Genomic DNA, 288,358 nt, shown 5'->3' on the forward strand with positions numbered 1-288,358 from the left:
AGGGGGGATGATATCCCCTATAACTAGGGAATAATGAGGCCCTAAGCCTTGTAATTTACTATGGGCCTGATGCCCTGAGGGCTTCTTTATTTAGAGGGCCTTAATTATGGGAAGAGGTTTTGAAGGATCTATTTGAATCTTGACGGGAAGTGCGGTATGGATTTTGCCAACATCAGTTGAAAATTTTGCCCATAAAGAGGGTAGTTGATCCAACAGGAGCACATGATCAGTGCCCCTGGACTCAGCTATAATAGCATCAGAGACAGAATAAAAGATGTCAGCCATTTAATTCCCCAAGTTGGCTATTTTGATTACTGTCAAATTCTAGAATTACCCCCCCCCCCTTTGGGAGAAATTTTGGCAAATGCTTTTCTAAAAAATATCAGCCCAATAAATGAATGGGGCAGAGTGCCTAAGGAGAAAAAGGATGGGGATCCCTGGGTGGCGCAGCGGTTTGGCACATGCCTTTGGCCCAGGGCGCGATCCTGGAGACCCGGGATCGAATCCCACATCAGGCTCCCTGTGTATGGAGCCTGCTTCTCCCTCTACCTATGTCTCTGCCTCTCTCTCTCTGTGTGTGACTATCATAAATAAATAAAAATTTAAAAAATTTTTTTAAAAAGGAGAAAAAGGATGAGTAGCTCTCAAAAGGCCTAGACAAAAGGGAATAGGTTTAGAGACAGGACCTGTTGAAGTTTATTAGAGATCTCCACTATTGGAACTGTTTTAGGACTCCAAGGCAGGGGCTGCTTTTACAGCAGTGGAGTTAAGCACTGAGAATGTAGCTCTGGTGTCAGTAAGGACAAAGATTCATCCATTTTGGCTTCTTTCTATGGTTTTCTTTTTCTTTCTTTCTTTCTTTCAAGATTTTCATGAATAAATGAATTTTTTTTAAAAGTACAGTTCCAACCAGAACAGTCCCATCTCAAAATGGAGTTGGTCCAAAGTCCTACATGTTTCAAACAGGCACCCATTCCAACAGGAACAGTCTGGTTCCAAACATGACTCAGACCAAAGGTCAGCACAGTTCCACCAGGCCAAATGAGTACTGTCAGAGATTTAAAAAAAACAACGAACAAACAAGACCTTAAATAGACCCCGAGTAAATTCTGGAGAGCTCAGACACAAAGCATTCAGCTGGAAAACCAGGAGAAAACTTACTTTCAAAGCCTCAAGGTCTGTAAGAAAGCAATGAGCCCAATGGGTTATCTATTTGTTCACCAGCCTTGGAGTTGTTGGGATGTTTTCTGGATACCACTTAGGGCCAACAAGTAATATACTTTTTAAAATATTTCATTTATTCATTCATGAGAGACACACAGAGGGAGAGAGGCAGAGGGAGAAGCAGGCTCCATGCAGGGAGCCCGATGCAGGACTCGATCTGGGGACTCCAGGATCACACCCTAAGCTGAAGGCAGAGGCCCAACGGCTGAGCCACCTAGGTGTCCCAAGGCCACCAAGTATTTTTTTTTAAAGATTTTATTGATTTATTCATGAGACAGACAGAGAGAGAGAGAGAGAGAGAGAGACAGACAGACAGGAGAAGGAGGCTCCACGCAGGGAGCCCGACGTGGGACTCCATCCCGGGTCTCCAGGATCAGGCCCTGGGCCAAAGGCGGCGCTAAACCGCCAAGCTACCCGGGCTGCCCACCACCAAGTAATATTAAGCTTAAAAATAAGACTCTTACGGGGTACCTGGGTGGCTCAGTGGGTTGTGTCTGAGTCTTAGTTTCAGCTCTGGTAGGAATCTCAGGGTCATGGGTTTAAGCCCTGGGTTGGCTCTATGCTCTGTGGGGAGTCTGCTTACCCTCTACCTCCCGCTGCTTGTGCGTTCTTTCTTTAAAATAAAAATAAATAAAATCTTAAAAAAAAATTCTCAGTTATTTTACCAGAAAAATAAAAGGAATACCCGAGAATCGCAATCCAACACAAATAAGCTAAGACAAAGCCATAAGCAAGTCCAGAGAACAAAAGGGAGGAACTCTCTTTTATAGAAGAAAAGTCGGGGGTGGGGGGGTGGGGGGGGGTGGGAGGAGCTGTTATAAATTAAAAGTCTCTTGGAGTAAACTGGGAGAAGTATAGTGGCTTCTCATTGGCTAAAATGTCACCGTCTCTCATTGGCTGGGCTGTTGAGACAGTAGGAAGAAATCTTCCTTCCCCCTGCTTGGTTCGAAAAGTAGTATGAACTTGCAAGATGTGTTTCCGAATCCTTTTGGGTCTGTATTCATAACTAGTGCTGGAGTGAGAGCTCCCCCTGCCAGCCTCCGAATTCCATTCTAAATGGGGTTTCCTTTTATTGATTTTTACAGAATCAACAAGTGTTATTATCAGTACATAGTGTCACTTCCACTTATATCCACCTCCCCTTCACAGCTTTGAAAGAATTACCTCAAGGTTTACACATTCACCCCGCAGACAAGCTAGAAAGCCAGAAGTCATCTGCAGGCTTAGTGAAGCCATTATAGGACCGGTTTGGGGTTCTTGTTGGAGGAAGAAAAGCAGTGGAAGACTACCCCTATTCTGACTACATGGAGGTCAAGGAAGGCAAAGAGGACGGGAGCAAGGGAAGAAGTGGGGGAGGAAAGAAAGAGGATGAGGACAGCTTGAAGGAAAGGCAGAAGAGCAAGCAGGTAGGAATGAATAGAAATGAGGAGTCAGTTGGCATCAGAGGAGGAGTAGAGCCAGACGGCAGGGGGAGTAGTAACGATCATCCTCATTGCTGTGCCCTCTACCTTAGTCCATTTGCACCATGTGAGACTGCCCCAATGGTGGGGGTGTAGGGCACAGTGAGGAGACTCTGATTCGTCACCACAGGGAGCCCAAAGGTGGCTCAAGCCCTCAAAAGGCCCGAGGGAACCTAAAAGGCCTGGTGAAGGGGCTTGGGCTGGCCGCAAATCCTTTTTTTATTTCTGCAACTTCCAGATGGAGAAAGACGTCCGCTCTGGGACCAAGGATTGGACAGCGACGTACAGGCTGCACCCCCTCTAAGTCATCTTAGATTCACGATGCTTGTTACTTACTCTTTCTATTAGAGGGACTGCTAGCTAAACATAAGGATTCACACTTAGACTCCAATATGGGGCCGTCCTACAGACCTGAATTACTGTGAGAAGACAAGATCCAGGGAGAGGAAGGAGGGTGGCAGGGGACTCGCAGATGGGCCAGCCCAGCTCGGCGCCGCCACTCACAGAACCTAGCCTGCTGGAGTGGCGCGCGGCGTCCGCGCGCATGCGCTCTCCGCTCAGACCGGGCCTGCCTTCAAGGGTCGGGCGGTACTCGGTGGAAGTGCTGTCCGCGCATGCGTATCCCGCTCTCGTCAAGTTCCCAGTGGAGCTGGAGGAGTACCCTGTGGAGCTGGCTGTGAGACTGAGTGGAAGGGCCATAGCCCAGCCCATAGGGGGTGGCTGTTTGGGGATTTGGACGAAGCGGTGTGTGACAGCGACGAGTCAGAGGGTTGAAGAGGATAAGTGTGGCCCCCAAGGGTGGTTTACACCGGTCCAGAGTCCTCAGAGGTTGAAGGGCAATTGGGGTTGCTCTTTTCGCCTGGATTGCAATTTGCTGTCTCCTGAAGGAGACTGGAAACCAGAGGACTGAAGGGAGTGAGTGTTAAACCCGGGGGAAACACCTCTCCCTCCCGTCCTTACATTTCCATGCCCTAAAAGGGACTCAATCAAGTCTGGTCGCCCCCAGGTTATCCCCCTCGGAAGAAAATCTACATTTGGACAGTAATTGCGCAGCACTCCACCCCTAGTCTTCCAGGCAGTTCCAGGGCCCCACCCCACACTCTGGAGGACTCTAAGTCAAAAAGAGGAGGTTCTGTGAGGGCGGGGGTTGAAAGACCTGCTATGGAGCCTCCTGCCTCCGTGGCCTGGGAAGAACGGCTGCTTCCTCATCCAGCACTGGACCTGAGGAAGACGGCAGACGGGCCTGGCAAGCCCCCAGAAGAGTGACTTCAGACCACTGATCAGGAAGTGAAGCCTGAAAGTGGTGCGCAGGAGCCCAGCGTGAGACTAAATTAATGACTGACGCACAACCCCTGTACAGAAAGGGAAAGGAGCCATTGGCTTCTCCAGCCAGGTGCAAAGTCACAGAAGCTTCAAAGAGCTTAAAGCCTAAATACTTCTTATAAATGAGGATCCTGAAGCCCAATCATACCATCTAACTATATGATGGGTCAGGCTCTGTTGTGAGTGTATTTACTCTGTTAATCCTCACAGCAACCCTACGAGGTAGGCATTACAATCATCCCCATTTACAGATGAGAAAAGTAAGTCCTGGAAAGTTAAGCCACTTTGCAAACTCATGTAACTAGTAAGGAGCAAAGCAGGACTTAAACAATCTGGTTTCAGAGTCTGCATTCTTATGAGCACAAGCTTGTATTGCTCTGGCTATAGAGACCACATAAGAGAATCTCAGTAGAAGATGAAGATTGAAACTCATTTTCTGAGTACCTACTCTCACACTATTGTGTTTCTCACACATTATTTCAATCTTTCCAACAACTCTGTAAGGAAGGAAGTGGAGGAAACTGAGAGAGGTTCTGTATCCTGCCCAGGTCACGGAGAGTAGCTGGACCAAGTTGATGAAGCAACTTGGTAACAAATTAGTTAGCCAAGACAGCTGAGGAGACTAAAATCTAGTTCTATCTCTCAATCCTGGGGCCTTTTTTTTACTACATGCATTTTAACAAACATTTATTTGTTCAATCAGCAGATGTTTGTCGTGCTAGATGTTCTTGCAGGCACTGAGGATTCAGCAGTGACCCAAACGGACATGGTCCCTGTCCTGGAGTCTCGGAGGGAGGGTGAAAGTGGAGGGTGTCAAAGATCAACAAAACCCAACATTCGTTAAAGCAGTGAAGACAGATTTTATCCAGTAACTACTGCCAGTAGGGGAAAGAGTTGAGCTCCATTCCAATTTTTGCAGAAGTGACTGGGTATTTTATTTTATTTTTTTAAGATTTTCTTTATTTATTCATGATAGTCACAGAGAGAGAGAGAGAGAGAGGCAGAGACAGGCAGAGGGAGAAACAGGCTCCATGCACCGGGAGCCCGACGTGGGATTCGATCCCGGGTCTCCAGGATCGCGCCCCGGGCCAAAGGCAGGCGCCAAACCGCTGCGCCACCCAGGGATCCCGGTATTTTATTTTTTAAAGATTTATTTATTTCAGAGAGACAGTGAGTGAGCCAGGTGGGGGGGTGGGGGGAGGAGGGAGAGGGAGAGCAGACTCCCCGCTGAGCCAAGAGCCAGGTCGGGGCTCTATCTCTGTACCCTGAGATCACAACCTGAGCTGAAACCAAGAGTCAGATGCTTAACCAACTGAGCCACCCAGGTACCCCGTGACTGGGTATTTTAAAGACAGGATGAGGGAGAAGGCTGGGTGGCTCAGTTGTTTGGGTATCTGCCTTCTGCTCCGGTCCTATTATTGAGCCCTGCATGTCAGGCTCCCTGCTCAGCCGGGAGCCTGCTTCTCCCTCTCCCTCTGCCCCTCCTCCTGCTTGTGCGCATGTGCTCTCTCTCTCTCTCTCTCAAATGAATTTTAAAAATCTTTTTTTAAGATTTTATTTTATTTATGAGAGACACAGAGGGAGAGGCAGAGACATAAGAAGGCTCCCTGTGGGGAACCCGATGTGGGACTCCATCCCAGGACCCCAGGATCATGACCTGAGCCAAAGGCAGATGCTCAGCCACTGAGTGAGTCACCCAGGTACACCTAAAAAAAAATTTTTTTTAAGTTAACCTTTCCTATGGTCACCCAGCTGTACAGGGCTGCATCGGCCAGGAGAGAGGGGTGCCTTTTTCTAATAACTACAGGCCAGCCATACTGTGAGCAGGAGGGGCAGTCTGCCCAGAACGGCACCTTTGTCTATACAGAATGAAGGTGCTAAATAGGCAAGCTGTGGCTTGTGTGCCAGGTGCTGAGCTAGTAGTTGCCAGGGTAGCAGACCAGGTATGAGGTTACTGGAAAAGCTGAAGCACCCGAGTAGTTGTCTTAAAAACAAAAACAAAAAACCAGTGCCATGAACAATGAATGTACATTACCTTATCACAGGGCCCATAGTGGTAATCCGGTGGGCGTGTTCAACCTCTCCATGGAGAAACAGCAGTGAGGACTAAACAGAGGAAAGTGTGATACATCCAGTACTCACTGATACTTGAGTGTGACTTTATTCGGGTGGCTGAACCCCTTTTAGCCCCCTCCTCCTGCATCCCCTTCTCTCTCCCCCTTCAGGCTTTTTCTGGGTCTCTCCTTCCCATTCCTTTTATTTCAACAGAATTGAGCATTCATTACCTGGTACAGTGCATGCAAAAATGTCCTCACTGGTGTCCCCAAAATCAGGTAGAGGAAACAGACACGTTTTTCTAAATGTATTGAGTTACTGATTTTTTTTTCTTTTTTTTTTTTAGAAGAGATGTTCAAGATGTCTTGGGAGGGAACCAGGGGGAAGGAAGGCTTGAATAAGATTCTTTTTTGGCAACCACTGGGGAGACTTGAGTATATACAGTTACCTACAGGATTATTACTTTTGTTTTTAATTTATGATGGTCACACACACACACAGAGAGAGAGAGGCAGAGACGTAGGCGGAGGGAGAAGCAGGCTCCACGCACTGGGAGCCTGATGTGGGATTCGATCCTGGACCTCCAGGATCGCGCCCTGGGCCAAAGGCAAGCGCTAAACCGCTGCGCCACCCAGGGATCCCGACTTACTGATTTATACCTTTCTATTTTATGTAAAGGATTTGAAGCAGCTGTCAAAAGAGTTATCTTTTCCTGCCACTATACTAAGGTGGATGATAGAACGAATGTAGGGCAAGATGATGATAAGAATCTCTTCATTTGTCTTGCTTTATTTTATATTTTTAAAGCTTTTATTTTTAAGTAATCTCTATACGCAACATGGGGCTTGAACTCACAACCCTGATATCAAGAGTTGCACACTTCCGACCGAGCCAGCCAGGTGCCCCTATTTATTTTGCTTTAAAATGTTTAGATTGAGTACTTATGTTGCATATAGTTATTTTGTCATCTTCTTTTCAAGTGTGCAGAAAGGCAGATCATAATATAAAACGTCCCCAGTTTCATCAGATCTTCATGTTTTGGCATGTTTACTTCAAGATCTGATTTTTTTTTTTTCAAAGAGAGCATTAACAAAGTGGTTAATTATCTCTGCAATTCCCTCAGGTGCATCCCTTTTCCTTCTCCAGTTTCCATTATCCTGAATCTGGAGTTCATCATGCTCATGCAGGTTTTGTTCTCCAACTTTATTTCAAAGCATCCATAAATGTTTCATAGTATTTTGTAAACACGACGTAGTCTTGTTCTCTACCCGCAGTGTTAACACTGTGTGGCCCCTGTGTTGGTAGTGAAGCTGTAGAATTCTCTATATTTACATGGTGCTTCCAGCACCCAAAGGACGTTAGGGTCCATTATTTCCTGTGATCTTCACATAGACCTCCTAAGGAAGCAGAACAAGTGTTATGATCCTTATTCAGCTCAAGAAGAAACGACCATTCAGGGAGTGAAGGGACTTGCCCCAGGGCCGCAGAGGGGCAGAGGCCCAGGCTTACCAGTTCCTAGCTCTGTGCAGTTTCCACTACTTAACTGCCATCTGGGTGATAATGTGAGTTGTGTCAGCAAGACAAGTGTGAGCGACCCACCTGAGAGCGGCAAGTGGGAGGGAGAGGAGAGGAGAGGAGCGTGGAGATGAGGGTAGGAAGTAAGGGTAGATAAGGGAGGAAGAAATAAAAGGGCAGAACCAATGGAGGGAGCTGTATGGCTTTAAATCTACCAGTGATTCTCACTGTTGGCCACTCTTTGGGATCGCCTGGGAGCCTCAGAAAAATACTGTTGCCTGAAATCCACCCCCAGAGATCTAATGTAATTGGCCTGCAGGGTGGCCTGAGCAGCTGGATGTTGAAAAGCTCCCCAGCTGGTTTTGAATGTATAGCTGAGGCTGTGAACCATTGACTAAGCAAAGCAATTTATCAAGCAGTGAATTGGTTGAGGAGGCGGTACTCAAAGACTGGCTTATTAACATTAATAAGATCTTCGACCTCAAAGCCTGGCTTGATAATGCAATGTAAATAAGGTATTGAGATCTTAGCCCTAGATTGTATGGAAAGAAATGGGCTAAAACGAAAGAGGTGATAATCCAGTTTCCTTGGTGCTGTTCATACTAGGCTTATACTATTGTGTTCAGTTACCAGGCTTTAACTTGAAGGGAAGACCAGCAATTTTCACAATGAATACCAGTAACCCCCCACAGAGTAAAAAGCACTCAGCAAACGTTCTCTGAGTACTTCCTTTATGCAAGGTCTGTGCTGCTGCGAAGTAAGAGAGATGGGAAAAAAATCACAGCCCTTGCTCTCAGGAAACTCATACTAACAGGCAACCAGACAAATACAAGAGAACACAATGTGCTGAGTGCCAGTGATCAATCTAAAGTGCTAGGGAACAGAGGGCAGAGAGAGGAGTCTCAGGGAGACTGGCAGAGGGGCTCAGGATGAGCTTTATAGGCGTGCTGCCTGAGCTGAGTGTCAAAGGGCAAGTAGGAGTTGTTTCAGGACATAGCTGAGGCTGGGGGTTGGGAAGAGCACCTGCAAAGAGTTAGGTATAAGTGGAGCTGCAAATTAGTATGGTAGAAGCCCAAGGGATGACTGCAGTGGAACAGAAGCAGGTGACGAGGTCCGAAAGGTGGGCCTGTTCTTTTTTTTTTTTTTTTTTTACACCCTCTAGGCATCACGGAATCTTGATCAAAGAGAAGAGTGTGGGGGAGAACAACGAGGTCCTCATGGAAGAGAGGGCATCTAATTGGGGCTTGGAAATGATAGAATCTCAACAGGCAGGGATATGGGGTGGAGAAAAAGACTTCCCAAGCAGGGGTAGGGGGAAATGTGGAGGCAGGAATGAGCCTGATATATCTCAGTGCAGCAAGGGGACCAATAATCTGATACAAATGAGCAAAACCATCTGAAGCGCTTTTTAAAAATATCCATGCCTGGGGATGCCTAGCTGGCCCAGTGGTTGTCTGCCTTCGACTCAGGGTGTGATTCTGGGGTCCCACATTGAGATCCCCAAGGGGAGCCTGCTTCTGCCTCTGCCTGTGTCTCTGCCTCTCTATGTGTCTCGTGAATAAATAAATAAAATCTTAAAAAAAAAATCCATGCCTGGGCTCCAATGCCCCCTTTCCCCAGAGATTCTAATTTGCATGGTCTAGGGGTGGAACCCAGGCATCAGTATTTTTTCTTTTAGATTCATGTAGTTATTATTACGTAGAAATGGCTGACCAATACCCTAATTGTGTGAGCCAGTGGATCACTGCCCCTTTTTTTAATTAAGCTTTCAATTTTAATTCCAGTATAGTTAACATACAGTGTTATATTAGTTTGAGGTGTACAATATAGTGATTCCACAATTCCATACATCACCCAGTGCTCATCACAAGTGCACTCCTCAAACCCATCTATTTCACCCATCCCTCCTCACCCCTGCTCTGGTAACCATCAATTTAGTTTGTTCTCTATAGTTTGCTTTTGCTCATTGTTTTGTTTCTTAAGTTCTTTATTTATTTTTAAAGATTTTTATTTTTTTATCCATGAGAGGCAGAGAGAGAGGCAGAGACACAAGCAGAGGGAGAAGCAAGCTCCATGCAGGGAGCCTGACGTGGGACTCGATCCCGGGTCTCCAAGATCAAGCCCTGGGCTGAAGGTGGCGCTAAACAGCTGAGCCCCCCTGGGCTGCCCTCTTAAGTTCTACATGAGTGAAATCATATGATATTTGTCTTTCTCTGATTTATTTTGCTTAGTCTTATACTCTCTGGATCCATCCATGTTGTTGCAAATGGCAAGGTTTCTTTCTTTCTTTCTTTCTTTCTTTCTTTCTTTCTTTCTTTCTTTCTTTCTTTCTTTCTTTCTTTTTAGAGAGTGAGAGAGTATGTATGACTGGGGTTGGGGTAGGGGCATCCAAATTGGTAAGTGGAACTTTCACTATATGTAGATGTAGATGACATGATACTATATATAGAAAACCCTAAAGACTCCACCAAAAAACTGTTAGAACTGATAAGTGAATTCAGTAAAGTCACAGGATACAAGATTGATGCACAGAAATCTTTTGCATTTCTACACGCTAATAATGAAGCACCATAAAGAGAAAATAAGGGGCACCTAGCTGGCTCATTATAGAGCATGAGACTCTTGATCTCAGGGTTGTGACTTTGAGCTCCAAATTGGATGTAGAGATTGCTTAAAAGTAAAAAAAAAAAAAAAAAAAAAAAAAAAAAAAAAAAAAAAATCTTAAAAAAAGAGAAATTAAGAAAGCAATCTCATTTAAATTGCACCAAAAATAATAAAATACCTGGGAACAAGCTTAACCAAAGAGGTGAAAGACCTGTATTCTTAAAACTATAAAATTCTGATGAGAGAAATCGAAGACGACACAAAGAAATGGAAAGACATTCCATGCTCATGGCTTGGAAGAACAAATATTGTTAAAATGTCCATACTACCCAAAGAAATCTACACACTTAATGCAATCCCTATCAAAATACCAATAGCATTTTTTTACAGAACCAGAACAAACAATCCTAACATTTGTATGGAAACACAGAAGACTCCTGAATAGGGGTCTTGAAAAAGAAAATCTTGAAAAAGAAAAACAAAGCTGGAGGCATCACAATTCCAGACTTCAAGCTATATTACAAAGCTGTAGTCATCAAAACAGTATGGTACTGGGACGCCTGAGTGGCTCAGTGGTTGAGCATCTGCCTTCAGCTCAGGACATGATCCCTGCGGGGAGCCTGTTTCTCCCTCTGCCTATGTCTCTGCCTCTCTCTGTGTGTCTCTCATGAATAAATAAGTAAATAATCTTTAAAAAACAGTATGGTACTATCACAAAAATAGGCACATAGATCAACAGAACAGAAAACCCAGAAATAAACCTACAATTACATGGTTCATTAACTTTTGACAAAGGAGGCAAGAATATCCAATGGGAAAAAGACAGTCTCTTCAATAAATGGTGTTGGGAAAACTGGACAGCGACATGCAAAAGAATGAAACTGGACCACTGTCTTACACCATACACATAAATAAATTCAAGATGGATTAAAGACCTAAATGGGAGACCTGAAACCATAAAAATCCTAGAAGAGAGCATAGGCAGTAATTTCTCTGACATTGGCCATAGCACCATCTTTCTAGATGTGTCTCCTGAGGCAGGGAAACAAAAGCAAAAATAAACTATTGGGACTACATCAAAATAAAAAGCTCCTGCACCATGGTGAGATGAGCACTGGATGTCATACCGTATGATGGTAAATTGAATTTAAATAATTTTTTTAAAAAAGCTTCTGCACAATAAAGGAAACAATCAACAAAACTAAAAGACAACCTACTGAATGGAAGAAGATATTTGCAAATGACTATCCAAAAACTATAAAGACCAACTCAACACCCAAAAAACAATCCAACTAAAAAATGGTCAGAGGAAAAAAAAAAAATGGTCAGAGGACATAAACAGACATTTCCCCAAAGAAGATATCCAGACACATGAAAAGATGCTCAGCATCACTTATCATCAGGGAAATGCAAATCAAAACTACAATGAAGGGGGCCTGGGTGGTTCAGTCGGTGGGGCATCTGCCTTTGGCTCAGGTCATGATCTCAGGGTCCTGGGATCAATCCCTGCATCGGGCTCCCTGCTCAGTGATGAGTCTGCTTCTCCCTCTTCCTATCCCTCTGTGATCTCTCTCACTTTCACCGGCACTCTCTCTCTCTTTCTCAAACAAGTAAATAAAATCTTAAAAAAAACTACAATGAGTTTATCACCTTACACCTGTCAGAATGTCTAAAATTGGAAACACAAGAAACAACAGGTGTTGGTAAGGATATGGAGAACAAGAAACCCTTGTGCACTGTTGGTGGGAATGTAAGCTGCTGCAGCCACTGTGGAAGACAGTATGTAGGTTCCTCAGAAAGTTAAAAATAGAGCTACCATATAGTCCAGTAATTGCACTACTGAGTATTTACCCAAAGAATACAAAAACCAGGAATGCAAAGGGATACACATACCCCTATGTTTGTAGCAGCATTATTTACAATAGCCAAATTATGGAAGCAGCCCAAGTGTCCATCCATAGATAAATGGATAAAGAACACACACATATACAATGGAATATATTATTCAGCCATAAAAAAGAATGAAACCCTTAGATGCCTGCCTGGGTGGCTCAGTTGGTTAAGTGTCTGACTCTTGTTTTTGGCTCAGCTCATGATCTCAGGGTTGAGGATCAAGGCCCACATCAGGCTCTGCACAGAGCATAGGGCCTGCTTGGAATTCTCTATCTTCCTCTGCCCCTACCCCCACCCCAGTCATACACACTCTCTCACTCTCGCTCTCTCTCAAAAAAAAAGAACAAAACCTTGCCATTTACAACAACATGGATGGATCCATAGAGTATAACACTAAGCAAAATAAATCAAAGACAAATATCATATGATTTCACTCATATGTAGAACTTAAGAAACAAAACAATGAGCAAAGGCAAACTATAGAGAACAAACTAAACTGATGGTTACCAGAGCGGGGTTAAGGAGGGATGGGTGAAATAGGTGATGGGTTTGAGGAGTGCACTTGTGATGAGCACTGGGTGATGTATGGAATTGTGGAATCACTATATTGTACAGCTCAAACTAATATAACAGTATATGTTAACTATACTGGAATTAAAATGTAAAAGAACTGACGGGTTTTGGGAAGAAGGGAGGGAGAGTGTTCGAATATATCCTCTATACCCCAAGGATTTAGAAAGAACTCTTGCATTGAAAAAAGAATGATTGATTCTCATCACATGCAAACTCCTAAGGAAATAATGGATCCAAGCAATGGCTATCTAGGGCCAGAAAGTTTTGTGAGAGAGCCAGACATACATGCCTCCTGATGGAAGCACTCATACTACCACCTATGAAGTATACTTGCCTAAAGACTGGATCAACCTGGGGATTCAACTCCCATTTTATAGATATCTAGGCAACAGAGGAACATGTTGAACAAGACCATGAGAAATAATCAGCTTAATAATACAAACTTCCTTCAGGTTCGTACTTGAAGCTCACCTCCTCAGTGAGGTCTGCCCTGACCATCTCATATAAAATAGTATCCCCTCCCTTATCCCCAACCACCTGGCACTCATCCCTTTGCTTTGCACTCAGTATCATCATCTGAGTTTTTTTCAAAGATTTTATCTATTTATTCATGAAAGACACACACAGAGAGGCAGAGACATAGGCAGAGGAAGAAGCAGGCTCCCCACAGGGAGCCCAATGCAGGACTCGATCCCAAGACCCCAGGATCACGACCTGAGCCAAAGGCAGTTGCTGAACCACTGAGCCACCCAAGTGCCCCTATTTTCTGAGTTTTTAATTTTCATTATTTGTTTATTATTTGTCTGTGTCCTACAAAAAAAGTGACATCGATGAAGGCAGGGTCTTTGGCTGCTGTGTTGCTGTGTCCCCAGCAACTAGAACATGGCCTGGTACAGATTTAAGCAATACAATAACATCTGTGGAATAAATGCATACATGAGTGAATGGATCTGGCAGAGCATCAGAGCAGTAGTCCCAGCCCAGCTCAGCCCTCATGATAATTCTCCCACCTGTTTTCTGTCCACTGGAAGGAGGTGGGCACCTTATTTCCAAGCCCTTCCCCAGGACATTAAGGCAGAAGTGGGGCTCATGGCTCATCTTCAAAGGCTATTGCACATTTTGTTAGAAAATATACTCCCTCAGTCCTCAATACAAATAAATATGACTTCTGTTTCTCTTTTCCCAGAGTGGAAGAAAATGGGGGATAAAATTCTATCAACATTCTCTAGACAAATTCCCAGTACATAAAGTTACTTGAATCACAATAGGTCAGTTGGGGAATTTCCTTTTTCTTTATTCTGGAACAGTGTATATCTAGTTGATAAATTGAGACAAAGTGATAGAAACATATCTAGAGCTGTACCATCCAGTATGGTAGCCACTAGGTATATGTATCTATTTACATTTAAATTAATTAAAATTAGGGTGTCCGGGTGACTCAGTCGGTTAAGCATCTGCCTTCGGCTCAAGTCATGATCCCAGGGTCCTGGGATGGAGCCCTGCGTGGAGATCCCTGCTCAGTGGGGAGTCTGCATCTCCCTCTCCCTCTCCCCCTCCCTCCTGCTCATGTTCTCTCTCTCTCTCAAATAAAATCTTTTTGAAAATGAATTAATTAAAATAAAATATCTGACACATGCTGTGACATGGATGAATCTTGAAGAAATTATGCTAAGTGAAATTAAACAATTACAAAAGGATAAATTCTATATGATTCCACTTATATAAAGTACCTGGAATAGTCCAATTCATAGAGTCAGAAAGTAGAATGGTGGTTGCCAAGGACAAAGGAATGATTGTTTGATTACAGAGTTTTAGTTTTGCAAGAGGAAAAATGTTCTGGAGATGCATGGTGGTGATGATGGTTGCATACCAATGAAATGTATTTAATTCCACTCAACTGTATGCTTAAAAATGGTTAAGATGGTAAATTTCATGTTACTTTGTTACTATTTTGTGTATTTTACCACAATAAATAAAGTAAAAATTCAGTTCTTCAGTTACACTTGCCACATTTTAAGTGCTCTATAACCATATATGCCTAGTGGCTACTGTATTGAACAGTGCAAATATAGAACATTTCTGTCATTCAGAACATTTTATTGGACAATGCTGGTTTAGAGTTATGGCAGAAAGCACTGGAAGAACTAAAATCAAAACGAAGTTTAAGAGGTGGAAGTGGCTGTCGATGAGGCTGCAATATGGGGTGGGGAAGGGCAGACAGAAATCTTGCTTTTCACCAAAAGCCCCTTTGTACTGTGGGACTTATTCCCATCTTCATGAATTGCTGTGATAAAAATGTTTAAAGGTCAAAGGGTACAAACTTTCAGTTATAAGGTGAGTAAGTTCCTGGGATTTAATGTACAATGTGGTGACTATAGTTAACAATACTATATTGTATACTTGAAAGTTACTGTGAGAATAGTGCTTTAATATTCTCACCATAACACAACAACAACAAAGTGATAATTATGTGAGATAAAGGAGGCATTAACTAACCTTATTGTGATAAACACTTCACAATAAATGTGTATCAAGTCAACACATTGTACACCTTAAACTTACACACTGTTATATGTCAATTATATCTCAATAAAGCTGGAAAAGGGGGCGCCTGGGTGGCTCAGTCCATTAAGTGTCCAAGTATTGGCTTCAGCTCAGGTTTAATCTCAGGGTCTTGAGATCCAGCCCTGTGTTGGCTCCCTGCTCTGCATGGAGTATACTTGAGTTTCTCTCTCCCTCTGCTCCTCCCCCTGTGCTCTCTCTCTCTCTCAAATAAATAAATCTTAAAAAAAATAAAGCTGGAAAAAAAATGTCTGAAGGAAAACTCACTCTCCTAGGCCCCATCAGAGAGTTGGATCCAGGATCCACCCCATCCTTCCCTTTCTTCTTTTTCTCCTTCTCCTTATTCCTTTTTGCTTTCTTAGAAGTTTGTAATAAAATTATTATAAAGTGAGTAATTCAGCGGCAATTAGTATATTCACAATGTTGTATAGCTACTACCTCTTTGTAGCTCGAAAATGTTTCCATCACCCTCAAAAGAAAACCCTGTACCCATTAAACAATTGCTCTCTGTTCCACCCCCTTGCCTCTCCCAGCCTCTGACAATCACCAATCTGTGTTCTATCTCAATAGATTTACCTATTCTAGATTTTTATACAGTATATGCCCTTTTGTGTCTGGCTTCTTTCACATAACAATGTTTTCAAGATTCATCCACATTGTAGCATGTATCATGTCCTTCATACCTTTTTATGACTGAATAATATTCCACTGTCTGTGTATATCACATTTTGTTTACCCATCTGTTGATGGACATAAGGGCTGTTTCTACCTTTTGGTGATTGTCAGTAGTGATGCTGTGAACGTGTGTGTCCATGTATTTGTTGAGTACCAGTTTTCAGTTCCTTTTTAGGTGTCTACCCAAGAGCAAAATTGCCAGAATTGTGGCAATTCTGTTTAGCTTTTTGAGGAACTTCTAAACTGTTTCCACAGTGGTTGAACAATATTTCATTCCCACCAGCAGTGCACAAGCGTTCCAATTTCTCCACATCATTGCTTATACATATTTTGTTTGTATTATAGCCATCCTAGTGGGGATGGTGCCTCACTGTGGGTTTCATTTATATTTCCCTAATGATGAATGTTGTTAAGCATCTTTTTGTGTGCTTCCTAGGCAAATACCTTTGGAGAAATATTTATTCAAGCCCTTTTCCCATTTTAAAAATCAAATTGTTTTTATTGCTGAGTTGTAAGAGTTCTTTACATATTCTGAATATATATCAGACATATGGTTTACAAATACCTTCTCCTGTTCTATAGGTTGTCTTTTCATTGTCTCGATAATGTCCTTTGATACACAGAAGTTTTTCATTTTGATGAAATCCAATTTATCTATTTTGTATTTTGTTTTCTGTACTTTTGGTATCATACCTAAGACTCCATTGTCAAACCTGAGATCATAAAGATTACTAGAGCCTCTTCTTGGGGTGAGGCTCAGCTTATGGCTCTCAGTATCTAGAGAAGCTTGACTTTGAGATGGATCTTGCTCCCTCTCATCTTCACTTTCTGACTCCTGCCTCACCCCAGCTTTGAGCCCCACAGAAGGAAGCTACTCTGCTGCCTGGGATTCTCGCCTGTATCCCGAATTGACAAGTGAGCAAGACAACCCGTGCCTGGGGTTTTTCCCCAAGATTTTGCTTTTTGATTATCCATGCTGCTGCCTCTGGCTGCAGAACAGCTGCAGTGAATTGACTTAGTCTTGGTTGAAGGTGTTTGTCTTGTACTACCCAAGACTAGAGTAAAACTAAAAATTTCCCAAATTCTCAAGAATTCAGCATGTTGGTTTTTCAGCAAGTTAGCTTCATCAGTTGGGTTCTAGGAGACTTGATGGTTTGGTGAATTGGCAACATCATCTATTGGGTTTTAAAAAGAAAGTGTTGGGACACCTGAGTGGCTCAATCAGTTGAGCATCTGCCTTCAGCTCAGGTCATGATTCCAGAGTCCTGGAATGGAGCCTTGTTTTGGGCTCCCTACTCAGTGGGAGTCTGCTTCTCCCTCTCTCTCTGCCCCCTGTTCATGCTCTCTCTCTCAAATAAATAAATATCTTTTAAAAACAAATAAAAATATAGTGTTATCTTGATAATAAAGAAGAAATAAGAATATAGACGTGTCAGGGCACGTGGGTAGATCAGTTGGTTAAGTCACTGACTCTTGGTTTTGGTTCAGGTCATGATCTCAGAGTCATGAGATCAAGCCCCTTGTCTGGCTCCATGCTCAGTGTGGAGTCTGCTTGAAATTCTCTCCCTTTCCCTCTTCTTTGCCCCCCCCCTCTTTTTCCCAAATAAATAAATAAATAAATATTTTAAAAGAATATAGACATGTGTCTGCTTATCTTTGCAAAGAAAGAAACCCAGGAAGAATAAATCATACATGAAGGCAATTGTTCATCCCAGAGTCACGGTGGGCATCTGGACCCTTCATTTCTGCCACTTTCAGGGCCAGGAGGGAGGGAGGGGTGGCAGGGGGACCCTCCCTAGAGGGACTCTGGGCCTACCCTCTACTCCAGGCCACCAGAGGCTTCTCAGCTGGACAAAATCTCCATTGCTAATCTGAGCTAGCATGGTTAAGGCACCAGCTCCCCAGGTGTGAGGTCCCTAGAAACCAACTCTGGGTGTAGGGAGTGTGCCCAGCATGGGAATTGCCAGGTGCAGGCTGGCCTGGTGCCCCTTACCGAACTGGTTCTGTGATTTTACCTTCAGCCTGCTCTGTCCTGCCCTCTGTTAGGGCCATTAGCAGCGAGGCCCTAATGTGGTGGGCTGGGGAGATTAGGGCCCACATCTAACACCAGAAGATCTTTTAATTCATCCAATCAGTTCTTTATTGAGCACTTATACTATTCTAGGTGCTGGGGAAATGATGGTGAACAAAACAGCTCTAAACCCCTGCCCCAGGGAAGCTGCCATTCTGACAGGGACAGCAAACAGTGAGCAAACAAATCAGCACATTATGTCAGGTGGTGATGAATTCCCTTAAGGAAATGAAGCAGGGAGGGTACACTTCAGTGACATGTGAACTTAGACTGGAATGGTGACCTGAAAGAGCCAAATATGCCCTGATCTGGGGGAATGGGTGTTCCAGGCAGAGGACAGTGTAAAGGTCTTGAGTTGGAAATAAGCTTGGCTAGTGACTAGGATCCAATAAAGGCAGAAATACTAGGGGCTCAGGTTTTTGCCAGGTACACATTCCAGCGTATCTCAATCTAGTAGCACAGAGGGATGAGGGAGGGGAGAGGCTTTCCTGGAGCAGGGCAGGTACAGATGGTGGTGGGAAGGATCACGGGCACAGGAGATAGGTATGGGTGTATGGCATTTCAGTGACTCTGCTGGGGGTAGTGTCAGCATAGAACTAAGACTTGAAGGTAAGTCAGAGTTAGAATGTGGGGAGTGGGAAGAGGGAGGGAACGTAGACAGGGAGGTGTAGGATTCCTGGACCCTGCAGAGGGTACCAAGGGGCCACCTCATCTTCCTTCCCCTTTCTTTCCTTTGCTCCCTCCCTGAGGGAAAGCCCCTCCTGCATCTGGGCAGAGCCTTGGGGACAGATGGCAGGTGTTTCCCAACCAGTGTATCACCTGATTCCTGTAGTATATGCCTGAGGCTGCAAGATGGTTGCCTTGGTCTGAGAGTGAGTAGGGAGCAAATTTTATATCAGAGTCTTTTTGCTTGCTCTCGCTTGCTCTCTCCCTCTTTTCAGTCAGAGGCACAAACACATAGAAAAGGGCCAGCACAGGCACAGCCCCTGAATCACCCGGAGACACCCACATAGAGTGACCATGCATTACTCATACATACACAGACACACAGCACAAACATAGATACAGGCACACATACTCTGACATATGGCAACAGCAAACAGACACATGCAGACACAATCACTCAGAAACACTGAGTATAGTGACTGTCAGCCACTCACAAAGAGACATAAATCACATAGAGGCCCACATGCCAAGCATAGATAGACACAGCCTACAAACCCAGACATGGGCAGAGCCTACACAGGCTGACATATAGTGATACCAAACCAGATCTGTGCAGACACAGTCACAAAGGTACACACTCACAAACAAAGATACTGAAAAACAGAGGAGCATGCAGACTGGGGTCATATATACCCAGAGCCAGCCATAGAAATTTTCTTAAAACACACTGTCAGGGATGCCTGGGTGGCAGCGGTTGAGTGCCTGCCTTTGGCCGGGGGTGTGATCCTGGAGTCCTGGAATCGAATCGAGTCCCACATCGGGCTCCCTGAAGGGAGCCTGATTCTGTCTCTGCCTGTGTCTCTTCCTCTCTCTGTTTTTCATGAATAAATAAAATCTTAAAAAAAAACCCTCACTGTCAGACACAGGCAAACAGAAAGACAGCATCATCATGCATAACCGATGATATCCCGTGTGTCTCTTCTTGGGGTATAGCAACCATTAGTGATCACTGCTTAGATCCATGATTTTGTTAGCAGCTAGGCTACAGTGAATTAAATGATGTAATAGAGGGACATAATTATGGAGCATAAAATTTAAGCTGGGTAAGTTGAGAAGTGAGGATGGAGAGAGGTATGGAAGAGTGAAAAGGTAATAGAGTCAATAGATTCTAGGTGCTAATGGGGTTGAAGTGTGTGATGGTTAATTTTATGCGTCAATTTGGGCCACAGAGTGCTTCCTGTTCCCATGACCTTAAACTCTGAAGGCCTTATTTCCAAAAGGAGGAATACTTCTGCCAGAAGACACAACAACGATTCCATTGAACCGGAAGTTGAGACTGCTGCCTGGACACTTTGGGCTCCCTATGCCTCTGAATCAACCGGTAAAGAAGGGAGTTACTGTGCCCGCTGGGGTGATTGATCTTGACTATTCAAGGGAAATTGGATTGCTACTCCATGTTAGAGATAAGGAAAAGTGGGATGCCTGGGTGGCTCAGTGGTGGTTGAGCATCTGCCTTCGGCTCAGGGTGTTATCCCAGGATCCAGGATGGAGTCCCGCATCGGACTCCTTGCATGGAGCCTGCTTCTCCCTCTGCCTGTGTCTGTGCCTCTCTCTCTGTGTCTCTCATGAATAAATAAATAAAATCTTAAAAAAAGAGAGATATAAGAAAGTTTATGTCTGGAGTACAGGAGATCCCTTAGGGCATCTCTTACCATTACAATGCCCTGTGAATGAGGTTGATGGGGAAAATGTTAACAGCCCAATCCAGGTAGTTTTACTAATGGCCCAGATCCTTCAGGAATGAAGGCTTGGATCACCCCACCAGTTAAAGAACCACAACCAGCTGAGGTGCTTGAAGAGGGCAAAGGGAGGGAATATGGACTAGGTAGGTGAAGAAGGTGGTTATAAATACCAGCTACAAGCACATAGCCAGTTACATAATCGAGGGCTGTAATTTTGAGTATTTCCTCCTTATTTTGTGCTTATTTTTGTGTCCCCTCAAAATACACATGTTGAAGTCTGTGAGATAGTAGAAAACATATACTGGTCTGTGTCCCTGGCTCCTGACACAGGCCTCCTGAAACCCTCGTACTTTCCCTGGGTATTAGGAGGAGTGTCTCTTTTTAAAGATTTTATTTATTTATTTATTTATTTATTTATTTATTTATTTATGAGAGACACAGAGACAGAGAGGCAGAGACATAGGCAGAGGGAGAAGCAGGCTCCATGCAGGGAGCCCGATGCAGGACTCCATCCCAGGACCCCGGGATCACACCCTGAGCCAAAGGCAGATGCTCAACCACTGAGCCACCCAGGGATCCCAGGAGGAGTATCTTTAATTCTAATGAAGTGACTCTGGGTGGGCTTCTGGATGGCTCCTGGATGAGGGCTGGTCACCAGAAAAACCAAACCATGATTAGAAACTTGGAATTTTCAGGCTTATCCCTCCATTCACTTGAGAAAGGAAAAGGGCAGGGACGCTTAGGTGGCTCAGTGGTTGAGCATCTGCCTTCGGCTCAGGGCATGATCCCAGGATCCAGGATCGAGTCCCACATCGGGCTCCCTGTGGGGAGCCTGCTTCTCCCTCTGCCTATGTCTCCTCTGCTTCTCTCTATGTCTCTCATGAATAAATAAATAAATCTTTAAAAAGAAAAAGAAAGGAAAAGGGCTGAAAATGGAGTTAATGACTGACTGTGCCTACATGATGAAGCCTCCATAAAATCCCCAAAGTACAAGGCCTGTAGAGCTTCTGGGTTAATGAACAAGGTGCAAAGGTGTTGAGAAAGTGGCATGTTCAGAGAGGACATGGAAGCTCAGTGCCTCTTCCCCCCTAGCTTGCCCTTCACATCTCTTCCATCTGGTAAACATAAGTAAATCTTTCTCTGAGGTCTGTGAGCCCCTCTAGCAAATTAATCAAACCCGAGGAGGGGGATCATTAGACTCTCATATGTATAGCCTATTGGTCAGGAGCATAGGTGATAACCTGGACTTGTGACTGACATCTGAACTTGGGGCTGGGGCAGTCTTATAGAGCTGAGCCTTTAACCTGTGGGATCTGACATTATCTGCAGGCAGTTAGTGTTAGAATTCAGTTGTCATAGGACACCCAGCTGATGTCACAGAGAATTGCTAGGTGGCTGGAATGTGTATTTTGAATCCACCATAGATTTGGGTTATGAAATCACCAAGATTCTGGACAAGAGAGGTATTGGAGGCAGTCACAGTGAGCCAGGAAAAAATCCTCAAAACCCAAAGGGGAGTGATGAGGGGGCTTTTGGTAGATGACTGTAATAAAGATGCATAGGGGGCCATATAACCTGATGTTTGTGCCTCAAATGAACTGGGGGACTTCCTGAGGAAGGGAAGGAGCCTGGTCTGGGGTTGTGCATGAACTTCTGGGAGGATACCTATGCCTCCTGAATCACTGGCATGAGCTATGGGAGAGAATGCAGTGCTTGAGAGAGCTACAGTATTGTCCAGGAAGATTCAGGTTCCTATTGGAGCAAGAAGGTCAATTCAACCTTCAGCAAAGAAGTTGAGGATATAAGGATTCTGGTGAGGACTGAGTGTGAGTTGCAGGAGGCCAATGTCTCAGAAGGGTCAGAAAAGAGAGTTTGGGGACCTCTGTTTACAGCTATGATAAAGTAACAGGGATTAGATTTACTCTCCTTCCTTAAACAACTGAAAAAACGGATGATATATGGAACAGTGGTTTCTAGACATTAAACAACAGGTCACATGGGACCATGATCCCTGAAAGAAGGTAAACAAATGAGTGAACCATAGGACTGCCTGGAGAGAATTTCCAGGTGCTCTGTGGGATGTGGGAGGGATTCTAAAGGAGCCTGGTCATCTCCTTGAGTTTAGAAGACATAGTAAGAGTTTTGGAGGTCACAATAGCCAGAATTCTCAGAACAAGGCAGAGTACTATGGAGAAGAAAGCTTCACAGAGACAGAAAATTCTGGAGGTCTACAGAGTGGTCCCTTCAAGTCAGAGGCAGGAGTTCATCTCCACACTAGTCTGAGTGGAAAAGCCTATGAGGCACTGAATAGAGAACTCAGAAGCTCTAGACTATCAAATTAGCTCTGAACTAAAAACCATTCAGGTCCAGCTTTAAGAACTTAAAAGCAAGCCTCAAAAGGATCACATTGATTAACTGTGCCCTAGAATACCCCTTCACACACAGTGTTTTAAGTAACTCTCCCTCAAAATTCAGCAATCAACAAGGTAAAATTTACAATGTTTGGCATCCAATAAAAGATGATCAGGCATGCAAAGAAGCAGGAAAATACAACTCTTAATGAGGAGAAAAATAATCCATTAGAAATGACCCAGACGATAGAACCAATAGAAAAGTAACATTAAAACAGCTATTATAAAAAAATAAAAAACAAACCCAGCTATTATAGGGATGCCTGAGTGGCTCAGCAGTTGAGCATCTGCTTTTAGCTCAAGCGTGATCCAGGTCCTGGGATCGAGTCCCACATTGGGCTCCTTCTGAGGAGACTGCTTCTCCCTCTGCCTGTGTCTCTATCTCTGTGTGTCTCTCATGGATAAATAAAATCTTTTTAAAAAAAGCTATTATAAATATAATCCATACGTTCAAGAAGGTAGGGGAAAGCATGAGCATGGCTAAAATACCACACCCAAGGAAGATACTATCCCAAATTCAGAGCTGACATGGTGGAACTTGCTCAAAATCTGTTTTGGAACTTGCCAGAAATCCACCCTCTACGATGCCAAAGAAAGCTGTTCATGGGGAGCTGTGCGTGCTTCAGAAGCCAAAAGCAAACTGCTACTAGCCCATGTGATGGTGGATTTCAGGGAGAACCTGCTGGCCCCTTGGTGCTGGTGGTCACCTAGCCCTGCAGGAACCAGGCCCTAGAGAATCTAGGAGGACCCTGGTGCTGGAGAAACCTGTGTCTGCTGCGTAGGCACAACAGTCAGGAAGCAGAACTATTTTCCTTCTTGCAATGTCTCTCCAGTGCCCTCTACTGGCAAAGCTTCAGTGCCAACTGGCAAAGGGAAAACATTTAAATGGGCCAGATCCATTTTCACAGAGCAGGCATAAAGAGTGGATTTGAAGCCAAGAGGAAAAATCAGTAAGCGGCACAGTCCCCCCTTTTGACTACTCAGCTTGCATGTGCACCCCTCTACAAATATTTGAATCTTTATACAACCAAGCCATTTTATTTCAACATATGTGTAGCTTTCCTTCCCTTAAAGAGGAAGTTATCATTCTTTCCTCCAAATGAGACACATAATCCCAAGGGTTTTTTTTTTTTTTAATTTTTATTTATTTATGATAGGCATACAGGGAGAGAGAGAGGCAGAGACACAGGCAGAGGGAGAGGGAGAAGCAGGCTCCATGCACCGGGAGCCCGATGTGGGATTCGATCCCGGGTCTCCAGGATCGCGCCCTGGGCCAAAGGCAGGCACTAAACCGCCGCGCCACCCAGGGATCCCCCAAGGGTTGTTGTATCCATTGTTGCCTATATTAATTATTCCTCAAATTTAGTCACAGTCCCACTGATATTCTAGTATTGGAAGACTAAATTGTAAGATGGACGTTCAATGACTCTTTGTATATAAAATAAAAATGGGAAAGAGGGAGAAAAAGAAAATAGCTAGCACATACAGGTAAACACAAAAATATAACCGGCAAAAATAAAGAAAGCAAAGCTACAATAGTACTCATTTCTGTAATTGATCATGAAACTGTATTCCCATCTGTGGCTTTCCTCCTCCTCTATCAATTCCGTATTTCCCCTGCCTTCCTCCAGCACCTTGGGTGGTCTTTTTATCTGATGGAGTGACCCAAACTTTCATTTCTAAAGGGTCTGAGTCCTCCATCATCCTGTCTGTTGTGAGTTGTTTTAGATCTTCATGAAGTTTTACTCGGGCATGGTAGTACTAAGAGGCACTCCAGATAAACCTCTGAGTTGCGAGCATAGTCTTCCTCGCCTCTATTGTGTAAGCAATCTGATTTCCCTTTGGTAATGAAAATTAATCGCTCCAGCCAGTGCATTAACTCTACCTCCCCCCATGTTTATTTGCCCCTAGCTTTACTGGCATAGGAGCCGAAATGTCCAAAATGTCTCAACTTCCAATTCAGTAGAACTATGGTTGTGACCCCTGGTAGAGGCTTCTTCCACTGGCAAAGAATCATCAAAATTTAGGGGGCAGTATCTCCAGCTTCATTAGGGTCTTCCCACATATACCCAAGCCAACTTACAGGACCCTAATCCTTTCCCATAAATGCCTTCACTTTAACAGTAGATATACTGGAAGGCTGCAAGTTCAATTTCCATTGTAATTAAGCCAAATGCAGGATGGGGCTCCTCAGTTGATTTTCAGTAATTTCAGCTCTCTGGCTACAGGAGATTAGGGTCTCCTTTAGGACACACCTAGGTCTTAGGTAATTTGTGTGGTGCTTGAGCTGGGAATTCAAATCTCTGAGCTCATCCTTTACTTTCTCCACTTTGTCCAGCAACATTAGGAGCAACTGGACAATCCTATTATATTTGTTTGTTTCCTAAAAATGTTTGAAACTGTCATATACACTGTCACTCAGCTCTTTCTGATAAGTAGTTGATTAGGAGTATCCAATGGAGGCATTTTCTGTATCTCTATTGCTAGATCAGGCCATGTTCTATCAGTGCTCTCTTTATATTGGAAATTGAGGCATCAGCATCTTTAAATTTTTTTGTATGTATTTTTTTATTGGAGCTTGATTTGCCAACATATAGTATAACACCGAGTGCTCATCCCATCAGGTGCCCCCCTCAGTGCCCATCACCCAGTCACCCCAACCCCCTCCCCACCTCCCTTTCTACCACCCCTTGTTCATTTTCCAGAGTTAGGTGTCTCTCATGTTCTGTCACCCTCACTGATATTTCCCACTCATTTTCTCTACTTTCCCCTTTATTCCCTTTCACTATTTTTGTATTCCCCAAATGAAAGAGACCATATAATGTTTGTCCTTCTCCGATTGACTTACTTCACTCAGCATAACACCCTCCAGTTCCATCCACGTCAAAGCAACTGGTGGATATTCATCGTTTCTAATGGCTGAGTAATATTCCATTGTATACATAAACCACATCTTCTTTATCCATTCATCTTTCGATGGACACCGAGGCTCCTTCCACAGTTTGGCTATTGTGGACATTGCTGCTAGAAACATCGGGGTGCAGGTGTCCCGGCATTTCACTGCATCTGTATCTTTGGGGTAAATCCCCAGCAGTGCAATTGCTGGGTCATAGGGCAGATCTATTTTTAACTCTTTGAGGAACCTCCACACAGTTTTCCAGAGTGGCTGCACCAGTTCACATTCCCACCAAGAGTGCAAGAGGGTTCCCCTTTCTCCGCATCCTCGCCAACATTTGTGGTTTCCTGCTCTGTTAATTATCCCCATTCTCGCTGGTGTGAGGTGGTATCTCATTGTGGTTTTGATTTGTATTTCCCTGATGGCAAGTGATGCGGAGCATTTTCTCATGTGCTTGTTGGCCATGTCTATGTCTTCTTCTGTGAGACCTCTGTTCATGTCTTTTACCCATTTCAAGATTGCGTTGTTTCTTTGCTGTTGAGTTTAATAAGTTCTTTATAGATCTTGGATACTAGCCCTTTATCTGATATGTCATTGCAAATATCTTCTCCCATTCTGTAGGTTGTCTTTGAGTTATGTTGACTGTTTCTTTTGCTGTGCAGAAGCTTTTTTATCTTGATGTGAAGTCCCAATAGTTCATTTTTGCTTTTGTTCCTCTTGCCTTCATAGATGTATCTTGCAAGAAGTTGCTGTGGCCAAGTTCAGAAAGGGTGTTGCCTGTGTTCTCCTCTAGGATTTTGATGGATTCTTATCTCACATTTAGATCTTTCATCCATTTTGAGTTTATCTTTGTGTATGGTGTAAGAGAATGGTCTAGTCTCATTCTTCTCCACGTGGTTGTCCAATTTTCCCAACACCATTTATTGAAGAGACTGTCCTTTTTCCAGTGGATAGTCTTTCCTGCTTTATAGATTATTAGTTGACCATAGAGTTGAGGATTTCTGGATTCTCTATTCTGTTCCATTGATCTATGTGTCTGTTTTTGTGCCAGTACCACACTGTCTTGATGACCACAGCTTTGTAGTACAACCTGAAATCCGGCATTGTGAAGCCCCCAGCTCTGGTTTTCTTTTTCAATATTCCCCTGGCTATTTGGGGGTCTTTTCTGATTGCACACAAATCTTAAGATGATTTGTCCAACTCTCTGAAAAGTTCATGGTATTTTGATAGGGATTACATTGAATGTGTAAATTGCCCTGGGTACCATTGACATTTTCACAATATTAATTCTTCCAATCCATGAGCATGGAATATTTTTCCATCTCTTTGTGTCTTCCTCAATTTCTTTCAAAATTGTTCTGTAGTTTTTAGAGTATAGATCCTTTACCTCTTTGGTTAGGTTTATTCCTAGGTATCTTATGCTTTTGGGAGCAACTGTAAATGGGATTGACGCCTTAATTTCTCTTTCTTCAGTCTCATTGTTAGTGTATAGAAATGTCATTGATTTCTGGGCATTGATTTTGTATCCTGCCACACTGCCAAATTGCTGTATGAGTTCTAGCAATCTTGGGGTGGAGTCTTTTGGGTTTTCTAGGTACAGTATCATGTCATCGGCGAAGAGGGAGTTTGACTTCTTTGCCAATTTGAATGCCTTTTATTTCTTTTTGTTGTCTCATTGCTGAAGCTAGGACTTCTAGTCCTATGTTCAATAGCAGTGGTGAGAGTGGACATCCCTGTCATGTTCCTGATCTTAAGGAAAGGCTCCCAGTGTTTCCCCATTGAGAATGATATTTGCTGGGGCTTTTCATAGGTGGCTTTTAAGATGCTGAGGAATGGTCCCTCTATCCCTACACTCTGAAGAGTTTTGATTAGGAATGGATGCTGTATTTTATCAAATGCTTTCTCTGCATCTATTGAGAGGATCATATGGTTCTTGTTTTTTCTCTTGATATGATCTGTCACGTTGATTGTTTTACAAGTGTTGAACCAGCCTTGCATCCGGGGATAAATCCCACTTGGTCATGGTGAATAATCTTAATGTACTGTTGGATCCATTGGGTAGTATCTTGTTGAGAATGTTTGCATCTTTGTTCATCAGGGATATTGGTCTATAATTCTCCTTTTTGGTGGGGTCTTTGTGTGGTTTTGGAATTAAGGTGATACTGTCCTCATAAAACAAGTTTGAAAGTATTCCATCCCTTTCTATCTTTAGGAAAAGCTTTAGTAGAATAGGTATGGTTTCTTCTTTAAACTTTTAGTAGAATTGCCCTATGAACCCATCTGGCCCAGGACTTTTGTGTCTTGGGAGGTTTTTGATGACTGCTTCAATTTCCTCCCTGGTTATCCACCTGTTCAAGTTTTCTCTTTCTTCCTGTTCCAATTTTGGTAGTTTGTGGTTTTCCAGAAATGCGTCCATTTCTTCTAGATTGCCTAATTTATTGGCATATAGCTGCTCCTAATATGTTTTTAAAATCGTTTGTATTTCCTTGGTATTGGTTGTGATATCTCCTTTTTCATTCGTGATTTTATTAATTTGAGTCTTTTCTATTTTGTTTTTAATAAGCCTGGCTAATGGTTTATCTTATTAATTCTTTCAAAGAACCGACTCCGGGATACCTGGGCGGCTCAGCGGTTTAGCACCTGCCTTTGGCCCAGGGCGCAATCCTGGAGTCCTGGGATCGAGTCCCACCTTGGGCTCCCGGCATGGAGCCTGCTTCTCCCTCCTCCTGTGTCTCTGCCTCTCTCTCTCTCTATGTCTATCATAAATAAATAAATAAATAAATAAATAAATAAATAAATAAATCTATCTTAAAAAAAAAAAAAAACAGAACCAACTCCTGGTTTTGTTGATCTGTTCTACAGTTCTTCTGGTCTCTATTTCATTGAGTTCTGCTCAAATCTTTATGAACTCTCTTCTTCTGCTTGTGTAGGTTTTATTTGCTGTTCTTTCTCCAGTTCTTTTAGGTGCAAGGTTAGCTTGTATATTTGAGTTTTTTCCAATTTTTTGAGGGATGCTTGTATTGCAATGTATTTCCCTCTCCAGACTGCTTTTGCTGTATACCAAAGACCTTGAAGGGTTGTATCTTCATTTTCATTAGTTTCCATTAATCTTTTTAATTATTCCCTAATTTCCTGGTTGACCCTTTCATCCTTTAGCAGGATGGTCTTTAATCTCATGTGTTTGAATTTCTTCCAAATTTCTTCTTGTGATTGAGTTCAAGTTTCAAAGCATTATGGTCTGAAAATATGCTGGGGAGAATCCCAATCTTTTGATATTGGTTAAGACCTGATTTGTGACCCAGTATGTGGTCTATTCTGGAGAAAGTTTCATGTGCACTTGAGATGAATGTGTATTCAGTTGAGTTTGGATGTAAAGTTTTGTAAATATCTGTGAAATCCATCTGGTTCAGTGTATCATTTAAAGCTCTTGTTTTTTTGGAGATGTTGTGCTTAGAATATATGTCATTTGCAGAGAGCGCCATGTTGAAGTCTCCCAGTATTAGTGTATTATTATCTAAGTATTTCTTTACTTTGGTTATTAATTGATTGAGATACTTGGCAGCTCTCACATTAGGGGCATAAAGATTCATGATTGTTAGGTCCTCTTGTTGGATAGATCCTTTAAGTATGATATAGTGTCCCTCTTCATCTCTTACTACAGTCTTTCGGATAAACTTTAATTTATCTGATATGATGATTGCTACCCCAGCTTTCTTTGGGGGACCATTTGAATGATAAATGGTTCTCCAACTTTCATTTTCAGGCTGGAGGTGTCCTTAGGTCTAAAATGAGTCTCTTGTAAACAGCAAATAGATGGGTCTTGCTTTTTTATCCAGTCTGAAACCCTGCATCTTTTGATGGGATATTTAAGCCCATTCACGTTCAGAGTTACTATTGAAAGATATGAATTTAGTGTCATCATATACCTAGTCAGTCCCTGTTTTTTTGTGGATTATTTCTTTCGGCATCCTCTTTCTTTTACAGAGTCCCCCTTAACATTTCTTGCAGAGCTGGTTTGGTGGTCACATATTCTTTCAGTTTCTTCCTATCTTGGAACCCCTTTATCTCTTCTATTCTGAATGAGAGCCTTGCTGGATAAAGTATTCTTGGCTGTAGGTTCTTCTCATTTAGGAGCCTGAGTATATCCTGCCAGTCCTTTCTGGCCTGCCAGGTGTCTGTGGAGAGGTCTGCTGTTAATCTTTCTCCCCATATAAGTTAGGGATCTCTTGTCCCTTGCTGCTTTAAGGATTTTCTCTTTATCTTTGGAATTTGCAAGTTTTAGTATTAAATGTCAAGGTGTTGAACAGTTTTTATTGATTTTAGGGGGGGATCTTTCTATCTCCTGGATCTGAATGCCTGTTTCTCTCCCCAAATTAGGGGAGTTCTCAGCTATGATTTGTTCAAATATGCTTTCTGGTCCTCTGTCCCTTTTGGCGCCCTCTGGAACCCCAATTAAACGTAGATTTTTCCTTCTGAGGTTGTCATTTATTTTCCTTAACCTTTCCTCACGGTCTTTTAATTGTTTTTCTCTTTTTTCCTCAGCTTCCTTCCTTGCCATCAACTTGTCTTCTATGTCACTCACTCTTCTACCTCATTAACCCTTGTCGTTAGGACCTCCAGTTTGGATTGCATCTTATTTAATTGATTTTTAATTTCGTCCTAATTAGATCTAAATTCTGCAGTCATGAAGTCTCTTGAATCCCTTATGCTTTTTTTCCAGAGCCACTGGTAGCTTTATAATTGTGCTTCTGAATTGGCTTTCTGACATCGAATTGTAATCCAAATTCTGTAACTCTGTGGCAGAGAGTACTGTTTCTGATTCTTTCTTTTGTGGTGAGTGCTTCTTTCTAGTCATTTTGCTCAGTGCAGAGTGGCTAAAAATAAGTTGTACTTGTTAGAAGTGCAAACTCTTCTCTCTGTAGCATTCCAGCTGTTCTCTCTTTAAATCTCAAGTCAAATTTGTAGGTTTTCAGGATTATTTGAAAGTCATCTAGGTAAATTAGTGGGGACAGGTGACTTGGGGACCCTACTCCTCTGCCATCTTGCCCTGCCCCTCAGCATCTTTAAATTTAATCAGATTAGAGAGCCAACTCCAGAACTTTCAGAACCAATTTAGAAAACTCATCCTTAACATTCTGTTCATCTAACTTCAAACCTGGCACCAAAATCTGTATTAGTCAGTGTTCTTCAGAGAAACAGAACCAAAAGGATATGCTTATATATAAAGAGATTTATTACAAGGAATTGACTTATGAGATTATGGAGGGTGAGAAGTCCCAAGATCTGCAGCCATCAGAGAAGGTGTAGTATATATACAGTACTACTGTATACTGGTGTAGTATATAGTGGGACAATACACATTATATAGTATATAGATCTAATGGTATAGTTCTAGTCCTAGTCCAAAAACCTGAGAACCAGGAGAGACAATGGAGAGACTCCAGTCTGAGTCTGAAGGCAGAAGAAGACTGATATCCTAGTTTAAAGACAGCCAGTCAGGCAGAGAAAGAGTGAATTCTCTGTTAGCCTTTTGTTCTATTCAGGCCTTCAATGGACTGTGCAAAGCCCACTCGCATTGGGGAGGCAATCTACTTCACTCAGTCTACCAATTCAAATCTTAATCTCATTCAGAAATACTCTCACAGGCACACGCAGAATAATATTTAGTCAAATATTTGGGCACACCATGTCTCAGTCAAGTTGACACACAAAATTAACCATCACAGGGATTTAGATTTCTAAACTAGCAGAACTCAAAATTGCCATGATGGGAAGCAAAAATTCTGAGCGGATTATTAGGTGTAATAGTGAGAGGTACCATTCCTACTTCTCCCCCTTGGTTTCAGGTCCCATATACACTGACTATGGGGGATGATAGCACCATATAATAGTCTCTGATTCAAAGTATATACTCTGTTCTATAAAACAGCATCTCATCTTTTCAGGGTGTTGTTTCTTAACTAGCATCATAATTGAGTCTTCAAAGCCATTCCACCTTTCAATTAGGCCAGCTGCCTCCAGATGATGTGGTATGTGGTAAGACGAGTTAATTCCATAGGCATAAACCCATTGCCATACTTCCTTTGCTGTGAAATGAGTTTCTGTATTAGATGCGATGCTGTGCAAAAGGGTCCACCGATGGTGGTGTTGGCACAAGCATTATGGGTGGGAGAGGGAAAATCCTATCTAGAAAATGTGTCTATTCCTATGAAGATGAATCTCTGTCCCCCTTCATGATGGAAGAGGTCCAATATAATCAACCTGCCATCAGGTTGGTTCCCACAAGGAATAGTGCCATATCAGGGACTCGATTTACATCTCTGCTTGATGGCAGTTAGGCACTCAGCAACAGCATTAACCATGCCATCCTCAGTGAAGGGAAGGTCATATTATTGAGCCCAGACATAGTTTCCACCTCCACCATTTTGTTCCTGGGCTGCTATGGACTGAATTGTGTCCACCAAGATTTATATGTTGAAACCCTAACCTGCAGTGTGATGGTATTTGGAGATGGGGCCTTTGGAAAGTAAGTAGGTCATGGGGGTGGAGCCCTCATGGTAGGATTAGTGTCCTTGTAAAAAGAGACATGAAAGAGCCTTCTCTCTGTTATGTGAGGACACAACAAGGAGATGGCTGTCTGCAAGGCATGGAGAGAGTTCTCAGCAGGAGCTAAATCTGCCTGCACTCAGATTTTAGAACTTCTCAGCTTCCAGAACTGTTAGAAATAAATTACTGTTGTTTAAGCTACCCAGTCTGTTCTATGGTGTTTGGTTATTACAGCCTAAGAAGACTAGCACATGGGCCCATTGTTTTTTTTTTTTTTTTTAATCAAACATTGGGGTGGCTGGTGAAAGAAGCTGACTGATGTGCACAGAGCAAGAGTCTCCTCTGCAGTAAGTGCCTTTTGGTGGGCATTCACATGGGATGCAAGTATCTTCACTGTGTCCATTCAGAGGATCCATGCACCTCTCTCTTCCTTAGACTTCTCTGTCACTAATATGCCAGTACTATTCTTTCCAAGTCCCTGACCACATGCATCAGTGTAGGTCCATTCTTTTGGCTCTCACTCCAGATACAGTAGACAATGAAATATACTGCTCTGTGACTGCTCACTGGAGAGGATTTTCCTTCACCACTGTCATTCAGAGTTACCCCTGAGAAGAGCTGTAATGCACATCTTTCCACTTCCAAATGATATCAAATCATGCAGGCATCCATATATAAACCAGGCTTGAGTCTTGTCTTTTTCAGCCAACTCATCATGAGGAATGCCCCTTGATACCATAGACATGGACTTTAGGAGAGGAGGCAATATTACAGGATTTGGTATCAAAAGAGTCTGAGCCACTTGCTCATACAACTTACTTGGTCTTTCTGGACCTGTCTAAATTGGTCAAATTTCATTTGATAATAAATTGCTGCTATGCATGTTTAACCTTATGTCTATTTGGGTCAGACAAGAACCCCACATGGAAATCTCAGGATGTATGGTTACCATATCTCATGGTTAGGTGTTTGGTCTCTGCCAAGGCTGAGTAGTAAGCCAGAAGCTGTTTCTCAAAAGGAGAATAGTTCTCTGCAAAAGAGGGTACAGACTTGCTTTAAAATCCTAGTGGATTATATGCTAATTCTCTCATTGGTGCTTGCCAGAACCTTCACATAGCATTCTTATTTGTCATAGACACTTTAAGTGCCAGTGGATCTGCTGGATCATAAGGCCGCAATTGAAGAGTAGCTTGTACCAAAGTCTGAATGGCAGAGCTTTAGCTCATTTTCATCCCATTTGAAACCGGAAGCCTGGTGGGCAACTCTATAGATGTGTTCAAAGTCGCATCCTCAAATGTTGCTTCCAAAATCCAAGGAAGCTTACCAAGGCATCTGAGTCTGTTTGGGCTACTGTAAGAAAACATCACAGGCTGGGTGACTTATAAACGACATTTATTTCTCACATTTCTGAAGGCTGGAAGACCAGGATCATGGCATTGGCAGATCTGATGTGTGGTGAGGGCCTGCTCCCTCACTGACAGCTCTCTTCTCATTGTAACCTCACATGGTAGAAGGCAGGATGGAGCTCTTTTGGAGTCTCTTTCTTTTTTTTTTTTTTTAAATTATTTATTTATTTATTTATTTATGATAGTCACACACAAAGAGAGAGAGAGAGAGAGAGAGAGAGAGAGAGAGGCAGAGACACAGGGAGAGGGAGAAGCAGGCTCCACGCACTGGGAGCCCGACGTGGGATCCAATCCCGGGTCTCCAGGATCGCGCCCTGGGCAGGCGACAAACCGCTGCGCCACCCAGGGATCCCTGGAGTCTCTTTCATAAGAGCACTGGACCCGTTTATGAGGGCTCCACTTTCATGACCTAAGCACATTTCAAAGCACCTCCTAATACCTTCACATTGGGCACTAGGATTTCAAAATATGAATTTGGGAGGACACAAACATTCAGACCATAGCACAAAGGTTATACCTTTGTGTGGTAGGAGGTATGAAGTGTAGCAACTTGTCTTTCACCTCAGAGGGAACTTTTCAATATACTTTCAACCATTTAACTCCTAGAAACTTCAGTGAGGTAGCAGGTCCCTGAATTTTTGTGGGGTTTATTCCCAACTATAATTGTCAGTATTCTTCGGAGAAAGAGAATAAATATGCTGTGTATATATTATAGAGAGATTTATTTTAAAGAATTGACTCACATGATTATGGAAGCTAGCAAGCCTACAATCTGCAGGATGTGTTTGCAGGCTGGAGACTCAGGAAAGAGCCAGTGTTGAAGTTCAAGTTTGAAGGCTAGCTGCTGGCAGAATTCCTTCTTGCTCAGGGGAAGTCAGTCTTTGTTCTAGTCAGTCCTTCAATTGATTGGATGAGGCCCACCCATATTATAAAGGATGATCTGCTTTACTCAAAGTTTGCCAAACTAAATGTTAATCTTATCCGAAAAACACATTCACAGACCACCTTAGAATAATATTTGACCAAATATGTGGGCACCAGCTCAGTCAAGTCAATGCTATAAAATTAACCATCACACCGACCTTTTCATTCTTTTTTTAAAAAAGATTTTATTTATTTATTTATTCATTCATGAGAGACAGAGAGAGAGAGAGAGAGAGAGAGACAGAGACACAGGCAGAGAGAGAAGCAGACTCCATGCAGGGAGCCCGACATGGGACTCGATCCCAGGTCTCCAGGATCACACCCTGGGCTGAAGGTAGTGCTAAACTGCTGAGCCACGGGGGCTGCCCCAACCTTTTCATTCTTAAAAGGCATCAAGATACTTGATATTTCCTTTTCACCAGATCTAATCAGTCTTTCATCAATGTAGCCCAGTGTGATGTTTTGCTGAGTGTCAAGATGACCAAGATCTTTGCAGACTATGTTATGGCAGAGACCAGGAGATTTGGTGTATCCCTGAGGCAATACTTTCAAGTTATACTCTTGATGGGTTTTTTGTTTGTTTGTTTTAGTACGCTCTACTCCCAATGTGGGATTTGAACTCACAACCCTGAGATCAAGAGTCACATGCTCTACCAACTGAGTCAGCCAGATGCCCCCAAGTTATACTGTTGTTTCTGGCAATTAAAGCAAATGGTTTCTGGTAGTCCTTGAAATTTAGTGTGGAGAAAAAGTCGTTAGCCAGGCCAATAGCTGCATACCAAATTCCGGGAGTTGTATTGTTTCATTAAATATACTGTATCTGGAACAATGGATACAACTGGTGTCACCACCTGATTGAATTTATGATAGTCTGCAGTCATTATCCAAGATTCAGCTGATTTCTGCATAGGACAAACTGGAGAGTTAATGGGAGACATGATAAGTATCACATTTCCTTTTTAAAGTATTTTATAGTGACACTAATCTCTGCATTCTTCTGGGGATATGTTATCATTTGTTTAGTAACTTCGAAGGGAGAGGAAATTCACTTTCACTTAGCCCCTTCTTACCATAATGGCCCTCATTATTATCAGCAAACCCATGTGGGAATTATGCCTGTTTCTAAGTATATTTATTCCAAAAATAAATTTAGGAACTGGGGAAATAACCACAAGGTGGGTTACTAGATCAACTGGGCTCAGTGGGAAAATGTTATCACCTGACCACCATTTTATAAAGTAAAAGTAAAGCCCCCACTTTGACTGTTGGGCCGCAGTAGCATTTTGGGTCCTTAGCAATTAGTGTCACTTCAGAATCAGTACCTAGGAATCCTCATAAAGTCTGGGTATTTCCTTTTCCCCAATGAACACTCACTCTATTTTAAATGGCCATAGGTCCCTTTGGGGAAGGCTTGGAGGAAGATTTACAGTATGTTCTTGCAGCAATGATTCATGCTCCTTCCTCAAGGGAACCTGGCCTCTCCTTCAATCAAAGGTCTCTGGGTCTGTGAGATGACTTCAGACTGGAAACAGCAAGATGCCAACTCTCCACTCTGGTGACTTGAGTCAGATTTCTGGGTACTGGATCTAGAACTTTTCTTATCATATATATTAGCAATATTCTAGTAGGTTATTCATCTATTTCATTCCTAGGGCCATCATGATCAATTTGCCTATACATTAATGCTGCCCTTTATGGTAGATGTTCTCACCTTGTCTTTTGCAGTTAAGTGTTGCCACTTGGTCTCAGCTTTCTGGGAATCCATCATCCCCATTGAATACAGAGAGCCTGTCTTAGTGTGTTCAGGCAGCTCTAACAGAATATAATAGACTGAGTGGTTTATAAACAACAAATATTTACTTCTCATATTTCTGGAGGCTGGGAAGTCCAAGATCAAGGAACTTGCAGATTTGGTGTCTGTTGAGATCTGCTTCCTCATTCACAGATGGCTATCTTCTTACTGTGTCCTCACATGGTGGAAGGTGCAGAAATCTCTCTGGAGCTTTTCTCATAGGCGTACCAATTTCACTCTCAAGGGCTCTACCCTCATGACCCAATCACCTCCCAAGGACCCCACCTCCAAATACCATCACACTGGGGGTTAGGTTTCAACATATGAACTGTGGGGACACATTAAGGGTATAGCATTCTACCCCTGGCCCCCAAATTTATGTCCTCCTCACATGCAAAATATACTCATTTCAACCCAACAATCCCCAAAGTCTTGATTTGTTACAGCATCAACTCTTAAATCTAAAAGTCTCATCTAAATATTATCTAAACCAGGGATGCCTGGGTGGCTCAGCGGTTGAGCATCTGCCTTTGGCTCAGGTCATGATCCTAGGGTCCTGGGATCAAGTCCCACATCGGGCTCCCTTGCGAGGAGCCTGCTTCTCCCTCTGTCTATGTCTCTGCCTCTCTCTCTGTATCTCTCATGAATAAATAAATAAAACCTTTTAAAAATAAAAATAAATATTATCTAAATCAGATATGAATGAGACTCGAGGTATGATTCATCCTGAGGCCAATTGCTTTCCAGGTGTGAACCCAACAAGTCATGTGCTTTCAAAATACACTGTTGGCACAGGCAAAGGGTAGACATTCCCATTCCAAAAGGGAGAAATAGGAGAGAAGGAAAGAGTGACAGGGTCCAGGCAAGTCCAAAATCCAAGGGGCAAATTCCATTAGACTTAAAGTCTCAAGAATATTCCTCTTTGGCTGGATGCTCTTCCCTCCAGGCCCACTGAGATGGATGTCCCGCCTTCCAGACACACTGGGGAGAGGCCACATGGTGGCAGGCTTCTCCACAGCTTTGCTGGGCATGGGTTGGGCTCCTAGGGCTTTGCCCCTCTGGTCCCCAGGTAGTTCTCTGCTGTGGCCCCCTGGCTTTCCTGGCTGGGGTCATGAGTCTGCAGCTTTGCCTGGAGGCCTGGTCCATTGAAATCTGGATGGAGGCACCATGTCCCCATGGCATGGGCTGCCAGACCTGCACCTGGGGTAACTGGGGAGCTTGGTGCTGAGTGCAGGAGCAGAACCCATCACCATGTGAGGTGATGTTGGGTACTGTGCCAGCAGCTCCTCCTTTGAAACCACTCTGTCCCTAACATCCTTGTACTCTGGGCCTATGATCAGAGGGGCAGTCCTAATGACCCCTGTATTGCCATCAGGGTCATTTTCCCCCATACCTGGCCTGCAAAGGAAAACAACTGCAAAGCTCCCAAGGATGCAGGTGTTCCTCTTACTGATGGATTTCTTAATGTCTAATGTGAAGGAGGTGTCTTCTGAGCCTTTTCATGGAACATAGTTGGGGGTTGTGTACTGGTCATACATGATAAATCTTGTCTAACATTTCTATCACCCTAAGTTTTTGGATTCCCTCTTCCATATCATGTCAGGGCACCTCTGGCATCTCAATCTCACTAATGTGAGCCATGAATGAGTGCCAGTTTCAGCCAATCAACAAAGTAAGCTCTTAGAGCCACCTTTAGCTGCATGCGCTGACACATCAAATCCAGAATTTCTAGTAAGTGTACCCATATCAATGAATTCTGTCCTCCTTCATCTGACACCCTTAGAATCTGCTTTTGCAAAGATTTCCCAGGTTTCTGCTAAGATTTGACTTTAATTATGGTTCTATCAGCAATAGGAGGTGGTTGTGTTTGGTCTTGAGAAGAATGGTCATTTGCTTTCAAGGCCTCTGGACCAGGTGAGTTTATTACAGTGTTTTCAAGGAGAGAAAGGCTAGACTCAGACACTGAAAGGCAAGCTACTTCCATTAGTAAGAGAGACTCACAGTGACTTGGTAGTTCAAGATTGTCAGTTTCATCTGGAACCAAACTGATATTATCATTCTAAGTTTCAGGATTCCATTCTTTACCAGTCAATGCCCTAACATTCAAATGAGAAACCTGTCAAGACTGAATTCAACTGTCATTGCAATTTAACAACCCATACAATTAAATATTGTACTTGATTTTCAGCAACATTATCCCTGTAGCTGCAAAAAATAAGAGCATTTTTTAGCCATCATAAAAGTTCTCTGGTTCTTGGACTATGGCTTGAGCTGAGAAATTAATGGACCTAAGCTTGTCATTTTCTCTTTGTAAGTGCTCTGTGCACTCAAAATAATCCATCCCACATCATAGTCTTTATAGCCATGATTACTGCCATAATGGTCAAAGTGCAGCAGCCATTTTGTCTTCCAAGGACATGCTTCAGTTGGCATTTCAACACAATCAGCCATAGGTTGATTAATTGTGATGCCACCGTATGCTGTGGATTACAAGGATTGTGCTCAAGCCCAGAGGTGTGAACAAATCAAACCCAAAGTTTCATCTCTGCAGGTCTATTTCCTGGAACCACTCTTGGTGACAATTCTATATAAGCCTGAGTCCTTTCTGGAGAGAGGAATGATACAGTAATTTGAACAGGGAAAGTTAATATAAGGAATTATCTACAATGGGGGATTGGAATAATGAGAAGTTGGTTAGGAAGATGTAAAGAGAACTCAAAAGAATATAGGAATAGCATAAATAAGAACTAGTCACTATCTCTAGGCTGAGATACAATGCTCTGGGGCTGAGATCCTGATTTTATTGGAGAGGCATGACTGTAGCTCACTGAATAGCAGAGAAGTCACTATGGTGCTGCACTAGTGGAACCTGCTGGAAATCTATTCTCTGGAACTTGCCAGAAATCTGCATGTTGCAGGATTTACTGAGTGCTGCTGGCCTCTGTGCACTGAAGGAACCAGGCTCTGGGGAGGCTATAGGATCCAGAAGCACTTAGCTTGCTACCAAAGTGCCTGAGGGTGAGTGCTAGGGGGAAGGAAAAGCTACTGATCACTGGGTGCTACTGGCCACCATGCAGTGCAAGAACCAGGCCCTGGAAAAGTTGTGAGCACTGCAGGAGTCTGATGCTAGAAAAAGCCATGAAGAAGGAGCCTGCCAAGCAAGCACACAGGAATCAGGAAGGAAGCCTCTTTTCTTCTTGTGATATCTCTCCAGCACCCTCTACTGAGAAGGCTTCAGTGCCAGTTGGCAAAGGAAAAATTAATTAGGAAAAGGTATGTGTATACCAGGGAGCTGGGAATCTTGGGGGCTATATTAGAATTCTACCTACCACAAGGAGGGAACACTTCCCAACATATTCTATGAACTCAGCATTACTCTGATCCTGATATCTAAACCAGACAAAGAAATCTCAGCAAGTTATTTCATGGATATCAACAAACTGATTGCAAAATATATAACGGAAAGGCAAAAGACCCAAAGTAGCCAACACTACTACCCAACCTCAAGACTTACTATAAAACCATAGCATTTAAGATAGTGTGATATTGCCAAAAGAATAGACATAGATCAATGGAACAGAAGAGAGAGCTCAGAAATATATCCACATAAGTGTAGTCATCTGATGTTTTTTTGAGAGAGAGGGGACTGGAGGAGCAGAGGGAGAGAGAGAGAGAGAGAGAATCATAAGCAGGCTCTACACTCAGCATGGAGCTCTACACAGAGCTTGATCCCACAACCCTGAGAGCATTACCTGAGCCAAAATCAAGAGCTGGACACTTAATTGACTGAGCCATCCAGGTGCCCCAAGTCAACTGATATTTGACAAAGGAGCAAATGTAATACAATGGGCTAAAGAAAAATCTTTCAACAGGTGCTGACAACTGTCAGGATAGCTATTACCAAAAAAAAAAAAAAAAAAAAAGAAAAAAAGAAAGAAAGAAAGAAAGAAAGAAAGAAGAAAAGGGAGTACCTGGCTGGCTCAGTCAATGGAGCATGTAACTCTTGGTCTTAGGGTCATGAGTTCAAGCACCACATTGGGTGTAGAGATTACTTAAAAACCAAATGAACAAAAGAAAAGTTTTGGTAAAGATATGGAGAAATTAGAACATTTGCACACTGATGGTGGGAATGCAAAATGGTGCAGCCACTTTAGAAAACAGTACTGGGGCTCCTCAAAAAATTAAACATAGAATTATCATATCATAATTATCAAAAATTAAAAATAGAATTATCATCTATTATCATAAGATAATATGATCATATGATCATATGATCCAGCAATTCCACTTCTGGTTATATAAAAAAAATTTGAAATCAGGATCTCAAAAAGATGTAAGCCCTCCTGTGTTCACTACAGCAGAACTCACAATAGCCAAGATATGGAAACAACCTAAGCATTCATTAATTAATGAGTAGATAAAGAAAATGTGGTCTATAATACAATGGAATACTATTCAACCTTTAAAAAGACCATGACAACATGGATGAAACTTGATGACAATATACTAAGTTAAATAAGCCAGTCACAGAAAGACAAATACTACGTGATTCCAATCATATGAAGTAATCAAAATAGTAAAATTCATAGAATCAAAGAATGGAATGGTGGTTGTCAGGGACTGGAATAAGAGGGAAATGGGGAGTTACTAATCAATGGGCATAAAATTTCAGTCAAATTAGATGAATAAACTCTCCAGAGCTGCTGTACAATACTGTACTTATGTAGTCAACAATTATGCATTGTACATTAAAAAATTTGTTAACAGGGTAGATCTCATGTTAAGTGTTCTTATCACACATACCCACAAAAAAATTGTGGTGAACAACTGGACACCCACATGCCAAAAAATGAATCTAGACACCAACCTTACACTCTTCACAAAAATTAATTCCAAACAGATCACACTCCCAAACATAAAATGAAAAACTAAAAACTCTTAGAAGATACCTAGGAGAAAGTCAAGATGATCTTGGGACTGGCAATGACTTTTTAGATACAACACCGAAGTCATGATCTGTGAAAGAAAGAATTGACAAGCGGGACTTTGTTAAAATTAAAAAATTTCTGCTCTGTGAAAGACATTATCAGGAGAACGAAAAGACAGCTTGCATGGAGTCTGCTTCTCCTGTCTCTGCCTCTCTCTCTTTCTCTGCCTCTCTCTGTGTCTAAATAAAATCTTAAAAAAAAGACCAGCTCCAAACTGAGAGAAAATATTTGAAAATGACCTATCTGATAGAGGACTATTATCCACATATATAAAGAATTCTTAAAACTCAATAGTAAGAAAATTAACAACTCAATATAAAAATGGGCCAAAAATCTCAACAGGCACCTCACCAAAGAAAATATACAGGTGGCAAATAAGCATATAGAAAGATGCTCCATGTCCTATGTCATTAGAGAAATGTAAATGTAAACAACAAGGAGATACTATGACATACCTATCAGAATGACCAAAATTCAGAATGCTGACACCACTAAATGCTGATTCGGATATGTAGCAAAAGGAACTCTCATGCATTGCTGGTGGGAATATAAAGTGATACAGCCACTTTTGAAGACAGTTTGGCAGTTTCTTACAAAACTAAACACACTCTTAAATCATACTATCCAGCAACCATGCTCCTTGGTATTTACCCAAAAGAATTTGAAAACTATGTCCACACAAAAATCCGCACATGGATATTTGTAGCAGCTTTAACTTGAAAGCACCAAGATGTCCTTTAGTAGGTGAATAGATAAATAGACCATGATATATATAGACAATGGAATATAATTCATTGCTAAGTAGAAAGGAGCTATTGGGTCATGAAAAGACATGGAAGAAACTTAAATGCATATAACTAAGTAATAGAAGCTGATTTGAAAAGGCTGTATATTATATGGTTCCAACTATATGACATTCTGGAAAAGGCAAAACTATGGAGATAGTAAAAAGATTAGTGGTTGCCAGGAGTTAGGGGGAAGGAGGGAGGGATGAAGAGGCAGAGCACAGAGGATTTTTAGGGTAGTATAGTGAAACTACTCTTTATGTAATGGATATATGTCCATACACATTTGTTCAAACCTATAGAATATACAACATCACAGGTAAACCCTAATGTAAATTATGGACTTTGGGTGATTCTGATATATTAATGTAGGTTCATCAGCTGTAACAAATGTACCACTCTGGTCCAAGATTTTGCTAATGGGAGAGTCTATGCATGTGTAGGGGTAGGGGTTATATGGGAAATATCTGTATCTTCTGCTCAATTTTACTATAAATCTAAAAGTGCTATAAAAATAAAGGCTTTGTAAAAAAGAAAGATATGAGAAAACTACAGATCAAATATCCCTCATAAACAGAGATACATAAGTTCTAAACAAAATTCCAGCAAATCAAATCCAACACAATATATAAAAAGGATAATGCATCATGACCAAGTAGGGCTTAATCCTAAGAATACAAGGTTGGTTTAACACTTGAAAACCAATCAATGTAATTCATCATATTAATGGACTAATAAAGAAAAACCATATGATCATCTCAATTGACACTAGTATAACATTTGACAAAATCCAACATCCATTTGTGATTTAAAAAAAGAAGAAACAAAAAACAGGCCACTGGGGCTGAGCCCAGTGGCTCAGCGGTTTAGCACCACCTTCAGCCAGGGGCATGATCCTGGAGACCCGGGATCGAGTCCCGCGTCAGGCTCCCTGCATGGAGCCTGCTTCTCCCTCTGCCTGTGTGTCTGCCTCTCTCTCTCTCTCTGTGTCTCTCATGAATAAATAAATAAAATATTTAAAAAAATAAATAAATAAAATAAAAACTATATCTAAATTCATTCTTTTTTTTTTTTTTTCCATCTAATTTCATTCTTAAAAGTAAAAGACAGAGGTGCCTGGGTGGCTCAGTTGATTAAGCATCCAACTCTTAATTTTGGCTCAGGTCATAATCTCAGAGTTGTGAGATTGAGCCCTGTATAGGGGCTCAATGGGTGTGGAGCCTGTTTAAACTTCTCTCTCTCCTTGGGCCCCGCCCCCACCCTTTCTGCCTCTAAAAGAAAGAAAAAGAAAAGATGGTGTGTTTTAAACCTAAGATCAGGAAAAAGGCAAGGATGCCTTACTCCCACCATTTCTTTTTCATGTTGTACTGGAAAGTCTAACCAGGGCAATAAGGCAAGAAAAAGAAATACAAGTCAGTCTGCCTGGAAAAGAAGAAGTAAAACTTTTTACTGGGGTCCCTGAGTGGCTCTTTCAGTTAGGCGTCCAACTCTTCATTTTGGCTTGGGTCATGATCTCAGAGTCATGGGATTGAACCCTGAGTCAGGCTCTGCACTCAGCGAGGAGTCTGTTTGATATTTTCTGTGCCCCTCCTTGCTCCTTTCTCTCTCAAATAAATAAATAAATCTTTTTAAAAACTGTTTTTACTTGCACACAACATGATTATCTATGTAGAAAATCCTATGGAATCTATAATAAAACACTACTAGAACTAATGAGTTTAGCTAGATTGTAAGACGTGTTTAATAGAAAAAATTAGTTGTATTTCTATATACTATCAATGAATGGTTAGAAATTGAAGTAAAAAACATAATACCATAAAAAGGTGAAATACTGGGTGGAGGGATTTAGCAAAAGACTTGCAAGTGTTTTACACTGAAAAGCACTAAATATCATTGAGAGAAATTAAAGACCAACATAAATGGAGAGATATATCATGTTCATGGATTGAAATACTCAATATTGCTGTGATTCCAGTTCTCCTCAAATTAATCTATAGATGCAATGAAATCCTAATCAAAATACCAGGAGGTGTTTTTTTGGGGGGGGGGAGGGTAAACATTGACAAGCTTATTATAAAATTCACATGGAATGCAAAGTATTTAAAATAGCCAAAACGATGTTAGAAGAACAAAGTTTGAGGGCCTAACACTACCTGATTTCAAGGCTTATTATAAAGTTACAGTAATCAAAACAGCATGGTATTGGAATGAAGATAGAAAAATAGATCAATGGAACAAAATAGAGAGTCAAGGAATAGAAGAGGCATAAGGAACATAATGAGGATGGACTACAGCATGTGTAACCCAAATTAGTCACCCACTAATTTAAATATTACCCAACAGGGACACCTGGGTGGCTCAGTGGTTGAGCATCTACCTTTGACTTGAGTCATGATCCCGGAGTCCTGGGATCAAGTCCCGCATCAGCCTCCCTGCTTAGTGTGGAGCCTGCTTCTCCCTCTGCCTATGTCCCTGCCTCCCTCTGTGTGTCTCTCATGAATATATAAATAAAATCTTAAAAATAAATAAATACATACATACAACCGAGCAGTTGCACTACTGGGTATTTACCCCCAAAGATACTGATGTAGTGAATCGCCGGGACACCTGCACCCCAGTGTTCATAGTAGCAATGTCCACAATAGCCAAATTGTGGAAGGAGTCACGGTGTCCACAGACAGATGAATGGATAAAGAAGATGTGGTCTATGTATACAGTGGAATATTACTCAGCTATCAGAAAGGATGAATATTTACCATTTACATCGACGTGGATGGAACTGGAGGTTATTGTGCTGAGTTGAAATAAGTCAATTGGAGAAAGACAATTATCATATGGTTTCATTCATATGTGGAATATAAGAAACAGCGCAGAGGATCATAAGAGAAAGGAAGGAAAACTGAATGGGAAGAAATCAGAGAGGGAGACAAACTGTGAGAGACTCTTAACTGCAAAACAAATTAAGGGTTGCTGAAGGGGAGGTAGGTTGGGGATGGGGTAACTGGGTGACAAGCATTAAGGAGGGCATGTGTATGATGTGATGAGCACTGGGTGTTATATGCAAGTGATAAATTATTGAACACTACAACTGAAACTAATAATGTACTATATATTGGCTAACTGAATTTAAGGAAAAAAATAAATGATCTTTGATCCTTTCCTGTAATACATTTGTGCCCATGCAAACCTGTACATCATTAAGTATATCTGTAGTGTTAAAAGTAGTCAGTGTGGTCAGATCCTGAAGGTGGCAGTTGATTGAAGGCAGAGGCTTATGGCCAGTTTGTTTTTTTCATAACTGCATATGCAGTGTCTAGTGCAGGGCCTGGTATCTAGGAGGTGCCAAATTAATATTTCTTGAACTGATGAAACCCATGAGAGTTATGCCTAGGTGGTCACCACAGGTGACCACTCCTGCTGATACAGCCATATGTTAATATGAGCTGATGTTTACCCAGTGCTTTCTATGGGCCAGGCACTGTGCTGAGCACCAGATAAGTATTGCTTCATTTTATGCTCCACCAAATAGAGATGATTAGGATTTCTGTTTTGCAGATGAGGAAACTGAGGAACAGGGAGGTTTAGTAATTTGTTCAAGGTTATCTGGCCACTAAGTGTCAGAATTTGCACCCAGGCCAGTTTGTCTAATTCGAGACCCTATAAGCCTGACTAATATGCAAGAGTCATACACAAGCCCAGAGAGACCCAGGGATACATAGAGACAATTTTTGGCCATAAGAAAGCTAGTTTCAAAGTCAGAGGCAATCCCATGTAGACATGTGCTCACAGAGTTTTCACATGCACACACAGAAGCACAAACTCACTGATGGCTACTCTTCGATCATCAAATATGGATATTCACTCTGTTAAAAACAAAACCACTGGCCCCAAATGGAGTCATTTATGCTAGGCCAAGTCACCAAACTGGGGCTTAATACCTAACCTTGTTGTAGTTTCAACGTCCCCCACATGTGTAGTCTTAACCAGCCAGTCAGAAATTTTCTGGCCAGAAAAGATGATCTGTCACATATTGGCCCTCTCTATCTCCAAAGGAAAAGGAGGTCATCCACCTAATAAGACTCCTTTTCCCACAAAGGAATTCACCTCACTCCCAATAATCCCTTTTTGTATTTATGACTCCCCTGTCCTGCCTTTAAAAACCTTTCCATCTCTGTAGCCCTTTGGACTCCCCTCTATTTGCTAGATGGGATGCTGCCCGGATTCATGAATGGATTAATAAGGCCAATTCGTTCTATTAAAATTTACTCGGTTGAATTTTTGTTATTTAACAACACAATCATCCTAACTCAAGGCACCGGATCCGGATCCGGGCCCCAGCGGTCACACAGTCACACACCCTTCAGAAGGAGCCTTCAGAAGGCTAGCTCCCACAAGCCCATTCGGTTATGCACAAGCAGCAATGCACACAGTCATAGATCACTTGCAGTTAAACCACACACAATCTCCCCAACACAGTAACAATGCCTCCTCTTCTAAACTGTCCAGTGACACAAACCCAGAGTCACACCCACCGATTTTCCAGGCAAGGGGCGGGGGGAGGGGGGGGGGGCTGTTCCAAGATGGGGTCTCAGACTGAGCGGCTTCTGGCAGGCCCCGGGGTTACCCGGAAGAGCAAGCCAGGGCTCCACGTACCGCTCCGCCATTGGCTGGAGGCCCAGCTCTGGGGCGGGGTTTGCCGCCCCCGCCTTCTCGGTGAGAGGCGGAGGAACAGCTAGTCTGGCTAGGGCGGGGGCGGTAACCAATTTGGGGACTGGACCAACTGTCCTGGTTTGCCGGGGAGGTGCTATTTTCAGTACTGAAACCCGGGAAGCCCCAGGCAAGTCGAGAGGAGTTGGGGCGAGGCTTCCCTGAAGTGGGCATGCAGGTACAGGTGGGACGCCTCTCCTTCCTTCCTAAGGATTGCGTCTGGGAGGGGAGGGAAGCAGGGCGTGCCCCCTAGAACTAGGCTCTTTATTTTCGGTTGTAGAAATACTTGACCACGGTGAAAAACCGATGAAGAATTCTTCATCATCATCATCATCATCATCATCATCATCATCCAGAAGGGGCTCTAGTTCACCTTAGGTCCTCAGTCCCCCTTTCCCTCTAACAATGCTTTGTTTCATCCAAGCCTACAATAAGCCTATTAAGGACTCTTTACAGAGTCCTCATCCCGGGTAACTTGTGTCCTGCTTGAAAGAGGGCCTCAGCAGCCTCCTCAGGCTTCCTCAGCCTCCACGCTGACCCCTCCCACCTACTCCTCACTTGGAGTAGAGAGGTCTGCATCACATCTCTTCTGTGCAATCCCCTTTGATGGTTCCTGCCTTACTCAGAGTGAAAGTCTGGGATCTCACTCCTGTCTGTCTGATCACAACACCTCGGACACTTCCATCACTGGTTGTCCTTCTGGATGCCATGAGAATTCCCACTTTGGAGCTTTTATACTAGCTGTTCCCTCTGCCTGGAAAACTGTTCCTTAAGCTCCTCCAATGGCTTCTTCCATGCAGGTCTTCTAAGCTTAAATACCATCTCTTCAGAGAGGCCGTTCTCTGACCACTGCAGTTAAAATAGCCTCCCCCCCCTCAACTGTCTCTCTTTTTATGTGTATTTCTCTTTGGAAAAGAAGATACGTTACTCACTCCCTGACATATTTATTGTCTGCCTTCCCCCATTAGAATGTCAGCTTCATGGTGGCAGGAATTTATGTCTGATGTTTTCACTGCTGCATCCTTAGCCTGATACACAGTACATGCTCAGTAAATGTTTGTTCAGTGAACAAAGCAGGAGGATATAAGTGTAATAAGGAGTGGTGGAGACTGTGGTTACCTGGAAAAGATATGTCCACCCACCCCAAACCATTCACATCAACACAGCCCCCACACACCCTCACACATATATACCAGGTTGTTGTCTGCAAGCCAGAGAGTTTGGGCTGCCAGTTTCCATCTGAACTTATAAATTTTAAAAAGCAAGAACAAGAGTATAGGATACAGGATAGTATGTATCCTATACTGTGGCACCTTATTGTGTATATTTTGAGGTTCTTTATGCTCTCAGTGCCCCTGCAGCTAAAGGTCAGGAGCATAAACCTGCCCTGAGTCAAGACAGGTGACAGTGAAGGGGAACACATAGCATGGGGGACTGTGGGGTATTGCAGTAAGAGAAAATATGTATCATAGGATTTGGGCTTGTTAGATGATTTGGGGACAATTCAAAGAAGCGAAGTTTTGCTCTAGATTGAATACTATCCAGAAGGGGGGGGTAATTTTATGATTGGGTATCTAATACATCTTCTCCATAGAGGGGACAGATTAGAAAGAGGCTAAAGCTATTTATTTTATTTTTTTTAAAATTTTATTTTATTTATTTATGATAGGCACACAGTGAGAGAGAGAGAGAGGCAGAGACACAGGCAGAGGGAGAAGCAGGCTCCATGCACCGGGAGCCCAACGTGGGATTCCATCCCGGGTCTCCAGGATCGCGCCCTGGGCCAAAGGCAGGCGCCAAACCGCTGCGCCACCCAGGGATCCCAAGCTATTTAAAAAAAAAAGAAAAAAAAGAAAAAAAGCAGCCACTTATCAATCAGGATAGGGGAATGTTCAGTTAATTTTTGTGGGTGGTTTAGACAATGTCTCTAATGTTTTTGTCTGTGTTCAGACATGATTTCAAAGTGGTCTCAATTTTGTCTTAATCTATCACGGTTATAGAATGGCCTTCCCTGATGTTACTATTCTGTGAAGTTGTTTATGTTCAACAGAAGAACACCAAAGCCTGTGAATTCCAATTCCAGGCCAGCTCCCAGAAGTCAGGGGCTGCTTTTCTCTTTCTCAGTAGACATCAGAAAGGTGGTACTAATTTCTCAGCACTATATAACAGTGCCTGTTTCTTCACATTGTATCCCACCTGTGTTCACACACATACACTTTAAGTTTTTAATTCCAGAGAATTAAGCCGTGTTATATTAGTTAACCGTGTTATATTAGTTTCAGGTGTACGATACAGTGATTAAAAAATTCCACACATCACCTGGTGCTCATCATAACAAGTGCACTCCTAAATCCCCATCATCTGTTTAACGCCCCCCCCCCGCCCCGCCCCCACCCACCTTCCCTTTGGTAACCATCATATATTTCAATTTGGTAAGTGGTTTCCGCTGGGCTTTTAATGGATCTTTGATTACTACAGAGGTAATAATTATCACAGAGGTAAGCATTTTTATATGCTTATTGCTCATTTATATTTCTTCTTTTGTGAATCGCCTTTTCTTTTTTTTTTTTTTTAAATTTATTTATGATAGTCACAGAGAGAGAGAGAGAGAGGCAGAGACACAGGCAGAGGGAGAAGCAGGCTCCATGCACCGGGAGCCTGATGTGGGATTCGATCCCGGGTCTCCAGGATCGCGCCCCGGGCCAAAGGCAGGCGCCAAACCGCTGCGCCACCCAGGGATCCCATGAATCGCCTTTTCATATCCTTGCATGGTTTTCTTTCTTTTTTTCTCTTGCATGGTTTTCTGTTGGGGAATTTGTTTCTTAGTGATTTGTAAGCTTATATATATACACACACACAAAGAATGGGTTAATACTTTATATATTTTAACTTACAAATCTGTAAGAATGGGTTAAATCCTTTATATATTGAGGGGAATTCTGTTTAGCAGTAACCCATTGCCTGTTAGAGATACTTTTTACCCTAGATTGTCATTGTTTTTTAATTCTGTTCCTGGTGTTGCCAAATTTTAGTAGCCAAATATATCATTACATTTTCTGTTATGATGTCTTTGTAGATTTTAGCCTTAGATTTTCCATATCCCAGATCAGCCACTGTTTGCCCATTTTTTCATTTTGTGCTCTGAAGTCACTTCATAGTTTTCACTCTTGAATCTTCCATTTGGAATTTATTTAGTGTGAAGTGCAGGGCAAAATTTGTATTTTTTACCCTCCCAATACTTAGGCAATTTTCCTAACCTTAACATTGAAAAAGCCATTCCTTCCACAACTGGCTGTTGGCGCTTCATTTTTTTACAGACCACAGCACGCTGAATATTCATGGCTGAGGCCATTCTGTCAGGTCTGCCTTTTAAATCCCATTAAGAAAAGATTTTATTTATTTATTCATGAGAGAGAGAGAGAGAGAGAGAGAGGCAGAGACACAGGCAGAGGGAGAAGCAGGCTCCATGCAGGGAGGCTGACATGGGACTCAATCCCAAGACTGCGGGATCACACCCTGGGCTGAAGGCGGCGCTAAACTGCTGAGCCACCCGGGCTGCCCTTAACTCCCATTTTGTTTAGCACGTTTGTCCCCTAGTCTCAAAGCTAGCTATACTTGCATTTTTATGCAAATGGCAGTCTCTTCATTTATTTTTTATGCTTCTCATGAGTTTTGGCATTTTCTTTCAGGAGTCCTAAACACTCCTTAAGGTTATTCTTAGGTATTTTGTTATTGTTGTGAAGATAATCTATTGCCTGTTATGTTCTGTAACTGGTTATTGCTTGTAGTTGAGAACATGTTCAATCTTGCTACCCTGCCTGTTCAGTCTGTGTACCCACTGACCCCCATACTTTCCTAACACCTGCCTCCTTCTCTTCATACAGAGCCTTTCTCAGTAGTCAGTATATGGTAAGTGCTCAATGGAATTTTATTATGGGTAATAATTGTTTCCCCAGCCAAGACAGATACACATCCAAAATATAGAACCATACATTCCAGTTTATCTGGTTTGCACCTGTGGCCCAGAATAATTATCAATAACACTCTTTTTAAGTTTTTCCAACTTTGGATGATAAATTACATGGCCACCTTAATTAAAAGAGGACTATTTTAATAAGGAGATAACCCACAGTAATCATAACGCAGACACATCAGTGGGGGGAATTATGTGGGGGCAAAGAGACATGTTTAATCATGTCATGCAAGCAGCCTTCATGTAGAATTAGGCCTGTTACTGACTCCCCTGCTACCTACCTCAAATTCATTGTGAAATTTGATAAATTGCCTATCTCAAAAGTTTATTCTGAAAAATTTCAAGTGTTCTAATCATAGTATATACCATTAGAAGGAACACCCATGTTTCTAGCACCACCCAAAGAAATAAAACATCACCAAAATAATTGAAGCTGTGTGATTTCCTCTTCCAAACTGCATCTCCTGGTCTCCCACAGCTATCCTGAACATTGTGCAGTACTTTGTTATACTCCTGCATGGATTTTCACTCTTCATACATATGTAATTTTTCATGCTCTTGGTACATATGCTATGTAGTATTGTTTTGTGACTAAATTTTTTTTTATTTTTTAAAATATTTTATTTATTCTTGAGAGACATAGAGAGCGGCAGAGACATAGGCAGAGAGAGAAGCAAGCTCCATGCAAGCCCAATGTGGGACTCTGGGATCACGCCCTGAGCCAAAGGCAGGCACTCCACCACTGAGCCACCCAGGTGTCCCATTGTGATTATATTTTAAATAGGTCTCATACTTTTATCATTGAGATTATGTAGGTTGATATGTACAATGGTTACATTTTTACTGCTACACAGGATTCCATTGTATGAATTATTTACATTTGTTGGACAATGTCTACTACATGAGTGAATATTTTGTTAATCATAGCCAGTCCTCTTGCTGCACTGTTTGAAGTTTCAGTAACTTGGTTCTCTTTGGTTAAGCAATTTCTCAACAGTTATACCTTATTTTCTGCTTTATTGAAATGGTTAGAACTGGCATTTACAGTATTAAATTGGCCACCTTATGCTTCTGGTGTGATGTGGGTTATTGGCCTGGGGCAACCTTATCAAGTAATAATTATGGTTAGCAAATGCCTTGCATCAATTGACAGGACTTTTGACATTGAGGTGATGAATAGTACACCATACACACATGCCAAAGGCAAGTCATCCTTGGGCATGTTAGACTTTTGTATGCCACTGAATTAGGGTTTTATTTTCTTCAGCATTATTCCGTCTGTACTCCCTGCTTCCACAACTCCCAAACCCTATACCAAATTCAAAAGTTAGTTTTTAGTTTTTCAAGAAATCAGTTCTTAAGCTTATTTATCAATTCTAACGTATTTCTGCTTATCTTCAATCTGCTGGATTCCCAGCATCTCAGGCCACTATTCTTTGGCCAAGCTGTGCCATCAGTGGGAGACTCCTACTGTCTTGACCTAGATTACTAATCTTCCCTCCTTAATCTTAACTTCCAGCCAGGATTCAACTCATGAGTGCTTGACAATGGAAAGCCTTCCCTGATCTTCCAGGCTAGGTCAAATACTTCTGCTCCAGGAACCTAGGGACCTCTCCCTACATCTGTCACAGAACTACTCAGTCTCCTTCCCTTTTGACTAGAAGCTCAAAAGCAGGGACAGGGTCAGTTCATCTGTCTTTTCAGTTGTCCGCAAGATGAGGTACAGGCCAAGAGTGAATATTTTTTAAAAAAGGGAGAAAAGATCTAGCAGCCATTTGCATCAGGACCGGGGTGTGTGTGTGTGTGTGTGTGTCAGGTTAAGCAGAAAATCTGAGAGCCTCAGAGAATGAGGAAAAACCACACAAAGCAAGCTTCACTTGGGGTTATTTTTCTAACTAAACCTTTATTGTTTTTTCTTTGAAAGCTGGAACCATCAAAGTCCTTGGATCAGCTTTAACTGCTGGATGGAGTAAAAACCATGAGACTACTGGATGATCTGTGAACAGATTGGCAGACAATGAAACAAAAAACCAAAACGGATGGGAAGACTGTTCTGGAGAGCTAGTCAAATTACTTGCTGCTTACTGAAATTCGTTTCAAGAAGGAAGATACACCAGTGGTGATGGCAGAGATGTTTTCTGGAGAGTCCATTTGCATCTTTTCTCCAGATGTCTAGCATGTGTTCAAGAGCTGTTTAAAGTTTGAAAAAAACTCCATTGTGAAAAGTGAGTTATGAAGAGTGCTCTTTATTTGAAACCTCCACAACACAGACGCCAATCTTGTCTCGCATTGAATCATTAGCTGTGCACATCAACACATTCCAAGCACAAATTAAGAAATGCAAACAGAACAAAAAAATATATATATATATAATTTTTCCCCTATCCAAAGGTTTCAAGTCTCAATGCAGCAAATCCTTCTGAACACAGAATCTGAGGAGCACACTGTTCAAATAGTTGGGACAAACAGGTCCCTGCAAAGGCTAATGCCTTTTTAACACATGGGCTGGGGATCATGGACGGCATGGAACAGGGAGGAGGAGGAGGAGGTGAGGAAAAAGGAGAGGAAGAGAGAATGAGCGGGTGGGGGACTTGGGTATGCACTGGGGGAAGATGGGGAAGCTGGGACACACACATGGTGAGTTGGTGGATTTCATTTATTGGTTTTTGACATTTTCTTTCTGGTTCTTTTTTTATTTCCCCCCATTCCCAGGTCCAACAATGGTAGAAAAACCCCACAGTGGTGGGTGGGGCCTTATTAGGCAAGCCCAAAGCCTTCAGAGCACTCCTGGATGGCCAATAGTAACATGTGGCGGAGCTTTTCAAAGCTCTCATAGGCAGGTAGGTCCAGCTGATTAAAACTAGAGAAAGAAGAAAGACCAATTTGTGACAAACTCACCAAATCCCTGTGTTCCCATAGTGCCCACTGACCTCTCCTCCCTGAGGAAACCCACTCCTCTCTTGCAGACTTGAAATCTTGTCCTAGCCTGGTCTGCCTTGCCCTAATTTGGCCCGAATACTGGCTATCAGGTTCCTAAAATATAAATCTGACCTTGTCACTCCTTAAACACCACAGTCTCACCTATGGGCTAATATGTAAGTTCCAAGGAGGCATTTGGGGTCACTGGTGATCCAACCTCTGCTGATCCAACCTTTTCAAGGCTTCTGTTTCCTGCAACTCCTTGCTCTGAGAGCCCCGGACGGAATACACTGCACTCTCACGGAACATGGCAGTGTTCACCTGCAATATCTCCCCAGCCCCACTGTGAATCTGAGCCAGCTTCTCATCTCAAACATCCCCTTTTCCACAAAACCACCAACTTGTGAGCTACTCTAGGTCTAGCATAGCTGGGGCCAGATTTGGGTTCCTGCCCTTGGTTAGGCACCCAGGAGCAGCAAATATGCAAGCTAAGTCTGAATGCTAAAAAGAAGAACAAACCCTTCCTCTTACCATGTGTGAGCTGAAGGCAGGCGATCTGTGGACCTGTCATCCCGATGGATCTGAAACTTCTGAATGCCATTCATGCCTTCAAGGGCAGCAAAGCCTTGTAAGGGCACCTTGGAAGTACCCGTGACAAATTGGAGGAACTTGGCACGGTCAGCTTGGTCGAAAGAACGCAATGCTCTCCAGAACCACTGAATCTGCGGGAAAGGACACAAGAAGCCAGGGTGAGGTAGAGAGCTCTTGGAAGGAGGGGGGATGGAATCTGGAATCTTAGGCTGTCCATTCTGTGAAATGGGCTTTAGTTCTTCCATTTCATAAGATCAGCAAGAACATTCCTTGATGAAGAGGTAGGTATAAATAAGTTGTCACCGACATCCCCTTGTCTCCTAAGAGTACAGGTTTATGTGGTGTCATACCAAGTGGCACTGCTTAGGGATATGGGGAAGGATGCCAGCAGCAGCTCACCTGAATAGAGTTGGACTGGTACTTGTGGTATTCAGTGTTGGATTTCAAATCATCAATGTCGATTGTGGGCAGTCCTGATATGAGCAGCTCTAACTCCTGCTCAGTGAAGATAGAAATGAGGCGCTTTGGAATGATCTCATAGAAGCCTTCTAAGAAAGCTGCCAGCTGTTTACGGATGGCTCCTGGGGAGAAAAATCAACAAGACATGTGGTGTCTAAACTTCTAAACTCACACAACTGTTAGAGGTCAGAAATTCTCAATCTGGCTCCTGCTGCAACTAGGATGCTGAATGGTCTGCCTGACTCACCTAACACCCTTGAATTAGGGTGGATAAAGGGAAATAATTTTTTGGTCAGGTATTTGGAGGAAAAAAACCAGTATCTGTGAAATGAGTGAGGCCTGATTGCTTCCCATATGAACATATGTCTAAGGGACATTTCCCCTACCTGTCATCCTCATCTGGCACACCAGGTGTACATATTCCTTCTTATTCTCTTCAGTTACCAAGATGTTGGCCCCATTGGGTTTGAGGTCACGAACTTCACAGACTCCAAACTCCTGGACCTAGAACACCCAAAACACCAATTACTTGTCAGGGTTGGTCTAGGATGGGATTTATATGGATACCTGGGAATACTTAAACTCTTTGCCATGTCCTGGGCAGAAAGATGAAACCAGTTAATAAAAATGTGTTTTGCATGAGCACGCAACTTCATAACAGGGAAAAGCCAAGGGTTTGGCCCCAAAACACGAAGGCTACAAGTAAGGAAATTGTCAATGGTAAAAGGGAAAAAGGCATGGTTCACATGTTAACATGACATAGCACAATCTATATGGAAAACAATTTGGAGGAGGGATAAGCTTAAGAAGTTTTTTCATTTATATTTACCTGTACAATATCTCTATACTGGAGTAATTTTTTTTTAAATGAAGAGAGAACTAGGAAAGAGCCCAGACTGTTTTACAAATCCTGTTTTTTCTGTTTGTGATGTCTTGTACAAATACCCACTGCTCACTGCTGGATGGGGGAATGGGGCATGAGACTTTAAGAAGTTGAGATGCTTCCTTAGAAGCATGAGATTATCCAGTGCCAGTTCAAGGGTGGTCCCATAATGGGTTTTCTGGACTAGCTAGGATGTGCTGCAGTCAAAATTTCCTGACCTACCTCAGTGCTGAAGGTGAGGTCATAACCTAGTGTGGAGACATCATTTTCCAGCAGATAAACCAGGCCCTGGTAGAAGTGGTAATCTTCACTCTCCATATCTGTATATCTAGAAAAACACAATTAGGGTCATGGGTTAGGGTGGAGGAGAGGAAGTATGGGGGTAGGACATAAGAAAAGGACCTGTCAAGTGAGAATGTGGATTCTGTGCCACATCCTCACCTGACAGACTTGCCCAAGATGTGTTTGTAGAAGGACCGAGTAAAATAGCACTCCAGGAGACGGTTGTCATATACAGCTTTGGCCACAATGCGTCCAACAAACTTGAAGTAGCTGAGGTGATTGGGGTTGCAGTGGGAAGATGGGTTGATGGTGTAGGTGACCCGATCACCGGGTGAGGTACGGAACAAGGCATACATAGGGTTAAACATCTCCCGAGAGATGATCATATACCACTCCCGCAGGAGCCCTCCAGCATCCTGCCCTTCTTCTCCTTCAAACACTATATACCTGCGTAAGAGACCAGAAACAGATGTGCAGAAAGCCCAGGACAAATCCATTCATTTATGTAGTATGACCCAAGTGAGTGAGTGATTGAGTGAAGCAGTGGCTGGGGAATGCAGGATCAGAGAACAGAGGTGAATGCAGAGTGCCAGGAAAGCCCAGAGGAAGGGTGAGGATCTGGGACAAAAAAAGCATCAATAGAAAAGATGTCTTGAATTATCAGTAAAGGTCACCAATATTCCAGTAAATACCAATAGGAAAGGTATAGAGGCTTAAATGAAGCCTCTTCGGGAAAGCAGGGAGAGGAGTCATTAAGTGGTGTCAGAGGGGACTGAACTCAGGCTGATGTCTGTAAGGATCTGGTGGTGGAGGAGCAGGGCCCAGTCTGTCTCAGAAGCCTGACTTCCTGTGATAACATGGATGGTGAGCCCATGTCATGAGGGAGAGGAGGAATCAAGTTCCTGATTTCAGGAGCATCAAACTACTCCAACAGGTCTATCATTTCACTGGCTATGACACTTAGTATTACAAACTGCTGGTCTCTTCTAGGTGACTTCAGAATTACCAGCGAGTGATTACCAATTTGGTGAGGGGCTATTCATGCAAGTGTGGTCTCCGCCAAGCCAGGATACCATTTGCTCAGCAGGCTTCCCATTCCTAGTGTAGTAAGAGAAAGCTCTCTACAATGCCATCGGGTCTATCTTGGTAAATGCCCAAGACTCTCCTGTCTCTCTGGGAATTGTTGGGTAGCTCGGCTCAAGGGCCAGCTAGCCAGCATAAGAGACCACTCTCATGAGACCAGGCAGAGAAGACAGGTGGCAGCTCAGTGAGATTATCTACACCAAGTTCCTATTTGGAATTCCTTTGGAGTTCCCCTGCCATCTGGCACCAGAGTAAGCCTTCACTACCATGTAGGAAGGTCCTCCACTCTCTCCCATCCTGTCATTTCTCTGTTCTGGGTTCTTACAATCGATTCTTCATTTCTTCAGGGGATTTCCGGTGCAGTTCACGATAGGAGTCTTCAAACACATGATCACGGCGGACATGCACAGCCATGTCTTCTTTCCGGAGCCCCTCATCCAGACGTTCCAGCTCTTGGCGGAAATATCTTGGGAAGTAGAGAAGAAAAGAAAATAGGATTGGGGGTGGCAGAGCAAACTTCTCTTTGGTTGATTAGGATGAAGACCTACAATGATGCTCCTCCCCTCCTCCAAATATCTGTTTCAAGGGGAACTGGAAGTGCCCAGTACTTGTGAAGAGACAGGTCATTCATTACCAACTCTAAATTTTCTTATCTCCACTGAATAAAAGGCCCATTGAGGCTGTAGCACAGAATCTCTGCAACCAGTAGGTAAGTATGTGTAGGTGGACAGGAAAGAAGAGAAGGGTAAGGATGACAGGAGTGCTGTGGAGCCCTTGTCAACCCCAAGCCCTGCCATGAGTGTACCATAGCTACCTGCACTTCCTGTATTACCCCAAAGAATAGAATGGTATTTCAGAAGTCATGTGACTAAACAAAGGCTTGCATTTCTCTGATGAGGAACAGAGATGAGAATGGAGTAGGCCAAGGAATATTTAGGTATAATGACTGTTGATGGCACATAAGATTTTCCACCTTCCCACCCAGCACCATTCCAAGGGCTGCCACCAAGGGAAAATTCTTTTCCCTGAAAACACTCCCTCAGGAGGAATTTTGGCTCCTTTCTGGGAGAGGAGATACCATTTGAAAAGTTCCCATCCCACAGCCTCCAGGACACATACTTGCGCTTGACATCAAAGTCGAGGACACGAATGTAGTCTACCAGGACAGCAAAAGGCCCATCAGCGAGGTGGGTGGTGGACTGCCGTAGGATCTGATTTAACACAGTGCGGTGAGTCTCTGAGGGGAGAAAGGACAGCAGGAATCAGCACATCCTGGCTCTCAGAAGACTACATGACAGCCAACCAGACAGCAACTCTTTCTTGTTTCATGGAAAAAAGACAGTGTGGCCCAAAAGGGCTTTCAGACCCAGTCCCTACACCTCACTAGCTTCATTCTTTGCCCCTCTCTTTCTTCCCCCTCCGTCCCGATCCTGACACACACTCACTCACTCACTCACTCACCACTCTCCCCCATGAAACAGTTAAGAATATAGTGTATGAAATGACCCTGTAAAAAATGAAGCCTATATTGGGGGCCTAAGAGTTGCCTGTACCTGCAAAGCGAAGGAACTTCTGTGTATCAGGGGGCAGGCTTGAGGAGATGTGCATAGAGGAGGGCTCCCTGGAGAAGAATGGGTCAAGGGAGGAAGGAGTAGCAGGGGTTAAGGGGGCAGGGGAGAGTGGAGGAGGCTCGTCCTTGATGTGTGCCAGCTGGCTCTCACGGGTGTCTCTGACAGGAGGTTTGCTCTCCCGCTCTGTGGCATGGACCAAAAAGAAGGCCTCGACGGCAGGCTGTAGCACTGGGGGTAGGAATGACAGGGAAATGATGTTTTACTTTAGAAACTTCAACATGCAAACCTCTTTTCCTTCATAATCAAGTTACAGAAGCACAATATGGAAGAAGAAATAATGAAAACTTAGAGGAAAAAATACAATTGTAGCAAAGAAAAATGAAGCCACAGAGGAAGTCTGAGCTTCCTTGAAACTGAAGAAAATGGAATAGGCAACTGGTTATAAAGATTTCCCTGGTCTAAAAGGTAAAAAGATATCAGCTACTAAAAGAGAAGGCAAATCTATTTTTCCAATAGTGAAGTGAGAGAAAAAACACCTCTCCTTTGAATTCTCCATTACAAAGACACTGAGAGACAGGGGTGACCTGGAAGGAAGAAAAATATGCTGGCAGAAAGAGCTCCAGAGCAGATTAGTGGGTTTGGACTTTGGCCCAAAGGCCACAACTCACCTAGCACTGCATGCTGGTCATGGGATTCCTCCAGTTCCTTTAGACACTCTCCCAGCATGTCCCACAGCTCGTCCAAGCTCAGCTGCTCACTGAGCAGGGGTAACTCAGGTGGCCTCTCCTCCTTCTCCTTTTCCCCTTGTGGGGTTCCATCTGAGCCTACAGGCCACACAGAGGAGACAGAAAGCCTTTGAGGTTTTTCTTTCATTTAGCTTTTTCCCAGACCAAATGTGCAGGCCATTAAACAGATCAAGAAAACTAGCCCACTGGCTACTAAGTAATACTGAGCCACACCTAAAAACAAACTCTAGCCCTACACTGGATGACATTTAAATTTATATCAAATGCAATTAATACAATAAAAATTTTGGTTCCTCAACTGAAATAGCCACATTTCAAGTGCTCAATAGCCACCTGTGGCTAGTGACTACTGAAGTTCTAGCAGATAGTACTGGTTTATTCATTGCCTCATTAGCTCTCAGAGAATCTGTGGATTATGAAATGATTTAATGTATTTCAAAAATGTCTCAGGCCAACACTATTCCACAGAAACGTGTTAAGAGAAGGCATCATGAAGTATTCTATGTACAGTTAACTTTGAAAAATGCTGCTACTAATAGCGTATATTGTGTGCTGGGTACTACTTTAAGTATTTGTGTATGTGTGTGTTAACTTGTTCAATCCTACTATGAACATCCCTATTTTAAATAAAGAAACAGAAGCTAAGAGAAGTTTGTTTCAGGTTCCAGAGCCAGTATATGGGGGAGCCACAACTCAAACACATGCTGTCTCCATATCTAACATCATCACATCATAGTTTCTTTAATAGTGGTATGTTATAAATTTCCAATAAGGGTGAGGTGGTGGTAGTGATCTTGGTTGGTATATGCCATTAACATTTACAAAACCAGTGTCCGCTGGAACAAACTGGAAAACACTCAGCTTGTGTATACAGAGAACAGGGGATCCAGCAGACATTCCATGAAGACTGGCTCTCTCTCTTGCTGCACTAGAAATAGGAAGTAGTATTTACCAATGGACTGAGTATCCTGAGCACTGGGAGATGGCTGGTCCACATCCATGGGTGACTCCTCTCTCCGGACAGAGGCCTCTGACTGGCTTGATTCCGACTGGATAAAAGGGAGACAAAGTCACATAAAGGGTGCAACTCTGCTTTCCTCACGGAGAGGCTAGAGGCTGGCTCTATCCATTCTCACACAACATAAGCTTGGAAAGATAAAGCTTCCTTTAACTGTTCAAAAATAATGGCCTCTTCCCACCTCCTTTGCTGTCCTCCATCCTGAGCTAGCAAACTCTTCCACAAAGCTCCTTGGGTGCCTGTACTGCCTCCACTCTATTTCAGACCTATGTGTAGTCAGACACTAGCTTGTTTCTGTTTGCTCAGAAAAGGGGAAATAAGGGACCTTTGATAGGTGGGATTATTCATAAAGCCAACATCTGTCCTTTTGGGTTTGGGAAAGACAGGGCAGAAAATACTCCAAAAGAATAGTTGTTTTCCCTTTCTACCATATTGGGAGTCACAGCCCTCAAATTCTATGATGTTCTCAGCATGCTCAATGAAATCATACTGTGTAATAGTAATCCTATGCAAAGAAAAACCAGGCCTCAGGATACCTTTATTTCCTGGATCTTGGGAAGGTGACTCGCATGTTGCAAGAACAGGAAAACAACAAGAGAGTGCCACAGCATACATACACAATGCCAGGCTTTCCCCATAGCCACTCTGTGCTGGGATCCCAACAATGAGTTGGCTATCTAGGAATCTGAAAGTTTTTTTTTTTTTCCTAAAAGTGCCTGAGTGCCTTGGTGCCAAGGTACCAAGAGAGTACGGAGAACAGAAGCAGAGGCCAGGGTAGATGGACCAGCCATAGCCTAGAAGAGGCTGCGTGGGATGTATACCAAGCTTGGGGGAATTTCAAGGATAGGATTCCTGATGTACTTGCATTGTTCCATGAGACAGAAAAATCTTCATCCCACATCCCCTTAGAACCCAGACACTAAGCATTATGCAGTTTGCAAAAGCGCCACTGTTGACTGGATAGCTGGGAGTGGGATATGATGGCCAAGCTTTAAGTCATTATCAATCCAAAACAACGAACAGACAGTAGAGAAAACACCAACAGAAAGTAACTCTGTTGCCCAGAAGCATTCATACAGCATACTTAATGCAAAAGCATACAAGGTTAAGGGCAGTGAAACCCCACTGATGATGTGGTGGGGAAGGGGAGAGACAAATGAATGAGGGGCTACAGGCATCATGCTAACCGTTGCTGCTTGTTGCTGTCTCCGCGCCCTTTGACCCTCACGTACCATTTGTATAATGGCATCAGCCTCAGCCTCCAGCTGCCGAACAGCTGCCTGGATGCTGCTAGCTGAGCCTAAACCGGAAGAACCTGGGAGAAAGAAAAAAGAAGGCAAGGTATAAAATGCAGGAAGAGGGAATGCCCAATATTCTCTCTCCCATCTCCTGGGCTGCCACAGGGCATCTTGTTGAAATCTTTGAGCTTTGGCTAGGGCAGCTTCAGAGTGCTCATCACCAGGCACTAAGAGCTACCATTACCAGTAAGGGCAAGGGACATGGTGTTAGGCAGATGGATAGTGGCAGGTGGAGAGGGTTTTGTGGGACAAGAGGAAAGAGGTAGGATTTGGCAGGCCACAGAAGAGGCAAAATGGCTGCAATGTTTTAGTTAGGAGTGATCAAAGAGGCAGAAAGGAGACACGCTCAGTGCCTTAAATCTTGTTCAACAAAAGATCTGTCCCCAATTTCTTTGCCAGATTTTCCCTCCCCCTTACTTCTCACTTGCCCTAATGAATTTCCTATGCAGACAGCTTGAGTGAGATACAGAACGCAGCCATCAACAGTCTAGGAAAGGATCATCACTTCCTTTTTGGGAAAGGTCAAGCAGGATGGAGACATGACATTAAGTCCTGCCCTCCAAGGACTCGGAGTTTGCCACCACCAACCCTGCCCCTCAACTGGACACTCCAGTTCCATACCTAGCCTGCCTGTCTGCTTGGCTTTCTTGTTAGCTCGGCGTGTGTCGTCCCGAAGCTGGATGATGACCTGCAGTACCCTCAAGAAGAACTTCTGGGTAGACGTCTTGGATGTCAACATGGACATAGAAGGCAGCTGGAGCTCCCGGCCACCCAGAGGTCGCTTCTGAGATGCCACAATTACCACATTCTCAGCCATGTCAAACCTGGATAGTGTAGAGGTGGCTTGCGTATACTGACAGCATCAAAGCATAAACATCCAGAGCGAGCAGGGCTTTTTGGTGTCAACCAGAGGGTTAAAGAATCTCAGAAGGAAATCCCACAAGTGGGAAAAAATAAGATCAAGTATGCATAGGACATATAAGAAAATCTGACCAGAAAGGGAAAAATTAAAACAACCCAAACAACAAAACAACCACCAGGAAACCAGCAAGAGCCACTTTTGAGAATACCCCAGATTCCAGCCCCACAGCCAAATGGGTGGTAACCACCCACCTGCTCTGCATTTTGCCTTTTAGCTTGGTGGTCTGTGGCTGCTCCTCAGGCAGGCCATCAGGAGAGAGGGTCTCACATTGGGCTCGTCGTTGCTGTTCTAGGTTGTATTCCCGTAACTCAGCCAGAAGGGTACCTGGTCAGGCAGAGGAGCCAGCAAGTGTTCAGAGATTTCCCTAATGAAGCAGCTGGAAGCCAAACCTTTCTAAGAAACCTGACCAGGCTATCTTTGCTCAGTTGCAGAGAATCTGGAGTGAGCAGGAATTCTGTTCCATCTTACTGTGTGTGCTCATGGATCAACTATCCAGAGACCACCAATGTACCTTGCCCTCAAGAATCTGTTGAATCTACATGAAATGCAGCTCAGTGCAGGGAGGGAAAACTATTAGTTTTTGTGGTAATCTCCAACAAATTAAATTGCTTAACCCCCTCTCCCAGTTCCCTTCTCCATCTTTTTTTTTTCTTTTTTTCCTTCTCCATCTTAATAATTATTGAGACTAATACTGCCTAATGTCAGAAGGCTGTTTTGAGAATTAGGAGATAACTACAGTAGAGTAGGTGGGACACCGCCTGGCCCATGGGTGTTGAATGCTGGGAGTCAAGAAAAGACAGAGACTGTAATCAAATTCCTTCCTCTGGAAGAACCTTATAGTTCTCATGTAACAAGAATATCCTGGGGTCATACACCGATCAATATCCGTATCACCTCAGCTCCAGGTACATTTGTGAGAAGGAGATAACTAAAGAGATCTCGGTAGCTGACATCTACAGAGATCCGTGACTGGGATGCGGGTGGGAGAGAGCAAACAGACTCTATGCTAAAATCTGGCTCTACTCCTCAATTCAATTGCTTTATCACCCAGGGTTTTAATTTTCTTTTTGGTAACACAACCGGAAGGAAGACAGAAACTAGACAATTTCCAAGTGTCCTTATAACTTCTGTACCTTCACAACTGCACAAAGGCAGAGGGTATCATTTGGACTCCCAATTCTTGAGCCTAAGTGAAGTGCAGGTGCATCTCTGAGGTGGTGAAGCTGCCTTAGCAGGCTCATTGCAGGGCTCTTGTAAGTGTCCAGAATGGAGAAGCAAAAGAGCACTGCAGATCCTACACGTGCTCATTTTCCTTTACTTAACCCTGATTACAAGGTATGTGCCAGGCACTGGCAATGTAGAGAAGCCCAGCCTTGCTCTCCATGAACAAATGAGCAGAGGAAAACAGATGGTAACTCAGTATTATCAGTGTTGCAACAGAGGAGAGCACAGGGGTGGTGTTACAGAAGCATAGAGGAGTTTGATTCAACCTGGGGATTCAGGGAAGGGTTCCATAAAGAGGTGATACCTCAGTGGAAGGTTTCAGAAAGACAAGATGCTTTACTCCTGTTATTACCTATCTGTTTACAAAGAGTATAACCCAGATGGCGCGCTCCATTCAGTAGCAGCTTGAGAACAGTGTCCCGGGTTGCAGGGTCCCCCCGAGAGAGCTGCAGTAACACATTGGCTGCATCCTCTAGACCTTCTTCAGAACAAGAGTGGGATGTCAATACCTGGGAAAAAGAAGAGAGAAGAGGTAGGTCTCAACTTAAGAACTAAAACTTTACTCCCATCCACCTTTCCTCCCCCAATCTTGGGAATTCAGAAGAGCTCGGACTCACCTCCACAGAGAGCTGCAGCTGGTTTTCAGTGAGGCCAGAGGATACCATCTTAAAGTCAGCACTGCTGCTGCCCCCATCACCCACCTTTGCTGGAGATTTGCTGGCCTTAGTAGTTGTAGAAGCTTTGAGCAAACAGATGGAACATAGTAAGCCTCTAAAACTCACATGCCAGAACCAAACAATCACTAAACTGTCCAGGGCTTCAAAATGGGAAAGTAGTACAAATGAAAAGCCACCCACCAAAGCCAAATACAAATGACTTGGGATGTCAAGGACTCTCATAACCATAGTTTCTAAAGTGACAAAGAATCCCAAACATTTCTCAACTGTTTCCCTATCATCTGAGTTCCCTCTTCAAAACCATTTTCAAGTACTTTTTATTAGTCTGCTGTAGGGCTCGCTCCCTTTACTTCCTAGGATACCCTGGCTATTCCACCTTGATTCAAATGGTATCCTGTCTGCTCTTAATCTTTTTCCTGGAACTGGCTCCCTCACCCAGGCTGGAAAGGCTGGGAGTTCTTTGAAGACAGACTTTCTCCTCCCTTTGGTGCTTAGCCTAGGGAAGCCACATTCAGTGAATGCCTGCTGGTCTTCACGAGTGTCTGTGTGGGTAGATGTATGTGGGGAGGAGGAGGATGGAGAGAGAGAACTGGGACTGAGGAGGGCAAGAATGAACACATTTGGCTCTTGCAAACATAAACCAAGCCGACTGCTATCATTTAGGGAGGAATACCTGGATAAGGGAGTGGAGAGTGAGGTGGGTGTACATACCCCAAAGCTCCCAGCCTACATCCACACTTACTTGAAACAGTAGTGGTAGCAGTCGTGGGGGTAGTCACCGTGGTCGAAGCAGCTACGGCAATGGTGGATATAGCCGTGGCAGCAACCAGAGCTGGAGCAGAAGTGACAGGGGTGGTTGCAGCAGGGGGAGTGGGCGTGCTGGAGGCAGCAGTGGTAGTGGTGGTAGATGTGGTTGAGGTGGCAACAGTGGTGGAGGAAGCACTGCTGCCAGAATTAGCCTGTGCTTCCGACACTTTGTTTTCTGGGAGAGCAATTGAGATGAGAGAAAGCAGTCTGAGGAGTTTCTCAGTTAAGAGAGAGCTCCGGCGGATGACTGGGTGTGATAACATGTTCATGAGCTGCCCCAGTGGAGAGGCCTCAAGGCTGTATGGGGAGGTTTCCCCCTCACCACCAGCGCTCACTGGCACTGACTTCACGGAGTTCTTGCCTTTCCGGCTGACATTCATGTTGTCCAGTTTAACCAGTAAGTCCCAGAAGTCTGTGCAAATCCCACTGCTGGTGGACTGTGAAGAGCATGGGCTGCAGGCCTGCTTACTGCCCCTCTCCCGATCGCTCTCACAGTTTGTTTCTTTGGTCCGCTGCTGTGTAAAATGGCTGGGAAATACCTGCCGGCAAAAGGAGGACAGGCTTGGTCTAGGGGGTCTACACAGGAAATCGGTCTTCCTGACAAGTGAAGACAATTGGTTCCTAGATTCTCCACTCCTCTGAATAGCTTTAGTGACATGGGAGAGATGTCATACTGGAGCATAAGGTCGACATTATCTGATGGTGGAGTGACCCAGAGAAACAAACAAGGGCTTTGTAGGGAGATGATTAGCTAACTTCTGAGTATCAGTCTCTGTATGAAATGGGGAGCATACCTATGCTTTATCAAAAAATTGTTGAGATTAAATGAGGTAACGTATTTTTGCATAGTGCCTGGCAACAAGGCAGGCCCTCAAGAGATGGTAGCAATGATTATTAAAAAGAAGACTGAACTGAGTTCTAGATCCAGCTGCATCACTTACTAGCCACATGACAAAGTCAATAAAACCTTCTGCACCTCATGGGACACCTGGGTGGCTCAGTGGTTGAGTGTCTGCCTTTGGCTCAGGGCATGATCCCAGAGTCCCTGGATCTCACATTGGGCTCCCTGCATAGAGTCTGCTTCTCCCTCTGCCTATGTCTCTGCCTCTCTCTCTGTCTCTCATGAATTAATAAATAAAATCTTTAAAAAAAAAAACTTTCTGCACCCCAGCTTCGTCACCTATAGAACAGAAATGATATAGACCACTGAGAGTTGTTTTGATAACTAAATGAAGTAACGCACAAAAATTGTAAAAAGTGAGAATAAAAGAACCCATAATTTATTGGCCAACACCCAGAAACCATACAGGCCTTAGCACTAAACAGTGAACAAAGACCTTCTAGCTTTCTTAGAATTCAGATTTCATCTAGGCTGTGGCCTGCCACCCCTCTTCCATCCCCAAGGGCTGAGTTCAAGCTCCTTACCTTGGCCAATTGAATGAGTGTGTCTAGAACGTGTCTGCAGACAACAGGAGCAGCCTGGGGGTGGATGTGGACAGTGGAGCCACTGCTTGCATGCTTCTCGGTATGTTTGCGACCTCCTGAACGTTGAATCTGGAATATATTAGTCCTGCAGCCTAGGGCTGCATCCATGGATACTGAGAGCCAGGAAAGCTGGTTGGAGCTCTTAGACTCCATCTTGTGTAGGAGGTCCAGAGGCCGGTTCTCATGGCTGCTTGACCCACAGCTTTTGCTGGACTTTTTGCCCTTGTCTTCACTTGAGGAGAGCTTGGGTGTTTCAATGCATAGCTCACTTTCACTGCTGCGCTGCAAAATGGAGAGCAGACTGCGGATGACCCAGTGGCGGGTCTGGGCATGGTAGCAGAGATTTCTCAGTACTCGGTGTAGACGACTAGTATTAAGCTTTGGCTCATCCACAAAAAGTAGGACCAGGAGACAGGATAGGGCTTCATGGTCCAGGAGGAGCCGTCCTCGGAGGCGGAGAAGAGTATCCACATTACTGCCAGAAGGCCTGGAACAGAGCACAGTTTCAGCACGGTAGTACTTCACCTAGAGCTTTGGGATTAGGTATAGTCCTAGGGAAGGGGAAGGAGCTGCATATCTCCAAGGAGGCACAAGAAGGTGTCTAGTACAGGGGCTCTTAGTAAGAGCTGTCCTCTTGTGTATCTACTGGGTATCAAGTACTCCACACCAGCTGGTATGGGGCTGCTGAAAAGACTAAAGAACTGCCCATTTTTGTGATGATGGATAAAAGGCTCAAAATATGTTAAGATTTTCTCTAGATCACACGATGTCAGTATTATGAATTGGTAAAAGCAGATTGCACTCAAAGTCTTAAAAACCGTTTACTTCTGCCTTCTCTAAACTACCAGGGATTTGCCTGCCTCTTGGGACTGATCACTCCCTTTACATTTCAGCATGTTGGGTGCAGTTTGCTTCTCCCACAGCCTAAATGTTATAAGCTTTAGGCAAGTGACTTTCCTTATTACAACCACAGTTAGCATCTGCCGCCAGTTTGCCTTACTTTGTGATTATGGTCTACAGTAGCTACACTAACCCAAAAGTGTGGCTTTTTGAAGGGGGAGGTCCAAAGATCTGGCTCCCCTCCTCAATCAAGGCAATATCCTAAAGAGGTCATCTAGTCTCTCCACCTATATATTAAGGGAATTGGACTTAGCAACAGATGTGAGAGGTGGTATGGTAAGGTCAAAAAAAGACAAAGGTACCTGTTATGGCTGCTGCTACCCCCCATCTGGAAGGTGCCGCCTCTCTGCACAGCAAGACGAGTGTATTGGACTCCTCGGTTGCCACTGAGGCGACTAGTGAAAGCTGGAAAGAAAGAAAATGGAAATTGAAACTGGGGAGGTGGGTGGTGAGCTGGGTCCAGTAACACAAAGGGGAACAGCAAAGCCTCATGTGGCCAAAGTTGAACATTTCAGAACCCTCCCATTTGCCTCCCTCTGTACCCGGGCTTCGGAGGATGGCAGAGAGCGCAGAGGTGCTGCTGTGGCCAAAGAGCCGCTCATGCATGAGCTGTCGCTGCCGGGCTTCCTGCTCTCGCCTCAGGGCTTGAGCCTCAGCTGCAATGTCAGGTGGCATCACAGCCAAAACACTGTCCTCCATGTCCTCCAGGACACTACGGCGCAAGTCTGATGGCAGGGTCTGGATGAAGGTCACAGGGTCCATGGGAGTGTCTGAGCTCGCATTCTGTGCCAGTTCCCGTCGTTGTTGCTCAGCTCTCTGCTGTGCCAGCACCTACGGAGCAGAGGTTGTCAATGGGGGCATACCCACAGCTATATGGCCTAGAGCCGCCCTACCTCCCCCCACCTCCCTGGCTCACATACTTCCTCCTGAATGGCTGGAGGCAGGGCCGCCAGGAACTCAGGGCTCACTTCGGTCACACCAGGATTCCCCACCACTGCAGGAGCTGAGCTATTTGCCGAAGGGGCAGTCCGAGTTGGTGGACGGATGCCCAGTTGGTTCTGTAGGACTTCCCGGCGGATGTCATCAGGCAGGGCAGCCAGGAAAGAGGGGTCCACACCTTCTGGTAGACTGATACCTGAGGGGAGGCACAAGATGTGAAGGGACTCTCGTCTCTACCAATGCTTAAGATGTACTTGGAATAAAGAAACCCACGCCTTGTTTGAGGGAAACGAACCTTGTGTGTCCTCACTGCATATGAAGGACAGAAGACCCACAGAAAGCTCACCTTTCCCCAGGCTCAGAACAGCTCTTGTTATGTGCTAGAGTCTGTGTGTACACTGTCACTTGATCTTTATCAAGGCCCTACCATGCAGCTATTATCACCTCACTCAGTACTGATGAGGATCAGAGAAATAATGGTTCCAAGTTCTGAAGGTAGGTGGCTGCAGAGGGGGTAACCTGAGCTAAGATCTGTTTGACTCCAAAGCCTGGGCTCATTCCGCCATGCAACATCAGCACCCCCTTACTGCTGGTCCTGCTTCCATTATATATGCTGCCTTCCATCTGGGTGGAATCATTTGGTGGGCATTTTCATGCCAAAGGTTACTAAAAGCCTAAATAAATAACCCCAGATTGGCCCAAGCACACACGAAGCTCACCTGCAAGGGGATCTTCTTCCTCACTGCTTGTTGAAGGCAGTGGCTCTTCTAGGATTCCCCGGGAATCTGCTCCAGAAATGGCCACAGCAGAATCTCTGGTGGAAGAACTCTCAGAGGATGCAGGGGGAGAGCTGAAGAAAATAATTTTCAGGTTGTTCTTCATATTAACGTTTTTCCATTTATAAAATACTCCTATGATACCCTTTTCTCATAGAAGCTAGGTTGGTTTCTCCAGTGCACCAAGCATGTGCAATAGTTAACAAGTATGCATGTGGCTCAAAATCCCACTATCACATCTTGTCCTCCTTTTGCTCACACAATGCTTACCTGTCTTCAGGGGGCTGGGTAGGTTCACCTGACCCATCACCCCTGCCTTGCACTTCTGTCACAACAGTTGGGGCATCCCCAGGAGTGGAGCTGCCTGCTGTGGGCTGCTCAGAACTGCCAGCTGCTGAGGTGTCACCCACAGCCTCCTCTAGGGTACAGGAAGCCAGGCTACTGGTGTCCATGGGAGAGCCTTCCAGTTGACTGCTGACAGCTGTCAGCGCATCAGAATCTTCAGCCCTCTCTGGGGAAAGAGAGGCTAGGAGGAAGTCACATGGAGAGGTTAGATCTCTGCCTAGAAGAGGGGGCCGAATTAAGATGCAGCCAGATTAGATTTCTCACTTCTATACCTTCTTTGCTGGCCTGACTCATATTCCCCCTATCTCCTATGCTTTATAAAGCTCAGCTCAAATCCTCATGTTGCTCCAGGTATGCCTATGAAATACCTTTCCCTAGGTGCCCCAGGTAAGGGAGTCTGTCACTTTCAGATTCCCTGCAGGCATCATTTATATGTGTATGTTGGTTCTGTTTATCTAAATAAGGTTCCTTGGAAGAAAAAACTACTACACCTCAAGGTTTTTCCAAAGTATATCACAGGCAGCATAGTACAGAGCAGGAAGAGAAAAAGAGGTTTCAACTTACCCTGTTGGAATGCTGCTGAGAATTTTGAAGCCCTACTTCAAAACAGTGGGAAACAGTGACATGAAGTAAATGGCGTATGCCAGGATGGGAGAGCTGTGTGTGTGTGTTCATATGTTTGCCATCTCTGAAGGACGTTGAAGGAGAGCAAGCTTTAAAGTCACACAGGTCTGGGGATGCCTGGGTGGCTTAGTGGTTGAGCATCTGCCTTTGGCTCAGGGCGTGATCCTGGGGTCCTGGGATCAAGTCCCATATCGGGTTCCTTGCAGGGAGCCTGCTTCTCACTCTGCTCTCTCTCATGAATAAATAAATTAAAAAAAAATAAAGCCACACAGGTCTGGATTTTTATTTCAGCTCAATCACTTACTGAGTGGTCCTGGGCTTAAAGATCTCATGTGGGTTTCAGTTTATTCATGAACCTACCTACTTTGGAGGGTTATTTTTGTTTTTAAAGTTTAGTTTTATTTAAAAATAATTTCTACCCCCAATGTGGGCTCAAATTCAAAACACCAAGATAAAGAGTTACATGCTCTTCTGGCCCCAGAGGGTTGTATTTAAAGAAGTAACAAGCCTGCCATGATAGCCCAGGAAAAGTGATTACCTCAATAAACTGTTGGCATCATCATCTGTATCATTAAGCATTCAGGTATATTATCACTTGAGGACAGAGAGAAGAGGCCTCTACTTTAGCAAGAAAGCAAATGTGCAAGCTGAGACCCCACTCTGAGGACCTGAGCTTCTATTATTTCTCTAAGGAGAGTTAAAAGAGCTAGTTAAGGAGAAAGATATCCATTTCTTCCTCCTATCATACCACTCGCCCACCCCAATTTTGAAATTCTACTACTCACTTATAGTAGGAGCTGGGGACAACTCCATCTGAGTTGTTTCTGCTTCTCCACTTGGCCTTGTGGGACCCAATTCCTCTGGCTCTACAGGCATCAACAGCTGTGTAGAGCTCCCCCCTTCTCCAGCCGGGGACTGTAGCTCTTGAGGAATCTCTCCCAAGGCTGGTGGGGGTGGGAGTGTTTGTTGCTGTTGTGAGGGCTGCAGAGTGGCAAGGGTATCCTTGGACTCAGATGTGGCTGCATCAGTTGAAGATGGGGTTGTTGGGTAGCTGTCAGGCATAGGAGTCCCATCTTTCTCGGAAAGAATGACAATGGGGGTGTTAAGGGACAATCAGCCAAGAACCCAGGGAGCCACTCAATCAGCACATGTGGCCTGACAAGTATCCCACCCAGCCAGTAATGTAGGACTGTCATCCCTGCCCCTGACCACAACTGTTCCTAGGAATAGTTTGTGGCTGATCTGGTATACTCAGGATGAGGGCTAAGGTATAGTGCTATCTTAGTCTCAAGAACTGGAGATCTGAACCTTTGTAGGTCATAAGAATTAAATCCTTTCTGTGCCCTGGGTGGAAGGGGAAAGAGTTCAAGTCACTTTATAATTATATTTGCCTCCCCCTAAATATCACCTATCCCCTTCCACTTCCCTTTTCTTCTGGTCCTGATTATCCAAGGAACATCTACAACTCTGATGGAGGTAACAGTGCCAAGACTAAGTATGAATATGCCAACACCAGGGAAAGTAGTAAGTTGTATAGTTATCTTCTAATTGGGGCCTAAAATCCCTACCCCACAACAATACAACTTACTACCTCACCCCGGCATGAGCAGAATCCTCTAGCAAGGACAGTAGACGAAAGGCCATTTTACCTGATAATAGACCCTTTCAAAGACCTTTTGCTAGATTAAGGGGCACCAGAACACCTACCACTCATTTTCACTGCTTTAAAAAAAATACTGTGTAGGCTTTAGTATCATCATTTTGCAATTCAAATACCAAAAGAGACAGAAGGCATAGGGAAGAAGGAAGTTCTGAGGAAATAGAAGTGGGGGAGAATATCACATGGACGAGTTATTAGAACCATGAAATAGCTACTGACGTTAAGGTTAGAAGGAAGAATACAAAACATACAGTAGTGATACCATGTAGCCCACAGATGCCAAAAGCAGATTGCTCAGGATAACATTCCCAGACTTTTAGATTCCACAGACTCTCAAAGTTCATATAAAAAGGAAAAAAATAGAAAGAGACTAACATAGGGTTACCAAAACCTAGATTAGTTTAGCCAAATAAAAAAGAAGCCTGTCGATATCCCTTAATAAAAATATTTTGATACCAAAGAACTAAGGACATAATCTTTACAAAAAGTCCTTTAAACTGAATAAATTCAGCTTTCTGAAAAACTCATTAAACCCTCTTTATTTTGTTCATTTCCACTGAGGGCTGGCATTTGGGAGTCCCCACCATCAGGCACTCTTATGAAGCACCACCAAAGGGGATGGGGCACATGGCCTTGCTACACATGCAGCACAGCATGATCAGAGTGAGGACAGAGAACGTCGGAGGGGAAGTGTACCACCGTGGGAAAGACAGTAGACTGTATAGTTATCTCCAAGATGGGGTATGACCCTAAAACTATACAATCTACTACCTCATCCCACAGAGCACCAGTGTTCATCTTCAGCCCAACTGGGCCAGCTACTTGAAAGGGTCAGGAAAAAGAACCAACCAATTAGCAAGAAGGTGAAAAGGAGGGGTAGAGTTACCTGAGAGGTTCTGTTCAGCGGAGTCATTTGTTTTAGATGCAGTACACTGGAAAAAGAAGGATAGACCAATGTGGGACTTTTGCAAGCACATATAACAGGGTCAACTATAATAGCTACCCCCGCTCACATAAGCCACCTAGGAGTTCGATGACCTAGATGAAAGATGAGCACTTTAGTGTGCAAACGTTTCTCTAATACATACTTGTATTCAAGGATGGTCTGGGGACAAGGGGAAACTGCCAGAAGGCTGACTGAATAATGAACTGGGCTGGGCACAGGACATGACCTAAATATAATCATGATACCAGCAAGAATTTAAGTTTTATCTTTATGTATTTTCCTTCCTTGGGCTCATTTTGTCCACTCCAGGTTTTTTGTTTTATTTTTACTTTTTAATTCAATTTGCCAACATACAGTGTAACACCAATGCTCATCTCATCATGTGCTGTTGTTTGTTTTTAAAGATTTTATTCATTTATCTACCTGAGAGCAAGTGAGTAGGGAGGTATGGGTGAGGAAGGGGTAAGAGTGGGGAGAGAGAGGGACAAGCAGACTCAATGGCTGAGCATTGGGTTCCATCCTGTGACCCCGAGACCACGACCTGAGTCAAAACCAAGGGTTGGATGCTCAACTGACTGAGCTACCCAGGTACCCCAATTGTCAAATCCAGCTTTTAAAATCACATATGCCAGGCTTGCTTATTTTCTATCCCTTTTCATCTGTTTGAAATAGTTACTGTGTTTATCTGGTAAAACTTTCATACAAAAATAACATTTTGATGTAACATACATCAAATTTGCTATCCTAACTGAACATTTTCAAAATCCTTAATCTGATATCCAATCTGCTAAGTGGGATATAATAAAGTCTTTCACTTAAGTCTTTTAATTCCTTCATATTTCTATTAGCTTTTACTTCATTTATTTTTAAGCTAATATTATTCAACATTCCAGAAGTTTCAAAATAGGTAGCTTCTTTCCAAACCAAAGTCATGCTAGATATTTTACGAATTGAAAATCAAGCCTTAGAAAAAGACATGTGGTGATATTAGGGCAGGAGTATTTCCTGATTGAAGTCTAAGCCTAACTTATTCAAATGATGGAATGGAGTCATCTTGGTAAAATTCCCCCACATTTGCTAAGTCAGTCCACTGAGTAAAGTAGAACTGAACCACCAAGAGCATGGGAATAATCAGTTATTCTTCCTGTCTAGTTGCAGTCACCAAAGGTAGAGACTACACAGTGTGACTGGTAAGTCAGAGCCACTCCGGTTCTTGCTCCAGATTTCCCCTGCAAGAGACACTGGAGACGGAATTTTCCCTCTGGGGTTGAATTCTTTTCCCTAAACAACATGTGAATATGTGGCGAGTTTGGAATGAATCATTTCTCAGGTTCAATGTGAACATCCCAGGATTCTTTAATGACTGATGGGAGCTATGTGTATGCCAAAAACCATACGAAAGTAGAGGAAGACACAGCCAAAGATGAATCCTCCCAGCCCTTGCAAATCACCTGTGCACTCTGATCCCTGTTCTCCTTATCTTCTTTGCCTTTGTCAGTTATCTTTGTTTCTTCCTCAGCCAATTGTTTCCTGCGTTTCTCCCGCCTTTCTTCCAGCTCCTCATCCCTCAGGAATTCCAAGTGATTGACAATGGGGACTTTCACAACTGGATCAAAGAAGCAAAGAGCAGAGGTTGCTCAAGGGAGGTAGGGGAGGAAGCCAAGAGGTAGAGCTTGTGGCTAGTGAATGAGGGCAACAATTCCTATGCACTCATGCCAGCTGTGTTAGACTCACTACTGCTCAGATAACCAAGCTGCCACACACCTGAAACACAGTCATGCATGCTCTCAGCATCAAGAACTTTGCATTCCTCTGTCCAGCGGGTCAGGGCTGTGGGGATGCTGGATAGGGTCCCTGTAGAGGAATAAAAGAGAGTGAGATTCTTGGCTTGTTCATGTGTTATCTGATCCAAAAATATCCATATTTGTCTAACAGGACCCAATGTCCATCACAAGAGTTGGCACATCACAGATATCCAGTGATAGTAAAAGTATTGTTAATCTTGGCTCAATTATCAAGCGGTTCTGGCTCCAATGAAATGTCGCTTCTCTAGGCAGGGCAGATACTGTTCTGCTTTCCCTCAGAAGGGAAAAAATAGAATGTAAAAAACTGTACCCTCCCTTTCACCACACAAACTTGCCTGCTTGGCTGGTAGCTGTGCTCTGGTCATGGAAAAAGTCATCCAGCAGTTCATCATCAGACCTGGCAATGATGTGGACATCATCATTGCCTACCAGGAGGCGGGCTCGTCCACGGCTTTGTAGGGGAAGGCTGCTGCTCAGCTGAAGGATGTCAGCAGCAGCAGAAGGACCAAGCAACCTGTAGGGTGATGGTGGGGTGCCAGGGTCACTGTAATTCATAGGGGTCCTGTAATCTGTTACTGCGAGATCCTTTCTGTAACCCTCTAGGAAATGTTTAACACTGGATCGTATTAAGCATAAATCTTTTTTTAAGCTTTTATTTAAGTAATCTCTACATCCAACATGGGGCTCCAACTCACGATCCCAAGAACAAGAACTGCATGCTCCTCCGATTGAGTCAGCCAGGTGCCCTACTGAGCATAAATCTTAATTACCTAACTACTCCATCAGTTTGTGAACTTTATTTGGTCTGAGGTTGCATATTATTCCATAGTTCCTGGTAGAGTGAGTGTCGGTGATAATGCCAGGCACTTTGTGAGGGTATAATCTCTCTCTCATGTATCTCCTATTGCCTGTACATTGACCATTAGGACACCTGTGTCCTTTTCTCTCACTTTAAAATTGTTAATTCCACTAAACTCTAAGCCCGAGGGCAGAAATCCTGTCCTGCCTATATTTAAAGTGTCATGTGCTTGGCATATGAGATGCTTGATTGATGCATGTATGTATAGAACATTTAAGCAAAAAGATTGTGTTACACAATTTAGTATTCCCCAAAAGGTCGCACATATAATCCACAAAGAAATGGGACAAATGTAACTCACCTCTGGAGTATAAGAGGAGGGTTGGGCTGGCGGTTCCCAGGGTAATGAACATGAATGGTGTGGCCTGTATTGGCTGTCAGCTGCCTTAGGGTCCTCTGACTGCGCCCGATGCCCTGGGTGAGACGTGTTGTGGAGGAGCCACTGCCCAGTGTCAGAGAACTGTGGTCTGCATGGCGTACCATCAGTGGGTGAGTGGTAGGGATATTTCCTGGGGATGGGGGGATGTCTGCTGCAAGGACAATTTGTAAAGGGGTCAGTGCCAAAAAAAATTCTTCCATGGTTGTTCAAACAGAACCATGTCTCCTGGGCCTTACTTCCTCACACGGAAACCTGAGCTTTGTCCTTTCTCCCTCATTCCCACAACTCATCTATAATCACTGACACTACCATAGCTTATGCCACCATCTCTTACCTAGATATTGCAACAGCCTCCTAAATAGTACCTTCTCCCAAACCATTCTCCACACTATAACCACAGTGATGCTTCTAAGCCCCTCAGAAACATGCTGCTCCCTCCACCTTGAAGACTCCTCTTCCCGTTCTTCACTTGTTCTTTTGTTCTTGGCCCAGATGTCACTTCCTCTGATTCTACAGATTGGCTTAATAATCCTTTAGTCTGGGCTTTCTTACCATACTACAATGTAACGCCTGCTTACTTATACTTCCTAACAGATCATATGCTCCTTTCACGGAAAAGGACTGTTTTTTTACTGCTGTATCCTGAGTACCTAGGAAATAGTAGGCACTCCTCAAATATTGTTTAATTTGCTAAACGAAGGGAGGCTCAACATAAGGAAGACTGACGGAAATCACAAAAATGCAAAGAAAATCACAGAAGGCACCTTGAAAATTATGTAGTACAACCCATTTAAAAAAAAAAAAAAACAAACTTTTCATTTACAGGTGACAAACTGAGGCTCAAAGAGGTAAGAGACTACTTGGCCAAGACAACAGACCAGAACAGTCAGTATTTTCTGCTATATCATGCTTGTGATTTGGAGTCAAGACCTGCCTTCTCAAGACAGCTTGATATTAAGAACTAGATGCTAAAAGTGAACTTTGACGTTGATGGCGGGGGGGGGGGGGGGGGGGGGGGAGAAGGGAAGAGATTCACTCTCTCCTCCGAAAAGATGCGTCCTTGATGAACAGAGTGAATTTGCTCAAATTTACTCCCCAATGCCAAGCTCAAAGGTGTTCATCCAAACTCCCAAGATCCAGTGTTATAGACATAAGAATTATTGATTGCCCTGTCACTGTAGCATGCACATGGGTGTCTGATGCGGTCAGCCTTGGTTTCAGTTAAAAAAAAAAAAAAGTTTGAGGCAAATCAGCAAGTTGTCCAGGCTCTAAAATGGCTGCCTGTTTACTGAGGTGGAGAGAACAAAAGCAGCCTCTCACAATTCCTTCTTCTAAGTATATATTTATTGAGAGAGATAGATGGTTTCAGATATCCCTTGCCCCAGGAAGTCAGCATAGGAAAAGAAGTGCTGTAATCAGATTGATAGCTGCTCTGGTTCACTGCTTGGCTTACCCTAGAGAAGGGTATAAGAATCAAGAGGTAAAACCCAGCTGAGCCCCTGTATCTTACTAGCGCTGGAGAACATGTTGTCAAACTCAATGATGAGATCATCCTCCCGGTCAAAGCGCTCAAATCGGACCAAGGGAGAAGCGTTCATATCAGGGTAATCCTCATCCAATTCCATTTCAGAGCCATCGTCGTCATCGTCTTCATCTCCCTCTTCACCTTCATCATCCTCCTTAAGGGGAAAATAGGAGATGGAGAATTGCTGGAGGTAAGGGTTTTCTGAAGTCTGGTGTCATGGCCACATTTGCACATGAGGGAGGGAGGCGCTGAGGCTAGCAACCCAGACTGTTGGTTTTCTCCAGCTCTGTGTTCCCATGGAAGAGGTTGTCTGAACCAACCCAAACACAGTCCCCCCTCACCTGATCATCTTCCTCATCTTCCTCCTCCTCCTCCTCTTCATCCTGACTATCATCCTCATCCTCGTTACTGCCACTGCTGTCCTCTTCCTGAGTGTGCTCCTCCTCATCCTCAGGGTCCAGGATATTCATGGAATCTAAAACAAAGGGAGCACATTGGAGGACTATACTGAGTAGCTAGCAAACAGACTACTGTGCAGGCCAGCAGATTGAGTGGAAAGGCGATGGGATATCTGACTCTAGGAGAGGAAGAACCAGATCTGGGGTGATGTACAGACTTAGTGAGCCAGCCCTGATTTCCTGAGAGTGCCAATCAATGCATCAACACGCTGAGCATGGTGGCTGAATGTGGAGGCTGGCTATAGGGTGGTGCTTCAGGAGCCATGATCTAGGACTTGGCCAACTCTGCTGGTGCCCCCTTGCCTTTCCAGCCCTACTTTGCTATTGACTGCATCCTGTTGGTAAGAGGGAATCTGGAGCGATGATAGCAGGTGGGTGAGAAGAAAGCGAACCAAGTAAGAAGTGACAAACTTTTGGGCAAGCAGTAGTAACATGTTATTTGAAAAACTGGCTGAGGATAAAGTGGATGGTGTATGTCAGCGCATGCAGACAGATGCTTCCTTATTCTGCACATGTGGGCAGCTGCCTCCAGGAAAACCCTAGTGTAGTGTCTGTCAGACGTGCAGGGCAAGAAGGGAGGCCTTTCTGGCCTCGGCACTCTCACCTTCTCGGTTGGCCTGCAAGGTGGAAGCTTGGCTGAGGTTGGAAGGAGCTTCATCCATCAGCACGTCCTCTTGTGATTCATCCTCTCCACTTCTGCTCACTGAAGGTTACAGAGCAGAGCCTTCACTGAACAACAGAGGACTTCCCTTTCCAGATTGGGTGCGCCTAAAGTAGCTATGTACACCCAGCAGATATCCACTTTTTTTTTTTTTTTTTTTGGATGAGGGAGAAGACCTAGGTTCTCTGCTGTCGACTAGCTAGGTGAGCTTGGCCAGTCACTTTACCTGTCTGAGTCTCAGTTTCCTCATCTGTAAAATGGGATGATCACATCTGCCCTGCCAATCCCACTAATTGTGAAGCCACAGAGGATAATGGGTGTGAAAAAGCCTTGTCAAATTTAAGGATACATGTCTACTTCCGTTTATCCTTTGATTTCCTTCATCAATAAAATAAAAACAAGTAACACATAGACCCTTGGAGCCAAGTGACAGTAGGGTACCTTTGCCATTTTCCCTTTGAGTTGAAGGGTCACCCGTAGGGACTGATCACTCTTTTTACACTACTGAGACTCAGAGGCAGAAAGCCCCTGGATTTTGCTGAAGAACTGAAAGGAAAGCGCTTTCTCACCCTACAGCCTCTAAAGCCTCCTCTAGGCTTCCATGAATAAACACTCTTGATGTGCCTGATGTATCATCTATACTGATGGCCACCCCCTTCACCTCCCCCACACAGGCAACGCTTCAAACCTGCCACAGGTCTGTAGATGGTTTGTGAATTTCTCATCTGTAAGACCGTCAACATCAAGACAAGCAGCAATCTAGGCTGGCTATGAGCCCTTAGGCAGAGCTGAGCAAGCAGATGATGAGAAAAAGGGTCCTCCCAAGAGAGACTGAGGCAAAGGAAGAGGCTATACTCAGTTCTGGGGCTCTCACCTATAATTGTACTGTTCCCAGATCCGCCATCCCTCTCAAGCAACTCATCTATCAGGTCCTCCAGCTCATTCTCAACCTGGAGAGAAATAGAACATATATATGGATGCACACAAGTCTATCATTGTGCTAGCACGGAAACCTTAAAAAAAGCCAGCAAGGGAGTATATATTTCTAGGATTATATGTGACAGAGAACGTTGTGTAAACACCACACATTTGGTGCTAAGAGCACAGAAACTACCATGTGCTGCCAATCCACAATCAGACTGTCCTTCAAATGGGTTCATCCCAGTTATCTCAGACCAGGTTAATCATTATACTATCCAGGAATACATGCAGATCTCCTTAGAGCTAGCAGCTTAGGACTATAGGCCCCATTTCTTACCACTGCTACTAGCTCCAGAAATTACAATGCTTTCTTTAGGGTCTTTAGAAAATAGCTGTTTGCATGCTCCAATGAGACCAGGTGCTATAGGTACAACAGTGATGTTAAGGAGTTTCCATTAATGACCAGAGCCAAATAAATCAAAGACCTTGGACCCAAAGGGCTCAGGCCAGTTTTCTACATCCACATTTCACCTATGTCTAAGTTGGGATCTATTCCATTTCATAGCACATGGATGGCATCCTGGCTCTGCCCCCGCCCCTCATTTAATACAATTCAAACACATTTACTGAGCATCTACTACTAAGCATATCATCTGTGCTCCTCTGCAAAACAGACAGCATTGAGGCAAAGATCTAAAGTACTCACCCACCCACACAGCTTGGGGGTTTGGTTCAGCGCCGCAATAGGGGTATGCTGGGTGATCTGCCTCCCTACCTGCATCTCTTGTGAACTGAGCACCTCAGGCTGCCCAGCAATCACCACTGAGTCGGTTTCAGCCTCCCCATCCATGATATCCCCATCTGCCACCTCTGTCTGAGTGACATCATGATCCTCCTCCTGCACTTCTGCTTCCCCAGGCTCGCCTGAAACAATCAACCAACCAGCAAAATAATCAAAGGGTGCCTATGTGCAGGGCACCATGAGGCAAGCATGAAGACAATAACGTTCCTTCCCTGGGCAAGTTTACAAGTTCTCAGAGAATAAATGAATGGGTGACAAAGGAAAAGACAAGGCTACGTGTGAGGATAGCCAAATAAGGCTGCAATTTTAAGGAATTCTTTGTGGGGCAGATTCCCACACCACTATAACAGATCTCTGGAAGGCCAGCAAGTTCCCAGGGAAACAATACCAAGCCAGAACAGTTGTGATGCCATGCCCATAAAAAAGCTATGTCCACCCAGCCAGCTCTCCAGTCCATTGGCTGATTCCCTACCTGGGTCTTGCTGGTTGCTATTGGAGTCCTGAGCAGCTCCTTGGGCATCCTGCTCAGACTTGCTCTTGCTAGAAGCACTCTTGCTGCCAAAAAGGCTACTGGGCTGGTTCACAATCCGGGAAAGTGTTTCCAAAGGCTTCAAAGCAGCATTGACTGTGTTGGCCATGTTTGGACTGAGATAAAGGAAGATACAGAGATGGACTGAGTGCAGAAATCTACACTAAAAGGAACCAAGGCTCATTAGAGTAATGACTGATTGCAGGGATGGATGGGGCATGGAGGGTACAAGGTGAGCCTGGGACATCTTGTGCCAGAGGCTTTGAAAAATTAATGGGGTCATTACCACAGGCCAAATTTGAGATAATTGGAGTATCAAAAATAATGATGGTAATGGATTATACTGTTAAATATAAAAAGAATCTGCAGCTACAAGGATACAAACAGGCAGAAGGAAATCTTCACTATAAAAGAATGTCTGCTGGGGCACCTGGGTGGCTTGGCTCAGCAAGGAGCCTGCTTCTTCCTCTGCCACTCCCCATGCTCCTTTTCTCTCAAATAAATAAAATCTTAAAAAAAAGGAATGCCTGTTAATAAACAGGAATGAGACAAACCAGAAATCATTACTTCTCAAATAGCAATGTTAAATGATCCAGGACAGATCACCAATAAATGTTAAAACTATGGAGTTAAAAATCTTCGGGGCATAGAATATTCATATAATCTTCATGTGAACTCAAAAGCATCACCCCATTAAAAACTTATTAAGTACAAAGGGGAAAGCTAACCTTCAACTATGTGATCAAACAATAACAGGGCAAATTAGCATTATGTGTCTCCTGATGTGCTGCACCAAGAAGGGCAAACATCACCTATGTAGTATTAATGCCAAAAAGTTTAACCTGAATCATAAGGAAGCAATTAGACAAGTCCAGATTATGGAATATTCTATAAGACATTTGGCCCTCTAGATTCTTCAGAAACAGCCTTATGTCATAAAAAAATAAGAGACATGTGACAATCAAGTGCAATTAGTGATGCTCATTAGATCCTGGATCAAAACATTCTCCCTCAAGGTATAATACTTGGAATAATTGGAGATATTTGAGTATGAAATACATAGAGTAATGTTACAACAGGAAAATTTCTTAGGCGTGATGATATTCTAGCCACTGTAAAGGAATGTTTATTTTTAGGAGACACATGTTAAAGTATTCAGAGGTTAAGCATCATGTTGTTTGTAAGGAACTTCAAATGATTCAGCTCCTAAAAGGAAGGGAGAAGTAAAGCAAATAGAACAGGAATGATAACCACTGGTTAATGTAGATGAGACATACGGTGCTCATTACACTCCTGAGTTAGAAATTTTTAAACTTTAAAAAAAATTTGATGAGCTTCTATCAAAAGGACGAATAAGTTAACTTGAAGAGGCCCCATGGGCCAAAGGTGTAATGAAAAAGAATGACTGCAGTGATCCAAATAATTCAATCACCAATTAAAATAGAAAATGCCAGATAAAAGTTGCATTTGAGGTGGTAATTAACTATTTACCCTAAAAATTGGTGACTTAAGAAAAAAAACCCAAAGTTTTCATCCTGCCTTTTCAGGGTAACCAGACTCTCTCCTCTTGAACTGGGGCTTTGTCACACAAAAACGCCAGCTAATAATATGTAGAAGGAATGACAGAAATTAGAAATTGTCATTGATAATCTCCAAAGAAATTGGCACAGGAAAGGGTTATCAGCTAGTATTAAGATCATTAATTAGGTATATGGCTGATAGGAAACCAAACATTTATACAGTACCAAAACATTTATTTTCTAGTAAGAAGGGGGAAAATGTAACAGTACAATGATGATTATCACTCTAGTAGCCAATTTTATCATGAATTTTGACAGTTCAAAGAGATGTATCTCTCCATGATAGAATATGATATAAATCACTTATGATATATCCTAACCAATAATTTTAAATTGCTCCACTAAGCCTTTAGCTCTAATTAGAAGTTAATAGAAAACGGAGTAAAGGAACAAGTTAAACAACACTGCAATGGACCAAATCTAGAAGGCAAAACATTTTGTAGGAATAGCAGGCCTGATCACCTCAATAAGTGTTACTAAAAGAAATAAAGATTAAAAAATTAATTAAGCTTCTGAGTTAGAATAAGAGATTCAGAGGACATAACCAGATGTAATAATACAAGGTCTATAATTTGATTCTGGTTTAGACAAAAATTTTTGAGTATGGATTTAGGTATCATACAGGATGAACATTTGCTTACACAGGGAGATAGGGACTAGTAAAAAAGAAAAAACCCTAACCCAACCCAGGTTATACAACAGCACATTTTAGTAAAAAATATATTTTATATGTGTGTGAAGAAAACCATTGAGAGATACGGTGGTAACAGTGATAATCTGGTGGCAGAAATATTGTCTCTACTAGATTTTTATTCATCTGTATTTCTCATGATACACATCTTATAATAATAGGAGCTTATTTTTTAATTAAGGTGGGGGAAGCTTGGGGTAAAAATTACGCATACAGTCCAACTCTTCAGTTTGCAGCAAATGAGAAAACTATGACCTAAAGAAAGGCAAGTGCCTTGCTTAAAAACCACAATACTAAGGACTCAGGTTCCCATCTATATCCAAACTTTTCCTATCACATCAGGGCTTACTCCTCATCTGGCAAGGATACATAAAATACAAGCAAACAAAGAAATAAAAGCAGCATGACTAAAGAGAGGCCAAAGGCCTGCAGCTGGAAATCAGGAATAATTTTACCTGGACAGGTCCAGGCTGTGAGGCACTCTTGCCAGATCATTAACCAGTCCCTTCTTTAGAAAGAGTCGAATGATGTTGTTCATGCCATTGTGCTGGGTCTTGGCTGTGGCACTGCTGTAGAAGCTGGAGGTGGAGGGGCAGGACTCCATGATAGTACTGATGATACACATCACTGCCTGAAGCCTGGGAGAGAAGTTGGACACCTCTATCATATGAATAATGCCTATTCTTTGGCATCTTCACTAACTTGTCTCAGATAACCCTACTGTGCCCTCAGTGTTTCCTTTTGGAAATAACATCTAATGAGAGCTCACTCCCTGAGTAGTAGCATTCTTAATTTTCTTTACATGTAATATAAAAAATAAGATTGAATAAATAGCCTGCTCAACTTCAAGACCTCAGAAATATAATGAAAATATCCCTTTGTTTTCTCTAAGCTGTACACTCCTCCAAATGTACTCTAGGTATTTTGAAGCACTAGAGTGATTTGAGAGGACCAGAGAATATACACAGTGCCAGTCGAACCAGAACTCTTGTTCAAATGCAAGGAATCCCATGGGCAAGGAATAGAGTAAGGGAATGCTACTTGTTATTAGCACTAGGTCAGGCATGGATTTTACCTGGCATGTTTCTCTGTACTCTCAGCCATAGCCAGTGCCCGTCCCAGGGCTGCTTTTACTTCATTCACAAGGGCCACTTGGGCATCTGTGCCACTCCCTGCAGCAGCCAGGCTTGCGAGGAATAGGCGGGCCAGGGCAGGTGTGTCCTTGTCTTCTGCATTCTGGGTATGTGGGAGGAGGTGGTCCAGAACAAAAGCTAGCACACTGCAGTCCTGAAAAGTCATTAAGCAAGGCATAATTATGCCATATTGTTTGCACATCAACAAGGTACGTATACATAAAGTTGATCATTGAAGTCATCCAGTCAGTGATTATCAGGTCCACTTCATAGATGAGAAGACTAAGGGTTAAAGGTACAAGCTAAGCTGAGTAACAAATCTAGATTTTATGCTTTTAAATCCCATTCATTTCTCACTACACAGTTTTGCATCTTCATTTACACGTCACTTGGCATTTCTTAAAACATTTTTAAGTGTGCTATTTGATAGAACTGTTCACAGAAAACCAACAGAACAGTTAAGACAAGTTCAAGATTTTCACCATCCAAAAAAATGGGTAATCTGAGGCTCAAAGAAACATGGCCTGCACAAGAAACTTAGCCATTGGCAAGGATTCAAATCTTGATTCATAATTGAGTGCTATAATTCCTTTAGTATCCAATTAAATTGTTTTTTAAAAGATTTTATTTATTCATGAGAGACACACACAGAGAGAGAGAGAGAGAGAGAAAGAGAGAGAGAGAGAGAGAGAGAGAGGCAGAGACATAGGCAGAGGGAGAAGCAGGATCCATGTAGGAAGCCTGATGTGGGACTCGATTCCGGGACTCAGGGATCACGTCCCACATCAGGATCCCTGCGAGGAGCCTGCTTCTCCTTTTGTCTGCCTGTGTCTCTCATAAATAAATAAATAAATCTTAAAAAAAAATTGTAACATTTACTGATACCTACGATATGCAAAGGACCCTAGATAAAAATTGGCAGGAGTTGAAAAAGAACCAATATAGTCACAGATATGAATATGCAAAACTATTTAATGTAGAGTTACATAAAATAGCAAAAAAGGCCCAACAGGGGAAGGAAATTAAGTGAGACTTGTTCCTTCTAACAATGATTTCTGCCCTGGTAATTCCTTATATTAGAAAGGAACTTAGTTCAGGTGTCATTCAAGCAGATTTTGTATCAAAACACATCAACGATTTTGGAATTAACTAGAAAGAGATGATGGTTGCACAACACTGAATGTACCAAATGCCACTCAACTATATACTTTAAAAAGCTTAATTTTATGGAAATTTTGTCTCAATAATAATAATAAAAAAGCACTGAAGAATTCTAGAGTCTGGAAAATTAGGTAAGGCGGGCTGGTTAAGATGTAACTATTAGAAATAAAAATTCCCCAGTACTGAACAAAATATAAAATTGTATAAATATGTTATATGAAATTATTAGGAAAAACCTGGAAAAAAAGCCTTGCAATTTGGGAAAGCAGTGTGATTCAGTAAAAAGACTTACATTTGTAATCAGAGATCTGGGTTCCAGTTCTAATCCTATTACTCTGTAGCTGATCTTGAGCAAGCTACTAACCTTTCTGAGCCTTTCTACTTCTTCCTTAACGGGAGCAATACCAACAGCCTTCCAGTGCTGAGGTAAAGATCATCAATAGCATTTGTAAAGCCTAGGAGTACCCAGTACCGCAAGGTCATGGAATTAATAATTGGAATTAAATGTCTTATTCCACAAGTAACTACAATTGGCATAATGATTAAAAGCTTTGAAATAAATGCCTAATGTATATTTAATATATGTAACATATATATTATATATATAACAAAAGAGTTATATCCAGAATATGTAAAGAATTCAACAGAAAAAAAAATACAAAACTTGGGACAAATTTCACATAATATCCAATCATGAAATGGGCAAAAGACATGAACAGAATTCTCAGAGAGGAACACATAGACATGGCCAACAAGCACATAAGAAAATGCTCTGCATCACTTGCCATCAGGGAAATACAAATCAAAACCACAATGAGATACCACCTCACACCAGTGAGAATGGGGAAAATTAACAAGGCAGGAAACAACAAATGTTGGAGAGGATGTGGAGAAAGGGGAACCCTCTTGCACTGTTGGTGGGAATGTGAACTGGTGCAGCCACTCTGGACAAGTGTGTGGAGGTTCTTCAAAGAGTTAAAAATAGATCTGCCCTATGACCCAGCAATTGCACTGTTGGGGATTTAGCCCAAACATACAGAGGCAGTGAAACGCCGGGACACCTGCACCCGGATGTTTATAGCAGCAATGTCCACAATAGCCAAACTGTGGAAGGAGCCTCGGTGTGCACTGAAAGATGAATGGATAAAGAAGATGTGGTCTATGTATATGATGGAATATTACTCAGCCATTAGAAATGACAAATACCCACCATTTACTTCGATGTGGATGGATCTGGAGGGTATTATGCTGAGTGAAATAAGTCAGTCGGAGAAGGACAAACATTATATGGTCTCCTTCATTTGGGGAATACAAAAATAATGAAAGGGAATAAAGGGGAAAGGAGAAAAAATAAGTGGGAAATATCAGAAAGGGAGACAGAACATGATAGACTCCTAACTCTGGGAAACGAACAAAGGTGGTGGAAAGGGAGGTGGGCGGGGGGTGGGGGGTGAATGGGTGAAGGGCACTGAGGGGAGCACTTGATAGGATGAGCGCTGGGTGTTATTCTGTATGTTGGCAAATTGAACTCCAAAAAAAAAAAAAAAAGTGGGGAGGGGCAGCCCCCGTGGCTCAGCGATTTAGCACCACCTTCAGCCCAGGGCATGATCCTGGAGACCCAGGATTGAGTCCCACGTCAAGCTCCCTGCATGGAGCCTGCTTCTCCCTCTGCCTCTCTCTGTGTGTCTCTCATGAATAAATAAATAAAATCTTTAAAAAAATAAAAGAGCATCCAAATGGCCAATAAAGATACAATGCAATACCACTACAAATCTACTAGATTAGCTAAAGTGAAAAATGAGAAAAATACCAAGTGTTGGCAAGAAGGTGAAACGATCTGAACTCCCATATTCTGTGCTTGGTGATAATATAAATCGACACAAACACTCTGGAAAACTTTTGGTGCCATTTGCTAAAGCTGAAGAGACTAACAATTCTACTCCTAGGCACATACCAGCTAACAGAAATACTTATATATTATATAGTTGATCTATCAACAACCTGGGTTTGAACTGGGTGGGTCTATTTTCCTTATGATTTTTATTTTTATTTTTATTTTTTTTTTAAATTTTTATTTATTTATGATAGTCACACAGAGAGAGAGAGAGGCAGAGACACAGGCAGAGGGAGAAGCAGGCTCCATGCACCAGGAGCCCGACGTGGGATTCGATCCCGGGTCTCCAGGATCGCGCCCTGGGCCAAAGGCAGGCGCCAAACCGCTGCGCCACCCAGGGATCCCCCTTATGATTTTTAAAATAACATTTTGTTTTCTTGGGATGTCTGAGTGGCTCAGTGGTTGAGCGTCTGCCTTTGGCACAGGGCGTGATCCTGGAGTCCCAGGATCAAGTCCCACATCGGGATTCCTGCATGGAGCCTGCTTCTCTCTGTGTCTCTCATGAATAAATAAAATCTTAAAATTTTTTTTTTCTTTTCTCTAATACATATAACCACACAAAATATGTGTTAACTGCCTAAGGCTTCTGGTCAACAGTAGGCTCTAGCAAAGCTTTTGGGGGGGTCAAAAGTTATATGCAGATTTTTCAATTGCATACATGGGGGGAATGGGGTGTCGGCACCCAACACCCCCAAATTGTTCAAGGGTCAACTGTGTATATTCACTAAGACATGTATAAGAATGGACTGTATGTAGCAACACTACTTTTAATGCCCATAAATGGAAAACTACCCGACTGTCTATCAGTACTAGAATGGATAAGACTGTGTTATATTCATACAATGAAACTCCATACAATAAATAAAGTTACAACCACACACAAAAATGAATCTTGCAAACATCTTAAACAGAAGAATTCAGGCACAAAAGAGTACATACTATAAGATTCCATTTATATGATGTGCAAAACCAATCTATGGCAATAGAACTCAAGATAATGGTGACTTTATGGAAGCTTAAAGGGGAGGGGGAGATGTACAAAGGCATGAAGGGGTAAGCTTTTATGGAATTTGTAATGTTTTAATTTGGGTAATGGTCACCCAAGAAAACTGATGAATCATTCAGGAATTGTGTATTTTTGTATGTATTTTAAAAACTCAGATTAAAGTCAAAATAGCTTTAAAAATGGCAGCTGCTTTCATTTTCTTTGCCTGCAACATTATTGCCTCCATTCCACTTTCAAACCCTTTACTGCTTACTAACCATAAAATTACAATGTGACACCCCCCCCAAACAAGGTCACTTTATGAAAAAAACCTCCCTGGGCACTCCTTTGACGTATATGGGAACATGATCTAGTCTCTTAAACATGAGAATTCCATATCTATATCAGGACATATAAAATATGACTTCATTCTTTCTCATAGCTCTGATAGACATTTAGGGTTTCCTTATATCTTATATCACCAATCTAATACCACATCAGATGTCTCTGCACAGGTGTGAATACATCTGGAAGATAAATACCCATATTCTTGCGTATTTGTCTTATTCTACTGTCTCCTAGATACCTTATGTAAATGAACCACAGATACCTTTCAAATTCTACCTTTTTCTCTTCAAACCATTTCTTCTTCTAACATAAAAGGAATAGAAAAACATAAAACAGGGGATCCTTGGGTGGCTCGGAGGTTTGGCGCCTGCCTTTGGCCCAGAGCGTGATCCTGGAGTCCTGGGATCGAGTCCCAAGTCGGGCTACCAGCATGGAGCCTGCTTCTCCCTCTGCCTGTGTCTCTGCCCCCTCCCCCGCGTCATGAATAAATAAATAAATCTTAAAAAAAAAAAGAAAAACATAAAACAAACATCTCCGAGTCCCTGATTTTGTCTTCATCTTCCAAGTCAAACTCTTGTCCATTTCTACCTTTAAAACATCTCTTCAACTCACCCATTTTTTCGCAACTTCACCAAGATCCTGTATACCCTAGATTGCTATCTATATCAGATTCCTAATTGGTCTGACCCCTAATCTTGCCTTCTGCAGTTATCTACCACACTGCCAACCAAGTGATTTTCTATAAAACAAATTAACAAATGGCACCAACGCACTCCTTGTAATGAGCCTGACAGCACCACATCAAGGGAAAAAGCCTAGGTTCTTCAATCTATCTTAAGAGGCCTCTGCCTGGCAACACTGGGCTAGTAAGCACAGGTTCCTAGCAAAGTGTCTGACACATTTGTATCCAAATGTCAACAGTACAAAATCTTATGCAGATTGGAAATATTACCTCTTTAATCAGCTCAGACTGGCCCACAGTGTAGCTGTAGTTGGCAATCAGGGTAGCAATACCAACATAGGACCTCACCAACTCTGCCAGAAGACGAAGAATAGTGGAAGTGGGCATTAAAGGTTTGCTGCCCTTGCCTTTCTGTTTGCCTTCCTCGGAGGCCCGGTCCCCTTCTTTATCTTTCTTCCCATCCCGGGACTCCTCTGGAGTTGATGCTGTTGAGAAAGAGCCAAACTCTGGTTCAATTTCACTGAAATATTGGCACACATCAAGCCTTATGTGCAAAGAGACTACTACTTCTGCTCCACTTTAGGACACTGGTAACAAACTGAACGTCCTCCTCTTCATAATGCAGTGGACGGACAGATAGAATGACCGGTCTCAAACATAATATGTGGATACAGTACAGCAGGGAGACTATGTTTACATATCATCTGTCATTCCCTTCCTTTTACACATACTTTTATGCTCCAGAAATACTGTACTAATAGTTCTCCAAAGATATCATACGTACTCTTTTACCTCTTCCTTCCCATGTCTCCCTGGCACACATTTACTTATCTAGCTTAGCTCAAAAGCTTATCTCCTCTATAAATGCTTTCCTGTTTCATCCAGGAATACTGAGATGCTATTATATCATGTGCCCACTATACCTTATCCCAGCATGCCTCCATTTCAGCAGTTATATTAAGTACAATGTCTGCTTGCTTAGATCTCAAATATCTTCCCTATCCAAGAAGCAGTAGCTCTTGGAAGGTAACCTTAGAATTGCTTCCACGTGACATTTCTCTAATTGTTGGCTAGGCAGCCAATGGACTCTGGGGACACTGCTAGAAGGCAAGAATCCACCACACAAATCTTATAGCTAGAATTGTGTCACTGGCACCAAAGTTCTATAAGCCAGCATGAAAGCTAACAAAAGAAATATATAGGGTGGTTTAAAGAGTAGATCTAAAGGGTCTTACCATAGCAACCATTACTTGGTTGGTTAAGTCACAGTTCTATTAATTTTAGCATATAGAAACCCTTTACTTACAGAACACTGAGCTCACCCTTGAGAAAAGTTCACTCAGACAAGTAAATGCAACGACAATTATGCCTATATTCCCATAGCCCCTGCCCAGGATAAAAGAGGGCGAAAGTAAACCATTACCTTCTCCTTGGGATGTCCCAGATGTGGAAGTCTCAGTGGAGGCACCATCTGCAGCAAAGACTTGACTCTATGGAAGAAGAGTACTCTTGAGCTATTACTAATTTCAAAGACAGTTATCCCTAAATGACAGGATCCCTTCCCAGCATATTCTGAATGCTACAGGTTCTCTTTTTGGCTGATCTTTTAACCACCTTTACCTGCTATGTACTATAATCTGTGGGAAGCCATTATATATATATATATTTTTTAAATTTATGATAGTCACAGAGAGAGAGAGAGAGGCAGAGACACAGGTAGAGGGAGAAGCAGGCTCCATGCACCAGGAGCCCGATGTGGGACTCGATCCCGGGTCTCCAGGATCGCGCCCTGGGCCAAAGGCAGGCGCCAAACCGCTGCGCCACCCAGGGATCCCCTGTGGGAAGCCATTATAAACAGTGATTGGGATATTGGGGAACTGGGACAGGGGAAAATGAGAATGAAAAATGAATTTTAAGGAAACATTTCCAATCCAAAGAGAGAAAGATCCCAAAGACACCCTAAATTTATCTTCATTCATAGGTAACAGATAATTTACAGGTATATAGAAATTAATACTTTGATATTTCCCTGGCATAACCCTAAATATGGAGAACACACAGTTATCAAAAGGATGTAGGAGTTTGGAATTTACTTACATTAATGGAAAAGCCTGACTGGGTATCAAAGTCACTGCTCTGGCGAGTAAGTGACCGGTACTGTTGGTATACATCATCACCCATGTCTTGTAGGAGTTGGCCAACCTCCTGGGTCATACCTCCAGGTTTAGGGTCAGATTTCTCTGCTAGAAAAACAAAACTTGTTTGTAACTGTGCAATGTTAAACCGTATTTGGCAGCATGATCAACTTCACTCGAACTTACTATGACTAGTTATATAGTGATATTGCTAGGCTTTCACTTAAGAGGAGAAATGTAGTATAACCAAGACAGCTTGGTTGAGAGGCTTATTCTTTCACTGCCTAGGTTTTGTGACTGCAGGCAATTTACTTGGTCACTTCAACTTTCCTAAGCTATCAATACTAAGCTTAAATGAACATACCCAGTATTATGCCTAATGCAACAGAGGTCAATAAATAGTTGCTCTAACTATACAGCTAAATTATTTTTTGGGGTGGGGGAGGATATATAAGGTGAAGTGAGGGTTATATGGTTATGGATCAGAGTGCCGAATGGATGAAAAGTACCAAAGACTCAGATTTTTTTTGACTTATTAGACTATATTCATCAATTTTTGGTAATGTTATGGGACCTATCAAATAAATATGTCCTAAAAAAATCCAGAAGGATATGACTGGAATGAAATCTTAAGTTCTAAGTAATTCATTCATGATTTTCCCAGTACTTACAAGCAACACTTAGTTAAGAATAAAGGTGGATTGGGATGGCGCTCTCAAAGGTCAGAAAGCCTAACCACTCCAATACTGATTCCATTTTTTTTTTTTTGAAATAAAGATGCTTTTGTTTCTGAGAATGAAAACAGAGACTCCTTGGTATTTATTTTTCTGCTCACAAGATGCCATTATGTCCTTTTAAACCATTGTTTATTCTTCCCTGTATGGGATGGTCTCTCATATGTCAGCATTCTCATCTTTATCATTCAAGACTTATTTCAGAAATCACTTGTTCTAAGAAACTTTCCTACATGTCTCACCTCTACCAGGTCAGGTACCTTGCTCTAGGGCTCACCACTACCTTTGCCATCTGTCAGAATGGATGACCATTATTTTTTTCAGAAAAGTGCATCATCATAGGTCTTATTCATCTTGATTCCCATCACATGGATACATGCTAAGACTTAAGTTGGTTGAAAGATCCAGGAAAGTGCCCAGCCTCCTGAGGTACAGTAGCTACATACCTTCCTCTGGAGCATGGTATGCAGCCAGGGCATTCAGCATATCATAGATCACTTCCTTGATAGTATCAGGAATGACAGGCAGAGGCGAGGGCTTCAAAGGGGTTGTCTTCACCAGCTGTACAGCATTAGGACCTTTAATTCTAAGATTCTCAAATTCATCATCTGAAGCTAAGCCAAAGTGAGACAGAGAAAAATCAGTCAATAGTGAACCAGTACCTATACCTGGTTATTGATAAAGACTCAGAAGGAGGCTTGTGTAACACACAAGCTTAGGACAGAAAGCCATTTACAAACAATGCTCAAGTTGCCTACTAGAAAATCTAGCCTTTACTTTCCCTAAATCCAATAGGATTTATTATAGTAGTACCAAATAGTAAGAAGAGTACAGGCAAAAAACCCCCAAAACCCAAAAAACAAAAACAAAGAAGTACATGGGGCTCCTGGGTGGCTCAGTTGGTTAAGTGTCTGATTCTTGATTTTAGCTCAGGTCATGATCTCAGGGTTGTGAGATTGAGCCCCGTATCGGGATCGAGGCTCAGTGGGGAATCTGCTTCTCTCCCTCTCTCCCCCATACACATTCTCTCAGATAAATAAATAAATCTTAAAAAAAAAAGTGCAAGCTTTGTAGTTGGGGAAATTTGTATTTGAACTCTAGTTCTCTTATAGGATCATGGCCAAATTACCTTAACAAACTTTAATTTTCTCATTCCTAGAATTATTTTTTTCAGTCCTAAAATTTGAAAATTAAATGAGGTCATACATGAGAAATGCCCAGCACAGAGGGCCAGGCACATATCTGGGGCTCCCAAGAGAATGAGTCCCCTTCTCAATCTACCTTTTATTTTAAAAAGAAAACCCACAAAAAAAAAAATAAAAAAATAAAAAAAAAAAATAAAAAGAAAACCCACAACCCTACAGCAAAGTTTTAAGGTTTGTATAACAAACACCCATATACTTTTCATCTAGAATCATCATCTGTCTACCCATAAGTATGTTTATTTACCTGTACTTCTTAAGATTAAGGATTATTTTTCTACATAACCACAATACCATTGTAATACCCAAGATACTTAACACAGATATAATTATCTAATGCGTAGTTAGTATTCACATTTCTCCAAATGTCTTTATCTGGATCCAAAGTCCCATCAAGGTTGGTAGTTTTTCTAGTTTCCTTTTATCACCTAAGAGAACCTTGCATTTTCCCCCCTTTATGACATTAATATTTTGAAGAGTCTAGGTCAACTATCTTATAGAATGTCTCACAAACTTCGCATTTAATTGTTTCCTCATAATTAAATACAGGCTGGACATTTTGAGCAAGAACATACAGATGATACTGTGTACTGCTTACTGCATCATGTGAGTCACATGTCTACTCGTTCCTCAATTACCACTCTGTGTGTAAAACATTCATGTTGTATGTAAGCTCTGTAGTCACACCATGACAAATTCTTTGAAGGCAAGGACTAGACCGAATGAGGCCTTGGTATCTCTGGTAGGAATTACCACAGGGCAAGTAAGAAGCTACTGAAGTACCTCTGAATTGGCCCACATAACCAATCCAGTCAATGTCAACACTTGCCTAAGGAGGCTTTCTAAGTTATAGATCTCTTCACAGAAAATCTCTGGGGTTATACTAGGCTATAAACTTCAATGTCTCAAAGGCCAGGAAAAGTGGAAACTCACCAGTTCCTGAGCCTCGAGGGGCTGGAAGGGCAATGCGGATACAGCAGTTGGCTACTTCTGTGAAAATGTCTGGATTGCGGCATGCAGCTGGCCCAAGGACACGAAGGATGTAGTTGATCTCCCGAGAACCAAGGCTGCCAGATACAACGCCAGAGGTAGTGCTACCAGCTCCACTTGTAGCTGCTGAGCGAACCACCTAGTAAAGAGAGGAAGAAACTCTGCTGATTAAAGACCACTTTCTAAAAATACAATTGCTTTTAAGGAAGAGTTACCAAGGATCAAAATACTATCCAAACTGCCTCAAGACAGTGGATGACAGCTTTAGATTTTAGAGAAAAGACGTACTTGGTCTTTTAAGTCCCATTCCTTTCTGATTCAAAATATGTGGCTTATAAAAAAGTTACAGCATTCAGCATATCCCCAAACTATCAATTATTATACCAGATGGCATGTGATCTTCATAGAAACTGAGAAATGTATCTAGACCACTGATCATCCATCTAAAAATTCTAGCTCTCACATATTAAGCGTCAGCTCCTAGAGTTCCCAAATGCTGTTCCAATTTTAAACCAAAATGGTTCAAAATCTAAAAATATGCAATACTGATACCCACTTAGTGTTTAACAAAATTAAATGTTTTCTTTATGCCTCAAAGTCTATCATCAGCCTCAGATAGACACATGAAATATTCAACTGTTTACAGATTGTTTGCTCTGACACTACAGGGCTTATACATCATTACGCTTTCAGCCTTCTTATAAAAGGACTCATCAGTCAATGGAAAATACAGGAAAGAACAAAAAAAACTCCACTGTATTTTCCATTATTTATTCCTTTGTGAATTATGTTCACAAAGACGTACATCTTTTGGAATTTTAATGCTTTTCTTATCAAATCAGTCATGCTCTTTAAGTTTAGCATAGCCCCTTTATCTTGCCTGTAAGGCTACAATTATAAGCTCTCATTTTTTAAATACAGAGAAGTGTAATTTCACTATAAAGAATGTGCAATAACTTACTTATCTAGTCCTCTACTGGACATTAGATCTCATTCTTGTTATTACAACCAATTCTACAGTGAACATTCTTTTTCATGTACCTCGGCATACTTGACTTTAATTATCAAATAAATTCTTAGCCATAGAGTTTCTAGGTCAAAGGATATCTTAAACTGACAGTACCAAATTGCCCTCCAATGTGGCTGCACCAATTTCCACTCCTACCATAAGTAAGAGTATGCCTGGTTGTCCACACCCGTACCTGCAATGGATATTATCAAGCATTTACATTTTGCCAACTTGATACGTTAAAACTGCCACTGAGTTTCCTTTGCTCCCCACACCCCCAAATATAATTAAGCTTAGAAAGTTCTCTCATCCAACAAGAACCTGTACTTTTTTCCTAGCAATTTTTAAGTTGTACAATCTTACACATTTTAAGTATTTTTAAGTCAGAATTCTATCTTATATAGTGTTTCCTCCCTGTTGGGCAGTCTCTTGCCCTTGGATTAGTGTATATGCAGCTTTTGATAGCACTCCTTGATTTTGCTAACGTCAGATGAAATCAAATGGGCTGGGTAAAGAACTGTCTGAAGAATGTGAGATGTATACTCACACACATGTAGAAGTATAAAGTGGTACCACCTTTCTGACAAGCAAGTTAAAAAAAATTTATACATTTTGATCCAATTTCTAGGAATCCCTAAGAAAAAAAATTTTTAATGCAATAAAGCTATGCACAAAAATGCATACTGCAGCACTACTTATAAATGTGGGACACAGTATCCTAAGAGAGAAAAATGAACTCCAATAATATTCACTTGATGACTTGACAAAGAATTAGGAAGAAATAAGACATTTGTCTTCCCTACTTCTCCTCTAATGTCTTAATGTTGATGTTAAAAACATTTTCATTTTGGGACGTCTAGGTGGCTCAGTGGTTGAGCACCTGCCTTTGGCTTATGGCATGATCCCCGGGTCCTGGGATCGAGTCCCACATTGGGGTCCCTGCAGGTAGCCTGCTTCTCTTTGCGCCTAGGTCTCTGCCTCTCCCTGTAGGTCTCTTGTGAATGAAGAAATAAAATCTTAAAAAAATTTTTCATTTTTTCTAATTGCATTGTCATTTCGTCCACTGCTTTATATTTCCTAAAAATAAATACATGTCTCACAGTTTTCTGATCTGAATAATGGTTATCTGTAAAGAGCTTATTAAAAGTGTCTAGCATGTCATAAATATTTCCAAAACTTTACTACTTTTACAACATTCCAAAATACAATGTTTGGAAAATAGGCTCATGGGTAAACATAGGAGAAATGCTCCTATAAGGTAATTAGCTTTAAGACATGAACTTAGCAGAAGGTAAGTTCCTCATTAACAGTTTTTAACTCAAGAAATTTATATTGCCAGAGAAGACTTTATAGGTATGATTCATTACTATAGCAGATTTAAGGATAGAAAAATATGTTCTATTTAAAAAAAAGTCACTCAATACGACAATCTACCATACCTGAGTACATAGCTGGGAAAGTTTGCGACAAAGTACGGTCTATGTATCTAGCTACATATATACACCCTATGAAGAAACAGAAATGTATCTGTGTGTGTGTGTGATATAAAGCTAAACTAGCTTCTGACACCAAAAAGACTCACCTTTTCCATTGTATGACGGAGGGTGCAGGGATCCTCAATGATGTGTCTTAAGAGAAGGGTGACGAGGGGAGTAAACCCATTGAAGCCTGAGCTCTGGGTCAAATTCAAGATCATGCGGGTACTCTTTAGCTCTGCAAACATCATGGCGTATTTGTGGTCTCGGGTGAGCCTCAGGCAGAGACGAAGGGTGGCATGCAAAGTGTCTGGGTCCACAGGGACTCCTAGCATGCTCACGCAGGCTCGGATTAAAACAGTCACCATATCCTCTGTCAGGCCCTGGATCAGGATCTCCCCAATTTTTGTTTCTTCCAGGCTTGTCTCCTTTTCAGTATTTGTATTCTCTAGGGCCAAAGGAGTATCTACAAATAAGGAAATAAGAGTTCAGACAGTTTAACTTGACGTTTCTTCCCACATCTTTCCCTCATAGTCAGGTCAAGCACCTGGGTCCAATTAAGAGAAACATATAAAACACCAATTCTAAGACCAGATTAAAGGGCGTATAAAAAGGACTGTGTATCTTTAAGTCACCAAGCAATCTGATGGATTAAAAGAATCACTCATGAAGAAGTTGGCCCAAATTAAAGTCATAAAGGCATATTAAAGTTTATGTAACATTCTTGAGAGATTCAAAATGAAAAGTCCATACCATTAGCTTTATTTTCTTTACGTTTGATATCCATTTCTTTACTTTCTTCCAGTGTCTTCTCTAGTTCCTGTCCATTGCTATTTTTCGAGTTTTTATTCAGCCGTGGTACCCTCAGGAGAGTCAACATTACAGGGCGCCGGTTCCCGGTTTCTTCATTAACCTAAAAATTGAAGATGGCAAAAAACACTCTACAAAAAAAGGAAACTATAGAGGGTTGGAAATGCTATAATAGGAAGGAACCCTGGCAATTTATCCCATCCCTATCATTTATAGAGAGAAAGCCTGAAGGTCCTCAGAAGGAAAGTAGGATACACAAAGGTCCTATAACAAACTGGAAACTTTCCAGTAGAGCAGATACCATCTATAACACTTCAAGTCATTTCTGGGTGTGACAATATCAAACTGCCAGACTGACTCATGGTCTCACTATGACTTTAGGAAGACTGAGTTCTCTGGAAATTATACCCTAAATTTAGTAGCGGTTAATAGTGCTTCTTAGAACAATGTTAGGCTTATTGGTTCAGGAAGAAGCAAATTAAAAGGTACACTCCATACCTTGCCCTCTTTTCAATAAAGCTTATGGCACGGAGGGAGCATGTACCTGCACCATTGTAGTGAACTGGACAGTGTATCTTCTTCGGCCTGCAGTGAAACGTACACTTGTCTCTCCAGATTTCCAGGCAGAATCAATAGTGCTGTTGTTGCTTGCACTGTAACTACACCAACGCCCAGACCGGTCATCAAACCAGCGCCAGTTGTTGTTGTTGGACTGTAGATACTAAATATAAGAACACAAAATTTCTTTGTATTTCATACAAGGTTGGTTGTTAGAAAAAATAGTAACTTCATCTGTTCACTGCTAAAGCTAACCCAGGAAAAAGAAATAACACCAAACATTTAATGAAATTTTGAGAGCCTAGAAAAGTTTTTGTATGCATTAACCCTCAAGTTCCTGAGCCTCTCCATAGGCACAAAACCCTCTACACCCTTGTTCTGTAATCCTCAGCTTTCATTTTGTTTCCAACTGTTTTCTACAAATTGGAAACACTTAGATGTGCAGGAACAAAATTTCTGTTTCTGAGAAAGCACTCAGATAATGTATCATATATAAATTTCATATAAAGAGCCACTTGGCTTAGGGCACCTGGGTGGCTCAGTTGGCTAAGTGTCTGACTCTTGGTCTGCTTAAGATTCTATCTCCCTCTGCCTCTCATCACCTGCTCCAAAATAAAATAAAATAAACAAACAAACAAACAAATAAAGTAAATAAGTAAGTAAGTAAGTAAATAGATAGATAAATACAATCTTAAAAAAAAAAGGAGCACTTGGCTTTTGGAGGAACTGCTGCACACTCAAGTCCTTCACATAAAAGCCACTCTCTCCTCTGGAGATAGCTCACTCCTTTAACATTTACTTCCAGGTAAGTTCTTGGGCCCTTTAGCAAGTAGCTCCACAAAACAATAATTCTAACTCACTAATAAAAAGAGAAATCTAGAGCTACTGAGATCCCTCAAGAGTTTATGTCTTGGGCAGCCTGGGTGGCTCAGCGGTTTAGCACTGCCTTCAGCCCAGAGTGTTATCCTGGAGACCCAGGATCGAGTCCCACATCGGGCTCCCCACATGGAGTCTGCTTCTCCCTCTGCCTGTGTCTCTGCCTCTCTCTCTCTCTCATGAATAAATAAATAAAATCTTTAAGAAAAGGAGAGATTTATGTCTTGATCAGGGAGCTTTCTTCTGATTCTCTACCACTCTTCCATATTCTCTTCTGGTTTATTCTTGCCTCGAGAAACTAAGTAGCTTTTATCAACTATATATTACGTACCTTAGTCATTTGGGCTCTCCTTTTAGAGGAGATGGCTGTCTTTTCATAGAAATCTATCAGGAGCAACACTGGGGTGATCCACCTAAAACAGAAGAAACGATTTACTGAGAAAGCCAGAAATGTGCACAATATGGGAAAACTTATCTTGATTTCATTAGGCACCTCAACTATTTTCAAAATACAAAAGATACCTAAGATTTGCCCCATACATACTCCAGAAAAGTGCCTGATTCAGGCCCTTATGCTTTAGGGCCCAAGTCTGAGGGGAAGAGAAGTGAAACCAGGTAAGATACAGTCACTCACTTTGGGGTCTGGACCTCCTTTTGCTCCTTGGCGGCCTGTAGGCAGGGCTGAACCACTTCCAAGAGTTTGATTAGGACATTAAGGATGCCACTAGATTCAACCACCCAGGCACAAGGTAGCTTCAATTCCTAATTGATCAAAGAAAAAAAATACCAACTTCTAATCAGTATTAAGGATTAGCACAGTATAGGAAAACAGAGGTGAACTCTAAGAGAACTGGCTGAATTCAAATTCCACCTCCACCACCTACCAACTGTATGATCTGAGTTTTTTAGACCCTCAGGGGTCACAGGAAATAGTAAGTTATAGCTCCAATGTTAATTGTGGTGATTCCATGAAGTGTGTGTGTACTTTTGCTCACACTCTCAACACAGTACCTGGCATGTTAATATGGAAACTATTAGTATCATTAATATCATTAAGAACTGTCGTCTAGGGTATACAGTCTTAATTATGTTGAAGTTGAAAAGCTTCTTATTTACAGAGAATGTCTGTCTTCTTTCTAGAAGGATGGAATAATTAAACAGTAATAATTAGTAGTTCCCCTATAGGGCCTACACTAATTAAAGTAGTTCCTTTATAGGGGCTGTACTGGAAGTAATTTAAATGTCCAACAACAGGCAATTACTTAAATAAACTAGCAGACACCCAAAAGATAGAATGTATACGACTTGTAAAATATTCGTAATACTGAGAATATAGGATATAAAAACTTCTAAAGGGTCTGATCCTAATTGTTTAAATGCATAGGAAAAGGACTAAAATATAAGACTGTTACTAGTGATTTTTAAAAAGGGGGTTCATGAGTGATTTCTCTTCATATTATACTGTTATTGAGGACCTCTAGCATGCAGTACTTTGCAATCTTTCCCACAAGTACCTATTCACAAGTGCTGTAACAAGAATCACCACTTCCATCAAAAAAGGAAAGCCAAGACACACAATTTGACAAACATATATTGGACTTAATCTCCTCAGTTGTTGTAAAGGATTTTCTCCATTAAATTCAGCTTTTACCATTAAACATGAACTACAAATGAAGAGTCACTTGTTCAAGGTCAGTTGCCTAATTCCCATGTTGGCTGGAACAAGAACATGTCCTGGCCAAACCACTCTTTTGCTTAAAATAATCTGAATGACCAGGTATGAAGGATGAATCAGATTCTATCCGATGCCTGTTATCATTTCCACACCTGACCCTGGTTTCCAGTTAGTTTTCTTCAGAGAGGCCCAAAATATTCTACAACTATACTATACTAGTCATTCTAGAAACCTTTAAACATCCCATCCTCTAAGACATAATTCAATTAACACTTGTTCTGAGAAGCCCTTTTCTCACCCAGAAGTGATGCATTTGCCCTTCTCTTAAACTCAGAAAAAATTTTCTGTATTATTTATGTGGCACAAAACATTGCATTTTGTACTTAATTACATGTCTTACAGCTTATCACAAACTGTGGACTCATGAAATGCAGGTATCATGCCTTACATTTCTACCTTCTTCAAGGTCTCAAATGGTAGGTGTTTGATAATTCTTTAAGGATGAATCACAGAAACCAAAAAAACCTATTCTTACCTCAAAAAGCAGTGTTAAAAGCAAGATTCTAGTAGCCAAATTGGAGGCTTGGGGCAGGGTGGCCATCTGACTGATCCACTCTGACACAGTTTTTGTGTCACTTGTTGTCAGGGGAAGAGCAGCTTTGATCAATACATCAGCAGCTTCCCATACCTACAAAGGCAGAGAAGCCCAAGTCAGGTAACTGTAGATAAGAGTATGATGAGATTTGTCAAAACATTCTCAACCTTATAAAATACTCCCTCCACCCTCAACACATTGGCTGAAGGAGGGTGAGTAAATAGTAAAATACTATAGGGATTTAGTGTATCAAAAGATGTATGCTATAAAAGTACCTCTAAAAGAGGGTTTTCTTAGGCTAGATTATAAGCAGCTAGTAAGTTAAAGGAAATGAGTATTTTAAAAATTTCTAGAGAAAAAAATTCTAGTACAGAGTCAAGCCTACAAAGGTTCTACCAACTTACACTTCTGTCAACAATCTTTTACTACATCTGTCCCAGAACTATCATTAAAAACAAAAATAAACCAGAATGTTAGAAATGTTAGTCTTGCTTTAGTTTGCATGTTAAATTTCTTATTAACTTGACATAATTGGTCTTTTCTAAGTTTTAGTTTTCTTAAAATCAATTCTGTAAGCTCAAGCTCTTTAACATAAAGATAACTAAACCTGGGTCTTATCTTGTGAAAAAAAAAGAAAAAAAGTTTATACAGTTTGCCTTTCACTTTTGTGGTATTTCCATACACTGAAGTTATGCTTTTATAATACATCACTTTTTACCTTCTTTCTCTGCTTTTTGACTTTAAAAAACACGTAAGACAAGATTCCAATGATTTAAAAACATGAATAGTAAGGGCGCCAGGGTGGCTCAGTCAGTTAAGTGTCTGACTCTAGATTTTGGCTCAGGTCATGATCTCAGGGTCATGACACGCTCAGCGTGGAGTCTGCTTGAAATTCTCTCTCCTTTTCTCCCTCTGCTTGTGCTCGCTCTCTTTAAACAAAAATCTTAAGAAATAAATAGAAAAAAAAGTAGTAAATATGACTAAAATATTAACTCTCTTTGTGTGGGGATTTAAAATAATTTATTGCTTGTCTATTCCTACAATTAGTATACATTAATTTTTTAATAAGGAAAAACACTGTTTAAAAAAAGACAAATACTAGGTCACAGCTATTCATTATGAGGAGGGCTTTTTTTGTCGAAGTGGCTATTACACAGGAGAGGGAAAATAAAACATTTATTCACTGTTAGTCCATGGGACCTAACTTGGTTCAAGAGTGAGACACATTTGGGACATTTGGGATGAATTCACAGTAGGAGATGCCTAGTAAAAGAGAGCTTTGTTTTTTGCTTTCAAAAACATTTTTTGTGAGGTAGTTTATTCACACTTTTTGCAGGGAAGATTTAAGAAAGTAAGATTATCACATCTAAAGAATTCAAAGAGGGGATCCCTGGGTGGCGCAGCGGTTTGGCGCCTGCCTTTGGCCCAGGGCACGATCCTGGAGACCCGGGATCGAAACCCACATCAGGCTCCCGGTGCATGGAGCCTGCTTCTCCCTCTGCCTATGTCTCTGCCAGTCTCCCTCTCTGTATGACTATCATAAATAAATAATAAAAAAAATTAAAAAAAAAAAAAAAAGAATTCAAAGAGAATATATCCATATCGGGGGAAAAAAAAAAAAAAAAAAAAAGAAACCAAACCAACAAAGGATATTTTATTTTTTTTAAAAATCAGAGTTTAATGATGGCAGAAATCCACTTTATACACTCTCCTCTTCTGGCTCCTGAAGAACTTACCTGATTGACTACTTGTTTTAGAATCATGTCTCGATAGTCAGCTCCATTACGTTTGATTGCGGTCATGATTAAATCACACACCCGGTACACTGTGTCTGGCAGCTCATCAAGAAGGTGAAAGCAGCCTGGTAACATGGTATCTGTGAAAGTGTGGAGCTCATCTTGTTCCAGTGGATCAGCATCCTGGAACTTCTCTAGACATTTAGCTTCTTCCTCTTCCTGCTTTTCCCGAGCTTTCCGCTCCTCCTCTTCTTTCCGACAAGCAACTTCCTAGAGGCAAGGAAGGAAGAATGACAGCATATGGGAGAGCTGAAGAAAAACAGGGAACACTCTAAGAATGTATTGGCCCTATATTACTCAATGCCCACTACCTTCTCAAGCAGGTGATATGTTCCTTAGGATGTGGCAGTTATTCATGAGGGCAGCCTCAAAGACTAAGGCAAGACAGGAAAAGCAGAGGAGGAAGACACTTCCAACCCCCAAAGTACTGCCAACTTATTTACAGAATGCTATATCACACCCTCCCACAAAATCATGTGGAGATACTGTCCTGCATTCGCTGCCAATATAATAAACTGAAGCTACTGTTACCTAACAACAAACAGCCAAAATTCGCCTAATGAACACTACTACATTTCTGAGTCTCTTAATTGAGAATAAGATTAACATTTCATTTGCCTCACTTAAAGCTTCAGGTCAATACATTGTATCAGTGATCACAAGGTTGGAATGAAAGAATAATCACTCCCATGCCTTTCTTTTCTTTTTTTACAAGATTTATTTATTTATGAGAGAGAGAGAGAGAGAGAGAGAGAGAGAGAGAGAGAGGCAGAGACACAGGCAGAGGGAGAAGCAGACTCTATGCGGGGAGCCCGACGCGGAACTTGATCCCCGGACTCCAGGATCATGCCCTGGGCCAAAGGCAGGTGCTGAACCACTGAGCCACCCAGGGATTCCCCCATTCCTTTCTTTAGATATTAATTCCTCCAACTATTTTGTAGTAGTACCAGAATGTTCATAAAAATACTAAGATTAACGTGTCAGACCATTTTGGACGTCCTGTTTCCTAGTTACCTCAGGTGACTCCGCTCTTTGATCCATTGGGATATCCTGTCCCAGAGACATGGCAATTGCTCTCATCATCTGGTCCTCTTCGGACATACTCAGATCCTACAGAGAAACAACAGAAAATCCAGCAACAAAGGACATACCAACTCACAAGGAATCAGATATCCTGTGCTTAAGCTTTAGAGGAGAAGGTGCTCTGAATGCTGCTCTCTAGAGTCAAACCCAACTAGACTTACTTGGTCACTACAACAAGAGAGAGGGAAAAATCACAATGAAATTAAGCATAGGAAGCAGGCTTCAATGTGACCACCTATCCTGTATCTCAGAAAAGTGAGTTTCTTCTATTGCTTTCTGACTGTGGATAACTTAAGAGTTCTTCTGAAAAAAAAAAAAAAAAAAAAAAAGTCCAGTAATTTGCATGGCTGGGAGATGGGAAGCTTCTGCTCATATTCTAGAACTGAGAGTTCTCACAAAATGAAAAGATTGGCATGCAAAAGTCTGAAAATGAAAAGTAGTTTATATAAGGGAAGACCAATGATGGAAGTACAACAGAAAACAAAGAAGCAGTCAAACTAATGTCCTACAAAATTAGAGCCCCGAGCCAACTTACCCGAACAACTCCTCCCATAATTGGGGGAGGGTGAGTTAGAAGGTACTCTGTGGCCTGCTCCATGGTGCTGGTGTTCAACAGGGCCTCCATGGCATGTTCCCTTGTGAAGCCCATGTCCATAAGCTATAAAAAGAATGCAAGATTTCAGAACCACAGTAAAAGAGAAATCCAAATGCATTTTTAAAAGGTAGAAACCTTTTCAAGATAGAAAGAAGTTATTCTAACTTCATATGAACTGAGAACGTTAATAGCTCAGGCCGTTAGATAAATGAACAATCCTTTCCACTTGGTACTTCCATAGTATTCAAACATTAGAGCTACACATTGTGGCAGGAAGCCAAGGTGATTCTCAATTCTGTGCTCTAAGAAAATGGGGCTAGATGGCTATTATCATTAATAGGATCACTCTAATCCAAAAACAGATTGACACATAGAAGTAAAAATCAGACCCCACTTTTCTGGAAAATAAACTGGCAACAGAACAAGAGCCTAAGAAACTGACCTTAGAAATTTTATTACTGGGAAATAATCATGAGATGTATAGAAAGATTTGTACAAAAACAAACTATAAACCACAGCTTTACAACATCAAATAATAAGAAAATTAACATCTAGTAATAAAAGAATGACAAGAAGTTAAAAAGGTCAGGATCATAAGTGCTTCCCCCTCTGCTTCTAACCTCTGATTTTCAAAATGTGGTTTATGCATTTACTTAAAACAAGTTTTGTAGGTAAGGTTTCAGAGAGCTCTTGTTGGAGAATAAATTTAAGTCACAATATCCTTAACTCTTCCCTCTATAGGTAAGTCACAAAGTAGCTGAGGATGGTTTGCCTCCAAAGAACATGACAGCCACAGCCTACTAAGAATATATAATAGAGTTTTAATACTAAACATACTGGGGAAGACACAAATCTTTTACCTGTTAGATGTGTTGAAACTACACCTCAGCTTTCTCAGGAGGAAAAAAAGAAATGCTTAGAGGGAACAAATTTAAACCTATCTCCTGGCTAAGAGGACCAGACAACACTGTGGCATGTAAACTTATAAAACTCACAACTTATTTAGTAGCATATAAATTTAGAAAACCCATAAACACACTCTACCGGGTGCAAAGTCTGGGCCTTAGAGTGGGAAGCCAGGACCCTACCTGTTGTAGTTGCTGCTGGTTGACTTGAGGTTCCCGGCGAGAGCCACCTTCCTCTTGCCCTGTGTCCTCTTCTCCTCGAGATCCCTCTTTCTCTTTGCTCAGTCTCTCTCGAATCACAGGTTCTCCTCGGAGAATGTGGCATAAGATAGCCAGCATGGACTCAGCCATTCGCCCGCCATATACTTTCAGGGGTTTCCGGTTCCACAGGTTCTTGATGCAAGTAAAGGCTGCCTAGAAGTCATTTTAAAAGCTGTGTGAAGATCATTTTGTCTCAATTCAAAACCACTGGAGGAATAAGTCAAAGACTTCTGGGATAGTCTTTCCATGAAAGGTCAGTGCAAACAACAAAATCCTAGATCAGTACGGAGGGGGGCTAAAGAAGCACAGAGAAGGTGCACTTAACCCAACCTGAAGTATCAATCTCAAGTTTATAGTTCAAATATTTACACTATAGGAAATTTTCCAGTGGTCTCTATCTCCCTCTGTAAGGCAGAGCTATCTGGGAGTAGGATCCAAAGATTCTCCAACAATCAAGATATTTCATTAAGGACGACAAAAAAGTGGGAGAGCTACCTAGTCAGCAAGAGAAATTCCTCTTGGTTTCAGAATGCTCAATACTCACTTTCTGAGTTACCACAAGGAAGCGAAGGGCACTGAATTGTGGAAAGTTCTGGACACCTCCAGGCAATTTCGCAGGCAGTGAATGTGGAGATTCAAGCACCGTGGTGGGATTCACCATCTTCTCTACTAGCATTAGCCAGGCATCTAGGAATTCTCCTGTGCCATCAGGTAAATCTGAATGTTCTAATCCTTCAGCAACAGGAACTTTGCCTCCCATGGACAGAGCCCAATTGAAAGTTCTAAATTCAAATAAGAGAAAATACAGAGACAGAATATTAGTATTTTAGATTGGAGGGGGACATTCAGAAGGTTCCCAGTATCTACATTGGCACTACATGTTCCTCCTCTTGGAGCTACAGCTGTTAATCTATCCAACATCTATTAGCTTTATCTTTATCTGAGGGGAGGGTTTATTCCAGATTTATTGGGACATTATTGACATATAACATATGTTAAGTTTTGGGTATATAATGTGAGGATTTGATACACATATAGAATGCAAAATGATTACCACTTTTAGCTTTACTTTTTAAAGCCAAAATAAATAAACCACCAAAGTGGCTGCCAGAGGGGAGAGTTGGGGAGTAGGGGGATGGGTGAAATAGGTAAAGGGGATTAAGAGGTATAAACTTAGTTATAAAATAAACAAGTCAGAGAAAAGAAAAGCACAGCATAGGGAATAAAGTTAATAATACTGTAGTAACTTTGTATGGTGACAGATGATAACTACACTTATTGTCATGAGATTTGCATAATGTACAAAAATTGTCAAATCACAATGTTATACACCTGAAACAAGTATAACACTTTATGTCAACCATACTTCAATAAAAAACATCAAACTTCGCTTAGAATCTTCAGATCAAGGGCAGCGGAAACAGAGAAACAATCAGAGAAACAATTGTATCAGAGAAACAATCAGAGAAACAATTGTATCAGAGAAACAATAGAAAAGGATAAATCTATTAGAAAAATATGTACACCAGGTACTAAAAACCAGATGAGGAAAAGCAGAGATCCATACAAACACCTCTAGGACAGGCTGAATCCCACCCTCCAAGGAAGATGGAGACAAATATGGCTAGTTCTCAGAATGTGAAAGGATATAATTAATGGCTATGTCTATGGATCCCACTGTCACAGGACTGACGAAGTTGTGTGCTGCTAAGGCACACAGAAAGACCAAACTCCAAGAAATGCTTCTTTGTGAAGCAACTTGATTCTTACTCAAAAAGAGCATTGTGGCCTCCAGAGCAGAGAAATTTCTGCAGCATGAGGTGGTAAGGATACTTCCTCTCATCAAACAGCATTGGGGATGTAAAACCAACTGAACAGATGAAGAATGTCAGCCTGAAAGAGGGGAAAAAAGCAAAATTTTAGCCTTTTCTGAGGCAGTCACAGAAGTAGTGGGAAATCCACGTAGATGCCTAGAGTAAAATGTAACACTGCACTGAAGGGGCTGAGAGACTGCAATTCAGGTAGGTGGCTAGTGTGGTTGTTAAAACTTCTAAGGCAAAAAAGGTGATAGTTCTCACCTACTAAAAAATACAAGGTTATTGGAATACAGTTTGATCATAAATGTTTAAAAAAATCTTTATATTCTAGACTAAGAAGAACCAAGACAAGTACATTAAGCTGCGTATAATATAGGCTACACATCTAGAGTTAACAAAGTCCTCTAGTTCAGTGGCTCACTCTCCACGTAAGTAGAAAAGGAACCAATTAGATTCTGTATCTCAAGCAGAATCACCTGAAGCGGGGAGTTGGTGTATATGGTGGAGGTTGCCAAGATAAGCCCTTTGTGAGGAGCTTAGTGAGGGCTGAGGCTGTGGATCGAGCAGCAGGTGTTGGTGCTGTAGTAGTGCTGGCAGCATGATGGCTCCTTCTTTGGCGGACAGGAGACCCCACACATAATTTAACAAGGAGTCCAAATAGTTCAGCAAGTGCTCGACCTAATCTGGAGGAAGCTGCAAACCAAAAGTGAGATTAAGGCATGAGAGTATGCTCAGAATGGTTTCCTTATAACTAACATTACTGTCAATACAATTTTATGACTGACCACTTCCTCCCAGTAACACCTAGAAAACACCTGGACTTATTTCTACATTTGACAATCCAAAAATGAAGTTCCACAGAGAATAAATTCCTCTTTTGAAGGCAGGAGACAGAGAAGTATGTTGGCACTCAATATATAACAAATGTGAAAGACAAATAAGATAAACATACTGTTAAAGGAGGCATAGATTGAAACTACCTTTGTAGAAAAAGCAACAGAGCAATATGAACCAGTTAAGTAAATGAATACGTCTATTAGGTTATAGAATCACTTAAAACACCTACAGAAATTTAAAAATAGCAAAACTGTTAACCACTTAGACAAGGAAAGAATATCATATATATTGTCTGATCACAACATTAAATATATGATCCTCAAAGGAAAAAACGATTGCCAGGAAAAGCATAAAATTTATGTGGTTTTCTTCACATTCATTCATTCATTGAGAGAAAGCATGCATGCAGGCGCAGGGGAGGGGCAAAGGGAGGAAACAGGATAAAAATTTTATAAAGTGGCTTTCATAACATTAATTAATTTATAGAGAGACTGCACATGTGGGCTTCCTACCACCTGAGCTGAACAAAATCAAGACTCAGACCCTCAACCAACTGAGCCATCCAGGCACCACCCCATACCAAAGGCCATTTTCTGCTTGCTTTGGGGCAGAGCTCCAGATTCCTAGGAGTTATGACTTCACTTTCCTCTACATAAGGTGTTGGAAAGTGGCAAATATTAAGGAACATACAAAACAGGTTCCCCAAACATTGATATAACACTAAGGGGCAAAGGACGACAAAGAGTGATCAGTGCAAATCTTTAACGCAGTCTTATATCATGTTAATGTAGGCTCCACAGAGCTGCCAAAATGACACTATTAAAACATGAATCAGGATCCCTGGGAGGCTCAGCGGTTTAGCGCCTGCCTTTGGCCCAGGGCGCGATCCTGGAGTCCCGGGATCGAGTCCCACGTCGGGCTCCCGGCATGGAGCCTGCTTCTCCCTCCTCCTGTGTCTCTGCCTCTCTCTCTATCATAAATAAATAGATAGATAGATAAATAGATAAATAAATAAACCTTAAAAAAAAAAACCATGAATCAACCATGTAATTTGCCAGCTATATTTAAGGGACAGAGAAAGTAAAAGGAGACAGGGTGGAGTAGCCAAAAGGTAACAGGAAAGCGGGAAAATATAATACCACAGAAGCCAGGAAAAGAGTATTTTGAGATGGTGGGCTCAGACTTGGCCTTCTATCGTACTGCAGATGAGTGAGAAGGGGACTGAAGAGTATCCAATGACTTAGCAACAGGTCACTGGTGAGTCCTTTCAGTGGAATGGTAAGAGCAGGAGCCATTTGCAGTAGTTGAAGAATGAGTAGGAAGGAAGGAATTAAAAGACATGGCTTTCAGGAAATAAGTCTCTTAACACTGTATCCCTAGCACGTAGTATAGAGCCGGTCATATAGTAGATACCATATTAAGTACACCCTGAAAATAAGCCACCATGGTTTAAAAGTTCCTTAAAGCAAACAACAGAGCCATACCAACTGAATTTGTCTGAAAGCCAGAAAAGGGAGTAAAATGAAAAAAATCACTCACCTGACAATAAAGGCTTGATTTGCTTGATTCTGGCAGCCATAGCAGGTGTGATTTTAGATTTGCCTTTCGAGTCTGAAGCAGTAGGTTCATCTGTTTCCATGGGAGCCAATGTGTCACCATCAAGCCCAATGCCTTCTAATAAGCCCTGGGTAGAAGCATCCATACTTGCAGCTGTTCCATCCTGTTCTCCATCTGTAGACATAAGAGGGGAGCAATAAGTCCATGTTGAGTCACCACTTACCTGGTTCCTGGTCATGAAGAGTCACAAGAAAAGAGCTACCTATGGTGCTTGTTTCTCTTTAAATGTCCATAACTTTCTATATCTGAAAAGGAAAAACAAAACAACTGTACTGATATGTGCCACTCCTTGGAGCCCTTCTAGATAGCCAATACTGACATTTTCCAGCAAAAGCTTATGAACTGTCTTAACCCAGGGCTACCTTGCAAGACTGTAAGCACTGCATGACATAGGGAGTACCATTTACATAGACTACCATGTGCGTGCTGTACCCTGCCCTCAGCCCATGCTGTCAAGGTGAGTACCATTACAATTTTATGGTTAATAAACTCAAATTAAACATCACAGATTGACTGCCACTGGAGAAATGTTATTTTCTGGCATTTAAGATTTTTGTATATAAATGTGAGATGTATTTTTTTATTGGGTGGAGATATGCATGCTTATATCTAATAAACAGCTTTAGACAAACTTTTTTTAAAAAAAGATTTTATTTATTTATTCATGAGACACACAGAGAAAAAGAGAGGCAGAGACACAGGCAGAGGGTGAAGCAGGCTCCATGCAGGGAGCCTGACGTGGGACTCGATCCTGAGTCTCCAGGATCATGCCCTGGGCTGAAGGCAATGCTAAACCGCTGAGCCACCCAGGCTGCCCTAGACAAACTTTTAATAAAACACACCACCAAGTTTTCTTTGTAATGTTCTAAAAACTTTGTGGAAATGGAGTCATCTTTGTTAAATGTGTGAAATTGTTGGAAAAAATATATCAAGATATATCAAGGTGAAGCACTTCTTTGACACTGAATCTAATTTTGTTCGTACTTCTTAGTAAATTATTCTTTCCTTGACTTAAATTTGGTGTATTTTGACTAAATCTGAGGTTCTAATTTTTGGTTTGGTCCATTTTCTACAAATTTAAATGGGCCAAAGGTTTGTGTTTATTTTATTCTCTCTTCCTCCCATAATAACTGTCATATAAATCCTTTATCTGTTCTTTAAGCATTTCCCCTATCTTTAGTAACAAGTATAATTTTTAAGCATATCCAATCAGTTTTTATACATAGAACTGTCTTGTTTTCTTAATAGTTAATTAAATTTATGTCTTTTCTGATGCAGGACATAGGGGAAAAACTTTCTAGAAAAGTTTTCATTAATTTTAGGTTTGTTGCATTGGGAGTCTCAAAATTGTGTAGTTTCTGCTTACTGCAATTTGCAACTTTATTGTGATAGAACATAAAAGCTGTTTTCTAAAACACCACTATACAGGGGCATCTTGTTGGCTCAGCTGGAAGAGCATGCGACTCTTGATCTTGGGGTCATGGAAAAAACAAACCCATTGTACAAAAAGGAGCTTGGGAAGATGGCAGAATAGAAGGACCCTGAGCTCATCTAGTCCTACATTTACAAAGAGGTATCATCCACATCCAAGTCAATAAACTGAAGAGCAATCCGAAGACTGGCAGAACACCAACTCCACAACTAAATATAGAGAAGCAACTGCATCTGAAAGGTCAGAAAGATCAGAAAGGCAGAGTGAAGCTGCCCACTAAAGGGAGGGAGCTGGGCGCACAGCGAGGGCAGAGAAACAGCACACGCACCAGGAAGCTCACAAAGAGCACCAGGAAGCTCACAAAGGGAGAGTATTCCTGGCTTTAAAAACCAGATGACTCAGCACTGGGCCAACTATCACTGGGTCACCACCCTTAAAGAGAGAGCAGCCTGTATGAAGATGCAACATAAAAAAAAAAAAAAAAGGCAGTTTACACAATGCTGAGGGGGCAACCAGCAGACATATCTGTTCATACTGATTTCCAAGCATGTTGGGAGAGTTCTCTGAAAAGGAGAGAGCTGGTAAGAGAGCTGGTGGGAGCCATTCCTCCCCACCCCCACCCAGCACTAACACAGAGCAACTTGCAGGAGGGAAGGCTGCACAGACCCTTGCTATCCAACCCGCTAGCAGTGTGCCACAGCCATGAGGTCTCCAGAGGACTCGCCCACTCAGGGAAAAATCTGTTAAATCTGCACACACACCACCCAGCTCCCTGGTGAACAGGTATTCAGAGTGCCCCTAGCCCCTTCAGTGCTTTGAGGAACTTGGCATAAGACTAGTGGTCCAGTGCACATCTTCCTAACACAGCCACCCAGTTCTCAAGTTCACCAGTGGACATGCCCCCTCAGAGATGGCCTACCTGGGTCCCATTAACATTACAGAAAGCAAGTACAGCCCACAAAAGGTAAAGAGAATCAGTGCAAATGGCTGCATTGACAGGAAAAGTAACTCAGACAAAACAATAAGACCTAAGTACCACATACTCTCCTGAAGTACCAGGTTCTGGTGAACAGGGGACACTGCACTGCAGGGCATTCTAGGACACCTTCTTCATAAAGTCACTACTTCCAAGAGCAGCAGACATAACTTTCTTTTTTTAAAAGATTATTTATTTATTTATTCATGAGAGACGAGAGAGAGAGAGAGAGAGAGAGAGAGAGAGAGAGAGAGGGAGGGAGGGAGACAGAGACACAGGCAGAGGGAGAAGCAGGCTCCATGCAGGGAGTCTGACACAGGACTCGATCCCGGGTCTTCAGGATCACACCCTGGGCCGAAGGTGGCGCTAAACCGCTGAGCCACCTGGGCTGCCCCATAACTGACTTTCTTAACACAGAAACAGACACAGAAAGGAAGACAAGATAAGAGACAGAAAAATTTATCCCAAATGAAGAACAGCATAAGGCTATGGCCAGAAATCTAAGTAAAACGGATATACTTATCAGGTATACTTATATACCTGATAGAGAATTTAAGGCAATGATCATATGGATACTCACTGGACTTGAGAAAAGAATGAAAGGCATGAGTGAAACCCTAATGAACAACATAGGAGAGGTAAAGGGTTCAATAAATGAAATGAGAAACACACTTGATGGAACGAACAGGATGGAAGCAGAGGAACAAACTAGTGACCTAGAAGACAAGAGCAATGGAAAGTAATCAAGTGGAACAAGAGAAAAGAAATATGCAAAATGAGAATAGATTTATGGAACTGAGTCCATCAAACATAATGTCTGTACTACAGGAGGCCCAGAAGAAGAAGAGAGAAAAGGGGGCAGAAAATTTATTTGAAGAAATAATAGCTGGAAACTTCCCTAATTTGGGGAAGGAAACAGATATCCAGATCCAGGAGGCACAGAGAACCCCCAACAAAATCAACAAAAGCAGATCGGCACCAAGACACACTGAAATTAAATTTGCAAAATATAGTGATAAAGAAAAAAATTTAAAAGCAGCAAGACAAAAGAAGTCATTAACTTACAAGGGAAAAACCAGAAGGCAAGCAGGAGATTTTTCAGTAGAAACTTGGCAAGCCAGAAGAGAGTGGCATGATATATTCAAAGTGCTGAATGGAAAAAATCTGCAGCCAGGAATACTCTTATCCAGCAAGGCTATCATTCGGTTTGAAGGAGAGAGAAAGAGTTTCCCAGAAAACAAAAACTAAAGGAGTTCATGATCACTAAAACAGCCCTGTAAAAAATATTAAAGAGGAGTCTATGAGTGAGGAGGAGAGACCAAAAGTGACAGTATTGAGGAACTCACAAAAAAAGGATATAAAATGTAATAACATATACCTAAAATGTGGGGAGGAGAGAAGAATGGGTTCAAACTTAAATAACCATAAACTTAATATAAACTACTATACATAAAAGATGTTATATGTAAATATAATGGTAATCATATAAAAAAACACTAATAAATATGTAAATAATAAAGAGAAAGAAATCCAAATATATCAGTAAAGAGAATCGGCAAACCATTAAAGAAAAAAGATAAGAAAGGAGAAAATTTCTGGAAACACAAAACAAGTAAATAAAAAGGCGATACCTACCTATCAATAATTATTTCAATGTAAATGGACTAAACACTTCAACCAAAAGACTGGGTGACAGAATGGATAAAAAAGCAAGACTCATCTATGTACTGCCTACAAGAGACTCATTTTGGACCTAAAGATACCTGTAAATGGAGGAACATGAGGGAATGGAGAAATATTTACCATGCAAATGGTTGTCAAAAGAAAGCCAGAGTAGCAATACTCATATTGGACAAAACAGACTTTAAAACAAAGACTGTAACAAGAGACAAAGACACTATAAAGTAATAAAGGGGACAATCCAACAAAAAGATTTAACAATTACAAATATTTATGTACCCACGTATGAGCACCCAAATACACAGATAATAACAAACATAAAGGAAACTTATCAATAGTAATACAATAATTGTAGGGGACTTTAACACCCCAATCACATCAATGGACATAAAATCAAACAAGGAAACAATGGTTTTGAATGACACACTGAACCATATGGATTTAACAGATACATTCCAAACATTTCATCCTAAAACAAAACAGCAGAATACACATTCTTTTCAATTATGTGGAACAGAACAATCTACAGATCACTTATTAGTCCAGAAAACTAGCCTAATAAATCTAAGAAGACTGAAGTCATAACCATTCATCTTTTCAGACCACAATGCTATGACACTAGAAGTTAACCACAAGATAAAATCTGGAAAGATCACAAATACATGGAGGTTAAAGAACATGCTACTCAACAATGAATGAGTCAACCAGGAAATCAAAGAAGAAATTAAAAAGTACATGGAAACCAAGTGAAAACAAAATGGCCCAAAAACTTTGAGATGCAGCAAAAGCAGTACTCAGAAGGAAGAACATGGCAATATAGGCCTACCTCAACAAGCAAGAAAAGTCTCAAACAACCTAACCTTACACCAATAGGAGCTAGAAAAAGAACAAACAGGACATAAAATTAGCAGAAGAAAGGAAATAATAAAGACTGGAATGGAAATAAATGATACAGAATTAAAGAAACAACAGAACACATCAATGATACCAAGAGCTGGTTCTTTAATCCTGTCAGACTTATTAAAAAAAGACAAATAAAATCACAAATAGGAGAAATAACAACCAAAACCACAGAAATACAAAAAATCATAAGAATGTTATGAAAAACTATATGCCAAAAAACTGGACAACCTAGAAGAAATGGATAATTTCCTAGAAACATTTAAACTACCAAAACTGAAAAGGAAGACATAGAAAATTGTAACAGACTGATAGCCAGCAAAGAAACTGAGTTAGTAATAAAAAAAACTCCCAACAAATAGAAGTTCAGGACCAGATGGCTTCACAGGTAAATTCTACCGAAAATTTTAAAGAAGAGTTAATACTTATTCTTCTTAAACTATTCCAAAATATAGAAAAATGGGAAAACTTCCAAATGCATTCTATGAGGTCAGCATTACCCTGATTCCAAAACCAAAGACTCCACTAAAAAAAAGAACTACAGGCCAATATCCCTGATGAATATAGATGCAAAAGTCCTTAGTAAAATACTAGCAATCTGATTCGACAATGCATTAAAAAAAATCATTCACCAGGATCAAATGGGATAATATTCCTGGGTTGCAAGGGTAGTTCATCATTCACAAATTCAGTCAATGTGATACATCACACATCAATAAGAGAAAAAGAAGCATATGATCATTTCAACAGACAAAGAAAAAGTACCCAACAAAGTACAATATCTATTCATGATAAAAAAAAACCTTCAAGGGGCACCTGGGTGGCTCAGTTAAATATCTGACTCTTGATTTTGCTTCAGGTCCTAGGATCAAGCCCTATATCAGGCTCTGGGCTCAAGGGAGGGTCTGCCTGAGGATTCTCTCCCTCTGCCCCCTTCACAGCTCAGGCTCTTTTTCTCAAAAATAAATAAATAATCAAAAAATTAAAAAAATAATAATTAAGAAAAACCATCAACAAAGTAGGTTTAGAGGGAACATACCTAAATATAATAAAGGCCAAATATGAAAAACACAGAGCTAACATCATCCTTAATGGGGAAAAACTGAAGATGTCCACTCTCACCACTTTTATTCATCACAGTACTGTTAAGTCCTAGCCACAAGCGATCAGACAACAAAAAGAAATAAAAGGCATCCAAATCACAGTACTGTTAAGTCCTAGCCACAAGCGATCAGACAACAAAAAGAAATAAAAGGCATCCAAATCAGTAAGGAAGAAGTGAGACTTTTACTATCTGCAGATGACATAATATATATAGAAAACCCTATAGACTCCGCTAAAAAAAATGCTGGAACTAATGTATATATCAATAAAGTCACAGGATATAAAATCAATGCACAGAATTCTGTTGCATTTCTATACACCAATAATGAAGCAGGAGAAAGAGAAATTAAGAAAACAATCCCATTTACAATTACATGAGAAATAACACACCTAGGAATAAGCTGAACCAAGGAGGGGAGGGACCTGTATTCTGAAACCTATAAAACACTGATGAAAGAATTCAAAATGATACAAAGAAATGGAAAGACCTACCATGCTCACATACTGAAGGACAAATATCATTGAAATGTCTATACTACCCAAAGCAGTCTACACATTTAATGCAATCTCTATCAAAATACAAACAGCATTTTTTACAGAATCAGAACAAACAATCCTAACATTTGTACAGAAACACAAAAGACTCTTTCTCAAGAGCCAAAGCAATCTTTAAAAAGTTGGAGGTATCACAATTCCAGATTTCAGGTTGTATTACAAAACTGCAGTAGTCAAAGTTTGGCGGTGACACAAAAATAGACACATATATCGGTGAAACAGATAAGAAAACCCAGAGTTAAACACACAACTACACGGTCAATTAATCTTCGACAAAGCAGGAAAGAATATCCAATGGGGGGAAAAAAGCTCTCTTCAACAAATGTCGTTGGGAAAACTGAACAGCAACATGCAGAAGAATGAAACTGGACCATTTTATTATACCATACACAAAAATAAATTCAAAATGGATGAAAGACCTAAATCTATAAAAATCCTAGAACAGAATACAGGCAGTAACCTCTATGACATTAGCTGTATCAACTTTTTTCTAGGTATGTCTCCTGAGGCAAGTGAAACAAAATAAAAAATAAACCATTAGAACAAAATCAAAATAAAAAGCTTCTGCACAGCGAAGGAAACAATCAACAAAATCGAAAGGCAACCTACATAATGAGAGAAGCTATGTGCAAATGACATTTGATAAAGGGTTAATATCCAAAATATATAAAGAACTTATACTCCAAAATAAGATATAAAGATGGCCGAAAGATACAAGCAAAGATGTTCATCATCACATACCATCAGGGAAATGCAAATCAAAACTACAATGAGATATCACCTCACACCTGTCAGAATGGCTAAAATCAGTAACAATAAACAAAAAGTATTGGTGAGGATGTGGTGAAAGGGCAACCCTCTTACTCTGTTGGTGGGAACACAAATTGGTGCAGTCACTCTGGATAACAATATGGAGGTTCCTCAAAAATTTAAAATGGAACTAATCTACAACTCAGCAATTGCACTACTAGGTTTTTCCCCAAAGGATACACAAACACTAATTTTAAGGGTTACATGCAACCCTATGTTTATAGCAGCATTATTTAAAATAGCCAAGATATGGACTGATGAATGGATAAGAAAGTGGTGGCATATACATACAATGAAATATTATTCAACCATAAAAAATGAAATGTTGCCATCTGCAAGGGCATGGATAGATCTAAAGAGTATAATCCTAAGCGAAGTCAGAAAAAGACAAATACCATATGATTTCACTATGAAGAATTTAAGAAACAGAACAAACAAGCAAAGAGGGAAAAAAGAGAGTGATAAACCAAGAAACAAACTCTTAATTATACAGAAGAAACTGATCATTATCAGAGGGAAAGGGATGGAGGATGTGTTATACAGATGATTGAGAATAAGGAGTGTACTTGTCCTTATGAGTACCGGGTGATGTATGGAACTGTTGAATCACTTTATTATATATCTGAAATTAAGATAACACTGTATGTTAACTAAATGGAATTAAAAAAACCCTTAAAATATGTAAAAATAAAAGAAAAAATTAAAAATATATTAAACATTTAATCAGAAAAATAGCACTGTCCAACAGAAATATGTGAGCCACATATGTAATTTTAAATTTTCTAGTAGCCACATTAAAAAATAAAAACACCCCCACTGCTAGATTTGACTGGCTCTGAAAAAAAGAAAAAATAAATAAATAAAAAATAAAAACACAATTTTTAATAATATACTGCTCAACCCAATATAATCAAACTTTTATTTCAAGATATAAGCATATATAAAAATTACTGAGTTTTTATATTTTTATACTCAGGATTTTTAAAAAACAGGTAGCTGTATGAAATATACTTAGAGCACATCTCATTTCAGACATTAAACTTTCATAAAAATAACTGACCTACATTTATTTCATACAATTTACTTGGAAAAAAATACATTCACATACCAAAGTTGTTCTAAACACTTAAAAGCCTTCTAATAATTGAACAGAATAATAGTTATATTTAAATTAATAAAAATTAAGAATTGAGTTTTTTTCATCCCATCTATAACCTCATCTTAACTACATCTCTAACAACCTTAGTTCCAAAAAAAAAGTCTAATTTTGAGGTGCTAGGAGGGGGGGTTAGTGCTTCAACACGGTACTTTTTTGTGTGGTAGGGAAACAGACACACAAATCAACCCATAATACCCTCCCCCTTACAAGAGGAAATACAGAAAAAAAGCAAGCGGGAAGACAGAAAGGGAAGGGAGAAAGAGGGAGAGTAAAAGAGGAAGGAAAAAAAATCCAATTTTTTAGTTGTACCGGCCACATTTAAGTGTTCAACAGTTCACACATGGCTAGTGGCTACCATATTGAACAGTGTGGTTCCCTTTTTTTTTTTAAGATTTTATTTATTCATGAGAGACACAGAGAGAGAGAGGCAGAGACAGAAGCAGGCTCCACACAGGAAGCCGGATGTGGGACTCGATCCCGGGACCACAGGATCACGCCCTGAGTCGAAGGCGGACGCTCAACCACTGAGCCACCCAGGCATCCCTGAACAGTGTGGTTCTAAAGTCTTCCACGGGAGCATCTGGGTGGCTCAGTGGTGACTATATATCCCAGTTAGCCTATATGGCTGCTACAACCATATTTATTTATTCATGAGAGAGACAGAGACAGAGAGAGAGAGAGAGGGGCAGAGACATAGGCAGAGGGAGAAGCAGGCTCCATGCAGGAAGCCTGATGTGGGACTTGATCCCAAGACTCCGGGATCACGCCCTTAGCCAAAGGCAAACGCTCAACCACTGAGCCACCCAGGCATCCCCATTTGTCATTTTTAACAGTGAAATTAAACTTGTGAAAAATAAGCATATAAAAATTAAGAGTCCTGCCATATCCTTCAATATAGCAATTGCTCAGAATTAATCTTTCATTTGCATAAAACTACATAAAAATACTCATATTTCAAAATAGTACATTAGAAAACTTAATAGGGAATGGTTAATTATTAGGCCCCTTACATGGCACTTAACGTTAAGTAAACAGAGATCTATAAAATATTATCTCTAAGATAATCACAACTATGCTAATAAAATGTATTCCTGGGGGAAAAGTTTAGACAAATAGTTCCAAAATACAGTTTATTTGTGGTACAAATATAAGTGATTCTTTTTACTACAACTTGTAATTTTTACCATTGTGTATATACATTTTATAGAGAAACTGAAAATAATTTATTTAAAAATAAAAATGAAAGGAAAAAAGTTGAGGACTAAAGACAATAGAGCTAATTAAATTTTCACAACAGACCTAATAAAGACATAGAGACAAAGTTTAAGAGAATGACTAAGATTTTAGTTTCTTGGAGTTACCTGATCTTTTTCCGCCCTGGGTCGTACCTGCCTTCTCATCCTTTGGAACAAGTTTCTGCATGTCCACCTGGCCAAATTCACACCCAGATGGCAGACTGCAACAAGACAAACCATGAGCAAAACGAACCCTGATAGCTCATTTCTTAAGTTGTGTTTGGTTTCTAATCAGTTTGGCTGACACTATCCCTCCTATAACAGGTAAGTTAACCTAATAAAATGTGCGATAATCAAATTCCTGAGGTAGCAGGCAACAAGGTTTCCAACTCAACTTTAGATATGGCTAACAAATTTTAAACACCTATCATGCGAACACAGCATAAATGGGATATAAGATCAAAGATGCAGAAGATTAACACGTTTGTAAACATTTGTAAGCATGTCCCTAGGCTGGTTAACAGGAAGGACAATACTGTGGAGTGAATGTTTGTGTCCCCTCAAAATTCATGGAGTTGAAATCCTAATGCCTAATATGATGGTGTAAGTAGGTAAGGCCTTTGGTTAGTGCTTAAACCTTGAGGACAGAATCTTCATGAATGGGACTACTGTCTGTCTCATAAAAGAGGCTCCAGAAACATTCCTAGTAACTTCTACCATGTGACAGGATAACAAGGAAAAGTCTGCAACCCAGAAAAGGACCCTCACCCAGCCATGCTAGCACCATAGTCTCATACTTCCAGCTTCCAAAACTATGAGCAGTACGTTTCTGCTATTTATAAGGATCCAGTCTGTGGTATTTTGTTATAGCAGCCTCAGTGGATTAAGAAAAACAAGGAACCCTCTGAAATCTTTACTAATAGCCTTTGTCCTTGACCGAAGCAATCCTTCAGGATCACTGAATTTAGTTTCTCTATTAGGACACACAACAGAGATAATAGACAGATGACCATTCCCTTACCTGTTTGGGGTACACAGGGAGAGAAGGACAGTGCTTTCCCACACCAGGGAACAGTATAACTGGCTCAGCTTGCTCAAAACACTCAGACCCAACTGAGAGCCCCACTGGTTTACAGAGATGGAACGAATTTCACTCTGCAATCACAGTAAACAGAAGCTGATCTTTGGGATGCCCTCTGCAACATTTATAGTCTGTATCTAACATTCCTTCTTATTGCTTTTTGTAAAGTGAAAGGGAACAGTCATAGGCAACTCTTTTTAAAGAAACAGTTTTATAGATTCACTGACAGCCTTTTATTTTTTTTAGGTGGTGAGGGGCTTGCTATTTCCCTCTAATTTCTTAACTCCAATAAATATTTGGATTTATTTAATTCCTTGAACATTTAACCTTTTTAAATAAAAAGTCATAAAAATAAACCCAAAGCATTGTTATGTAATTGAATTATTTTCTAAATAGTTTATATATGTGCTTTTCATTTGATTTGATGCAAAGAATACACTCCTGCTCAATAGCATAAAACAAGGGTACTCAAACATTACATCATTAATCTTTAGAATTGATTACTGGAGGACTAAAAGTTGTAAAAACTATGAGCACACAAAAAATCCTCCATCTTTCTGGAACCACAAGAGGAACCTCACATGGATTGCCAGCATGGGGCTTGGTACTTAGGTAATCTTCAGTAATCTCTGTTAATTACCATTGACTTAAATGTACTGTGGACAAATTTCCTTCTTACCATCCCATTATCAAGCCTACATGCATCTGTACAAAAATTAGGAAGTAATAACGCTAGATGAGCATCCAATTGAGGCTTGCCCACTAAATAAGGTGACTATATATCCCAGTTAGCCTATATGGCTACTACAGATCTATTAATGCCTATTATTTATAATAACCTAATAAAACATGTGCAATATCAAATTTCTGAGATAGCACTCAACAAGGTTTCTAACTCAAATTTCACTCTCAAGAAAGTCCAATCGCAAAGCAAATTATATGATCACTCAAATTCTAATGAAAAAAAAAAAACATAGTAAGGGAAAATGAAACTAGACAGCATCTTGAAGCATAAACCTAAATCCCCCACCAAAAAAAATTCTGTTCTTTTAGCAGCTGGAACTGCTTCTAAGTATAGTGAGATGCCTAGTATATGCCTTAGGTATTCCACCGGCCTTAAACTAACCTGTACACCCCCAATTCTTACCTGTCCAACTCTGCAAGTATGAACAAACATCATGATGTAGGCATGGGCAGCAGTGAGTGCATGCAGTAGAGGTGTGGCCTGAGCTGAGAGGGTAGCATCAGCAACATTGCCAGCACAAGCCAGTTCTCGCAACAATACTGAGCCTCCAGGGGATTCAATTGGGCGGTGTAAGGGCTCCAAGGATGAAAGGATGGAGTCCAACTGAAGAAGACCCTCTTGAAGAACTTTGGGTTCGTGTGACAGTGTCTGAAACAAGAGTAATAGTTAAAGCATTAGTGTACAATGAACTTCATATACATCATGTCTTTAACAGTCACAATGGAAGTAGAAGACAAGTGTCACAAATTTCAAACCTGGCCACAGTCTCCCACCTGGTAAATGGTAAGAGTCAAAATATGAATGCAGGTATGACATACCTCAATGCCTCCTTTTAGAGCAACACTTCTCTCAAATGAAAGGCTTTCAAATGTGGTAAGCCAATCATATTTAAAAGCTTGTGATAGCCAAACTGAAATACTATTATAGTAATGACTCCATACTATAAGATTAATTGTAAATTTTGCTCAACAGGGAGCAATGTTAGGCAAGGTTCCAAAGCATGCAAGTGAACCAGTATTAAAACTGTTCTTTTCTCACTAAAAGAGATGATTCTAGAATGGGTATCATCAGGTAAGCAATTCCCTTTTTATGAAACAATTCAAGGATCATAGAATAAGGCCCTTGTAATTGCTTTTGGAGTATGCAGAAAAATCTCACAGGAAAATACTATCACTTGCCATTAAAGATAGAGAACTTCTGTGTCTTTCCTGTGGCTTTAAATAAATCTACCCATACTCAGTAGTATCTTAGAGGTAGGATAACAAATGAAGCACAGCCCCTTTTCTCCTTTCTCTTATGAATAGCATTTAATAATTAAATATTGCAAAGAGTAAAGCAAAATAAAACATTACAGTATGTTATAATTATGGACTTTCTAAGTCCATAAGCAACTGAGTTACTGGTTTTTAGCAAAAATTACTTATTGCTGCACAATCCAGCTAATGAAGGAGTCTTCATGGATTTAATGCAATCCCTATAAAAATATCAATGGGGGGGGGGCAGAAATAGAAATCTCTTAAAATCTGTAAAAGAATTTCAAGGAACCCCAAATACATATAACTATCTTGAAAAAGAACAGAGTTGGAATTCTCACACTTACTGATCTCCAAACTTATCACAAAGCTACAGTAATAAAAAACGTGGTACTGGCATCAAGACAGACACCAAGACCAACATAATATAATAAAATCCCCAGATAAGCCCTCACATCTATGGTCAAACTATCTTTGACAAGGGTACCAAGACACAGGTGCAACAGGGAAAGAACAGTCTTTTCAACAAATAGTGCTGGAAAAACTGGTTATACATGTGCAAAAGAATCAAGTTGGACCTTACCTTACACCATATAAAAAAATTACTCAAAATAGATCAAAGACCTAAATGTAAGAGCTAAAATTATAAAAACACATATGACCCTGGATTTGGCAATGATTTCTTAGATTTGACACCAAAAGCACAGTAAAAAACGATAAAATGGGACTTCATCAGAATTAAAATATTTTGTTCATCAAAGGGCACTATTAACAGAGGTAAAAGGAAAACCATAGAACAGGAGAAAATATTTGCAAATCATTTACCTGATAAGGAATTAATATCCATAATATATAAGGAACTCCCACAACTCAACAAAAAGCAACTCCACTAAAAAATTGGCAAAGGACTTGAACAGACATCTCTCCAAAGATACACAAATAGCCAGTAGGCACGTGAAAAGATGCTCAACATCAATAATAATTACAGCAGATACAAATCAAAACCATGTGGTCTCATTTTGTATCTATTACATGTTGGTTACTATCAAGAAAAAAAAGAAAATAAGGAGTGTTGGTGAGGATGCAGAGAAATTGGAACCCTTGTGCACTGCTGGTTGGAATGATGTGAAATGTGAAAAAGTTGCCATGGAAAACAGAATGGTGGTTCCTTGAAAAATTAAAAATAGACCTACCATATAATCCAGCAATTCTACTTCTAAGTATATAACCAAAAGAACTGAAAGGAGTCTTGGGTATGATCATACTTTTATATAAAATCTAAAGAAGTCAGGGATCTCAGCGGTTTCGCGCCTGCCTTCAGCCCAGGGTGTGATCCTGGAGTCCTGGGATCGAGTCCCGCGTCGGACTCCCTGCATGGAGCCTGCTTCTCCCTCCTCCTGTGTCTCTGCCTCTCTCTCCCTCTCTCTCATAAATAAATAAATAAATATTCATAAAATATATTAAAAATCTAAAGAAGTCAAATTCATAAGAACCAGAGAGCAGAATGATGGTTGTTAGGGGCTGGGGGGAAATGTGGAGATGCTGGTCGAAGGGCAAACTTTCAGTTATGAGTAAATTGTGGGGATCTAATATACAGCTTGGTATCTATAGTTAATACTATATTGTATACTTGAAATTTGCTGAGAGTAAGTAGATCCTTAAAGTGCTCTCACTACACACACACACACACACACACACAAGTAGTCTTAAAGAAATATTTACACACCCATGTTCATAGCAGTACTATTCAAAATAACCCAGAGGTAGAAACAACTCAAAGGTCTATCAATGAATGAATGGATAAACAAAATGTGGCTTATACATACAACAGAGCCATAAAAAGGAAGGAAATTATGACATATGCTATAACATGGATGAATCTTGAAGATATTATGCTAAGCAAAATAAGCCAATCAGAGAAACACAAATACCTTAATGAATTATATTTGCATGAGGTACCTGGAACAGTAAAATTCAGGGAGACAGAAAGTAGAATAATGTTTACCGGGGGCTGGGAAGGAGAGGAGAATGTAGAGCTGTTTAATGAGTATAGAATTTCAGTTTTGCAAGATGAAAAACTTCTGGAGATTGGCTGGTGTAACAATGTAAATGTACTTAACACTACTGAACTATATACTTAAAGATGGTTAAAAAGGTAAACATCATGTGATGTGTATTTTACTAGTATTTAAAGTAAATAAAACAATTTATTGGCAAAACTTGAGCAATAAACTCTAGGTCACTTATGCTCAAAATGCATGACTATCAAGCTTGAAAAAGGATAAAACCCTGTATGACTAAACAATACCAGAGGAATGTGTTAAAAAGCATCCATGAGAAAGGATGACACAATAATAAAACCCAGTTCCAAAACTTGGAACTTGATCTACTAATGGTTGAACTATATACCAAACCTAGAAACACTCAACATGTGAACTTTTCAATGAGAACATGACACACTATTAGTCACAAAATTCACTTGTAATACATAACCACAGATTTCTTATTTTTTAGTTGAAAGTAAAGGGAGACCAGAGTAAAAACATTTGTACAGAAGTACTGCAAAATTGATTTCTAAAAAGAAATGAAAATATTTGTCCAAAAGCTCTTACCAATATGGATTTGCAGACACCTGCAACAGCCTGACAGGCCGCAGATGTGGGAAAGTCAATGGGCAGATTAGGAAGACCCAAAATGGTAACCAAAGGCAAGAGTCCTTTCTGATTCACAAATTCCTGGCAGTGGTCATCTGTTGTATTGTTGCTCAGAATAGATTCCACAAATTTCATCTAGATAATGAAAATTAAAAAAAAAAAAGTTAGAGCCTGACACCTGGAACTAAAGGCCAGCTTGGAGTAAGGACAGGGGTAGCCTTGTAGTCATGAAATCAGTATTTTCTAGAATACCAAAACCTCAAGTAAATAGGGATAGAGATATGATATGGTCCCTAAACATCCAAAAACAAAAACAAAAACAAAAACCAAACACAGGAATAATTACTTCTTCCCAATCTACCTTTTTGGCCACACCTAAAGTCATGTAATTTGAGAGCATCCAGAGAAATGACTTGCTCAGAGCCACACTTATGAATTAGTGGCAAAATCAGAACTAATCTCTTAATTTGCTCCTTGCATGATAGTGTATTGCCTCTCCTCTGGAAGCAAAAGTGGACACTTTTCCTCATTGTGTGTTCATAATGCAAATGAAAACCAGATTTCTAGAAGAGTGATTTGGACCAAACAAAGCATTTTTTAAGGGAAGAAAGTAAAATGTGGGCAAGAAATAGGTACAAGAGAAACGATCTTTGGAAGTATTTAGCGAGATAGAATAATTGAGAAGTGGGCTTCTACTTATAGGGAAATGATTCTGAGAAAATTCAAATTCTTCCCTTTTTTCCTGTGAGACACATGGGAAGTTAAAAGAAATGGCCATATTAGTAAAGGAGAAGTTAATGGGGAAAATAGTAAATAATGGGAAAAATATATTTTGGGGACACATTCAAAGAATGTAATACTGGATTGACCTAACAAAGCCACTCTTCTGTTTGGATTCCAATGGGGAATAGTAACAATGAACAGAAAACTGGAATTATCTAAAAAAAGGGAAGAGTGTTGTCCAATGTTTGGCAAACTAATCTCACAGAACAAGGTTTGCAACATCTTTCCCCATTGCTTCACACTTTAAGGGCCCTGGTGACAATAAACGGGGAAATCACTGGACTATTTAGTAATCCCAGACATTTTCCTGAAAAACACACACCTCTACTCAGTTTGCCCTATCATGAATCTTACCACATTAAGGATGTAATCCATGAGGGGAATAGGAATACGTTCCTCTGTACCAACAACCCTGTTAAGGGAGAAAAGAGTTAGTTACACAAATTCACAATGCCAGTGCAAGAGAATAAAGTGAGGAAAGGGAAATAGCATGAAATTCTAGGTCCTTTCTCTAAATCAGACTTCTAGTCTTTAGTACAGTACAGGAAAAAAAAAGCTGAAATCAATTCTGAAGCTAGCTTTTTCTAGCCTGACTAGGTTGAGAGCACAAAAGGAAAAACCAAGCTTTCACAAACTCAGCACTTGCACATATCTCAAAAGAAACTCCTGAGGCAAACTATCAGAGGAGGAATTCATCAATATGAAAATACTAAAAAATAAGCCAGTTCGATTAAGAGACTATTGAAACATTTGCTTGAAGACAAGAGCTAGACAAAGATACAATCTTACCATGTTCTTGCATCACGTTTTAAGTTATAATAGAGAACAGGAGATGGAATTTAATTTTGCTCAAAATTCCATGCGTAGAACCATTCAGAACAAAGTTAATCAGAGATGAAGCCAATACCCAAGGCTCCTTTCCTAACAATTTATACTTGTATCACAATAGTCCCTGAACTATTCAGAGAAACTGTGATCAGGTCTTTTGCTTCTGATAGTTTAATATTGCACTGCAGATGAGAAGGCTGCAGTAATGCCATAGCTACAGAAAATGTAGCGTTTAGTCCAATTTTGGCTTTTGCAAAAAATAAACAGAGGAAAGAAAACCTGCAAAATATATTAAAGTGAAATGAAATCTACCTCGAAGATAAACCCTAGGAAGGGTCAAAACTTGAGTCTAATAAGAAGCATTCTGCATATAGGCCCTTGAAGATATTTGGGGGGAGGGGCAGAAATAGAAGGGAGAGAGAGAGGGTAGAGAGAAAGCAAGAGAATTTCCAATAAGTTATAGTCCTTATCTTCAAGCAAGATAAAACATAAATAAAGATTTGCCAGGCATGAAGACATTTGACAGCAAAATGTAGACTAGACCAAGTGGAGAGGCATCATGAATGGCTTCAGTGATGAAATAGCCAGAAACAGGGCTTGGCAAGGATGTTGTGAAAACTCTCAATGAAGAATTTAGGGAAGAACTCTGTACAAAGGGAGGACCTATAAGCCAGGAGTAGAAAGATTCCATGGGAAGACTGCGACCTTTCCTTGACTGTAAAGTTCCTTCTCAGAACCACTATAGCATTCCCTACTACTTTTATCAATCATCTACCCCAGCCTGGATGCACCTCCTGGGAAAGGATCCAGAAATCTATCTCTACAAGCTAAGGAGTAGGCCACACCTGTAGGTGTGGCTCTAACCCAACTGAAATGCTTGTCCCTTGGTAGAAACCAAAGGTAATGGCAAAGAGCCGAAGTAATATCATAAAATGGGACCCAGGTACTTATTCATTTGCTAGATAGAAGTTGGGGAGAACAAGAGAGAAAACAACAGTGGTTCTTAATCCAAATCTAGGAATAAGCTTGTTCAGTAACCGCTTTTTTTTTTTACTATCCTCATCTTTTGGCTTCCAGGCTCAGACCATCACAAAGGAACTCTTGGTTTGGGCAGGTCATGATCTCAGGGTTGTGATATGGAGCCCAACAATAAGTGAGCGCACATGCGCATACCTTCTCTCTCCATTAAAAAAAGAAAGAAGTAGCCTGCCTTGCTTTAAGGTAGAGAAATAGGAAACTAAAAATCTGTGCAATTTACAGAAATTAAACCTCAATAAAAAAACATTGGAAAAAATTTACTAATGCATTTAATTAAGGCACTGGACAACAGATGAGGACACGTGTGACTGGAATTTGTTTGGGAGTCCCACTGAAGATTTTTGCACTGGGAATGAAGTAGCAGATACAAACAAGACTTCTGGAGAGACGGGAAGGCACGCATTGTAAATTTTTCTAAGCCTCTTCCCATATTGGCAAAAGTACATAGTAACTCCCACCATAACTACCTCACACAAGGAGATAAAAGAACTTCCTTTAATATATTGTGGCTTTCAAGATGGAGGTTGAGTTTAGGCAGTTTCTTGCTTTTTTTCCTTCCAGCCCTAATAATCCACAGTGATACAATCAAGGCTTCTGAAGGTGGCAGAAGTGGGAAAGTATGTGTGTCAACATTTATGAGATTCTTAGGTTACGTGAATAAGGTAGTGATGAACACCCAGACCATGCAGAGTATAGAAAAACATCAATACCATGGAACAGCAATTACCAGAGTCCTCTGTAGTGTAGATGTGACATTATGACTAACACTATGGTAGAATATTAATGCTTGTGGGTGTCTACATTTTTACTATCTCTTCGTTCTTATTCATGTTTTCATTAGGACCCACTTCTCTTGGCATTTAAGATTCAGAAAATCCTTCCTCTAATGCTCCTGAGTCATTCCATCAAAGTGCCAAATAAACATTTACTGACAGATTATCTGTTATACACAAAACAATCAGGATACATTACGAAATGATACATTGTCCCTGCCCTGGAGAAGAATACAGAATAATGGGAGAAACCATTAGAATATATGAATATTTCTAACAAAACTTTTGCAAGAACACAAAAGACATGACTTCTTATTTGGAGGTGAAAGGAAAAGCTCCTTTAAGAATTCGACATTTGAACTGGCTTTGCAGGAACTTGGTAGACAGAAAAGGAGATAAGGTAACTTGGGGTTGGGCCGCCAGCTAGGCGGCAGCCCAGGGCATGATCCTGGAGACCTGAGATCAAATCCCGTGTCGGGCTCCTTGCATGGGGCCTGCTTCTCCCTCTGCCTGTGTCTCTGCCGCGTTCTCTCTCTCTCTCTCATTAATAGATAAATAAAATCTTTAAAAAAAGATAACTTGGGGTTGGGGGAATATGGATAGAACACAGTGACATATATCACAAGAAAAGCATGGAGTGAAAAAATACAAGGACATTGAGAAAATGTCACTTTCCTATGACACCTGAAATCTGGGCACATTAGATCTAAGGTATCTCCGAGATACTCCGGTAGAGAAAAAGTTATATGCAGATGAACATATAAAGCCTCACTTAAAACCACCCTAACTCCTCAAGTTTAAGAAAATCCTCCCTTGTTTTGTAGCCAGGAAAGGAAACGAAATCCCAACAGGGTGGCTAACAATCAAGGGTGTGGCAAGGAAGCACAGATTCTGATTCCTCTGCATTTAAAGTCTTGTTTTCTTTCAGGTGTCCTCTTCTTCCGGAGAGAGAACACTTTAATCAAAATAGAATGAAGGTAGAGTTGCCTTTGCAGACAAGGGTAAGATATCTGCTCAACAAATCAATGTACTTAGTAGTTAATGCATCTCTTCCAAAAAGAAACAACGTCCCCACCCCAAACCTCCTACCAACAAACTCCTTACTTCCTGAGCTCCAAGAGGGCACACCAAAGTTTGAGTCTAGGCTTTTGCTCCTTCTATGTACTCCACAGTAATTTTTTCGTAAGTTCCAAGCCATCCTTCAAGACCAGCCCAAAACCATTCATATCCACACCTAAAATGTTCTTGCTTTTCTTAGGACTAGTTATCTATGAACCAAAAGAGCACTTATGAAATGACTAAATGAATGACAGTCCAGAGGGATCACACGCTCTTCTACCATGAACTTAAGAGCTACTGCTACAAGTTACATTTCATCCCTTGCATATGAGCAATATAAGTTCAAAGAGCCTGGTACACTATCCACTACCAGCCAGCAGATTTTGAGCCCATCTTATTATCCAGGTAGTCAATTTTTATGTTAAAAAAACTCTTAGGGCAGCCTGGGTGGCTCAGCGGTTTAGTGCCGCCTCCAGCCCAGGGCATGTCCCACGTTGGGCTCCCTGCATGGAGCCTGCTTCTTGTGTCTCTGCCTCTCTCTTACGAATAAATAAAAAAAAAATAAAAGAAACCTCTTAAATAAATAGAAATAAGAAGGAATATCTACTGTGCCTGGTTACAATCATATAGTACATTCAAAGACTTCGGATATATCTGGAATGAATAGAGTAATGAAACAAGAGCAAAAACCAACCAACAAACCAACCCTGTAATTTTTTTAAAGATTTTATTTATTTATTCATGAGAGATGAGAGAGAGAGAGTTAGAGACACAGGCAGAGGGAGAAGCAAGCTCCATGGAGGGAGCCTGACGTGGGACTCGATCCCGGGTCTCCAGGGTCAGGCCCTGGGCTGAAGGTGGCGCTAAACCGCTGAGCTACCCAGGCTGCCCAAAACCCTGTAATTTTTAAGCACTTAGGAGACAAGCTTCAAAAGTACATTTCATATGTGTTCACCTATGCAAACAAAACAATGATGCAAATGCCAAATCAACAATGGGGGAAAAGTCCTCTGAGAAAAGCCCATCAACTTGATATAGTGAATTGATTCAATTCCATGAACTTTAAGACACCTTGCTAAGATAACCAATATAAATATGAAGGCATACATGGCACACAATGGTTAAAGAAAGAAAAACTAGACTCTTAGGGCTGGAAGAACCTTATAATGAACTAACTCCTTTGGTTTTATGGATAAAAATCACATGCCTAAGATCACGAGGTTAGGGAACCTGTCTTGTGAATACTTACTGCTGATTGGGCTCTGTTTCATTCTGTTGGGTAGAATTAAAGCTCTGCATGGCCTGTACTTCTTCCTCCTCTTCATCCTCACTAGAGGCCTCTTCTGCAGCATGATTAGACCTTGGAGGAGGAGCAGTGGCAGTGCCATCTGCCTTCTGGATTGATGGTTTCTGACAGATGTATTTAGGGTCTCTTCCAAGATTACAGATTTCTTCAAGTAACTGAAAGACACAGGAAATAGGATTAAGTAAATAAGAAATGGGACAACTAACATTTTTGGAGCATTTTCTATGTGTTACACACATATGTGCCAAAACACTTTATCTTTATATACATACACACACACACACACACACACACACACACATATGTAACATACATCACTCATGGATTATAGTCATCAATCCTATTTTACAAACAAGGGAACTGAAGTTTAGCGAAGTTAAACAACTTGTTCAAGGTCCCATAGATGTTAACTGACTGACTAATTGACTCCATGTCCTTATTCACAAGCACCAGGAACTCATATACTATACAGGCAACTGGCAGGGCTACTAAATGTAGAAAAAAAACAACCAAGAAACAAAGATTAGAAAAAGTAGTATGCTTTTACAAACAGAAGCTAAATCCTGGCAACTTGTTCACGTCCTATAGAAGAAAGCAATACCTAAGTGACTTTTGGGGGGAGGGGGACAAAGTACCAACCCAAGGACATGGAGAAAATAAGGCAGACATAATCCTCTTCTAGGCCTAAGTCCAAGAATCCAAATGACCTCCAACAGGCCAAGTCTTTTTAAAACAAAAACAAAAACAAAAAACAAAAAAACCCTAACTGCTATCTCATGCCCATGGTCAGCCTTATCACTTCCCACCTTGATGATCGCAGTCGTTGCATCTGTTTTGAGGGTGGGCTGATGTCTCATGAGCTCATCAACAGCACTCCCCAGGTTAGATGCAGTATCCCCTTAAAGCAAAAAAGGAACTGTTAAAAGACTGAAGAAAATAAGAGTTTGAGCTATTTTCTCTGCCAATGAGGAGAAAAGAAGAATCTGAGCTGGTGGCTGTGATTTCCTCATGCTTTCTCAAACGAATTCAGACTAACTTCTGAAAGCAAATCACTGAAGAGGAAGAAGAAACCCTTATCAGTCTATTAAACATATTTTAAATAACTGCGTATACTACATTCTACCCTGGCAATCTCTACTGCCAAGGTCTGAACTAGTATTGTAAAGTGAGAGAGAAAACAAAGAAGCATAAACCATTAATCCTCTGGCTACCCCAATAAATAATAATAATAGCTAGAATGCTATAGTGGTGGCTGAAAGCACAAAGCACATTTGTAAAAACTGGATTATTTTTGGAGTCCTATCTTCTCATTTTTCTTCAATAATCTGGTCTCAAATACACTGAGAAGGAAATCTATTCATTTGTGACTATCTTAGAGACTTTGTATCTCCTGTTGCTACAGACTAGATGGTGAACCCAGAAATATACTACCCCTAATACCCATTATTCACTAGCACCATGATAGTACATCTAATAATGAGCTATTGATAGTCCGAGGAATACCATCCCTTATTTGCCAACTTCCAAAGGTCACTGGGATCAAGTCCTCAGCTTCTCTCAAACTCTCACCACTGAGGCATCAAAATGGCACAGAATGATGATAGGTAGAAATTTGGACTCCCAAGGAGACCCTTTTCCCCCTGTGCTGTCACCTCTGCCAGACTCCATGCCCTAGGTGACTTCACCTCCAAGATCTCCACTGGGTAATTCCTGCTTCTCTGGGTTTTCCCACTGAGATAGTGGCGCAGTGCAGGTCCCGCCTCCTGGGAGCCCACATGAGAATCCAGGACTGCCCCCTCTTGCCCTAACCCAAGAAGAAGGGGTATAGCCTCTACAAGTCACTGCTACAATTCCGTTTCTGATCCACCCAAATGCTGCAGCAAATTGAGCATGAGGACATGGCCTGAGGTACTGCTCGAAGATCTGGAACCACGTGGGGACGTGATCTGGTCCCACAGGTGGCCTAGGAAGGGAAAGGTTTCTATGGCCAAAGTCTGGTCACATCTGGATTAAAACTCTTAACTTTTTGAAACACACCCCCCCCACACACACACACTGAACTGTTGAGAAGCATGAAAATGTGAGCGGAGGGTAAGGATGAAGTATGCCTTTTCTACCTGCAATACAATGTATACAGTGATATAATGACAACTCTAGTGATAATTCCCATTAAGCTTAGCACACCTAGCAGAGAAATGATGTAAGGTCAATAAAGGATTTTCTTGCCAATTGGTGGCTTGATAATCATCTAAAATCTTGACACAACAGTGAACGGATTATTGTAAGATAAATCCTGGTGACTTACCAAGAGGATCAGAACTCCTCCTCCTTCGCATGGCTGGGAGATAATCTGGAGACAGAAGAACTTTGAAAAGACGTTCAAAAGGCTGACACTGTACAAATGACTGAAGACCTCGGGCATTCAAACAGAGTGCACTGAATACATTTGGGAGGGAGCCAAGGACTTCACGGGTAGCAGGAACCTAGACAGAAGATCAAGTGTTTGAAGACTTCTAAAAGCGTTCAGGTATAGAATGCCACAAAACTTTGATTAGGTATTGCACAGGAGATAGTAGAGAGTATGTCTTTGTGTATATTGTGGGGAGGGGTATGCACAGAGCATTCTTTAAAAGAAGCAGACTCACATCTTTGATAAGCAGTGCATGAAGCATGACATCTGTTAATCCATTGTCCTGGAGTGAGGAGAGCAGTGATGGTTCTTGAAATACAAACACAGTCACCACTTCAGTAGCTAAAAAGATGAGAAATAGGAGAAGCTGAGATTCTTCACAGGTATTAACAAAACTCCAAAGGCTTAAAAAAAACATATTTGATGTACAACAATTTAAATGCTTGTGCTTACTCTGAAATGAAAGCTCCTAATACTGCTCAATCAAAAGATCACTATTAAGAATTAGGTGTTAAACCTTCAAGACTTTTATGGGTAATGTACGCGCATAATGATAATTAATAATACCATACTGAATACTGAAAAATATACCGAGAGTAGTTTTCAGGTGCTTTAGTCACATAAAATGATTTGTTAATTAGCTTGATTATTGAAATCCTTTCACTATGTGTATCAGATCATGTTCTACATCTTATATATAATTTTAAGAAATATGTATAAATGAAAAACATTAAGATTTTATAAGCATATTTTTTATACCGAGGTTATATTGCTATATAACCTGTTTCTTTTAAATTATAATATGCCATATATTCTCTTTTATCTTTCCCTGTCACTACAATTCAATTTGTTTTTTTAAAAAAAATTTTTACTTATTTGACAGAGAGTGAGCAAGCATTAGTGAGCATAATAAGTAGGCAGAGAGAGGGCAGAGAGAGAGAAGAGAGAAGAGAAGCAGGCTTCCTGCTGAGCAGAGAACCTGACGTGGAGCTCAATCCCAGGACCTTGAGATCATGACCCAAGCCAAAGGCAGCCACTTCAATGACTGAGCCACCCAGGCACCCCAGTTCATTTAATTTGAATGGCTGTATACCATTCCACTAAATACATGAACTACCATGGATATGAACTGGTCTACAATTATGAGGGCTGATAAACCTAAAAACACATCCTTTTTTTGTTTAAAATGCAGGGAAAATATTTAAGATGGGAAGAGGGGTGCTGGGTTGAAGTGAATGTAAACTGATGGAATGCACAAAATGTCTTCTAAAAAGCTTTTCAGCAATTTTGTTTTTTCATTTATTTTTTTATTTTTATTTTTTTATTGGAGTTCAATTTGCCAACATACAGCATATAGCTTACTTAAAATACCATTAGCAACATGAAGAGTTTTTAGGTATCAATCTGACCGATTTTTGACAATATATCTAACATGGCTGTAAAGACTATTATCAATGCTCAAGAGGAAATTAATGCATTCATTAAAAGGTAACCAAAAGTGAAGCTAGAAGTAATAGAAAAAAATAGCATTTAGTAATACTGCAAGCAAATAGCACGAATAATTAAAACCAATAACCCTCTGAAAAGACGGAGAAAGCTTAGAAGCTATGGGAAATCTAAGAAAAGCAAGTAATATATCAGCAATGAAAAAAGGAGATCTAACTGGATTCAGAACAAATAAAATTCTTCTATAAACTGTATAACAAGTGAAATGCAATGCTTTTAAGAAAATGTGGTAAAAATTGGCTTTCAAAAAATGAAGGTAAAGCAGACTAGATCAATAACCACAAAAACTTTTAGAAGTAAAAATACCAAGTAAGAGAAAAGCACCAAACCGACAGTTTTAGATGGGTTATTAAACTTTCTAGGAGCAACTAAGACAAGGCTTCTCAACTCATTTTATGAGATTTAAAATTTTTGATTTTAAAACCTGACAAAGGGTGCACACACATACAATATTAGTAAACCATGTGTAAAACAAACTTGTAATGCTGATACCTGAGATCTAAAAGAAACCAAAGGATTTTCTCAGTTCAAGATGGTGAATAGAGTACCTTTCATCTACTTCAGATGTCCTTGAAATGGCAAATATATACCAATTATTGAGGACCAAGAGTTGTCAAATCAATGGCCTTTGAGACTTCTGATGGACTATAAACTTACGGAAAACGTAAGTCCTTTTTTTGGTTCCTATGGTATACATACTTTTTTTTTTTTTTTACCCAAATGTCTAAATTACAAGAGGTTGCTAAAATTGAGTATATATAAACTAAAATTAATATTCTACTAAAGGTTGCTAAGTCATCAAATCCGTTATTTTACAGAGGTCTAACTATAATGCTGTCATAATACTACTGTTAAGTGGGACAGTTTAAACCCTTTTTTTTTTTTTTAATTTTTTTTTTAATTTTTTATTTATTTATGATAGTCACAGAGAGAGAGAGAGAGGCAGAGACACAGGCGGAGGGAGAAGCAGGCTCCATTCACCGGGAGCCTGATGTGGGATTCGATCCCGGGTCTCCAGGATCGCGCCCTGGGCCAAAGGCAGGCGCCAAACCGCTGCGCCACCCAGGGATCCCTAAACCCTTTTTTAAAACTAAAAGATGACTAAATATTAGAATTTTAAAAAGGAAACACAAAAACCAACTGGCTCCATAAGGAACCTAGCAACTGATTCCTAGGAGTTAAGTAATGAAAGATAACGCTTCAAAAATTAATGATGAAAATCAAATTCTAGAACCTACAAAACCCATAAAACAGCAATAATGTGTAAAGACGAAGAGTCTCTTAAGAATAAGGAAATAGAAATTTACAAAATTTGTAAAAAAATAAAAAATTTGATAATAGGCATCTTGAAAGATTATACAAAGAAATTCTAGCAGAAAGTGACATGAGATCAACATGGCAGGCATACTAGCTATACAATAGTGTTTCCAAGAGAGAATATATAAGTTAAAAGGAACCAAAGGAATTTTCCTGAAGAAAGAAATATTCTTGGGGTTAGGCCAGGACTTCTATCAACCCAATATCCTAGAAGATGACTTCAGCATTACTGATAGTCCCAGCCTCAGTGGTGACACTCCCAAATGTTAACGGCACCCTGTAGCCACATTCACTCATCACAATTCCCATGGCCTCATCAGCTGATTTCCCCTAATCTGATAGTCTCTCGCTTCACTTTCCATTATTCCACTGTCACTGCACCAACATTTCCCATCTTCCTCAACCTGAAGGACAGTACTTATATAATGGTAATAGAGAATGTTACCTGAGCACTAGAACTCTAGCAATGTTAACAGGTACCCTAGCCCAGGCAAACAGTTATGCAGATAACTCTTGTCCCCTGGGAGGTCTTCAATATTCATATTGACTATCTGCCCCCTCTCTGGTTAAGTAGTCCATAACAACCATCATGGTGTTGGCATAAGCTAGGCAAGAAACAGAGCACAAGCAGACTTAAACATACTAAAGTGCAGCAGGGCCAAGATAGGAACTGGGAGAAGAAAAGGCAGTTGGAGAAATTAAAAGGGATACAGTTGGGTATAAAAGTTGAGTAAAAAGTAGAAGAGTCAGAGGTTGAATTTGGGAAGAATCAGAATCCTTATTTGGTTGGTTTTAGCACAGAATTGTTGTAGCAGGACAGCACAATCTCACCAGATACTTCCATGCTTTCCCCACCAATTCAGTCTAGACAACGATGTCCCTCCCACTGAGACTATTTTGCCCTGGCATTTCTGCCCTGATGTAATCTGGCCCACTAGAAACTCCATCCTCCAACTCCCTTGGGCTACTGGATCTTCTATGACACAACTCTTGTTCAGCAAGGTCATACATTCCACTCCACCCTCTGCTCCCTTCTAATCCATACACCCTGACCTGTGTTCTGTGGATATTTAGCATCCAGGTACCCTAGATCCAACCAGAATATCTAGCTTGTTCATCAAGTCTTGCCACAAAAGGGAGCACTGAGCCATTTTTTTTTGTCTTTTATATTGGGCTGCATCATCTTTGGTCCAAGATTAGGTGTTTTTAATCCTGTGACATAGACACATCTTATAGAGGCTACCCAAATAATGGCACAACTCCTGGCCAACTACATTAACTAAACAGCTCAAACCTTAGAAGCAAGCCCTCAATGAAGAACAAAGCAGTCTGGTTGCTATAGTTGGTAAAAAGACTGGGGGCGCCTGGATGGCTCAATCAGTTGAGCATTGGACTCTTGGTTTTGTCCACAATCTTGGGAGTCATGGGATCAAACCTTGTGTTGGGATCCATGCTGAACAGAGTCTGCTTGAGATCCCCCTCCCCCGCTCTACCCTCTGCTTGTGTGCATTCTCTCTCAAATCAATCAATGAATATTAAAAAACACAGATTAACATTAAACTACTTTTTTCTTTTGATAAACTACTATTATTTTAAGGTGGCGTGTGTATCTTAAAGGGGACTTCCTGCTGCATGTGGGTCAGTACTACAGGTATCCTGAATAGTTCCAACAAATAAAACAACAAACCAAACAGCCAACTATAACAGATTCTCAGACCCCCATTAATTTCTTTTCCTGTCTCCTGTCTAGGGTGAAAAACTCTACACTATCATTTATAGAGATACAATAATAACTGTTGGCCTAATTATTTTGAGTTGGCTTTGCAAATTTGGTCTCTCTCAAGTATAAGTTTATTTACAGGAAACCAGGAAGGTTACTATGCTAATTCAAACAGCAGGGATGAATTAAGACTCTAGAGAAGGAGTTCTGACCTCCACTGATATTTGCTTTAGCACTCAAAGTCTCATTTCTGGCTTCCTGCGTCATTCTGAGGGCTCACCTGCTCCCTGCCCCCACCCCGTATGTACACATGTCCTCTTGCTGCTTCCTTTAAACTTCTCCTGTATAAGATGCCTGTGCACTTGCTTTTCTGTGTTCTGGAGCTTTTTCCCAGAGAGAGTCATCCTTCTTCCCTATATCTTGACTTAATGGTGAAATACTGAATGTGTTCCTCTGAGTTCAGGAGCAAAGCCAAGAGGTCCATTCTTACCACCTCTATTTGGCATTGTATTGGAAATCTTTGCCAATGCAGTAAGACACAAAAAGCAAAACATTAAAAAAAGAACTATATGTAAACGAGAAGACTATACAGAATATCTTAAGAAATTTTAAAAAGTATGAACTACTAAGCAAGGTCACAGGATACAAACTTAAAATATAAAAACTCAAATTTACTTCAGCAAGAGGACAAGTACTTAAACTGTAGTAGCCAAAACTGCTCCCTCCAGACATCCCGAAGTATTAAAAGAACATGTGCCACTGGTACAAGGTTTTATTTCCACACTTCCTATTACATTCCTTTAGTTTTTTTTTTAATTTTTATTTATTTATTATAGTCACACACAGAAAGAGAGAGAGAGAGAGGCAGAGACACAGGCAGAGGGAGAAGCAGGCTCCATGCACCGGGAGCCCGACGTGGGACTTGATCCCGGGTCTCCAGGATCGCGCCCTGGGCCAAAGGCAGGCGCCAAACTGCTGCGCCACCCAGGGATCCCCCACATTCCTTTAGTTTTAAAGGGAATTCTAAAAGCCTACGTATCTCAAACATTGTCCTGCATATGTATGGCACTCAATAAATGCCTATTAATAAAAACAAAGAATTAACAACAGCAATACTCACAGTATCGCCAACATAAAACTGCAAAGATGTTTTTACAAATAATTACAGAGTACCCACAGCTTCCAAAGCTGCATTTTCAAAAGAGAGAAACAATTTTCTATATTATAGTTTGTGGGTCTGACATTCAGTTCTAAGACTGGAAACCATTCTTACTGAATTTTCCAGATCAAGATTAGGAACTACCATTGAATAAAGACATACTTATTTAAAAAAAAAAAAAAGACATACTTATTACATTTGCAATGTTAAGTACAGAACAAATGTACAATATTACTTATCACGAATGATTTATAATATACTGTGTATAGAAGGTATATTTGGCATTCAAGAAATGGATATTTGAAACGGAATTCTGACCTTTCTCTATTTCATCACCAACTAGAAAGATACATAATAACACAGCGGATGAATGTGAATAGTAAACCTCTAAAAGGGTATAAAAATATACAGAGAACTCTGCCAGGTTATTTCAGCTTGGTATAACCAACTATCAATACCACTTACCTAGAAGGAAGAGTGATGGGCCATAATATTCTGCATTACTGATGATGTGCTTCAGGGAGGTAGGGAGAGAACCGTCCATCACTAAGAGAAAAGAAAAGAGAACATCAAGGAGAATATGATCAGTCTAGCAATAGTTTGATGGGAGCAATATACTGCATATAACACTACTGTGATAAACTCCTGTGTTGATTCTAGTCTAATGGTTTAGACTAGAATAAAAGAATATAGACACAGACAAAGTGGAGTAGCAGGCTGGAAGTGAGCAGAGAGTCAAAAGCTGAAAAAGGAAAAAAATAGGTTAATCATTATGAAAATACCTAGAGAATCCTTAGGTCTAGGAAAAAGTGACACTAAATGACTAAAAACTATTCAAAATGGCATGCCTTTTCTTAAGCCTGTCTTATAAAAAAAAGAGTAGCATCAGAAAGAACCAAAAGGACTAATCTTTGGAGAGAGTCAAATATCCATCAAGAAAATCCAAAATCAAATACCATGTCGTATGCCATCTGAGAAAGCAGGGTCTTGAATGGCCTTCTTGAGGAAATTCAACATGGATTTGAGAAGTGCTGCTCTTTGTGGAATACACTGGACTCCTAAGCAAGGGAGAAAGATGGAGGATTCACCATTAGACCACAATAAGCAGGCACATAAAACAAATTTTTAAGAGATGCATATACACTGTATCAACACTAGCAGATGTTCGAGGTGAGACTTCTGGATGCTGGTAAGAATAGTTACTAAGCTTTGAAATTGGGAAAATAAATCACCAAGGACTATACAAAACTAATACTACAATGAAAAGAGACTCATGTAATAGTACAAAGTAAAAAGATTAACTCTCTGATCCTCAGTTCCTGTTTTAGATATTATCTGCTCTCTGACATGGCTGCTTTGATAAAATAATCAATGTGCAAACAGTTAGAAAACTATGAAATAAATGTTAATGGCAAGGTAACACAGTCCTAAGAAGCAAACCTCCAAATGTACCACTAAACTGCTCCCAAAGCACCTTCTTGACTAGTTTAGTAATTCAGTATGTAAGACTATGTATCTACTTGTCTACCCACCAGGACGGGGGCCAGGACCAGAGCCAGAATTGATGCTAGCGCTGCTGCTAGAACTTGATGCCCTTAATTCAACATCTAGCCGGTGTTCCACAGAGACAGATGAGCCTGGACTACTTTCCATAGTCACATCTGCAACTAAAGTAAAAGTTATGATAAAGAAACTAGTTAGATTAAAAGCACCACCAAAAGTACAGTTGAGAAATTTATTGAGATAAATGATACAAATATGGTGACAGATTATATTAAAACCCAAAATAAAAATGTAAGCTTGCCACAAAACAAAAAGGTATTTAACATCATTAGTATTTAAGACATGCAAATTAAAAAGTCTTCAAAAGAAATCCCCTTCAATATTTTTCATCCACCAAATGTGGGAGGAAAAAGAGTGGTTAAGTAAAACACACAATTTCACACACTATTGGTGGGTAGCAGACAGTAGTAGGTAGAGCTTTTTGTAATTTTAATGAAGTACAAGATACGTAATTACTTCTTACAAATTGTAAAATATAATAAAGTTCCACTAGTAATAAACCATTGTTTACATTTTGAAATACTTTCTTCCTATATTTTTATCCATATACAAACCTATATACCTGTGCCTACTTATATACAAGAAACACAAACTCATGGTTTTGTAACCTGTTTATTTTAATTGAATATAAAATTTTCTCTACAAATACATCAGAATCACCTGGATTGGTTGTTAAAAATGTTGATTTCCTGAGGTACCTGGGTGTCTCAGTTGGTTAACTTTATGACTCTTAATTTCAGCTCAGGTCACAATCCCAGGGTTGTGGGATCAGCCCCAGGTAGGGCTCTGTACACAGTGGGGATTCTGCTTGAGATGGTCTCTCTCCCTGTTATTCCCCGCCTCCCCCCCGCTTGCATACAGTCTCTTTCTAAATAAGTAAAATCTTTTTAAAAAATATTTTATTTATGTATTCATGAGAGACACAGAGAGAGAGGCAGAGACATAGGCAGAGGGAGAAGCAGGCTCCTCGCAGGGAGCCTGATGTGGGACTCTATCCCTGGACCGGAATCATGCCCTGAGCCAAAGGCCACCCAGGTGTCCCTAAATAAATAAATCTTAAAAAAATTCTTTTAAATGTGTATTTCCTGGACTTACTTATTGAATTAAACATTGCAGATGGGGTCTACAACTTTAACAAATTTTTATTTATTTATCTTATTTAAGAGAGAGAGTGCACATGCATGAATGCACAAAGTAGGGGTAGAGGTAGAGGTAGAGAATCTCAAGCTGACTGCACTGAGCACATAGCCTGCCTGACATGGTACTCAATCTCATGACTCCGAGATCATGACCTTAGCTGAAATTAAGAGTTGGATGGTTGACCAACTGAAACCCTGGCCCTCCCAGGGTCTACATCTTTAGCAAGCACTTTTATTCTTATGCATACTCAAAGTTTGACAACCACTGATTTATAATAAACAATGAGGCTTTTAAATAATCTTCTATTTAGCAGATGTCACATTTTAATCAACACTCTGGGATCTCACCCATTAACTCAAATGCCAGCTTGCCCACAATAAACCAGAGACAGAAATTGGGTAAAGGGATTTCTAGGGATAGCAATACATGTAAATAACTCTTCAGGAAAAATAACAGAAAAAAAAGGGAAAGCAACCTATAGCACGAAGTGTCAAGAATTAAAGCATTATAAATTCTAGTAGCTTTGTTATAAATAAGCATGATAACAGACTCACGTAATGACATCCTGGGTCATCAAGATAAGAATTTAAACTAAGGAAATTGTTTTGGGGAATGGTTTTTTAAATTACTATTATCATGAACCATGCATGGGGGGAGGGTGTTCAGGGAGATTTTTTTTTTTAAAAAAAGGACACACATAAGGATGCACCCAGAGATTAAGAACATCTGGTCATCTAAGCTTTTTGACTTTGATTTAAAATATGCTCCCTATTCAACAACTTCTTCACCTCTCTTCTTCCTTCTCGAAATAGCCCAACAGTTTTGTAAGTTCCCATTTTAGAGTCTGCATTCTCCTTATCTTTCCCAAACAAATATTTAAACACCTACGATATATCAGGCACTGTTGAAGATAGAGCAGTGAACAAAACAGTACCCTGATCTCATGGAGCTTACATTTTAGCGGAAATAAGAAGATAATGAACCAATACGTAGAAAATAGCTATTAAGTCTTGAAATAAAACAGGTTAACATCCCATAGAGTGACTGCGGGGCTTTACTGCAGCTCCACCATCTGCTTCACCTTCCTTCTCTATTCCCAACAACTTGTGCCTCCCTCTTTTATAATTATCCTCATGAAAAACAACACACAAATCACTTATGAAGAAAAACACTGTTTTGTTGCTGAAAATACGTGCTCAAATCACTTGTGCACTTTGGAATTTATAAGGAGGAAGAATGAAAATTGGGGTTGGATTATAGGAGAATGTCAAGCACCAAAATATTGACTTAGTAGCTGTAATTACCATCCATATCAGTTTCCATTTCTTCTCCTTCTTGTGTTGTACTGGGTCTCTGGATCTTTGGCTTGATCACAAATGGACATTCTTTTCGACACAAATCAACTTCATGCTACAATCAAGGGAAAAGCAGTTAAGAAAATTTTACATATGTATCAGGAATTAAAAATAATTATAATGAAAGGATGTCACAGGCAGATTACAAAACTGTTTTCTAAAAACAGAAAAAGGCTAAGATGGCTCTTTAGGGTTATTAGAATACTTCCTAGGCTCAGCTCTCATGGTGTATGTCTATTCAAAGTGCTCCTTGTATAATAATACCTCAAGTCTATAAATGAAGATAGAAAGTCCACTATGGGATTGAAAAGCTGCCATGTCCAGGTTGGTGATGAGGTCAACCACTCTGACGGCTCTGGTGACAAATGTTATCTGGTCCTGTTCATCGCCAAGAAACTTTATGACCTATCAAGGAGAGAAAAAGAGACAAAGCCAATAAAATGAAAAGACACAAAATTGAATAATGTACTCTCTTGGAAACATGCAGTCTAGGGTCTCAGGGAGCCAAGTGTAGTGCGGGAGAAAAAAAACAGGTGTTTGTCAAATAATAGCTCTATCACTTCCGGGACACAACCTCCCGAGATAATGGAGACCTTATAAAAATTACCTTTCAGTATTAAATAAAATATTCAGGGAGAAAAAAGCTGGTGTCCAGGGCCAAGCACACAGTAAAACCTATTACCTTAATGGTATTTTCTTTAGGGTGACAGCCTAATAAGGTCATGATAAGATATGGCTAGTCTTGACTAGTACCCAGAGCCTCCTGACTCTCAGATCATTCTAGACTATGATCAATTCTTAATAATGGAGATAGCTGCTCTTAAATGTTGTTAATGAGATAGATAACCAGAATGCAAAACTAGAAAAATTAAGAATAACATTTTCTGGATAGACTTGACTATGCTATCTGCTCTCACTGTAAACCATTCCAAACTTATAACTCTATACTTGCTCTTAGTTGATTTCCCCATAAATATCTTTTTTTTTTAAAAAAGCAGAGCACCTTCAATAAGGCTTCCATCATTCCACAGGAGACCAAGGCTTCACCACCAGCATCGTAGCTGGCCAGATGGTATAAAAAAGAGAAGAGAGCAGTGGCAAACTGGTGAGGATATGGATCCATGGAAGGATCTATATGGGAGGTTGGGAGAGAAAGAAAAAGAGAGCAAGCTAAAATTTGATGTTAAGATGGCAAGATGTTAAACGAAGACCGATTAAGCAAGGGTGAAGTTCTTCTTGTTACCTAAAATAACCACCATCAAAACTTACCAATCATGGCCTGGATACAGTTCCGCACAAGTACAGGCAAAAATCCATGGTAAGAGGCAGTTCCAGTACAGTCAATAATACTGCTGAGTTTGGGAGTTCTCTCCAAGTGGACAATTGATGTTAATGTTCGTAAAGAAGCGGCTTTAATCTCCTATGAAGATGGAAGGTAAACATGTGATGTGTTAAATAAGAAATAGATGACTGGGGTGCCTGGGTGGCTTAGTCAGTTAAGTGCCCAAGTCTTGATTTCGGCTCAGGTCATGATCTCAGGGTCTTAAGGTTGAGGCTCCATGCTCAGCACAGAATCTGCTTGAAATCCTCTCCCTTTGTCCTTCCCCCCATTCACTCTCTCTAAAATAAATCAACAAAATAAATCTTTTTAAAAAAGTAGATAAATGAACCAAGTTGCTAGAACTCAAAATTTAAGTCCTTCTGCTGGTAACAGTTTGGAATAGATGGAGGTCTATTGAGAATAACACTGAAACTCCAGCACTTGTTAACTCTGCAGCTAAATATCCCAAGAGGAAGAAGTAAAAGAGCTAAGCTCCTGGGAAAAACCAAAAGAAAAATAAATATATATGAGCCTGACATACATAGATGAATATTAATACTTACCATAAGCTGCTTATCTGTTATCTGAAGGACATCTACCAACTCCTCTATCAACCCATTATACAAGATACTGTTTGCTGACTCCTGCAAGGCATTGGAATACACTGCAAAAGGAGAAATAAACACTTTAGGCAAGAAGGCAGTGATCAAGCCACTGCCTGGTGACAAACCTTTTAGCACCGACTGGTTCTGGGAAAAGATTCCCTTCCACCCAGCATTGGAGGGCAGAATCACTGAATTCTAGAGGACCAATCAAATATGGTGGTAAGCCCTAAATACCTTCCAAACAGACAGATTCTCCTATTATTATATTAGTATTGATTGCCATGACCAAGGATATTTGGAAATGGAAGTATGAAGAGAAAGTGAAGAATTAAATTTTTATAATATCACTACTTGATACAATAACTTATTATGTCTTGGATATAGACTTCCATTTTAGTCTCTTCATGTGCTTCTGTTTTTCACTGGAAACACTTATTAGAGGCTGAAAAGAACAGAATTTTGGATTATTGCAGACCAAGTCAGAAACTTGTATGACACTGTGGAGTAAAAGTTAAGAATGAGTGTAATTGACTTTCAATGAATCCCACACAGAATAGTAGACATGGATTTGAACACACTCATTTAGTTTAACAAACATGCACTCACTAATATGCCACAATTTATACTAAGTGTGAGTACAAAAAGAAGAGTATGAATTTTACTTCATTGTTTAAAAGAGGAGATAAACAAGTAATAACATAACTAAAGCTGGTAATATTAACAGCAGCTACCGTTTTATACCTTCTATGTGCCTACCCTGTGTGAGGTGCTTTACAAGTTTTCATTTAATCTTTGTATCAGTCTATAAGATGAGTGGTATCCCAATATTAAATGAAGAAATAGGCCAAAAGCACAAACATGTAGCTAATCATCTGCAGAATCTGGCTGAGAGCCTAGGACTGACTCCAAAACCAGTGTCCTTTCCATTCTACCACTCAAAAATAAAATGCACAGTATTGACTTCTGAATGAATACCTTCTACCTTCAAAATTATACCACTGACAGGACAGAAGAGGAAGATGAAATGGCAAGAGGAAGAACAGGGGCCAGGAAAGAACTACCTGAACACTCATTTAAAAGAAAAAGGGCCAAAATCAAGACTAAACCCAAGTGATTATGTCTGTAAGTATTATATCTTTTTCTAATACAACATTAAGAAGCTCAAGAATGATGAAGATGGTGAACATTAGAAATACAGGCAATTTTACAATTTAACTTGCCACCTAGGTAACTACAATAAGCCTCACAGCAACAAAGACAGATGAAATGCAAAGGAAATCATGTCTAAATTACCTAATCAGGGCCTGTTTATTATAGTGTTATTATCTTACCTAATATAGATATTGCATGCAGCCTGGCTTGAACAGCTTGCAATCGTTTCCTGTGATTAGAAAAGCCATGGGCCAGCCGTATGTGCGTAAATAACAGCATCTGTAGGAATAAAAGACCTAAATTAGGAAACCAATGAAAACAGTGAATGTACTTTTTGAGGGCTAAATCTTACCTATTATTGAGATATTTGGTAAAATGGTTTACTACTGCTATTTGTTAAGGTGTCAAACGGAACAGTTGTACTCTGAGGCTAGCTGACAAAATAAGCCGCAAAACACAGGCTCAGGAAATTCCAATATCCCAACATAAGCCAAGAAGTATCACTATACTGATAGGCAACAAACTGAAGACATCTGGCAAGAGTTCTGATTGTTACTAATCAAATCAAATATTTTATCACCATAACAATGAACAGAAAAAAAACACAACTAAACGTTTTCTTCTTTGGTATGTAAGTGTTAAGATACTAACATTTACTAGATTCACACAGTGAGTAAGGCAGCTCTTATGTTTTCCTCAAACTCTCACAAGAATCTATGTAGGAAGTTAGTAGGTGTTGGCCTCATAGAAGCTGAGGAAACAAAGACTCACAGAAACTTATTTACTCATGATATGACTCCTTTCTTTTTGATATGCTGTCTCCCAGCCGAGCACATATCAATCTACATGGATAGCCACCACACACTTTAGATAAATATTAGGACCTATCATACCTGCTTATCCTTAGGAATGCTGTACATTTTGGTAAGAGATTCCATGATTTCAGAAGGGCTTTCTGAGATCTACATTAGAAAAAAAATGGGTTAGGAACAAAAAGTAAGCTGAATGTTAGGAAATGAGCCAATAGTCAAAGATTCCTCTTACCTTGTCAAGTTGCTCTATGTGAATATAATGTAGTGTGTTACTAGTTGTCTGAAATTAAAAAGACAGGAGTTGTTAGAAGTCACTGTAATACCTTAGCTTCCCTTACCATAAGACTGCAAGGGAGCTGTCTGAAAACCAAGATGTCACTGTAGGCTGAAGCCTGAGTGCTCTTAAAAAAAAAAAAAAAAAAAAAAAAAAAAAAAAAAAAAAAAAAAAAAAAAAGGTAACTTTAGAGTTCCCCGAAATTCCCATTTTATATACAAGCTTCTTTGAAGATAATATCAAAAAATATAATGCACAGACACATTTAATATTCCTTAGCCCTTTTTAAAGTTATTTAAGTATAATTAACATACACTGTTATATTTGTTTCAAGTGTACAGTATAATGACTTAGCACTTCCACACATCACTCAGTGCTCATCAGGTAAGTAAGTGTACTCTTAATCTTTTATTTCACCCCATCCCTCTACCCACCTCCACTCTAGCAGCCACCAGTTTGTTCTCTATATTTATCTATTGCCTCTTTCTTTTCCTTATCCCCTTTTAACCTTCATAGCAAAGACCAAATCCATGAAAATGGTTTCCATTCTAGATATGCACTGCAGCTGTTTTCAAGGCACCATTCATCTATAAAGATTTATTATGCTGTACGTAGAAGAAAAGATCTTATTCACTAAGCTACTTCTAAAACAAAACTGAATTTTAGTATCTCCTCAAAGAATATGAATGACTAGATAATTGAAGCAGAACCCTGTCTGTAACCCTTACAAACTGACTTAATAGAGAAAATTGAGTGATCACTATCCAATTAAACTGAATGTTGGAATTCTCAACTGAGACTGAGAAAAATGTGTAAGTCATGACAATGCCTCATCGGAGTCCTGTCTCTTAGCACTCCAACATAAGTAATATCCAAACCCGTGAGAACTGAGCATACAATGAATAGTTTACTCCTGAGAAGCTGCTATGTATATTTAGCTGGGTAGGGCAGCAATGCAGCTCAAAACCATTCCCCCTCATTTAACCGAGGAGTCCTAGAAGTAAGCTCCAGTTACAGTACATCATAGACTCTATCAGAACAAGTCTGAATGAGACTCACCCTTTTCTCGATTTTGACCTCGGCCCCAGGGTCTGCATAGAATTCAAAGTGTAGTGTAGTTGCACTGGGTGGGTATTTCTGTGTATAAAGCACATAAAAGAATCAGATACCATCTTTTCCCCAAATCTTCCTTCAAAGTCCTAACCATTTGTTCCAACTCATTATAGCAGCACTGCTGTCAGCAGGTATAGTGCCTTCACTCGTCTTAGTAGAGCTCAGATGTCTTTTAACAACACAGAATCAGGAGGATGCAGCCCAGAGCTCCAAAAGCCTTCATATTTCTTACTTATAAGTTATCTTCTGCCCTTTCATCCAAGAGATCAATTCTGTAGCTATTCTCAAGAGGAAAAAGACAGGTAAGTCTGCCAAGCAATAATGAATAAGAATCCAAGAAAGGATGGAGAATAAATACAAGGGTCTAGGTACCAACTTGGGAACAGAAAAGAACATTCTTATGGAGACTTAGTTTATACCACTGCCTTCTGAAATATTTTATTCAAACTACGCTTCAGTGGTGTATCTTCTTAATTCTTCAAATTATCTCTTTATACCATTCTACACCACTTTCTGTGGTATCAAATGCTTTTCTGCACAGGTAAATACCAAGTCAATATGGACCAAATCCTTACAACAAATCCTCTTTAACTCTAGAAAAGCAAAAACAAAACTGAGACCACAACAGCATGCCCATTAAAATGAATCCTTACGGACTCCGCAGTTGAGCATCTGCCTTTGGCTCAGGTCATGATCCTGGGACTGAGTCCTGCATCAGGCTCCACAGGGAGCTGCTTCTCCCTCTGCCTGTGTCTCTCTCGTGAATAAATAAACTATCTTAAAAAAAGAAATAAATAAAAATAAAATGAATCCTTAAAAGAAACCAGTAGCAGTGGCTGCCTCTGAAAATGGAGAATTATTATATACAATAATTATTTCAATAAAAAAAACATGCCCACGTATTACTTCCTTCTAAAGTACACACCATAGGGTGCCTGGGTGGCTCAGTGGTTGAGCATCTGCCTCTGGCTCAGGTTGTGATCCCGGGGTCCTAGGATCAAGCCCTGCATCTGTCTCCCTGCGGGGAGCCTGCCTCTCCCTCTACCTATGTATGTCTTTGCCTCTCTCTGTCTCTCATGAATAAATACATAAAATATTAAAAAAAAATAAAGTACACATCGTATTTTCCAAAGTCTCACTGATTACCAAATATCAGTAAATAAAAGGATGTGTGATTTCTTAACATAGGCTGGGCCCAAAACAGATATTATACAAACCTAGTGGAGTTTATCATACTGTTTTGCCCAAGGGGTAAACAAGCGTGGTATACAAAAGGAGGCTAACGTAGTACTAGAAGTCCTAGCCTCAGCAATCAGACAACAAAAAGAAATAAAAGGCACTCAAATTGGCAAAGAGGAAGTCAAAACTCTCCCTCGTCGCCGATGACATGATACTCTACATAGACAACCCAAAAGCCTCCACCCCAAGATTGCTAGAACTCATACAGCAGTTTGGCAGTGTGGCAGGATATAAAATCAATGCCCAGAAGTCAGTGGCATTTCTATACACTAACAATGAGACTGAGGAAAGAGAAATTAAGGAGTCAATCCCATTTACAATTGCACCCAAAAGTATAAGATACCTAGGAATAAACCTAACCAAAGAGGGAAAGGATCTATACCCTAAAAACTACAGAACAATATTGGAAGAAATTGAGGAAGACAAAGAGATGGAAAAATATTCCATGCTCATGGATTGGAAGAATATTGTGAAAATGTCAATGTTACCCAGGGCAATTTGCACGTTTAATGCAATCCCTATCAAAATACTTTCTTAAGAGAGTTGGAACAAATTATTTTAAGATTTGTGTGGAATCAGAAAAGACCCCGAATAGCCAGGGGAATTTTAAAGAAGAAAACCAGAGCTGGGGGCTTCACAATGCCGGATTTCAGGTTGTACTAGAAAGCTGTGGTCATCAAGACAGTGTGGTACTGGCACAAAAACAGACACATAGATCAATGGAACAGAATAGAGAACCCAGAAGTGGACCCTGAAATGTATGGTCAACTAATATTCGACAAAGCAGGAAAGACTATCCACTGGAAAAAAGACAGTCTCTCCAATAAATGGTGCTGGGAAAATTGGACATCCACATGCAGAAGAATGAAACTAGACCACTCCCTTGCACCATACACAAAGATAAACTCAAAATGGATGAAAGATCTAAATGTGAGACAAGATTCCATCAAAATCCTAGAGGAGAACACAGGCAACACCCTTTTTGAACTTGGCCACAGTAACTTCTTGCAAGATACATCCACGAAGGCAAAAGAAACAAAAGCAAAAATGAGCTATTGGGACTTCATCAAGATAAGAAGATTTTGCACAGCAAAGGATACAGTCAACAAAACTAAAAGACAACCTACAGAATGGGAGAAGATATTTGCAAATGACGTATCAGATAAAGGGCTAGTTTCCAAGATCTATAAAGAACTTCTTAAACTCAACACCAAAGCAACAAACAATCCAATCATGAAATGGGCAAAAGACATGAAGAGAAATCTCACAGAGGAAGACATAGACATGGCCAACATGCACACGAGAAAATGCTCTGTATCACTTGCCATCATGGAAATACAAATCAAAACCACAATGAGATACCACCTGACACCAGTGAGAATGGGGAAAATTAACAAGACAGGAAACCACAAATGTTGGAGAGGATGTAGAGAAAGGGAAACCCTCTTGCACTGTTGGTGGGAATGTGAACTGGTGCAGCCACTCTGGAAAACTGTGTGGAGGTTCCTCAAATAGTTAAAAATAGATCTGCCCTACGACCCAGCAATTGCACTGTTGGGGATTTACCCCAAAGATTCAGATGCAATGAAACACCGGGAAACCTGCACCCGGATGTTTATAGCAGCAATGTCCACAATAGCCAAACTGTGGAAGGAGCCTCGGTGTCCATCGAAAAGATGAATGGATAAAGAAGATGTGGTCTATGTATACAATGGAATATTACTCAGCCATTAGAAACGACAAATACCCACCATTTGCTTCGACGTGGATGGAACTGGAGGATATTTTGCTGAGTGAAATAAATCAATCGGAGAAGGACAAACATTATATGGTCTCATTCATTTGGGGAATATAAAAAATTGTGAAAGGGAATAAAGGGGAAAGGAGAAAAAATAAGTGGGAAATATCAGAAAGGGAGACAGAACATGAAGGACTCCTAACTCTGGGAAACGAACTAGGGGTGGTGGAAGGGGAGGTGGGCGGGGGGTGGGGGTGACTGGGTGACGGGCACTGAGGGGTGCACTTGACAGGATGAGCACTGGGTGTTATTCTATATATTGACAAATTGAACACCAATAAAAATAAATTTATTAAAAAAAAACAAAAGGAGGCTAAGAATTATTACCCAACTTAATTTTAAGATGAAAGTCATTTTCACATGAACTGAATACTCTAAGATTTATGTAGCTTTGATTATTAAATAAACACTTACCTCCCATATTACCCAGTATTAATTTATATAATACACACTAAGAAAGTATACCAACCAAGGTGAGAAAGTAATTTGTTCTAATTTGTTATTTTCTTTGACCAGAAAAAGAACCATTCTCCCAGGGGAAAAAGGCTTGCTAAGATAAATTTACTAAATTTCATCGCAGGTATTTGTCCTATACACAATAAACTGACAAAAACAGCAATATCTGCTGGAAAATATGGTTGCTTCTTGGCACAGAATTGTTTTTAACAAACCCAATTGTGCATTGTGGTTCCAAAACAACATATCAAAGTGGAAGGGAGGATGGCCTAACCTTGTAAACTATGCATGGATGAAAGGTATGAGCAGGACAGGGCATGAGAGGTAAACATGGAAAACACACAAAACATTTTAAGTTCTCAATCACTCTCATGTACTGTTCCCCAAGCATCCATTCTTAAAAATCACACCATACTGCCCAGAGTTCCAATGGTTCCAGTGAGAGAATACAAACAAATACACTTTCTGGGATACTTCAACACTTTCAAACGGATTCACCAAATACAGCTTCCTAGTCAAGAGCTGGGGAATGAACATACACTGTGTTTCTGAGATTCTTCTTAGTGTCAGCAGATTGAGGGCCCAAGCATTTCTAGACAAGATGTGCTAGGTCTTAGTTGATCTCAGGTTCCTCAAAGGTCCTGATTTGAAGTGGCAACTTAATATACCATATATTCATTGTAAAGTAAGGCTCAAAAAGAGACTACACATAGCTCTGCCAAAAGACACCCATATCCGAGAGTTACTTACCATCATATGCAAGTCTCTGCAACATTCTGCAAGTCCAAAGCCATTTTCCTTTCCACCCCAGCTCTTAAAAAAAAGGAAAAAGACAGTGTTAAAATAGTGCTTACAATAGCCTTGTGTATAAAATAAAAGTATGTGGCTGTTTGGAATACAGTGTTGAGAAGACAACCAATGTCAAAGTCCAACACAGAAAGGGAGCAAATAGAAGCAAGGACTTAATAAGACTCAAGGCAAGATCTGCCTAAAGGTAAGATTTCTACAATGTGATCAATTTCACTGTTCTGTGAGGGTGCTACTGGAAAGAGGATAAATAGCTAAACAATTGCACTGCATATGGTTGCAGTCATACTTGCTGACAGGTCAGGTCAGTCTTATCTCATCAGGCCTTCAGTACTTTATTATGCTTTCCATACTCGGACTGTTCACCTTCCTCACTACAGTAAGGAACTATATGCTCTACAGTTCCTTTTTGACATGAACCAAGCAGCAAAGCAGAAGACTCTATGTTGCTTATTCCTTCCTACTATACTCTGCCACCATGAAGTCTAAAAACTCATCAAAGGGCAGCCCGGGTGGCTCAGAGGTTTAGCGCCACCTTTAGCCCAGGGCTTGATCCTGGAGACCCGGGATCGAGTCCCATGTCAGGCTCCTTGCATGGAGCCTGCTTCTCCCTCTGCCTGTGTCTCTGCGTCTCTGTGTGTCTCTCATGAATAAATAAATAAAATCTTTTTAAAAAAATTAAAAAATAAAAACTCATCAAGTACTAGCCCCTAAGGCAATAGGGGGGAATGACTAAATTGTACACTATTACTGGCCTCCAAATCCAAGCCTCCAACCATATATTCTTGCTTAATAAACAGGCTTGCATTTTCAACAGTGTTTGATACCAAACATTTTTGCCTGATTCAGAACGCTACCAAGGGTGGGGTGAGCACTTGCTGAAAACATAAAAAGTAAATGCATTAGTCCCTGCCTCCTAGGCCAAGGCATACAATTGGGTTAAACAATAGACAAACTGAAAAGTTTCGGGGAAAAGACTGGGGAGTGAGATGGTTTGGAGACTAAGGGTTTGGATAAGTTCCACAGACTCCTGGGACTCTAGAAGGCCAAACAAATGCCCAAGGCTTAAGCACATTCTCAGAAAAGACCCAAGAAGGCCCTAAGTTCTACATGCCTGGCTCATCATCAGGCTCTGTGCAAGTTAGAAGTGAAGGCTAAGGCAGAGTTGTAAACATCCTAGTTGAGTAGTGAAGATAGAGTATTACCACTTAAGATGCTAATATACATACAGAACCTACCTTCAAAAAAAAAAAAATAAGAACCTACCTTCAAAGACTGGGGGAGGGGGGAGTATGTATTTCTTTGTTCCAGAAGTTTATGGCAAATCGCTAGCTAACCACTAAGCAAAGAGAATAGACTTTAATGATCACAAGTATGAAATCAGTTCAGAAAAGTCTAAACAAACAAACCCTGGGGAAGGGTGAGAATTTGATTTCCAGAGCTGCCACATTATAATATTAACAATGTCCATTATTCTACAACAACAAAAAACCCCTGTGATATATACAAAGAAACAAGACGGTGAAACACACAAAGGAAAAAAAAATAATAAATTACAGCAACATGAGCATGAGCAGTGATGTCAGCATGATGGCCAGGAGTTGGGGAATCTACCCCCACAAGCCAAGGGATGGGAGAGGAGTCTCACGCACCTGCCTGTTGGATAACAGAAATACAGATCTTGGGTCACAACTATAGACCCTGTAGTGGCCTGTGAACCAGCTACAGCCACTCTGAGGAGCCCCAGGAAAACATGGTCTAAAAGAAACATCCATGGATGATAAAGGTAAAGGACAAAAGTACTAAAAATAGTAAGAACTAAAATAATTTGTTAATGAACATACAATTTAAAAAGAAGTAAACTGAACATTAAAAACATAAAATGAGGTTGGGGGGAATAAAAGGGTAGAATATTTGTATGTGACCAAAGTTGTTACCAACTTTAAAAACTTGTATCTATAGGATGTTTTTTTTTAATAGGATGTTTTATGTGAGGCTCATGGTAACTACAAAGCAAAAACCTAGATACAAAAAAGATAAACAGAAAGGAATCAAAGCATACTACTATAGAAAACCAACAATTCACAAAGGAAGGCAGCAAGAGAGGAAGAAAGGATAAGGAAAATACAAAATAGCCATTAAACAGTAACATGGATATTGGATATTACCAAGTCCTTGTCTATCAATAATTACTCTAAATGTAGATGTATTAGATTACTTTTATATTAAAGTGTACAATATAATGATTCAGCACTTCCATACAACACCCAATGCCCATCACAAGTATACTCCTTAATCCCTATCACCTATTTAACCCATCCCCCTACCCACCTCCTCTCTGGTAACCATCAGTTTGTACAGATAAGAGTCTGTTTCTTGGTTTGCCTCTCTATTTTTTCCCTTTGCTTGTTTTATTTCTTAAATTCCACATGAGTGAAATCATTCGGTATTTGTCTTTCTCTGACTGATTTATTTTGCTTAGCGTAATACTCTCTAGCTCCATTCATATTGTTGCAAATGGCAAGATTCTCATTATTTTTTTAAGGCTGAATACTATCTCAGTGAGTGTGTGATTGATATACATATATATCATTATTAGTTGATGGACATTATTAGTTGATGGACACTTGGACTGTTTCCACAGTTTGGCTACCGTAGATAATGATGCTATAAATATCAGGGTGTATGTGTATCCCTTTGAATTACTGCACTATACTTTTTACATCAATGGACCTACCAGGAATATACAGAACATTGTACTGAACAGCAGTAGAATACACAGTCTTCTCAAATACACACAGAACTTTCTCCCAGATAGATTACAGGATGATAAGTTACAAAACAAGTCTTAACAAATTTAAGAGACTGAAATTGTAACAAGTAACCTTCCTAACCACAGTGGTATAAAACCAGAAATCAGTAATAGGAGAAAAACCGGAAAATTCACAATATATGGAAACTAAACAATACACTCCTGAAGAACCAATGGATCAAAAAAAAAAAAGAAATCAAAAGGGAAATTTAAAAATATGGGCAGGGGGCACCTGGGTGGCTCAGTGGTTGAGTGTCTGCCTTTGGCTCAGGTCCTGATACCAGGGTCCTGGGACTGAGTCCCACATCAGGATTCCTGCAGGGAGCTTGCTTCTCTCTCTGCATCTCTCATGAATAAATTAATAAAATCTTTTACAAATAAATAAATAAACAGGGACAAAAGACAATGGAAACACAACATATCAAAACTGAGGGGATGCACCAAAAGCAGTTCTAAAAGGAAAGATTATAGGGATAAATGACTACAGTAAGAAACAGAAAAATCTCAAATATACAACCTAACTTTGTTAGCTCAAGGAACTAGAAAAAGAACAAACTAATCCCAAAGTTAGTAGAATGAAGGAAATAACAATGATCGCAGCAGAATAAATGAAATGGAGGACCGCCCCCCAAAACAGAAAAGGTCAATAAAAACAAGAGCAGAGTTTTTTGGAAAATATAAATGAAAGAGATGAAATTTTAGCTAGACTGAGAAAATAAGAGTGAAGACTTAAAATCAGAAATGAGGAGACATTACAAATGATATCACAGAAAGGATTAAGAGACTACTTATGATTTCACTTATATATGGAATTTAAGAAACAAAACAAGCAAAGGGGGGAAAAAGGAGAGGGAGATAAAACAAGAAACAGATTCTTTCTTCACTATAGAGAACAAAACTGATGGTTACCAGCGGGGAGGTGGATGGGGAAATGAGTGAAATAGGTAGTGGGGATTGCATGGAGTAATGTAAAGAATTGCTGAATCACTATACGGATTCAGCAGTACGTAAAACTAATGCAACACTGTATGTTAACTAAACTGGAATTAAAACAAAAAACTTAAAAAAGGGACTTATGAACAGACCAATAATGAATAAGAAGATTAAATCAGTAGTCAAAACACACCCAATACAGAAAAGCCTAGGACCAGATGGTATTCCTGGTACATTCACCAAAAGTTTTAAGAATTAATGCCAATCCTTCTCAAACCAAATTAACAGCACATTAAAATGATCATATACAATTATCAAAGTAGGATTAATCCTTGGGATGCAACAATGGTTTAACATATACAAGCCAATAAATATGATACACCACATTAATAAAAGACAAAAACCGTATGATGTCAACAGATGCAGAAAAAAAAAAGTTTGACAGAAACTCAATAGCCTTTCATGATAAAAACTAAAAAATGAGGTATAGAAGGAACACAGCTCAATGTTTTAATAAAGGCCATACGTGACAAGCCCATAGGTATTATCATACTCAAATGGTGAAGGGATGAAAGCTCTCCCTCTAAGATCCTGAACAAGACAAGGATGCCCATTCTTAATACTCCTATTCAATATAGTACTGGAAGTCCTAGCCAGAGCAATTAGGCAAGAAATAAATAGAATCCAAAGAAATAAAAGGCATCCGTTTCAAAAAGCAAGAAGTAAAACTGTAGCCATTTATAAATGATATGATCTTATGTATTAAAACCCTAAAAACGCTGCCAAAAAACTGTTAGGACTAATAAATTCTGTTAAGTTGCAGGATATAAAATCAACATACAGAAATCAGTCATATTTCTATATATTAACAATGAACTATATGAAAAAGAAATTAAGAAAACAATCCCAGGGAGCTTGAGTGGCTCAGTTGGCTAAACACCGAACTCTTGATTTCAGCTCAGGGTTGTGAGATTGAGTCCCACGGCAGGCTTTCGCTGGGCATGTAGCCTGCTCGGGATTCCCTTTCTCCCTCTCCCTTTGCTCCTACCCTCCTGCTCGCTCTCTCACTCTCTCTCTAAAACAAAAACAAAAACAAAACAAAACAAAACAAAAAAACAAAAAACCCCCACAAGTTCTAAAAAGAAAACAATCCCATTTACAGTTGCACTAGAAACAGTAAAATACTTAGCAGTAAATTTAACCAAAGTGAAAGAGCTATACAATGAAAACTATAAAACACTAATGAAAGAATATAAAGACACAAATGGAAAGATATCCTCTGTTCACGAATTACAAGAACATTGTTAAAATGTCCATACAATCCAAGTCCATTTACAGCTTCATGTAATTGCTATTAAAATTCTAATGACATTTTTCAGAGAAATTTTTCTATTTCTCAAATTTATGTGGAACCACAAAAGACCCTGAATAGCTAAAGCAATCCTGAGAAGGAACAACAAAGCTAAAGGTATCACACTTCCTGATTTCAAACATTATTATAAAGGTAAAGCAAAAAAAAAAAAAAAAAAAAAAAAGGTAAAGCAGTAAGAATAGTATTGACATAAACACAGATAAGTACACCAACAGAACAGAACCAAAAGCCCAGAAATAAACCCTCACATATATGGTCAACTAATATTTGAAAGGAGACAAAAATAATCAACGGGGAAAGCACACACTCTGATAAATGGTGCTGGGAAAACTGGATAACAAAATGAATTGGACTCCTTTCTTATACCATCCAAAAACTGAACTTGAAATGGATTAAAGACTTCAACATGAGACCTGAAACAGTAAAATTATTAAAAGAAAACAGAGTAAAAGTTCCTTGACACTGATCTTGCTAATTACTTTTTTTGGATACCAAAAATATAAGCAACAAGGGCAAAAATAAGTGAGAAGGAACACTCAAAGAATTCATACAGGGACGCCTGGGTGGCTTAGCAGTTGAGTGTCTCCCTTCAGCTCAGGGCGTGGTCCTAGGGTTCTGGGATCAAGTCCCACATTGGGCTCCCTCTGCCTATGTCTCTGCCTCTTTCTCTGTGTCTCTCATGAAGAAAGAAAGAAAATCTTAAAAAAAAAAAGGAATTCATACACCTCAGTAATACACACAAAATAGGATTTAAAAAAGGGCAGTGGAGGGGCACCTGGGTGACTCAGTGGTTGAACAACTGCCTTTGGCTCAGTTCATGATCCCAGGGTCCTAGGATCGAGTCCTGCTTTGGGCTCCCTGCAAGGAGCCTGCTTCTCTCTGCCTATATCTCTGCCTCCCTGTGTCTCTCATGAATAAAAAAGCTTAAAAAAAATAAAAACAAAAAAACCCCAGAGGAATTAAGTAGACATTTTCCCAAAGAAGACGTAGAAATAGCCAAGAGGTATATGAAATGGCATTCAGTTATCACTAATCATCAGGGAAATGCAAATCATATCCACAGAAAGATATTGCCTCATACCAGTTAGAATCTAGGCTATTATCAAAAAGAGATAACAAGTATTGGCGAAGATCTGGGGACCAAACCCCTGTGCACTGTTGGTGGGGACGTAAATTGGTAGAGCTACTATGGAAAATGCTATCCTCAGAAAATTAAAAATAGTATATGATCCAGCAATCCCAATTCTGGGTATATATCCAAAATAAATAATATAAGGACATCAAAGAGATATCTTCCCCCTCCTATTAACTGCAACATTATTCACAATAGCCAACGTTGGGTGACGAACTAAGTGTTCACCTATGGATGAATGGATAAAGATGTCTCCCTCTCTCTCTCTCACACACACACACGTGCACACGCACTGGAGTATTATTCAACCATGAGAAAGAATTCCAGCCTTCTGTGACAACATGGATGGACCCTGAGGGTACTCCAGTAATTGTAATAAGTCAGATCAGATAGAGAAAGACAATTACTGTATCCTATCACTTATATGTGGAATTTTAAAAAGCTGAACTCACAGAAACAGAATGGTGGTTTCCAGGGGCAAGGGCTTGGGGTAAATAGGAAGATGTTGGTCAAAGGGTACAAACCTCTAGTTATATGATAAATAAGATCCAGAGAGCTAACGTACAGCATGGTGACTACAGTTAACAATATTGTATTATATACTTGTCATTGCTGAGAGTAAATATTAAATCTTCTCACCACAAAAAACGGATGATAACTATGTGAGGTGAAGAGGTGTTCATTAATCCTAGTGTGGAAATCACTCTAATATGTGTATCAAATCAACATGTTGCACACCTTAAACTTACATGTTATATATACCAATTATACATCAATAAAGCTGGAAAAAATAGAAATTATCCCTAAGTCCAGATACTGGATTTAATAGGCAAAGACTTTAAATAAATGATTTTAGATATGCTTCTTTTTTTTTTAATTTTTATTTATTTATGATAGTCACAGAGAGAGAGAGAGAGAGAGAGAGAGAGAGAGGGGCAGAGACATAGGCAGAGGGAGAAGCAGGCTCCATGCACCAGGAGCCCGACGTGGGATTCGATTCCGGGTCTCCAGGATCACGCCCTGGGCCAAAGGCCGGCGCCAAACTGCTGCGCCACCCAGGGATCCCTAGATATGCTTCTAAGGGCTAAAGGAAATTATGAGAGTATTTCATCAAATAAATATCCACAAGATTATAAAAAAGGAAGCAAATACAAATTATAGCACTGAAAAGCATAACAAATGAAAATATTCACTTGTGTTTCAACAGCAGATGTAAGCAGGAAGATTGAATCAACAAACCTAATTAAATATTCAGAATATCAGATGGTACTATGTGCTATTAAAAAAAAAGGCAAAAAGGGTGATACGGAGTACATAGTGGGTTCCAATTTTAAATCAGGATGTTAGGGGGGATCCCTGGGTGGCTCAGTGGTTTAGCGCCTGCCTTTGGCCCAGGGCATGATCCTGGAGTCCCGGGATCGAGTCCCGCGTCGGACTCCCGGCATGGAGCCTGCTTCTCCCTCTGCCTGTGTCTCTGCCCCCCGCCCTGTCATGAATAAATAAATAAAATCTTTAAAAAAAAATCAGGATGTTAGGAAGACCTTGAAGACTTAAGACTTAATGAGGGAGCAAGGGGATCCCTGGGTGGCTCAGCGGTTTTGCGCCTGCCTTTGACCTAGGGCGCGATCCTGGGGTCCCGGGATCGAGTCCTATGTCGGGCTCCCGACATGGAGCCTGCTTCTCCCTCTCCTCTGCCTGTGTCTCTGCCTCTCTCTCTCTCTATCATAAATTAAAAAAAAAAAAAAAGATGAGGGAGCAAGCCATAGAGACAACTGGGAACACAGCTGTGTAGAGATCCTGCAAGAAGAGTGTAGCTAGCACCGTCCAGGAAAGGAAGAGGGCCAGGTACACAGAACAGACTGAACTTGGGGGAAGCAAATGGGATGAGAGATCAGAAGTTCGATATTGTACACATTACAACTGAGGTATCTATTAGATACGAAGTAGAGATTTTGAGGCAGTAATTATATGAGAAAGCCTAGGGTGGGGCTCTGAGCCACTCTAATACTCAGAGCTTGAGCACAGGAGGAGGTACCAGCCAAGACATGGAAGGGCAGTTGTGGAAACTCAGGAGGACCAGGAGGCAGTTTAGAAGCCAAGACTACGGTCTAGTCTTTAAAAATTAATTTTCTGGGATCCCTGGGTGGCGCAGCGGTTTGGCGCCTGCCTTTGGCCCAGGGCGCGATCCTGGAGACCCGGGATCGAATCCCACATCGGGCTCCCGGTGCATGGAGCCTGCTTCTCCCTCCGCCTGTGTCTCTGCCTCTCTCTCTCTCTCTGTGACTATCATAAATAAATAAAAAATTAAAAAAAAAAATTTAAAAATTAATTTTCTTTTTTCCTCAAAATGTACTGAAATGAATTCAATTTTATTATTTTTAAAATCTTTAATTTTTTATTTTATTTTATTTATTTATGATAGTCACAGAGAGAGAGAGAGGCAGAGACATAGGCAGAGGAAGAATCAGGCTCCATGCACCGGGAGCCCGACGTGGGATTCGATCCCGGGTCTCCAGGATCGTGCCCTGGGCCAAAGGCAGGCGCCAAACCGCTGCGCCACCCAGGGATCCCTATTTTTAAAATCTTTAACACATTTTATTTATTCATTCATTTTTTAAAGATTTAATTTATTCATTCATGAGAGACAGAGAGAGGCAGAGAAATAGGCAGAGGGAGAAACAGGCTGCCTGTGGGGAGCCTGATGCAGGACTCGAGCCCAGGACCCCGGGACCACGACCTGAGCCAAAGGCAGACACTCAACCACTGAGCCACCCAGATGCCCCTATTCATTTTTATTTTAATTATAGTATAGTTAGCATAGTGTTAAATTACTTTCAGGTATATAATACAGTGATTCAAAAATTTCATATATTATTCTGTTCTCATCAAGGAGTGTACTCTTAATCCATTTCACCCACCTCACCCACCTCACCCACCTCACCCACCTCTCCCACCTCCCCTCAGGCAACCATCTGTTTGGTTTTTGGTTTGTCTCTTTTTTTTTTGCTTATTTGTTTCTTAAATTCCCTATGAGTGAAATCATAGGGAAATGATTTTGAAATGAAATAAAAACATCATATGATATTTGTCTTTCTCGGACTGACTTCTTTCACTTAGCATTATACTCTCTAGCACCATCTATGTTGTGCAAATAAGATGATTTCATTCTTTTTATAGCCGAATATTATTCTGTTGTGTATATATAGGACATCTTTATCCATTCATCTATCAATGGACACATGCTGTTTCCATAAAATGGCTACTGTAAATAATGCAATGAATATAAGAGTGTATATATCCTTTTGAATAAGTATTTTTGCATTCTTTGGGTATATACTCAGTAATGTGATTACTGGATCATATGCTAGTTCTATTTTTAAAATTAGTTTTTCTAAGAATATTTAGTGGTGTGGGAAAATACCCACCATGGGTTATGTGGAAGGAAAAACAGCATATGAAACACAATGCTATCCGTTATTTTTATCTACATGATGGTGACTGGCGATTGCCATTTTCTTTACAATTTTATGTATTTTCTTAATTTTCAAAACTAAACATGTATTACGTTCATAAAAATTCTGACACATATATTCACAAATCAATATTGGAAGGTGAAAAAAATCAATAAATCTGAAGCTAGGTCAATTGAGATTACCCAGTTGCAAGAGCAGAAAGAAGGAAAATTAAGAGTAAGTCTAAGAAGTTATATGGGACATCATTAAGTGTACCAATATATGCATAATGACTCTCAGAAGGAGGAGGAAGGGAAGCACACAAATTACTCATAGAAATAACTGCCAAAATCATGCTTCAAATTTGATCAAAGACATGATCTACAAATCCAATTCAAGAGAATCTTGAGGCAGCAAGAGAAAAAGAACTTGTCATGTACAAGCGATCCTCAATAAAATCAGTAACTGATTTTTCATCAGAAACCATGGAGTTCAGAGTACAGTTGGAAGACATAGTCAAAGTGCTAGAACAGACATATTCAAAGAACTGCCAATCAAGAAATCTGTATCTGACACAATTATCCTTCAAAAATGTAGGAGAAATTAAGGCATTCCCAGATAAAAGCAAGGGAGCTTGTTACTGGTACATGATTCAAGAAATCCTAGCTGGAGTCCTTCAGGTTGAAATGAAAGGGCACCAGACAGTAACTTGACCCCACATAAAAGAAATGAAAAACACCAATTAAGGTTAGCTACATAGGTAAATTATAAAAATCAGTATTAATATATTTTTAGTTTTGTAAGCCCTCATTTTCTGTGTGTTTTAAAAGACACCTATATAAAATAATAATTATACATCTATGCTGATGGGCACACCATGCATAAAGATGTCATTTGTGGCAATGACACAAAATGGGGGCAACAGCTATACAGGCGCAAAGTTTTTGTGTACTATAAAAAGTTAGTATTAATTCAAACTAACTCTTTAATAATCAAGTGTTCGTCTAATCCACAGGGCAAATATCTGTAACTAGACAAAAGATAAACAAGGAACTAGAAGACTTGAACATTAAATCAACTAGACATAACAAGTATATATAATTCACCCAGCAGCAGAATACACATTCTTCTAAAGTACACATAAAACACTCTCCCAGAATATATATATTAGGCCACAAAACAAACTTCAAGAAATCTTAAAAGAATAAAATCCTACAAAATTATCTTCTCCAAGACAATGGAAAGAAAATAGAAATATAAAACAGAAGGAAATGTGAAAAATTTATAAATATGTAAAAATTAAACAACACACTCTTAACAACCAATGGGCAAAAAATAAAAATCACAAGGGAAATTAGAGAATTCCCCAAGATGAATGAGAATCAAAATATGACATACTAAAACTTATAGGATACGCTGAAAGCAGTGCTTATAGGTAAATTCACAGCTGTAATTGCCTACATTAAAAAAATAAAGATCTTAAATCAGTAACCTAACTTTCTAACTTAAGGAACCAGGAAAAAAAGAGCAAACTAGACCCAAAGCAAACAGAAAGAAGGAAACAGTAAAAACGTAGAGCAGAGATAAATGAAACAGAAAACAGAAAGAGATACAATGAAGTAAACCAACTAGGTTCTTTGAAAAAAATTAACAAATAGACATGCCTTTAGCTAGACTGACCAAAAAAAAAAGTGTACTTTCTTGCTTTCTCTTGCTTTTTCAAATGTACATATAGATAAGGAGAGAACCAGTAAAAAGGGAAAAATTTAAGGCAGCTGGCTATTATGCTCATCTTTGATAGCCAGAACAGAGTAGTCAATTTTTTTATCTTTATCTCAAAATCAAGCTTAGGCCTAAAATTGAGAAAATGATACTTATAGCATCTTTCTGATAATTAAATGAGACAAGAATGTGTAAATTACAAGGCCAAAACATTCATTAAGAACTTAATAAAAGCACATGTTACCAAATATTGAGGCATTTAAGAGATTCACTGTGGCATTATTCATGATAGAAAAATACTGAAAAATAACCCAAACGAGAAATGTTCTGTAAATGGAGATACACATATGATGGCATAACTTTACAGCATCCAAAATATTCATTTACAGAAGACATAAAACTGTATTTTAATATCAATTTCTTCTCTATGGTATTAGTTTCATTCCCAAAAATGACTGTCCACCCCAAACAACAGAAGAACATATAGTTATACTTTCTTTGAATGCTTTGAGCTTCATGTTTTCAACACTCAACTTTTTAATACATCTTAATTTTACTTTGATGAAGTAGAATCTACTTTAAATGCCTCACAGTTAGCCAGCTGCTACATTATTATTTATTGAATAATTTCTTTTCTGCTAATGTAAAATGTCATCTTTACTATAAATTCAACTCCTAAGTATTGGATCTGTTTGTAGAAATGTTCAACTGAATTCCACTGTTACTACCATGCTACTTTAACTCCTACAGCTTTATGTAAAAAGTAAATACCCAGTAAGAAAAGTACTTCCCTCATTACATTTTCTATTTTCTTGGCTATTCCCAGGGCTTGCAGGGAAGAAACATGGAATTCGCTGATAACCGTGAGGATAAAAGATAACAAACATTTGATGCCACATAGAAGAGACCAAGTATGAGACTGAGGTCAAACCAAGGATCTGAATCTACAAGGCAGAATAAGCTTGGAAGGCTATACAACTTCGCAATTGTTCTCCTTTTGTTTCTTCTGTTGTCACAACTAATTGTTTTACCATACTTCTGTTATCTGTGTCACCACAAAATCTTTTCTATCTTTTATAACCTAATAAAAATCAAGCACCAACGATCAGAAAGTTATGCTAAGCTGGAGTCCTTAAAAAACCATGTGCCAAGCCAAACCTGATTCATGAAAGTCTGTGACATTTATATTACCATTATATTAAACACAAAGAAATATTTCTTACAAAATTATACAAATATAGGATAAACACTGATGCTAGGATATTAAAGTTATAAAATTATATATACCATGTACTCAGCTATGTAAAGAAATATGCACAGAAGACTAAGAAAATCTACCAAAATGCTAAGGATACATGATCATGATAAATTATCTTCTGTATACTTCTAAATTTGTTAAAATACCGAGCACATATTTTTATTGTAAGGAAAAGTTTCTTTTGCAGCCAACAAGGTAAATCTATGGAATGTTTGAGATTCTATGGTATTTAGTAGTACTACTCACAATAACTAGTTCTTTGTCCTTTTTATTACGCACAAATATCTACTTTCTCAACTATGTGAGCTTATAAGGAAAATAACAGGTTTTGTACTACATCCAGCATAGGGTTGGTCATGTACTTCTTGAATGGTACTAACTGGAAGGTTTGGGTGTGGATTCAAGAGCCAGGTCTCAGACTGACACATCCAGGCTTGGAATAAAAGCCAGGCTATATTATATATATGGTAACCCTAAACACTTAAGACAGTAATAGCAAATAATAACTTCATCAGAGGCTAAAAGCTCATAGGCTTTTCCCAAAAATAATATAACTTCTGAATCTCATTATCCTCACCTACCCTCTAGTGTTACCATGATTCTAAGCAATCATTATCTACTGACACCCAATAAAGTAACTATTTTATCAACCATGCCATAGAGACATATTTGACACCACCTCACTAGATGGGATTTTCTAAAGAATTTAAGTATTCAGACACCACGAAAAAAGCTTGACTTTGAGGTGGAACTGTAAGAATTCGGTAAGAGTTTGTAACTTTACACAGAAGGAATAAACTAGACCAGTGGTTTTCAAAGTGTGTTCCCTGGACCAGTAGCCTTAGTATCACCTAGAAATTTGTTAACAATGCGCATTATCAGACCCTATCCTAGGCCTACTGAATCAGAAACTGGAGGGGGAAGGAGATAATGGGATGTGAACAAAGGAGAGAGACCAATCTATGCTTTAATAAAATTACTCTGATACACGTTCAAGTTTGAGAACCAGTATACTAGAACTTCAACAAAACCAACTGGCTTAAAATGGATGAAAGATCTTACTCTGAGACAGGAATCCATCAAAATCCTAGAGGAGAACACAGGCAGCAACCTGACTTCAGCTGCAGCAAATTCTTGTTAGACACATCTCCAAAGGCAAGGGAAATAAAAGCAAAAATGAACTACTGGGATTTCATCAGGATAAAAAGCTTTTGCACAGCAAAGGAAACAGTCAACAAAACTAAAAGGCAACCTAAAGGACAGGAGAAGATATTCACAAATGACATATTAGATAAAGGGCTAGTATCCAAAATCTATATAAAGAACTTCCCAGGGTCCTGGAATCGAGCCCTGCACCGGGCTCCCTTAGTGGAGAGCCTGCTTCTCCTTCTCCATCTATCCCTCCTCCCTCTCCTTATGCTCTCTCTCATAAATAAAATCTTAAAAAAAAAGGACTTATCAAACCCAATAACCAAAAAATCCAGTCAAGAAATGGACAGGAGACATGAACAGACATTTCTCCAAAGAAGACATACAAATGGCTAACAGACACACAAATAAATGCTCCACATCACTTGGAATCAGGGAAATACAAATCAAAATCACAATGAGCTATCACCTCACATCAGAATGACTCAAATGAACAACTCAGAAAACAACAAATGTTGGTGAGGATGCAGAGAAAGGGGAACCCTCTTACACTGTTGGTGGAATGCAAATTTTCCAGAGTGCAGCCACTCTGGCAAACAGTATGGAGTTTCCTCAAGAAGTTAAAAAATAGAGCTACCCTAAGACCCAGCAATTGCACTACTAGGTATTTATCCAAAGGATACAAACACAGTGGTTCAAAGGGGGGTACATGCACCTCAATGTTTATAGCAGCAATATCCACAATAACCAAAATATGGAAAAAACCCAGATGTCCATTGACAGATGAATGGATAAAGAACAGTGGTACATATATACAATGGAATATTACTCAGCCATCAAAAAAGAAAATCTTGCCATTTGCAACAATGTGGATGGAACTAGAGTATTATGCTAAGTGAAATAAGTCAGAGAAAAAAACATAAGATCTCACTTATGGAATTCAAGAAATAAAACAGATGAACAAAGGGGAAGGGAAGGAAAAATAAAAACAGAGAGGGAGGCAAACCAGAAGTGACTCCTAACTACAGAAAACAAACTGAGGGTTGCTGGAGGGGAGGTGGGGGGAGGATGGGCCAATTGGGTGATGGGCATTAAGGAATGCACTTGTGATGAGTACTGGGTATTCTATGCAACCGATGAATCACTAAATTCTACCCCTGAAACTAATAATACATTATATATTAACTAAATTAAATTTTTAAAAAAATTTAAAACAACAAAAAACCCAACTGGCTTTTAACAATTCAATAAGCCTTCCTGGAGAACTGCAAACTACATTTGCAGTTCATTAACCCACTGTTCATACTTACAACTGGCCCACATCACTGGGTTAATGAAATCACTAAAAAACCATCATGAGAAAACGATACTACATACAAAGTCATTTTTCATAAAGACCAAAACATGATGTTTAACATTTTTTTCTAAAAACGATTTCAGCTTAAGAGAAAAACAGGCAATTCACAAGAGCAAATCCTAATAGCCAAACCCGAAAAGATGCTCAAATTCACTACTCATCAGGTAAGGGCCAATTAAAGTAACATGGAAATTGCTGGGACTCTTTCACAGAATCAAAAGTATCAGTAAGTAAGGACATATATTGCTTAATGTAGCAAACACTGTTCATAAAAGGAAAAAAAAGTATGCATTAATAGGGAAATAACTGAATAAATTATGGAACACCCAAACTATGGAATATTATGTAGCCATTAAAAGAATGATATAGAAGTGATTTAGCCAATTTTTAACAAACCATTAAATAAGAAAATTGAGTTACAAAAATGTCCTGTCTTTGTAATTCAATGACAAAAATATCCTAAACATGTCAATATGAAGATAAAAATATATACACAAGGATACATTTTAGGTTGTAAGATGACCCAAGAGAAAAAATACTACACCAAAAAAAACCGTGTGGCAATATATATATATTTATGCAAAATAATGTATATATATGGTTTTAAAAGAAAGTAAATATCAAAGAGACTATCCTGTAGTTTATGTGCTGACAACCGTCTTCAACGATAGCTTCCACTTATTATGTGCTTCCAACATGATCAACATTAAACGTAGGAGTTTTATTTATGACCTCGTTTATCTATGAGGCAGATATTATAATCCCCAACTTATAGATATATAAACAGATTAATTGTATCTGTTGACAGAACTAGGTCCTTCTAAACCCACGTTCTTAATCATATGCAAGTGCATACATCTAGTTGTTTCACAGGGTATACATAAACAAAGAGAATTCAGATTCAGGAAGCAGTCTAAAAAAATGAAGAAACATGAACCAAAATGTCTACTGAAGACTACTGTTATAAGAACTGTTATATTTCAAAAGAAGATGTAGAAGAAAGCAACCAAGGTCAACAAGTTACATTTTTAGAGAATTTTACGTTTTTGAGAATAATTAAGTTTTAAAATTTTTAATAGGGAGTTTGAGTAACAGTAGTTACTATTACTAAACATCTAGCATATTATGTCTAATCCCTCAAAAACCTGTAAGATGCTCTTATTTGCAATAACAAAGCATCAAGCACATAACGTAGTAACAAAAGTTGCAGTCTATTGCACCCATCAAGATTCGGAATTGTCTGGGACTTAAAAATCAACCTTCCATCTACAGTCTTTATGTCAGCCCAATTCAGAGGAAAAAGGAAGCACATCTGTCAAAGGTAAACGGAGTCCAGAACACAACAGAAAATACAGCAGTCCCACCTTACCTGCAGTTTCACTTTCTAGGATTTCAGTTACCCACAGTCAACAGCAGTTTGAAAAAGATGATCTTCCTGACATATTGTCAGATGCTCAACTAAGGATATATCACGATGACTACATCATAATGCCTAGTCATTCACCTCACTTCATCACATGGGCATTTTATCATCTCATATCAACATAAGAGTGAATGCAGTACAATAAGTTATTTTCAGAGAAACCATAATCATATAACTCTTGCTACAGTACATTTTTATAACTTTTCTATTTTATTTTTAGTTACTATTGTTAATCTCTTACTGTGACTAATTTACAAACTAAACTTTATTACAGGTATGTACAGGAAAAAATGTAGTATATATGGGTTTCAGTACTATACAGTTTTAGGCATCCACTGGGAATCTTGGAATGTATCCCCTGAGGATAAGGACAAGACAATGGGAGACTACTGTAATAGTAATCATTTAAGCAATCCTTCCTGGTGAGAAGAAAAGAACATGATGATCTTGAACTACCCAAAAACAGCAGCAAAAAAATTCTGCACTTTGTATATGTGTGTGCCATGTAAAAGTATAGTATGCATCTTAACTTTTTCTTTCTAAATGGTCAGAACATTTAACTTAATAATATATGAAGTATTAGCTTAAATTAATTGATACATGCTGTTACAGCTCTACACAAAATACCAGATTAAGTAGAGTACTCTTCTTCCATCTCTAAATGTAAAGCTTGTTCTGAAATCTGAAAACCATTCAATATGGCACATCCCTTGGAAAGGGTATGGCACATATAAGCAAATAAGATCTAGTTTCAAATCCCAAATCACTGCTTAACTATGGAGACTATAAGCAAATCACTTTACCTTGCTTAACTTCATACTCTTTATCTATAAAATGAAGGTAAGAATTCCTACCCTCAGAGTATTTAAGAGGATTACATATAGTAGGCATTGTATCAGGTAACAACTAAACTATAGCAAACAATGGAATGTTACAGGCATTAAAAATACCTCTACAAAGCCATTACAAATTCTTACATTTAATTATAAAATATGTAATACATTATAACTATGAAACATACAAAGTAGAGAATATAAAAAGTGGAATCCATCATCTTTTCCCCCAATTCAATTCCTTTTCTAAGCATACTATTAAAATCTGCAACTTTCGACACTTTATTAATATAGTTTTACTTTGGGACTTTAAAAAAAAAACCGTGGATGGGGATCTTCAACTAACTTTTCTTGCTAAGAGATCCTTTCATTGAGCAACTCTTTTAGAGTCATATATATGCTTGTAACTTGTTAAATATGCTTCAAAATTTTTTCTCAAAAAACAAAAAAAACCCAAAATTTTTTCTCAAACAATGGTGCAGTGAGAATACTTAAGCATAACTTTTGTGCACATTTGAATGTTTCTAACATAATTTCCTTAAAATAGAACTACTGGATGAAATAAAATGTATATACTTTATTTATTTATTTATTTATTTATTTATTTATTTATTTATTTATTTATTTATTTATTTATTTATTTATTTATTTATTTATTTATTTATATGATAGTCGTACAGAGAGAGAGAGAGAGAGAGAGAGAGAGAGGCAGAGACACAGGCAGAGGGAGAAGCAGGCTCCATGCACCGGGAGCCTGACGTGGGATTCGATCCCGGATCTCCAGGATCGCGCCCTGGGCCAAAGGCAGGCGCTAAACCACTGCGCCACCCAGGCCAAGTGACCCTACAAAAGGACATTTTTATGCCAACAGTACCTTAAGTACCAGTTTCCCCACAACCTAGCCAATAATAGATATTATTGCTAATCTAATGGTAAAAAAAAGATCTCATATAATGCACATTTCCCCATAATTCCTAGTGCAATTTTTTCATGTTTTCCTGACCAATTAAAAATATTCATATTCTATGAATTATCTGTCCATGTACTTTTGCACGTTTTTCTACTCAGTTACTTACATTTTTAATGACTTGCAGAAGCTATTTACATCACTCCTTTGTTGTATATCATGCAACTATTTTTTCCCAATTTAAGAAGTCATCTGTCTTTATTTATAAATAACTATCTTATCCAGAAGTTTTAACATTTTCACATAAAATCTGTCAATTTTTTTAAAGGCTTATAGATTTCTTGATTTAGGAAATCCTTCCTCATGGAAGATGTTAAAGAGTTGCCCATATCTACCTACCTCTAAATACATTTGTAGGATGTATGTGAATAATGTAAGAAATGATCTAAAAACATTTTCGCCTCAGTCAATTGTCCCACTTTTCCTTATAAGGCTTACTATTTTATTCTGCAGACATATTTGTCTGTTCCTATGCCAATTAACAAACTTAAAACATATTGAATAATGCAGCCTTGCTGCAGTCACTCTTGCTCCTGCCAGTTAGTTCTATGTGTACCAAGCCAGGTGTGTCTCTAAACTCACCTATGTCAGCTGTATATAAGTTAAAATACTAATATAAAGAACAATGATTTAAACTGAAAAAGGAACTATTTTTATAAAAACTAATCTGAATATTTGGCAAAGGCTAAAAGGCAAAATGCTAAAATAAATAGTGTCAAATTAGGGAAAAGAGATCCAGGGGTAAATTATTCAGGTTCCTTTACAAACTAAAGTCTTTACACCATTGCTGCTCTACTTTAAAGAAATCAGAGGACAGTTATAATTTACATAAATAAGAGAACAAACTATTTCTGACTCAAAGTCAAGTCTGTGGCTTTACATTAGAAAAATAGGAAAAGGAACTGACATTTGTGTTTTAGTTTTTAAAAAGTGGTATATACTGGGGGACCTAAGTCGCTCAGTTAAGCATCTGACTCGATTCTGGCTCAGGTCATGATCTAAGGGGTCATGGTAAAGACTGAGCCCCACACCAGGCTCCACACTCAGTCTGGAGTCCACCTGAGATTCTCTTTCATTCTCCCTCCACCCCTACCCCCACTCACACTTTCCTCTCTAAAAATAAATAAATCTTTAAAAGGGCTTCTACTATATTGAGTCTTCCCATGCAAAAAAATGGTATCATCTGTCTCTAACAAATTATCATCTTTTAAATCTGTAAAAAAAGGTTTAGTTTTGTTCTAACAGATTTTAAATACTGCTGGTTAGCTTTATTTTTTTAAAGATTTTTAAAAATTTATTTATTCATGATAGACAGAGACAGAGACAGAGACAGAGAGGCAGAGACACAGACAGAGGGAGAAGCAGGCTCCATGCAGGGAGCCCGACGCAGGACTCAATCCCGGGACCCCAGGATCACTCCCTGAGCCAAAGGCAGGTGCTAAACCGCCAAGCCATCCAGGGATCCCTTAGCTTTATTTTCTTTTACTTATTTATGTAAATCATCTGATTATTGTCCATTCACATTGCTTTCTCCTTGCTTAAGGCAACACTTATCACTTCTGAGATCTATCCTTTAATTTTCTTTCAAAAGGAGATGAGCACATTTTTAAGTTTCAGAAATAGTACTAACCAATAAACATGTTTAGCCACCCCCCAGCATTATTTTAAAAAGTTACTGAGGTTCCTATGTGTATTATTTGGTTCACTGCTTCTAACTCCTACATATTCCATAATACCCATGCACCACATTTTACTTATCTAGTCTACTAACTGCCACAATGATGCATTGTTCTCCCAGATGTTACCTTATGGAATAATGTATCATCTTTGGGATATATACTCAGGAGTACCAGCCAAGGTTTCCTATAGCCTCACATGCCCAACACCATTACACAGTTTTCTAATATTAATCTGATAGTTTAAGAAATAAGCTATTATTTCTCTAATTACTAATGAATTTGAGGGACGCTGGAGTGGCTCAGTGGTTGAGTGTTTGCCTTTGGCTTAGGGTGTGATCCAGGAGTCTCAGGATCAAGTCCCACATCGGGCTTCCTGCTTCTCTCATGAATAAATAAATAAAATCTTTAAAAAAAACCTACTGAATTTGAACATCAATTAAATATGCTGAATTCCCTGGTCTGTGAATTATCTATCCATAGCCTTTGTTTATTCTTGTTAATTTGGAGGAGTTCCTTAAATATACTACAATGACACAATCCCTTGACGGCTTTTTAAAAAGATTTATTTATTTATTTATTTTGGGGAGAGATGGGACAGAGGGAGGGGAGTCTCAAGCAGACTACACGCTGAGTGCAGAGCCCAATGTGGGGTTCGATCCCATGACCATGAGATCACAACCTGACTTGAAGCCCAAGAGTCACTCAAATGACTGCACAACCCAGGTGCCCCCCCTTGACAGTTTTAAAACATGACTAAACAGTTATTGATCTATCATTACTCTACTAAGTTTTATCTTTGGCAGAGCTGCTTAGTGTTATCCAAAGACCAACTGATATTCCACCAATTGTTTGAATGTGATTGGTCCATGACAAAGACTGCACTAGAATGTTAGTCAAAAGGATCAGTAAGTACATGGTTTATCTCAATGGATGTTTTTCTTGTCCAAGGAAGCAGTATGGAGTATGTATTTACATTCCAATATAAATGCCAATATCACAGTGAGTTACGGTTTTCATTGAATGGGAAAGTCTTAATTTTCTATTATAAAATTCGAATTTTTACAGTAAGATTTATGCTTTGGGGTTTTAAAGAGTTCCTTCCCTACCAATAGATCACAATATAACCTTCTACATTATCTTCTCTTAAATGTATGGTTTTACCCATTATGGTTTATTTTAACTATACTTGTTGAAACTATGAATGGAATCTTTTTCTAATCATCTAATTGGTTATTACTAATGTACGGAGGAGATATTTGTTCCTATATAGTGATTGTTTACTACTTGGCTACCTCATTATACTTTTATCGGTTCTAATAATTTTATACTGTCTCCCCAGAAAACCAAAAGCCTCAATCCCATCACTTTCAAATAGTAACAAGGTTTTTTAAGACTTCATTTATTTGAGAGGCAGAGAATGCATGAGCAGGGGGAGGGGCAGAGGGAAGGGGACATGCACAATGTGGGGCTCGATCGCAGGATGCTGGAATCAAGCCCTGAGCCCAAGGCAGACAAAAAACTGACTAAGCCACGCAGGTGCTCCATGTTTTCTCTTAATATGCATCCTTCATGTCTTTCTTTTCTCTTGTATTTGTTAGGACCTCTACAATAAATTTAAGTGGCAAATATAATAGCATTTTTGAGTAACTTTTGAATTCAATCGAGATGGTTCAGTTTTCCATGATTTCCGGTAGATGATTTATAAATTTAAAGGTTTTTTTCCCTAGCTTTCTAAGAGTTTATATTAGTTTTAATTTATGTCCTAAAATTTTATCAAATTCTTTTGAAGCATCTACTGAAATTTGGCTTCTTTTTCCTCTGTTACTTGGGGAGCCAATATTGAATGGTCTTACATTTTTTTGATAACATGAGAAATATATGTTAAGAGGGATGTCTGAGTGGCTCAGCGGTTGAGCATCTGCCTTCAGCTCAGGATGTGATCCCCGGTCAAGGGATCGAGTCCTGCATCGGGCTTCCTGTGGGGGACCTGCTTCTCCCTCTATGTTCTCTGCCTCTCTCTCTGTGTCTCATGAATAAATAAAACTTTTAAAAATTTTATGTTAAGATAGGTTACACAACATCTGTATATATGTTATCTGCAAATACAAGAAAATATGATCAACTTTTGAAGTAAGCTCCATCTGGCTGAATTAAAGGTGATTAATATTCTCTTTATACTTTTCTGTATGCCCTAGAATTTTCACAATACATGTTACATTTAGTATCATTCAAAAAGGACTTCTTTTTTTAAAAGATATTTATTCATGAGAGACACAGGCAGAGGGAGAAGCAGGCTCCATGCAGGGAGCCTGATGTGGGACTTGATCCCAGGTCTCCAGGATCACACCCTGTGATTTAGGGCCAAAGGTGGCGCTAAACCGCTGAGCCACCCAGGGCTGCCTTCAAAAAATGATTTCTAAGGAGAAGTGTCCAACTCTTGGTTTTGGCTCAGGTTGTGATCTCAGGGTTGTGAGATCAAGCCCTATGTTGGGCTCCACATTCAGCATGGTCTGCTTGAGACTCTCTCCCTCTCCTTCCCCCTCTGCCCTTCCTCATCTCCCACCCACTCCCAGTTCTCTTTCCCTAAAATAATGTTTTTAAAAAATGATTTTTAAGGAATTGTGTATTTAAAAATAGCCTGATATTTGAGTTATAGTGTGAGGCAATCACTAATTGGCTTTTAAAGAGTCAGCTTTATCAATTTTATTTTTTACATTTTTAAAATTTAAATTCAATTTGTCAACATATAGTATAACACACCCAGTGCTCATCCAATCAAGTACCCTCCTCAGTGCCTGTCACTCAGCTACCCCATCTTCCCATCCACCTCCCCTTCTGCAACCCTTTGTTGGTTTCCCAGAGATAGGAGTCTCTCATGGTTTGTCTCCCCCTCTAATTTTTCCCCACTCAGTTCCCCTCTTATCAATTTTCTTCTAAGAAAGCTTTCTAACAAAGCTTTCCATCTCTCTCAAACCCTAAGTATGTATGACCAATTTGTCTGTGGGAACAATATGCAATAGTTTGGTTGAGTTGAACTTTATTATATGAGAGGATTTTTTTTGCCTTCAATTATAATTACTACCATCACAAACCAATTACTGAGCACAGACATCACTAAATACCTTACATTTTATTTTATTCTGAAACTACTCTTAAGGTAGATATACTAAATTCCCAGATGAGAAAACTAGTGTCAGAGCTTATAAGCAGAGACAAGACTCAAATCCAGATTGCATCATACTTTCTTCCTAAATAGATGCTGATTCTAAACTTACTTTCTAGAAAAGCTGTTGCCATTTTTGAAAAAAGAGAGATTCTGCTTTTTGAGTAGAGATTCATGAAATCCCTCAAAATTGCTTAACAATTGAAAATACTTCTTAGGTTTTGGGGGAACTTCATTAAGGGGGTCCCCAGAATTCTATTCAATTAGGCCAGTAAACTTAGGGATTACTATCCATTTTGACAATGCAAAAACACCTGTGAAAAGGAACTGGTCCAATTTTTGTGCCTTCCCACTCTTTACCAATGACTCACCTCTGCCAAGTGTTGCAGCCGGGTTAGCAGTGGGGTTCTCTTGTCAGATCCAAGGCGTGTGATATAGTTTGATCTTTTGCTAAATACATACAGAAGATTAAGGACTGCCAGCACCACTTGCATATCAGAGGAAGCCAATAAAGTTGTCAAATGCTACAGGGAACAAAAAAGTGCAAGTTCATGGTATCAGGCACACTAGGCCTTGAAAACTTAAAATGCCTATGTAGTAATAGATTTATTCATACATACAAAGCTATCAAGAAGTTTAACACTAAAAAAATCTGTAAGTATTTGGGCGCCTACAACATGCAACCTTGTCCTCAAGAACTTTATAATCTGGGAGCAAGCCAGAAAGTCAAAAAAAAAAAAAAAAAAAAAAAGAAAGAAAGAAAAAAAGAAAGTGAGCAGCAGCTCAAAATTGCACAGGTGTCCCCACAGGAAAAAGCAGATTACTAGAGACAAATGTGGTATTTTAATACATAGTGGAACTCAAGAACATTAAGTCTCCAACAAGATTAAAGCATTGTGAAAAAAGAGTAATTTTATGCTTCTTCTATATCCTTTCAGACAAATATAAAATTGGAACTAATTAAAATGCAGAGTCCTTCATATAGAAGCTAAAGACATCAACAACAGCTGGTGGCATTTATGACTCTTACAGTATAGTATATGTAACAGTAACCCAAGAGTGACTGCTTAGATCTTCAAATAAAATCAAAGTTCATCAATATATTGGAGCATTTGGTCAATGTTAAAATCATTATGTCATTTAGCTGGCAATAAACCTAGGTATTTCTGGTTGCTGATAATCCTAAAGGCTACGGACTTCTTTTGCAACTAATCTATTTTATCTTTAACAGACTGCTTATTCCTCACATAAAACACTCTGGGTGCTATACTTTAGTTGTTATTCCACTTCTTTTCCCAAGCCATTTCCTTTCAATACTAATCTTGTTTCTTTACCAAAGACTTAGGAGAATTAACACTAACAACAGGGCACTTAGGCAATGAGTAATGTGTCAAGGAAATCAACTACTTCTAATTTTTTAAGTGATTTGGGGTTGTTCTAATAACCTGGAACAAAGATCGGTTCCTGCAAATTCCCAAGAATACTTCAATACATGTATTACATTCTCATTAATTTCTTGAATCTGGAAAGACGGAGTGAAGGTGACAGTAAAGAACCTTCCCAGCAACCTATGAAGGGTATCTATATCCAAGAAGTATGATCTTTGACACTGAAAACTCCAGATCTCCATAATGAAAAGGAAAGAATTATCAGTAAGAAATAGCAATTTCTTTATCTCTAGACATGAACAATTCTACCTGAAAAGAGATCACATAGGCTTGAGCTTCTCCTACCTCTATGGAACTGTACAGATGTCGGGAAAAGCTATACTCAATGAGCAAGGCTGTGAAGTTCAACACAGCCAAGAGAAGCATTTTCAGTTGTTCTCTTTCCGGCCTATCACATACAAGCATCCATGACATATTCTCCACTGTTTGTCCAGCATCTGCCAGGATTCCATCAAAGCGGTCCAAGAGATCCACCCAGTGGTATAACTCACACTGGAGAAGGGAAGAGAAAGAGGAACATAGAAGAATAAGTAGAAGTATTATGCAGGTGCTTTGCTACAATGGACTGCTGAGCATGACACCCAGACAAGTTCACTTCCCACCTTTGCTTCTCTTTAATCCTCCACCAGTACAGAAACCCATATGAGAAATATACTCTGAGGTATAGAAACCTGAGTTCATTATTACATCCATCAAAATATATATGTGCTAACATCAGCCGACACCTTAACCAGGTCTTCAGAGGGAGAATTCTGTCTACATTCTGAGGTCTATAAACACAATGACTCTCCCTGCCAGGACCTATTTTTTTCAGAAGTATTCATTTTTAGAGTTAAAGATTCTTTTAACTATCTCAAACTCATGTTGTCAGTTAACATAAAGGAATTCTGTGGTTGCAATTCTTTATCACCTATGGAAACATTCCTCATCCTCAGGTAGCAAAATTTTCCTTTCACATTTTCTTTCAAAATTTCCTTGGTATTCACAAACTAAAATCTACTGGCCTAGAGCTGCACTAGACATAGATACTTATTAAGTAATTGATGAATTATAATACCTCATTGTGGTTTCTCTTTCCATATCAGAGAATACAAAATGATGTACTAGTCCCAGGAGCCCCCCCATTTTTTGGGAGCATGGGTTCACTTACCTTCCCAATGTTCCATGTTTTGATCTGTTGCAGTTCCAGGAGGAGTTGTTCATCATTACAAACTTTGAGTTTGTCTATTAAGGCTCTGCAGTCTGCAGGCTGAGAAAAATGGGTATTCATAAAGTGTTTTAGAGTATGAGGGATACACACAAAAACCAAGAATGGGAAAAGGAATCTTTAAGCCAACACCACAATTTAACTTTTGATAGAATATGCTACTTTAAAAATGGGAAATTTGCCAAACACTTGAGATTAAATGAAAATCTTATAATAAAACAATCCAGGGCAGCCCCGGTGGCTTAGAGGTTTAATGCCACCTTCAGCCCAGGTTGTGATCCTGGAGACCTAGGATCGCGTCCCATGTCAGGCTCCCTGCATGGAGCCTGCTTCTCCCTCTGCCTGTGTCTCTGCCCCCCTCTCTCTCTCCTGTGTATTCTCATGAATAAATAAATAAAATCTTAAAAAAATAAAACAATCCATCTGTGCATTTTTAACTTGGACAGACATGAACATGTAGACAATCTACTTGGAAGGGTAAAGACAATAGGAATAAAGGAAACTAGACATCAATGAAAACAAAAATGAAAGAATCTGTACCACATTCTGAAAGTTAACTAGAATGCCTGATAAAAAATGTTCAATCAGAGGAACGCTGAAAAGTCATAGTGGTTTCACAGTTAAAGGTGAAGTTTAGCACTGGCTATATTTTTCTGCAACATTAAACCCTCTAACTGTAGGAGGGCCAAAAGCTTCTGAACTTTGTAACACACTGGGACTTCATTCTAGGGGATTCCATTGTCATACATTCCTGCTCTCTTTTACTGATGAAAAGGGCTTGTTTTTCAGGTAGTAAGGTGTGGATTAAGAATTTATAGTAAAGTTTCTGAAAGTGGAGGAGGAGGGCAGCTAGAGACTGGGACAGAGAAGTCTCCTATTAATGGATGGCAGCTAGAAAAGATTACACTTGCTTTTTTCTCTGTAAAGCAGTATGGTATCCTGGAAATGGGCCTAGATTTGCAACCAAACAAAACTGGGTTCAGTTCTTAGCTTGATGTTTATTTTTTTTTATTGGAGTTCAATTTGCCAACATTTAGCATAACACCCAGTGCTCATCCCGCCAAGTGCCTAGCTTGATGTTTAATAAGCTGATCATGAGCTAGTCCAATTTTTCAGCCACAGTTTTCTTACCAGGGAAAAAGACCTAATAACCTAGGTGATGTGAGGCTCAAATGTTTGCCACATACTAAAGCACTTATTTCACATAACAGGGGCTTAAATATCGAGAGACAGGATACTACTACAAAGAGTATGTATGGGCTTTAGAATTAGATAGTTGGTAAGCTACTTCTTTAATCTTAGTACCCCTTCTGCAAAATGAGCTAACACCACCTATTTATCTAGCAATTATAATGAGTATTATTGCATTTAATTTCTTGTACCAGGGACGCCTGGGTGGCTCAACAGTTCAGCACCTGCCTTCAGCTCAGGGTGTGATCCTTGCTTGGATCCAGGATCGAGTCCATCAGGCTCCCTGCAAGGAGCCTTCTTCTCCCTCTGCCTGTGTCTGTCTCTCTCATGAATAAATAAATCTTTTTTAAAAAATGAAATTTTGCCATTTGTGACAACATAGGTGGACCTTGAGGGCATTATGCTAAGTGAAATAGGTTAGAGAAAGACAAATACCATATAATCTCACTTATACACAGAATTCAAAACACACACAAAAAAATTTAACAAACCCAAGCTCATATATACAGAGAATAGACTGGTGGTTGCCAGTGGTACACAGGTGGGAAAAAAGGGTAAAGGGGGTCGAAAGTAAAAAAAAAATATTTTTAATGTCCTTAAAAATAATACCTAGTATTAATCACAGTAGAGAAAAATGGGATATGCTGCTCAAGAAAATTAGGCATCTTCAAGCAGGGGCACTTGGATGTTAAGTGGTTAAGTGTCTGCCGTCAGCTCAGGTCATGATCTTGGGGTCCTAGAACCAAGCCCCACATCGGACTCTCTGCTCAGCAAGGAGTCTGCTTTTCCCTCTCCCTCTGTGCTCTCTCTCTCTCTCTCTCTCTCACTCTAGCTCTCTCAAGTAAATAAAATCTTTAAGAAAAAATGTATAGGCAATGATCTAAAAATTCCAATTCCAGGAGTTTATCCTAAGTAATTTGCTAAGAGCTATCAAGTGTTGTGAACCAGGAATCTGTATACAGGTGTGACCCCAAGAACAAACCTGTAATAATCTAGTAGGTAAAAGAAAAATATTTTTTATTTGCATTTCTCTGATTTTATTTGCATTTCTCTGATTATCTACAGGGTTAAATTATTCTGGAAGTTTACTGAATTTGTTCTTTTCCGAAATGACCTATGTCCATTTTGTCATTGGGACATTCATCCCTCCTGATGTAGCTACCTAAGATATTAACTACAGTTCACTGCTGAAGAACATGGGGGTCAGGAGTGCTGACTACCCCTGCGATAGAAAACTCAACTAAAACTTTTGACTCCGTAAAACCTTAACTACTAATAGTATCAATGATAATATAAACACTCAACATATTTTTATGGCATGTATTATATACTGTAGTCTTATAATAAACTAGAAAAAAGAAAATGTTATTTTTCCTTTGCTTTAATGCTTGGAAGGGCCATCCCCATCTAACACCCAGCTAAACATTCACCTGTACTTCACTTATAATTTTTCTTTTTTTTTTTAATTTATGATAGGCACACAGTGAGAGAGAGAGGCAGAGACATAGGCAGAGGGAGAAGCAGGCTCCATGCACCGGGAGCCCGATGTGGGACTTGATCCCGGGTCTCCAGGATCGCAACCTGGGCCAAAGGCAGGCACTAAACCGCTGTGCCACCCAGGGATCCCTATAATTTTTCTTTTAAAAATATTTGACTTTCACTCTATCTAGAATTTCTTTCAATAGTCCCCACCCCTAAAAAGTCAAACAATTGTCCTGACATGGTTTCTTGACTAGTATTGTCCTTCTCTACCAATCAGTAATTCCTATAATTATCGTATGTGAAGTTCTTATGCACATGTACACTAGGATCCTTTCGTAAATTATTTTCTTACACTGATGCCACTGTTTTAACTTGTGTAGTTTTGAAGGCAAGTTTTCTTTTTGCTCTTTGGCTTCCAAAATAATTTGAGCATATAACTGTCAAAAATTTAAGATGCAAAAACACATCAAAATCAAAATCAAAGGGAAAGTATCTGCAACAGTTATGAAAGTGAACATACTCAATATGTATGGCACTCAATAAGAAACAACCTGATATTCCAACATCAAATACAAAATGAACAGCATGAGCAGACAACCAATACAAGGCCAATAAATTTGAAAATATAAGTAATTAAAGCATGCAAATTAGAACCATGAAATATTTTCCCCTCACTAACAAAAATTTTAAAAATAATCTGTAATGCTGATGAGGGACAGTATGGGAAGACAGAATTTCTCACATTCATTAGTATAATGCTTAATAAAAAAGGGCAGGAGAATGTCCATGCAATAATCTTTATTTATTTTTTTTTCCAATAATCTTTAAAAGACTAGAAGAAATATAGCAAAATGTTAATAGTGATATCCATGGTGATACTTGCCAGGCAGTCAGTTTTTAAAAAACCAAGTGGCCTGTATTTAGAAAATGAACTAATTTATTATGTGCCAGATACTTTACTAAGCATATGCTTCACATCAAGGAAGGAAGAATTATCAACTCTGTTTGACACCTGCAAAAATCTAGTAAGACTCAAACTCATGTTTAATTCCAAAGCTTGTGCTCCTCAAACTACAGAATAGGATCTACACAAGTGTCATAACAATGCAATACTTTCTTAACAGCGAAATACAGTTTAAGCCAGCTGACTGAATATTGGACTAAAGCTGGGATTTCTACTGCTGACATAGATCAACTGACATGGTCACCCAATATACAGGTTAATACCGATTAAGCTGAATTGTACAATTAAGAATCCATAATAATAAAAAAGCTACAACACTGGCCTCAAAAGAAATCTAGTTAAGAAAGTTACCACTTTAATTTTCTAGAAAATAAAATTGACAAAGAGTACCCCCCTCCCAAATAGACAGAATTTGAATTCACATCTGCTCTTTCCATTATATCTTCCATTATATCACACTGCCTTCCAATGCACAGAACAGCAGCTACTTCAGGTACATAAAGCTACCCAACAGTTTAGTGCTCACTTTCTACTAGTGACTAACTTAATCACCTTTTTAATGAAGGGAAGCTCAAAAGTAAATCTGTTTCAAGACAATCTGCTGTTTTATTGCACTTTGTATATATAAGTGATAACGTATTTGGAAGATTAGTACAGTTGAACTGTCAGGACTTTTTCCAAAATGAAAAAAATAGACCATACTTCTGGATACTTACAGCCTCAGTAGGTGTCTTTTTCAGTTTAGTCCTGTCTACTTTCATGTTTTCGATTTTCTGTTTTATGATCTGAAAAAAAATTCCCCAAAAAAGTGAGAACTTAAAGTTGCAATCTTGAGCACTACATGCTTGACATAAATAAGACAGAATGAAGAACATGCAAAACGCTTAAAGCAAAAATTCTGGAGTTATGATGCCATGTCAACTCAGAGGCATGGAAAAGGAATCTCTCCAGACAAAATTGGCCTACATCCATATGTTGCATAAGACTATAATCAATTTAAGCCAAAATTAAAACATTTTTAAGCAAACCTCTCAAACTCATAATTGAAAATAAGAGATTACATTGTTTTTAACACACTTCATGATGAAAAAATTTACCATATCCTTGCAGTTTTCTGGAAAACTTAACAATTCCACTTCTGGGAATTTATCCAAAGAAAATCATAAGGATGTACACAAATATTTAACCACAAGAATCTATACTGCATGACCATATGTAATAGTGAAAAATTGGAAAGGACCAAATGCCCAAAAAGGATTGGTTTAAAATGAAATATTACCCAACTGTTATAAACACTGCACACAATTATATAACGAAAAGATGTTCATGGTGAAATAAAAACGTTAAAAAACAAAATAAACAATATAAACCTATGTTTAAACTGCTTAGAAGGGGTATACATCAAAATGTTAACTCATTGCTAACCAAAAGGATTATTATGCATATGCATCTCTGTATCTTTTGTTTTAAACCAATAAAAATAAATTAGTTGTGTTGTAAGAACAAAGTCAACACAATACTTTCATTTTTAAATTAGAAAATGAGGTATAAGACTCCACTAGAAATGTTCTGAGCACAGAACACAATCATTTCTACTAAGGACATTTAATCATTTTTTACTAAGGCACAAAAGTGGGCAACCCACAGTATAAACCTAGGTCATCTTTCATGGTACACAGGTCCCTCAAGATGCCCAGAACAAGGTATAGGAAGAAATAAAGTTTCTCCCATTAGCAACTAGGACACATGGACAGAGGTAGAGGTGAAATGAAAGCTCTTTACACACCGATTCTCCTATTAATAATGTATTTGCTACACAGCGTAACTGAAAGCCAATGTCTCTCCCCCAAGGCGGCCATCATAACATAAAGCTGACCAAGCACAAGTCTAAAATTCAGGCAGCTTTTGGTCTAGATTTATTCCATCATACTCCATACTGTGGAAATAAAGTGTATTTGCCTGCACGGTTGGCATCTATTTAACCAATGGGCATTCAGGAAAAATTAATGAAACATCCAGAATATATTTTAAAATGTTTTTATAGAGACAAAGTTTTCCCTCTATGGTTCGCATGTTAGGATAGGAGATTCCAGATTACTTTTTTAAAAATTACCTCAGCATCTAAAGGAAAGTGAACAAAATGCCTGCTGCCAACAGCTTCCAAGTATCTAAAAAAGGCCAACAGGATTCTGGCAACAATCTGATCCAGGTAGTAGAAACTGTAAGTGAGGTAACTTGTATTCAGTTTTGGCTTTTTCTCACAAAACACACTCATTACCTAAAGCAAGTGACTATCACACTATTGTGGCTGCAGTTATTTGCTGGGAGGCTTTAAGACTACCACTACTGCTAAAGTAGCAGCCAGCCCCAACACCATAAAACCCAAATTACTGAATGTCTTCCTTCCAAAATTAGGAACAAGGTAAGGATGTCCATTCTCACCACTTTGATCCAACACAGTGTTGGAAGTTCTAGCCAATGCAATAAGGTAAGAAATGAAATGACGGGTATATAGATCAGGAAGGAGAAAACAAAACTTCCTATTTGCAGATGACAAAGGATTATTTAGTAGAAAACCTCCCAAATGTATTTTAAAAACCCTCCCAGAACTAATAAATGATCTCAGTAAACTTGCAGGATCCCAGATAAACAAATTAATCTATTTCTGTATACTGGCAATGGAAACATAACCTCCAAACTGTAAAAGTACACTACCACTCACAATTGCTCAAAACAAAACTTGAAACACTTCAGTGTAAATCTAACAAAACATGCACAGGACTTGTATGTTGAAAACTATGAAATATTGATTTAAAAAAACATCAAAAGTATAAATATATGAAGAGACATTCTATGCTCACAGATTAAGAAGACTCAACACAGTAAAGATGTCAATCCCTCTCAAATTGAAGGTTTAATGCAGATACTATCCAAATCCCAGTAAGAATTTTTTGGTAAATAAGTTGGGATTATTATAAAATATAATGGGGCACCTGGGTGGCACAGTCAATTGAGCATCTGATTCTTGGTTTTTGGCTCAGGTTGTGTCTCAGGGTTGTGGAATCAGGCCCTGTATCAAGCTCTGTACTCAGAATGGAGTCTTATGATTCGCTCTCCCTCTGCCCCTCCAACCCTGTGCACTCTCACTTGAGCTCTCTCTCAGAGAACTTTAAAATGTATATGTAAAGACAAAAGAACTACAATAGCTAAAATAATTTTGAAAAGAAGGAAGAATCACTCTATCCATTTACATGACATACATATTCATCTTTCTCCCTATAGTAATCAAGACTGTATATGTAGTAGTGGAGGTGGGATAGACACATTAACAAATCAGAACAGAAACCAAATAAACTCATACAAATATGCCCAACTGATTTTTTTTTCTTAGACAGTGAATGTGGGGGGGGAGGGGAGAAGAAATCTTAGGTAGGCTCCATGCCCGGCAGAGCCCAATGTGAGGCTTGATACCAGGACCCTGGGACTGTGACCTGAGCCAAAATTAAGAGTATGCAGGTAGACTACATTCTTCCTCCATTACAACTGTGTCACCACCACCATTGTCCCAGGCCCCCTTTTTTCTTTTTTTTCCCCCTCTTCTGTCTTTTTCTACTTCTTCTTTGGGATTCTTGGCCTTTTATTTTTTACTCTTTGTTTTAAAATTTTTCACTTTAGTGGTCCTTTTGTTTTATTTCGTTCTGATCTTGGATCTCAATTTCTGGCCTCTGACCTCTCTTCAGAATCATCTAGGGTGAAATATACTTAGGTCAGGGTTGACCCATTAATAAAGCCATTCTGCACTGAGCAAAATAACTAGAAGGAAGAACTCACCACAAAAGAAATAATCAGAAACAGTCCTCTCTCCCACACAGTTACAGATTTTGGATTACAATTTGATGCCAGAAAGCCAATTCAGAAGCACAATTATAAAGCTACTGGTGGCTCTGAAAAAAAAAATCATAAAGGATTCAAGAGACTTCATGGCTGCAGAATTTAAATCTAATCAAGCCAAAATTAAAAATCAATTAAATGAGATGCAATCCAAACTGGAGGTCCTAATGACAAGGGTTAATGAGGTAGAAGAAAGAGCGAGTGACATAGAAGACAAGTTGATGGCAAGGAAGGAAGCTGAGGAAAAAAGAGAAAAACAATTCAAAGACCATGGGGAGGGGATCCCTGGGTGGCTCAGCGGTTTAGCCTTTGGCCTGCCTTTGGCCCAGGGCGCGATCCTGGAGTCCCGGGATCGAGTCCCACGTCGGGCTTCTGGCATGGAGCCTGCTTCTCCCTCCTCCTGTGTCTCTGCCTCTCTCTCTCTCTTTCTCTATCATAAATAAATAAATAAATCTTTAAAAAAAAAAAAAAGACCATGAGGAAAGGTTAAGGGAAATAAATGACAGCCTCAGAAGGAAAAAAAATCTACATTTAATTGGGGTTCCAGAGGGCGCCGAGAGGGACAGAGGACCAGAAGGCATATTTGAACAAATCATAGCTGAGAACTTCCCTAACTTGGGGAGGGAAACAGGCATTCAGATCCAGGAGATAGAGAGATCCCCCCCTAAAATCAATAAAAACCGCTTAACACCTCGACATTTAATACTGAAACTTGCAAATTCCAAAGATAAAGAGAAAAATCCTTAAAGCAGCAAGAGACAAGAGATCCCAACTTACATGGGGAGAAATATTAGTTTAACAGCAGACCTCTCCACAGAGACCTGGCAGGCCAGAAAGGACTGGCAGGATATATTCAGGGTCCTAAAGGAGAAAAACATGCAGCCAAGAATACTCTTTCCAGCAAGGCTCTCATTCAGAATAGAAGGAGAGATAAAGAGCTTCTGATAGGCAAAAACTGAAAGAATATGTGACCACCAAACCAGCTCTGCAAGAAATATTAAGGGGTAGTCTGTAAAAGAAAGAGGAAGCCCCAAAAAATAATCCACAGGAACTGAATAGGTACTGCAATGACACTAAATTCATATCTTTCAATACTAACTCTGAATGTGAATGGGCTTAATGATCCCATCAAAAGACGCAGGTTTTCAGACTAAAGCTAGACCTATCTATTTGCTGTCTACAAGAGACTCATTTTAGACCTAAGGACACCTCCAGCCTGAAAATGAAAGGGTGGAGAACCATTTACCATTCAAATGGTCCTCAAAAGAAAGCTGGGGTAGCCATCCTCATAGAAGATAAAGTTTATCCCAAAGACTGTAGTAAGAGACGAAGAGGGACACTATATCATACTTAAAGGGTCTATCCAACAAGACCACCTAACAATCATCAATCTTTATGCCCCTAGTGTGGGAGCTGCCAAATATATCAATTAATTAATAACCAAAACCAGGAGTTGGTTCTTTAAAGAATAAATAAGATACATAAACCATTAGCCAGCCTTATTAAAAAGAAAAAAGACTAATTAATAAAATCATGAATGGAAAAGGAGATATCACCACCAATACAAAGGAAACACAAACGATTTTAAAAACGTATTATGAGCAGCTATACGCCAATAAATTAGACAATCTAGAAAACGTACACATTTCTGGAAAACCACAAACTACCCAAAACTGGAACAGGAAGAAATAGATAATCTGAACAGGCAAATAACCTGAACAAATAACCAGGGAGGAAATTGAAGCAGTCATCAAGAACCTCTCAAGACACAAAAGCCCAGGGCCAGATGGCTTCCCAGGGGAATTCTATCAAACCTTTAAAGAAGAAACAATACCTATTCTACTAAAGGTGTTCTGAAAGATAGAAAGGGATGGAATACTTCCAAACTCGTTCTATGAAGCCAACATCACCTTAATTCCAAAGAATGAAACTAGACCACTCTCTTGCACCATACACAAAGATAAACTCAAAATGGATGAAAGATCTAAATGTGAGATAAGAATCCATCAAAATCCTAGAGGAGAACACAGGCAACACCCTTTTTGAACTTGGCCACAGCAACTTCTTGCAAGCTATGAAGGCAAGGGAAACAAAAGCAAAAAATGAACTACTGGGACTTAATCAAGATAAAAAGCTTCTGCACAGCCAAAGAAACAGTCAACAAAACTAAAAGACAACCTGCAGAATGGGAGAAGATATTCGCAAATGACCTATCAGATAAAGGGCTAGTATCCAAGATCTATAAAGAACTTATTAAACTCAACAGCAAAGAAACAATCCAATCATGAAATGGGCAAAAGACATGAATGGAAATTTTACCAAAGACAACATAGACATGGCCAACAAGCACATGAGAAAATGCTCCACACATCACTTGCCATCAGGGAAATACAAATCAAAACCACAATGAGATACCACCTGACACCAGTGAGAATGGGGAACATTAACAAGGCAGGAAACAACAAGTGTTGGAGAGGATGTGGAGAAAGGGGAACCCCCTTGCACTGTTGGTGGGAATGTGAACTGGTATAGTCACTCTGGACAACTATGTGGACTTTCCTCAAAGAGTTAAAAATAGATCTACCCTATGACCCAGCAATTGCACTGCTGGGGATTTACCTCAAAGATACAGAGGCAGTGAAACACCGGGACACCTGCACCCGGATGTTTATAGCAGCAATGTCCACAATAGCCAAACTGTGGAAGGAGCCTCGGTGTCCATCGAAAGATGAATAAAGATGTGGTCTATATATACACTGGAATATTACTCAGCCATTAGAAATGACAAATAACCCACCATTTGCTTCAACGTGGATGGAAATGGAGGGTATTATGTTGAGTGAATTAAGTCAATCAGAGAAGGAGAAACATTATATGGTTTCAGTCATTCGGGGAATATAAAATATAGTGCAAGGGATTAAAGGGGAAAAGAGAGAAAATGAGTGGGAAATATCAGAGGATGACAGAACATGAGTGACTCCTAACGCTGGGAAACGAACAAGGGGTAGTGGAAGGGGAAGTGGGCGGGGGGACGGGGTGACTGGGTGACGGGCACTGAGGGGGGCACTTGATGGGATGAGCTCTGGGTGTTATACTGTATGTTGACAAATCAAACGCCAATGAAAAAAAACAAACATAATAAAATTAAGAGTTGGATGCTTAACCAACTGAGCCACCCAAGCACCGCTACCCAACTGATTTTTAACAAAGTTGAAAAAGCAATTTAATCAAAGGATAGTTTCATCAACAAATGGTGCCACAGCAAGTAGGTGTCTATAGGTAAAAAGATGAACTTTGACCTAGCCTCACTCCGTATATAAAAACTAACTCAAAATGAATCATGTAGCGAGAATGTGGAGAAAAGTGATTGTGTACTGTTGGTGGGAATGTAAATTGGTACAGCCAATATAGGAAAACATGGAGGTTCCTCAAAATATTAAAAATATGATTCTGAGGGACAGCCTGGGTGGCTCAGCGGTTTGCGCCGCCTTCACTCCAGAATGTGATCCCAGAGTCCCGGGATTCAGTCCCATGTTGGGTTCCCTGCACAGAGCCTGCCTCTCCCTCTGCCTGTGTCTCTGCCTCACGCTCTCTCTCTCATGAATAAATAAAATCTTAAAAAAATGTGATTCAGCAATTCCATTTTTGGGTATTTAGCAAAAGAAAATGAAAACACTAACTTGAAAAAAAATCTATGCATCTGCCTGTTTACTGCATTATTTACAATAGGCAAGACATGGAAACAACCTGTCCACTGACAGATGAGTGGATACACACACACAGAGAAATATTAGCCATGAAAAAGGGTATCTTGCCATTTGTGACAAATAACTCGACCTTGAGGGCATTATGCTAAATGAAATAAATCAGAGGAAGACAAATACTGTATGGTCTCACTCACAGAGTCCCAAAAAACAAAAATCAAACAACTCCCAAAACAGATTGATAGATGCCAGAGGCAGGGGTGAGTGAAATGGGTGAAGGAGGTCAAAAGGTACAAACTTTTATAGAATAAGTTATGGGGATGTAATGTGTAGCATGGTGACTATAGTGAATATTGTAATATCTATTTTAAAACTGCTAAGAGTAGATCTTAAAAGTTTTCATTGCAAGAAAAAAATTCTAACTAGATTTACTGTGATCATTTCACAATATATATCAAATCACTATTCACTTGAAACTATCATGTCATGTTAATTATCTCAATTTAAAAAATGCAAAGTAAAAAAATTATCACAGACTTAAAATACACTGGGAGAAAATATTTGCAAACTATATATAGTATCTAGAAGATAAAGAACTCTCAAAATTCAACAATAAAAAAAAAACCAACAATCCTCTAAAACAAGAGCACTGATTAACTTGCACTAAAAAACAACTCCCAACTCTTTTACTGGCTTAATACAGAGGAGTTTGCTGGCAAATCTTCACACATGTGTCTCACTCAAACTACAGCTGTTTTGACTTAGGATTCTACCAGTCAAGGGTCTGGCTTGATAACAATGGACTCTGACTAAAGCAGAAAAGTGATTTACTGGAAGGATAACAGCTCAGGGAATCAACAGGAAGGCTTATAGATCCACATTCAGAAAATAGGAACCAAGGAAGCTATGCAGCCTGGAACTACAGCCAAGGACATCTCACAGCTTAGTTGGGGTTGCCTCTACCCCCAACACTATGTAGATGCCTAGAAGCTACTGCTGGTGGCAGAATGACTTCTGAATGGTCTCAGGTTCTTTGCATCAGTGGCTCTAGGCACAAAAAATCATAAGCATGAGCATCTAATCAGTCAAGTGTGGGTCCTAAGCCCAGGCCTTAGCTGTCAAGGTTCAAGAAGAGCAAATTGGCTTTTTCAGTTTCCAGTGTTTGGGCTCCAAACTTTTCATGAACAGATTCAGATGACAGGCACTCAATTAAATAACCAAGCCAAAACAAATGAACAAACACATACATTCCCCGAACAAGTGCAATGTTAACCTAGTTTCTATAATTTTGTTGCAAGAAACATCGGTAGTTTTAAAAAGGAGGGTATCACTGTCCATGAGACATCAATTAAGAAAATTCAAAAGTTTTGTAATGCCTGGGTGGCTCAGTGGTTGAGCATCTGCCTTCAGCTCAGGGTGTGATCCCGGGGTCCTGGGATGGAGTCCCCTGTCGGGCTCCCTACAGGGAGCCTGCTTCTCCCTTTGCCTAGATCTCTGCCTCTCTGTGTGTCTGTCTCATGAATAAACAAAATAATTAAGAAAAAAAAATCAAAAGTTTTTTGTTCCTACTTCTAAGCTGGTTTCACAGGGAAAAGGGCAAGCCAGACAATACTTGGGTTGGTGTTTCCTAAAGCATTTTAGAGCATCCTGCTCCATGAAGGAAGACAAGGTTCCAAGGTTCCAGTAACTTGGGAAATGTTAAAAATGGAATTTGTTATATGGTCTCATTCATTTGGGGAATATAAAAAATAGGGAAAGGGAATGGAGGGGAAAGGGGTGAAAATATCAGGGTGACAAAACATGAGAGACACAACTCTGGGAAATGAACAAGAGGTAGTGGAAAGGGAGATGGGTGGGGGGTTGGGGTGACTGGGTGACGGGCACTGAGGGGGGCACTTAGCGGGATGAGCACTGGGTGTTATGCTATATGTTGGCAAATTGAACTCCAAAATATATAAATAAATATATATATATAATTTAAAAAATGGAATTGGTCTTCCTTTAGGATAATCAGGTGGCTGACTGACATTACTCCAAGAAATCTTGGGTAAAGGAGACTTCCCAGGGCACAGAACCATTTTTTTCAAGTGTTATCTACTCAAAGTCCACCAATTTAAGTATTCCAAAGAACAAACTTTGAGACATGCTGCCCAGGGGCTTTATATATAAACCTTTCCTACAATTCTCATCACTCAAGCCAAGTTTTGTCCCCATTTGCAGATAGAAAACTGAGGCTCAGAGAAATTAAGTACCTTATGCCTAGTTAGTAAATGCTGGCACCAAGATCTAAATCCAGGCCTTTTTGGCTCCCAAGTCCATGCTTTAATAACATGCTTTTCATTTTATTTACTGGTTTTATTACAATAAATTCCTGAAATGAAAACATCCATTTGTGACAGACTCCTCTACACCGTTGGATCCTGTGTTCAGAAAATTATTGCAAGAGAGGAAATTGGGGCACAAGGTAAGAAGCTGAGATACTGTCAAATCACACTAATGACAGGAACAGTAACTGGGGAATGAGTTCCACCTAACGTTTAAGAGATAAAAGTGTGAAAATCCTGTTACGTTAAAAAAAAAAAAAAAAGCCTCTAACAAAAAGAAATTAGTTCTAAACAAATCCCTGAAAATGGCCTACTGCCTTTGTTGAGTCAGACCAGAACTCTGAGCACTAAGCAATCTTTACATGTAATAAAGATTTCTTCGTAAACTTAGGTTAAAAAATAAGCTTTAAGAAAATTAATGAATTATTACGAACCACATCCATAGCTATACATTATTTAAATATTTCTATTTAATTAACCACTTTTTCTCCTTCCTCTTTCCCCCCAAACTTCATTTACCTTTGAGGTTTGAATCTTGGCTTTGTAGGGTTTACATCAAGACAAGTGTATTCACTTAAAATATATTGGAGAGAAGTTGCTCTTGAATCAAGAGTCCTCCAGTTGATCAAATTTAGAATGACTTTCAATACTGAATCAGCTTAAGGGCAGAGGACACCTGCCGTTCCCAAATCTGGCTCAATAGCAGTTGAGTGTAGTGGCAGGTTAGCCTTACAATTCAAAGTATGATTGAAGAATCAGCAGCACTGACATCACCTGGAAATTATTAAAAATGCAGAATCTCAGGCTCACCCAGCTCTGAGGAATCAATCTGTATTTTAATGAGATCTTCAGGTGATTAATACATTTTAAGTTTAAGAAGCACCCGATCAGAAAACAGGCTCAAAACCAGGAACCCCTGCTTTTATCATTTACTCACTTTATGAGCACAGACAAACCAGTCTCTGTGCACCTGTTTCTTCAACTGTGAAGTAGGGATAACTGATCTCCCCATTTCCACACTCACTTTCATCCAATCCATTCTCCAGAGAGCAGCAAAATTTAAGAAAACTAAATCAGCTCGTTACTTCCTTGCTTAAAACCTTTCAACAGTTTTCCTAGAATTATATCCAAACTCTGATCATGACTCAGGGCCCTGGCATGATTTGGCTCCTGGAACTCTCTCCAATCTCCTCTCCACACAACTACTTTAGTCTTTCCTTTTAGTTTCTAAAACGCTGTTAAGTTTCATCTGACCTCTAGACAGAGTACTATTCCCATTGGCATGCTTCTGCCCCACACTCCTATTTTTTCCCATAGCTATTTGAGGAGTGACTTTAAGAACTAAAGTGGCTTCCCCAGGGCAACTCACCTAAAGCTAGTCTGTTATTTTTTTATTACACTACTCTGCTTGTTTCTCTCATAGCAAACATCAATATAACTAGTTTGATTTTCTACAGTATTAAGCTCTCAGCATCTAGCACAGCATCCACCACATTATAGATAGGCAAATATTTGCAGAATGGAGTTCATGAAAGAAGTATGCACTGAGAATAAAAATTTGTGATTGTCAGCACATAGACACTATTTGAAGCCATTGGTCTGGAGAGGATGACTTACAAAGGAAGGAAAGAAAGAGGGCGAGAAGTGAGTTCCTATGTGATCTAACATTTAAAGGTAAGGAAAAGGAGGGATCCCTGGGTGGCACAGTGGTTTGGCGCTTGCCTTTGGCCCAGGGCGCGATCCTGGAGACCCAGGATCGAGTCCCACATCAGGCTCCCGGTGCATGGAGCCTGCTTCTCCCTCTGCCTGTGTCTCTGCCTCTCTCTCTCTCTCTGTGACTATCATAAATAAATAAAAATTAAAAAAAAAAAAAAAAAAAGGAAAAGGAAAACCCAGAAAAGGAGAGGCTGATGAGGTAAAGTGAAATTAGTTCATCGTGGTATCATTAAAGACAAAGGATGGCAAGACTGATCAACTGTGTCCAATGTCAAAATGAGGTATGTCCAAAAAAATGTACAAGGAAATTGGGAATAGAGATAACCTGACCAACAATAGTTTCAGTGAGGTAGTAGGAAGGGAAGTCAGGCTGGACTGAGTCAGAGAATGAATAGAAAATGAGGCAACACATATGGTATGTGTTGAAAACTCTTCTGAATATGTTGGCTGTAAATGCAAGCAGAGAATTATGGGGTCACTGAAAAGTAGAGGGCAAGAGAAGATAACAGAAAGAAAATTTCTAAGGAAGTTGAGGTTAGGGGAACCTTTAACCTCCATTTCACCCTAACATAATGAACACTCATGTGGGTTTTGAAAGCACAAATTCGGACCAGAATTATGACGATCCTCTCCCTGATCAATTAAAACTTGACTGAGCAGTCCCTTTGTTTGTGCTTACACTGTACCTATCACTTCCCTGACTATTAACAAGAAAATGTTTGCCACAGGGTAAGGAAGTTTAAAACAAGCATACACACAAAACCCCATAAATCTGGGAAGGGAAAAAAATAACACATTTTCAGTGGTTGCCTCTAGGTGGCAGAATAGCACAGTTTTTATTTATGCTTCATGCTTTTCAGGTTCTTCCAAACTTTTTATAATCATACATCCATTTATGAGAATTTTCCTTTTGTACAATTTTTAAGGTAGACAAGAGTGGCCCCTAATCCCAAAGGCATGACATCAAATTAAGAACAATATCGTTTAAACAAATGTCTTGGAGTGGCTGCTGCCTGCTCTTGGAGCATCTTTTCTATACCTTCTGCTGTTTAATTCTGAAGTTTGGCACACAGCAAGCACTCAATATTTATTGATTTATTATTGGTAGGTTAAGAAATGCTGCAAACATGTATGGGAGTGTGGATGAATCCAAGTCAGACTAAGATTCCCACTGAAATCATGGAAAAGCATTTTGGCCATTTTTAAACAAAAGGGCCTTCGGGGTACTAAACTTCAACCTGCCACAAAGCAAAAAGCCTTTGCCTCTATGAAGTCTTTTCTGAAAGAAAATTCAGGTGAGAACTGCCTAGGCTATCCATGATCTCAGGAAGCAGCAAAATCTCCTAAAACCCATCCGGCTATATACTACTTGATTAGAGAGGCACAGACATCACATTAACTGATTTTTTAAAGAGAACACATTTCCACCCACCCAGTTTCTGATTTACCACCCAGTTTCTGATTATTAATATCCACCCAATAAATATTCAGAGAACTGATTTGTCATCATAACAGCTAATATTTACAAACAAGGAGTGGTAGAAAGGGAGGTGGGCGGGGGGTGGGGGTGACTGGGTGACGGGCACTGAGGGGGGCACTTGATGGGATGAGCACTGGGTGTTATTCTATATGTTGGCAAATTGAACACCAATAAAAAATAAATTAAAAAAAAAAGCTTATGCACAGCAAAATAATCAGTCAACAAAACTAATAGACAACCTACAGAATGGGAGAAGATATTTGCAACTGACCTATCAAATAAAGGGCTAGCATCCAAGATCTATAGAGAACGTATTAAACTCAGCAGCAAAGAAACAATCCAATCATGAAATGGGCAAAAGACATGAACAGAAACTTCACGAAAGACGAGTTACACGTGGCCAACAAGCACATGAGAAAACACTCCACATAACTTGCCATTGCGAAATACAAATCAAAACCACAATGAGATACCACCTCACACCAGTGAGAATGGGGAACATTAACAAGACAGGAAACAACAAACGTTGGAGAGGATGTGGAGAAAAGGAAACCCTCTTGCACTCTTGGTGGGAATGTGAACTGCTACAGCCACTCTGGAAAACTGTGTGGAGGTTCCTCAAAGAGTTAAAAATAGAACTGCTCTATGACCCAGCAATTGCGGTACTGGGGATTTACCCCAAAGATACAGATGCGGTGAAAATCTGAGACACCTGCACCCCGATGTTTATGGCAGCAATGTCCACAATAGCCAAACTGTGGAAGGAGCCTGATGTGCTTCAAAAAATGAAATCAAAAGGAGGTGTGATGTATATATATATGTGTGTGTGTATACATATCAGCCATTAGAAATGACGAATACCCACCATTTGCTTCAACGTGGATGGAACTGGAGGATATTATCCTGAGTCAAATTAGATAAGGACAAACATTATATGGTTTCATTCCTAGGGGAATATAAGAAATTGTGAAAGGGAATAAAGGGGAAAGGAGAGAAAATTATGGGAAATATTAGAGAGTCTGACAGAACATGAGAGACTCCTAACTCTGGGAAAAGAACAAGGTGTCGTGAAAGGGGAGGTGGGCGGGGGGATGGGGTGATTGCATGACGGGCAGTGAGGGGGGCACTTGATGGGATGAACACTGGGTTTTAAGCTATATGATGGCAAATCAAACTGTAATAAAAAGTATACAAAAAAACAGCTAATATTTACTTACCACCTAATTATGCATTATCTCTCATTTTTTAACAACTTGAAGATAAAGACTGTTTCCAGTTTCCTAAGTCCAAGAGTAGCCACACATAACCTTAAGTGGTAGACCTGGATTAAAACCAAATTTGCTCCATGAGTCTACAGTACACAAAATGTCCAAATGCACAGTTCACCCTGCCACCCCCCTCCTACAGATACCAATATCCTTATCCTGAGCCAAAAAAAACATGACCCTAAGGATAGCTGACCTAGATTTTACTGGACACTTGATAACAAACTGTAATAATAAAGCAACCAAAAAATAGCCTTTATTCACCCAAGACAAATCAGGAAATTATCTGCAGAATTACCTTGATACAATCTCCTTAAAAAATCTATAAACAGGTAAGTGTATGTCCTTGCTCTCCTTGCTCTGCAATGTATTCAAAGAAAATCTCTTGCAGGGATACCACGAAGGAAGAATCTGAAACCTCCAACACTGACTTTAGAGGTAAGAATGGTATCTGAGAAAGCATCCCCTACATATGCTCTACCTACAACCCTGGGAAGCTGCAGATCCAAGGTTACCCTTTTGGTCATTACTCCTGATTACTTAAAAGAGATAAGTGGCATCAGAAGAATCAGGCAACAAAACAGGACTCCCCAAAGTTGTAGATCAGTTTTGCCAGCAGAGAGGAAAGGGCAGCACGCCAAAGAAGCCCCTTTTTTGTATTCCACACAAAAAACCAGCAGCAATGAGTATGTGAAAATTATGTAAGGAGGAGAGGAAGAAATTCCTCATCTACACATTTTCAAATGGTGCTCTGGAATAATTCTCATCTACTCTCTAAGACTGATCTGTCTCCCATCCTCTTCCTTACTTGTGGCTGGCTTTGGTGCAAAAGATCAATTGTAACAATGGTTATTCCCTATGTCATCACACCCAATTTCAGAGATGCAAATGTTTTTTCAGCCTTTCCTGCCTCTAACAGAAAATGAAGACATCAGCCTTTAAACTAATACTCTTTATTCAAATTAATATCAAGAATGTAACCACAGAAAAGCCTGCCACTTTCTAATAGGTGAACTTAACCCAGAAGGGCTAGAGACAACATTTAGTGAGTTCAGGAAAAACTTATATTTGCCAGAAAAATTAATCTATTTAAAAAGTACCTAAAAATAATTTACTTAAAAATTAAATCCAGAGTTCTCAACCCTGGTTGTGCAAAATCACCTGAGACTTATTTTAAAAACTAAAAATGTCTGGCCATATAACTATCTGACTTAGTAAATATGAAGTGGGAACTTTTTTTTCCCAAGCTATACAGGTGATATAGCTACACAGCCAGACTTGAGAACCACTTTGTTAGATATTATTATTCTTTGTCTATTTGTGACTCATTGAGGAATGTTCTTTAAAAAATGGGATATAAATAAAGCAAGAATAGCCATGCGCTGCTAACTGTTGAAGCTGGGTAATAGGTACACCAGGGTTTACTATACTATTCTCTAACTTTTGTATATGTTTGAAAATCTCATAAATTATTTTAAATTAAGACTTTTTTCCTGCCAGATCCCTCCATTCCATCCTCCACATTACTACCAGAACAATCTCCCTCAAACTTAAAATCTACCTATATCATCAAGTGCAAACTCCTTAAACCTAACCCAGCATCCAAGACCTCTAGGAACTGGTACCTGCTTACCTCTCTTTAACAGGGCCACAACACTACATTATATTCCTCTTGGCTCCCCACATACTTTAACCATGTGAGGCTTTTTATAGTTTCTCTAACATTCAAGACTTTGAATACCTTAACTCAGATTGCACTTTTTGCTAAAATGGCTGCTCTCTGCATATCCCCTAGAGCTCAGCTTAAATGTCACATATGAGGCCTTTTGAGATATCCTCTCTCAGAATAAAAGTGGTCACTCTCTCCTTTGTGCCCCCACTGTGCCCTGCATATACCCTCAATCAACACACCTCTTTATTTACACATCAATCTCACCACTAGGGTGAAGAGTTCTGCGTGAGTGGGACTGTGTCTATCTTTGCATTCCTGTCACCACATAGGAACTGTCACTTACTAGATTAATGAATGAATGTCTATCCAGTAAATGTTTAAAGGAAGTTAAAAATCCAAGTCAGACTCTTGGTGAAATTTCCACCTGAGAAAACCAATTTATAATATTCATTTGCTCTGCATCTTTCCATTCAACATGTATGTATGAACACACGATATAGAGGGCATTGCAATGGGTACTATGACATAGCCAGGTGTTCAGAAATGTAAATCAGAGAAAAAGGAAAACTGGAAGCAATGATAGTATAAAAACAATGAAAAATCAGTACACAAAACAATTAAATTACAACTTCCTAGTGGCCAAAGCTGGACACACAATTACAAGAGATCAACAATACATAGAATAAATCCGTATATAAAACCAACCATAATCCTCTTGTTTTTAAAAAAAAAAAACTTAGATTTTTAGAGATTCAAGTTGCATAAAACAGGGTACAGCTTTAGCAAAAGTGAAACAATTAGCCCAGTTTCACTTTTTGAACATAATGCTTTAGTCTAGAATAATATACACTAGGAAATATAAGAACAAACACAGCAATTCGGACATCCTCTTAAAACATATAAAGAAATCCTTAGATTTCTTCTTGTCCTATACTGAGGGATGTCCACAAAAATTCTGAACTCTATGAAAAAGTTTTGCATACATTGGAATTTTTCTGAGAAGACAGTGAATAGCCTTCACTGGCTTCTTAAAGTTATCCATGACCTGAAATAGGAGGAACCATCACCCCACTGAAAGATCTCCAAGACACTGTCAGCTTAGTGATTACAATGTTTTCACTTTCACTTATGAAACACAGGCATATGGTATTTCCCCTAAAGCCACATGATAGGCTACTGTCACATACAATAAAACAGTACAGGAAACCAAAGAAACAATTCCAATCCTTTTGCGTTATTCAGCACCAAATTGTCTAATATGCCTGGGTTTAAAAACAAATATGCAGCATCTCAAGATTAAACCTCCTCTGTTTAAGAGGGAATTCTGTATTCCTGGATAAAATCCTCTAGTCATGTATCCTGAAGAAAGGTAGAAAAGGCACAAACCTACAAAAAGACTAGATCAAGTATATTTCTAAACAAAAGCTATGTTTTAATGCTTTAAAATATTCTGACAAAAGATATATCTGTATGGAAAGAGGATGAGAAACCTCAGTAATGTATTTACTTGCTACCTTACATTGTGGATTATTTAAATTTAAAGACAGATTAAGGAATACAACTGGAAAAAAAGTCAAAATGAAGCAGAGGACAACAGCATAGTGAAAAGGCCTGGGAGTTGGACAGAAATGGGCTTAAATTCCATTTATTAGCTGTATGATCTTAGACAAGTTACTATACCTCTCGGTGTCAGTAACCTCTATTATATTTAAAATAAACAACACAGTCCATTTCAAGGGATTGTATCTGGCAATGAGAAAGCTATATTATTATTTGTTCTATTTCTTTAAGCTCCAGATTAGTCTAAGGGAAACAATCTTATGCTGGTTATTACACTCACACACACACACACAGCAAAAAAGAGCTAGTTTTTTCAAACTTTCTACATGTTATCTACATATGAAAGAATATAAAATATAGACTGTTAGCTTTAAGTACTAATATGAACCAAAAAGTTAAACTCAACTTTGATGATGAGACTGGGCAGCTCTGGGTCTCATTCTCAAGTTAGTTATAGTTCTCCAAAGGTTAAATAGTCTAACTACTGTCTGAGCCATGCAACTTAAGAATCAGAGATGTTAAGTGTATCTCAACTATTTTGAGCTGGTTCAAATGAACTTGGAATGAAGAGAGACTACGATTTTTCTGTATGATTTAAGAGAACAATAATTGGAGCAATTACCAATGGCAGCAAACTCAATACAAAGTAACTCAAACTTCAGATTATGAGGCTAAAATCAATTCATTGACAAGAAAACTTTAAAACAATACTTTTAGAAAAAAAATTATGTCCCAACACATAGACAAAACTGGCTCTGTTTGAGTAAATTTAACAGCACCACACACAGCCTGGCACATACTCATTTCCGATGTTCTTTAAATAAACCGAACAATGTGAACAATCTGCTGCTTTAAAACATTTATATCTGTAACATGAAAGATGTTTGCTGAAAATGGAAGAATAGTATGCAAAGGTAATCTAGTTCCCTGCTACCAACTGACTTTGTGACATTAGGACAATCTGAGCCTCAGACATATAAAATGAAAATGAAATAACTAAAATCTTGGGAGCATCTGGGTGGCTCAGTGGTTCAATGTCTGCCTTTGGCTCAGGTCATGATCCCAGGGTCCTGGGATGGAGTCCTGCTTTGGGCTCCCTGCAGGGAATCTGCTATTCCCGCTGTCTATGTCTCTGCCTCTCTGAGTCTCTCATAAATAAATAAATAAAATCTTTATAAAAAATAACTAAAATCTCTTAAAGCCTGTAATACTTCATCTTCAGTTCAAGACAAATGCTAAGTATTAAACATGAACGATTTGAATCATTCTCAAAACAGTAACCAAGCTGGTTTTCTACTTCACACAAATTCCAATTTTTTTTAACAAACTACATTTTTCCAAATAATTCAGTTTTAAGCTGAACATGTATATAAAAATCAAATAGTCTTTCCCAAGATAAAACAGGAACTGCTGGTTAACCATAACTGCTGGTTAACAAAAATAAAAGCACACACCTACTTTACACCATTAATTAAACATAAAAAGCTAAACTGTAAAATTATTAAGAAGATACTGCAGATAAACACTCTTTTAATCTTGGCAAAGAAAAGATCTTCCAAAAAGAAATCACAACCTAGAAACCGTAAAGGAAGAAAAAAAAAGGGCAGATTTGACTATGCAAAAATTCCAAACCATAAACACAGAAAATATTTACAAGAGGATACAAAAACAGTTGGTATTTCTAATATACAAACAATTCCCAAAACTCAGTAAGACAAATAATCAGATAGAAAACCAAGTAAAAGACCACAAACCTGCAATTTGCAGAGGATACAAACATTTGCTCATCCTAATAATTATAAAAATTCTAATCAAACCAAGGAGATGTTATTTTTTAAAAAAGATTTTAAAAAAATAAAATAAAAAAGATTTTATTTATTTATTCATGAGACACACAAGAGGGGCAGAGACACAGCCAGAGGGAGAAGCAGGCTCCATGCAGGGAGCCCGATGTGGGGCTCGATTCCCAACTCCGGGATCATACCCCGAGCAGAAGGCAGATGCTCAACCGCTGAGCCATCCAGGCACCCGGAGATGTTATGTCTCATTCAAAAGACTGGTTAAAATTAGAAAGATCAACAATTATCTTCTTTTGGCAGATACAGGTGGAGAGAAAAGGGTACTGACAGACACTGCTGGTGGGAACAGCAATTCAATATAGCCTTTCTGGAAGTCATTTTGGCACTACCTATTAAAAATTTAAATGGTACCACTTATGACCCAGAATGAATTCTACTTTGGCTTGACAATAGGGAATGATTAAATTATAGTAGACCCATCCTTTGAAATGCTATGCAATCATTAAAAAGGATAGAGTTGAGCTATATGTTTTAACATATAAAAATATACAGGGGCACCTGGGTGTCTCAGTGGTTGAGCATCTACCTTCAGCCCAGGTCATGATCCCAGGATCCTGGGATTGAGTCCCACATCTGGCTCTCCACAAGAAGACGGCTTCTCCCTCTGCCTCTCTGTGTGTCTCTTATGAATAAATAAATAAAATCTTAAAAAAATAAAGATATACATAGCACACAAATGGATAAGCACGGTATGTGAATGCTAAAAGGTATGTGAATGCTAAAAGAATATATATAAATTGTCAACAGATCTTTGAAGTGTGGTATGAATAAAACAAGACTATTATTTGGGGGGGGGGGGGACACTAATCTTTACCTAAAATGTTTGTTTGAATCTTTGTGTTTTAACAGCAAACACTTCTATAATTTAAAACAATTGAAGGGCAGCCCCATGTCACAGTGGTTTAGTATCGCCTGCAGCCTGGGGTGTGATCCTGGAGACCCGGGATCAAGTCCCACGTCAGGCTTCCTGCATGGAGCCTGCTTCTCCCTCTGCCTGTGTCTCTGCCTCTCTCTTTCTGTGTCTCTATGAATAAACAAACAAAATCTTTAAAAAAAAGTAAAAAATAAAACAATTGAAAAGGAATAAATATAAATAGATAGGCTTAGGGGGGAAAAAGATGGGCTTAGAAAACACTAACTTGAAAGTTTTACAAAGAGGAAATTCAGACTTATCTCTATAGGCTTATGGCATCCATCAACATGCATATGCATGAAAACACATAGAAAGGTCTCCTGAAAGAGCTCAAAATTGACCCCGTGTTGAAAAGTAACACCTACAGTCAAAAGGGCTTTCAAAGAAACTGAGTTTTTGGACTTTTTCTCATTTACCTCTCTACTCCCCCTTTTTTGGGGGTAACTTTCTTATAGGATGGGGTCACTTATTCTATACTTCTATGGATGATATCTCCTGGCACATTTAGAAACAGATTAAGTTCAGTTTTAAGAAAAGATATAGCACAGTGAAAAATACTGGACTAGATTTACCTGGGTTCAATGCCCAACTCCACCACTAACCAGCAACATTTGTTATCTTGGACAAATCACTTCCCCTAATCTGGGCCTATAAAATAAAGAGTTTGATATGGATAATATCAAATATAGGCTCTTATTCAGCTCTTCCATTGGACACAGAAAAAAACTACCATTTTAAATCCACTGGTAATTTGCTTTGCTAGAGGTAGAGATTTGAATCAACTATGCAAGCAGCCTGCCTTTACTTTTAAAAAGCAAAAATCAAAAATGCTCTATGTAAAAGGTTGTCTTCAAGTTATATCTGCATCCCTCCAGACTATACTTCCTCTTAAGGATGGCCTTGCCAATACAGTTAAGAAAATTTGAGGAGCAGGGAAATGGAGCCCCAGATTAGGTCAAAAGATTATAAGGCACTCTAGGGTGGAGGAGTCAAGCTAGCTCCTACAAAATATGGCAGTAGGTATAGATGTAAGGAGAGAGTCACCTATAGAAATGATACTGGATTCTATCTTGATTTATGCTCTTCTCTAATACTAATGTATCAAGGCTTAGCCTGAGGTGCTGTCATACTCTAAGTCAACAAGCATTATATACTAAACACAGTGAATAATACAGGATAGTCTTTCTTTAATTTTTATTTATTTATGATAGTCACACACAGAGGGGGGGGGCATAGACACAGGCAAAGGGAGAAGCAGACTCCATGCACTGGGAGCCCGACATGGGATTCGATCCCGGGTCTCCAGGATCGCGCCATGGGCCAAAGGCAGGCGCCAAACCGCTGTGCCACCCAGGGATCCCCAGGATAGTCTTTCTAAAGAGCAATTTAGTAAGTACCAAAAGCCCTTTATATTTTTGCATTCCAGTTCTAGAAATTTCTTAAGTAAACATAATGTCACAAAGACTTCTCATTCAGATGTTCTTAAGCTTCTTTCCTTTATTCAACACCTGTTCACCAAATGGTCTACTGTGTGCTAAGAAGCATTGTTTAAAGATCATGGAAAACGAGGACTTTAAGGTTTGAACAATAGGACTTAGTTGATAAATTATTATATATTCTATACAATAGAATATAATGTAGCCATTAAAAGCACTGTCATATTACATTATGACAAGGAACAGAGATTAATATACTAAGTGGGAACAGCAAAAACTACACCATTCTCTTACACCATACACAAAGATAAACTCAAAATGGAGGAAAGATCTAAATGTGAGACAAGAATCCATCCAAATCCTAGAGGAGAACACAGGCAACACCTTTTTTGAACTTGGCCATAGCAACTTCTTGCAAGATACATCTATGAAGGCAAGAAAAACAAAAGCAAAAATGAACTATCGGGACTTAATCAAGATAAAAAGCTTCTGCACAGCAAAAGAAACAGTCAACAAAACTAAAAGACAACCTGCAGAATGGGAGAAGATATTTGCAAATGACCTATCAGAAAAAGGGCTAGTATCCAAGACCTATAAAGAACGTATTAAACTCAACAGCAAAGAAACAAACAATCCAATCATGAAATGGGCAAAAGACATGAAGAGAAATCTCACAGAGGAAGACATAGACATGGCCAACAAGCACATGAGAAAATGCTCCACACATCACTTGCCATCAGGGAAATACAAATCAAAACCACAATGAGATACCACCTCACACCAGCGAGAATGGGGATAATTAACAGAGCAGGAAACAACAAATGTTGGAGAGGATGTGGAGAAAGGGGAACCCTCTTGCGCTCTTGGTGGGAATGTGAACTGGTACAGCCACTCTGGAAAACTGTGTGGAGGTTCCTCAAAGAGTTAAAAATAGAACTGCCCTACGACCCAGCAATTGCACTGCTGGGGATTTACCCCAAAGATACAGAGGCAGTGAAACGCCAGGACACCTGCACCCGGATGTTTCTAGCAGCAATGTCCACAATAGCCAAACTGTGGAAGGAGCCTCGGTGTCCATCGAAAGATGAATGGATAAAGAAGATGTGGTCTATGTATACAATGGAATATTACTCAGCCATTAGAAACGACAGATACCCACCATTGCTTCGACGTGGAGGGAACTGGAGGGTATTATGTTGAGTGAAGTAAGTCAACTGGAGGACAAACATTATATGGTCTCATTCATTTAGGGAATATAACAGTGAAAGGGAATAAAGGGGAAAGGAGAGAAAATGAGTGAAAATATCAGTGAGGGTGACAGAAGATGAGAGACACCTAACTCTGGGAAATGAACAAGGGGTAGTGGAAAGGGAGGTGGGCGGGGGATGGGGTGACTGGGTGATGGACACTGAGGGGGGCACTTGACGGGATGAGCACTGGGTGTTATATATTGGCAAACTGAACTCCAATAAAAAAAAATACCACTTCTATATTGATTTGGACAAACAGCTTTAAAAAAGACAATTAAGGAAATGTGAATATGGACTGGATATTAGATAATATTAAGAAAAAGAACAAATTTCCTAGGTGTGATAAAAGGTATTGTATATATTGTAGGTCCTTATTAAGACATGCCTGCTAAAACATTTAAGGATGAACTGTCGCTCTCACTTCATATGCTACAGAAAAATTAAAGACATATGTACATACACATAAATTAAATATGGCAAATTTTAACTATTGTTAGATATAGCTGGTGATATACAGATGCTCAGTATGCTATTCTTTCAGCATTTTTATGTTTGAAAATTTTCACAATAAAAAGTTGGAGGCAAGGTTATGAATTACATTTTTAAAGAGCAAAGTTTTTGGGGAAAAGTGTGCTTTTGCTACACAAGCATAAAGAAAACCCTTGCAAGAATATATTGTGTACCAGCATACTAATAGTATTTATCTGAATGGCAGATTTCTGTGCTTACGTGTATATTTTCAACAATAAACCATACATACCACTATAATCGTGAGGACATGAGGACCATTACTTAAAAATAAAGTCAGGAAAGCATTTTCAACCAAGAACTACAATAAAATGAACAAAGACTAAATAATGTCCCATTCCCAAAGCATTCTTATTAAATGATCTTACAAACCTTAAAGTATGCAAGCAATATTACACAACTAATAAATTGTGTGAACATCACATAGTTTTAAAATTTCTACTTACAAGAATAATTTATACCATTCGCACAGTATAACAATTTAAACAATTCATGTTAAAGATCACAGTGGGGAGGAGATTATTGAGTTAAAGTACTTAAGTATTTCCCTTCATGTCACACCTCCCCAATAAAAAATGAGGCAAAAATAAATGTTAAAGATGATCAGTTCAACGGTAGGGGTAGGGAAAGGGTTTTTGTTACATTATTCTCTGTATTCTTCAGTGTATTTTAAGTTTCTCAGAAAAAGGAATGCAATTACAGAAAGAGCTGAAGTTCCCCTTAACCACTCCTTCCAAATAATCAGTTTACCCTAGCTCTTAAAAAATATATAAATAGCACCATAGAGTACATACTATCTTGCAGCTTGCCAAAATAATCTCCACATAAATAGCTATAACTTATACCACTTGTGGCAGTATCTAAGACCATACTCTTCTTCTTGTATTTTTGCCATGACTTGATATTACCTAATTATTTTTTGCCAATCTAATGGCTAAAAAAAAAATCTCATTTTAATTTGCATTTCTGGTATTTGAGTATCTTTTCTTGTTACCAGACAGTTTTAGTTCCTATTCTGGGAAAAGCCTGTCCCTAATTTTCTACGGCTCTTATTTTTAAAACATTACTCTTATCATTAAGATGGGAACATACCAACCAAAATGTTAATGATGACTGAATATTTTTGTGGGAGTAGGAATCTTTTTCCAAAATAAGAACACATTTTCTAGTTTTTCCTAAATTAATTCAGTAACAGAAACTAGAAAATTATAAAAGTGGGTAAAAAAATCCTTTTAGATATAAGTAGTACTTTCAGGATATCCTATTATAGGAGCATATAACACCCTAGTGGAGCTTATAAAATCCAGCTTAAAGAAATAAACACATCTAAAGCACAAGTCTTGTTAAGAAATTAAATACTGGTTGAAGCTATTCATTCATTTGGGATACATTTAACTAACTTCATTTTTGTAAAGCATTTTTCGAGTTCATCGTGTACCTCGTTTAACCCTAACAAAATTCGATGTGACATTCTCTGATGCCGTCCTATAAACTGCTATAGCACATTTTGTTCACTGTCATTGTACTGATCCCTCTGTGATTTACAAGTCTCCCTCCCCTAGTAGACCACTCTCTAGTTGCTTATCATTGAATTTCCATCATCTGACATTATTATGTCCTCAAATATTTGTTCAGAGAATGAGATATCTCATCCTCATTAAAAGGATGAGGAAACTGGCTCAGTAAAGTAATTTGCCCCAAGTAATATAGCTATTAAGTATTTAATTTACATAAATTACAAAGGCCTTATTATCTTTGTAGTATACTGTATAATTTAAACATTTTAAATAACACATCATCTCACTTTAATGCTCACAGCAACTTATGAAGTAGGCTTTTTGATTACCAATCAACAGGTGAGAATGAAACCTGAGGCATAGTCAAACCCTAATTTTTATGAAGCACAGCTGTCTCTTTACATACTTTATAGATCAATAATTAGGTATAGGAGCCTCTACCTTTATATAACAAACATCTTGGGAATGATGGGGGGGGTGGCAGAAGGAAGACAGTTAAAGCAATAGGATAGAGACTGGAAACCAGTTATAGGTCCAGCTGAAGACCATAAGCTGATACTGTAGTGTCAACCACATGTGCCACTTTGAAATCCAATCTTGGCCCAAAGGTTTTTCTTGCTACTGCCCTGTATTCATAGAAGACAACTGCAGGCTTTCTCACAGAGTATCAGTCTCAAAGACGAGGGATACAGAGCTAAGGAGAGCCTTGAAAAACAGGTTATATCACACATGGACAAAGCAGGGGGAAAATGACAACATAAAAGAAAAGGCTAATAAGGAACTTTAAACATTATCTCAGTCTTTAAATGGACTGAGTTTCTTAAGTGAAGAGACCAACTCTCATTCATTTTGTCCCTAGCTCCTTGTACTTAAAAACACCAGTAAATGGTTACTGAACTAAAAAGAGGTTAAGATGTGAGGGGAAAAAATATAATTTTCAAAATAATGGCTTCAAATTTACTGAGCACTATGTGCCATGCACTATACTTCAGTAATAAAACAAAATGTTAAAAGTGATGGATAATATTTACCTCTTTCCTAATCTGCTATAATACGGTGCTACTCAAGTATGTTAAGAGTGGTGATACTGATGACCATGAGGAAGACTCATTATGGGTTAAGGTTACTAAGGTTACAGCAGAACCTTGAACAGAACAAAGCTGAAAAGTAGGGGGCTATGTAGCTGTAGGGAGATCAAGGCAACCACAGAAATGGGTAAGACTCTTCAGAGGGTGTGAATGTGACTCCTACATCTTGGCAAAGTAAGAAACTACTCTGGTGGAACACTCAGTTTTCACCGGCCAGAGTCAGCCCCCAAATGACCAAAGTACAAACCCCTTTCCTCCCCACAACTGGTGATCCAACACAGACCTGAAGGGTCCAGACAGGCTTTGCTAACTGGCCATCACTTGACCACTGTGACTGCCCATCCCTGAGCTGTTGGAGGGGTTAAGTGAAATAGTATGTTAAAGAAATGACCATCTGCTAACCACGTGGAGTGTACTAACAACCTACATTTCCCCATTTAATCCCAATAATCCCACAATAAAGTTATTTTCTCCAGATGAGGCAAGTGATAAATTTGCTCAACGTGACAGAACTATTAAGTGCCCAGAAAAAAATTTAATTCAGCAATTATCCTATCCTTCTCATACAAACTGTTATCACTGAGTAACCTTGTAAAATTATTCCACCTAATATACGAAAACAAAATGACAGTGTTAGAACATTATCATTTTGACATTACCAATGAACTAATCGATCTAAGCTTTAGGCAGAAATGGTTGTTAATACAAAAAAAAAAAACAAAACAAGACATCATTACAATTTAATGAGTGTTGTGAATAAACACACCACCACCAATATTCTTGCCAAAGGAAATGAACCTGAATTTATAAAAGCCTCTGGATCCACTGTCAATTTGCAGGAAATATAAAGGACAGAGGAACATGTTAAGAACAGTACTGAGTATGCAATAAGCAAAATTCAGTCTGTGGGAAACTCCACAGGTCAAATGGCCTGAGTTATTCAACAGATATAGTATAAGAAAAAGAAAGAAAGGGAAGCTACAGGTATTTAAAATACATCAAGTTTCAAAAAGTGGACAAAACAAATTATACTGTCCAAGGATGCACACTTGGATGATAAAACCCAAGTGATCACTATAAAGTCAGAGGAGTCGATACCTTCTGGAGATGGAGGATGCTGTGACAGGGATGGGCACATGGAAGGACTTCTAGGATAACAGGTAAAGTTCATTTCTTGAGTTACAAAAGTGTTTGCCTTAAAATAATTTATTAAACTGTAGTTTTGTTTTGGGGTAGTTTTCCCTATCTGTATTCTATTTGTTACAATAAAAAGGAAGCACTTTAATCACATTAAAGTTGCTTATGTATGATATGATTATATTTGTATGAAATGCCCAGACTAGGCAAATCATAACATAATTAGTGGTTACCACAGGCTGGGGTGGTTGGGACAAAGGGAGTCGCTACTAATGAGTTACTTGGGTGATGAAAATGTTTTAAAATTGATGTGTATGACTGTGAACACTAAAAACCACTGTACGCTGTAAGTGGATGAATTGTATGCTATGGGACTATCTCAATAAAACTCTGTAAAGTCTAAGACACCCCAGTTAAACCAAGACACACTTTTAAAATAAAGACTGGGGTGGAGCCCAAGGATTTGCATTTCTGACAAGTTCCCAGAGGATGTTGCTGCCGTTAATCTGGGGACCACATTTTAAGAACCACTGCAACAAAGGATTTCAAAACGGCTTCTAGCTCACAGCAGTACTAAACAGCACTGGAAAGTGAAGTGTTTTACTCAGGGACTGAGAAATCAGTCAAGAAAAAAAGCAGTTAACACTCTGCCAAGCATTGTTCTATTCCAACTGATTCCCTGACCATCAACATCAGCATCTCCTAGAAACTTGCTGGAAATGCAAATTCTTGGGTCCCTTCCAGATCTATAGGATCAGAACCTCTGGGTTGGAGCCCAGCTTCAGCAAGCCCTCTAGGTGATTTTGATGTTCCCTAAAGTTTCAGAGCTACTGTTCTAAGCACTTTATATGCATTAACTCAGTTAAACTTCTCCAAAACCCTATGACATAGGTAACACTATTAGCATTTTACAGATTAAGAACTGTGGCACAGAGGTTAAATAATTTGCACAAGATGATAACTGGTAAAAAATGGAGTCAGAACTTGAACCTAAGGAGTCTGGCTCCAGAGTCCATGTTCTTAATCACTATGCTGAAAGATCTCCCCACTTGTAAGAACTCAATTGGCAGAATGCAATAATAAAGAATTAGTGGAAGAAAAAACTGCAAAGACAAGGAGAAACAGGTCTAATACACAGAGGCAAATAAAATAATTACAGCAAATAATGTTATCATTAAAAAAGCAATCTTCCAAAAGCATTCCAAAACATAAGCAGCTACCAAATACTATATCCCAGCATTTCCAAAGCAATTATCTCAAATATCTAATTATAAGGACTTAAAATCTGGGTTATACTAAAGATGGTACATGAATTCATGGCAGTACATTCACATTTACCAATCTTTAAAATCTAAATGATTATATTAAAAGGTCATTCCACAGAACATGAAAGACTCCTAACTCTGGGAAACGAACTAGGGGTGGTGGAAGGGGAGGTGGGCGGGGGGTGGGGGTGACTGGGTGGCAGGCACTGAGGTGGGCACTTGACGGGATGAGCACTGGGTGTTATTCTGTATGTTGACAAATTGAACACCAATAAAAAATAAATTTATTTAAAAAAATAAAAGGTCATTCCATAATATTTGAATCTCCCTACTCCTAGTCCCTTTAAGTAGTCCCTTTAAGTCACTATACAGTCAGAATCTAGGGCTTGAAAAAGAACTTTCACATTCCTCTAGTCCAATTAGTAATCCAGACTGAATTATCTACAATATGGATCTCCATTTAATATTCATACGAAGCTAAAAGAAATTCCAACTTTTTGTAAAATCACATTCTGAGATCAATCCATGTCTGTAATTTTTAAAGCCAAATGATTAAGAATTTTTTAAGGGCACTAGGGATGCCTGGGTGGCTCAGTTGTTTAAGTGTCTGCCTTCAGCTCAGGTCATGATTCCAGGGTCCTGGGATTGAGTCCTGCACCAGGATCCTTGCTCAGTGGGAAGCCTGCTTCTCCCTCTGCCTGTCACTCTCCTTGTGTGCTCTCTGACAAATAACATTTTAAAATCCTAAAAAAAGAAACGCTTTTTAAGGGCACTAAAATGTGAAAATGCTCAGTATGAACAGCCCAAACAAAACCTACAGTTGTTTTACTCAGAGAGAGCCACTCTTTCACACTATCTGAAAGCATTTCAATAACCAGAAGACCAAGCTGGTTAACAAGTACATCAAGTTTTAGCAACTCAACCCCTATGACACATCAAATGAGAGGGCTTCCAAAGAATCTTCTGAGCTGAATTATCCCTGACATTAACATATAAACATCTGATAACCAGTCATTGAGGAAACAAGTCAGAGAACAATACAGCAAAACATCCAGAGCCCAAGTATTTGCGACTATCAACCTTATACATAGTACAATCATTGTAAAAGAGCCTAATATGGTTACAGCTACACATCAGATTTTAACAACATAATGTAACAGTAGGAAAGGTAACTCAGAATGTGAAGGGCAAACATTTTCAAAGCAATCAAGTCTGGCATTTCAATAATACTTTGAACCCATGGTTGAAAACATGCAACAAAAGAGAAAAAAAATCAACAGCATTGTCATTATAAACCTGTAGCTGTTAAAAACTCCAGAAACAATTCAAATATTGAAATGCCTACCGTATAAAACTCTGTTCCAAAAATCCAGTTATCCCAGATTCAAAACTCTGGATTAGAAGGTTTAAGTGACTTTGTTCAAACTTCCTAATAACTACAGAAAACTGAAGACAGGAGTAAATATCTAACCACTATTTCTAATATGCCCAAAATATTTTGTTGAATGGACTTCACTGGAATTCCCAAGAAATCACTTCTTTAAATAATCACCTTTTTTAAAAAAAAGATTTTATGTATTTATTCATGAGAGAGAGAGAAGGCAGACATAGGCAGAGTTGGAGAAGCAGGTTCCTTGCAGGGAGCCTAATGTGGGACTCAATCCCCGATCTCTGGGATCATACCCTGAATGGAAGGCAGTTGCTCAACCGCTGAGCTACCCAGGTGTCCCTAAATAGTCACTTTTCAACTAGTGATCTGATTTCTCCATTAATGAACAAAGAACTGAAAAGCCTGAACTCATGAACCATAGCACTGGTGATTCAAAATCATATTTCATCTAAATACTTCAAAAACTTTCATTCATGAACTCTACCCTCTCTGCCCCTCAACTCAGAATCACCCTCATTTTAAAGGTAGGCACAAGTGATCTTGCTCTGCTCACATTTGTGCTTAAGTCAAAAGCTGGCTGGAGCCTATCTAGATGTCCAAAATCCATTCCCAGGTTTTGACTATGGAAGGGACATACAATAGATCCCAAGATAACCAATTCTGCACAAGGACAGAAATGAAATATTTAAAGGATTTTATGCTGTGGATCATCATTTCCAAAAGAAATAAAATGAAAAATAACAAAAGGAAAACTATGGTTGCATATTAATAGCTGAAAATTAGGACATAAGTGGAAGCTCTCAAAAATTGTTTAGTATAAAATAAAATAAAATAAAATAAAATGTTTAGTATTGCCATTTCAAAAACTGTATTATAGCCAGAAGAACTCATCACTAAGTCTTAATAGCTTAGAAGTTATGGGTCAGAGCAGCTGAGATACCAACATCAAAAGAATAAAAAGCAACATTGTAAGATAGTATAAAAATAACTAAACCATCTAAGGAAATTGAAACCATAAAAAATCCCAAAGGCACACTCAGGTCATTATCTAGGAAACATTAGCTTCTTCCATAAGGAGGCCTACTTTTCATGTGGAGCAGTAAGCAGAGCCAAGACATGAAACTGAGGTCAGGTATCAATTAAATCAGACTCTGCCACAGAAAAGGGAATCCATGACTAGTTATTTTGGGATAGTGCCTAGGCCAGCAGTATCAACTCCAACTGGGATACAGGAGATTACTGCCTTTGTTTCATTATAATGGAGGGGGGGGGGTCCTCCAGGGTCTTTAACTTAGTAAGAATGGGTTAGATACCACTGTTGGGATACAGTCACCAAATACGAGGGAAGTTACACAACAATTTCTTCAACAAATAAATCAAGAAAAAAACAAAAGGGAGGGAACCTGCAGATTAAAATAGATTTAAAAAAATATATATCAATCCACCTTTGTGATAAATGGATTTTCTTTGGACTTTAACTCAAAGTAAAATGTGCATATTAGCTTCATATTTGGAATCTTCAAAAATCATTATTAATTTTTTGAGTTGTGATAGTGGTTTTGAAGTTATGTTTAAAAAGCCCTTTTCTTTCAGACATAGAAGTATTTGACAAGTAAAACTATGGACAGTAGGGATTTATTTCAAAATAATGGGTGGGGGGCAGCCCGGGTGGCTCAGTGGTTTAGCGCCGCCTTCAGCCCAGGATCAAGTCCCATGTCGGGTTCCCTGCATGGGGCCTGCTTCTCCCTCTGCCTGTGTCTCTGCCTCTCTGTGTCTCTCTCATGAATAAATATTAAAAAAACAACAACCAGCAAACATTAAAAAATAAAAAAAATGGGTGGGCACAGTAGGTAGAAGTACAGATGAAGCAGAATGGCTACAAGTGGTAACTGTTAAACATGGTGATGGATACACAGGGAGATCACTATACTATCTGATTTGTGTATGTCTGACATTTTTCATAACTGAAAAAGGATTAGACATAATATCTTGCAATTTTATTTTTTGAATAGGGTTATTTTTTGAATAGGGTTTTTTGCTTAGGGTTATTTAAAAATCATGTACAGACAGAATTCACTTAAACAATAACACAAGAAGCAGCCAGTGCCACATCAGATCCAAACAATGAAAGAAATCAAAGTAGCTCATTTACAGAATGGAAATACATATACCACCCCCAACTCCATTCCAAAAAGTAAAATACAAATACTACCCAAAGATCTACAAAAACTAACCTAAAATCACAGCCAATCATGCTCATCCTGGTGGGAAATCCCAACACTTCTCCAACAGTTTCCTGAACCTTCCTGATCAAGTTGGTCAGCTAGTTCCTCCTGAGTGCTAACCCACTCAGGTCAGGCTATTGGAGGACCTACAAAAAAAAAAAAAGGTAGGGGGAGAGAGAGATACATTTATTAGAGTATGGGGGAGTTAACCATTATATCAATGTTCAAACATGATCACAGTTATTATTTCTTAAGCAATAGCTCTTACATATCAATTTGCATTTTTAAGGACCTGCTTTAAACAGCAACAAGAATTCAGAACCAAGAGCCAAACCAATTATTCTATTCTGACATCTAGGCAACACCTTTGAAAACTCCTCTCCATCCTCAAACCCAATGAAATTATAGGGGATAGTAATTACAATTTTACATCCTCACTATATAATTGATACTAAGGCAACGCTAAATTTATTATTTTTTGTGGAAAAAAATGCACATACAGAAACTACTTTTCACCTTCACATACACTTTTTGGGCATACTGGGAGACAACTGATAAACACCTGGGAAACTCAGGCTGAACTCTGCCACTGAACCTTAGACAAAGCTTTTAACTAGTATTGCCACTCTTTCCTCTCTTTTTAGAGATCTACCTAGAATAAATTAAATCTTTTAGGTCATACCTAAATTATCATTCCCAGATTTATTCTAGTTCTGAATGACAAGAATCAAATTAAGGTTTAGTTAATTTCTGATTCATTGCTTGACCCATTGCAAAGAACTCCAAGGCAGTATCTCAAAACGAAAGTGCTCTTCTGTCCTCCCAATGAAAAAGGGGGGAAATCCTATTATCTCCAAAGCACTTTAAACTGAACAAAGCAAACCCTAACACTCAAAATTAGTGTCCATATAATTACCAGATGGTTACCCATGGTAATCTTTAATCCTCGGTAAACTTTTCACCATCATATTCCTATTTCAAACCTCATCACCTGGCCAAGGTGATAGATAAAAGTATTCGGTTTCATATTGGTCTAATCAATATATTAACAGCAAGACTTCCAAACTGAATATACTCACTTCTTTAATTTAATTTAGAATTTAATAAGAATTTAATTAATAATTTAATAAGAATGCCGGGAAATATAAAATGGCAAAACACAACAGGAGGTAGTGTATTAAAGAACTGACAGTAATTTGCTATGGGAAAGAAGCTTGGTATTCCAAGCAACTTTCCTAAATTCTCTCAGCTAGGAATTACCCTGTGCAGGTATAGCCAAATAGATCACCACACTGATCTGAGGAACCAAAGAAAGGAGGCAAGGGAAAAGCAGTATGAATACTTGAAAACTAGCTGGTAGAAGTTCCCTTGATTACTGTGAAAAGCATGACAATAAATTTCATCTTTGAGTGAATAACAGAATTAACTCTTTTTGAATGGAAGGTGGGAGTATGCAAGGGATGAGGCATCCCTTCTAAAAGGCAGCACACCTGGGTGTGGTTCTTGATAGGAACCTTTATGGCTAGTTGTCATTTCAAGATAGTGACCTTGCACTAAAATTCCTACACTAGTAGGTTAACACAGGTAGAAATCACAAACATCATGAACCACTGGAGAAAAAGAGGGAAAAAAAATTACAAAAACGACCACGCTGGCCTAGAAATATACTAAAAACTTACAATTAGAGGAATAAAAATCTCTTTTTTTCCCCAGGTCATAAAACTACTATATGACACAGATCCATCTTCCAACCTATTCTTCCACCAAGAAAAAGTAACCACAATATATTGTGTGCCTACCATAAGCTGGGCACTTTACAAACTAATTCTAGCCACTATGAGCGCCACTATTCCTATTATACAGATGTATAAACAGAACTGAACAAAACTAATTTGCTCAAGGTCACAAAGTTCGATGTGAACCCAAAGCACACAGTTATTTCCACCATACCAGGGTGCCTCCCTTGACCGGAGAATGTTGAGGTCTCCTCAATCTAGGCAACATTGGGGCTAACAGAAAACAATGCTGAACATGTGATCTATAAAGAAAAGAAAAGATAGGAAATCATTTACAGTAATGGTGGAACGGAAGAAGGGAACAGGAAAGTAGAACAGGACAATGATTGAGGGTCAGAAGATAATCAAAGCTATTTTACTTTCTATCACATGGAAGGGAAATGTAGTGGAGACTGACAGGCGGGTATCTTCTCTCTAGGGGATTCAGTTCTTGAAAAAAAGAACACGGAGGTAGGGAATCAAAGAATTAAGTGGGAAGCATGTTAAAAGGTGGTTAGCGCAAAAACAGGTCCACGGACCAAGAAGACTCAGCAACTCAGAAGAAGGCAGAGAAAAGGGGCGGTTCCAGAGCTTGCAAAGAGGGATGGCAAGGGACAGAAAAGGACAAAAGTTGGTTTACTGGAGGATTATCCCCTACAGCCTTTTCTTTAGGTTTTTGCGGGGGGGAGGGGGGCGTTATGAGAAAGGGAAGGCTAAGAGCTCCAAAAGGATGATCTGCAATCATCCAGCCACCAACCCATTCATTGTTCCATCTAAGAATGGTTGAGCAGTCGGCAAAGTTGCAGAAACCTGCCCTGTACTCGAATCAGGGTCATACAAGCATGAAGACTTGAGGAAACGGAAGGCTACTGTATAGTTCTATCCACAAAGATGGAGTAAATGCACGGAACGGGAAAGGCTCTACTCAAGCCTTACGTCAAGGGGACAAGGGAAAGAGGGTGACAGGACAGGCTAAGGGACTTGGGCTAAGCTCTTCCTTAGTGGGGCTGGGGAGGGGGTGAGAGGGAAAGCTTTGATCACCCCTCTTAAATATACGAACCTCAAATATCCATGTGGATGAGGACAGAATTAGGGGGAAAAGGGGAGGAATACGTCAGAGACACTAAAGCTTGACCCCTAAATGTTAGTTCAAATACCAAAGCAGTTAAGAAAGTAGAGCCCACCTCAATTCAAGAAAAACTAGGGGATTCATTTGGGCCGCTAAATGGGTGGAGAACAGAGGCAGGCCTGAAAAAAAGGTAGCGGGGAGGGAACCAGTCGTCATAGGTTGGTTCCCTTTCCCCCACTGTCCAATCTAACCCCCAACCCCACTCCTTAACTAACTCTAGGATCCCTGCCCCCCCAACCTTCCCAACCCGTCCACTGCGGTGGCAACAACGGAGGCGTGGACCGATTGGTGGGGCAAAGACGGGCCCACACGCGACCGAGGCCCGGGAAATGGTGTCGCCTCGAACAGAGACAGCTTGGTCTTTGCCTCAGGTTCAACTTACTATCACCTCGGTGTTTCGCCAACAGTCACCTCCTTAACGTCGGCTGCCCGGGAAGCGTCACAAACCCGGACAGCCAACACCTCAGTCTCGGGTCCTGGCCGGACAGACATCAGCTTCCGCCGCCATCTTAACAGCAGCGGACCGACCCTAGTCACTGCCCCCCACCCCCACCCCACAAGCTACCTCCGCCACCGCGAAAGAATCCCACGAGGACGTAGCCCCGCTCGCGCGAGAACTCACCTGGTAAGAACAGCACGACCCAAAGAGGCTACTGCCGCCTCCGCGGCTGCTGCAGTCCCTAGCAGAACCGCGGCCGCCTCCGCGCAATCCCGCGAGAATCTCTTACCGGACGGGAAAAGCCTGAGCCCAGCCCTTCCCAGACCCCTCCTCCCACCAAAGCCAAAGTCGCTACAGCTCCGCTCTCACCCTACGCGAAGCGAAAAGCTAATGACGCACAACCTCACGAAGCACCGAGGGGCGGAGTCAGTCTGCCGCCGCCAGCTCCCGCATGCGCCGACAGAACTATCGCGATATTACGTTTTAGTCTCTGCGAGACCTTCGAATTCACCGCAGGATAAGGCCCGCGACTCGCCTTTAGGAAACACGAGCTCTCGCGAGACCTATTGCATGCTCCTAAAAAGGAGAGAGGCGGGGCTTCATGAAAATGACTGGGAGTTTTTCGGGGAAGGGAGGAACCTCCCGTCCTGCAGGGATCTCGCCTACCACGAGGTTTCCGACCCACTGCGGAGCTGGCTGCCAAACCTCGCGATGACACAGCTCAGCGCCAAATCTCGGCCATGTCCTGAAAACTGCCTCCGCCCCCGATCTAAGGTGTCTAGAGCCTAGTGCTTGAGGAAAATTTAAAAAGTCAACCTGTTTATTCTCATGCTTCCGGACAGATCTGTACCAATTAGCCAAACTCCATTCTGGAAGAGGAGCAATGGGTCTCCCATTGTTACCTGCCTCCAGTAATCACATATTATCCTGGACTAACCTATAAAAGACGTTCAGTCTCACAATAAGCTCACAAATGCAAATGAAAACAATGACATAACACTTTTTGCCCATTAGATTGGGGGAAAAAATTTTAAAGACATAATATCCTGACTCCTTCCCTCGCCGCACTGCAGGCTAACCTGAATCCATCTTAATGTAACGAAGGGCTCTTATCGTTAGTTCTAGCTCTAAAGCCACTAATTTTTAACTCCTGACCCTTTACCTTGGCATAACCAAAAGATTCAATAAAGTGGTTTTCGCCAAACAAAGGAGTATGACCTCAAAGGAAAATTAAAGCTGGGGTGGGGGGGGGGGGTGCGTGCTTGCAGTTTTTAATATGGCAGTTTTCCCACGTCTAGCCAACAATGTTTCTCCAATAAATCTTGGATCCAATCTGGCTCGATTTGTGGGCTTTTCTAGTCTAATGCTTTGTTCTGTCCATTCTAATTTAAATATTGTTCCTTAGAGTACAATATTTAATACCTGATAGTACAAATAGCCCCATCTTTACTTATCTTTTAAAATATTTCCTCGGTTATTCTTAGCCATCTTTTTTCTAGATGAACTTTAGAATCGTATTGAGTTCCAAAAACTTGGCATATTTATTGAAATTCCATCAATTGTATAAATCAATATAGGAAAAATGGGCATGACTACAAAATTGAGCCTTCTTAGCAAGAAGCGCGATATTGCTTTTCCATGTATGCATTCTTTTATTATATACCTCAATAAAGTTTTGTAGTTTACTTCTAGGTATTTTTTAATTTTTCTTGCTACTGAGAATGGAGTAATTAATATTACATTTTTGAAATGCTTATTGCTTATAGATATTTGCCTACTTACTTTTGTAATCGGACAAATAAAAAATATGTTCAATTTCACTGGTAATCAGAGAAATGCAAATGAAAACAATGACATACCATTTTTTGCGCTTCAAATTACTCCAAATGACAAAGATTAATAATAATCCATGTTGGCACAACTGTGGAAAATGGGCAATATTGCACAACATTGGGGAGTGTAAATCAGTATAGCCTTTTGGGAAGGCAATTTGGACAAATGTATCAAAATTCAAAATGCATATACACTTTGAGTAGCGATTACTCTTCTAAGAATTTCTCCTACGGAAATACTCATACATGTGCATGAAATGTATATATACAAACCCATTCATTATAGCATTGCTTGTAATAGCCCTTCTCCCCCCAAGGGAAACAAGATAATGTACATCAATCGGAAATGGTTAAATAAACTGTAGTACAATCGTACAATGCAGCTGTTTATAAATGAGATAAATTTAGATTCCCTGGTATATGAAGAGCTACAAGACATATTAAGTTTTTAAAAGGCAATTACCCGAAATGAATGTTTGTGCGTGTGTGTGTGTGTAGTACCATTTAGATACCAAAATATACATATACAACGTCTAGTAGTTACCCGCGAAGCCTGCCTGGCGGCCCCTCACCTTCCCCCTCCTGAAGCCGCCTTCCGAGAACCTGAGAGAAACGCCGAAGGCCTAGCCTCTACTCCCTCTCTAAGGCCACTTGGCCACGACTAATGCCGGTACCTCGCATCCCCACTGTCAGCACTGTCAGCCTCTCTCCCGCCGCGCTGCCTGCCGCTGCCCCGCAGCCCCAGAAGATGCGGCTAGCTTTTAGCTGGCGCCGGCCAAGGCCTGGGGGAGGGGAGAGAAGGCGGAGTTGAGGGAGGGCTGGGGCAGGCCGCCGGGCCCCTTCACCAGCCTCTCCCGCTGGCTCCCCAAGGCCGCCACTCCGCGACTCCGCGTAGGGTCCCGTGGGAACAACCCTCCGCGAGGAGCGGAGGATGGCTTCGCTAGCAGGGCCCGCCCCCCAACCCAGGGTAAGATGCTCACCTCGGTGGCAGTAGCTCCGCAGGGCCCGCAGGAGCGTGCCGAGTCCTCGGGCCTTGCTTTAGCCCTGCTCCCCTCGCTCGCCCTCCGCGGAAAACCTACCCCTCCGGCTCTCTTCACACCGGATCTGAGGCTCCACCCCACCGCTTGAGGAGCCCCGCCCCTGCCCCTCGGGAAGGCACTCCTTCCGCGGTGGAGCAGTCTACCTTGTAGGGGACTGCGCTTGAGCTATTCTCGGTCCAACAAACCCAACGGTAGAGGATTGTAGGGTCGCTAAGGAATTAGATTTGATTCGAGGCACGACGAAGGGTGACGTGATTTGATTTGATTTACGTTTAAAAATTAACAGTCTCTCCAGCTGCCTTGCGGAAGAGTAGGGGGCAAGAGGGCAAGCAGGGAGGCTGGAGCCAACAGGGACGCCGCCAGGGTCAATCCCCCCGCCCCCCCTCTGGGAAAATCCTTACAACACTTACTCCAGGCACTTAGTAAGCTCTCAATAAATATTATCTTTATTGTTCTCCTTGGTATTATTTGGGGTGGTAGTGCTATTGGCAAAGAGTTTATAGAGGATTTGCACCTGTGAATACATAGGAATTAAAAAGAATTTGGTAGCACGTACCCCTAACTATTGACCGGGCTTCATCTGGGTTGCAGAATGAGATTAGAAGATGGGAATAGAGGGGAGCTTTGAATGGCAATTTAAAATACTTCGGTAAGGTTTGAATTTTTTTTAAGTATTAACTCAGTATTTTAAAGTATAAAGACAAAAGCACAATCCAAAGTACTCTTGAGACACAGAAGAAATAAAAACTGTAATTACATCTCCCAGTTTTAATTCTAACCCTACAGAACAGTGGTTCGTGCCCCGAATTGAGAATCCGATGAATGGATTCACTGCCCGTCAAATATATATTTACACAAAAATTTTGTGTATGATCTAGCTTTATGGAGGCCCCTTTTGAGAGATCTTTTTATAGTGTTATTTTTAATGAGTGAATATTATTACATTAATGTTAATTATTTAACCAAGACTCCATGTTTAGGTCTTTTTTTTTATTAAAAGAAGTAGGACATGAACTTTGATGTAACTAAATATGTGCATATTTCTAAGATTTCTCTCCAGGAGAAATTTGTAGAAATGGAGTAGATAGGGTCAAAAGGTAACTCCTCCCAAAAAACACGTAACAGGCTCTCCAGAACAGTTGTAACAATATACGGTCTCACCGAAAATATATAAGAATTCCAGTTTATTTGGATATTCCTATTATCTTCACCAATACTGATAGTATAGTCTTCAAAAAAACCTTTTAATTTAGTAAGGCCTTTGATTCTAATTCCAACCTCTCATAGCATCTGCATTAATCCTAATAATCCATGGGCTCTACGCCTTTTAAGTAAATAAGTGATTAATTTAAAATACCTTTAAGTAAAAATATTATCATAGCATGTGATTATTTAATAGCCTAGTAAATATTTGCCATGTAATAAATATTTTTCTATATCATAACATTTTATTTTATTTTTTTATTTTTTATTTTTTTTTATATCATAACATTTTAATGGCAACATGAAACATTCCTTTCTTTAACATGTAATTAGGGATCCCTGGGTGGAGCAGTGGTTTGGCACCTGCCTTTGGCCCAGGGCGCGATCCTGGAGACCCGGGATCGAATCCCACGTCGGGCTCCCGGTGCATGGAGCCTGCTTCTCCCTCCGCCTGTGTCTCTGCCCCTCTCTCTGTGACTATCATAAATAAATAAAAATTTAACATGTAATTAGCTTTGTTTTTGTTGTTTTTCATTTAAAAATTTTTTCCTAATTACATATAAATGAGTACATTATTGCAAAGCACAACCCACATGAATTTATTTATTTTTTTTAAATTTTCATTTATTTATGATAGTCACAGAGAGAGAGAGGCAGAGGGAGAAGCAGGCTCCATGCACCAGGAGCCCGACGTGGGATTCGATCCGGGGTCTCCAGGATCGCGCCCTGGGCCAAAGGCAGGCGCTAAACTGCTGCGCCACCCAGGGATCCCAACACAGATGAATTTAAAACTCCTCTTACATTCATATATATATAGAAATACATAGCTTTGTTTTTTTACTTTTTAAAGATATAAATGGTATCCTATTTTATGCATCCTTCTGTTAATTGCTTTATTCACTTTCTATGCTTGATGATCTTTCCATGTCAGTCTATATAAATTTGTCATTTATGTACTGTATAGTATTCCATTGACTGAGTGTACTATAGTTAACTACTGATATAGTCACCTATTGATAAATATATATTGTTCTTAATCTTTTACTGTTAGTGTTATTTTTCTTACTATTAACAGTGCTTCAGTGAAAAATACGTATACATTTTTCCTTCATATGCTAAAATATTTCTGTAAGACAAAATGGAAAAATGAAATAGGTAGCTCAAAGACAGCACATTTTGAAATTTTAATATTTAATGCCAAATTGCCTCATTGAATGATTCAGTTTATAGCTCCCCCAGCAGTGAATAACTATTTCCCTAAATTTTATTCACACTATTAATCGATTGCTTTTTTAAATGTTTTATTTAAATTCAATTTAGTTAACATATAGTATATTATTAGTTTCAGGGATAGAATTTAGTGATTCATCAGTTGCATGTAACACCGAGTGCTCATTACAGCAAGTGCCCTCCTTAATGCCCATCACCCAATTACCCCATCCCCCCACCCACCTCCCTTCCAGCAACCTTCAGTTTGTCTCCTTTAGTTAAGAGTCTCTTCTGGTTTGCCTCCCTCTCTGTTTCTATCTTATTTTTCCTTCCCTTCCCCTATGTTCATTGTATATATATATGTATATAATGAAACATTACTCAGCCATTAAAAAGAATGAAATTTTGCCATTTGCAACTACATGGGTGGAACTAGACGGTATTATGCTGAGTAAAATAAGTCTGTCAGAGAAAGACATATGATCCCACTCATATGTGGAATTTAAGAAACAAAACAGGGATCCCCGGGTGGCACAGCGGTTTAGCGCCTGCCTTTGGCCCAGGGCACGATCCTGGAGACCCGGGATCGAATCCCACGCCGGGCTCCCAGTGCATGGAGCCTGCTTCTCTCCCTGCCTCTCTCTCTCTCTCTCTCACTGTGTGCCTATCATAAATAAATAAAATTAAAAAAAGAAATAAAACAGATTAACCAATTGTTTGAATATTTTGTCAGTGCAATAACTAAAAAGTGTCCATTACTTGCGCTTCCCTGATTGTTAGTGAGGTTGAGGGGAAGTTTCATATTTTGTTAGCTACTTGCTTGTGTGTTTTTTTGTAACTTGCCTGTTCATATCTTTTATCTGTTTTCCAGTTGGATTGTTTGGCTTCTTGTTATTAAATTATGCAGTCTGGGGCAGCCCTAGTGGCCCAGTGGTTTAGTGCCGTCTTCAGCCTGGGGTGTGATCCTGGAGACCTGGGATCAAGTCCCACGTCAGGCTCCCTGCATGGAGCCTGCTTCTCCCTCTGCCTATGTCTCTGCCTCTCTCTCTGTGCGTCTCTCATGAATAAATAAATAAAGACTTTAAAAAAAATGCAGTCTGGATATAGATCTTTGTTACATGTGTGGGAAATGTTTTGCAGACTTCTGGTTATTTTTAAACTTTCTCATGGGGTCTTTTGGGGTATAGATATTTTAAATGTTGATGTATTCAGATTTACCAATCATTTCTTTTATGGCTTTTGCATTTTGAATCTTGTATAAGAAAGCCTTTCTACTCCAACACTGTTCTGTATTTCCTTGTAATATTTTAGAATTTTTTTATGTTTAGCTCTTTAATTATCTGGAAATTTTTTGGTAAACATTTTTCTAAGTCATTAAATATTCTAACAATATTATTCTTAATAGATGACTATTATTCCCTTGTAATGCTAATTACTTATTAGTATTTTTCATTAGGACCTAAATATTTATTCAACAGATCATTGTTTCCCTTTATCAAAAACCAAATTCCTGGGGCAGCCCGGGTGGCTCAACAGTTTAGCGCCGCCTTCAGCCCAGGGCCTGATCCTGGAGACCCGGAGTCCAGTCCCATGTTGGGCTCCCTGCGTGGAGCCTGCTTCTCCCTCTGCCTGTGTCTCTGCCTCTCTCTCTCTGTCTCTCATGAATAGATGAATAAAATCTTAAAAAAAGCAGGCAGTCCAAGAAAAAAATTCTGTTTGCTTTAATAAATTATTATTTCATATCTTCTAGGGCAAGCCCCTCTGTTTTTCCCCCCACAAATTTCTTGACTATTCTTGTGCATTTTTTCCCAGATAAACTTGAAAATTAGCTTGTAAAGTTCTGTAAGAATTCCTATTGGGCTCTTGCTTGCATAAGTTTGTTTCATCAAACGGGTGTAGGATATAGTATGTGATAAACCAGTCTTCTGTTGCTGTACAATCATGTTGTTTCTAACTGTCCACTGTTATAAAGCAGTTCTGTAAAGGATATTCAGAAAATTCTTTGCTTACCATTATGATTATTCGACTACAACAAATTTCAACAAGGCAAAGCACATCCACATTTTAGGGGCCCAGTGTACTTTAGGAAAGATTTTACCAATTTACATTCCCTTGGGACGTATGGGTGCGCCATCTCCCTATTCTGCTTGCATGACTGGATCATTAAAGGTTTTGAACCTTTGAAAATTTGATAGGCTACATATCTCATTGTTTTATGGATGTAAAGTATTTTGTATTTGTTTTCATTTTTGCATAACAAATCACATATTTATCAGTGTAAAACAATACCTTATTGTCTCACAGTTCTATATGTCAGAAGTCTTGGTGGGCTTTACTGAGTTCTTGCTTTGGATCATACAATGCCAAAATCAAGGTGTCCCCAGACTTGGCCTTTTAAAAAAAAAAAAAAGATTTATTTATTTATTCATTCAGAGAGAGCGAGAGAGAGGCAGAGACACAGGCAGAGGGAGAAGCAGGCTCCATGCAGGAAGCCCAACGTGGAACTTGATCCAGGGTCTCCAGGATCACACCCAAGGCTGCAGGCGGCGCTAAACCGCTGCGCCACCAGGGCTACCCCAGACTTGGCTTTTATTTAGAGGCTCTGGGGAAGAATCCATTTCTATATTCGTTTAAGCTATTGTCAGGATTTAATTCCTTGCTATATTGTAGGACTGAGATCCTCATGGTCCGAGCTTCTAGAGGCACCCACACTTTCTTCGCCTTACTTATCCCTTTCTATCATCAAGCCAGTAGTGGCACGCTGAATCCTTCTTTTGCTTAGAATCTCTCTGCCTTTCTCTTCTACCACTAACCCGAGAAAACTCTCTACTTTTAAAAGGTTTATGTGAGAGCAGCCCGGGTGACTCGGCGGTTTAGCGCCGCCTTCAGCCCAGGGCCTGATCCTGGAGACCCGGGATTGAGGCCCACACAGGGCTCCCTGCCTCGAGCCCGCTTCTCCCTCTGCCTGTGTCTCTGCCTCTCTCTCTCTGTGTGTCTCTCATGAATAAGTGAATAAAATCTTTTAAAAAAGGTTTATGTGATTGGATTAAGGCCATTGGGGTAATCCAGAATAATCTCCTTATTTTGAGGGGAACTTTAATCTGCAAAATCCCTTTTGCCAGGTAATGTAACATAATCACAGGTATAATCATATTCACAGTCTGGAAATTCGGGTGGGAAATGTGGGGAAGGGGACATTTTAGGATTTGGCCTATTGTAGAGTGTGACTCAACTTTTTTTTTTTTTTTTTTTTGCGATTAGAAGTTAATCGTGTTGCACTGTGTTCCAATAATGTGACTTTTATGGTTTTTACTATTGGAAATGTATTATGTTTTCTTTTGTGACTCAGTGTATGATCAATTTTTGCAAGGGTTGCATTTAAACCCTTGCATTTTACCTACTTTTTGGTTTCTTCATATATTTTAATATAATACTGTTTGGTATGCATATTTATGATAGAACATATGCTTGGTAGATAATTTCCTTTACCAATATATCTCTTTACCCTATTTAAAACTTTTTGCCTTGAATACTAATATTTCTTTCTTTTTTAACTTTTTTTATTGGAGTTAAATTTGCCAACATATAGCATAACACCCAGTGCTCATCCCAAGTACCCCCCTCAGGGCCCATCACCCAGTCACCCCAACCCCCCCCCCTCACCTCCCCTTCCACTACCCCTTGTTCATTTCCCAGAGTTAGCTGTCTCTCATGTTTTGTCACCCTCACTGATATTTTCACTCATTTTCTCTCCTTTCCCTTTATTCCCTTTCACTAATTTTTATATTTCCCAAATGAATGAGACCATATGTTTGTCTTTCTCCGATTGACTTATTTCACTCAGCATAATACCCTCTAGGTCCCTCCACATCGAAGCAAATGGTGGGTATTTGTAATTTCTAATGGCTGAGTAATATTCCATTGTATACATAAACCACATCTTCTTTATCCATTCATCTTTCGAGGGACACCGAGGCTCCTTCCACAGTTTGGCTATTGTGGACATTGCTGCTATAAACATTGCGGGGCAGGTGTTGCGGCGTTTCACTGCATCTGTATCTTTGGGGTAAATCCCCAGCAGTCCAATTGCTGAGTTGTAGGGCAGATCTATTTTTTTAAAAAAGATTTTATTTATTTATTCATGAGAGAGAGAGAGAGAGAGAGAGAGGCAGAGACACAGGCAGAGGGAGAAGCAGGCTCCCTGCAGGGAGCCTGACTTGGGACTCAATCCCGGGTGTCCAGGATCAGGCCCTGGGCTGAAGGCGGCGCTAAACCGCTGAGCCACCTGGGCTGCCTGGCAGATCTACTTTTAACTCTGAGGAACCTCCACACAGTTTTCCAGAGTGGCTGTACCAGTTCACATTCCCACCAACAGTGCAAGAGGGTTCCCCTTTCTCCACATCCTCTCCAACATTTGTTGTTTCCTGTCTTGTTAATTTTCTCCATTCTCACTGCTGTGAGGTGGTATCTCATTGTGGTTTTGATTTGTATTTCCCTGATGGCAAGTGATGCGGAGCATTTTCTCATGTGCTTGTTGGCCATGTCTATGTCTTCCTCTGTGAGATTTCTGTTCATGTCGATTGAATACTAATATTTCTAATGTTCATGCTGTCACCTGTCACTCCATATATATATCTTTTTTATGGTTACAGAATATCAGACAAATTTATAAATTTATAAATTATTCAGATAGGGTTAACAACTGTTACTGTGGTATATATTCTTCTGGATTTTCTATCTATACATTGATACATATGTGTATTATAACATAGGTCCTTTTAAACCATTAAAAGGGGACAAATCATGCTATATATGTTTTACAGTTTGCTTTATTGAAAGTATATTTTTTAAGTTTTTGTTTAAATTCTAGTTAGTTAACATAGTGTAATATTAGTTTCAGGTGTACAATTTAGATACTCAGCACTTCCGCAGAACACCTGGTTCTCATCACAACAAGAACACTCCTTAATCCCCATTATCTATTTAACCCATCCCCCTACCTACCTCCCCTGTTACACTGTTGGTGGGAATGCAAACTGGTACAGTTACTCTGGGAAACAGCATGGAGGTTCCTCAAAAAATTAAAAACAGAACTACCCTGTGATCCAGCAATTGCATTACTAGGTAGTTATGCAAAAAATACAAAAGTACTAATTTTAAGGGATGCATGCACCCCAATATTTATAGCGGTACTATGAATAGCCAAATTATAGAGCCCAAAAGTCCATCAACTGATGAATGACTTAATGTATTCTTGACATTCTTCCATGTCAGCATATATACATCTATCCTATTCTTTTCTTTTCTTTTTTACCTTATTCTTTTAAATTAACTTCTGGAGCTGGCATTTATACAAAGTATCTGGCCCATCACCATCTTTTTTTTAAATCAAATATCACTTCAGAGTCGCCTTCACTGACCCCCCAAAACTGGATCAGGGCACCCTGTAATACACTTTCATGATACTCTGCTATTTTTCTTGCTAGGCACCCAAGACAACTGTACAGTTGTGTGATTAATGACTGTCCCTTCTCCCTGCCCCTCCCCAACCCCCTCCACACTCTATACTAAGCAGTGAAATTCTTGAGAACAGGGCCATCTCTTTTTTGTTTATATCTGTACCCCAGCACCTAGCATAGTGCCTGGCAATTATCTTTTTCAATAAATATTTTTGAAAAACTGAATGAATAAAAAAAACCCTATGAGGTAAGTGTTATGATTATGCCCATTTTAGTCATCCTGTATGAAATCGCTTGAGGATCCTCAGAAATAAGTGGATGAGATAACACTCAATTATGGATTTCTTAATATCTCGATACTTAAATATATACCTTATTTTTGAATTAGTTGCATGTGGTAGATGCTTCTTTGGATTCTTACTGAGCTTTCATTATTATAGAGTACTGAAATGAACATCCTTGTACATAGCTTTGCAAATGTATGTATTCCTGTAAAACAAATGCCTGGAAATGGAATTGCTGCAATGGGTATGTGCATTTTACAATTGTATAGATATTGCCAACTCTTTCTCCAAGAGAATGATACACATTTATATTCCTAGTACCAGAGTACGAGAATGGTTTTCCTCTATACTCTTGCCAAAGCTGTGTATTTTCCCTCATTTTATCTTTGTGCTAATCTGGCACAAAGTGATATGTCATTGCCTTCATTTTCATGCTTTTCGCTTTTTGGTGAAATTGAGCACCTTTTAATTATTTTCTTAGCCATTTGAATTCTTTCTTTTTCAAATGTGTAGCCTGTTTGTGTTGTTTGTTCAAGTTTTTATTGAATTTAGTATTTTTTATTGATTTGGAATAGCTCTATTTATATTGTGGATAGTAACACTTTGGCTTCCTGTCACAAATATTTTCCTTAGTTTGCTATTTGTCTTTTACCCTTGTAAATTTCTTAGAATATACAAATTTAAAATATTTTATATAATCAAATTACTGGTTATTTCATTTGTAATAGCTGACTTATGTGCTGTACTTTGGAAAGCTTTCCCTACCTCAAGATTATAAAACTTTCTCTGTTTTCTTCTAGTAACTTTATGGGTTTAATTTTTACCTTTAAATACTTGTCCCAAATGGGTTTTATTTTGATGTACAGTATAAATATAGGTTTCTAACTTTAATTTTTCCCAATAGCTACCCAATTATTTCTATGTAATTGAATAGTTGATATTTTATTCATTCATTTGAAATCATACTAATCTCCTGGAAATTTTGGAGTCCATTTCTAGATTCTTCTGTTCCAATGGGTAATGATTAAGAGCACAAACAGTCTACCTGGGTTTGTGCCCCATTTTTCCATTTACAATTTGTACATTTGTAAAATGGGGATAATAATATCCATATCATACAGTTGTGATTTTAAAAGTTTGTTTATGTGCAATAATTGGAACAGTCCCTGTCAATAAGAGGTACTGGTATTTTTGTAATATATATTATTGTAAGATTTTTATTATTGTTTTACCATTTATCATAGTTATATGATCACATCATCTGCAGGTAATTTTTTGCCACCTTATTGTAGAATGACTTCTAAGCAACTTGAATAATTTGCAGGTGATCTATAACAACTCTATTTATCCTCCACTCTTATATTTCATCTGATTTAGGCAGCTCAGCTCTAGGCAGTTAGGGAGGGAGAGGAGAAGAAAGGAGAGGGTATGAATAAAACCATCCCTATTCACAGATGACAACCCCAAATAAAACACACAAACCTAGAACTAATAAGTAAATTTTTGTAGAATACAAGGTCAACACAGAAATTAATCACATTTCTATATACTAGCAATAAACAATACTATTTATAATAGCTCCAGAAAATGAAATACTTAGGGAAAAATCTAACAAAACATGTATAGGATCTATATGCTTATATCTATAAAACTCTGGTGAAAGAAATGTCCAAAGGCCTCAATAACTGAACAAACATACCATGTTTATGGACTGGAACACAAAGTATTAAAGATGTCAGTTCTCCCTAAATTCAGCTATATATTTAATGCAGTTCCTATCAAAACCTCAGCAAGATCTTTTGTAAATACAGATGTGTTGAGTCTAAAATTCAAACAGAAAGGCAAAGAAAGATGAATGGATAAAGAAGATGTGGTTTATGTATACAATGGAATATTACTCAGCCATTAGAAACGACAAATACCCACCATTTGCTTCAACGTGGATGGAACTGGAGGGTATTACGCTGAGTGCAGTAAGTCAATCGGAGAAGGACAAACAGTGTATGTTCTCATTCATTTGGGGAATATAAATAATAGTGAAAGGAAATATAAGGGAAGGGAGAAGAAATGTGTGGGAAATATCAGGAAGGGAGACAGAACATAAAGACTCCTAACTCTGGGAAACGAACTAGGGGTGGTGGAAGGGGAGGAGGGCGGGGTGTGGGGGGGAATGGGTGACGGGCACTGAGGGGGACACTTGACGGGATGAGCACTGGGTGTTTTTCTGTATGTTGGTAAATTGAACACCAATAAAAATTAATTTATTAAAAAAAAAGAAAGGCAAAGGAAGTAGAATAACCAAAAATTTTTTTGGAAAAATTAATAAAGTTAGAGGATTCACACAACCTGATTTTAAAACTTACTATATAGGTACAATAATCAAGGCAGTGTGGTGTTGGTGAAGGGACAGACATATAGATCAATGTAACAAAATAGAGAATGCAGAAATAGACCCACACAAATACAGTCAATTGATTTGTGACAGAGATACAAAGAATTCAATGGGAAAATGATAGTCTATTCAACAAATTATATTAGAACAATTGGACATCCATATATAAGAAGTGAATTCTGACTAAAACCTCACAGTTATTATAAAAATTGACTCAAAATGAATCGCAGACCTAAATGTAAATCATTAAATTATAAGATTTTTTCAAGGAAAATATAGAGAAACATCTGGAACTTTCTTATATTGCTGGTGAGAATACAAAATATTATAGCCACCCTGGAAAACAGGCAGCTTCTTATAAAGTTAAATATACACTTACCATATGACTCAGCAATCCCAAGCCTAGGTACTTGTCCTGGAGAAATAAAAACCTGTGTTTTTATTTATGTACAGATTTTGTACATAAAAACTTTAAAAGTGTTCTACTCATAATTACTGCAACTTGGAAACAACCCAAATATCCTTTAAGGAATGAATGAATAAATTGTGATATGGTCATCTAATGGAATACTACTCAGCAGTAAAAAGGAATGAATGTCAATGGCTTGGATGAATCTCAGAAGCATTGTGCTGAATGAAAGAAGACAATTTCAAAATGTTATGTATTGTTTGCTTCTATTTATATAACATTTTTGAAAGATCAAAAATATAGTGATAGAGAACAGATCAGTGGTTAGGAATGGGGAAAGGATGTGATGTCAAAACAATAGCATGATGGAGTTTTTATGGGATGATGGAATTATTCTGTATCCTTATTATGGTGGTGGTTACATGAATCTCTGCATTTGTTAAAATTCATGGAACTAGATACAAGAAAATCAAATTTACTGTATGTGAATTTAAAATTAAAATACAAAAAAAAAATGATGCTAGATTGAGACTGATACCTGCTATGTCTTGTGGGTCAGTACACAACTGCAGCTTTATTTAACTATATTTTATCCTTAGAATTTCTTCTGGGAATTCTAAGCTCACTATAAAATATCCTAAGTACAGATAGGCCTCTGTACCCAAACTAGTTAACCCTGTTATGTCCTGCAAGGTGCATCAATTAGAATTCTTTCAGTTGCACTTAACAGCAAAACCAACACATAGTGGATCAACCAATAAGGCTATTTTATTATCTCCCAGACATAGAAGGATTCAAGAGTAGGTAATTCATCAGCTCAGCAACATCATTAAGAATGCAGTGTCCCTCCATCCTGTTCCACTATCCTCAGCCTATTGGTCCTTCACTTTATGACCCCAAGATGGCTGAAGCTACTCCAAAACATGGTCATACACTAACATCAAGAGGCTGGAGGAAAGATAATAACTGTCATGTGTCCCTTATTAAGACCAAGAGAAACTTTTCTCAGGTGTCTCCAGTAGACATTACCTCTTATCTCAGTGGCAAGAAATCATGTTTCTCGTCCATGCCCAAACCAATCATTTGACAAGGGAAATATAATGACCATGATTAGTTGGCTCAGACCAGTGCCACTCATAATCTGGTTCCTGGGCTGATGCTAGTCTACAAACTGTTGGTTACCAGTCCACGACAAACTAAGTGCAGAAATTGAGGTTACACATGTAGAAACTTTTATAACAAGTTAACTGACTAATTGTGATGTCTTCTGAATATAATAAAAATTGGGGGCTAGCATTTTGTAGGTCTCATTTGAGATCCCAGCTCCCATGAAGTCCAGGGTTGCCCTAATTATGAACAGAAATGGGGGTGTATTAGGGAGGAAGAAACCAAAGGGTGGCCATTGGGTAGGGTACCAACAATGTGGGACATGAAAAGAAAGTTATGGGAATGAGGTAACTCCTAAAATATTTGTAAAATTCCAAAGTATATAACAACACAGGCCTAGGTCAAGAAGCAAGAACAATCTCAAGTGAATAACCTAACCTTACACCTAAAGATCTATTAAAAGAACAATGAACAAAGCCTAAAGCCAGCAGAAGGAAAATAATAAAGATTAGAGCAGAAATAAATGACACAGAAACAAACAAACAAAAAACAGTAGAACAGATCAATGAAACCAGGAACTGGTTCTTTGAAAAAAAATTAATAAAATTGATAAACTCCTGGCCAGACTTATCAAAAAGAAAAGAGAAATGACCCAAATAAAATCATGAATGAGAGAGGAGAAATAAGAAATAACAACACCACAGAAATACAATTAGAATATTATGAGCAATTATGTGCCAACAAATTGGACAACTTGGGAGAAATGGATAAACTAGAAACATATAAACAACCAAAACAGAAACAGAAAGAAATAGAACACTGGAACAGACCAATAACCAGCAAGGAAATTGGATAGGTAATCAAAAATCTCCCAACAAACAAAAGTCCAGGGCCAGATGACTTCACAGGGGAATTCTACCAAACTTTTAAAGAAGAGTTAATATCTACTCTTCTCAAACTATTCCAAAATGTAGAAAAGGAAGGGAAAATTTCAAACTCATTCTATGAGGCCAACATTACCCTGATACCAAAACAAGACAAAGACTCCACTAAAAAAGAGAACCACAGGCCAATATCCTTGATAAACATGGATGAAAAGATTCTCAATAAAATACTAGCAAATTAAATCCAATAAAGGCCATATATGAAAAACCCACCACTAATATCATCCTCAATGGAGAAAAACAGAGCTTTTCCTCTATGGTCAGAAACAAGACAGGGATGTGCACTCTCACCATTGTTATTGAACATGGTACTGGAGGTCCTAACCATAGCAATCAGACAACCAAACAAATAAAAGGCATCCAAATCAGTAAGGAAGAAGTCAAACTTTCACTCTTTGCATATGACATGGTACTCTATATAGAAAAGCCAAAAGGTACCACCAAAAAATTGCTAGCACTTAAATACGAATTCAGTAAAGGTACAGGATATAAAATCAACATACAGAAACCTGTTGTATTTCTATAAACCAATAATGCAGCAGCAGAAAGAGAAATCACAGTATCAATCCCATTTACAATTGCACCAAAAACCATAAGACACCTAGGAATGAACCTAACCAAAGAGGTGAAAGACCTGTACTCTGAAAAGTATAAAAACACTGATAAAAGAAATTGAAGATGACACAAAGAAATGGAAAGACATTCCATCCTGATGGATTGGAAGAACAAATATTGTTAAAATGTCTATATCACCCAAAGCAATCTACACATTTAATGCAATCCCTATTAAAATACCAACAGCATTTTCACAGAGCTAGAACAATCCTAAAATATATGTGGAACTACAAGAGACCCCAAGATTGCTTTGGCTAAAGCAATCTTCAAAAAGAAAAGCAAAGCTGGGGGCATAGCAATTCTGAACTTCAACTTATATTACAAAGCTGTAATCATCAAGACTGTCTGGCACTGGCACAAAAGTAGACACATAGATCAACAGAACAGAAAAGGACCCAGAATGAACCCAAAACTATATGGCAACAAATCAGGAAAGACTATGCAACAGGAAAAAGACAGTATCTTCTTTTTTTTTTAATTAATTTTTATTGGTGCTCAATTTACCAACATACAGAAAAACACCCAGTGCTCATCCCGTCAAGTGTCCACCTCAGTGCCCGTCACCCGTTCCCCTCCAACACCCGCCCTCCTCCCCTTCCACCACCCCTAGTTCGTTTCCCCGAGTTAGGAGTCTTTATGTTCTGTCTCCCTTCCTGATATTTCCCAACATTTCTTTTCCCTTCCTTTATATTCCCTTTCACTATTATTCATATTCCCCAAATGAATGACAGCATACACTGTTTGTCCTTCTCCGATTGACTTATTTCACTCAATGTAATACCCTCCAGTTCCATCCATGTTGAAGCAAATGGTGGGTATTTGTCGTTTCTAATGGCTGAGTAATATTCCATTGTATACATAAACCACATCTTCTTTATCCATTCATCTTTCGATGGACACCGAGGCTCCTTCCACAGTTTGGCTATTGTGGCCAAGAAACATCGAGGTGCAGGTGTCCCGACGTTTCATTGCATCTGAATCTTTGGGGTAAATCCCCAACAGTGCAATTGCTGGGTCGTAGGGCAGGTCTATTTTTAACTCTTTGAGGAACCTCCACACAGTTTTCCAGAGTGGATGCACCAGTTCACATTCCCACCAACAGTGTAAGAGGGTTCCCTTTTCTCTGCATCCTCTCCAACATTTGTTGTTTCCTGCCTGGTTAATTTTCCCCATTCTCACGGGTGTGAGGTGGTATCTCATTGTGGTTTTGATTTGTATTTCCCTGATGGCAAGTGATGCAGAGCATTTTCTCATGTGCATGTTGGCCATGTCCATGTCTTCCTCTGTGAGATTTCTCTTCATGTCTTTTGCCCATTTCATGATTGGATTGTTTGTTTCTTTGGTGTTGAGTTTAATAAGTTCTTTATAGATTTTGGAAACTAGCCCTTTATCTGATATGTCATTTGCAAATATCTTCTCCCATTCTGTAGGTTGTCTTTTAGTTTTGTTGACTGTATCCTTTGCTGTGCAAAAGCTTCTTATCTTGATGAAGTCCCAATAGTTCATTTTTGCTTTTGTTTCTTTTGCCTTTGTAGATGTATCTTGCAAGAAGTTACTGTGGCCGAGTTCAAAGAGGGTGTTGCCTGTGTTCTCTTCTATGATTTTGATGGACTCTTGTCTCACATTTAGATCTCTCATCCATTTTGAGTTTATCATTGTCTATGGTGAAAGAGAGTGGTCCAGTTTCATTCTTCTGCATGTGGATGTCCAATTTTCCCAGCACCATTTATTGAAGAGACTGTCTTTCTTCCAATGGATAGTCTTTCCTCCTTTATCGAATATTAGATGACCATACATTTCAGGATCCACTTCTGGGTTCTCTATTCTGTTCCATTGATCTATGTGTCTGTTTTTGTGCCAGTACCACACTGTCTTGATGACCACAGCTTTGTAGTACAACCTGAAATCTGGCATTGTGATGCCCCCAGCTATGGTTTTCTTTTTTAAAATTCCCCTGGCTATTCGGGGTCTTTTCTGATTTCACACAAATCTTAAAATAATTTGTTCTAACTCTCTGAAGAAAGTCCATGGTATTTTGATAGGGATTGCATTAAACGTATAAATTGCCCTGGGTAACATTGACATTTTTACAATATTAATTCTGCCAATCCATGAGCATGGCATATTTTTCCATCTCTTTGTGTCTTCCTCAATTTCTTTCAGAAGTGTTCTATAGTTTTTAGGATATAGATCTTTTACCTCTTTGGTTAGGTTTATTCCTAGGTATCTTATGCTTTTGGGTGCAATTGTAAATGGGATTGACTCCTTAATTTCTCTTTCTTCAGTCTCATTGTTAGTGTATAGAAATGCCATTGATTTCTGGGCATTGATTTTGTATCCTGCCATGCTACCAAATTGCTGTATGAGTTCTAGCAATCTTGGGGTGGAGGCTTTTGGGTTTTCTATGTAGAGTATCATGTCATCGGCGAAGAGGGAGAGTTTGACTTCTTCTTTGCCAATTTGAATGCCTTTAATGTCTTTTTGTTGTCTGATTGCTGAGGCGAGGACTTCCAGAACTATGTTGAACAGCAGAGGTGAGAGTGGACATCCCTGTCTTGTTCCTGATCTTAGGGGAAAGGCTCCCAGTGCTTCCCCATTGAGAATGATATTTGCTGTGGGCTTTTCGTAAATGGCCTTTAAGATGTCGAGGAAAGTTCCCTCTATCCCAACACTCTGAAGGGTTTTGATCAGGAATGGATGCTGTATTTTGTCAAATGCTTTCTCTGCATCTAATGAGGGGATCATATGGTTCTTGGTTTTTCTCTTGCTGATATGATGAATCACATTGATTGTTTTACAAGTGTTGAACCAGCCTTGTGTCCCAGGGATAAATCCTACTTGGTCATGGTGAATAATTTTCTTAATGTGTTGTTGGATCCTATTGGCTAGTATCTTGTTGAGAATTTTTGCATCCATGTTCATCAGGGATATTGGTCTGTAATTCTCCTTTTTCGTGGGGTCTTTGTCTGGTTTTGGAATGAAGGTGATGCTGGCCTCATAGAATGAATTTGGAAGTACTCCATCTCTTTCTATCTTTCCAAACAGCTTTAGTAGAATAGGTATGATTTCTTCTTTAAACGTTTGATAGAATTCTCCTGGGAAGCCATCTGGCCCTGGACTCTTGTGTCTCGGGAGGTTTTTGATGACTGCTTCAATTTCCTCCCTGGTTATTGGCCTGTTCAGGTTTTCTATTTCTTCCTGCTCCAGTTTTGGTAGTTTGTGGCTTTCCAGGAATGCGTCCATTTCTTCTAGATTTCCTAATTTATTGGCGTACAGCTGTTCATAATATGTTTTTAAAATCGTTTGTATTTCCTTGGTGTTGGTAGTGATCTCTCCTTTCTCATTCATGATTTTATTAATTTGAGTCTTCTCTCTCTTCTTTTTAATAAGGTTGGCTAATGGTTTATCTATCTTATTAATTCTTTCAAAGAACCAACTCCTAGTTCTGTTGATCTGTTCCACAGTTCTTTTGGTCTCGATATCATTGAGTTCTGCTCGAATTTTAATTAACTGTCTTCTTCTGCTGGGGGTGGGGTCTATTTGTTGCTTTTTCTCTAGTTCCTTTATGTGTAAGGTGAGCTTTTGAATTTGAGATCTTTCCAGTTTTTGAATGGATGCTTGTATTGCGATGTATTTCCCCCTCAGGACTGCTTTTGCTGCATCCCAAAGATTTTGAACGGTTGTATCTTCATTCTCATTAGTTTCCATGAATCTTTTTAATTCTTCCTTAATTTCCTGGTTGACCTTTTCATCTTTTAGCAGGATGGTCCTTAACCTCCACGTGTTTGTGGTCCTTCCAAACTTCTTGTTGTGATTAAGTTCTAATTTTAAGGCATTATGGTCTGAGAATATACAGGGGACTATCCAGATCTTTTGGTATCGGTTCAGACCCGATTTGTGACCCAGTATGTGGTCTATTCTGGAGAAAGTTCCATGTGCACTTGAGAAGAATGTGTATTCAGTTGAGTTTGGATGTAAAGTTCTGTAGATATCTGTGAAATCCATCTGGTCCAGTGTATCATTTAAAGCTCTCGTTTCTTTGGATATGTTGTGCTTAGAAGACCTATCGAGGGTAGAAAGAGCTAGATTGAAGTCACCAAATATAAGTGTATTATTATCAAAGTATTTCTTCAGTTTGGTTATTAATTGGTTTAAATATTTGGCAGCTCCCACATTCGGGGCATATATATTGAGGATTGTTAAGTCCTCTTGTTGGATAGATCCTTTGAGTATGAGATAGTGTCCCTCTTCATCTCTCACTATAGTCTTTGGGGTAAATTTTAATTTATCTGATATAAGGATGGCAACCCCTGCTTTCTTTTGAGGACCATTTGAATGGTAAATGGTTCTCCAACCTTTTATTTTCAGGTTGTAGGTGTCCTTCTGTCTAAAATGAGTCTCTTGTAGACAGCAAATAGATGGGTCCTGCTTTTTTATCCAGTCTGAAACCCTGCGCCTTTTGATGGGGTCATTAAGCCCGTTCAGAGTTACTATTGATAGATATGAGTTTAGTGTCATCATATCTATTCAGTCCTTGTTTTTGTGGATTGTTCCACTGAACTTCTTCTTAAAGGGGAATTTTAAGAGTCCCCCTTAAAATTTCTTGCAGAGCTGGTTTGGAGGTTACATATTCTTTCAGTTCCTGCCTGTCTTGGAAGCTCTTTATCTCTCCTTCCATTTTGAATGAAAGCCTTGCTGGATATAGTATTCTTGGTTGCATGTTCTTTTCATTTAGGACCCTGAATATATCCTGCCAGCCCTTTCTGGCCTGCCAGGTCTCTGTGGAGAGGTCTGCTGTTACCCTAATATTCCTCCCCATAAAAGTCAGGGACTTTTTTTCTCTTGCTGCATTAAGGATCTTCTCCTTATCTTTGGAATTTGCAAGCTTCACTATTAAATGTCGAGGTGTTGAATGGTTTTTGTTGATTTTAGGGGGGGATCTCTCTATTTCCTGGATCTGAATGCCTGTTTCCCTTCCCAGATTAGGAAAGTTTTCAGCTAGGATTTGTTCAAATACATATTCTGGCCCTCTGTCCCTTCCGGCGCCCTCAGGAACCCCAATTAAACGTAGGTTTTTCTTCCTCAGGCTGTCATTTATTTCCCTTAATCTATCCTCATGATCTTTTAATTGCTTGTCTCTTTTTTCCTCAGTTTCCCTCTTTGCCATCAACTTGTCTTCTATGTCACTCACTCGTTCTTCCACCTCGTTAACCCTCGTCGTTAGGACTTCTAGCTTGGATTGCATCTCATTTAATTGATTTTTAATTTCTGCCTGATTGGATATAAATTCTGCAGTCATGAAGTCTCTTGAGTCCTTTATGGTTTTTTCTAGAGCCACCAGTAGCTGTAAAATAGTGCTTCTGAATTGCTTTCTGACATTGAATTGTAATCCATATTTTGTAACTCTGTGGGAGAGAGGGCTGTTTCTGATTCTTTTTTTTTGAGGTGAGGTTTTCCTTCTAGTCATTTTGCTCAGTGCAGAGTGGCCAAAAACAAGTTGTATTGGGAAAAGGAGAAAAAGAGAGAAGGAAAGAAAAGAGAAAAAGAAAAAAGAGAAGAAAAAAAAAGGGGGAAAAGAGAAGAAAAAGAAAAAGAAAGGAGAAAAAAGAAAAAAAAGGGTGGGGTGGGGGAAGCAATCAGAAATCAAGAAGAAAGAAAAAAAAGCACAAAACAAAACAAAGAAAAACCAAACAAACAACAAAAAATAAAAACAAAAACAAACAAACAAACAAAAAAAACACGGGGGAGTATCTTCCAATTCTGTGTACTTTAAGTCCCTTGACTTCCCTTGGAACTGGTCCGTCTCCTTGGTCTTCTGGGGGAGGGGCCTGCTGTGCTGATTCTCAGGTGTTAGCACTTGGGGGAGCTGCTCTGCCCCTGTCTGGTGCAGGGCTCAGTGGGGGTTGTTCACCCCGTGAGGCCCCGGGAGGAAGCCACAGTGGCGGGGGCAGCTCTGGGACCCTGGGGTCAGCTCCCGCAGTAGCTCCGGGTCTCTCCGGCTGCAGGGCCTGGGGGCTCCCGGGCGGGGCCGCTGATCTGCTCAGTTCCAGGCAGGAGCGTCCTTGCTGTCCTGGACCCTCCCAGCCTCTGCCTGTCCCTGGGGGAGGCCGGATCCTGGGCTGTGTCCCGGCGCCCTGTGCTCTGGCGCCTGCGCTGTTGGATTCGCGCTCCCGCTCCGCAGCCCCCTCCGCGGAGCCGCCGCCCGAGCCCCTCCGAGCTGTTCCCGGAGCCGCGCCGCCCCCTCCGCGCGGAGCTTCTTCCTCCACCCGAGCCGCCGCCGCCGCCGCGCTGCTCCCGGAGCCCCGCAGCCCCCTCCGCGGAGCCGCCGCCCGAGCCCCTCCGAGCTGCTCCGGGTCCCGCCGAGCGCTGCAGCCCTTAGGGAGCTCGGTGCACTCTCGGGGGCGCAGTTCCTCTGTTACTGTCCCAGGGAGCCCAAGGGCATCCCCGCCTTTCTGGGGATCCTGCTCCAATTCCCCGGGAGGCCTTTCCCCCGGGAAGGTTGGTGCAGCTCCTGCTCCTCCGGGACGGGGCTCTCCTGTCCTGGGGACACTCGCCCCGGCCTCAGCCCGGCTCCTCGCGGGGCCCCTCCCCCTTGGAGGCCTTTTGTTCCTTTATTTCTTTTTTCCCCGTCTTCCTACCTTGATAGAAGCGCGAACTCTTCTCACTGTAGCGTTCCAGCTGGTCTCTCTTTAAATCTCAGGCCGAATTCGTAGATTTTCAGGATGATTGGATGGTTTTCTAGGTAATTTGTTGAGGACAGGTGATTTGGAGACCCTACTCCTCCGCCATCTTGCCCCTCCCCCAGACAATATCTTCAACAAATGGTATTGGGAAAACTGGACAGCAACATGCAAACAAATGAAACTGGACCACTTTCTTACACCAAAATGGATTAAAGACCTAAATGTGAAACAGGAAACAAGTAAAATTCTTGAAGAGGACACAGGCAGTAACCTCTTTGCCATCAACCATAGCGACTTTTTACTAGATATGTCTCTGGAGGCAAGGGAAAGGAAGGCAAAAATAAACTATTGGGATTTCATCAAAATAAAAATCTGCACAGCCAAGAAAACAATCAACAAAACTAAAAGGCAACCTACGGAATGGGAGAAGATATGTGCAAATGACATATCAGATAAAGGGTTAATATCCAAAATATATAAAGGACTTATACAACTCAACACACAAAAAACAATCCAGTTAAAACATGGGCAGAAGACACAAAAAAGACATTTTTCCAAAGAAGACCCACAGATGGCCGACACATGAAAAGATGCTCAACATCACTCATCATCGAGGAAACACAAAACTACAATGAAATGCCACCTCACACAAGTCAGAATAGCTAAAATCAACAACACACGAAACAACAGGTGTTAGCAAGGATGTGGACAAAGGGGAACCCTCTTATAATGTTGATGGGAATGCAAACTGGTGCAGGCAATCTAGAAGATAGTATGGAGTTTTCTCAAAAAGTTAAAAATAGAAGTACCCCATGAGCCAGCAATTGCACTACTATGTATTCACCCAAAGGTTACAAAAATACTGATTTGAAGGGATACATGCACCCCGATGTTTATAGCAGCATTATCAACAACAGCCAAATAGTTGAAAGAGCCCAAATGTCCATTGACTGATGAGTGGATATAGAAGATGTGGAATGTATATATAATGGATTATGACACAGCCATAAAAACATGAATCCTTGTCATTTGCAATGACATGGATGGAGCTAGAGAGTATTATGCTAAGTAAAATAAGTCAGAGAAAGACAAATACCATGTGATTTCACTCAAATGTGGAATTAAAGAAACAAAACAAACATAAGGGAAGAGGAAAGAGGAAAACCAAGAAACAGACTCTCAACTATAGAGAACTAATGGTTATCAGAGGGGGAGATGGGTGGGGGGGATGGGTAAAATAGGTGATGGGGATTAAGGAGGACTCCTGTGATGAGCACCGGGTGTTGCATGGAAGTGTTGAATCACTAAATTCTACACCTGAAACTAACATGACACTGTATGTTAACTAACTGGAATTTAAACAAAAAACCTGGAAAATTCCAGACAAAAACAATTTGGGTCCATTACTCCGGAGCCGGCTCTTCTTTTGACATCACCTGCACCATCACCTGCAGTGCTACCACTCCCAGTGGGGAGAGAATCAAGCAGTCAATTGGAGTTGCACTCCTGAGAAGCTATACCTCAAAACCTGTTTCCCATCTGTCTCAACATTACCTGTATTTTTTTCTGAGTCCAGAGACTCCTCCTTAGAAGGTTATAATTGACCTACATCTGGCATTCTTGCTCACAACAACAAAAGCAAAAGAGAAAAAAAAAAAGCACTAGACCTGCCAAATGAGACACATCCAGTCAACTGGCCACAGTGACTGCTTCTGTAGCATGTGACAGAGGCTTTCAAACTTTTTTGAGCCCAATTTAACTGAGTAAGAAACATATTTGACATCACAACTCAGTATGTGCACTCACACAGACATCTGAAAGCACTGTTTCACAAAGCAGTATTTACTGTGTGCAGTTCCCTCTATTGTTTAAAAAAATGCATTCTTTTTTTTTTTCATTTAAAGAAATGCTGGTCTTGTCCCACTAAATTAATTGCATAGCTCACCAATGAGTTACAACCTGCACTTTGGAAAGAAGTGCCCTTAAGGATGGAGATGTAATGGTTCCTAATTCCAGAGGCCTTTAATTTTTTTAAGATTATTTATTCATGAGACAGAGGGGAGGGAGGGAGAGGGAGAGAGAGAGAGAGAGAGAGGCAGAGACACAGGCAGAGGGAGAAGCAAGGCTCCATGTAGGAAGCCCGATGTGGGGCTCTATCCTGGGACTCCAGGATCACGCCCTGAGCCAAAGGCAGATGCTCAGCCACTGAGCCACCCAGGCGTCCCCAGAGGCCTTTAGAGTGGCCACCAGTAGCTCTGTGTGGGGTGTTGTGGCTCCCTCTGTGCTCACTACCAACACTTGAGCCCTAACCCAGGACAATGCTTCAGCAACCTTATCTTTTTCCTCATAAGCCTCCCTGACCTCAGAGCTCTGGCCTCCTAAATCAGCTGCCTTAGCAGTGAGAGGGCCAGAGGCCCTCCAGGCTGCTCATGGAGACTGAGTTGCCCTAGCAACACTTGGCTGTAATTGACTCCCGCTGTCACCTGCTCCAGCCTAGCCTGCTTCTCCACACCGTGGGCTGCGGCCCCCTTTCTCCTGCCTTTCATAACAATTTCTCCATCCTCGTTACATAGACAGATGTCTTCTCATCCCTCCCCCTCCTGATGGACGGTCAGATTCTTGACACACACCTCCCTGGCACTCTCCACATTGCCAAATACTCACTCTGACATGATTAAACACTACCAGAGATGGGTGATTTGCATTTTTTTCAGATCACAAACAGTCGCTAATGCTGGTCCATTTAAGTCGGAGATCACAAACCGGAATGTAGGCAGGAGCTAGGCTTTGTAAAAGCCTAGGTGGGGACTGTGCCCTTTCCTGAAAGAAGCGGTGGCTACTCTGTCCAGCTGATCTTGCCCTACTGAAATGCACATTCACATGGCCGGAATCTTCCAAGTAATCTAGAGAAGCCATAAAGTCTGGGGTTTTGTACAGACTCTACCAACTTATATGCTGACAAGTAATTTTAAAAATATCTTTTTAAATTCTTAGGAGTCAGATCAAGCACATCTGTGGACTGGATCTGATCAGCAGGCTACCATTTTGCAAGTTCTGTTTTAAGCTCTTTTTTATCCTCTGTCTTGCATTTGGACTTGATGTCTTCTGCCATTTGGGGCAAAAACAAAAACAACAACAACAACAACAACAACAAACAAAAAACCCACACCAATAACTAGGCTTAAATTAGCTCTAAAGTTCTCTCCCTTCCATATGGCCACAGTAATCAGTCAAGACTCTTAAGAGATATTCATGGAGTGAAACTAGTATGTTCCAGTGTTTCTCCTGGGCACTGGAACACCAATTTCTACATATTATCGCATTCTGATTTGTTATAGTCATGGTGTGAATATGTAAGGCTGGCCACTGGAGAAAGCACTGGCCTTTGTGGCAAAGGAGCCCTTCTCTTGGTCCCTCCCCTTTGACCATATTTATTAGTTATGTGATGTTTCCCTTTCTAGTATTCCCATCCGCATGTGAACTAGAAATTTCTGCTCTTTCAGAAGTGATGGGGAGAGAGCTTTCCCATCTCCACTGTGTGCCACCCCACCTCTTTCACTACCACTTTCTCCCCAAGGTGACTGGTGAGATTACAAAATCTGAGGGCTTATTGCTCAGCATCTGCTGAGCTCTCTGCCCTGAATTTTTCAGAGCTCCACTGCCTATAGCATGCTGTATCCTAACGCCATTTAGCAGGAGTAAGGTTCTGCTGTACAGACCTATCTATCCCTCAGGAAGGTGGAAAAATCTAGATTTGGGATGAAAAAGTTGAAAACCAGATTCAGGCTGCAGGCCACAGATCCATTCTTCAAATCAGTCTTGTCAACAATAAATCTCAATATTCAGATCGCTCTTTGACTCCTGTTTCTATTTCTTAATTAGTTTGGAATTCAAGGGAGAGAGTGATGTGATTCTAGAACCTTCAGAGAGACCCCATGATGTATGGGTAGAGAAACCTTGAGAAACGAATACAAGACTGACATTTGAAATCTAGAATTACATTTGAGGGAGGGAGTTCTCTTTGTGGGAGTGTGGTGGCCAGTATGCCTGTGTTGCAACTGGCTTGCTTGCTTTTCTTTCTTTCTTTTTTTCTTTCTTTCTTTCTTTCTTTCTTTCTTTCTTTCTTTCTTTCTTTCTTTCTTTCCATAAGGGCAAGCCCTGGAAAGCACTGGCTCTGTGCATCATAGGCTTTGGGAGTTTGCAACAGTTTACATTATGATTAGTGTCTGCAGGCATGTGACTGCTTTTAATAGCAGCTTTAGAAAGCACAGGCCTCAGACGTTTTTGACCTTACAACTGTGGCTGGTGTCTAGAAGCAGGTGGAACCAAGTGGACCCCAGTAAGAACAGACTGTGTAGGCTCTTGTGGCTGAGATAAGGATTAGAGTATCAGGAAAAGAGTATTTTGGTCTTGATTAGGTTTGCCTCAAAACAGCTTTTTATTGAAGTAGAGTTGACACGCAACATTACATTAGTTTCCTTTTCAATAGGTTTGATAGTGGGACTATTTCCTTTCAATAGTTTCCTTTTCAAAGCTTTAATAATCAAGCTTTTCAGCATCAGAGGGCTGAAAATTTTTTGCTCCCTTTTCCCTATTTCTCAGTAGGACTAAGGGCTGGGGCTTTTAACTGCAAAAGTAGCTAAATTCCATGTGAACCACAAAGTACTAAAAGAGTGAGATTATAGGGTGCCTGGAAGGTCTGCCTTTGGCTCTGATCATGATCCTGGGGCCCTGGGATCCAGCCCCACATAGCTTTGGGCTCCCTGCTCAGTGGGGAGTCTGCTTCTCCCTCTGCTTCTCTATCCCTTTGTGCTCAATCTCTCTCTCTCTCTGTTTCTCTCTCTCTAACAAATAAATGTTTTAAGAAAAAAGAGTGAGATTATATATTTTGCATTTAGTAGGTGGTATTCCATCAGTACTGTCCCTCTATCTTGATTTGAATTGCATCTTGTTACAGAGGCAAGGAAAAAAACTCTGGTGGAGCTGCCTTCTTGAATTTTTGTGGCACCTCCCCAGCCTCTTAGACTCATCCCCCGCCCCCCCCCCACACACAGATACCACCACCACCTCTGCATGGTGTCAGACTAGCACTGGACTTAATAATTACATGAACCATGATTATGACTTTGGATTTTAAAGACCCGAACTCTGGGTTTAACCTAGGAAGGCAGGTGTTTTTTTTTTTAAAGATTTTATTTATTAATTCATGAGAGAGAGAGAGAGAGAGAGAGAAGTAGGCTCCATGCAGGGAGCCCGACTGGGACTCAATCCCTTGTCTCCAGGATCACGCCCTGGGCTGAAGGTGGCACTATACCGCTGAGCCACCCGGGCTGCCCAGGCAGGTGGTTTTTATCAAGGTACAGATAGAGAAATGGGAGTCCTCACCATATATAAGATATAGCATTTTCTTGTTTTGAGGCAAAGAAACAAGTCTTTAAATTATCAATGTACCAAAGACTACACACACACACACAAAAAAAAAACCTTTAAAGACCACTTTCTCTAGGAATAGGGTTTGCTCACAAAATCAAGGAGGTATTGGATTTCTTTCAAAATAATGTTTTATACTAATTCACGTGTGAGTTTTATGACATGATGCCTGAGGTTTGCTTTGCAATATTCCAGAAAAAAGTAAGAATAGATGAATTAAAATTGGCAAAGTGTTGATAATCTTGAAGCTGAGTGATTCGTTATACTATTCATGGAGTTCATTATAGTAGATCTCTAATTTTGTGTATGTTTGAAATTTCCCATAATATAGCATTAGAAAAATAAAAACAAGCTTTGCTCAGTCAGAACAAGAGCAATAGGAGAGTCAATGAAAAATATCCAAGACGTTATGCCATTTAAACTGGAGAAAGAGAGAGTCTGTCTTAGGAAAATTGAGTAACAAGCTAAATAGAGATGAAAGGGGAAAAGAGCATATACTCAGATCTAAAAGTTCTTAAAGATGAAACTAGAAAACAGAGAGAGATATTTTAATTGTTACTAGGTCAGAGAGGTTTTCTGAGTCCTAAAGAGACAAAAGAGAGATAGGCAGAGAAGAGAAAAACACATCGGAATTACTCTACCAGCGAGAGTCCAGATCTACAATGTTATTGGCAAGTATTCGCATAAAAAGGTGTTCTCTGAAAGCTGACCTTAGAGACCTCAGTTTAGTAGGCACAATGCCCCCTTCCCTAAGATATTTACACTAATCCCTAGAAACTGTGAATATGATATATTACATGATAAAGGGGACTTTGCCGATATAATTAAGGGTACAGACTTTAAGATAGGGAATTTATCCTGGATTTTCCAGGTAGACCCAATCTTGATAGCATGAGCACTTAAAATCAGAGCAGAGCCCTTAGTGTGAGGGCCTTTCCCTTCTTTATCCCACTGGCTAAAATGAGAGCCATTTTGTACCATCTAGACAGAAGCACCATTTTGGTTGATAAGGAGGAGACTGAGTCTCTGAATAACTTTATAGAACAGCTACCACACTAGTCCTAGGCTGCCTTCTTCTGGTCTGTTACATCCGAAGGAAATACATTTCGGTTTTATTTAAGCCTCTGTCAATTTGGGTATCTATCACAAGAGGCTGAACCTATATCCTAACTAATACAGCCACATACACTTTAGAGAAGGAAGGGGTAACCAATCTAAGTAGATTAAAATATGAAAAATTTAGCTGAGCTTTGGGATCAAGATGGTGACTTGGGCATTTGCTAAAACATGCCCTCAGCCCTGTTTCAAATACCTAGAAACCTAGTGTAAAATGTTCCCAGTTTTTTATTGTGAAAAATCTTAAACATGTAGAAAAGTTCAAATTAGTACAATGAATGGCATTATGCCCACCACTCAAGTTTCAATTGTTAACGTTTTGCCATATTTGCTTTATCTACCATCATCTATCTAATTTTTTGAACCATTGAAAAGTGAGTTGACTTACATCATTCTTAAGAACTTCAGTGCGCATCTTGAAAGAAAATTCTGCTACATAATTCCAAAACCTTTATCACATGTAAGAAAATTAAAAATAATTTCACAATAATATTTTGATATCATCAAGTAATATTGAGGCCATATTAAGATTTCCCTAGTTGTCCCTAGAGTGTCTTTTCATAGCCTTTTCTTCATTTGTAACTGAAATACTTTATTTCTTTATTTTTAAAAAAGATTTTATTTATTCATTCATGAGACACACACACACACACACACACACACACACACACACACACACACACAGGCAGAGACACAGGTAGAGAGAGAAGCAGGCTCCATGCAGGGAGCCCGACATGGTACTCAATCCTAGGATTCCAGGATCAGGCCCTGGGCCGAAGGCAGGCGCCAAACTGCTGAGCCACCCAGGCGTCCCTATACTTTATTTCTTTAAAAAAATAACTCCTACTTACACAAAAGCATAATTGAATGGCTATTCACTTACATTGTCATTTCTCATTCAAACTCTACCAAAATTACAATTAAGGAATATAAAAGAAGTAAACCAGAAAGACAGTAGGAGTAGACAAGAGATTAACAAAAATTTTAAAGATGGAAAGCAGCTGAAAAATTGTAACTGACTAAGCAATGGTGAGAAAGTTGAAATCTAAGTGACTATATAAATAAAGACAAAATGAGACAAACCCATATATACTGGGGGACTGGTTCTAAAATTTACCACTTCATGTACTGTAGGAAGAAAACAAAATAAATATATTATCATTTCACTATAACATCTGTTTAAATCTCTTCATGTAAGAAAGAGATTGTATTGGCTTTACAACTTAAAACACTTCAGATTTATTATTTGAGTCATTTGTCTTCCATATTTATGCAAGAATTGGGCATAGAGGGTTATTTCTAGTACAATTTATGTGTGTATTATTTAACACATCATACCTTATGACTTTACACAGACCCAAGTGGATCCACTTATTTTTCATTATCATTTCCTTTTGGATGCTCAAACTGTCACTATATCAGCTCTCTGTAGATGATGACCTGTTGTTTTTAATGATATCCTGCTACCTCTCCATGAGTCCTTGATTTACGACAATAGCAAGAGATCATGGGATCATCCTGAATTCTCCTGTACTGAATAAGGAATCAAGGAGTTTTGAATCCTTTTAGTGGAAGGCAGTTTTCAACATCATATCTGAATTATTGTTGGAGCAGAGTATACTGTTTCTCATTACTATTGAATTCATGGATAATTCGTGGAAGCTAATTAAAACAGAGAAACAAATAAACAAAAAACATAGAGAAACAGTCATCTCAGAAATAACACAAGAAGATAAGAAGGCACGTGTTTAAGCAGATTGTTCCCATCCCATCCCAACCCATTATCACCTGGTTTTATGAGATCTTATTAATATATTTAACCTATTTTCTCTAACACTGCTATACTATTTCTAAATTCTGCCATAAAAACAGTGAAATAAAGTTATATTTCCCCTTAAATTTAGCAGCCTCCATAACTTTGAACTTTCTAACTATTTTATCAAGCACTCAGAAAATGGTTCTGAAATATTCAGGGCCTCATGATCCCAAGTGTCAGTATCATTTGGTGACTTACTGATTGTAGGAGAAAAAGAAAGAAAGCCTCTCTCCAAATGAACACTAAATAATACACAAGCATAAAGAGATACAGCATCTTAGAAAAATCTCTTTACTATTGGTTGGCAAGGTAATGAAGTAGCACAGAGACATAAATGGCTGTTGGGATTTATTTTAAACTGTCCTTTTGGGGCACCTGGGTGGCTCAAGCCTTCAGCTTGAGTCATGATCCCAGGGTCCTGGGATTGAACCCCACATTGTGGGGCAGAGGGGGGTTGTCCCTGCTCGGCAGGGGGCCTGTTCCTCTCTCTCCCCACTGCTTGTACTCTCTCGCTATGTCTCTCTCTCTCTCAAATGAATGAATAAAATATTTTTTAAAAATGTCCTTTAGCTTCCTATTGGGGAATATTTTTATCCTCCATCAAAAAATATCTTACTATAATTTTCATAGCTTTTTTAAAAACCAGGATCCAGTCAAGTTTCAGGCATTGCATTTTATGTCTCTTCAGTTTGTTTGAATTTGAAACAGTAGTCCCAAATTTTCATAAACTATTTTTTAAAGTTAAAAAAATGGACAGAGTGCCTGGGTGGCTCAGTTGGCTAAGCCTCAGACTCTTGATTTTAGCTTAGGTCATGGTCTCAGGGTCACGAGATGGAGCCCCATGTAGGGCTCTCCACTCCGCAGAGATTCTGCTTGAGATTCTTTTCCACTCCTTCTATGCCCCCCCCCAAATACATAAATAAAGCTTTAAAAAAGTTAAAAAAATGGATGACTGAGGTTGAAAATTAACAAAAAAGAAGCTCTCCCAGGGTCAGAAACAGAGATAGTCCAGTCTAAACACATGAGTCTTTAAGAGTGGAAGAAGAGTGGGTCAGAAAGATTCAATGTGAGAAGGACTTGATCCCTCGTTGCTGACTTTAAGGGTGGAGGAGGGGCCACAAACCAAGGAATGCCGTCAGCTTCAGTTTGCAGTAGGCAAGAAAATGGGGACCTTTGTTCAACCACTGCAAAAAACCAAATCCTGCCAACAGCACAGATGAGCTCCTCTGTAGCCTCCAAACAGGGACAGACCTGGTGACACTTGATTATCAGCCAGTGAGACCCATGTGGAACATCTGACCTCCAGAACTGTGTGTTTTAAGCCACTAAGTTTGTGATAATTTGTTTCCATGGCAATAGAAAAATCCTGCAGCAAGATTATGAACTATGCTCAGAGCCATGCTTACTACATGTAACTGCTCACAGTGTAGAGGCTGGGTTACCACACAAAGCCCATCCTTAGGGGATGCAGGATGCCAAGAGCATGGGATTCAAAATGGGGAATTCAGTGGTTTCAAATAGAGTGGAGGTTGACGAAAGCAGCCACAAAAATGATCTAAGGACTGGAGTGCCATCACAAAACATCTTTTAACTTTTCAAGAAGACAAGATTGTCTCAAATGCCACTCTTTGGGAGAGGTAACAGCAAATGTGCATGGAACTCCACCTGTCCCCATACAGTAAACTGAGGGCCATCATCAATCTCTTGATAAATCCCAGTAGAGTTTTTAAAAAAAGATTTTATTATTTATTTGAGAGAGAGAGAGCACGGGCGAGTGCACAAGCAGGGGGAGCAGCAGAGGGAGAGAGAGAAGCAGAGTCCCAGCTGAGCAGGGAGCCTGACACAGGGCTCCGTCCCAGGACCCCAGGATCACAACAGGAGTGGATGGTAAACACTTAATTGACTGAGCCACCCAGGCGCCTCTCCCAGTAGAGTTTAAAGTGAGAGGCTGTGGACCCTAGCTAGACAACTAGCACAATTTAAGTTGCCTCCTGTTGAGACTGTAAGGAAGATGATTGCCTCTTTCTCTCATGTTTTTTTACGGTTATCCTTCTTTCCTCCAGATAATGCTGTCACTGTGCTTTCTGACCCAGCGGTGTGGGTTGGGACTGTATTATGTACTACTTTCCACCAACACAATTTTGCTTGGGACAACTGCTTCAGTGGCTGAACATTGCCTGTGACTAAGAATTTTTTAAAATATTATTTTATTAATACAAAACCAGTACAGTGGCATTGTAGAAAACGAGACTATCTAGGCAAGCAGAAATATAATAAATAAATAACTAAAATTTCCACTACCCAGAAATCACTGTAAGACTCCAGTGCAGTCCTTTCAGGATCTCTCCTTATTCTCTCTCTCTCTCTCTCTCTTTCTCTCTCTCTCTGTCTATATATGCTTTTATTTTATCACCAGAGATCTTACTACATATTCTACATTCTATTAGCCTGTTTTTTTTCAGTCATCCATTTCTGTCTCGCGATTTTAGTAATATTTCAACTGACTTAACACCCAGATCATATTTATATTTCCTCAAATGACCTAAAAATATTCCTTGTGATTGCTTCATCCAAAGTGGTATCAATCCAGACCATGCATTACATCTTGTTCTTATGTCCCTTGTTTAATCTATCACAGACCATTTTTTATAATACTGATTTGCTGAGTATACCAGGCCAATGGTTCTGCAGAATATTCCACTTACTGGGTTTGTTTGGTTGCTTCTTTGCATTATTTTCTTCTAAAGTTTGTACACATGACATTGGTGCTGGGAAAATCTTGGGTGTTTAGTTAACTTTTTAAAACTCTTAGTGGGACATCTGAGAATCTTGAAGTTGGGTTAATTCTTTTTTTGGGGGGGGGGATCCTGAGTGAACTTCACCTATTCCAGTGGAGGACAGCCCAGGTTGTAGTTGTTAAAGGAAAACCTGCTCTCTTCATACCTCAGAGTGAGACCCGTCTAGCCATGAGTGAGCAGAAATAGTAATTGAAAAGGAAATAATTTTGAACTTAAATTTCTTTGGAATTTTAAAATTTATTTTCCTCCCAAGAATTTCAGAAGTGGAGAAATTTCACACTATTAAGATTTTGGACATGTATACGTTATTTGGGACACTTTAATACTATCATTTGGGCTGGACATGTAATTTCTGATGAACCATTTTAGACAATGTGACCAGGCATGATTTGGTATGGGAAACACAAGAGGGACAGGTGTCACAGCTTCGGGCACAGCAGGGAATTTGAAGTTCATTAGATTAATGTCCTATTCTTATCCTCTTCAGAGCCTTCTGGAGACAAAGCAGAAATGCCCAACATTGGTCCTAAGAGAAACAGTGGCTGTTATTGGGAGAATGGTCTTGTGAAGATAGAAATTGGATGGCCCTGTTGAACTGTAGTCCACTACTCTTGATGCAGTCAGCCACACTCCCAAAGGACCTTGAGTTTGTCTATAAAACCCATCAGGTTAAGATAAAAAGGCTGAGGACTATTAGAGGAACCATGATCTCTTTTGTTAGAGGCTGAATTGTGTCCTCCAGCCCCATTTCATATAAAGCCCTAACCTCCAGTACCTCAGAATATGACTATATTTGGAGAATGAGCCTTTTTAAAAAGAAATTAAATTAAAATGAGGCCATTGGGATCGACTCTAATCCATTCTGACTCATGTCCTTGTAAGTAGAGGAGATTAGGACACAAACACATACCAGGAGTACATGACACAGAAGGATTACCTGGTGAGGAGGCAGCAAGAGAGTGTCCACATGAAAGCCAAGAAGAGAGCTCAGGGGAAACCAACCCTGATGACACCTTGATCTTGGACTTCTAGCCTCTAGAACTGGGAGAAAATAAATTTCTGCTGCGTAAGCCACCCAGTCTGAGGTATTTTGTTATGGTGGCCTGAGCAGACTAATATAATGCCTTTTCCTGTGTTTGTGTTAGCTCATAAAATAGAAAGTTGCCCCTTTGCAAAAGTATAGACATACCCTGAGGTGTTCTTTAAAAATAGCACTGATATTAAGTCCCACATCCCAGAGATTCTTATCTAATTGGTCTGAGTGGTGATCTGGGCACCAAGTGATTCTAAACTACAGCTGAGGTTGAGAACTACTAGGATAGGAGGTCAACTAAGAGTTGTGTGGCACAGCACCCGAAGATGATTGAGACCAGGGCTTCACCAACAAAGTAGGGGAATGGTGGGAATCCAGCCACCCCACAAAACTTTTAGGAAAAGTTGGTCCTATACTGGGAGTTTGGGCCCTATGGGCTGTTCAGTGCAAATTGCTTTCTTAGTGTTAGGTGATCCAACTAAACCTTTCATTATGCACATAGGTGTTAGTTTTTAGGGTCTAGGAAAAAATAGTGCTATATCAAGACAAAAGGGGAACAGATTCTTTCAGCTTCCAGCAGAAGCCTGAAAGAAAGCCACACCTAGTACCCTCCTCACAAATTTGAATTCCTGGCCCTAAAATGTGTAGTTACTCACAAGTTTTAGAATTTTCTTTTTCTTTTTTTTTTTTTTTTTGATATTTAATTGATCTTTTTTTTTTAATTAATTTTTATTGGTGTTCAATTTACCAACATACAGAAAAACACCCAGTGCTCATCCCGTCAAGTGTCCACCTCAGTGCCCGTCACCCATTCCCCTCCAACACCCGCCCTCCTCCCCCCTTCCACCACCCCTAGTTCGTTTCCCCGAGTTAGGAGTCTTTATGTTCTGTCTCCCTTCCTGATATTTCCCAACATTTCTTCTCCCTTCCTTTATATTCCCTTTCACTATTATTTATATTCCCCAAATGAATGAGAATTTTCTGTTTGAGGTGGCTATGTAAGTGTGAACTGACAGTCACATAGTACTTTCAGAGGAGTTGGAGACACTGTCCTCCACTATGGTCATGTGCCTGTATGCTATGCTACTGCATAGCCACAATTTATACATGGAATGTTCTAGCACTCTTATTCTTTGAAGAAAAAAAATACATTTATTTTTAACTTACATACAATAAAATTTATTCTTTTTTTTTTTAATTTTTTTTTATTTATTTATGATAGTCACAGAGAGAGAGAGAGAGAGGCAGAGACACAGGCGGAGGGAGAAGCAGGCTCCATGCACCGGGAGCCCGACGTGGGATTCGATCCCGGGTCTCCAGGATCGCGCTCTGGGCCAAAGGCAGGCGCCAAACCGCTGCGCCACCCAGGGATCCCCCAATAAAATTTATTCTTATTAGTGTATAGTTCTATGATTTTGGACATACCCCAGAATCATAATCACCACAATCAAGATACAGAACAGTTCCATCATTTCCCCCAAATTCCATTACCAGTTCATATGTTTTTGACATACAGAAACCCTCAAGCTCCAGGTGCTCAGTGTCTCTATGGGCAGTTTTGGCACCACACCCAGTACAACCTGCTTTTGACCCTCTTGAAGTGGGCATAGTAGGTGGAGATAAATGGGAAAGATATTTTGGCAGTCATGACAGGGGGAATGGCCCCATTGTCTTCCCAGACATACTGACTTGGCTGAAATTCAAATTTCGAGCAAGATGTTCCAGCCTTGTTTTGGTTAGGTTTTAGGACATTGTTAGTGCCTTATCACATAGGCCTAGATTCTGCCCCAGAGCTTAGAAAGGGAACCAATCACTTACTAGATTTCAAATGTACCAAGATAAACTTTGAAAACCTTCCTGCCAGCACACACTGGAGAAGCAGGCTCAATACCAGGCAGTTATTGCATCATCTCAAAAGAAACATTCTTATAATCAATTAAACTCATTACCTTTGAATAGTTAGTTCCTGCCAAAGCACATTTTAAATCCCCACTTCAAAATAATGTTTTCACAGAGATCAGGTCTACTATATAAAAGAAGTCACGAAACTAATTATTTCAAGAAGCATTTGAAAGTCTTTTGCCAGGACAAAATCTCTTTATAAGGGGCTTTCCGGCATTGCTCAGAATGTATGTGCTCACTGATACTAAACTAGATACGGTGGGACAATAGTGGATAACTTTACTCTTTCTAATTTTAGTATTTATAACAAAATGGAAATCTATAAAGAATCCCCTTCAACTCTCCCTGGGGACAAAGAAATCCTTTGGGGACTTCTTGGAACTAGAACAAATCCCTGAAGGGGATACAGTTGTTTAACAGTCCAGATCCTTGATTGCAAGCAACAGAATTGGACTCTGGATGATTTAGGTAGAAAAATAATTCATTAAAAGGATATTGGGCATCTCCCAGAATGAGCAGGTGAGCTGGAGAAGCAGGTTTGCAGGCAGGAACAACAGTCAAACCACGCTGTAGAACTGGTCTGGTGAGGAGCCCACTGCTAGCACCTCTGAGCACTCCAGTCTGTAGCTTTCACCACTGTTTCCCTGCAGGGAGCTCTGTCTTGCTGTGAATGCTAGTGCTGCCTGAGAGAGAGAGAGAGAGAGAGACAGAGAGACAGAGAGACAGAGAGACAGAGAGACTCAGTCTCCTAGTCTCTAACTCCTAGGACAAAGTCTAGGGCAAGTGGTCTAGATTATGTACCAACACTCTAGCTGCAAGAGAGAGTAAATGTGGCTTTCTTAAGTCTGTGGAGGGAGACAGGCTCTGCTTCCTTCCAAGAATTGTAAGGTGGGGAAGTCCCTAACCAGAGGAAGTGGGTTCAAATGTACACGTAAAAAGAGTAGCAAAAGACCCAGCACAGGCTGACGGTTGGGGGCTGCCTGGTGTCACGTGGCACCAAGTTAGTCATTCCTACCTCATTTGGGGGTAAAGTAGAGGAAGGCAGAGTGGGCTGACCCTGACTTGAGAAAAGTGATCAAAAAAGAACAAGAGTTCTATTTACCTCAGGGCCTTAGTAATTTTTTTAATAATAAATTTATTTTTTATTGATGTTCAATTTGCCAACATACAGAATAACACCCAGTGCTCATCCCGTCAAGTGTCCACCTCAGTGCCCGCCACACAGTCACCCCCACCCCCCGCCCACCTCCCCTTCCACCACCCCTAGTTTGTTTCCCAGAGTTAGGGCCTTAGTAGTTTGCTTCAAGATTGGAGGGAATGAGAACTGCCTAATGGTTGGGGTTGGGGACAGTACCAGGAGTTTCAGTGCCCTATATAAGGCAGAGAAAGCAATTTGTGTTGTCCTTGGAATATAACTTCCTTGTCTAGAGACCCTGGCATGATGACTTGGGTTATCTGGAAGCAAGTAGGTGGTGGTGGTGGGTGGAGGGAGAGAATTTAGAGTACTTTTCTCAGCAAGTCATTGCCTTTGATCCCTTGATGGGATGCACCTGAACATACCTGGGGACAAAATCAAGCACCAGAGTACATTTTCTGGTTGCAGCTATTTGGTTCCAAATATAAGAAATCTATGTATAACAATTTTAGGGAGTTTCTGCTCTAAAATTCTCAGTATATGCGCTATCCCCTAGACTTACATTTGCTTTGATGTACATTTGCAAAGATGACAGTACTTTGAATGACTAGGGTACAGAAACTCAGGACTGAGCCCCACCATCCCTGGAGAGACTCACACCCAGAGGGGTTTAACTGATTTGTATTAGATGTATTTGGCTACTCAGGCCTGATGAAAAAAGGCAGTGGAACCAGTATGAGGCATTCCTGGCTACCTGGATGAGATACTATCAGGATGAATTAATGCCATAGGACTTGCCACTGCTTTTTGGTATTTGGATAATATACTTGGTTGCTCATTGATCTCTGATATGGAATAGGTGAGGAAGGCAAGACTATAGAGAAATTCATTCAGTGTTAATCTACCCTTAATACCCTTAGTGGCAGTTGGTAAGCTAGGTACTACTGCCTCACATCGTGAACAAGAAGAAGAAAAAGCAAGGGAAGTGACAGGATAAGGGGCTTGAGTGCTGCTGTGAAATTGGGGGTCGCCCTATGAACCATCATTAGACAGCTACTTCCTAGGATGTGGTAAGGTAACTTGAGTCCCTCTACAGTGTACAAAGTGCAGTCAGAAAATGGGTCAAGACCAGATAAAGTGATCTACCAAACCAACTCACTGCTTATAAGGGAATATAAGCACTACCTCCACATATCCCAGTGTGGACAGGGAACAATCTCCCTACATCCAGAACAAAAGGCAGAAACAAATCTTTTGAGGGATTCAACTTTGTATGAAATTGAGGGAAACAGAACCTAAACTATCAGAGTAAGGGAGTTGGGTGGTGAATTTAAGTGGGGAGATGGAGACCACCACCTATCAAGCTGCCCACCCACCTACACCTCTGGGGAATCCTGCTCAGCACCCTTCAAATCAATCCATATGTGGGGCATCTGGAGGTAAGTGGGTAAAAAGCTGACAATGCTAGTTGTTTGCCTGAATTCATCTCTGCCCCTTCTTCCTTGCTGGCACAGTCCTGAATTGGTCATGTGCTTAGGGAAGGGGCCTTATCCTGGTCCTCTACTGAGGTGGTGGTGAAATCTTGAATAGTCAATATGAATCATTATCGGGCTCATTTTCCTTGTCAGTGATTGATTTAGATATGGACATGTGATCTAGGATCTGAGGGGGTCATGTCCTAGGATCTGAGGGGTAGTCTACTGAGGGGCTTTTGGAAATGGTTTTCCTCAGTAATAAAAGGAGATGTATAGGAGGAAACTCCTCTCTTCATAACAGGATGTTTCTGTGTCTGCATATAATGCTGGAACTGCTACAGTCACCTTGCAACCAGGAAGAAAGATCTGCTAGTTAGTAGAGGAAGACAGAAAGAGGAATGGAAGACGCTGTGCCTTTGTTGATGTTATTTGATTACTAATTCAATCAACTCTGAAACCACCACACAGGAATTTTTTAATCAGTTTTAGAAAATCACATATTCTTTTTTCTCTTGAAGAGGGCTGTGGGATGGGGACAGAATTTTTTTTTGTGGAGACACAAAGACTTTTATTGGGAGCATAGTGTAGAAGGTTGCAAGAGCTCAAACTGTGACACTAACATGCTGTGGCGAGAAGTCCTTCTTGGAGGTAGGTTGTGATCTTGATCTTGAAAAAATGAAAACCTTATTTATCCTTTAAAGTAATAGAGACCAGTCCCTGGGTGTAGTTACATAACCTGAGAAGTGCCTTAGAAGGCATTGTAAATGGATGAGGAGTATTGGCATGAGAAACACTGATTTGGACCAGGGAACCAAACCCAGAACCATGGCCAAGGCCTAAGTTTCAAGTGTATCCATCTCATGAATGGAAACATCACCTTGTGCTTTGAGATCTTGCCTCTTAGGCATCTGCGTGACAAAAGAGTTACTCTATCCCAGGACCTCACTTTCTCACTGCCCTCTTGTGACACGAATGAAAACAAGATCCTGTCTGTGCCTAAAGACCCTCTATCACAATCATCTAGCCAATGTGTGAAGACTCTTAGCTCTAGCACATGAAAGAATGCTTTAAGGTCACCCTGGACATCTATTGTATTGTGTCAGAGAGGAACTTCTATATCTACACCTTGAGACAAGGAATGGGACATGTGAGTGCATCACTAGCTAGGGACAGAGGGACACAGACACTGTTGTACACATGACAACTGAAATAATATGCCTGGGAACTGACTTCATTACAGAAACAGTGGTAACATGGCTACCAAAATTATATAGCTGGACTTTACTATAAGGCAATTATTCATTTCTTCTAGATTGCCTAATTTATTAGTGTATAGCTGTTCATAATGTTTTTAAAATCGTTTGTATTTCTTTGGTGTTGGTAGTGATCTCTCCTTTCTCGTTCATGATTTTATTAATTTGACTCTTCTCTCTCCTTTTTTTAGTAAGGCTGGCTAATGGTTTATCTATCTTATTAATTCTTTCAAAGAACCAACAGGAGTTGGTTCTGAGGCAATTATTCAAATCTAGAATTATAATTGTTGCATTTAGATTATCATCAAAAGAAAAAATTTTAATGTTTTATTTAAATTCAATTTAGTTGACATACAGTGTATTATTAGTTTCATGGGTAGAATTTGGTGATTCATCATCAGTGGCATATAACACCCAGTTCTCCTTATATCTCCTTATATCAAGTGCCCTCCTTAAAGCTCATCTCCCAATTACCCCTTCCCCCACCCTCCACCCCTCCAGCAACTCTGTTTGTTCTCTATAGTTAAGAGCCTCAAATGCTTTGCCTTCATCTCTGTTTTTTCCATCTGTTGTTTCCTGTGGTGTTAATTTTAGCCATTCTGACAGGTGTGAGGTGGTATCTCATCATGGTTTTGATTTATATATCCCTGATGATGAGTGACGTTGAGCATTTTTTCATGTGTCTTTTAGCCATCTGGATATCTTATTAGCCACTTTATTTTTAGTAGTCACCAATTAGAAATAATTCAAAGGTCCATCAACAGACAAATGGATAAACTAATTGTGATGCATTCATGCAATGGAATTTGCTCAGCAATAAAAATGAATGAACTACTTATACAACTTCATCTCTGTTTTTGTCTTATTTTATTTTTCCCTTCCTTCCCTTATATTGATCTGTTTTGTTTCTTAAATTCCACATTAAAGGGCAGCCCTGGTGGCTCAGCGGTTTAGTGCTGCCTTCAGCCCAGGGTGTGATCCTGGAGACCTGGATGGAGTCCCATGTCAGGCTCCCTGCATGGAGCCTGCTTCTCCCTCTGCCTGATATATATTCTTTATCCATTTGTCTGTCGATGGACATCTGGGTTCTTTCCATAGGTTGGTTATTGTGGACATTGCTGCTATAAACACTGGGGTGCATGTACCTCTTCCAATGATTATGTTTGTGTCCTTTGGATAAATACCTGGTAGTGTAATTCCTGGGTCATAGGGTAGTTCAATTTCTAACTTTTTGAGAAATCTCCATACTGTTTTCCAGAGTTACTGCACCAGTTTGTATTCCCACCAACAGTGTAAGAAGATTCCTCTTTCTCCACATCCTTGCCAACATCTGTTGTTTCCTGAGCTGTTTACAAAAAAAAAAAAAACATTTTTAAAAAGTTTTATTGATATCTCTAATTGGTATTTAATAAACTGCACATATTTAGAGTCCACAATTCGATACATTTTGACTATATATATATATATTTGGTGCATATATATATAAGAAACAACAGATTTTGGCAAGGATGCAGAGAAAAGGGAACCCTTGTGCACTGTTGATGGGAATGCAAACTAGTGCAGCCATTCTGGAAAACAGTATGGAGGTTCCTCAAAAAGTTAAAAATAAAACTTCCTATGGTCCAGCAATTGTACTACTAGGTATTTACCCAAAGGATACAAAAATACAGATTCAAAGGGATACATTCACCCTGATATTTATAGAAGCATTATCAACAATAGCCAAACTATGGAAAGAGCCTAAGTGTCCATCAACTTATGAAGGGATAAAGAAGATGTGGTGTATGTGTATACACACACACGTATACATGTATATATATATACACATACATATACACACATTTATACATATATATATGCACATACATATATACATATACACACATATAGTGGAATATTACTCAGCCACCAAAAAGAATGAAATCTTGCCATTTGCAATGATGTGGATGGAACTAGAGAGTATTATGCTAAGTGAAATAAGTCAGTCATAGAAAGACAAATACTGTATGATTTCAATTCTTATGTGGAATTTAAGAAACAAAACAGATGAATATAAGGGAAGGAAAGGAAAAATAAAATAAGACAAAAACAGAGAGGAAGGCAAACCATAAAACACTTGTAACTATGGAGCATAAACTGAGGGTTGCTGAAGAGGAAGTAAGTGGGGGAAAGGGCTAAATGGGTGATAGGCATCAAGGAGGGCACTTGTTGTGATGAGCACTGGGTGTCATGTGTAAGTGATGAATCGCTAAATTCTACTCCTGAAACCAATATTACACTCAGTGTTAACTAACTGGAATTTAAATAAAAACTTGGAAAAAATGAAATGGCTATAAACATTCTTGTACAAGTTTGTGTGTGAAAATACTTTTATTTTTTCTTAGGTAAATTCCTAGGAGAGGAATGTTTGAATCAGTCGTATGGCAGATGTATATTTACCTTTTCAAGGAACTGCCAAATTGCTTTCCAAAGTTGCTGTACCATTTTACATTATGCCAGCACTGTGTGAGAGTTCCAGTTCCTCTACATATTCTACAATTGGTTTGGATAATCCTTTTAATTTTAGCCATTCTAATAAGACAGTAGTGGTATCTCATTGTAGTTTTAATTTACACTTCCCTAAGGATTAATAATCTTGAATGTCTTTTTATTTGCTTATTGGCATCCATATATATTCTGTGGTAAAGGGTCTGATCAAATATTTTGCCATTTTTAATTTTAATTGGATTTTTTTATTTCTGAGTTTCAAGTTATATATTTTGGATTCAAATCCTTTAACAAATGTATGATTTGCAAATATTTGCTCCCATTCTGCGGCCTTGTATTCATTTTCTTAATAGTTTCCTTCGCTCACAACAGGCAGACAGTCAGTGCAAACTACTGCACTGAAGGGAATATTGACTCAGAGAAAGCAGCAGGGAATAAGCAACACACATAGGATATTCTCCTAAATGTCCAGGTTCTGGAGGACAGAGGACGCTGCAATGCAGGGTTCTCCAGGATCTCTTCTTAAAATCACTACTTTCAAGAGTAGAAGATACAGCTGACTTCTTAACACAAAGAAACAGGCACAAATAGATAAAATGAGGAGACAGAGAAATTTATCCCAATGAAAGAACACGACAAGGTCACAGCCACAGATCTAAGGGAAACAGACATAAGTAACATGTCTAAAAGAGAATTTAAAGCAATGATCATAAGGATACTTACTAGACCTGGGAAAAAAGTGGAAGATATGAGTGAGACCCTTACACAGAGATATAGAATAACATAGTAGACATAAAGGGCTTGATAAATGAAATGAGAAACACACCTGATGGAATGAATAGTCAGGATGGAAGAAGCAGAGGAAGGAATTGGTGACCTAGAAGGCAGAGTAATGGGAAATAATCAAACTAGACAAAAGAGAGAGAAAATAATTATGCAAAATGAGAATAGACTTAGGGAAGCTCCATCAAACATAATAACATTCATATTACAGAAATCCCAGAACAAGAAGAAGAAAGAGAAGCGGGAGTCACAAAATTTATTTGCAGAAATAATAGCTGAAAACTTCCCTACTCTGGAGAAGGAAAGAGATATCCAGAACAGGAGGTACAGAGAACCCCCAACAGAATCAGCAAAGGCAGACCAACACCAAGACATACTGTAATTAAATTTGCAAAATATAGTGATAAAGAAAAAAATTTAAAGCAGCAAGACAAAATCATTAACTTATAAGAGAAAAGACACAAGGCTACCTGGAGATTTTTCAACAGAAACTTTGCAAACCAGAAAGGAGTGTGGCATGATTTATTCAAAGTGCTGAATGGAAAAATCTGTAGCCAAGAATACTCTACCCAGCATGGCTATCATTCAGAATAGAAGGAGAGATAAAGATTTTCCCAGACAAAGAAAAACTAAAGTTCAGGAACACTAAACCAGCTCTGCAAGAAATATTAAAAGGGACTCTTTGAGTGGAAAGACTAAAAGTCATAGTAGAGAGGTAGGAAACACAAAAACAGTAGAAATAAATTTTTATGTAAAAAATCAGTCAAGGAAATCACAGAAAAGGGTATAAAATATAATAACATATATCTAAAATGTGGGGGGGGGGAAGAATGGGTTCAAAATTAAATGAACATCAACTTAATATAGATTGTTATATGCAGAAGAAGTTATATAAAGCCTAATGGTAACTATATATCAAAAGCCACTAATATATATACAGAGAATAAAGAGAAAGAAATCCAAGTATATCACTTAAAAAAATCAGCAAAATATGAAAGAGAGAAAGACAAGAGAGGATCAAAGAAAATCTTCAGAATCAACCACAAAACAACAAGATGGCAATAAGTACATATCTATCAATAATTACTTTGAATGTAAATAGACTAAATGCTTCAAGCAAAAGACATAGGGTGACAGAATGAATTTATTTATTTTAGAGATTTTATTTATTTATGAGAGGCAGAGAGAGAGAGAGAGGCAGAGACATAGGCAGAGGGAGAAGCAGGCTCCATGCAGGGAGCCTGATGTGGAACTCAATCCCAGGACTCCAGGATCATGCCTCAGGCCAAAGGCAGATGCTTAACTGTTGAGCCACCCAGGCATCCCAACAGAATGAGTTTAAAAGGAGCCCTCTACACTGAGGTGGACACTTGACGGGATGAGCACTGGGTGTTTTTCTGTATGTTGGTAAATTGAACACCAATAAAAATTAATTAAAAAAAAAAAGGAGCCCTCTATATGTTGCCTACAAGAGATTCATGTTAGACCTAAGAGACCTGCAGATTGAAAGTGAGTGTGGAAAAATATTTATCATGCAAATGGTTTTCAAAAGAAAGCTGAGGTAGCAATACTTATATTGGACAAAATAGACTTTATAACAAGACTGTAATAAGAGACAAAGAAGGACATTATATAATAATAAAAGGGACAATCCAACAGGAAGCTATAACAATCATAAATATTTATGCACACAACATAGTAGCACTCAAATATATTACACAGTTAAAAACAAGCATACAGGAAGGAATAGTAATACAAAGATAGTAGGGGAATTTAGCACACCACTTACATCAATGGACAGTTCATCTAAACAGAAGATCAACAAGGAAGTGATGGCTTTGAATGACACATTGGAATAGATGGATTTAACAGATATATTTAGACCAGTCAATCCTTTTTTAAAAAAAATATTTTATTCATTTATTTGAGAGACAGTGCAGAGTGAGTGAGTGAGCGAGAGAGAGAGAGAGAGAGAGCACAAGCTGGGGGGAGGGGCAGAGGGAGAAGGAGAAGGAGGCTCCTTACTGAGCAGGGAGCCTGATGCGGGGCTTGATTCCAGGACCCTGGGATCATGATGTGACCTAAAGGCAGCTGCTTAACCAACTGAACCACCCAGGTGCCCTTAGAACATTCCATCCTAAAACATCAGAATACACATTCTTTTCAAATGCAAATGAAACACTTTCTAGAATAGAATAGATCACATATTAGCCCACAAAACAAATCTCAACAACTTCAAGAAGATTGAAATCACATGATGCATATTTTCTGAACACAGTACTATAAAACTATGCCAACCACAAGAAAAAATCTGGAAAGATCAAAAACATATGGAGGCTAGATAACATACTGCTAAAGAACAAATGAGTCAACCAGTTAATCAAAGAAGAAATAAAAAGGAACATGGAAATGAATCAAAGTGAAAACACAATGGTCCAAAACCTCTGGGATGCAGCAAAAGCTGTTCTAAGAAGGAAGTTTATAGCAATATACACCTACCTTAAAAAAGCAAGAAAATTCTCAAATAAACAACCTAACCTTACACCTAAAGGAACTAGAAAAAGAACAACAAGCAAAACCTGAAACCAGCAGAGGGAGGGAAAAAATAAAGATTAGAGCAGAAATAAATTATACAGAAATTTTTAAAAAAGCAATAGAACAGATCAATGAAACCAGAAGCTGTTTTTTTTTTTTTTTTTTTTTTTTGGAAAAACAATAAAAATTCTGCTAATTTGCTGAATTTGTGTATCATTTCTAGGAATTTTCTGATGGAGTCTTCTGAGTTTTCTATATAGAGTATCATGTCATCTGCAAACTGTGAAAACTTGACTTCTTATGGATTTGGATGTGTTTTATTTCTTTGTGTTTTCTCATTGCCGAGACTAGGCCATACGGTACTATGTTAGATAACAATGGTGAGAATGGACATCCCTGTATTGTTCTTGATCATAGAGGAAAAGCTCTCAGTTTTTCTTCATTGAAGATAATATTAACTGTGGGTTTTTCATAGGTGGCCCTTATTATGTTGAGGTATATTCCCTCTAAACCTACTTTGTTGAGGGCTTTTATCATGAATGGATGTTGTACTTTGTCAACTGCTTTTTCCGCGTCTATTGATGGGATCATATGGTTCTTATCCTTTCTTTTATTACTGTGGTGTATAATGTTGATTGATTTGTGAATATTGAACCACCCCTGCAGCCAAGGAATAAATCCCACTTGATCTTTGTGGTTGATTCTTTTAATGAATTGTTGGATTTGATTTGCTAATATTTTTGAGAATTTTTTATCTATGTTCATCATGGATATTGGCCTGTGGTCCTCTTTTTTAGTGCAGTCTGTCAGTTTTGGTATCAGGGTAATGCTGGCCTCATCGAATGAATTTAGAAGTTTTCCTTCCATTTCTATTTTTTGCAACAGTGTGAGAAGAATAGGTATTAATTCCTTAAATGTTTGCTAGACCTCCCCTGTGAAGCCACCTGGCCCTGGACTTCTGTTTTTGGGAGATTTTTGATTACTGATTCAATTTCTTTGCTGGTTATTGGTCTGTTCCAGTTTTTTATTTCTCCTTGTTTCAGTTTTGGTGTTTTATATGTTTCTAAGAATTTATCCATTTCATCCAGATTGGCAAATTTGTTGGCATATAATTGCTCATAGTATTCTCTTATAATTGTTTGTATTTCTGTGGTGTTGGTTGTCGTTTCTCCTCTCATTTGTGATAAATCACAAGGCATATTTATTAAGAAAAGAAGAGAAAGGACTAAATAAAATGACAAATGAAAGGGGAGAAATGTGGGATGCCTGGGTGGCTCAGCAGTTGAGTGCCTCTCCCTTCAGCCCAGGGCGTGATCCGGGAGTCCCGGGATTAAGTTCCACACTGGGTTCCCTGCATGGAGCCTGCTTCTCCCTCTGCTTGTGTCTCTGCCTCTCTCTCTGTGTGTCTCTCATGAATAAATAAATAAAATCTTTAAAAAAGAGAGAGAGAGGAGAAATGGCAACCAATGAGAGATAATATTATGAAAAACTATATGCCAATGAATTGGACAACAAAAAATGTATAATTTTTTGGAAGCATATTAAGCACAAAAATGGAAGCAAGATGAAATAGACAATTTGAACAGACAGTAACCAGCAAAGAAATTGAGTTAATAGTCAAAAAACACCCAACAAACAAAAGTCCAGGACAAGATGTCTTCACAGGAAATTCTACCAAATTCTAAGGAAGAGTTAATAACTATTCTTAAACTATTCCAAAATATAGAAAGAAGGGAAAACTTCCAAATTCATTCTATGAGACAGTATTGTCCTGATTCCAAAACCAGACAAAGACTCCACTAAAAAAAGAGAACCACAGGCCAAAATCTCTGATGAACATAGATGAAAAAATTGTCAATAAAATACTAGCAAATCAAATCCAACAATTCATTAAAAGAATCATTCACCATGATCAAGTGGGATTTATTCCTGGTTTGCAGAGATGGTTCAATATATGCAAATCAATCAATGTAATGCGTCACATCACTAAGAGAAAGGAAAAGAACCATATGATCCTGTTAATAGATGCAGGAAAAACACTGGACAAGTACAACATCCATTCATGATAAAAAGCCCTCAACAAAGTAGGTTTAGAGAGAACATACCTCAACATAACAAAGGCCATATATGAAAAACCCACCGCTAACATCATCCTTAATGGAGAAAAACTGCCCCTAAGGTCACAAACAAGATACAGATGTCTATTCTCACCATTTTTATTCAACATAGTACTAGAAGCCCTAGCCACAGCAATCAGGCAACCAAAAGAAATAAAAGGAATCCAAATCAATAAGGAAGAAGTAGAACTTCCACCATTTGCAGATGATATGATACTATATATAGAAAACTCAAAAGACTCCACCAAAGAAACTGCTAGAACTGATACACGAATTCAGTAAAGTTACAGGATACAAAATCAAAGTACAGAAGTCTGTTGTATTTCTATATACTAATAATGAACAGAAAGACAAATTAAGAAAACAATCCCATATACAATTGCATAAAAAATAATACAATTCCTAGGAATAAACCTAACAGAGATGAAAAATCTGTATTCTGAAAACTATAAAACACTGATGAAAGAAATTGAAGATGACACAAAGAAATGGAAAGACATTCCATAATCATGGCTTGGAAGAACAAATATTGGTAAAATGCCCATACTCCCCAAAAGCATTCCACACATTTAATGCAAAAACCACCAAAATCCAAACAGCATTTTTCACAGAGTAGAACAATCTGAAAATTTGTATGGACCCACAAAAGACCTCAAATAGCCAAACAATCTTCAAAAAGAAAAGCAAAGCTGGAGACATCACAAACCTGGACCTCAGGTTATATTACAAAGTTGTGGTAATCAAAACAGTATGGTATTGGCACAAAAATAAACATATTGATCAATGGAATGGAATAGAAAACCCAGAAATAGGCCCACAACTGTAAGGTCAATTAACCTTTGACAAAGCAGGAAAGAATATTCAACGGGACAAGGACAATCTCTTCAACAAATGGTGCTGGGAAAACTGGACAAAAACACTCAAAAGAATGAAACTCGGGATGCTTGGGTGGCTCAGCAGTTGGGCGCCTGCCTTTGGCTCAGGGCGTGATCCAGGATTGAGACCCACATCGGGCTCCCTGCATGGAGCCTGCTTCTCCCTCTGCCTGTGTCTCTGCCTCTCTCTCTGTGTCTCTCAGGAATAAATAAATAAAATCTTAAAAAGAAAAGAATGAAACTCAACCACTTTCTTATGCCATACACAAAAATAAATAAAAAATGGACTAAGGACCTGAATATAAGACTTGAAACCATAAAAATCCTATAGAAGAACACACACAGTAACTTCTTTGACATTGGCTGTAGCACTTCTTTTGAGATGTCTCCTGAGGCATGGGAAACAAAAGCAAAAATAAACTATTGGGACTACATTAAAATTAAAAACTTCTAAAAAAACTTCTGCACATTGGAGGAAACAATCAACAAAACTAAAAGGCAACCTATGTAATGGGAGAAGATATTTGCACATGACATATCTGATAAAGAGTTAGTGTCAAAAATATATAAAGAATTGACACAACACCCAAAAAACAAATAATCCACTTATGACATGGGCAGAAGTCATGAACAGACATTTCTCCAAAGAAGACATACAGATGGTCAACAGACACATGAAAAGATGTTCAGTATCACTTATCATCAGGGAAATGCAAATCAAAACTGTAATGTGATATCCCATCACACCTCTCAGAGTGGTAAAATCAACAACACAAGAAGAAACAGGTGTTGAGGAGGATGTAGAAAAAAAGGAACTCTCATGCACAGTTGGTGGGAATGCAAACTGGTCCAGCCACTGTGGAAAACAATATGGAGGCTCCTCAAAGTGTTAAAAATAGAACTGTCTTGTTATCCAGCAAACACACTACTGAGTATTTACTCAAAGAATGCATGAACACTATTTCAAAGGGATACACACATCCTCATGTTTATAGCAGCATTATTTACAATAGCCAAGATACAGAAGCAGCCCAAGTGTCTAGTGATTTAGGAACGGATAAAGAAAATGTGAGATACATATATATATATATTTCCAGCCATGAACAAGAATGAAATATTGCCATTTGCAAGGACATGCATGGAACTAGAGAGTATAATACTAAATGAAATAAGAAAGCTAGAGAAAGACAAATACCATATAATTTCATTCATGTGGAATTGAAGAAATAAATAAGCAAAGGGAAGAATAAGAGAGAGAGAGAGAGAGAGAGAGAGAGAGAGAAACAGACTCTTAATTTAGAGAACATTCTGATGTTTACCAGAGGGGAGTGGGATGAGGAATGGCTTAAACACATAATGAGGAATAAGGATTGCACTTGTCATGATGAGCACAGGGTAATGTATGGAATTGTCAAGTTACTACACTGTACACCTGAGACTAATATAATACTGTATGTTAATGAATTAAAATTAAGTTTCTTTCAGTGAACACAATTATTTCGATGAAATAAAAGAATTTTTCTTTTTTATAATTTTTATATCAGATATAATTAACTACAATGTTATATTAGTTTCAGGTGTACAAAATAGTGATTCAACAATTCTGTACATTACTCATTGCTCATCATGATAAGAGTTTTTTTTTTTTTGATAAGTGTACTCTTGATCTTTATCTATTTCACCCATCCTCCCACCCACCTCCCCTCTGGCAATCATCAGTTTGCTCTCTATAGTTAAAAGGCTGTTTCTTTTGTTTGTCTCTAAAAAACAAGAATTTCTGACTTATTGTTTTTGTTAGAATGCCGAACAGAAATAACTCTAAGATAACAATAATTTAAGATAAAAATTTATTATCTCATATAGTATGAGGTGGATTGCTCCAGTGATTGTTAATTTAGCTGCTCAACAATGTCATCAAGGACCCAGAATCTTGTCATCTTTCTATTCTGCCATCCTAAGCCTCCTGAAGCTAATCTCTTGCAGTTGCATTGTGGCTTCTCAAATTTTGTACATCCAATCATGTAATATCAATGGAAGAATCTGGACATTTACTATGCATCCCTCAGCCTGAGGACACATCCAAAGCCTTTCTGGGAAGACACTCAGCAGAACTTTTCTCATATCACATGACCATAAGCTAGCATAAATCCCTTAGATCAGGGTTGGCAAACTACTGCCAGTGGGCTAAAACCAGGCTGCTGCTTGCTTTTGTACAGCCCGTGAGCTAATGATGGTTTTACATGTTAAAGAGATAAAAGATCAAAAGAAGAATGTTTTGTGACATATGAAGATCATGTGAAATTCAAATTTCAGTCTCCAGTTTCAACGTGGAGAGGTAGAGAGCTAGAAAGATGTCCCTCCTGCCCTCATGTGAAAAAGGCTGGAAAGACTACAGATTAATGACTTTTCATGAATACTTCAGAGAACTGAGGTCTCAAACCAAATGACGTAGGGAGAGATGGGCACCTCCAAGGAGACACAGGACCTGAGGATTTGCTTCCCTGGAGCAGACACTGCTTGATATCATATAAGCCAGTAAGAACATTAAACTAGAAATTTTGATGAACTGCTGGAGGCAATTGCTGGAGTGTGAGCTAGCACGAAAGTATGGATCTCCTGGGAGTGACAAGGGCATTCTTGCTATATTTCCCTCCAGGAATTCCCCACCCGAAGCTCTAATAATAGAATGGGGAAAATCCAAAAAGTGCTCCCTCACTGGCTCTCTCTCTCTTCTTTCTGGTGCTGGGTGGGGGGAGGGAAACAAAAGCCACTTCAAAATCTGAAATCTACCCAGGCTCTTTCCCCTCTCCTTTATGGAACAAACAGCTTAATCTGCAATGGGAAGGGATATTATGGAAGGCCCTGGATAGGGGAATCACAACTGAGATTTTTAAGTGTTTGAAATAAATTTGTGACCCTTTTGTCAAGCACTGATCTCCTTTTGAGCAGCACATCTTATTTTGCACTGGTAAAGACTGAATGCCTGACCATAGGTATACAACATCCTTAGGCATACAGCCTAAGCTGCTTGTCATTAATCTTTTTTCTGATCTTACCAAGTGATAAAATTGGTGTCCCCACAAATATTCTATAATGAAAGGAAAGTAAATACAAGACTACACTCAAACAGATCCTGGAGGCCCAAGTACGTTGCATGAACAGGTATCTCAGTATCTCACATTATCTGGGTCGCATACCTAAGAGATGATGAGGAATTACCTATGGTAATTACAAAATAAAATAAAAAAAAAACCTATTTGGCCTAGTTTACAGATTGTTCCACAAAACGTTTGCTGTCACCAGCTAGAAGTAAACTGCTACAGTGTTACAGTTCCACTCATGGACAGCTCTGAAGGACAGCGGTGAAGGAACATCTTATCAGTAGGTAGAACTTTTAAGCAATAAAACTGGATGTCCACTTTTCCGTGAAAGAGAAACAATCAGAGGTTTGGATCCATACCAAATCATAGGCAATTTCTAATGATTTTGTTGGAGGATTGGAGACTAGAAAGGAGCATGATTGGAGGTATAATAGCATAGCAATCTGAAGAAGAAACATACACACAGAATTCTCAAAATGGTCCCAGATTTTGGGACTGTATGTATAGTTCTAGAATACTCACCACAGCCCCCAAATACAGAAAAGGCTCTCAGTAGTCAAGTGGACAAGATGAACCATTTTATGAACATCAGTCAGCCTCCCTTCCCAGCTACCCCAGTGCTTGCTAAATGGACTCATGAAAAAAAGTTCAACTTCTCCCTCCTAAGTCTGAATTGGTCTTTGCTGAGTGACTATGTTGTTAACCCTGATTGCTTGTCATGAGCTTCCCAATGAAACATTATGGTTTGAGAGGACAAACCAGCTACACAGTGGCATGTTGATTATGTTAGATCCCTTCTCTCATGGAAAAGGCAGTTATTTGTTGTCTTATAATGTCTAATTATTCTGGAAACAGATTTATGTTCCTTGCTCACCATGCTTCTAAAATTTTTGCTGTCCGTGGGTTTATTGAATGCCTCATCCACTATTACGATATCTAAGAAACTCATCCTACAGAAGTTAAAGTCAGGCCAGGAAATAATCTTACCATATTTCCCATTGCCCAAACCAACTAGTTTTAGAGAATGGGAAGGACAGTTGTGCCTCAACTGGGAGGCAGCATCTTATTAAGATGGGGTGCCATTCTACAGTAACTGATAAACATATGGTGCTTTTATCTCATGGCCAGAACACATGGATCAAGGATGTAAAGAGGAATGATCCTTCTTACTATTACACTTAATGTATCACTTGTAAAAATGTTGCTTCCTGTCTCTGTGATTCTGAACTCTTATCAGTTTAGAGGTTTTAATACTGAAGAGAGGAATTTTTCCTCCTAAGTATATTTGAAAACAGCCACCTTGTCATTTCCAAGCTTCTCATGCTGCTGGGGAAATAGGCCAGAAAAAGGGAGGGAGTGACTGATTAGGCTGGAATGACTGACTCATCAAAGGGAAGTAGGGTTGCTACTGCCCAATGAGGTAAAGATGAGTATGGGCGGCCCTTCCTGGCAGATTTTCAGAGGCACTTTCTGCTACTACTATGTCCAGAAGTAAAAGCTAGTGGAAGACTAAAGCGACTTCATATAGGCAGGACCACCAACAGCTCAAAATGTAGAATGGGTAATGGGGAAAGGAAGTCATACGTACCAACCACAGCCTCCTGACCAGTTGTAGAAATGAATATTTACACTTTTATTTAAATATTTTACTTCATTTGTTATACACATGTATGTCTATATTTTTATATGTTTAACATTTTTTCTTTTACTCTTGTCCATTGTTCTATATAGAAGTGATGGATGTGATGGTGACCATTATCATTTAGTCCATAGGTTACAGAATATAAGGATCAGGATAGGTTACAGAATATAAGAATCAGGATGGAGTGGAAAAGGAAAGTCATTATGCAGAGATTCTGGACTTGGATCTGGATGTAGCAACTGATGAGACCTCTGTTGACTCTCTAGAGGAAAAGGGTGAGCATGCTTTCAGTTGTGCATGGAACAGATGAATTATATAAGGGGAAATTTTTGAAATTTTAAGTGTTGGAAGGTGGCTATTGGGCAAATGAAAAATGGCCTGTGGTGGACAGCTATTATTTCTTGTCTGCATAGTATACTTCTTTTAGTAATAATTCCTCCTTTTTCCTATGGAGAACTATCCTATACCAATAATTACATATACTTTTGATAAAACTACCCATTAAGTCCTTTTATTTTCCATGGTGAAGGGCTGAGCATGTGATCTAGTTTAGGCCAATAAGTCTCTCTCAGGAACTTTGAGCCTTGAGTGTAATTACACAAAAATAGGAAAATTATTCTAGGAGCAGATTCATCTCAATGTTGGTATCCTGTCCATTAGAACTGATTACCTAGATTCTAAAAGTTGTCCTGGTTCTTGCCCTTTCTGAGGTTCAGTTGTTCAGCTTTTCTTTGATTCTGTGAATTATCTCATTCTTCTTCCAGTAAATTCTCTTTTTTCTTTTGTTAAAATAAATCAGACTTGATAATCGGAGAAGGACAAACATTACATGGTCTCATTCATTCGGGGAATATTAAAAATAGTGAAAGAGATTATAGAGGAAAGGAAAGAGAATGAGTGGGAAATATCAGTGAGGGTGACAGAGCATGAGAGACTCCTAGCTCTGGGAAATGAACAAGGGTTAGTGGAAAGGGAGGTGGGCAGGGGAATGGGGTGACTGGGTGACGGGCACTGAGGGGGGCACTTGATGGGATGAGCACTGGGTGTTATGTTATATGTTGGCAAATCAAGCTCCAATAAAAAAACATACAAAAAAATCAGACTTGTTTGCTTGCAATCAAGGGACCCTAACCAATACCTCATTATATATTGCTCAATAAAAAAGATGTCATAAAGCAATATGAAGGAGAGTAGATCAAGATGGAAGACTAAGTCTATGCTCCAGCATCTTGCTTTTACTCTAAATATTTGGAAATGACAGTAATGATATATTTCTGAAAGAAAAAATACTGTGCTTGAAAATCAAAAGAGATACTACCAGGAGATCTAGTATTATGAGAAATTTGTGAAAGAGAGAAGGCAAATGTGATTGAAAAAAAAAACAAAGGAAACCAAGTCCTTTTACCACACAAGCAGGCAAAAAATGCTACGAAAGGTGGAGGCATCTTGGAGTTTAAAGATAATAGAAACGTGTAGCAGAAGAGGGTCAAGGATGATTGCTTGAAAAATGAAACAAGGACAGCTTTGTGAACAGAAGCCCTTGGGCTGCAGAGTGAAGGCAGTACCCAGGCAGCTGATGCCCCCTGAAAGGCAAGGACTTTTCCTACCCCCAGAAGACTACAGAGGAGAGCACTCTATCCATCAGCACATTAACCATACTCTGACCCCACTCCCTGGCACTGAGTGCAGGCTTTGGTCAATATGATGTAGCAAAGTTCAGAAAAAATTTCAAAACAGCATAAAATATGATTCTATTGATTTGGTGATCATTGTGAAAAAGAAAAAAAAACCTCACCAAACCTATTTATGGAGATTATATATACATTTTATATCCATAGCAAAGGCTCTGGAAGAATATACAGCAACCTATTAACAATGGTTACTCCTTAGAGGTGATCATAAAACTACTACTTTTTACTTTATGGAGTTCTTTATTGTTTAGATTTTTTTAAAAAAAGAATAAGCATGTATTGTTCTAAGGTTTTTTTTTCATTTTTTTCTTATACACTTCTCTTGTTGAGACAATATTCACATACCAAAAATATCACCCATTTAAAGTGTACAATTTAATGACTTTTGGTGTATTCACAAGGTTGTTCAGCCATCACCAATGACTGATTGAAGGTATTGAATGTTCTAGAATATTTTCTTTATCCCATAAGAAACCTATACCCCTTAACATTTATTCTCCACTCCTCCTTCCCCCAGACCCTGGCAACTACTTCTTGTCTCTATAGATTTGTCCTTTTTTGTACACCTCATATAAAAGAAATCATACAATATGTGGCTTTTTATTTTACTTTTTGTTTTTTAAAAGATTTTATTTATTTATTCATGAGAAACACACAGAGAGAGACAGAGACATAGGCAGAGGGAGAAGCACACTCCTCATGGGGAGCCTGATGCGAGACTTGATCCAGGACAGCAGGATCATGACCTGAGCCAAAGGCAGATGCTCAACCTCAACCACTGAGCTACCCAGGTGCCCCAATATGTGGCCTTTATGTTGGCTTCTGTTACTTAGCATGTATTCAAGATTTATTCATGTTATATCACATAGCAATACTTCATTCTTTTTTATGGTTAAATCATGTTGAATTGTATGGATATACCACATTTGTTTATCTGTTTGTCAATTGATGGACATTTGGTTTTTTTCCACTTTGAGGCTATTAGGAATAATGCTGCTATGAACGTTTTATATGAGTTCATGTGGGCATATACTTTCTTGACTATATACCTAGAAGGGGAATTGCTGGGTCATATAGTTATTTTATGCTTCACCATTAGAGAAACTACCAAACTGCTTTTTAAAGCAGTTACACCATTTACATTCCCACCAGCAATGTAAGAGTGTTCTGATTTCTCCACATCCTCTTCAACATTTGTTATTATCCAATGTATTAATTTTTGTAACTGAAATAATCTATAGTCGACACCTCTTAGTAAGACTTTGGGAATCACCCTGGATACACATGATTGGACTGGGAGTGGATATCTGATCTGAACGGAACCAATAAGCCTTTTCCCTGTAGCCCTTGGAATTGAGATTAAGAGATTCCCACCTCAATTTGAAAGCTCTCTTAAACAATGGAAGAGATGGAAACTCTAGAGCTGTTGGTAATCATTTCCCAGCCTGTGGACCAGGAAACCACAAGAAGCAATTGGCAGCAAAAGAGAGAAAAGAATGAAGCAAATATGTTTAGCGATGGAAAGAGAGAACTTCCTGGGCATTTAAAGCTTTGCTTCCTGAGGCCCAGTTTCATCTTTTCTTTGGATTTCTCAAGCCACTTTTTATCTTATAAATATCAGAGAGGGTGACAGAACATGAGAGACTCCTAACTCTGGGAAACGAACAAGGGGTAGTGGAAAGGGAGGTGGGCAGGGGAATGGGGTGACTGGGTGATGGGCACTGAGGGGGGCACTTGATGGGATGAGCATTGGGTGTTATACCATATGTTGGCAAATCAAACTCCAATAAAAATATGAAAAAAAGAAATAAAGCATCCCCTTTCTTGTATGAACTAACTTGAATTTGTTTCTGTTATTTCAACTAAAAGAACATTAACCAATTCGAAAAGAAAACATGAAAAGTGACAAAATGGGGTTTTATAAAACAAAAACAACAGGCAATCTTTTTAGATAACCAAGGACAGGAAAATAAGTAATTGTTTTTCTTTCCTTTCTCTCTCTGGATCCACTCCATTCTCCTGCTTCTTTCTGTAAATTAGATTCTTCCTTTCTCTTAGAGCCCTACTACTCCACCATAATTTGAATTTGCAGGTTTACAATATGAGTGATTCCCACCCTTACTCTAAATGACTTTTTGTTTTTGTTTTTTGTTTTTTTTTTTTAAAGAATTTTATTTTTATTTTATTTATGATAGTCACAGAGAGAGAGAGAGGCAGAGACACAGGCAGAGGGAGGAGAAGCAGGCTCCATGCACCGGGAGCCCGACGTGGGATTCGATCCCGGGTCTCCAGGATTGCGCCCTGGGCCAACGGAAGGCGCCAAACCGCTGCGCCACCCAGGGATCCCCTAAATGACTTTTTGATTCAAATGCCCAGAGCTATCTCCTGGATCAGTCTCTCAGGGTCCCATTTCTAGTTCTCTGAAGAACCCGATTCACTCAGCATGTATCTAGAGCTGGTCCATAGAGCTGTGGCCATGTACTTGGGGACACTTTACATGTTTCGTGCACAGGGAAATTTTTCTACAAAGCAGCATTGGGCACGGAGGAAATAAATGTGTTTACCTTCTGAGTCCCTGAATATTTGGGAATGTCTTTTTTTTTTTTTTTTTCTGCCCTCACATGAGTGATAGCTTGGTGGGATATAGAGTTCTTGGGTCACAACTTTGGCTTCCCCTAAAAATCTATAGATAATAATATTCAATTGTCTTCTCATATTTTATGGTATGGAAGAAAAATACAATGGTGACCTGATTTTTTCCCCTTTGTTGTTAACCTGCTGTTTTCTTTCTGGATTCTTATAGGATTTCATTTCTTTCTTATGAAATTTTTTCATGTTGCTTTTGTTTTGACTCATTATCATAATATTTTTTATTTTTAGGTTATAAAAGAGTTTCTTTAGCCTTTATTCTCAATAACTGAATTTTTGCTGCAATATCTAATGTACTGTTCACTATCACCATTGTGTTTTCGAATTCAGCAATCAGGTTTTTCATCTAAAATTAAGCTTGGATTGTTCCCTCTTCAGAAATGGAATGTCCACTCAAATTTTACTGAGAATACTAATTTGCAATTTCCTAAAGTTATCACCTACTTATTGTATTTAGTCTATTTCAAAGGTAAATATTTCCTCAGAATGGTCTTCTCTCTTAAATTTTTTTAATTTAATGTATTTAATGTTTGAGTTCTTTAAAAAATTTTTTTTGATAATAATAAATTTATTTTTTATTGGTGTTCAATTTACCAACATACAGAATAACACCCAGTGCTCATCCCGTCAAGTGCCCCCGCAGTGCCCGTCACCCATTCACCCCCACCCCTTGCCCTCCTCCCCTTCCATCACCCCTAGTTCGTTTCCCAGAGTTAGGAGTCTTTATGTTCTGTCTCCCTTTCTGATATTGCCCACACATTTCTTCTCCCTTCCCTTATATTCCCTTTCACTATTATTTATATTCCCCAAATGAATGAGAACATATAATGTTTGTCCTTCTCCGATTGACTTACTTCACTCAGCATAATACCTTCCAGTTCCATCCATGTGGAAGCAAATGGTGGGTATTTGTCGTTTCTAATTGCTGAGTAATATTCCATTGTATACATAAACCACATCTTCTTTATCCATTCATCTTTCGATGGACACCGAGGCTCCTTCCACAGTTTGGCTATTGTGGACATTGCTGCTAGAAACATCGGGGTGCAGGTGTCCCGGAGTTTCATTGCATCTGAAACTTAGGGGTAAATCCCCAACAGTGCAATTGCTGGGTCGTAGGGCAGGTCTATTTTTAACTCTTTGAGGAACCTCCACACAGTTTTCCAGAGTGGCTGCACCAGTTCACATTGCCACCAACAGTGTAAGAAGGTTCCCTTTTCTCTGCATCCTCTCCAACATTTGTGGTTTCCTGCCTTGTTAATTTTCCCCATTCTCACTGGTGTGAGGTGGTATCTCATTGTGGTTTTGATTTGTATTTCCATGATGGCAAGTGATGCAGAGCATTTTCTCATGTGCATGTTGGCCATGTCCATGTCTTCCTCTGTGAGATTTCTCTTCATGTCTTTTGCCCATTTCATGATTGAATTATTTGTTTCTTTGGTGTTGAGTTTAATAAGTTCTTTATAGATCTTGGAAACTAGCCCTTTATCTGATACGTCATTTGCAAATATCTTCTCCCATTCTGTAGGTTGTCTTTTAGTTTTGTTTACTGTATCCTTTGCTGTGCAAAAGCTTCTTATCTTGATGAAGTCCCAATAGTTCATTTTTGCTTTTGTTTCTTTTGCCTTCGTGGATGTTTGTATCTTGCAAGAAGTTACTGTGGCTGAGTTTAAAAAGTGTGTTGCCCGTGTTCTCCTCTAGGATTTTGATGGAATCTTGTCTCACATTTAGATCTTTCATCCATTTTGAGTTTATCTTTGTGTATGGTGAAAGAGAGTGGTCTAGTTTCATTCTTCTGCATGTGGATGTCCAATTTTCCCAGCACCATTTATTGAAGAGACTGTCTTTCTTCCAATGGATAGTCTTTCCTCCTTTATCGAATATTAGTTGACCATAAAGTTCAGGGTCTACTTCTGGGTTCTCTATTCTGTTCCATTGATCTATGTGTCTGTTTTTGTGCCAGTACCACACTGTCTTGATGACCACAGCTTTGTAGTACAACTTGAAATCTGGCATTGTGATGCCCCCAGCCATGGTTTTCTTTTTTAAAATTCCCCTGGGTATTCGGGGTCTTTTCTGATTCCACACAAATCTTAAAATAATTTGTTCTAACTCTCTGAAGAAAGTCCATGGTATTTTGATAGGGATTGCATTAAACGTGTACATTGCCCTGGGTAACATTGACATTTTCACAATATTAATTCTGCCAATCCATGAGCATGGCATATTTTTCCATCTCTTTGTGTCTTCCTCAATTTCTTTCAGAAGTGTTCTATAGTTTTTAGGGTATAGATCTTTTACCTCTTTGGTTAGGTTTATTCCTAGGTATCTTATGCTTTTGGGTGCAATTGTAAATGGGATTGACTCCTTAAGTTCTCTTTCTTCAGTCTCATTGTTAGTGTATAGATATGCCATTGATTTCTGGGCATTGATTTTGTATCCTGCCACACTGCCAAATTGCTGTATGAGTTCTAGCAATCTCGGGGTGGAGGCTTTTGGGTTTTCTATGTAGAGTATCATGTCATCGGCGAAGAGGGAGAGTTTGACTTCTTCTTTGCCAATTTGAATGCCTTTAATGTCTTTTTGTTGTCTGATTGCTGAGGCGAGGACTTCCAGTACTATGTTGAATAGCAGTGGTGAGAGTGGACATCCCTGTCTTGTTCCTGATCTTAGGGGAAAGGCTCCCAGTGCTTCCCCATTGAGAATGATATTTGCTGTGGGCTTTTCGTAGATGGCTTTTAAGATGTTGAGGAATGGTCCCTCTATCCCTACACTCTGAAGAGTTTTGATCAGGAATGGATGCTGTATTTTGTCAAATGCTTTCTCTGCATCTAATGAGGGGATCATATGGTTCTTGGTTTTTCTCTTGCTGATATGATGAATCACATTGATTGTTTTACGAGTGTTGAACCAGCCTTGTGTCCCAGGGATAAATCCTACTTGGTCATGGTGAATAATTTTCTTAATGTGTTGTTGGATCCTATTGACTAGTATCTTGTTGAGAATTTTTGCATCCATGTTCATCAAGGATATTGGTCTGTAATTCTCCTTTTTGGTGGGGTCTTTGTCTGGTTTTGGAATTAAATTTTTTAACCTTTTCAGGAAGCCTGATGGCTCAGCGGTTTAGCACCAGCTTCAGCCCAAGGTGTGATCCTGGAGACCTAGGACTGAGTCCCATGTTAGGCTCCCTGCATGGAGCCTGCTTCTCCCTCTGCCTGTGTCTCTGCCTCTCTCTCTCCCCGTGTCTCTCATGAATAAATAAATAAAACCTTAAAAAATCAGTTTTTAAATCTTTTCACAAGCTCATTACTTATGTTTGAATGCTAATTCTGAAAAGGCGCCTATGTTTATCTATTCCTGACATTTGAGACAGATTCCCTCTCAGATAATGTTCTAAACAAAGAGAAAAAGTGAAGGCTCATATTTTCTGTAGTTTTATTTTGCTGTATTGAGGGAATTCAATTGAGACATGAGGAGTATGGAGTGAACTACCAAAAGGCAGTCATATGTCAGGGAGGTTAAATATTTTGTCAAACAACCAGTTTTTTCCCTAGCCATTCTATGGACCAACACCATGGTGTTTAGTGCCCAATGTCTCTCCTGACTTGGACTTTTTCCCTAGAGTGACCTTTTATTTCACTCTTGCCTCAGGCTCCTGCTGTCTGAGATTTAGAGCTCTTTTATTGGGTCCTAAGTCTAATTGACCATGGAAAATAGGGTGCCCGCAGGGCAAGGAACGTTCCTGATGTGCCTATGATAATTGTTATAGCCTGCAGCTAGTTGGGGCATAACACCCCTTCTCTAACTGGTTCAATTACCTTTTTTAGAATCTTGCTATGGTAATGCCTCCCACTTTCCTTACCATCTGCAGTAAATGAAGGCTGGGGTCAGACTTCAGCCAGTTGGTCCACATGTGGAATGCTGAAACAGTTATCCCAGTTCTTTGGTTTTCTCTCTGGTGTCTGTCTTGTGGCCTGCATCTGTTTCCACTCTCAGCTGCTGACTTTGGACATTTCCAAAGCTCTTCTGGGAGGAATAGCCCTCTTACTTCTCACATGAACCCTTACCTTGTCTGAGTTGAATTGTAGGCTATTCACTGCTTTTATCTGTCTTGTAGAAGTTTTTAAAAGTTTCAGATCTATTTGTTTTTAATTTTTAAGAGTTTTTCCTATCTTTGTAGCTTTTATATTGTTTTAATGGGATTAAAATGTGCTGAAATCATTATCTTTTATGCATTCTGAAATGCTTAGGGATGAAGTATGTTGATGTCTCTAATACTTTGAAATGCATCAAAAAGTAATATGTTTCTAAGTATGTGACAAAGCAAATTTAGCTAAATATTAATCACAGAATCTGGATGGTGGGTATAGGAGTGTTCACTGTATCATTCTTATAATTTTTCTGTATGCTTGAGAAAACTACAATAAATGTTGAAAAATCATTTTCAAACTAGAAGCTGATTCTTAAACTTTGCTTCATTGTTTGGAGATTGTCTTCAAGTAATTTTCACAAGGTACTGGTGATATATATTTTCTCAGGCTAGAATTCTCTTTTACCCTCTGAAGGACGTTTCTTTTTGTGTCTTCCACTCTCCTGCAGAATAGTATTTTTCTTTTAGCTAGATTGTTGACATACTCTAGTTTTTCTAACCTCAAAATCCTCATTATCCAGATAATTTTTCATATTAAGGCTTATCCTACTTTGTCTTGTTCATAGTACATCCTCAGAGCCTAAAACAATACCGAGCCTATATTAGTCATTCAGTAACTATTTGCAGAGTGAATGAATGAATATCTCTGTTTTCCTTCACAGCCACACTTCTCATAAATGGTTGTCTATACTCGTCCTTATGGCTACCACCTCTTGACTTCCCTTTACTTATCAGCCCATTCAAATTTGGCTTCCAACATCATAATTCAGCTGAAACTTGTCAATATGACAAGTAAAGTCCATGTTGCTAAATCCAGTAGCTAACTTGCTGACTTCTAATTTCTACTTTCATCAGGATTTAACACAATTTACCACTCTGTCACTTTTGAAATGTTTTCCTTTCTCAGCTTCTATGACAGCAGAGTCACAGATGACTTGTAAGTTTGCGCCTTACATCACTAGCCTCCTCTTCTCATACTTATGACTTTCTGCCTCTACGTTTTGGAACTCTTCAGGACTTGATCCTGGCTCTTTTCTCCTTCTACATATTCTCACTAGATTCCCAATTTAAACTCTCTAGCCTAGACCACTACTGTATGCCTCTAGACTTATATATTCAACTGCTCACATTACATCTCTGCTAGGATGTTGCACAGATGTTTCATATTTAACATGCTCAAAACAGAAATGCTCTTTTCCTTTCCCCTTCCCTTAAAAGCAATCTCTGCCCCAGTCTCCTCCATCTCTGAAAATGCCAGATATTGAAAGGTTTCTGTTTGATTCCTTTATTTTCCTCATTCCCCATTCCCAATCCAAAAGTAAGTCCATCTAATTATATTTCCAACATATATCTCAGATCTGTCTGTTTCTATCTGATTCCAGTGCCATCACTTTAGTTCAAGCTACCATCTTTGTCCTGGAACAATGAAACAGTCTCCTAATAAGTGTCCATGCTCTATCTTTTATTCCATATAAACCAAGCTCTACAGAGCAACCAGAATAAACACTTAAAACTAATTTCTGGACTTCCAGTTCTCCCAAATGGAATAATCCCATTCTTCCTAGGTCTTGTCTCTTACAACTAACAGCCCTGGACATATACAACAAATAAGCATGTGAAAACTCTGAAAGGTGGAAGGAAGATATACTGTCTGGGGACCTTAGGACTTGAGGAACTACACAGCTGTGAGTTCCCTTGGTCTCCTTGGTGCCTTCCCTATATCCTGATTGGATAGAGTGCTGCAGAAGCCCCCATCCCTGAATTGCACAGACACCAAAAGCTTTTAGAAGAGCCTATTCCCTCACAAAAACCTTTAAGAAAAGGACCAGGAAAATAGTGGCCTAAGAGCAGAAAACATTTTGGCTTTTGTTATAACTAGTCCTCTCAGGGGCTTCAGACATCAAAAAATAGGAAAGAAAAAGTTCTTTTTTGCATTTCTATCAGGAAAGGAGATCTTTCCTAGACGCCTCAAATCAGACTTCTCAGGTACCATTGGCCAGGCTTAGTTCACATGTCTACCCCTTAGTTGTAAAGGAGGTTGGAAAGGTGGATGTTTGAATCTTGGTTTCTGCAATGAGAAGGCATCTCTGTCAATAAAGGGGCTGGGAATGATTTGGGGTGGGAAACCAATAGTACTTGTCACACCTTCTAAATTAGATTCTCTCACATTATCCTAAATCATGGCAGTCTGTTTTCTTTATGGACATGATTTCAGTTTTAAAGTATTTCTTCATTTGTTTTTTGTACTTTTTAAATTCTAAACACTTTGTAGTACTTTTGTGGGGCTACATGAGGTCAGGAAACATATCCATATTTTCATCTTTTTATCCCTAGCACCTGGCATATTACCTGGTACAGAATATGAACTCAAAATACCTTGAAGAATAAATAAATGAAATTGAGCATATCTTTCTATTTTTTTTTTACATAGGGAAGACAATTTGGCTAAGTATAAAATTCTTGAGTCACAGCCATTTCCATTCAAAACTGTAGACATATAGATCTATTGTCTTTTGGCATTTAGTGTTACGGGAAAGATCAGCTTGATTTTTTTAAAAGATTTTATTTATTCATGAGAGAGAGAGAGAGAGAGAGAGAGAGAGAGGCAGAGACACTGGCAGAGGGAGAAGCAGGCTCCACGCAAGGAGCCTGATGTGGGACTCAATCCTGGGACCGGGGATCACAACCTGGGCTGAAGGCAGGCACTAAACCGCTGAGCCACCCAAGGATCACCAATCAGCTTGATTTGTAAGCAAACTGTTTTGTTTGTTAAAGAAACTTTATTTGAACCAATTTAGATTCATGGGAAGTTAAAAAGATGGCACAAAGAGGTTAATTGTACCCTTCGCTCAGTTTCCCCAATTGAAATTGGTATAAAATATGTAGATATGTGTAACCACCATTGCAATCAACACACAGTACTATTCCATAACCACAATAAATCCCTTGATGCTGTGCCTTTATAGTTACATCCATCTGTTGGAGAACATATTTCAACATTTTAAATTATTGAGGCCTGTTTTATGGCCTAAAATATGGTCTATCTTGGAGAATATTCCATGCACACTTGAGATGAATGTATATTTTGCTATTATTAGTAGAATATTATATAGGTGTCTTTATTTCTCCTTATGTTACTTTGTTGTTGGTGTATAGAAACTCTACTGATTTCAGTGTATTAATTTTGTATCTTGCAATTTTTCTGAATTGATTTATGACTTCTAGTAATTTTTTGGTGGAGTCTTTAGGGTTTTCTATATATGGTATGTAATCTGCAAATTGTGACAGTTCAACTTCTTCTTTACCAATATGAATGCCTCTATTTTTTTTTCTTGTCTGATTGCTGTGGCTAGGACTGCCTGTACTAGGTTGAATAAAAGTAGTGAGAATGGACATTTTTGTCTTGTTTTTAACTTTAGAGTAAAAGTTCTCAGTTTTTCTTCATTGAGTAAAGTTGTGTATTTTTATATATGGCCTTTATTATGTTGAGGTATGTTCCCTCCTTGTTGAGAGTTTTTATCATGAATGCATGTTGAATTTTGTCGAATTCTTTTCTTATATCTATTGAAATGATCATATGATTTTTATCTTTCAGTTTGTTGATGTGGTATATTATGTTGATTGATTTGTGAATATTGAACCATCCTTGCATCCCCAAAATAAATTACACTCTATGGTGAATGACTCTTTTAATGTATTGTTGAATGCAGTTTGCTAATATTCTGTTGAGTATTTTTCTATCTATGTTCATTAGGGATATTGGACTATACTTTTCCTTATTTGTGGTTTCTTTGTCTAGTTTTGGTATCAGGGTAATGCTGGACTCATAGAATGTATTTGGAAGCTTTCTTTTTTTTTCCTTTTTCTTTCTTTTCTTTTCTTTTTTCTTTCTTTCTTTCCTTCTTTCTTTCTTTCTTTCTTTCTTTTGCAATAGTTTGAAAAGATTAGGTAAATAGCTCTTCTTTAAATGTTTGGTAGAAATCACCTGTGAAGCCATCTGGTCTTGGACTTTTACTTTTTGATAGTTTTTAAAATTACCAATTCAATTTCATTACTAGTAATTGGTCTATCCAGATTTTCTATTTTTCCTGATTCAGTTTTGGAAGATTGTATGCTTCTAGGAATTTATTCATATCATCTAGGTTGTCCAATTTGTTGGCATATAATTTTTTATAGTATTTTATTATAATTCTTTGTATTTTCATGGTGTCAGTTGTTGCTTCTCTTCTGTTTCTGATTTTATTTATTTAGATTCTTTCTCCGTTTTATCTTGATGAGTCTGGCTAAGGGTTTGTCCATTTTGTTTATCTTTTCAAAGAACCAGCTCTTGGTTTCATTGATTTTTTAAAAATTGTTTTAGTCTCTATGTCATTTATTTCTATTGACTTATTTTTTCCTTTATCCTACTCATCTTTGACTTTGTTTTTTTTTTCTAGTTTCTTTAGGTACAAATTTAGACAGTTTACTTGAGTTTTTTCTTGTTTCTTGGGGTAGGCCTGTATCACTATATGTTTTCCTCTTAGAACTATTTTCACTGCATCCCAAAGATTTTTGACTGTTGTATTTTTTTCCATTTGTTTCCAAGTATTTTTAAGTTTCTTATTTGATTGCCTTATTGGCCTGTTTGTTGTTTAATATCATGCTCTTTAGCCTCCACATGTTTGTGTTTTTTCAATTTTTTTCTTGTGATTTTTTTTGGTAGGTTCATACTGTTGTGGTCAGAAAAGACACATGGAATGATTTCAATTTTCTTGTATTTATTGAAGTTTGTTTTGTGGCCTAACATCATCTATTCTAGACAAGATATCGTGTGCACTTTAAAATAATATATGTACTGTTGTTTTTGGATGGAATGTTCTGTATATGTCATGGTATAATGTCTTTATGAGACACTGTTTCCTTATGGATTTTCTTTCTGATCATCTACCCATGGATGTAAGTGAAGTGTTAAAGTCCTCTACCATTATTCTATTACTATCATTTTCTCTCTTTGTGTCTGTTAATATTTGTTTTATGTATTTAGGTGCTACACTATTGGTGTGTAGATATTTACAATGGTTATATCCCTTTAATGATCCCTTTATCCTTATGTAATGCCCTTCTTTGTCTTATTACATTCTTTGTTTTAAATTTGATTTTATCTGGGCAGCCCTAGTGGCTCAGCAGTTTAGCACCGCCTTCAGCCCAGGGCCTGATCTTGGGGACCCAGGATTGAGTCTCGCATCAGGCTCCCTGCATGGAGCCTGCTTCTCCCTCTGCCTGTGTCTCTGCCTCTCTCTCTCTCTCTCTCTCTCTCTCTCTCTCTCTCTCTCTCTGTGCATCTCTCATGAATAAATAAATAAAATCTTTTTTAAAAATTGATTTTATTCAGTATAAGTATTGCCACTCTGGCTTTTTTTTTTTCTTTGCTTCCATTTGCATGGTAAATTATTTTCCATCTTTTCACTTTCAGTCGGCATGTGTCTTTAGGTCTGTGGTGAGTCTCTCGTAGGCAATATACAGATGGGTTTTGTTTATTTATCCATTCTGCCACCTTATCTATGTCTTTTGATTGGAGCATTTAAGCTATTTACATTTAAATTTATTATTGATAGGCATGTACTTAATGACAATTTGTTATTTTTTTTTCTGGTGTTTTTTTTTTTAATTTTTATTTATTTATGATAGGAACACAGTGAGAGAGAGAGAGGCAGAGACACAGGCAGAGGGAGAAGCAGGCTCCATGCACCGGGAGCCTGATGTGGGATTCGATCCCGGATCTCCAGGATCGCGCCCTGGGCCAAAGGCAGGCACCAAACCGCTGCGCCACCCAGGGATCCCCTTTTTCTGGTGTTTTTGTAGGTCTTCTCTGTTCCTTTCTTCTCTAACACTCTTTCTTTGTGATTGATGAGTTTCTGCAGTGTTATGTTTGGCTTTCTTCCTCTTGATCTTTTTATGTAACTATTATGGGTTTGGGGTTTGTGGTTACCATGAAATTCTTATGTACCATCCTAAGTATATAGTAGTCTATATTCATATGATGGTCATTTAAGTTCAAACACATTCTAAAAAACACTTCTTTCTGTCTATTTTTTACTCCTTCCTTCATGTTTTATGTATATGCTATCACATTTTACGTTCTTTTATTCATAATATTATTATGTATAATTATGGCCATTTCTTTTCCACTTAAAGAATTATCTTTAGCATTTTGTGTAAGGCTGGTTTGGTGGTGATAAACTCCCTTTTCTTTTGTTTGTCTAGGAAACTATCCCTCCTTCAAATCTTACCAGTTAGAATATTCTTTGTTGTAGGATTTTTCCTTTCAGTACTCTGAAATATATCATGCCATTCTCTTCTGGCTTGTAAAGTTTCTGATGAAAAATCAGCTGGTGGCCTTATAGGTTTTTCCATGTAGGTAACTTTTTGCTTTTCTCTTGCTGCTTTTAAAATTTCTTCTTTATCTTTAACCTTTGACATTTTAATTATTATGTGTCATGGTATGGATCTCTTTGGGTTCTTCTTATTTGGAACTTTCTATGCTTTTTCAATCTGGATACCTATTTCCTTCCCTAGGTTAAGGAAGTTTGCAACTATTATCTCTTCAAATAAGTTGTCTACTCTTTTCTCTGTCTTTTCTCCTTCTGGGACCCCTATAAT

At 39.7% G+C, this 288,358-nt stretch overlaps 1 protein-coding gene and 1 long non-coding RNA gene across 26 annotated transcripts; one reads left to right on the plus strand and one right to left on the minus strand.

Annotated features, from left to right (window-relative positions):
* The first annotated feature begins 46,793 nt into the window (after positions 1-46,793).
* On the plus strand, positions 46,794-53,062 carry LOC112911951 (uncharacterized). The gene is made up of 2 exons (XR_011998106.1): positions 46,794-47,002; positions 52,716-53,062. It is a non-coding gene; the product is annotated as an uncharacterized lncRNA (long non-coding RNA).
* On the minus strand, positions 53,018-221,623 carry HUWE1 (HECT, UBA and WWE domain containing E3 ubiquitin protein ligase 1). Of its 25 annotated transcripts, none has more exons than XM_072743419.1 (86): positions 221,367-221,486; positions 221,061-221,168; positions 215,221-215,357; positions 197,324-197,427; positions 183,708-183,776; positions 179,298-179,396; positions 178,433-178,639; positions 177,071-177,223; positions 153,391-153,453; positions 149,094-149,171; positions 147,993-148,040; positions 147,842-147,910; positions 147,128-147,227; positions 145,755-145,855; positions 145,140-145,290; positions 144,874-145,001; positions 144,135-144,275; positions 143,820-143,925; positions 141,345-141,479; positions 140,769-140,870; positions 140,278-140,358; positions 134,346-134,452; positions 134,006-134,183; positions 132,507-132,598; positions 131,644-131,855; positions 127,051-127,108; positions 125,872-126,048; positions 122,409-122,654; positions 121,202-121,335; positions 120,307-120,401; positions 110,252-110,443; positions 108,352-108,568; positions 107,829-107,951; positions 106,603-106,840; positions 105,981-106,211; positions 104,833-104,955; positions 104,229-104,324; positions 103,155-103,424; positions 101,359-101,511; positions 99,783-99,910; positions 99,480-99,561; positions 98,259-98,435; positions 97,658-97,817; positions 97,012-97,370; positions 94,364-94,559; positions 92,675-92,842; positions 91,457-91,602; positions 90,783-90,849; positions 89,630-89,844; positions 84,232-84,443; positions 83,612-83,794; positions 80,829-81,001; positions 80,330-80,478; positions 79,508-79,583; positions 78,577-78,675; positions 77,856-77,989; positions 77,500-77,668; positions 75,912-76,140; positions 75,087-75,265; positions 74,711-74,800; positions 74,398-74,552; positions 72,887-72,932; positions 71,126-71,413; positions 69,642-69,933; positions 69,315-69,445; positions 68,577-68,791; positions 68,199-68,487; positions 67,959-68,061; positions 66,697-67,243; positions 65,207-65,810; positions 64,405-64,526; positions 64,140-64,296; positions 62,755-62,887; positions 62,263-62,465; positions 61,531-61,658; positions 60,278-60,374; positions 59,248-59,403; positions 58,562-58,807; positions 58,128-58,245; positions 57,334-57,474; positions 56,085-56,372; positions 55,866-55,971; positions 55,147-55,264; positions 54,701-54,882; positions 54,242-54,432; positions 53,018-53,651 (listed from the first exon to the last, which is right to left on the minus strand). In XM_072743419.1, the coding sequence occupies exons 5-86, from the start codon at positions 183,750-183,752 to the stop codon at positions 53,549-53,551; spliced, it is 13,299 nt and encodes a 4,432-aa protein (XP_072599520.1). In that variant the 5' UTR covers positions 183,753-183,776; positions 197,324-197,427; positions 215,221-215,357; positions 221,061-221,168; positions 221,367-221,486; the 3' UTR covers positions 53,018-53,548. The 25 variants fall into 25 exon arrangements, with proteins under 25 accessions (XP_072599520.1, XP_072599521.1, XP_072599519.1 ...); XM_072743420.1 differs by lacking the exons at positions 221,061-221,168; positions 221,367-221,486 and adding exons at positions 217,162-217,249; positions 218,738-218,982; XM_072743418.1 differs by lacking the exon at positions 221,061-221,168 and having other exon boundaries at positions 221,367-221,543.
* Positions 221,624-288,358: the final 66,735 nt, after the last annotated feature.

Source organism: Vulpes vulpes, chromosome X (genome assembly GCF_048418805.1).
Source record: "Vulpes vulpes isolate BD-2025 chromosome X, VulVul3, whole genome shotgun sequence".
In the NCBI taxonomy this organism is placed as follows: domain Eukaryota; kingdom Metazoa; phylum Chordata; class Mammalia; order Carnivora; family Canidae; genus Vulpes; species Vulpes vulpes.

What these genes read in the sequence shown, in the direction of transcription:
- HUWE1 (XM_025988647.2), bottom strand. Translation starts at nt 183,752, where the DNA reads ATGAAAGTAGACAGGACTAAACTGAAAAAGACACCTACTGAGGCT. An exon ending in AGTCAGGCTTTTCCATTAAT is followed by an intron (nt 90,850 to 91,456) that starts GTAAGTAAATTC and finishes CTTCTTCCATAG; the next exon opens with AGTCAAGTCTTTGCTGCAGA. An exon ending in CACTCATTCAATTGGCCAAG is followed by an intron (nt 65,811 to 66,696) that starts GTAAGGAGCTTG and finishes TTTTGCCGGCAG; the next exon opens with GTATTTCCCAGCCATTTTAC.